General features: G+C 40.9%; 6 protein-coding genes and 1 long non-coding RNA gene across 16 annotated transcripts; 3 read left to right on the forward strand and 4 right to left on the reverse strand.

Annotated features, from left to right (window-relative positions):
* Nucleotides 1–23,021: 23,021 nt before the first annotated feature.
* On the reverse strand, nucleotides 23,022–29,956 carry LY96 (lymphocyte antigen 96). Of its 2 annotated transcripts, XM_053395847.1 has the most exons (5): nucleotides 29,304–29,949; nucleotides 26,980–27,075; nucleotides 25,897–26,025; nucleotides 24,602–24,654; nucleotides 23,022–23,438 (listed from the first exon to the last, which is right to left on the reverse strand). In XM_053395847.1, the coding sequence occupies exons 1-5, from the start codon at nucleotides 29,428–29,430 to the stop codon at nucleotides 23,337–23,339; spliced, it is 507 nt and encodes a 168-aa protein (XP_053251822.1). In that variant the 5' UTR covers nucleotides 29,431–29,949; the 3' UTR covers nucleotides 23,022–23,336. The 2 variants fall into 2 exon arrangements, with proteins under 2 accessions (XP_053251822.1, XP_053251823.1); XM_053395848.1 differs by lacking the exon at nucleotides 24,602–24,654 and having other exon boundaries at nucleotides 23,332–23,438; nucleotides 29,304–29,956.
* A 4,280-nt stretch (nucleotides 29,957–34,236) lies between these two features.
* Nucleotides 34,237–36,124, reverse strand: TMEM70 (transmembrane protein 70). Its single transcript, XM_053395846.1, has 3 exons — nucleotides 35,834–36,124; nucleotides 35,514–35,625; nucleotides 34,237–34,863 (listed from the first exon to the last, which is right to left on the reverse strand). The coding sequence occupies exons 1-3, from the start codon at nucleotides 36,038–36,040 to the stop codon at nucleotides 34,415–34,417; spliced, it is 768 nt and encodes a 255-aa protein (XP_053251821.1). The 5' UTR covers nucleotides 36,041–36,124; the 3' UTR covers nucleotides 34,237–34,414.
* A 4,115-nt stretch (nucleotides 36,125–40,239) lies between these two features.
* On the reverse strand, nucleotides 40,240–51,230 carry HAUS3 (HAUS augmin like complex subunit 3). 2 transcript variants are annotated; one of them, XM_053395845.1, is made up of 5 exons: nucleotides 51,213–51,230; nucleotides 43,345–44,326; nucleotides 42,337–42,776; nucleotides 41,394–41,616; nucleotides 40,240–40,489 (listed from the first exon to the last, which is right to left on the reverse strand). In XM_053395845.1, exons 2-5 carry the CDS (start codon nucleotides 44,260–44,262, stop codon nucleotides 40,265–40,267), a joined length of 1,806 nt encoding a protein of 601 aa, XP_053251820.1. In that variant the 5' UTR covers nucleotides 44,263–44,326; nucleotides 51,213–51,230; the 3' UTR covers nucleotides 40,240–40,264. The 2 variants fall into 2 exon arrangements, with proteins under 2 accessions (XP_053251820.1, XP_053251819.1); XM_053395844.1 differs by lacking the exon at nucleotides 51,213–51,230 and adding an exon at nucleotides 45,950–46,244.
* ELOC (elongin C) lies at nucleotides 47,090–57,153 on the forward strand. Its single transcript, XM_053395851.1, has 4 exons — nucleotides 47,090–47,218; nucleotides 51,691–51,746; nucleotides 54,372–54,515; nucleotides 56,721–57,153. The coding sequence occupies exons 2-4, from the start codon at nucleotides 51,743–51,745 to the stop codon at nucleotides 56,909–56,911; spliced, it is 339 nt and encodes a 112-aa protein (XP_053251826.1). The 5' UTR covers nucleotides 47,090–47,218; nucleotides 51,691–51,742; the 3' UTR covers nucleotides 56,912–57,153.
* Nucleotides 57,154–68,567: 11,414 nt separating this feature from the next.
* Nucleotides 68,568–84,604, forward strand: UBE2W (ubiquitin conjugating enzyme E2 W). Of its 2 annotated transcripts, none has more exons than XM_053395850.1 (6): nucleotides 68,568–68,742; nucleotides 76,222–76,313; nucleotides 77,954–78,056; nucleotides 81,000–81,155; nucleotides 82,018–82,093; nucleotides 83,484–84,604. In XM_053395850.1, the coding sequence occupies exons 1-6, from the start codon at nucleotides 68,728–68,730 to the stop codon at nucleotides 83,495–83,497; spliced, it is 456 nt and encodes a 151-aa protein (XP_053251825.1). In that variant the 5' UTR covers nucleotides 68,568–68,727; the 3' UTR covers nucleotides 83,498–84,604. The 2 variants fall into 2 exon arrangements, with proteins under 2 accessions (XP_053251825.1, XP_053251824.1); XM_053395849.1 differs by lacking the exon at nucleotides 68,568–68,742 and adding an exon at nucleotides 69,104–69,196.
* On the reverse strand, nucleotides 78,558–93,182 carry LOC128417351 (uncharacterized). Of its 2 annotated transcripts, none has more exons than XR_008331441.1 (4): nucleotides 92,941–93,182; nucleotides 87,357–88,458; nucleotides 84,668–84,737; nucleotides 78,558–78,805 (listed from the first exon to the last, which is right to left on the reverse strand). It is a non-coding gene; the product is annotated as an uncharacterized LOC128417351 (long non-coding RNA). The 2 variants fall into 2 exon arrangements; XR_008331440.1 differs by having other exon boundaries at nucleotides 87,357–87,553; nucleotides 92,941–93,161.
* STAU2 (staufen double-stranded RNA binding protein 2) lies at nucleotides 92,346–242,951 on the forward strand. Of its 6 annotated transcripts, none has more exons than XM_053395837.1 (16): nucleotides 92,347–92,482; nucleotides 96,465–96,672; nucleotides 97,937–98,067; nucleotides 99,814–99,973; nucleotides 109,304–109,439; nucleotides 126,623–126,782; nucleotides 130,522–130,629; nucleotides 136,915–137,127; nucleotides 143,604–143,741; nucleotides 147,801–147,932; nucleotides 150,798–150,858; nucleotides 167,905–168,212; nucleotides 185,437–185,550; nucleotides 187,301–187,372; nucleotides 240,191–240,279; nucleotides 241,896–242,951. In XM_053395837.1, exons 2-16 carry the CDS (start codon nucleotides 96,474–96,476, stop codon nucleotides 241,987–241,989), a joined length of 2,115 nt encoding a protein of 704 aa, XP_053251812.1. In that variant the 5' UTR covers nucleotides 92,347–92,482; nucleotides 96,465–96,473; the 3' UTR covers nucleotides 241,990–242,951. The 6 variants fall into 6 exon arrangements, with proteins under 6 accessions (XP_053251818.1, XP_053251817.1, XP_053251816.1 ...); XM_053395839.1 differs by lacking the exon at nucleotides 92,347–92,482 and adding an exon at nucleotides 92,551–92,734; XM_053395843.1 differs by lacking the exons at nucleotides 187,301–187,372; nucleotides 241,896–242,951 and adding an exon at nucleotides 230,159–230,263 and having other exon boundaries at nucleotides 92,346–92,482.
* Nucleotides 242,952–243,793: the final 842 nt, after the last annotated feature.

Consider the following 243,793-nt stretch of genomic DNA (forward strand, 5'->3'; position numbering starts at 1 on the left):
TTTGCCTCAGTGTCCTAAAGAACTGGTGACGTAAAGGATCATATTCCACCCATGTGTCTTTTTTTTTTTTTTTTAATAATATTTTTATTACGTTTCTTTCCAAATTTTATACATTACAAACAAATAAGGAGTTTACAAGAAACCATTTTTTTTTTTTTTAACAAAAATCCCAACTTGGACTTCCCCACCCCTTCCGATTCTGCGTTCTTTATATTAACAATGTCAGCAATTTGTTACCTTATGTCATACCTTATTGTAACTTTTACATGTTATGTATCTATATTCAATGTATTATGTCACAATTTTTATACCTTTAAAATAAACGTAACATGTTCAATTTCATATTATCTCCTTTTCTCTTTTATCACTTAGTTTACTATTTACTTAATCATAATTGCTAAAGCGTATCATTTCCAAATCATGCACCGTCTTAAGATTCATACAGTTTGTAATACTTTTGCAAGTAGTCTTTAAACTTTTTCCAGTCCACCTCAATTGTTTCTACATCCAAATCTCGGATTCTGCCGGTCAGTTCAGCTATCTCCATGTAGTCCATCAGCTGCATCTGCCATTCCTCCAGCGTGGGTAAATCTTGTGTCTTCCAGTTCTTTGCGATGAGTATTCTTGCTGCTGTACTGGCATACATAAACAAAGTTCTGTCCTTCTTTAACACTTTCTGGTCTACCATGCCCAACAGGAAGGCCTCTGGTTTCTTGGGAAAGGTATACCTAAATACCTTTTTCAACTCATTGTAAATCATTTCCCAGAAAGCCTTAACCTTTGGGCATGTCCACCAGAGGTGAAAGAAAGTCCCCTCTGCTTCCTTACACTTCCAACATTTATTGTCAGACAGGTGATGTATCTTAGCTAACTTGACTGGGGTCATGTACCACCGGTATATCATTTTCATAATGTTTTCCTTCAAGGCCGTGCTGGCCGTGAATTTCATTCCGGTGTTCCATAACCTTTCCCAGTCTTCAAACATAATGTTGTGTCCAACATCCTGTGCCCATTTAATCATAGCAGATTTAACTGTCTCATCCTGTAAATTCCACATAAGCAGCAAGTTATACATTCTAGATAACAGCTTTGTCTTTGGTTCTAACAATTCTGTCTCTAGTTTCGACTTCTCCACCTGGAAACCAACTTTTTTGTCCATTTTGAAAACCTCTTGAATTTGAGCATAATGTAGCCAATCTCGCACCTTATTTTTTAGTTTACCCTGGCTCTGCAACTTCCAATTGTCTCCAATTTTTTCAGTCAATTCCCAATATTTCGGCCAATAGGCCTCCATATTGGGTCTTTTTCGGGCCTTGGCCTCCACTGGTGATAGCCACCTCGGAGTTTTACTCTCTAGTAAGTCTTTATATTTCATCCAGACTGCAAAAATTGCTTTTCTGACAATGTGGCTTTTAAACAATTTATGTGCTTTAACCTTGTCGTACCATAGGTATGCGTGCCATCCAAAAGCATTATTAAAACCTTCCAGATCTAGGACATCGGTGTTTTCCAACAAAAACCAATCTTTCAGCCAGCAGAAGGCTGCAGCTTCATAATACAACCTCAAGTCCGGCAGGGCAAACCCCCCTCTTTCTTTCGAATATGTTAATATTTTAAACTTTATTCGGGGCTTTTTGCCCTGCCAGATAAATCTAGATATATCCTTCTGCCATTTTCCAAAGCAATCCACTCTGTCCACGATCTGTAAGGTTTGAAACAAAAATAACATTTTCGGCAACACATTCATTTTTATAGCTGCAATTCTTCCCAACAAGGAAAGTTTCAATCTTGACCAAATTTCTAAATCCTTTTTAACTTCCAACCAACATTTCTCATAATTATCCTTAAATAAATTCAAATTCTTCGAGGACAAATAGATCCCAAGGTATTTCACTTTTTTAACCACATTCAGTTCTGTTTCTCTCTGAAACCCCTCTGTTTCTGTAATTGTTAAATTTTTGGTCAGAACCTTAGTTTTTTGTTTATTCAACCTAAATCCCGCCACCCGACCAAATTCAGATATAAGTTCGAGAACTCTTTTTGTACTGGATTCTGGCTCCTGCAGTGTCAAAACTAGATCATCTGCAAAAGCTTTCAGTTTATATTGTTTCACTCCGACCTCTATCCCTTGTACCAACCGGTCCTCTCTGATCATATTCAATAGCACCTCCAGGACTGAAATAAATAACAGAGGGGATAGAGGGCACCCTTGTCGTGTCCCTTTTTCAATTTTAAATTCCTCCGTCACCACATTATTCACTATTAATTTAGCTTTTTGTTCTGAATAGATTGCATATAATCCATTCTCAAACCCCCGTCCCACTCCCATCCCCTCCAAGTTCTTCTTCATAAACATCCAAGATATATTGTCAAATGCTTTCTCCGCATCAATAAAGATTAACACCGCCCTTGTGTTCCTGTTAGTCTGCAAAAGTTCTAAAATGTCAATGATGTTTCTAGTGTTCTCATATAAATGTCTACCAGGGAGAAAGCCAGCTTGGTCTTTATGAATTACTTCATTTAAGACTTTTTTAAGTCTATTTGCCAAAATGTCTGCAAATATTTTGTAATCCACATTTAGGAGTGAAATGGGACGGTAGTTTTTAAGCTGAGTCTTTTCAGATTCTGACTTAGGTATCAATGTGATGAAGGCTTCTTTCCACGTTTCTGGTGCCCTCTTCCCATCCATAATCTGGTTACATACCTCCAACAAAGGTTGTATCAAATAGTCCTTCAGAACCTTGTAATATTTGGAGGTAAGTCCATCCGGGCCTGGAGATTTGCCTAGTTGCATATTCTGAATGGCACCTTCAATTTCCTGTGTGGTTATTATAGAGTTCAAGATTGATCTTTTATCTTGAGTTATTTTTGATAGTCCATTTATCTTTAAAAATTGATCTATCTCTGATTCTTTCTGGGGCCCCTGTGCATACAGTTCTTTGAAGTATCTGTGGAAGCACCTCCTAATTTCTTCTGGTTTCTGTACGGTCCTTCCATCAATCTCTAGATTTGTTATCGTGTTTAGCTTTTGTCTTTTTTTCAGCTGCCAAGCTAGCAGCTTTCCACATTTATTTGCTGATTCAAAAGATCTTTGCTTCATCTGTTTTATTTTCCATTCAATCTCCTGATTGATCAATTTTGAGTATTCTGCTTGGTGGAATTTAATTTCTCTCAGCACCTCCTTGGACTTTGGTTTGGTTCTCAGTTTTTTTTCTCCTTGGTGTATTTTCTCCAATATTTTGTCCTTCTTTCCGTTCCAGAGTTTTTTCTTGATTGAATTCTGTTGTATCAGAAACCCTCTCATAACAGCTTTACTTGCGTCCCAGATCGTTCTTTTTTCAACTGTAGTATTCAGATTTATCTCAAAATAGTCCTTTAATGTTTTTTGGGCCTTTTTCACAATCTCTTGATCTCTTAGTAGTGTGTCATTCATTCTCCATCTGAAGGAACCGGGTTGAGTTAATCTAAGTTCTATTTTCAGGGCATTGTGGTCGGAGCATGTTTTTGGGCAGATTTCCACCTTTTTAGTCTTGGGTGCCAGCCCCCTGGAGGTCCAGATTTGGTCGATCCTTGACCAAGACAGGTGGGCCTCAGAGAAAAAAGTTCCTTCTTTACCTAGGGGGTTCTTTGTCCTCCATATGTCGATCAAATCCAGATTGTCAGTCAGTTCGAAAAAAGTTTTGGGCAGTCTGCCATCAGATGTTAAGTTTTGGTTGTAAGACTTATCCATATGTGTAGACACCACTCCATTCATATCTCCCATCATTATGATGTTAGCATAGTCCAGATAGTCCAGCAACGTCTCATGCAGCTTCTTGAAAAATTCTGATTTCCCGTCATTTGGGGCATAAATTCCTAATATCAATATTTTTTCTCCTTGGGTTTGAATTTCAATTGCCAAAATTCTTCCTTGTTCATCCTTAAATAGAAATTTAGGTATCAGGCTCTCCTTAGCATAGATCACCACTCCTCTTTTCTTTACTTTGTCAGACGAAATAAATTCTTGGCCTAATCTTTTATTTACCAAAACCTTCCTGTGGAGCCTGGTCACATGGGTTTCTTGTAGGCAAATAATGTCCAATTGTTCTTTCTTCAATATGTAAAATAACTTCCTTCTTTTCTCCGGGGAATTTCCGCCATTTATATTCCAACTGAGTAGCCGCAGAGACATCCTGAACTATTCTGCTACACCTAGAGCGGTGTATCTTCTTTCTCTTCTGGTTCCGAAGGTGCAGGTATTGCTCCACCTGGGTTGGGTATAGGCCAATTAGCTGCTGCTTCTTTTTGGAGGTCTTCTCCGTGGTCGTGCTGGAACTTTTGTAAGTCCTCTGGTGATCTTATTTTAACCTTCTTCTGTTTGTAAGTGAATGATAGCCCTTGTGGGAACTCCCACCTATAAGGAATTGTGTTGAGTCTCAGTAACTTAGCCAAATCTGAGTAGGTGGCTCTCAAGTCCAATAACTGTTTAGGAATATCTCGATAAATTTCCACCCTTTTCTCTTGTATCACAATTGAGTTTTTGAAGTGTAGGCCTAGTATTTTGTCTCTCTCCTCCCTTGATCTCAAAGCTATTAGGCAATCTCTGGATCTATCTTTTCTTACTAATCTTCCCAACCGAAAAGCCGATACAATTTTAAAATCAATTTCTTCTTTTAAGTCCCAGAACTTTGTAAACTCTGTTGTCAAAAGTCCTTTCAAATCTTCTTGTTCAATTTCTGGGACTGCCCTTAGTCTAAGGTTGGTCTCGCGATTTTTCAATTCCACCAACGAGAGATAGGTTTGTTGGTCCCCTATCTGTTTATGAAGAGGCTTGACTTCCGCTTTAACTTCCTCGACTTCTTTTTTAGCTGATGTTGCAATTTGAACGGCTTCCCCTGCCAGTTTACGATTCTCTTCTGTTGCTCCTTGCAATTTTTCAATTGCTTGAGTATGTTGGGAAACCTGATCTGTCAATTTCTGAATCGAGGATGTTGCTTGGTCAATTTTTGTTGATTGATTATCAATTTTTTGATTTATTGCTGACAGTTGTTCCAAAACTTGTTTCAGTACTGCCTCCGCTCCTCCTGCTGCCATATCTTCCTCTTCAGATTTTTCAGGCTTTTCGGTTTCTACTTTTTGTGTCGCAAGCACAGCTGGAACTGATAATCTACGTCCCTGAGTTAAAGTTGTTTGCAAAAGCTGTGCTTGCTTTTTTGCTTTCTCTTTCTCCTTAGCTTCCTTAGCTTTGGCTGCTCTTGTCTTTCCTGTGCCACTCATCAGTCAACGTTCAAGGTCAAGTGTTGTAATCCCATGGGAAAGGCAAGTCCAGAATTAAAAACAGTCTATTGAGAGAAGGTAAACAAAAAAAAACTTTCCCAGGCCTCTGTATTCCCAATGTCCTCTAGGGGGAGTGCCACCAAAGTTTTAGTAAGAAGAAGGTAACTTTCCACAATTAAAGTCTCTTTGTTCCAACTTTAAAAACAATTTTAAAAGCAAATTAGTTCCAGCACGCTAAAAAAAGAAAGTCCTGCAGAGCCCTTTTCAACATATAACAAAGTTCCAGCAAGGTGCCTGCAATTGTATCCACTTCAGCTAGATGAGCTCAAAAGTTACAAAAGTATCTGGAAACTTGCAACAGTTCCGCAGTTTAAACAACTTTACCCGGCCACCCGGGAATTTGGGGTTAGAGTCTTCCCTTGCCCTTGGGGTGTCCACTCCAGGTCAATTTTATGCTGTATTTATTCTTTAAAAGTGAAATTCAAATGTGCACGAAAGTCCCGATTTAAAGCTTCAAAGCTTCCCTGTTCACAGCGCTTTCCGCTCTTTAGACCGTCTGCTTTGATCTTGAAAGCAGTGTCGGAAGACGGACTTCCTCTTTCTCGTCTCCCGTTTTTAGCCAAATTTTCCGATTTAATTTGTAAAGTCTTAAGTCCTTACTCACGGGTTTGATGTTTCAGCCCGATGTTTCTTGGAAGAAAGGTCAGCGCTCATCCGTGACAGCCGCGCGGCTTCGCCTCCGCAGAAAGAGCGATGAACCCACAGCACCGCTCCCCCTCCTTCACTCCGGAGCCCCTTACGGGGTTCCTTTCGTGATTTCGGGGTCGCTCCAGGTGCCCGCCGGGTCCCACGGCCACGGACTCACTCTGCCCGTGGTTTATCTTGATGGGTTGCCGCTGCGCCGTCGCGAGCAACCCTTTTCTGCGGTGCCCCTCTTCAGAGCTCGAAGAGGTCCGCCATCACGGTTTTGCGCCGCCTCCGGAAGTCCACCCACCCATGTGTCTTTTTTTAACCTTATGAGAACCCAGCACTGCAGCGCAATGTGTTGAGGAGGGCTTTAGTAACCACCTGCACCAGCTGTTGGTATTTGCTGAAAACTGTATTGCCTCTCATGTCAAGGTGGATCTGAATATAGGCATGTGTAACTTCCACATGTATTAATCTGGAGGATTAGCAGGATTCAGACACAATACGTTTATAATAAAAGGATAAAGAGGATTGAGTATATTCTGTGTTTGCACTAAGAAAAAGAATGTTTTGCTCCGAAGAAGCTCCAATGTTGAAACTGCACCCTATACTTGTTCCCTTGGAACTGTGGGATATTTACAGTGCAGTCAAACCAGCAATGCATGTTTGCTAGATAGGCACATGATAGGAGCTGAAGCTCAAAGAGTTTTCCTCTAAATTTGCTAGAGAGAAGTCAGAGCCACTCCCATTGTACCCTGACAGGGGGAGGGTGTAGCCATATATAATCTCCTCACCTGGCTGGGCAGTTGCTCTTTGACCTCATCCCAGCTCAGACTCCATTTTAAACTGGACTAAAGTATGTCTTTGCAACTGGATTACCATTTTAAGCCTGGCAGAACAAAAGACTGTATCTGTTACTCTTCAACAAGAATTCTGAGTGAGTAAATGTTATTTTTAACTTTTACAAGACTGTTTGTGTTAGCATTGTTTTGAGGGGGAGAAAGGTGGGGGGGGTGGATACCAGGAGAATCCAGTCTGCCTTAAAGCATCCTGGATTACAAACTAAAAGGCTAAAACTAGACTATCTAAGCTTCCCTTTTAAGCAGCATTGGTGTGCACTATGCTGAAATAAGAAATAAGGCCTGTCTGTTTCTCCTCAAACCATAAGCTGTTTTTGTCCAGTTTGCTCAGTAAAATCTTAATGGCATTTTACTTTCTGCAGTCAGGCTTCATTTGTATTTTGCTAATTTAGGATTGCACTATACAGTGTTACCTCAGGTTACATATGTTTCAGGTTACATACGCTTCAGGTTACAGACTCCGCTAACCCAGAAATAGTGCTTCAGGTTAAGAACTTTGCTTCAGGTTGAGAACAGAAATCGTGCTCCGGCGGCGCGACAGCAGCAGGAAGCCCCATTAGCTAAAGGGTGCTTCAGGTTAAGAACAGTTTCAGGTTAAGTACGGACCTCCGGAACAAATTAGGTACTTAACCCAAGGTACCAATGTAAATACAAAGTACACCTAAGTGAAGATAGATAATAATGTTCTTTGTCTCAAGAGTGCAGTTATTATGTTAGAGCCTGGGTGTTTAAAGTACTTAATCACACAGTGGCTTACTGTCAGAAGTCCTTTTTATCTACAAACATAGGAAGCTGCCTTATACTGAGTCAGTCCATTGGCCTATCTAGCTCAGCATTGTCTACACTGACTGGTAGTGACTCTTCATGGGGTTTCAGGGAGGGTTCTCTCCCAGCCTTACCTAGAGATGCCAGGAATTGAACCTAGGGCCTTCTGCAAGCAGACCAGATCCTCTGCCACAGAGTGTAGCTGGCAATAGAATTACAAACAATAGCAGGCTATTTGGGGCCATCTTCCTGGACTACCATATATGCTTCAGAACAGGTATCAGAATATAGTTTTTGTGGAACTTTTGTGGCTTGCTGCATCCATCACATCAGGCTGCATGTTCAGTTTTAAGGTGAAACATACAGAAGTGAACAGGATGAGCTAGCAGGTGCATTGTCTGAGAAAGAGCCTTACCTTTAGATTATTTGAATGCTGCTCATGGTATCCAGTGCTGTGTATATGTTCTGTGCTTTGGAAAAGATTCCTGTAACTTCCCTTGATGTCAGAGTGTGACTGTGATGGTTCAAAAGCCTTTGTCCTGTTACTGTTTAGATGTATCTGCTTGGTGACAGGTTCTGAAAGGAGAGTGAGTGTTGGTTGCATTTAGTATTTATAGACCAGGCCTGGATCAGGTAAATTCATTTTGATTGGTTTGAGAAACAACAGGCCTCCATTGGCTGAAGTTCAAATCAGTGAAGAAAAGGCAGTTAATGGTCAGTGGGAAAGAAAAACACATCAGTTGGAGAAATTGCTTGAATATGGAGGTGTGAGAAAAGACGAGGCCTGGTTATTAAGTTCTTCCTTTCTGGTGATGAAGTTGAGTTTCCTGCATTTGGAGAAACCGTGGGGTTCAGCACATCCAGAGTGCAATGGATGAGCCTCACCTAGAGAAGCCTCTTTCTGGAGATCAGTAGGGATCCTGGCAGCTGTGTTAGGCTAAGAGGTTGCCCTATATTAAGGTCCCAGCAGAAGAATGTTACACAAGCAAGTTTTGAAAACTAGTGAAGCTGTCCAAGCAGCCAGAAGTGCGACAGGTGGAGCTTTGGTGTCAGAGGAAGATTACACCCAGCAGCTGGATGGGGTTGTGAGTGAATTTGGCTGCGGTGGAGGTTTAGGGAATTTGGCCTGAGGTAAAAACCTTTTAGAGGCTGATGTCAGCAACCCTGTCTCTTGAGACCTTACAAACTGCAATTAAGCACGTTTAAGGCTCCAAAGTAAATATCACTGCTTTCTTTCGAACATAATATCCTTTAATAAACAATCTTATTTATTAGTTCCTTCTGTCTCCAGTGTTGGTGTCAATTTCACACCTAAGCCTACTATATCAAACTACTAGGGGTTTTTAAAAGCATTTCTAAGGGAGTGTGTGGCCATGGAAAAGGTCACATTATGGAAATCTTGAGTTAGCTTGGTGGGGTGCACCAAAGACCCTGAAATATAAAAACCAAAGAAGCACAAATATGTAAAACATGTTTATAATCATGGCACGATGCCAGACTACAGTGACACCTTTCATGTCTCATTTCCATGACGGTCCTTATTCTAAGAAGAACATTCAGGATCAGACCAATGGCCCATCTAGGCCAGCATCCTTTTCTCACTGTGGCCAACCAGATGCCTGTGGGAAACCTGCAAGCAGGATTGGAGCACAAGGGCGCTTTCCCCTCCTGTGGTTTGCAGCAACTGGTATTCAGAAGCATTACTGCCTCCTACTGTGGAGGGAGAACATAGCCTTCAATAGCCCTCTCTTAAATGAATTTGCTAATCCTCTTTTAAAGACATCTAGGTTGGTGGCCATCACTCCCTTGTCTGAAGTTTCGGGGGGAGGGGGACCCACATGTTTTTGCAGACTTTCCAGGAAAGAGTGGCAATGAGAGAGAAAAGGTGGGGAAGCAAGAGAAAGCCCATAGAATTCTAGGAGATAGGCCAAATCTCACAAAGCCGGGGGGTGGGGGGAATCTGTATAGTTAGTAAAATAAAATGCTGTCGTTTGGTATGGTTTTCATAATCTCAGGACCTCCAAATTTCATGTTTCATATACCTCCTGGATTTAAAAATGGTGAGAAGTGACAGTACAAATTCTGTTCTTCTAATTAAAACCTCTTCTGTCTCTTTCCATTCGGTTCCTCTGGCAACACAGATCACAGGCTTCAGGATGACAGGATAGCAGGCGGCGTCTTTTCACACAGATCAGGGACTAGAGTAGGATGGGCATTTGCTTGATTTTTTTCCCCTTAACTAGGAAAAAGATGGTACAAAATTTTGTTCAGTTTTTGCAATAAATGTAACCTATAGAATTATTACAAAATGATTACAAGTACAGAAGAATTAGTGTTGGCTGTCAACAATTATTATATTACAATGTGGAATGTTTGAGCCCTTTGATTTATGTAAATCATATTTGAAGATGTGTGAAACTTATTTTGCTATTAATTAATAAAAGGCCATTAGGATGTGTGTGTTTTTTAAGTGCTAACACCCCCCTTACCCTTTTATTTATTTGTTGTTTACAAGTGCATGCTAATTCTTTCATTCAAAACCTGAAAGGATTGAGAGCAATCTCCTGTGCTTAGTACACCTTGTAGCACAATTTTTACTAGGCCTATAGTGAACTCAATGGGACTTATTTTTAGTGTACAGGTAAAGGATTGTGATGTCAATTATTTGCATTACTTCAATTGTAGCCTTCTCCCCTCCCCCCCCCAAATGGTTTGGCAGAAGGCAAGGGATGTGATGCTAATGACACTGTTGTAGGGGGCAGCGGGATAGGAAGATCTTAGAAGGGATCCTGTTAATAAGTTAAGCATCTTGCTGAGCCAAAAACCAAATCTGGATCATGAGTGATTATGTGCACAGTATTTAAAAGATGAGGTTTTGCTCAGAAACAATACTTAATGTTAAAACTGCACCATGTTTATTTTCATTAACAGGAAAAGCATTAAGAATTAAAGATTTCAAGCAGGAACCTTAGTTGATTTGTGGCAAATTCAAAGAAATTCAGGCTCCTAACTGGTTCAAAGATGTAATCTTCTAGTAGAAGCAGCTTCTTCATACTATCTGCTGCTTATCCTACCGGAGATTTCTCAGTTGTCACTTAGAGTAAGCATGTCTGCCTTCCCCTCCCTGTTTTCTGTTGTTCTCCCTAGGTGATAAAATAATTTGTGTTTAATCTACAGTAAAGTGCTGTCCATGTGTCTGGGGCAAATATGGGGAGGTGGGTCAAGTGTATATATGCAGGCCACACACCCCCAACATGTCCCTTGCCTGCTGACTCCACTGTAGACCTTCCTGTGTTCAACAAAAAGGTCTGAACAGGATTCTAAGTGCATTAGGTGAATGGGCTCAGACGCCTCTCAGTGACTGGGAACGCTGCTAATACAAGGTTTCCAGCTACAGAGCTGATTCCTCCTCCTCCTCCCCTGCACACCTCCAAATTCTGCTCCAGAAGGCCCCCCCCCAACTCCCCAGAGCTGCTTTTGAGAATGTGCAGGGCACAGTGCTGGTGGAGCTGCAGTGTTGCACAGAGTCCTATGGAACTCCACCCTGAGTGCATGTTAACATTTCCCAGCTGATGAAAGAGAACAGGAAAGCTGGAAGCACAATGAAATCTATGCCTGACAGAAATCTCCAACTTGTGGACTATGGCAGTTGCTGCTAACCAGCTTTGCAGCTACTTTCGGCGCCTCTTCTCTTTAGTTTTCTTCCTGTAATTCACAAGCAAACAGAAGATGCATTCAGCAGCCTTTAATATTGCTCCCCTCTGAATGACTGAAAATCTATTTTCATTGACTGGACAGCAGGCAGAAATGGTGATTCTGCAGCTGTCTCTTAGGACAATATGTAAAGTATGTTTGGCATGCTGGATGCCTTGTTGTCTAGCTAGCCAATAGAGAATTCCCTAGAACGGGATGTCAGATATAAGCCTATAAGGACACCCCGCTTAAACCGGCCTGTCATATATAACAGTGCAGCCCTTTTGTTTTGCTTTTCCTTCCTGTGGCAGGAGAAGAGGGTTACTCTTCTTGCCATGGAAAGCCATGATTAAAATGGATGCAAGGTGCTGAACCGGAAAGGCAGGAAGTCCACTTCTAGATTTCCTGTGGTGAACTGGAACAAGGACAAAAATCTAGGCTAGAGTGGCCTGCAGGAGTGGGTTTATAAGGGTCACAGAGACTTAAAAATGGGTCATGGCATGGCCTGCCATCAGAAGACCCAAGCAACGCATGGGAGTTTATAGGTGGAGCCAGTGAGTGTGATATTCTCCATTCCACAGATCCTTACATTTACTGGTAGTTGTTTGTGCTGAGCTGCTACTCAATAGATGAAGCAAATGAGTGATTCAGTATGAGCTTCGTAACTTCATAATGTGAATACAGCATGTAAATCAAGTACTGAATAGGTTTGATTTTATTTATTGCCGTTCTAAACGTATGGGGAGGGGGATACCAAAGTTTGCATGACCTTCAGGTCTTAGGAGGGAAATGGAAAAAGTTAGCTTTAGGATCGAGGGTGACTCCTCTGTTCTTCTAACTGATGTTCAAAATTCATGCTACTCATTAATAAAACAGAAACAGCAAAAAATCTTGATTACACATCTCTGTGACATCTAGACCTTTAAATATGTGTAGAATTCAACGCAATGCATATAGATGTATATATTTCTCAAAAAACAGTATTTCATTTGAATCACACACATATTTAAGGGTCAATCTAAATGCAACAGAAGTGATGCATGATGAATATCTTTTACGGCTTTCGTTTTACTGATGTTCAGAATTTATGCTACTAATTAGTACAACAAAAAATGTTAAACAGATATCTTCTCTGCCACATCTAGATTGACCCTTAAATGTGCATGTAAATATGACTTTACACATATTTAAGGTTGAAATTTCTCTGTATAAGCACTGGAGCGCTGGCACATCTCCAGACTGGCAATCATGTCTTTTTTCTAATTTATAAGAAATTATGAGTTTCTCATTTGATCGCATGCTAGTTTACTGTGTAGATAAGCCATTCTGTAAATGTTTCACGCAGATTCATTCTGAATCAGACCGGACACAGGCTAGAGTTCAACATCGAGCCTACCAAGTGACAATGGCGACGGCAAAGAGGACCTTCTTCACCGCCTCCATTGCATCTGCAGAAAACAGTAGCAGGAGACTCTTTCAGGTGGTTCACAATCTATCAGAACCACCTTCGTCACCGGGGCCTGGTAGGGACCCCAAGATCTCCTGCAATGCTTTTGCAAAGTTTTTTTGCAGATAAAGTCGCTCAGATTTGGAAAGAGGTAGACAAGAATGTGGATAGCCTGCTTGGACGAGTGAAACCGACCACCTGTCTCCTTGATCCTTGCCCATCCTGGCTAATAAAAGCGAGCAGGGAAGGGCTGGGTGATGGGCTCTGCGGGGTGGTGAATGCTTCCATCTGCGAGGGAGCCTTCCCAGACCTACTGAAAGAGGCGGTCATTAAACTGCTTCTTAAAAAAACATCTTTAGACCCAGCCAATATGCCCAACTATCACCTAATCTCAAATCTACCATTCTTGGGCAAGGTGATTGAGCGGGTGGTTGCTGAACAACTCCAAGCACACCTGGAGGATGTGGACCATTTGGATCCCTTCCAATCGGGATTCAGGCCTCATCATAGGACTGAAACTGCCTTGGTCACACTGCTCAATGATCTCCGGCGGGCTAGGGACAAAGGTGAGAGCTGTTTCCTAGTTCTGCTGGATCTCTCAGTGGCCTTTGACACCATTGACCATAACATCCTTCTGGACCATCTAGAGGGGCTGGGAGCTGGAGGCACTGTTATACAGTGGTTCCACTCCTTCCTCATGGGCCGTGTTCAGAAAGTGGGGGGGGGATGAGTGTTCAGACCCCTGGGCTCTCACTTGTGGGGTGCCTCAGGGTTCTGTCCTCTCCCCCATGCTTTTCAACATCTACATGCAGCCCCTGGGAGAGATCATCAGGGGGTTTGGGCTGGGTGTTCATCAGTATGCGGATGATACCCAGCTCTACCTCTCTTTCAAATCGGAACCAGTGAAGGCAGTGAAGGTCCTGTGTGAGTGTCTGGAGGCGGTTGGAGGATGGATGGTGGCTAACAGATTGAGGTTGAATCCTGACAAGACAGAAATAGTGTTTTGGGGGACAGAGGGCGGGTGGGTTTGGGGGACTCCCTGGTCCTGAATGAGATAACTGTGCCCCCTGAAGGACCAGGTGCGCAGCCTGGGAGTCATTTTGGACTCACAGCTGTCCATGGAGGTGCAGGTTAATTCTGTGTCCAGGGCGGCTGTCTACCAGCTCCATCTGGTACGCAGGCTGAGACCCTACCTGCCTGCGGACTGTGTCGCCAGAGTGGTGCATACTCTAGTTATCTCCCACTTGGACTACTGCAATGCGCTCTGTGTGGGGCTACCTTTGAAGGTGACCCGGAAACTACAATTAATCCAGAATGTGGCAGCTAGACTGGTGACTGGGAGTGGCCTCCAGAACCATATAACACTGGTCCTGAGAGATCTGCATTGGCTCCCAGTACATTTCCGAGCACAATTCAAAGTGTTGGTGCTGACCTTTAAAGCCCTAAACAGCCTCGGTCCTGTATTCCTGAAGAAGCGTCTCCACCCCCATCGTTCAGCCCGGACACTGAGATCCAATACCGAGGGCCTTCTGGAGGTTCCCTCATTGCGAGAAGTTAGGTTACAGAGAACCAGACAGAGGGCCTTCTCGGTAGTGGTGCCTGCCCTGTAGAACGCCCTCCCACCAGATGTCAAGGAAATAAGCAGCTATTCTCTTTTTAAAAGACATCTGAAGGCAGCCCTGTTTAGGGAAGTTTTTAATATTTAATGCTGTATTGTTTTTAACACTCGATTGGGAGCCACCCAGAGTGGCTGGGAAAACTCAGCCAGATGGGTGGGATAAAAATAATAAATTATTATTATTATTATTATTATTATTATTATTATTATTGCAAGGTTTAAATCCATTCAATAAATACAATGAATTATAATAATCTAATAATCCTAACAAGGATTGCTGCTTTGATAACAAGTCTGAACTGATAGCTCTGAGACAGCAGATGTTGTTCATTTCCTTTTTCACTGAATTATTATTTCCTTTCCTGCCACTATAGTTAGTACAAACTGTGCAGACGCTTATCTACCGGACATTTGACATCTTCATGCTAATGGCTGGGGCCAGGTTACACACATATTTTTCATGTTCTTTGGCAGCACATTTTACCTATTGTGCATTGAAAGAAATGCAGCATTAGATAGGAAGCCTGCAAGTAGCACCAGATTTTAGTTGTTTTTATTGCACAGCATTTTATATCGAAAGCACTGTGAACATTATTTCCTTAGGCACTTCAGATGTCTGCTGCATTGCTTCTCATGGTATAAACTCTGAACAGAAAAGAAGTGTTCAAAAGCTGGCATTTGTTTCTTCGTCTTTACACCAAATAGGATGACCAGGCAGCCTCCTTTTTGGAGGACAGTCCTTTAGCTGAACGTATCCTCTATTTGAAGGGTTGCTGAGTCCAGGTCAGATTTAAGTGCAAATCATAGAATCATAGAGTTGGAAGGACCATGAGGAACATTCTAGTCCAACCCTCTGCAATGCAGGAATATTCAGGTGTCCCTTATGGGAATCGAACCTGCAACCTTGGTGTTATCAGCACCACACTCTAACCAGCTGAGCTATCAGTGGACCAAAGAACTGTAAGAAGGAAGAGCAGGGGGAGAAAGGTGTCAATCTGCTGTTAGCATCTGAACAGTAGACTGAGCAGGTACACCGGTCGTTCAGTCATAGTCTTATTTCCCACTATGGTGAGTTGTATTGTACAGTAGTTCCATTTCAATTATTGGTTTTATTTATTACTTATATTCCACTTTTCCGACAATACATGTAATTTTTCGTAAACTCTTCTGTCAGTATTCACCCAGTTATTGTTAAAGTGTTTTCTGTAGAACTGCTCCACTTGATTTTGAACATCTACGTATTTATCATGCCCTTTGGTCATGCTTGGCAGTAAATATCTGTACACGATCATGCTTGCATCTGCAGAAGCAGAGGAAAGCTTCAGTCTGCATTAACAGCAATATAGTACCATTCCCCTCCATGGCTGCACTAACCCAACCCTGAATTGCAATAATGGAGGGAAATAACAAATACCAAACTCAAATATTTTAAAGTAAATGCAATAGTTGTGCATGGTGATGCCTCTCAGTTCTTCTGAGCAATATGATTGTGCTATTGCTTTATAACAATACACTTATATAGTGGTAAAAGGTAAAGGTACCCCTGCCCATTTGGGCCAGTCTTGCCAGACTCTAGGGTTGTGCGCTCATCTCACTCTATAGGCCGGGAGCCAGCGCTGTCCGCAGACACTTCCGGGTCACGTGGCCAACGTGACAAGCTGCATCTGGCGAGCCAGCGCAGCACACGGAACGCCGTTTACCTTCCCGCTGGTAAGCGGTCCCTATTTATCTACTTGCACCTGAAGGTGCTTTCAAACTGCTAGGTTGGCAGGCAACTGCTAGGTTGGCAGGCTATATAGTGGTACCTCGGGTTAAGTACTTAATTCGTTCCGAAGGTCTGTTCTTAACCTGAAACTGTTCTTAACCTGAAGCACCACTTTAGCTAATGGGGCCTCCTGCTGCCGCCGCGCCGCCGAAGCCCGATTTCTGTTCTTATCCTGAAGCAAAGTTCTTAACCTGAAGCACTATTTCTGGGTTAGCAGAGTGTGTAACCTGAAGCGTATGTAACCTGAAGCGTATGTAACCCGAGGTACCACTGTATAGAGAATAAGAGATTGCAAGTGTGTTGTATTTTATGGGAAGGGATTCAAGTGCATGCCAGAACTGGAGGACTGTGCAATTAGATTAGATTAAGCACAACAAATCTACTTTTGCAGTTTAGAAAGTGACAGGGAAATGCATTTGTGGGGTAAATAGAAGATGAAGACACACAAACACCCCACAAGCAAATCAGGATGAATGCAGGATGAATGCCCATTGTCATATAACCACCCCCAAAAATAAAACACAGAATGGATGCTCAATAAAAGTCCGTGATGATAGTCTAACCACGGTCAGCGGCTTCATTTTCATAAACAGCCTTCAGCTACAAAATCATCTTTTTTTCAGAACAATACAATGAACAAGGCCATAGGAAAGAATCATATGAGGAAATAAAGGCTAAGAACTTCCTTTGGAAAGGGTTCCTTTAGTAGTAAAACAGGAAATTATTCATTCTTCCTCTTGGTAGCTGATGGAAAGTCCAGGGAGTGTTTGATAAACACACACAAAAATGTACTATCTGGCACTTTCATTACTGTATTCTGTAAACATTGCTTCACTACATAATCCATGCTCAGTCCTGCCTGGTCACTCAGAACAATCAAGTTTATGCACAACCCCAAACTAATGCAGCCAAACACTCCTCCTCTCATTCTTCAAGTTGCTCACATATGTCACATACCTTCCAAGAATGAATGGAGCTATGTAACCTGCTCCTGTGCACATTTTCTTGGATGTAAACACAACTGTGTTCAACTGTTGGTGGCGTCCTTCTGTCTCGAGACAATGGAATAGTGCACCATCCGTGGTAATGTCAAACCACAGGACGTTTACAGTGTCTGCTGTGACTGTAGAGACCAATTCAGAAGAGATATGTTCTATTGCAGCTGGGGCAGATGAAGGCATCTGGTTTAGCTAGTGCAAATGCACCATGGCATTTATTACCAAATAAGTGGGCACAGGATTATAGCCTTAATGTCCAAAAATTATAAGCAAAAGAAAATTGGTTGCATAGGAACTGCTCCTTTAGGTAAGTGTGCAAAATGAACAACCCACTAATATACATTTGACCAGTAGGGGCTGAATCAGTGACCACAAGTTTTGGCTCACATTGGTAGCTAGCCATTATTTGTTACTGCCACTGACCCCATCTTTCCTCCAAGTTCTGTTCATGGGATGAACAGAAGATTCAGGGAGAAAGGAGCAGGGTTTCACCTCTAACTCCGATCTGTACTTTTTCCACAGCATATATTTAAAGCACATTTAAACCACATGGCTTCCTGCAATGAATCCTGGGAATTGTAGTTTACCCCTTCACAGAGCTGCAGTTCCCAGCATCTGTAACAAACTACAGTTCCCAGGATTCTTTGGGAGAAAATCATGTGTGTTATATGCTTTAAATGTATTGTGCGGGTATGACTGTGTCTCTGAAGCACAACACTGTCAGAGATAAACCCTGCCTCTTCTCTAAAGCCACTTGCAGACAACCAATTTAATGAGCACTGAGTTTGATTCCCCCCCCCCAGAGATTAAACAACATTGGCTGTTTAATGAGCATTTATCCTAATTTGCTTGTGGATAGATTAGACCATGTTTCATTAGGCAACTGTTATCCCACACCTTCTAATGTATTTTCTCATCACTTTCCTTATCACAAAAAACTCCAGTCTTTGTAGGGCTTGTTCTGCAAAGGCTCCAAACCAGCTTTAATTGTGCAGCCTAAGTTTGCTGGGATGTAAATCTCACCCTAAAATTGTGATGCTCTGAAAGCGCCATAAGTTTAAGGCTCAAGATAAAGCAGCAGAGCTATCACAGTATGAAGTTAAAAACCAGGGGAGGGACAAAGGGAAGGGGAGCATGGTCACCATGACTATCAAATTTGTGGGTTTTTGAGCTTAATAAGCTTCCTGCTTTTATTGCCTGCCAGGAATGGCAGAAACAAGGACATTGCTAGTGGACTGGGTTTGCCATAATGGGTCCCAAGTTCTGCAGGTCTGTCTTAGAATATTGCATGTTTGGAGTGCAGTGTAAAGCAAATATATTTGCCAAAAGTGAGACTATACTTCTTTAAAAGAAGCCAAGAGTCAACAAATGTTGGATGTGGACAAGCTTCTCCACCAATGGTTATCCTGAGCTGAACTGCTTCTGATTTCTGACGATGTGATCCTTGTATACTCAGAAGTAAGTCCTACTGAATTCAGTGGGGCTTACTCCATGGCAAGTAGAGTTAGAATGGCAGCCTGAGGTCACATGTTCACTATACATTTATACGACATGGCTTTCCCCCCAAGAATTCTGGGAACTGTGGTTTGTTAAGGGTGCTAGGAATTGTAACTCTGTGAGGGTTAACAGTGGTGTAGCATGGAGGGGGGGCATGGGGCAGTTGTCTAGGGCACAAAATTGTTAGGGGTGCAACATTTCAACACCTGGTGCTGCCTCAATACAGCTGCGAACTTCCATCACTGAGCTGCATTGAAAATGGCTTCTCCATGCGAACAAGCAAGTGGCCTCTCCATGGAACAACTTTTCTTATTTCCATGACTGCGATCTCCTGGGTGATGCTGTTAGGCAGTTGAATGCACATGCGTACTCTGTTTCCCTCCCTTGCCCCCCTCCACATGGCCTGGCAACCCATATTACACCACTGAGGGGTAAACTAAAGGTCCCAGGATCCTTTGAGCTCAGTCATGTGCTTTAAAAACATGGTGTTAATATGACCTGCGTCTCACAGGTACTCTTGTAAAACTGCATAGGATAAATCAGGGATGGGGATGTGTGGCCCCTTCCAGAAAGCTTCTAATCCAATTGTATACCAATTGGACAGGTGCTAACACTGGAACCAAATATTGTATTCTATAGTATTCTAGCTCCCAATGCATCCTATAATTCCACATTTATTGATAAGGGTATTTTTGACACTGCTAGCATTACTCCTTTAACTCTTGTCCATGAAGGCTAAAGAGAGCTATATTGCCAGATATGCAGAAGCAAAGGAAGGGATGGAAAGCTACTGCTTAAGTAGGCCTTACACTTTAAGTGAAATTGGTCTCTCCTCCCTTCCCAGGTTTGTACTGAGTCATCTGTGCAGCAGTTTATCTTCAAGGCTTTTGGCCTTTTTCATGCTTATCTGAAATGACAGGCTACACATTTATTGTTTGTATTCTTTTGCATGCTTTTCCTGACATGCATTAGGTGGGGTGGGGAAAAGGTAGCCTATGGCTTTCTCTTTGCAAATTTCGTGACATTACCATAGGATCTGTGCTGTTTTCAGCAGTAATCGTCATGCCTCCATCCACCTAAAATGTTAAGGTGCTTGCTGGTTTCTAAAAGGCACCTGCCAGGCTTATATATATATTCAGCCTTCACACATAACTGAAGGCAGCTTGCCCAAGTATTCTACTGGATCGTTCTGATTAACTCCCCGAGTTCAAAGGCAACCCAGACTCCCAGCACCTTTCCCCTTACATTTGGAACCATTCACCCTGTGTGACCCACAACTGAGTGAAGTGTATTTTTACCCAGGAGTGAAACGCATTGAAAATATAAGCACCTGTCACATAACTCTACCAAGAACATTGGAGTGACATGAGCCTGTAAGGAGCCCCATGCATTTGATGACATCAGCGACTGGTGGTTTCTTTTGCTGTTGTTCTTGACAGAAAACACACTGATACATGAAACTAACTGATGCTTCAACTGTAAGTACAATACATATTTTCTTTCTGTGGGTGCAGGTTAATAGCATGTCCAGAATGTGCACCTAAATCTCAAATTCACCTGACAATATCACCTCTTTTGCTGTCCCTGTATGAGCTAGCTATCCTAAGAGCCAGGTCTGTCGATTTGGATTAATGTAAATGTTTTTGAAAATGGTTGATGTTTTGGTAACATGAGTAACAAAAATGTGATACACATTTTTTGGCACTTTGTGAATATGTGTGCTCCTTTATTGGTGAGAAATATGATTTGAACACTACACCCCGTGAATGCTTAGGGGAAATGAATTCTTAGAGTGGGCAATAATGGCTGAAGTTCCTTTGGCTGGTTTCCTGCCATACTATTGAGTGTCTTTTTCACTTACCATGGAAGATGTGCACCTATTTCTTCTTTTATTTATGAATCATGTGGCTAGAATAATAGAACTAACCTCTCTAAGCAAACATGATTGGATGTAGCATCACCCACAGTCCCCACGTTGGTTTGTTAAGTTGTATATTGGGAGTCAAGTTTGCAAATGAATTTCCTTAAATTAGCCATGCGTGCTTGAGAGTTAGTAAAATTGTGAGCGTAGCTTCATTTCAGTGAAACACACCACAGCCTAGTGGCTACAGAGCAAATTGCAACTTCACTGCCAGGAATATTGCCTGTGCCCACATTGCCAGCTTTGAAAACAGCTAGGTTGTTCCTCTTCTTGGTTCAAATCAAAGTGGTTTGGGGAGGGGGGTGGAAATGCATCAAAACGCAGCATTTCAGAAGAAATGAGGGGATAGATATGAGATGGAAACTGATGGTAGCTAACTGTGTCCGAAGCAGCGGTTGAGACGCTCTGAATACAGTGTGAAGAGGGGTGTGTGCATCACCATTGTCTGAATACAGTCCAGAGAGCGAGCTGCATTACTCACGGTTACCCAGTCTCCTTTACAGTCACATAGACCCAGTGAAGAGCCACTGCAACAAACCCAGATGCCAGCTCTGTGCTGATACCCACTGCACTGTAGTAGCAACACTCTTACAGCTTCTTACAGTACCTGCCCTAACATCAGGTCTCATTCTCCAATGGGTGAGTGCCTGCTTCCATATTAACCTCCCTATGCACTCAGGTTCATCTGTCAATGCTTTCCTCCAATTGTTTCTGCCTTTTGAGGTGACCTGTGGCAACTAGGACTATTTTCAGTCATGTCATCCTTTATGCAAAACTTTCTCCTCAGGGAGGCTCATGTGGCCCCACGCGGTTACCTGTCTCGGTGCTAAGAAAATACTTTATCTCCATTATTATTATTTCTTATTGTCTTTTCTGTTTTATGCTACTTCTGATTGCTGTTTTCCAAACATATTCTATATTTTGGATGTCGCATTTTATTATTTCATTTGTAACTTTACAAACTGCCCTGGGAATAAGTCACCTGACAAGCATGTCCTTCAGTATTCTGATCTGGGCACACAGACCAACCTTTATGCAAAATAAGAAATGGGCATCAAAATAGGACATTGAAATGGCTGCATTAAAAATGAACAGGAGTCTTCCAGGCACTCTGTTTCTAGTTTGCAACAAATTTCACATCACCCTTATTCTGAAAAAGAACATCAAATCGTGACTCGAGTCTGAAACTGATAAATTAGAATTTACAAGTGCATTTGATTGTATTCACTTATAGCTGTATTGGTGGAACAGCACCCCTGTTAAGTACAAGAGGAACCCACTATCTGTACTTTCCAGAAACAATGGAAGGTATTTTTATTTTGGCAATCTTTTCCAGGTTTAAAAACATACAAAATGAAAATCTATCTTTAGTTGCTTTGGGTACTGTTTCTATGGTATATTTGTGGGGGGGGGGGTTAAAATGGTATATACGCCAAAAGGTATTGCCAAAGACTTCTCTTCTCTTGTATAAATTTCAGCTTTGTGTTGAAATGTAACAGACTGTACCTCTGGTCTCCATGGTCTTTGGAACTCACTGCTCATATTTGTTTGCTCTATGCTTGCGTGTGTTTATGAGTACATCTGTCAGCTGAGGATAATACTTCAGGCATCTGATGAAGTGGGCTCTCGTCCACAAAAGCTTATGCCACAATAAATCTGTTCATTGTCACAAGCCTCTTTGTTGTCTCCTCAAAGGAACTCCGGCATTCCTTAAGAGTTCTTTCACTAGAAACCACCTGGCTGTGACATATTAATGTGAAAAAAGGAATACCCACACTTGCAGCAGACACTGTGATACTAGATGATGCACAGGGAACATCAATAATTCCTTGTTCATTGAGACAATGCTCTTTTGTTCCGTTTCTTCTGAAGTGTGACAAAGGAAGCATTGAAAAGTGAAATTAAGCACCAGCCTTGGCTTTCTCATCCTCATGGAAAGCGGTAAGCGGAACAGGGAGTGATGTCGCCATTTTCTATACGCTCCCTTACCCCAACGTGCTTTGTTGCTGCCGTTCATCAAACACAAATGTATTGTTCTCTGCAGTGGACCCTTTGTTAAGGATTCCTCATTCAGCTTTGGCCACAAAATCTGAATTGCTCAGAATGGCTGGCATCTGAAATTCAGTTAGTGACATCATAAGCTTTGCAGGATGTGCAAGAGGCATCATGACCCTAGGGAAGCCTGTGATATTTTCAACAGTTCCTAAGCTGCTTCTTTTGGTGGGGGGTTGCTTTAATTGTATAGTGCGTGTGCAGCCTGTCAGTAGAGTCTCAAAGCAGTTAAAATAGACGATCCAATCAAAATGCAGTATGACACACAGGTCACCTGACCATGTTGCCTGGACATTGTACATGCACCTTGGCTTATGTTGCAGTTCTAAGGGCAATGAAAAGCAAAATGGGTGTGCTAAGCCCAAAGCTTACTTCTGTGGCCTCCTGCATTTATACTTGCTTTTATACAAGCTGTTGGTGAATTAGCAGAGAGTGATGTGGGGAAAATAGCAAGAAGGAAAAGGCAGTCACGGCAGTACTTTTAATCAGATACCAAAAATGTTCAGTAAATTATGAAAGCAACCAGTTGCTGCTCAAGGAGTACACAGATGTGTGTACTCATATGGTGTGTGTGCATATGTGTAAATGTCACACACACAGAACCAGCCTTTAGCAACAGCAGTGATAGAAATGAACATTTGCTTTCATCTTCTAATTTTTCAGACAACAGTCCTGGAAAACCAGAACCTTTCAGCTGATTATTTCTGTGACTAGATTTGATTCCACTTCTCTCTGGAAAATAGCTCTTGTGCTGTGAAATGGTTGAGAAGAACTTCTTTAGTTTGAAAGTGGCTGTTTAATGATGATTGTGTAATTCAGGCAAGCTATCAGCTCCGTGTGATGACCAGCGAATGCTTTTACAACAATTGTGTATTCTCCCTAAAAGAAAGAAAATGAGTTGATTTGTAATTGTGAAAAGTGCTTATATTGTGCATTCTTAAGTCCCAGCAATTTCATTGGAGCTGAGGGCTAGTTTAGAACTATCTGCTGAAGTTGCCTCAAGTTGATATTTCAGGGGATTCCAGAATAGTGAGTCAGTTGTCCAATGCGTCAACAAGCATTTGTATTATTACTTACTGGTTTCTGTCTTTTTGAAAAATTTCCCAGAATGTTAGGTAACACAGCATTGACATATCAGAATATTCATAAAAGTGATTGCACACAATATAGTCCTTGGCAAGTTAAACCAAGCCCTGTGTGTATTCATCTGCACATGTGACACTCCCAGATAAGCAAACTGTTCATTCATGTCAATGGAAGGCAGCCTCCATCCTCAAAAGGATGGGCTCGCCAGCAAGCCAACAGTTGTTCCTGTAATCTGAAGCAGAAAGCTATTCAAGAAGTTGATGCATGCCATACTGCATGCTGTGATCTGTTTGCAAGTCATGGCAAGACATAGTCTAAAATAAACTATGGTTTACTGTGAACAAACCATAGTGCTGATGCATGCTGATTAATTGTACTCACTTCCCTCCTCCCTTGGGAATAAACCATGGAGTTATGTGTGACCCACAGCTTGTGATTTCTTAAACAAAACACAAATTGTAAGCTAAGAACAAAGCTTGGTTTCCATTTATGGTTTATCTGGAGAGGAACAAACCATGAGCACTGCTAAATGTTGTCCACTCACAAAAATAATAGCAGAATTGAATTCCTCACACCCAAAAACATATTTTAAAGATCTCTCATGGAAGAAATTTGCAAAAATTAAGTTTCACACCATAAAATGACACACCCTATACATAACACCAAGTTAGCCACTCCATTCAAGAGAGAGGCTCTCCTGGTGCCTTCATTACATATCTTCTCCCAGACCTTTGGCTCTAATGAGTCAAATCTATGGCCTTTTGAAGTTGGGAGGGCAATATTGTTTTGTTTGTTACTATGCTATTTATTCTTATATTTTTATATTGTAAACCGCCCTGTGATCCTCAGATAAAGGATGGTATAGAAATTTAAATAATAATAATAATAATAATAATAATAATAATAATAATAATAATACATAATACTTATGTATTCAGTTTTGTTCCATAAATTACCTCTTCATAGGTTGGCTGTCTACCACTGATTCTCACAGTTGTGTTTATTGTCTCTGCAGAAGAACAATCATCAAGAACTTGAGTATGACAAAAACAACATTATCCCATTATTCTTTCATTTCACTTTTAATTTGTATACTTCCTTTCTATATACACAATGTGATTTACAAGCTGAAAAAAAATACAATTATACAAATACTGTATCTGCATCTTAAGAAGTTTACACATTTCTTCAGTGGGTGGGATTTCTAGAACAAATGTAGAGGTGTAGCATCTAATAGAGGAACCTCAGAAGTGAGATTTATAGAAAACTGACAGAAAGTACCACCTTGTTTCAGAACCTAAGTTTTAAGGCCTAAACTGTAACACCTCTACAATTTGGTTTAAGGAACTGAAGTAAATATAAGCTGCATGTTTTCCATCTTGTTTAGAAACACTGAATTTAATATATAAATTTACTGTTTCTTGAAAGAATCCTGTCTCCTGACGCCTCTTCAGTTTTACCCTTTTTTGTTGTGGAGGAAAAAATCTGTTTAACTTCCCTAAGTCTCCCAAGTCCCAGAGTTTCCTTTCCAAAAGCAAAAATAGCCAGTAGTGAGAGGGGCCACGTCTCAACTTTCCAGAGGCCAGTTGCTATGGTATTAATGGCATCCCACGTGAACTGAAAATGTGCCCTAGCACAGCGCTGTGGGTGCATGTTTGCTAACATGGAACTGTCCTTGTACATAGAAATTAGTGCAATACTGATTTAGCCCTATGGAAGTCATTGATGGAAGAGTAAGGCCTGTATGAGGGAGAGGTTGCCTTACACTGAATCAAAACATTGACCGCTTTAGCTCAGTATTGACTCACTGACTGTAGTTCTCCAGGGTTTCAGACAGAAGAACCTCCCAGCCATACCTGGAGATGCCAGGAATTGAACATGGGCCCTTCTGTGGGCAAAGCAGATGCTCAACAGCTAAACTATGTCCTTTCCCCACTTTACCACTGACTATATCATTAGTTTAGCCTGGTAGCAAAGACTTAAAAGTCACAACTGTTGTTCTGCTATGATCCTGCTAGATTTAGAAAAGTGTGATGGAGGGGGGAAAGTGATGGCCCCATGTGAGATCTACTCTTGTCCCTGTAAGGTTTTGCTTGTGTTCTGCATGTGTCCCAGTTTTTGGACACACAACTGTCCAAGTACCTTTAGCAAATAAATAAACAGGAGACTTAGCTTGAAATCCTGCACATGTTTTTCTAAGAGCAAATGCAGATCCTATGTGTCAGCTAAAGGTGCCATAAGGTACTCTTACCTCCCTTCAGAGCTCCACAAAATGTATAGCCATCATCCACACCTTCGCAAAGGGTACCTTTCCATTTTACGGATTCAAATCCTTTAGACCATATGTTTACGTGTGCTCTCAAAATGGTTAAATCAGCCCCTATAAAAATTAACACAATAAAGCATTTTACATGGCAACGATTTCAATTACAATCTTGACAACATTCAATGGCTTTCTCAGGGAAGGCAAAAATACACTTGTGATCTAGAACACTTTCTGAGCTCATTCAAATCCAAAGGAATTTTTGCAATGTATTTTGTGTAATAATCTAGATGAATGAGACATGAATTGTAGACTATTATCCTCATACTTCCACCTCTTCACACACACAGCTTGGAACAGATAAAAGCTTCATTCTCCCATTGTGTAATTGTTTCCCATATTCCCTTTTCAGTAGAAAACACAGGATTGAAAATTCACTAAGGATACCTGGCTCTCAGAAGCATTAGCAAATATAAAATGTCCAGAAAACAACAAAAGGTTGCTTTGCTTGCAGTATTACAGAGAACCTCTAAACAAACAAACAAAATAAGAATACATCCAGGGTAAATTATGTGAAATGTATGGACAAACCAATGGAAGTGGGATTGGCTCTCCTTCCCACCTCCACATGATGATAAAATCTTCTCTAAAAGCCTAAGGACAAAATGGCTTCATTTGTGAGTTGATTTTCAACATCTGCTTTCTGTCCTTGAGCAGCTGTGATAAACTTCTTCTTCTGTCCAAGTTTTAACAGCATCCCTTCTGGAGTTCTATGGAATAGGTTGTATCACTAGTGCAAGGCAGGGCACGTGATTTTCACTAATACACCCTGCCTCACCTTAGCACCCCTTCCCAAAAAAGTGTTTCTGGAGATCGGGAGACACACCCCTCCCAAGCAGTATGGGATATGGCAATCAGATCCCCACCCCACCTTCCTGGAAAAACCTCCCTTAAGCACAAAGCCACCAGTTAATACAGCCCAGCAATGAATAAAACTTTCAGGTTGAAGTGCATCTCGTAGTAATGTAAAGCAATGAGCTTGGTGTTACTTGAAATAGGAATATATCTTACTTGGAATCCAGAAAAGAGTTCCCCGCCATTTTCTATTACCCTTTAGTGTACACGGCTCTACTGTAAAGGAGAAGTCTTTTGTTGGAAGGCCTCTACCTGCGTAACAAAGAAGGTGTAATAATGTTGCAAACCTCATTACAAAATGGCACAAAGCTTTGAACTTCCTTATTAGAGCCTCTGCTGAAATGCAAAATGCAACACACTTCACCTTTGAAGTTAATATTGTTGCACGTCACCCCAATCTCTGAGAGGTGTGAGATTCCTTTGGAATGAAGGACAGCAGAGAGAGAGAGAGAGAGAGAGAGAGAGAGAGAGAGAGAGATACAACTGAGACTATGATGGAGGGGTTCGCAGCATTAACACTCCAAAATGGTCAAATCAAAGCACATAAAGTTTTCCAAAATCATGTGATAAGAGGAAGCCTGTACAGTGTTTTCCCTGAGGGAAGAGTTTTTGTTTGGGTTTTTTTGGAAAATGTCTGCTGTATATTCAAAATCTAAAAAGCTTATAAAAAAAATAAGGAATCAGTTTTGTTTAAAATTTTAAAAAAACCACTCCAAAAGGGTCTTGCTTTTCCCATCGCAGCAGCCTTAGATTCAAACAGAAATCAAGCATTGCTCTGTCTCTCTGGCTTTTCATCCTGATCACTCTGGAGTACAGTACTACAGACACCCACGTTGCATTGTGCTACTTTATCCATTGATCTGTGGTGATGCACTTGGAAATACAGTAAAGCCACCCTTTTATGGTTATCCACATAAATATTTTTAAATACTCCTTTAGCTAACCACCTGCACTTTCTAAACAATGAGCGCTCACACCTTCCTTTGTGGGCGCCCTTTGCGGGACCCCGCACAGCACCTTGGTCACGTGGGACCCACCAGCTGTTTGGGCTGGCCTCCCTCCCTGTGCTAGTCATTGGAGGTTCCCGCCTAACCTCAGCCAATTAGCACCACAGGGAGGTGGGGCCAGTTGCTTAAATAGGAGGCGGAGCCAGCAGCAACCGCGGAATCCTTTAATCTATTTTACCTTAATGGTGGGGGGGGCATGCAGTGATGATTCACAACCTCCCCCCCAGGGTAGCAATTCCAGGGTCCCCTCTTAAAGGGGTTTGTATATGGGAGTCACTGGCCATACACTGAAAGGTTGTCAAGTGAACTCCCCTGCATTGCGGGGATATGGGGTGGGCTGCCAGCATACACAAGCGTCTTGCTGTGCACCCTCCCATATCCCATTCACCCTGAGGAGCCCCAGTTCCCCTGACTGGTGGGGCTGAGAGAGATACACGCCCAATGCCTAAGCCAAGGTCTTCCTCCATCTGAAAGGTTTAATAAAGTTGTGGCCAATTTTTATTCCATAACACTTTGTCACGAGTCATTATTCCTTCTGGTCGTCTCTCTGGGCCAGGGGTCTCCGCCTGGACACACAATAGCAGTAGCATGATATCTTCATCAAGGCCAAGTGAAAGTCATAAAATAATGAGCAATCTTGTGAATTGCACAGCACTCTTCCTTGGACGGAAAGTACCGTAAGTAATAAAGAGAAGCAAGAAGAAGAGGAAGAAGTTTCCGGGAGAGAGCTTGGCAGAGGCCCAACAATAATATGTTACAGAGTGTTAAGATGGTGAATGAGGAAGCTGTCTACAGGCTCACAGAAGGACAGACAAACTGGGTGAGGCACCAGCATCTCTGATCTGTGTGAAGTTTTAGAAATGGCAGCCACCTTGGGGGAGGCCGACCCAGATCAGCACTGACATGCAGGGTGAGGGGTGTAAACCTTTATACACAAACACACTTTCTCCTGTGAAAATTGCTTTCCCTAAACTGCTGTTTGTCACACTAGCATGCACACATAACTTTTTCCATAACGTAGCAAATAACTGTGTGTGACTTCTGTTGGGGGGAAATGGAGGCAGGTAGTAAGAGTTATGCACATTCAAATCACACCCCGACCCCCACAGAACTGCTATTTGCAAATGTTTAAAGAGACGTGAGATGCATGAAAACAACTGAATTTGGCCCTCAGCTAGTATGTGCCAAGTGTGAAATATCTCCGATAGCACCAAAGTATATTAGGACCGAGAAGCAATGGCTGATCTCCCTTGAAAACTATAAAAGCCAGCAATTATTCATGTTGTTCTCCAGCGTTATTTGCAACACACTCTTTTTTTCTGTCTTACTTAAAGAAATGGAAATTGGAGACAGAAATTAACGTGTGCAATCCTAATGAAAACACCTGGAGCTTTAATCAGAGGAAAGTGGGAAGTGATCCTAATTATTTCACAAATGCTATTGGAAATTAGAGCCATCTGATACTTTACTTACTGCAGTTGGAATATAAAATGTCTACGTCGTCTGAACTGCAAAGCAGGTGTCTGTCTTCTGCCACAGTAAATCCACAAACGGAGAGAATCATAACAAGCAGGAACATGTTTCTATGTCTGTAAGCCATTTCGAGAGCAGGTCACATAGAAGGATACAAGACAGTATTGCATCATTTTTACTTAAGAGGAAGAAAGTTACGCTTAGTCACCCACCCTCAGACATGTGATTTCAGGGGCTTTTTTCCCCCTTGTCATTTCTAATTATTCTTCTACAGAAGGTGCGCTACAAATGCTTGAAAGCCTTTCCCAGTTGCTTAAGAAGAATAATTTTGCCTGATTATCTATACCTAACCCAGTTTGGACAAAACTACATTTCAAGAAGTGAATTCTAAAAAGGCAAGAGAGAAAACTATTGAACCAACGTGTTTGTCTCACAATATCAAATGAGGAAGTTGCTCATGATCATCTGAGCTCATGATGGTACCAGGGTGGTCATGCATAACCCTGATTTCAATGCCTGCAAAGGTTTTGGGGATGCACATATTGCTTCCCCTCCCATCTGTGCCTGTCCTATAGCTTGTGGCTGAAATCCTATAATATTTCATATCACAATTATTCAAGGGTTGTTGTTTTTGTACTGCTTCTGTTGTGTCCTCCAAATGCCAGACAATAAAAATGCAGTGATTTGGCATTTCAGAACTAATAAAGCGGAATGACACCTCTCTCTCTTTCTGTGTGTGTGTGTGTGTGTGTGTGTGTAGTTGATAAAAGGTAGTGGGTGAAGCTGTTACTATGGTTAAAAAGAAATTCAGAAAATATTTCTAGATCTGAGTAAGGTAAAGGTACCCCAACCATTAGGTCCAGTCACGGATGACTCTGGGGTTGCGGAGCTCATCTCGCTCTATAGGCTGAGGGAGCCGGCATTTGTCTGCAGACAGCTTCCGGGTCATGTGGTTAGCATGACTAAGCATCTTCTGGTGAAACCTGAGCAGTGCACGGAAACGCCGTTTACCTTCCCGCCAGAGCAGTACCTATTTATCTACTTGCACTTTGTTTTTTTTGTTTTTTTTAAAGATATTTATTAAATTTTTCAATTTTTATACAAACAAAAAACAAACAAAAAAATTAAAAACACATATAGTTCACAATACATTATTTTCAATAACATATTTCTCTGACCTCCTCATACCTCCCCTTCTTGTAGTCCAGTTCAAATTATTTGTTCAGCAAATCCTTATCTCAAAGCATTACAGCTTATAAAAAACACCTTATTTTCTATCCGACATCTTAGGTTATTATAACCTTAAATTTTTACTTATAAAAAACCATTTTTTCATATTCCTTTATACCATTACAGCTAGAAACCACTTAATTTCAATCCAGCATCATTCAACATTCCTTAATTTTACAATATTTCTGTAAATAGTCCTTAATTTTTTTTCAATCTTCTTCTGCCGACTCTTCTCCCTGGTCACGGATTCTGCCAGTCATTTCTGCCAATCCCATACAGTCAATCAGCTTCATCTGCCATTCTTCCAGAGTGGGTAAATCTTGTGTCTTCCAATACTTTGCAATGAGTATTCTTGCTGCTGTTGTGGCATACATAAAAAACGTTCTATCCTTCTTTGACACCAATTGGCCGACCATGCCCAAGAGAAAGGCCTCTGGTTTCTTCAAGAAGGTATATTTAAATACCCTTTTCAATTCATTATATATCATTTCCCAGAAAGCCTTAATCTTGGGGCACGTCCACCAAAGGTGAAAGAATGTACCGTCATTTTCCTTACATTTCCAACATTTATTATCGGGCAAATGATAGATTTTTGCAAGCTTGACTGGGGTCATGTACCACCTATACATCATTTTCATAATATTCTCTCTTAAGGCATTGCATGCCGTAAATTTAATCCCAGTGGTCCACAACTGTTCCCAGTCAGCAAACATAATATTATGTCCAACGTCTTGTGCCCATTTAATCATTACAGATTTAACCGTCTCATCCTGAGTATTCCATTTCAACAGCAAATTATACATTTTTGACAAAGTCTTAGTTTTGGGTTCTAACAGTTCTGTTTCCAATTTAGATTTTTCCACCTGGAATCCAACTTTCTTATCCAAATTGTAAGCCTCCATTATCTGATAATAATGAAGCCAGTCTCGCACTTTATCTTTTAGTTTCTCAAAACTCTGCAATTTCAGTCTGTCCCCTTCTTGCTTCAAAATTTCCCAATATTTTGGCCAACTGGCCTCCATATTAAGTTTTTTCTGAGCCTTAGCCTCCATTGGTGACAACCACCTTGGGGTTTTATTTTCCAATAATATCTACTTGCACTTTGACATGCTTTCAAACTAGGTGGGCAGGAGCTGGGACCGAGCAACGGGAGCTCACCCCGTCATGGGGATTCGAACTGCCGACCTTCTCATCAGCAAGCCCAAGAGGCTCAGTGGTTTAGACCGCAGCGCCAACCGCATCCCTATTTATTGAGGTACGTGCTATGTATGAAATTATTGTCTTCCCAGAGCACCTGCATAGAAACATTTCCTGTAGAACATATTATTGCTATGAAATCTCTGGACTTTGATATAGTTAGGATACACCAGGGGTGGATCTACTATGGAACTAATTAATCTTAAGCTTCAGGGTCCCTAGTCCCGAAAGGGTCCACGTTGCTTAATTTTGGGGGGTCTAGTAGACTCAATTTGACTTGCATGATTCAAATGGATCAATTTTTGTTGCATATATTTTTACAATCCCAAAGTTTGAGAGTCAGTAGCACAGATGTTGTAAAGGTGTGGTGATCTGTTGTGGAACATCCCCATTGAAGAAGAAAGCAGGGGTTACCCAGACCCCGCTGCTGGTTGTGAAGGGGCCCCCATGACCGCTCAAGCTTCAGGGTCCCAAAAATGGAGGTCTGCTACTGGGATACATGGAACTCCCTTATACACATTAATTGGCATAACTACACTATGAACTTATAAGAAATCCCAGGAAACTAGTTATCTGAGTAGACACTGGTGCCCACCAGAAAGACCCCCCCTATAAGTCTATGACACATTCCTGTCATGAGTCTTATCCCATCAGGTTTCAGTAATGCCTATTAGGTCATATTTGCCATCCTGCATTAACAGCTCCAATTCATCTTACTTGTTTCCCATACTCTGTGCATTAGTATACAGACAACCACGAGTCATTGCCTCCCACTACTTCCTTCTTGCAGTTTCCTGCCCTTTAGCAGGTCTCTGTAGCAGGTCAGTTAGTAAGAGACCTATGGCCATTCCTGGACTAAGATAGCTTGGACGTTGTGGCATCCTCAAGATGGTATTCCTTCAATGTGCTCAATGTAGGGCTTCCTCCAGGCTTAGTTTAGAAGTTGCAGCTGGAGTGCAGCAGCTAGGTTGTTGACTGGAAGATCACATCAACTGTCAAGGGCATTTCCCAGCCAAAGGAATGCACAGGCAGATAGTTAACTCTTTAGTGCCAAAGGTAATACAGTCACTTCTACAGCTCTGGATTCCTACACACACCAGTTCTAACATCTTGGCAGCTGTTCCCAGGTCTGCACTCTATGCAAGGGACCACTCCCCCTCCACCAGTTTATATACCTTCCCCCAAAGGGCTATGTACACACAGCTGCAGTCTGTGCCTTTGTGGCAACTTCCTCTATTCATCCCTTTTCAATCCCTTCCTGGTTCTGAGAGACAGTGGTGCAGGAGACGGTGGGGAAGCACCTGGCTCTTCACTTGTCTGACCTGTTTCTTCCTGCTCTAGAAGCTGCCCCTGCCTCTGGCCTCCTGGCTGGTCCAGTTCCCCACAAATCACAGCCCTCCTTCCCCTGGTGCACACTCTTCAGTGTCATGGCAGTCCCTGACACCAACACTATGTAACACCTCTGCTGAGGGAGATTTACTGGCTGTCAGTATGGTACCAACCAGTGTTCAAGATTTTGGTTTTAGGTATTTACAGACCTAAGCAACTTGGGACCAAATTATCCAAGGGACCACCTTGTCCGATATAACCCTGCCCAGCAACCGCACTGCTCACAAGGGCCACTGCTAAGAGTATCACATGCCCCAGGGATGCTTAGCTGGTACTAGAAAACGGGGCCTTCAGTGCTGCAGCTCAAACTCTCTGAAATCAGTTACTTGATGTTAGACAAGCACCTAGCGTCTTGATACTTAGGTAGCTGCTGAATAAATTTAAGACTTTTCCTAATTTGTGACCCCATAAATTTATGGAATATTAACCGTAATATCGTATAAATTGTTGGATTTTTAGCATATTCAGTACGTTTCTTTGTATTTTATTACACCACATCAGTAGCATTTGGATGCATTTTATAATTCTACAAAATAAAATGAAAAATATTGTGTTAATAGTTCCACTTCTTGGAATTATTATACAGCTGCCTGTAATGCTTGTTTATGTCAGGAGTCTTTAAAGATGTGGCTATTTTCAAAGGCCTCACCAATGCTACAGTTATGAGCCCCTCTAGTGGTTTATATAGGTAGAGACATCTTAGCAAACACTTGTGCATTCCTTGATACAGACTCTTTTCAGGATATTCAATTCTTAACATTTGAGACCAAAGAGGTTTTCGGGTACAACAAAATCTTAACCCTTTCTTAACCATGCACTCTCCCAGCAATTTAAGAACTGCTCCATCTGCACATGAAGCTATAGTTAATGGTTCTGAATCCTGGCTTGTTTGGAAAGTCATTAACTGTCATTCCTGTTACATCAGAAATGGAAAACCACGGTTAATGCATCTTTCTGAATTGTTTCCCTACTTGAATAAAGGGTAAAAGAGCTGTGCGAGGTTGTAAGGAGTTCATGCATATGTTGGCTTAATTTGATTTTCCAAAGATGACCAAAAGACTCTTTCGTATGATTAAAAGCAAGCCTTAAGCTAATCAAAGATCGACCAAACTTCATCCCGTTTATGTAAATTCCTTTTGTAACCAACTCCAGTTTTATTCATTTTAATCAGTGTTCCTTTTACTGAACAAACTACTTTTATTGAAGAAAAAAACTGCTCTGGGATTTTGTATCCTGGATTCTATAAAAGAATTCTGAATAGTCTGCACGTATACACACATTTTATTCAGAAACACCTATTTCCCTTCGCTGGATTCTTTTGATTCTTCGAAGTCAAACGTGAAGGGCTTGTCATAACCCATAAGGTGATTATAGTCTTGAGGATATTGAAAAAGCATAGGGTTAACAAGCATTGATTTCGTTTTAGCATAAAATGTCGTGAACATCTTGCTGATGTCGGGAACCTTCACATCCTTTTGATGGAACACAGTTTTCTTTTCTGCCAAAATAGCATTATACGTAATAGCTGTGTACGTGTCTGTTTCAGGCTTGTGGTACAGGCGGATGATGTAGCCCTTTGTAATCAAATGCAGAGTAACTGGAGTTACAAATGTAAAGAATCCTATAACACTGTAAAACATAACTTGCAAGGGAAGGTTGTCGACAGGCACACCAGTTTTGTAGAAGATAATAGGTATCATGCTAAGACTAAACATGCTGGTAGAGTAAGAGAAGAACTTCACGCCTGCAAGAGAAAGACAAATTAATATTTAGAGATTGGAAATAGCTTGTGAGCCCATACATTCCCCCCATGCCTTAGCATCCTCAGAAGGGCAGCTGTTACCATGTTAGACACTCCCCCCCCCAAAAAAATCATATGACTGTTGTTTAACCCTCACAAAGCTACAATTCCCAGCACCCTTAACAAACTACAGTTCTTACGATTTTGGGAGAGGGGAGGGGAGCAGAATGTGCTTTAAATGTATTGTTTATATGTCTAAGGAAGTTTTTAACATTTGATGTTTTATCATGTTTTTAATATTCTGTTGGGAGCCACCCACAGTGGCTGGGGAAAACCAGCCAGATGGGCGGGGTATAAATGATGATGATGATGATGATGATGCAGCCCTGGGCTACAGAGAGTGACATATTGCCACTAGGCATATCAAAGACCAGGAGAAGCAGTGCTGCACTGCTGACACTCCCCCCCCCCCCCAGCTATCAAATTCACTTGGCAAATCTTCAACTGCCATAGAAGCAAGGCATTCCGACTTACGTCCTTCACACGAGTTTCTGGTGGACAGAGGGTCCCAATTCCCAGTGAAAAGTAATTTTAAATACTTCAGAGTGTTCAGAACCAAAGCACAACAAGACACCTAACCCTAATATACTCACCTAGCACTGCCTTTGCCAAATTTCCACGATAAACTAATCTGCCATGTTCAGAATCTTCATGCAGGGAGGATGTGCTGAAGCAGCGAAGAGGCTGCACGTGGAGAGATGGAACCTACAGCAAAAGCAGATAAACATGTATTTTGAGTTTCAGATTGTTATATCTACATGCACCATTCACTAAATCACATGGCAAGAATATGGCTCATGGCTAACAGTGCATCCGATGAGTGAACTATCCACCGCCTGTCACCTGACCCCCTTCAGAATTAAAGCGAGCGCTCCCGGGGCACTAGAAAAAGAAGTGCTCCACGCGGCAGCACCTGCTCGCTCCCCACGATCGCGGAGAGGGATCCTGGGGCTCCACGCCACCGGAGTCGCGGCCTGCATAGGGCAGCCACGGAGCGCCGGCCCGGCTCCAGGACTCCAGGATGCTTCTCGGTAAGCAGGAACGCATGACATCTCCCGGCGCCCCGCAGCCACAGTCGGAGGCGGGGCGCGCGAAGGCGAACCCCAGCCCGGAGCAGCATCTCCTGCACCCCACGGCCTTCTCTGCTTAAGGCGGATCCAGGGCAAGCAAAGCCGCTGCCGCCGCCGCCTCGGTCCTTCCCCTTCCGGTGCAGCTTGGCGGGGAAGGAGGGGCTGGGAGCCTGTTCGCCTTTGCTCGCTTCTCACACGTGGATTTCAAGCCAGGCGTTCGCTAGGAAAGCGGAATCTTTGGGTTACAAACCTGCCTGGAATTCTGGCCATTTAGGCGGTAAATCGGATCTGTTAGTACACCTGCAGCAAGGATTCTTTCCCGCCCAAATTTGTACTAAAAGAAAGTTTGGGTTTTTTGGGTGGAAAGGCTGTGAGCTCCCATCACTTTTGGTTTTGGACTCAGGATTCTTTTTGTTTTTTTGGGAACCAGAATCCACTTCTGGTCTACAAAAGAAAACAAAAGATCCTGCAAGCCTGAAGTCCGCCCGACCCTGCTTAATACCACAGAATAGAAATGATACTCGGATTTCTAGTCTTTAAAGGCCCTGCTGTTTCTGGAAGGGATCCTAAGATCAAGATCCGGAGAAAAAGCACTATGGAGCATAATGGGGCTCAATTGCGAGTAAACTTCATTAATTAAATTTCCTTCCCACCAAGTGTGCTTTGGTCAGTGAAATACAAAGTAAAAAAGCGAAACATAAAAACAAGTAGGTTTAGCAAAATAATGTTTTACTATTTATCGAATTTGAAAGGCGGGGGGAGCCAGTTGAGCAAATTGCACATTTATAGAGAACAAGAGGCCACAAGCACATGGAATTGCACTGTTTTTAGTAAAGCATTCTGCATGGGTTCCAAAGTTTCCCATCATGGATTCAGTTTTTAGGTCAAAGTAGTTTTCTTCCACAACAAGGCTGTAGCTCAAATAAAGCCACAGGGCTATTTTATCTATGGTCTTGTACTGGGAAACACTCTGCCCAGGTTGGCATAAATAACCAAGTTGGACGACAACGACAACAATTTATTTATACCCCACCCATCTGGCTGGGTTTCCCCAGCCACTCTGGGCGGCTCCCAACAGAATATTAAAAACACAAAAAATCAAACATTAAAACTTCCCTAAACAGGGCTGTCAGGTGTGGCACATCATTTGAAACAGACACCAGGTAGCATAAACATGATTTGAGGTGGCCTAAGACTTTTTCAAAAGAGCAGTTGCATTTAAATACTAAGTTCCTTATTTGTAGATAAATCAGTTGTTTCCAGGAATAACATGCTTGAGGGAGTTGGACTCGATGGCCCTTGTGGTCTCTTCCAACTCTATGCTTCTATGATTTGGCTGGACATTTTGCTTGGCAATAGTGTTGTGTTCACTGCAGCATAAATGTGTGATTTTTGATGGCCCAATATTTATGGTGGGAGGGATAGATACTGAAATCTCATTTCCTTAATTGTATTCCCCAAACAGCAAAAAAAATGGGAGTATTTCAGCAGTGAGCAATTTTGGGGGGATCTTATGGTGAAGGTCAGATACGATATTAACAACAGATCCAATGTGGGTTATAATTTAAAATGTAAAACATTATGACAAATTAGGGCTGAATGACCTAAGCCAGTGGTTTTCTACCAGTGTGCCTTGGCACCCTGGGGTGCCTTGAATGATGGTCAGTGGTGCCGTGGGCAACATTGGCCTCTGTCCCTCTTTCCTTCCCTCCTCTGATGCCCTCTCATGCCTCTGCCTCCCAAAGGCTTGCAGAGTTGTTTACTGCAGCAGCCCTGGCTACAAGCTCCCCTGGCAAATGCTACCTCTTGGGCTGGTTGCCAGGAGCTGAGGCAGCTTCAGAGTTAGCAAGCAAGTGGGTGAGGGAGCCCAACCAGCCAGTCTGCCAACCCTTGCTTTGGGAATGGACAGACAAGTCCCAGGCCCCTGCGGGGCAGTGTCAGGAGGCACCTCTCTTTGGGGTGGGGCACCTCAAGAGACCAGGGGCGGCAGCAGTGACGGTCCAGAGGACTCCCAAGAAGAGGGAACACTCCACAAGGGAGGGTATTCAAGAAAGGGTGAGGGACATTCAGCTCTACAGGCAAGGGGTGACATAACTGGGCTCCTGAGCCCCACAGGAGTGTCGCAGAAAGAATGTAGTTGGTCAAGGGAGCCGTGGACTCAAAAAAGTTGAAAACTTCTGACCTAAGCCACTCAAAACTACAGGCACTATGAGCACATGTGCTTCTTTTATAGTCAAGTTACTCCATAACATTTTGAGCTTTTGGCTTGAATTTGAGCTTAACTTCTCTAAGCTTTGTTTTAGCAGTTGCAGCAGCAGAGCATTTAAATGGGGGAACTTGCTCCTGTTCAGAAGAGGACCATATTGCACTAAAATACCAAGTGAAACTGTGCCATTCCAGTATGTGAATGATACTGGAGAAATGTAGGGCAACTGTGTTACAGCAGAGACTGAAGTGTAGGAGTTAGGGTTGGACTAGGACCAAGAAAACCAAAGTTCAAATTGCTATGAAGCTCACTGTAGACTTTATGCCAGTGATTTTCTTTTTAGCCTAACCTACCTCATAAATAGTTGTTTTCAGCATAAAATAAGTGTGGGGCATGTAATAATAATGTACCGCCATCCTAAGGAAGGTTGGGATAAAAATGGAACAGATTTTAGTGTTTAAAATCATAGCACAGGCAACAGAATAAAATAAGAATATGCCTCACCCATACAACTGGGTTGACCTAGCCATTTATTATAATCACAAAGCCTTATAAGATGTGATTTAGAACCCTGACAATCTGACAAAAATTCAGAATCCACTATGCCCCTCACCAATTCCGCAGAATGGTCTGTCTCAGAAAGCAAGTGAAGTAATCCACATCAATTCATTTGAAAAGCCAGTATGAAGTAGTGAATGGAATGCTGGGATTTGGAGTAGGAGTATTCAAGTTAAAATCCTAGCTCAGCTATAAAGATTACGGTGTGGATTACGGTAAGTCATAAACCTGTCTCAGAAAATGTTGAATACAAAGTAGGAGAGGCCCCAGGGTTCCTTAGGAGCGCATTATATGCACTGGAGAACAATAGACCATGTTTTCTACAGATTTTCTACCACTAAAAAATAAACACCTGGAAACTTTTTAAAAATGTATTAAAAGAAGAGGAGTTTGGACTTGATACCCTGCCTTTCACTCCCCTTAAGGAGTCTCAAAGTGACTAACAATCTCCTTTCCCTTTCTCCCCCACAACAAACACTCTGTGAGGTGAGTGAGGCTGAGAGACTTCAGAGAAGTGTGACTAGCCCAAGGTGGTTTAGTGGTTTACTTAGAACACTAAATCATACCAGTCATATCAACATTTACAGTCTAATTGAAAAAGCACTTAACTTGGAAGTAATATTAGGGTTTATGGGAATTAAGTATTGAGATTAAAGGCAACAATCCTTAATTGTGCATTAAGTACAGTATATTAACAGTGCTTCCTATATATTTCCACTCAGAAGTAAGTTCCACTGCATTTAGAGATTACTTGTAGCTAAGTGTTGGACAATTCTATTAACTGAAGTGGGGTCTTTGTGTAAGGTATTCTACAGAACATCAGGGAAGTAAAGTCTGTGGTAGGTAATGTAAGCTATACAAGCATTAGGCAAAAATAGGCATACTTGGAATGTTTTATATACATACAAGATGTGGTCTACATAATAAGAGCAATGGTGCAATGATGAATTGTTAATTCTAGAAAGAAAGAGAAAAGGCCAATGGACCAATTTTCTGAGGAATGAACTATCTTCCAATTCTGAGTTGGTGCTTTTTTTCCTGCATAAAATAAAATATGATAAACCTTCTCCTCCAAAACAGTATGATAAATATTGGAAGCCTTGTATCAAGCTACTGTATGTTAATATGCAACTAAATCATACTCGGAGGAGACCCACTGAAATCAATGAACTATTCTGGCAGGTCTACTCTGAGTTATTTTGTTGGATATCAACCATAAGATTTCTCCCTCTGTTTGTTACATTGGTTGTTTCTTGATAGTTTTCAGTTAACTTAAAATAATTAGGCCTTGTCTTCTGAAGACATTTCTCATATTATTTTTGCCCTCCATACTCGAACTATTTAAGATGTACAATTGTCTGATTCAGTAACTGAGTGCCTCACACACTTTGTGCTTTCCTGATGCTGCAGGAAAAGCCTTTTTCTGAGTTTTCCTCCATTTGTTACATTTCAAAGTTCAGTACAAGACACAAAAAACATTTCAAACAAACACATATCTAAAATTTAATCTTTAAGACAAGGCTTGAGTCTTAGCCTGCTGTTCCATTCTCTCCACAGCATTCTTCAAGCATTCATCATCTTTGAAGAAGTACACCCACAGTTTTCTTTCCATCTGTTGTAATTTATCATTCTCCAAAACCTTCTTCTTAGCCTTTATATCAGCAAGAAAATCCACAATAAGAAGATTCAGTTTATTCAACAGAAATTCCTGCTGGTGAAACTGCTCAGCCAGTTCCTAAATATGGGGACAAATACAATAACAACAAGATCAGTTTATGTGTACTCTAAATACAGGTTGAAGTAGAAAACCACCACACTATCTTCTTGCAAATTTCAACAGCTACCAGCCATACATTTTTAAAGTTTGCTCCTTTAAAAAGCCCAAATTTATGACCTAGATTAGGGATATATGAATTTTGGCTCAGCTGTCACCAAGCTGTTAGTTGTGGTTGCCATAAACCCTTTTCTCCTGAGCCCCTTAAGCTCATGTAGAGAACTCACAGGGGTCAGTTCTTGTAGGTTACAATTAGTTTTCAAAGTCTGTGCAGGACTTGAGATGTTTTTGTCTTCTCGGAAGGCATCAACTCCTACAAAAAAATCAGCTTCTGGCTAGCTAGATGGTCAGAGCCAAAAGGCACATCCTGTGGCACCCATCAAAACATGGACAAGAGGGGAAAGCTTGATGATATGACAAGTTCCAGTGCTGGATGTAGTCAGAGAAAGGATCCCGCAAGGGTTGGAGCACAGGCAGCACCTCTTTCCTGTGGTGGCTGAGTAGTTTGGAACTTAAGAGAGGAGGTGGAAGGTGCTGGCCAGCTATCCTGCACTCCCTATTCCTACAGCCATGTGTCCAGTTCTAGCTTAGGGAGAGAGTATAGACCAGAGCTTGCTACCCTGAGCCTCAGCTGTTGGCAGTGAATACGGTCAAGCAGCAGAAAGGGCAGACCTGGGCTAGAGTGTTCATGCCAGTAATTATTCAGAACTTCAGGAGGATTCACTTCTGTCTACGTTGTTTGTGGAGGCCCACTGCAAATAGCATGCAGATTCCTTGGTGTTCAATATGAAAATGATAAAATGATAAGTATTATCAAGCACACTATACAACTACAATCAGAAGTGGTCCTAATCCAGTTACTCACCAGGTTACTAAGACAGACCCTTTCTCCTCCACAGTACATAGAATTGCGAAGTGAGCCTAGATCAGCATCCATCTTTGACAGAAGAATTTGTTCTTGGCTAGATCCTGCTAATTGATCAACCACTGACATTGTGTCTAGATGTAATTTTTCAACCATCTGCTCAAGGCCTTCATATGTTCTGAACAACTGCTTTGAATTACTTCCTTCCAGAAGTTGACACAGCCTTGAAAACAAGAAATAAGATTTGCTAATGTACAAGGAAGCTTCCAAAAGCAGCCTGAATACACAATAAAGGGGGGTCAATGCAATTATTTCAGCAAAACTCATTTATAAAAACTGATTGTTCATTTAAGTATGGCAGAACAATAGTAGCTTTTGTTTTCTCTCTGTAACTCTGTAAAGGAGTTGCAGAAAATAACAAAATTATGAGACCAGAGTTGGTCCAATTCTCTCATATACAGCCCATTACACAGGAAATAATTGTTGCAAGTTTGGCTATACTAGAGTTGCACACATTCTTAATTCATATGAGAAACCACATAAGTTATCCCAACCCCAAAATAAGTTAAATCCAATGATTTAAATAGGCTTCTGCATGATGATTCTGTATAGGTTCAGTTAGCATGACTTCCTAATTTGAAAATCAGCTTAAATATAAGTATCCAGGCCTAAAACCTCAATTTGGTTCATAAATGCTTAAGCTTGGGAGAAGGCATGCCTCCATACAGGAAAATCTAAGGCCAGGAAAATTTATGTGTAGAAAGAATTAAGATCATCAGCAAAGCCTAACCCAATACATTCAGATCACTATGCTGGCTCAGAGTGGTTATCTTTTTGAAAAACCCACTGATTTCAATGGAACTTACTTCCACATTTAGGATTAGTTTTCCACAATAGACTTCAATTAATACATTCATAATTCTATCAATAATCAACTGCTTACCTCTGTGCAGTAGTATCTTTTGAATCAATAGTGTTTCTTGGTGTTTTATGATGGGATATTGATGGCTCTGACATTGTTTCTAGTACCTGCACCAAAGTATTACTGCTCTGTTTCAGATCTTCTACTATATTTTCTAGGAGACGGCTATTATCCCTAAGTTTTCTCAACTCAATTTCATAAGCCAACTGAAGAAGTTCAAAGGATGCCTTCTGTTTGATCAACTGATTACAAATTTGATCTTGTCTTGATATGTAGTAGTCCTGTCGAGCAATCTGTAAATCAAAGTCACCCCTCACCACAGGCATATTCAATAGCTCTGCATCCTCCTTTACTAGCAAAGGTAGAGTTTCATTGTTTATTTGAGCCAAGTGCTTTTTGAGTTTTGAAATGTCGCTGTTCAGGCTAGAAATTCTGGTTTCAACATTTTCTTTTCCAGGAGTCTGCAAACAAACAAACAAACAAACAGATCCTGTAAACTTCTACTGTCTCCTTTCTGTCACTAACAAGTTCCAAATTCAGATACTGAGCTTCTTTAATAAAGGAAGAACAAATTTTAATAAATAAAAGATTCAAAACGTTACTTTAGGAATTAGACAGATACACAAACAGAATACTTCTCTAGAAAATAATACTAATAAGGCTCAATACCTCAATAATTTTATAGCCATTAACAATAAACCTGTAATGCCATTTTAGTTACAGTCTCATTAATTAAAAACTGATTAAAGATATATATAAAATCCAATTTAAGTTGTTTTTTAAAAAATAGCCTGGTGGTTAAAATTAAAATAGAATTTTAAAAAACTTAAAACCGATTCAACTTCACATTGACAGGGCAAAGTCCAATTGTCATGGCACTCACACACCAACCTCTGCTCATACAACATCTCCTTTCTTTCCAGGGAACAGGAGCAATGGCTTTGTTGGCTACACCCCATACTCTTTATACAGTATCTGTACAGTGACACAAAGACTGATTGTGAAATAATAATCATCTTCAATACATACCTTCTTTAAAGAACAAATATTATCCTCCGCCCACTGGAGACCCGATTTCATGCTTAGATTCTTAGCTTCTTGCTGAATCAGCTGATGCCGAGCACAAACATAAGCCATCTTCAACCTGGTTAGCTCTTGCCTATCCTCACATACATCATTGCTCTCATCAGAAGTAAAAGAATTCCTTATATCTACAAGCTGGAAATTTTCTTCATTAGAACTTTCAACCAACTCAGATATACCTTGGAAAAATTGTTTTTTTGTATACAAAGTAAGGGCTGCTGTGCTTTGCTCTTCTTGACACAAGTATTTATCTAAGGCAAGCTGGGCTAAAAGGACAGGTGCAGGGTCCAATTCTTGTTGTCTGGATGCAACAGCAAAGAAAGAGGTCAGCTTTCCAATTTTTTGAGTAAGAGACTGCAGCTCGTTGTTTATCTTTGTATTCATGGCATTGAGAATTCCCTGCGCCTCTTTCAGGGTTTTAGGTTTTTCCTCTCCTGTGTCTTTCAGCTTCAGGCACAGAAGGTTATTGGCTGAAGCCACTGTTTGAAGCTTGTTCCGACGACGGCTTTTTAGGTGTTTCCTTTTTTGAAGGGTCTGAAGCTCATCCTCTAATATTTTAAGGTTTTCTTCTTTGTCTTCATCACAACTGTTGGTTTTAATTTCAAGAGACTTACATGTCTTCAGAGCTTCATCTAGAGCATCCTCTTCTAATAGTGGGTTTGCTGATTTCAGGAGCAGATTAAATGACTGCAGCTCTTCTTCAGATAAGGTATGACTCTCATTCAGTGTTGTACAAAACCATTCTAGAAATGACTTATCTTCCAGTGTTTCAAACAGCCAGTCAAAGTCTTCTCCATTAAGAGAATCTGCCTTTGGATAGCCAATCCTCTTTAGAGTTTCAACAAACTTGGGACCGCAGTCCATGATTTCAAGATCAGTCTTCAACCTTGGATATTTGTAGAGGCTTGTCAGTAGGCTTCAAAAATATCTGTAGCAAACGAAAGTATAGAGTGATAAACAGAAAATATACTTTTAAGTAAAGTTCTGCCAAAAAAAAGACAAACAGAACATACAAAAAATACAGTAAACTATACATGTTTTTCACTTGCTAGATAGAATATATATAATTTTGCATGTTGATTACAAACTAGCCAACCCATAGTTGCCTGTCAACACTATGCAGAAAAATACTGTAGTAATTGCTTAATGATAATCTCAACTGTCTTGTAGGGCTGGCAGTAAAAAATAATGCTTTGCTGCATTAGCTTCCAGGGTAAGACAGCAAGAAGGCCCAGTTGAGTCCACTGCCATCACACAATGGCAGCAGTCTGCACAACATTCAGCAGATCCTGCATGCTCGGCCCCTCCCTGCCCCAAATCACCCTGCTTTGGGGGATTCTGCTGGTTACCGCTGGTAGGAATGCTGCCAGAGAAATGTTGATGGAATGCTGTCCATCTCCTGTTTGGGTGGATGCACTGGGACATTCCTCACTCAGAGGTAAATACAGCAGAGTAGAAGAACTTCCTACTAAGGAAATTCCGGGGGGTAGCCGTGTTAGACTTTTTCCTTTTTACCAACATATTTTATTGTGGCTGAAGCTTTTGTCAGACACCACCAGATCAAGTATGGCATTGCCTAGTCGGCTCCTGGTGGCCTCAGAGGATTAACTTTTTCCGGATGTCAATTTCTCCAGAAGGTTGGCTCCTGTTTCAACAAAGGCAGAATACTTACCTGTTTCAACAAAGGCAGAATACTTATCAGTTACATGTGTTTGACAGCACACCCCATCACATTCAATGGTGGATCTCGATTAGCACCACATCCATGCACATTTACTTCCAATGAAGTACAGCAAGCCCACAACTTACACTCTTTTAACTTGTACGTATTCAGCTTTACAAACTTGATTAAAAAATAAATGGAAAGAGGGCAGGCGTCCAGCAAAAAAGAGAGAGAGAGAGAGAGAGACTTTGGCAATCCCACGCGCCATTGAACCCAATATGATGTGACAGTACAAGATGTTGGCTTTAGGTGTGAACCCCAGAACATAGCCCCCACATTAGTGGTGGGCTTACTGTATGCAAAGCGAATGCAGCTCTGGACATGCTACTGCCACAACAGCGGTGCAGGCCTAGGCATGCACACCTACTCAGAAGGAAGCCCCACTTTGTTCAACGGGGCTAACTCCAAAGTAAGTGTGCAGTGGGTTGCAGTCTAGCAACGCAATCCTGTGCCTGACTGTAAGTCTCTCAGGCTCCAAGGGGACTTGGGCTCTCAAGTGTGTCTAGGATTGCACCTTTAACGATGCAACTCCGTACATATCCTCTCAAAAGTAACCCACCACTGGGTTCAATGGCATCTTATGCGTGCACGGAACTGCAGCCTAAATCTGTCTAGTCTTTACGGTGCGTTGAGGCTCGTTTCCCTGTTGGATTGCATCCAACTAAGTTACACTCGGAGCAGATCCACTGAAATCAATGAACCCAAGTTATAATGGATCAATGGATCTACTCTGCATTGAACTGCCCTTTGTTTTTTGTTTTGCGCAAAAGAACCAAGACAGCTGGTGGCTCCTTCGCCCGCCAGCCCAACCCCCTCTGCTCGACTTACTTCTGAGTAAAGCTTGCAGAAGATCGGCCTCCCGATAAAGGGATTCCAGCTGCCGCGACAGTTTAGCGGGCACCACTGGAGGAGGATTCAAACCTCCGCCTTCTCGCGGCGGCTGACATACTTCAAAGTCTCGCGAGAGCAGCTCAGCCCTTCCGGGTGGCGAAAGCGCGCGTCACTCAGCCTGCCGCTTCCTCCGTTCCGGAGACAGGGAGTTCCTGTATCGGTCTTTTACCTCCCGTGGGATTTGACTGATGGTTGGGCCTCTTCGGCGCGGCGAATTGCCGCCACTCCGATGTGTACGCATGCGCGGCTGGCAATTTCTAGTGAAGCAGCCTCTTGCGAACTACGTTTCCCAGCATGCCACGGACACGCAGACGCGACGCGGCTGGGGTTTTCCCGGGCCACTATTATACGAATTACGTAGACTGAAGGATGAGGAGCGCATGCCTGTTTCTGCAATAGCATAGCATTAAAATCCCGTGACATGGGTATACTGGGCTCATCAATGTAAAACTGAAGCCGCCCCCTTGTCATTTGCATAGATCGAAAGAACTTTCGCAACTAAGGAAATCCCACAGGAGAAATTACCGGGAACTGTGGCCCCGTGATCCCAAGGATGCAAAAATCGAGTTTTCCCCCAATAAAGCGATGGGATTTGTTTATATTGTGTATGCGTTATTTATGAACTTAAAGCGCTATAGCGACACTCCCATTGCCTGGAAATGGGATATTCATTTTACTTCTCTGGCATTTCTCTTTCCCACCTGCAGCGCAAAAGTAAATAAAAAATTTAAAAATGCCTAGATCAGCTTTCATAAAGGTAGCCGTGTTAGCCTGTGGCTTCTGGAACCTGAAACTACAGATACAAACGTTGGACTGCAACTCCCATCATTCCTGATCATTGAGAGTTCAGCAACATGTGGAGGGCTACAGATTGTTGTGATTGTTGTTGTTTAGTCGTTTAGTCGTGTCCGACTCTTCGTGACCCCAGATCACCCTGCCTCAAAGACTTAAAACCAATCTTTTTACGGTGCCTCTTTGTTATTGTCGAATCAGAGGGGAACTACAGGGGGCGCTACTTCAGCCTTTCTCTCCCCTCCCCCTCTCTATGGTTTTCCGTGCGCGTCCACTTCGGAGACCGGAAACCGGTGTCTGTGACCGAAAGGAAGTGGTTTGGGGCGGAGAGGGGGGGGCGGTTGTCCCGGCTGGAACCGTGAGGGGCCTGAGAAGCTACTCGGAGAATATCTTTCGGGCGCTGGCAGGGCAGAGGTGAGCGGGGACGGGGGAGCGCCAGCGGGTGGGGCCGACCGGCAAACCCCTTCCTTCCCTTTCCGCGTGTTGTGACTGCAGTCGGGGACCCTTTTCCTCCCGTCCTGTTGACTTTGGGAAGAGGCCGGGTGAAAAGCAGATCCCGTTGCGACCGAGGCGCCGCTGAGCCTGAGGGAACCGAACGCGTTCTCCGGGCGGCGCTTTTCTATCCTCTCTCAACTGCCGTGCTGCGCAGAGCTGCGCCGTCCTCGCCTCACTTCGTCCTCTCCCTTTTCTCCACCCCGACTCGCCCCCCGAAAACTCTTCCCCCGCCGCCGCCGCCCCATATACGAAACAGACGGCCCACTTCTGTCGAAAGAGCCCAGGGCCACCTCAGTCCCACCACCGCCTTGAGGAGGAACCCAAAGCTACATCCACATCACAGTCTCCATGCGGCCTGCGCTTTTTTCATTCCACATGATCTCGCGTCTGGATTTTCCTCTCACTGTCGCGCTTCTTTTTCCTCATCAGTTAAAACCCGAGTGTACCCAGATTTCAGTGTTGCTTGGCTTCTAACCCTTCTTTTCCTAAAACCGCCGGGTAGGGGGATCTTCACGTCCCAAGTCTCGGAAAGCAGTCTTTCAGTGTATAGTTTAGGCATGGAGTGAGTGACCTGAAATCAGCCTTTATTTATGCAGTGAACCCCCCTGTTTTTTAGCCTCGGTTCCCAAGTGGCTCTTGCTAGTATTTTAAAACAGCTTATGCCACAAAACAACCTGAATTAAAATACAGAACTTGAGTTATTTCCACCCCGCCTAGCAAAACAAAGCAGTTTTTTCTTGTTGCTTTAAAAATCGGTTAATGGAGGGACCAGGTGAATAGGCGGAGAAACAGAGTTTCTTGACCAATGTGTAACCACTAGAAAGGACCGGTGTCTGATATCCATCTTTATTGTTCAATGTGGGGATATCAAGAGCCAGGCCCATGGCCTAGTAAATGAGAGGAGCTCACTTCATGACTTTAACTGTTCTGGTTCAAAGCTCCTCTGATGTAGCACCTGCTGCATGTATTCTAAAGGTCACAATATAAGTAAATCTTAATAATTTTCTTTCAGAAATTCCAGGACTTCCTCTTTTCATATGATTAATCTTAATGGTGTTTGTGTATTAGTGGGCATAATTTTCATTGCATTGCCATAAAAATAATGAATCACACAATTAGCCATACGTATTCCAGTTCATTGTTTGTGGGTGAATTAATCGGCAAATGAAAACAAAACCTCTTTCAGATGCGCTTGAGAATACATTGAGTTAAAATTATTATTTTTTGTACCAGGTTGTGGGGACAGTTTTTACAGGAGACATACATATAGGAGCAGTCCTATACACAATAAACTGGTGAATGGTAAACCCAGCTTAAATTAAACCTGCATAAATTACACCAGATCCAATATTCATTCAGAAACGGCTACTGCTGGCTGAGCTGGCCTAAGCCTGACAGAGGGAGAATAAGCCTTTCAAATATTGCTTGAGGTAAAGTTCCCATTTTGCTAGCTTAACTTACAATGGGTTGTCAGGTCACATGAATAAGCCCAAATCCTCCCTCTCTGGTCCTCCCCCCACCACACCCCTGGAATACCCCATTCTCAGGGCTTATGCTATTTTAAGATCTGCAAGGGAAGCTCAGTTGCTGGGTTCCAGCTGGGAAGTGGAGATATGCCAGTGTAGCTCTGAATGACTCCAGGATGGGGGAGTTAAGGTGGCATAGCCTTACTGTCCTAGCAACCTCCAGGGTCAGTCGGAGATCTGCCTGATCATAATGCCACTCATCCTTGCAGATCTTGCTATGGGGTAGGATTGTTCCCATAATCTTCAGTGGCCCAAATATTTTCAGTTACAAATTTGATCAAATTCCAGTTCTTATTTAGTTTGTTTCTAAATTTCATTTCAGTTGATATTCATTATAGCATGTAGACAGAATATTAATCAGTCTGCTTGTATGCTGATTATTCAAAGAGACCTTCATATGCTTCCCTGCCCCATGATAAATTCAGCAGAGCTACTCTTAGAAAATCTGCTGCCTAAGTGTTAAATAGCTGTTGGTATCCAGCAACCTTTTGAATAACTACAATATAAAGCTTGTACCAGCAGATCTGCTTGCAGTGCATTTGTTGGGTGGGGAATTGGTAGGCTGAATACAAGAATGTTAGCAGATACACAGTGTGGGAAAGTAGCAGATAACAGATTCTTATATCTGGAAAACTATGCAAAAAGCTTGGTGGATGTTATGCTACTTACAACATACAGATGGTTTATATTCTAAAGGTCAAAACTCCTCTTTCTGTTGTCTTTTATCACTACCAACAAAATTAAAGAAGGCATTGTCTTATATCTTTGATGCTCTTCCATAAAATAGTTGGCAGAACAATTAAATATCTTTTTAGAAATGTGGTAATGCGACCTTTTATAGAGCTGTGATAAATCATGGGGCACACCTAATCCTTTATAAAGTAGACAGGAAACAAAAGGGGCTTCTCATAAGTTTTTGGAATGACATGATATAGCAACCATTAATTACATCATCCATGAAAACTTGCAGGCTTGTGCTGGTTGTAAATAACCTTCCCTCTTCTGCTCTGTTATTTCTTCCCCAGCACTTGCATAAGTTGTCAGATATTATTCCTTTGCAATAATGGAAAGTTTTTTGTTTTTGTTTTTCAAAACATGGGTGTAACCAAGTATGGTGTTGATCACTGGTGGGAGTGAAATCTGCAGTAGCCATTATGTTAGCTAAGAACTCCATTGAGACTGGGAAGAGACATTATAGGAGTGGCATGACTAGGCAGGAAAGTGGCCAAGACCCAAAGTTTCATTAATGTAGAAGGGTAGGTCATTCAGTTTTAAGTGTTTTTTTGATGGTGGTGTGTTCTCCCTTTGGCTGATTTGTGATATGAGATGGTAGTGAAACAGTTTTGTGTGTTTGTGTTGCATTTTTCTTCCCTGCATCCCCAATGCTGGGGGATCATCCATCATTTTTTGGGGGGGGGAGGGGAAGTTCCACTGTGTGAGCCAAAGTCCACTTGTGCAACAGTGAATTTTGTTGTTTGATTAACTTGTATTCTTAAATAATGAAGGAAGTGACTATAAAGGTGATTCCAGTCCCTATCTGTGCCCATTGTGATTGTCCCTTCTTTCATTGTTTCTTCCCTTGCACCCTGAAAGAGTGCTTACCGGCTCGTAGGAAGTATAACTTGCCTCAATGAAATAATGTTTATTGCTACTTCTCAGCAAAAATAAACCCCAAAGCACCTAAATAATATAATTTAATAAACCATTCAAAATGAAAACACATTTTACTGTTTGTGTGTTTGTTTGTTTGTTATAGTACTAAATTTGTATTATGAAAAAGTCCATCTGTCTATAGAAGCTAGGTAGAATAAAAGGCATCCACCTACCTACAAAAGCAAAGGATAAATCAGTCCTGTTGGACAATAAAAAACGTGTAATTACATATCATATGTGGAAGTTTTCAGTGTTTAATGTTGGATTATGTTTTTACTGTTGTATTATGTTTTTACTATTTTTGCTGGGAGCCTCCCAGAGTGACTGGGGCAACCCAATCAGATGGGTAGTATATACATATACATGCACAATTATTATTATTATTATTATTATTATTATTATTATTATAATATTTGGAACCGGATCTCCCCAATGAACTTAAAGGAGTGGTTATTTCTGGGAGGGCCAGTGCCTTGAAAAGTGACCTTGAGACTATATTGAAATTGACCTTGAGACTATATTGAGGACCAATATTTTGAGTTGAGCCTGGCAACTTGTATCCAGTGAAGACCCTTATATGCTCTCTTGGCTTTCCGTGGCCAACATCTGGGTAGCCTTATTCTGGGCCACTGGAAATTTCCTAACTCTTTTCAAGCAACGCTCCACATAAATCATATCACAGTAATCTAGACGTGAAGTTAAAAAGGTATGTATGAATAATTCAGATAACTTACCTCTTTTGGGGTGAGAATCTGGTTCAAGCAGGACCTGAGGGAAAAGTAGTTCCAATAAGCAAAAATAAAAATAAAAAAATACTTTGGTAGAAAGCCATTGTTAGGCATGTATTCAGACAGTGCCCCAAAGTTAACCTATCTAATTGGATCTGAGATCTGAATTGGAGTCTTGTGGCCAAAAAAACACCCAGATGAGATTATGAGGTTATTCCTGGAAATTGTCATGGGTTTGGTTAGTCAATAAGAAGTTTTGGGTGACCTTGATCTCATACTGGTTGGTACTGATTAATGAAAACACTGGTCTACATGTGATGTGGTAATGTGGCACAGTAAACATAGCTAAGTCATGTTTTTATTTAACTTTAATATCAGCTATAGAAAGGACTGCCGTTTATGACCTTTTACATTGCCACCAATCCACGTATTTTGCTTTTAGCAATGAACTTAAATGTATATGTACTTTTCTGTTTGTTTTCAGATATTATTGCAAAGGCTCTAGGGGCAAAGAACCAACCATCTGATAAGAAGAGATGGGTAAGTGTACTGTGAAAAATATCTTTGGCAACAACCTTTGCTTTGTAAGCATATCATAAATGCCTAGTTTTATTTTCTCCATGTTTTGGTAAAATGTTTAATGACATCTTGAAAACAACAATACAGGATAGCTCAGTTGGTAGATCATGAGACTCTTAATCTCAGTGTTGTGGGTTCGAGACCCACATTGAGCAAGGAGATTCCTGCATTGCAGGGGGTTGGACTAGATAACCCTTGTGGTCCCTTCAAACTCCACAATTCTGTAATTAGTTGTCGTGCTTGTGTACATAACTCTTTTTTCTGGAATACCTCTTAGCACAGATCAGACCGAGATCTGCTTAGTGTTTGCAAAGTGGCTGCCTTATGTCCCTACAAACCAAGCCCAGGAAGTTCTAGAGTATACTTGATAACTGGCTGGAATGAATGGGGCATATGGGGGCAAGGGAAGAAACAGATCAAGGCTGCAATCCTAAAATCCCTTGGAATAAATGACATTGCACTCATTAGGACTTAATTATAAGTAGACCTGTCCTGCATTGTGCTGTAAAGCTTATTTCTACTTCAGTATTTAATGCATGAAATTGTATGTGTATTTAATGCCTAGCTTCTGTCAAGGAAGAGTTCCAAATGACATGTACTATACCAAAGAACAAAAGCCATTTGGTTGAAATAATGCACCAGCCACCTGCAACTGCTTTCTGTTAGTTTCTATCAACAATGCTGACATGAAGGAAATATTTCCCTTGTTTCTAGGTGAAGTTGCTAATCTTGCATTTTTATATTGATATAATAGGAAGTTAACAGAGTTTAAATATCAATGATAAAACACTTCAGTAGTTTCAAGGATTTCAGATTAGTAGATCAGCACCCATCCAATGTGAAAAGGTGCTGAGCAACTAACGAGATAAAAGCTAGAAGAAGAGCCCTGCTGGATCAGAAGAAAGACATAGTTAGTCTAGCATCCTGTTTCCCACTGTGACTAGCCAGATGTCTGTGGCAGTGGTAGGTAGCCTCTGGTCAGCCACATCCTTGTCTAGCCAACTAGGCCTGTTCCAGCAGATCCCACTCACTTCCTAGTCATCCCATGCCATTTTATGGAGCTTGAAGATAAGCCCTCTGCCTGCTCTTTCAGAGTAAAAGGCATCATTTCCATTAACCCCAGCACCAAAGTTGGGGTGGAGAGAAATACTACCTTCTACTTTTATCTCTGAGCTTAGCACCGTGGTGCTTAGTGCCAAGGTCAGGAAATTAAACCCCTCTGCTGACTTCTTAGAGATCTTCCAGCGCTGGAATAAAAGTGGCTAAAAAGATCCCCTTGCCTGCTCTTTAGAGATCCTAGGGAATCTTTTCAGCCACTTTTATTCCAGTACTGGAGTGAAGAAGCCTGGAACTGCTGAAAATGTATTCATGTGTGCCTGCATGTCTGGTGTATGAATGTGTTTGTCTGCATGTATGTATGTGTGGGACAAGGGTGGCACTGTGGGTTAAACCACAGAGCCTAGGACTGGCTGATCAGAAGGTTGGCGGTTCGAATCTCCATGACGGGGTGAGCTCCCGTTGCTCGGTCCCTGCTCCTGCCAACCTAGCAGTTCGAAAGCACGTCAAAGTGCAAGTAGATAAATAGGTACCGCTCCTGCGGGAAGGTAAACGGTGTTTCCATGCGCTGCTCTGGTTCACCAGAAGCGGCTTATTCATGCTGGCCACATGATCCGGAAGCTGTACGCCGGCTCCCTCGGCCACTATAGCGAGATGAGCGCCGCAACCCCAGTCGGCCGCGACTGGACCTAATGGTCAGGGGTCCCTTTACCTTTACCTATGTTTGTGTGGGAGGGAAAAGAAGAGTGCTGCGTACATGCATGGCTGTTGCATATGTGTTTCTGACAATGGAAGAATAGAAGTAGATGTGTTTTTCTGTTGGGTGTTTATTTTTTCCACATTGCCAACTCAGACCCCAACAGTGTAATATGAAGTTAGGATTTTTTGCCCCAAATTCTATCACTTTACACCTAGTTGCAGTGAATCACATTGACCGGGAAAAGGCTGTAGATTAGTGGCACTGCAGTTTCTTTGCATGCAGAAGGTATTAGGCTAGATCCCTGGCATCTCCAGGTAGGACTGCAAAAGCCTGTTGTCTGAAATCATAGAGAGCTGCTGTCAGTATGTGTCAATACTGAGCTAGATGGACCAATGGTCTTGCTTGGTATATTGTAGCTTCCTATATTTCTTCCATCCACTTCACTGATCACTCCTAACTCCAGGTCATTCATGAACAAGTTAAGTATCCCAATATAGATCCTTGCAGACATGTCTTGCATCCCTTCATTGTGAGAACTGTCTGTGAATTCCAACTCATTGCTTCCTGTTCTTTAACCAGGTGCTGATTTCACAAGAAGATCTTTCCTCTTATCTCACTTCCAATAAGTTTACTCAGGATTCTTTGGTCAAAAAGTTATTGGAGCACTTCGACTGTGTTGGTGTTTCTAGTATTCTTGCATTTCTTAATTTACTGTTCGTAATTTAACATATAAGTAAACATTAAAATGAAATTTAATACTTTCGCATTTATTTATTCCTAAGCTTTCTAACATACATTAATTGAAGTAGAATAATAATTGTGTATTATAGATGGAGAAGAGAAGACATATGGGGGCTGTGAAGGCCCTGATGCTATGTATGTGAAATTGATATCCTCAGATGGCCATGAATTCATTGTTAAAAGAGAGCATGCACTCACATCGGGAACAATAAAAGCTATGTTGAGTGGTCCAGGTAGGTTCTATAAAGTGTAGCTTATCCCCAAAAGGAATGCATTTGGATTTGATTGGGTCTTCTATGGCTTGTGATGTGGGCACGAGAATAAACCAATTTTTCAACTTCTTAATTAAAGAAGCTCACTTTTCTTCTTCTTTTTTCATTTCTATGCCTGTCAAAGGTAATGTGGCCAACAACTTGATGTACATGAAACAATAAACATATTTTGTAATCTAAGCCTTTATCTATACTGACCACTTGAAACACCCTCACACACCACTGTGTTTAAGTACCAAAGGCTAGTATCTTATTTCAGCTAATATTTGAGTTTGTTTTCCTTATATAATTCCTCTTTGCTTCTTTAAGTGGGTGATAAACCCAAGAGGGCTATAATATTTGATTTGATCAGTGACATATTTTGTAGAAAGAACAATAGACTCTGAATACTTCATTCATTTTTGTTATTATGAATACCAGTTATTTATATAACAATGTACATGGTACTTTGCAGAGAATGAGAGGCATGAACCTTTTAGATATCAGTGAAAGGGGAAATGACAGGAAATCTCAACTTTTCATTAAAAAATAGACATAGTGGCTCACAATAAAATCCAGTTCATAATAATAGACAAGCTGCATCCCAAAAAACATTGCCTCCCAAATTAGGCTTAATTACAATTGCATATGGGGACTAGTAAATTATGCCAAAGTCTTCACAGAGAAAGTGAAGGAAGTATGAAGGAAACATGAGAGGTGGCATCATGGAGATGTTTTGGGAAACTGTTCCAGACATAAGATAAGGTGAAATCGTTTGACGGAATATGTCACAGGCAGGAATGTGTTGAGATACAAGAGTAGAGACATACATATTAAAACCAGACTTATTGTCAAATTTTAGAACTATTTTTTAAGTGCTTATATGATGGCTTCCTTAAATTAACTGGCATATATGGGTATATTATGTCACCTTTTAAATTTGGTCTGGACTTCTAATATAAAGTTCTAAGAGGAAAAGTCAAAGTAGATTAACATTTGCAATGCTCAATCCCTGTGGTCTGAGAAAACGGTTGGTCCACAGGCCAAACTTGACCTGCCAGGGGTTCAAATTTGCTCTGTGAGGGTGTTTTCCCCAAACAGGTTTAGCTTAGCATTTTATCCAAACCCAGGCTTGTGGTTTGTCGCTTTTCAGAACAAACCTTGGCTACAGCTCATGGTTTGTTTGTTTGTTTGTTTGTTTGTTTGAATGTAATGCCAAGCCAAACCATGGCTTAGCTTTGGATGGTGTGGGGAGGAGTGAAGCAGCCAAAATTTATCCACCAAGTACCCTCATTCTCTCATTCTTGCTTAGCGTTATATCATCATCATTTTATTTGTATGCCACTTTTCCATAGTTAAAATCATGCTCAAGGCGGTTTACAACATAAAAAGATTTACATAATCACAAACATAACCAAACTAGTTATAAATACATAAAACTAGTCATAAATAAATAAAAAACATCAAACAGTACAGAACCAAACTGAAGCAAGGTCACTGATGTGGAAATTAAATATCAATTCTCAAAATGGAATAAGTAGTCCTCTGATAATTTTTAGATTGTATGTAAACAATGGCCAGGCTCCAAAGAACTAATTTAAGAATACCTAAGGGTTCTCATTCACCTGAAGTGTGTGACTAGTTCCTTTTTCTTTGAACAGCATTTATTTGTCATGTAGAAAACTCCTGTTAGAACTCCCCTGAGTTTTCAGAAGCTACTTTTTCTGTGACATGTTCATGTATGTGGGGTGGAGTTGGGTAAGAGGTTACCATTCAAGAAAAAAGAAGCCCAGAATCCATTTGCGTGCCCAAAACTAACTGTCATTCTTTGTACTAGTGCTGAAAAAGGCACTGCCTGGTTAACTTGTTTTTACAGCTTCTGTCGTGTTCAAGGTTTCACTCTGATCAGCCTCCTAGTACCTTCTTACGTGAAAACTGTCATAAGAGCTGGTTTTGTAGGATAAATATTGTTAAAATATTCTTCTGAAGAAAATATTCATAAAATAAAAATATTGTTTCTTTAGCTGGTCAAAATTGAAGTAATTTTAAAGCATAAAGGAGATACAGCATGCTTAAAATGCTCAGGTTCAGCTGGCAAAGAACTCTACCAAATCATACACAACGTTTTGTTGAAATGTTTACTTGCAGAAACATCTGTGTGCTCATTTATCTTTTTTATGTACACAGGACAATTTGCCGAAAATGAAACAAATGAAGTGAATTTCAGAGAGATTCCTTCCCACGTCCTATCCAAAGTATGCATGTATTTCACCTATAAGGTTCGCTACACTAACAGCTCTACAGAGATCCCTGAATTTCCAATTGCACCTGAAATTGCACTGGAACTGCTGATGGCCGCAAACTTCTTAGATTGTTAAAGTAAATTATAATAAAAATGTAAACCTTTTTTTTCTCCCAATATTTAATGCACGTATTTCAGTTAGTAACTTTTTCATATGGCATGTTCTGTATGTTTGGTTAAGAAGTGTAATGGTCACTGCAGAGGCTATTGCTCACAGTGATTTTGCATAGGAATCATTCGTGATCTGATTTTGTTTTGCTGCTTACATAAGTAACGGACTTCTTACCAACTGACAAATAAACATGCTAATTTAGTGGACGCCTTTGCCTTATCCTTTTTGTGATGACAGAACTCGATTTTTCATGCTCTTAACCCACTGAAATTAGAGAAGTGCTTTCTGAGAGCAGATCCCAGCTCAGGCTCCAATTCTATATCAACTTAGAGTATGCCCCATTGAGTACAATTGGACTTACTTCTGACCAGGTTGCATTGCAGATTTTTGATTTTTTTTTTTAGGTTTCTTTTTTGCTTTGTCTCTTATGTTATCTCAATTTTCACAGTGTTCTGATTAAATTGATTGCTCTCTGATGATAGTTCTTGCAATCATTATACAGTGGTACTTCTGGTTATGAACTTAATTTGTTCCGGAGGTCCGTTCTTAACCTGAGGTACCGCTTCAGCTATTGAGGCCTCCTGCTGCCACCTCACAGCCGGCGCACAATTTCTGTTCTCATCCTGAAGTAAAGTTCTTAACCTGAGGTACTGCTTCCGGGTTAGCAGAGTCTGTAACCCGAAGTGTTTGTAACCCGAGGTACCACTATATAGTTATGCTTGTAGCAGGTGTTAATTGTGATGTTCTTGTGTTTTTATTTTCCTTGATTTTTCTTCTTCTAATGTTGATAATAATACCTATTATTATATAGTAGTCTGTTGTGGCTTTTTTCACTGTTGTAAGTCATGTTTACTCCCAGTATGTTTTTAAATGCACTTGCTGATGCTGTAAAATGATGATTTACTACTGCAATGTCAAATGGGAAAAATGGAAAACTCTAATTCCATAACAGAAATTGTATTTCTTAATTAATTCGACTTCGGGTTCAACTAGATCCTCTGCAGTTACTTCTTAGTAATTGTGGTTAATAATTAACCACAGCATTGGACAGCATAAATGCAAGTTTGTCTTAAATAGCAAGTTATATCCTCCTCTCTAGAAAAATGTTAGGTCAGTCGGTTGATAGATGGAGCAAGTGCTCTTCGTCAGACAGTGCCTTTGTTCTGAAATACTGATACTTTCCAAAATATATATTTATTTCAAAAGATAATATATTGGTTAAACACAGTCGTCTCTAAGTGGTTATAGGAAACTCAATACAGTAGAATTAAAAATATGTTAAAAACTATAAAATCAGAATTCAGTTAAAAAGCCTGCTGGGTCTTCAGTCACTGCTGGAGGTTCAACAGTGAGGGGGCCTGTCTGACCTCAACTTAAAGTGAGTTCTACAAAAATGGCTCCAAAATGCTGAACGCATGGTTCCTTGTGAATACAAGCTGTGCATCTGAGCAGTGAAGAACCATTCACAGTCACTCCCCCACAGTAATGAGGTCTTTATGCAACCCATAACTTTGGAACGTTTTTTATATTTAGCATTTGTTGCAGAAGAGAGAATCAGTTTTGAATACACATAGACACTGAAAACATTTGCTTCACTGATGTGTGGATCCCATGAAATTAAATATAAATTAAAGCCCAGGGCTTCACAGATCTGTCTACAGATCAGGTCTATGTGTCAAATACTCATACTTGTTAGTTTTAATAGATGTACAAAAGTAGAGTACATCTGCAAGACAAAAATGTCAAAAGTTGCCCTTTCCAGCTTTTGTAGCTTAAGATCAAATGTTGCCGACAAAAGGTGATCTAGACTATGATTGCTATCCAGAAGAAACCAAGTGAATGTAGATTTCATGAGAATTAGTGATTTTAATCTCTTATTGCTTATAGGTTAAATTGTGAAATTAATGTTATCATGAAACTTTTAAAGAGTGCATTAAGTGACTATTTTTATTAGTTCACCTGCCTTGGTTGCATGAGCAGTAAAATGAGTTGTTGTAGATACTTGCCCCTGTGTAAATCTTGAATATTTTACTGATTTTATACTTTTGTTTCATATTGCATTAGCAAAATGCCTACCAAAATGGGTTGAGTTAGTGGGGAAGAAAAATACAGACCTCTGTTTCCCCCATCTCACCCTGGAGTTGTATTCCTAGTGGTAGCAGTCTTTGGGCACCACTTTAGAGTAAACACAAGTGAACAGAGAGACAGTGCTCTTTAGGTTGTCATGCAGCTTGTACTTTCATTTGAACTGAGCTCAGAGTTACTTTGAGCTCAGTATGGTAGGAATGGGGGAAGTTGTATTCTTCCCCTTTTGGTTTGTTTGTGTGTCTGTAACAGAAGCAAGAATTTCCTCACCTGTCATTTCTTCTAGTCCTCAAGGACTGATTTCTTGAGACTGTAACTACTCACTCTTTGGAATTGCTTTCCGCACCTTGGCTTAGAGTTGCCAACATAGGAGCATCTTATGCGTGGAGTGAATGGAAATTTAGAGACAACTGCCGAATCGGAATCTAATGTATGCACAATATGGCCTAGGACCGGTCCTGCATTGCCACAAAGTCCCTAACTATATTTTCTAGGCAGGGGTGGAAAAGAGAAGGTCTTATTTCCTTCCCAGAAAGGCAGAGTGATGATTCTGTTCATCTGCTGTATTCATTTTCCAGGTGGGCATGTTTATTGGAAGTTTAGCACGAACAAGAGACAATATTGCTACATTCTCTTTTTAATATGTATATGCTTTCTTGTCTGCGGTTCGATTTTTAAAAACTGTTTTGCTTCTCTTTCCTTCCTTACTAGATGAGTAGAAAACTATAAATTATTCAGGCGGAAAATATACCTTATGGAAGGAATTTAGCTTCTTTCAAAATATACTCTATTCCCAACAGCTCTTAAGTTGGCACGCTTTGGTGATGTGAGAACTAACACAATTCCATTGAGGTCTACAGTCATTGTTAGTGAGATGTAGCCTCCTTGTACTGCAAACTACAGTTGCTATGCAACTGGCCCAACAAATAGAGATGAATATATACCGTATTTTTTGCTCTATAAGACTCACTTTTTCCCTCCTAAAAAGTAAGGGGAAATGTGTGTGCGTCTTATGGAGCGAATGCAGGCTGCGCAGCTATCCCAGAAGCCAGAACAGCAAGAGGGATTGCTGCTTTCACTGCGCAGCGATCCCTCTTGCTGTTCTGGCTTCTGAGATTCAGAATATTTTTTTTCTTGTTTTCCTTGTCAAAAAACTAGGTGCGTCTTGTGGTCTGGTGCGTCTTATAGAGTGAAAAATACGGTAATTTCCATAGGAGCAAGTAAGAGGTGAAACAGCTATGCTGTGAATTAGGTGGGATAAAATGATCCTGTTATTTGCATGAGCTATACAAATATCCATGTATTTATGAAAGTAGATTACATAACGTGGTAGCATACATTTTATCTGATACAAACTAAGCCTACATGTGTTAGGAAGCTTATCCCACTCTAAAACCATTTAACTTAAAGAGTTCTTACTACATAGTGTACATCTGCACAATCTTAATCTCATACCCTTAAAATCCATGCATCCTTTCCTGAACTGCAATGGAGATAAATTTTCCATTCTTGTTTTTCTTTATGAAACGTGGTCTTCTACCTGTGACCTGTTTCTGTTGCAACAAGCCCAGCATAGTGGCAGTCTTTGAGACTTACATTTAGCATGGCTGGTGCTAGATAAATTAAATCTACAGGTGAAGGGCAGGATAGAAATTGAAACCAATAAATGCATAATTGGCACTTTAATCAATTTCATTAACATTTAAGATGAAGTATGCTTCTGAACTTGTGACATAGCATTACCAACCTTTGATCACAGTAGCATCCTTGAAGACTAAGCTAAATAGACAAATTTTGTCTAGTGCTTATGGTCTGCTATCTACAACAGTCATAGGAACCTTATATTTCCAGTGTGGCCTTTGAAACTGAGTTATTTACTTAAGAGTGCTGTAAAATCTTGAAGGCAAAGTTGAACGGACCATGTGAGTTGTACTTGAGGGCTGAAATCACACACACAAAAGTCCATAACTTTAGGACTATATACAAGTTGGATGTTGGATTTCCTTCTGTTGGTTCATTCTTTAATACACCATTAAACTATAGGGCTTGATCATGAAATCCCTAAAATATTTCCACATAAAAAACCCTGAAGTCTTAATGAGTGCAACTGTTTAAGGACGTCTGCTACCACGGGTGTATGCAATTCCAGTAGTTCCTTGAAATTCCAGATAGACCTAGGGTTGATTTTGCCCACCACAAAATCCATTAATGTTTTGAGGTGAGAGAGTATATGGTTACATCCCTACAAATGAAAGCACAAAGTTAATAGCTGCATGTAAAGAAGTTAGTGCCCTGTAACACACTGTAGCAAAAGGATCATGTGGTCTGAAACAGAATCCCTGGTGCTATTCTCTGGACATGGCCCTGTAGGTTGGAGTGACCCCACTATTACTCTCTTACCCCATACCCATCCCACAGATCTGGTCCAGGAGGATACGATAGTCATATGACAAGCTGTGGAGATATTCAGAAACTCTTCATACAGGCAATCCATCAGGACAACCAAAGTTAGTCCCTTCCCAAGACTACCTGAACCCAGACCAAAATGGATCCAGCTAATTCTTATTTTCCAGTAATTCCTGCAATCTCCTGCAATCCATCCGCCAATACCCTGCCACCATGCCCAAGAAGTGGGCATTTGCAGCTGGACTCTAATTGTAAACCAAAGACTTCAGGGTGGGGTTCTTCAAAAGTGGACACACTACCACCTGTTTAAGTGCAACAGGCTTAAGAACACAGCCATTGTATGCTGGACCCACCTGGTCAATCTGCCAGACTGATTTCCCCCAGTCAGGATGCACTAGGATCAACTGAGCAAGAAGCTGACTGCATCATTGCAAGGGTCCTGTTCACTTCAACAGACTGCATAAACTGAAACTGATCCCAGAAAGTATGGTAAGACACTGCATTGGGCACCTCAACTGGGATTGCATCTACAGCATCCAAGGAGCTGTGGGAATGAATGGCTTAAGTGCTGTGCACACAGTTCAGTGCATTCTATTGTTTCAGATGACCACCCACCACTTCTGAAAAGACCAGCCAGCAGAACACCCAAAACAGCACTGCTGAGGAAACATTGGAGGCTGTCAAGTAGTTCTTCACCACTGTCTGACAGGCAGAATTCTGTAGTGTTTCGTCAGCTTCAGAGAGTTTTCCACCACCTGTTCTCCAGCCTGCGTTACTATTCATAGCTCCTCAGTAAACCAAAGCATAGTGCAGGTTCTGCAGCACCAAAGAGGACTCTCTTCACCTTGCCATCCCACAGTGACACCAAGGCCTCAACAGGATCACAGTGCCCTGGGAAATCCCCCATAGCATTCAGGAATCTACCAGATTCCATTAGTCTCCAGAGGTGGACCATCAAAATCAGTACCCAACTCCGGTAGAGTAAGACCGTTGGCAAAAGTCCAAACATCACCAGGAAGTGGTCTCCATGTCCAGACTATCCCTCTATTCACTAGGAACAAAGAGTAACAACACACAGCTGTGTGTGTTGGGCCAAAGGCAATCTGAGACAATCCTGCGGTTTTCATGATGGCCATGAAATCCCTTGCCAGCCCTGAGGTGTCCTTGGTATAGATCTTGAAATCACCAAGGAACAAGATCCTGGGTTCCTTCAAGACTACACTGAAGACTGTCTCAGCCAGCTCACTTTAGTGAGGCTGCTTGGAGCAGTTAAACAACAGTATCCCCAACCTGTCTCCATGACTCCATGCAGGCACTCACATCCAGCTCCCAAGTGGTGAGATTTTTTAGTGTGGAAGAGTGATTTTGTGAACTATGTCAATGCCTCCCCCTCTCCTTGTCTGGATTAGTGTTGCACAGATACCCAGGTGAGCAGAGTTGCGTCAGGTCAGGGCTGCCTAGCTCTGCCATCCAGCTCTCAGCTGTGTATGGTAGGTTGCCCTCTTCATCCACAATAAAAACCAACCTGGCATTCAGTGACATCACCAACAGGCTATTGTTTATGGTGGATGAAGCTGCAGTAGTATTCAGGATGGGTGGGAGGTCAGAATGGGGGATGTCTACTGGATAGCAGTAATCTTATTGGTACACCTTCCCCAAATTAACAATCAAGCCATCCAGTGCTTACCTGGGAAGCAACCAAATCCCCCTGTCTCTCACCCAGGGGTACCAAGCCCACAGAACTGAACCAGTCTTACACCCTGCCCAGCCCTGGGACAACTATCAAACTAAGTATGGACATAAAACAATACAGCTGACCACACCACAGCACCATTGAAGGGATTGTCTTTGGGGGTGGACTGCTGTGCTACTATGGCTGGTTTTATAAAGCCTCTGGGTTAGCAGCAGCAGCTCTTGGAGCTGCCTACTCTAAACTTAACCTTAAGAATGAATAACTCAGAAGCCAAAGGTAGAGAGCAGCTTCCCCAGTTCAACAAGCAACTTACAGCTGCAAATCCAACCAGTATTGTCATTGCATTTACGGTACAGTGGTACCTCGGGTTATGAACTTAATTTGTTCCGGAGGTCTGTTCTTAACCTGAAACTGTTCTTAACCTGAGGTACCATTTTAACTAATGGGGCCTCCTGCAGCCGCCGCGCCGCCGCCGTGCCATTTCTGTTCTCATCCTGGGGCAAAGTTCTTAACCTGGAGGTACTACTTCCAGGTTAGCGGAGTCTGTGACCCAAAGTGTTTGTAACCCAAGGTACCACTGTATATCCCACCTTTTCTCCAAGGAGCTGAAGGTTGTGCTTATAACTTTGCCCCATTTTATCCTCATAACAACATAGTGGGGCAAGTTAGGCTGACAAGTGTTGACTGGCTTAAAGTTGCCCAGTGAGCTACATGACTGTGAATTTGAACCCTAGTCTTCCAGGTCCTATTTCAACACTGATGCACAACAGGTTTCACAGAGACACAAGGGCAGAAGGAAGAAGAAGAAGAGTTTGGATTTGATATCCCGCTTTATCACTACCCGAAGGAGTCTCAAAGCAGCTAACATTCTCCTTTCCCTTCCTCCCCCACAACAAACACTCTGTGAGGTGAGTGGGGCTGAGAGACTCCAGAGAAGTGTGACTAGCCCAAGGTTACCCAGCAGCTGCATGTGGAGGAGCAGAGATGCGAACCCGGTTCCCCAGATTACAAGTCTATTGCTCTTAACCACTACACCACACTGGAGTTATGAAGATTATAGAAGCCTCTCCTAGTAGGCTTGTGTTCCTTTCCAAGAACCTCTAGGGAATGTCCGAGTACATCAGCAAATTAGAGAGTACAGATAAATTGGATTTAATTTGATTTTTCTCTTTCCATCTGATGTATGGGAAAGGAAGGACTGAGTAATCGCAGTGAGAAGATCCTTTAATTAAAGTAGGTGGTGCTATTTACTATGTGCCAGAGTTAAAAACTGATTCACAGTGGGTGTGTTCTGGAAGCCATGAAAGTCTAGATAACCTGATCTGAGAAAAATAATGAAGGTGACTCCATTCCCCCACCCCTTCTCATGCCCAGCTCAGTGGTTGGGTCTACATTCTGATTAATCAGTGTGGTTTGTAGTTCATCACATGTTCACTCTGTGCATAGCATCTTTCTGCATACTTGGCATCTCTAAATTTATATATTCTTTCATAAAATGTGTATCAAAACAGATAGCATGGAATTTTCTGTGTTGTAAAACATTTTGATGTTTGTGATTTTTTCTTTTTTGTCAGAGTGGTCTCATATTAAAACAAGGAAAATGGAGATAAAAATCTCACTGTCTCTGTCTCATTCCCTATGTGTATGAATGAGTAAGCGAGAAGATGGCATATTGCACAAAAGCATTGGTGAGCAGGTATTACCATGAACCCATTGTTAAACCTACTCTGACTTTAAAAGATGCAGTCTTAGGAGCCTAAGTAATTGTTTGTCTTTTGAAGTTGAAGTACATGTTTTTGAATTAAATGCATTGCAGGGGTTACTTTCAGCTTTTTAAAATTAATCCTATGCACATTTACTTTGGCATAAATCAAGCTGGCTTAGTTCCTAATATATAGCAACCCAAGGAAGTTCACAGAAAGTTTCTCGTCCCTTTCTCCCCTCTGCAGTGACCTGCCCAGCCACTGAAGAACCTCTTTGGAGGCCCAGAGGCCTTCTGAGGGGTATAAAGGGCTGTTGAGGAAAGGGGAGGATTGCCCAAAATTGGGCTTGGAGCCTAAGGTAAGTTTACTTCAGGAAATTTATAGAAGTAAAGGTTTGTAGCCAATGTTAGTTCTATGAAAAATAGATTAATTGAATATAATGAAACTAAGTTCATTAATTTCAATGAGTCTACCTACCAGAGGCTTTTGGGGAACCACAGGTGACTGCAGGGTAGAGGAAGTAATAGAAAATTTCTGTGAATTTATTTTGGGATCTAAGCCATTGAAGACAGTGGAATGTATTTCTGAGTAAACATAAGGTTGTCATGCAATTTCCAGGCGTGGTTATTTGTCATTTGCCATTAATTATGGTTATTCTTATAAGTGCTTTCTTTTCCATGGGGAAAATTTCTTTTTGGACAATGTTTTTAAATCACCAGCACACAAAAGAGACTGATTTTTCTGATTGTATTAGAAGCCCTACTGATTCAGAATGCACAATGTAAGGTTACATAAAACCTGTCAATTTCCATGTACATATTGACAGGAAACTGAAATAATTAAAATGAATGAATAATCCAGTGTGAAGAACTACTTTTAACACCATGGGACTTTGGAGAAGGAAAGTTGGATGATCATATTAATTAACAAGACTACTATCTATAAACATCTATGGGAGGAACACATCAATAAATATTTTACAAAAAAACAATTTATTTGGTACAATTCTAGAACAGATAGAGCCTATGGATATTTTGATAATTTTTGCAGTTTCCATACTAAATTTAACTCTGAATTAATCTTGGACATTGAATTTTATTATTGAAATACAAAGTAATGTTAATAATTTTTTGTGGTGGGGCAGACACATGCCTCTTCACTTAATTTCTGTGGGTAGCTCTTTGCAGAGTCAGTTTGCTGATGAGAACACAATGGAGTTAAGGGTGTCTTTATAATATACAAATTGAACATATTGGACACTAGCAGACTCCAAATACAGGTTGTATGAATTATTCTTTTTTCTGTAATCTTTTTCTTCTTTTATTTTCTAATATACAAAAAGCAATCATAACAATAATAAAGAGAAAGAGGCATGTTCAAAGCAAGAAAGGAAAGGAAGGATATGAGGAGGGAGTGGTAGTATTCCAAAAATAGCATTATAGTTCCAGACAATTGTCCTTCATAAGCATATTATCCAATAATGTTTTTCCATAGGAATCCATGAGAAGAGGGAGGCTGCCAATCATTTTCTTTTAACTTTAATGTATTCAATAAATGGATGCCAAACATTATAAAATGGACTGCGTAGGGTTTGTGTATATTTTGTCAACTTTTCCATTAAAGCAATGGTCCAGATATAGAGGTACCAATAGTTTTGCAAGTCTCCTGCAGTTGACTTCCAGTGTTTGGCAACTGTGAGCCTGGGTGCTGCAAACAGAAGTCCAAGTATATAAATTTAATTAAAGAAATAAAGTAGCCCTTTACTAGAAACCTCTGTTTACGAACCATTGAAAAAGGATAATAGGACCATCATTAGGTCCGTAAATAAAGTTAGGGGTGTAAAACTAGTCTATTTCATAAAATATTTTCTTCCAAAAAGACTAAATAACAGGGCAAAACCACCACATATAGAATTATATATCCATTCACCCACACCCTCTCCAGCAAACTGGGCTTGTCATTTTAGCATGACTGTTATTCTCGGACTAGATTCTCCCAAACAATATCTGCACCCTCCATCCCGCAGCTGCATCCTATTTTTAACTCCCTAGCTCTGACTACTTTCTCTCTGCCCAAATTCAGATTTTGATGGGACCGATATTACACTGGCAGAAGAGATATTTGCAGTTATTAAGGATAATAAAACTCTTTGTCTCTCGTCAGGTTCAAAGTTGCAGAAAACTAAAAGGAATGATGCATTCACAATAAGCCAGACAGCCACATTTTTAAACATATGTTCTATTTCTATAATAAATCACATCTAAATATATTCAGTGTAAGTAGCATTTCAAAAAGAGAAAGGTTATTTGTTATTGAAGTTAATGGTTTCCTTTTTCTTTTCTCTGCTTTTTCATTATAGGCGGCCAGTACAGCCTGATACTCTGTGTATTTACTCAAGCCCTGCTGAGTTCAATGGAGCTAACTGCCATGTATGTTTAGGACTGCAGCCATGAAGGCCCATGTAGTGTTTGTTTACCCAGCAGTCAACTGAGCTGCATAAGGCTTATTCCTCAGTAATTGTGCGTAGAGAAGTGTGCCCTAATCAACACAGGGGGCTTAACTTTTTGAGAAAACATACATACAATCAGATTCCACTGCTGAAATTCTTAGTGCTTTCTGTAGGAAGTAAGTCCCTCAGAACTAATCACAAACCATAGAAAGGTAACCAAATGGAGTTTAGCTGGTTCTTTTTAATAAATATAATTGGGGACCAAGAACAGCTGGGGTGAAAGCTATTGAACAAGACTCCTTGGAATGTACACTGAGTTTTTTAATATACAGAAATATTTAACAAGAAATATGAATGCCACCACAGTACTTCCTGGTTTCTTTCTTACAGCAGGTAAGAGTGTAAAACAGAATAACATCTCATTTACTTTTAATAATATAAAAATCAAAACATCCTGCAGAACAGGGGAATTGGGATTTAGTCATTCTTGTGTTTCAGATCACAAGATAGCATATATAACAGTTTGCAAAAAGCAATGTGACATGAGTAGAACTTGTAAAGGCTCCCATATAGTAGGTAGCCTTGTGTACACTTATTTGATAACTTTATAGAATACAGTAGAACTTCACTAAGTAAACTTAGACTCAGGCTCGAATATTCTTTTAATTGTGCAGTGCTGGTCAAATACATGTTCAGAATTTAAAAGTGTATTGTCAGTAGTAGTAGTTAAATTCTTCTTCATCATCATCATCATCATCTGCACAACTACAGACCATGGAAGTTACAACAACTGAAGGGCCACAGCTGCTCCCCCTCTGCCCTAAAGGACAGGGACAAGATTGTAGGAGGTCTGCCTTACTTTGCTGGGTTGCCCCTAGAAACCCTCACCTTAAACATTTTCCTCTGGTTGCACCAGGATGGCACTCAGCATCTAAGTAAGATTATTATTTAGAATTATATGTTTATTTATACCCCGCCTTTTCCCCAGACGGACTCGGGGCATCTTACAGATTAAAAAAAAACTGTTTTTCTAACTTTTGTAAGCCGCCTTTATTTTCGATTTAATAGGAAGCAGAGATTAAACAACCACAAAAAATGAGAGAAAAAGGAGATCTAGGCGAGAACCGTTTCAGGCAGCCGACATTGGCGCCCCGCTTTTCGAAGGACGGAAATTCTCGACGTCCGCTCGGAACTGTCCCTCTCGCCTACTTGGAAGCGACCGCGGCAGCGGTTCCCGGCGCATGCGCTCTCTCCTCGGGCTGGCCGGAGCGCCCACGTGACCCGGACGGGGTGTGGGGGAGGAGGCGAGGAAAGGGTGCCGGCGCTATTGCCGCCGCCGCCGCCGCCGCGCTGCGTCTCTCCGCCTCTGTCTCTGTCTCTCTCTCCCTCCCGGCCCGGGCCGGCGGCTCAGAGAGAGGGAGGGAGGGAGGGAGGCGGATCCATCATGGCGTCTATGCAGGTGAGCAGCTTGCGGCGGCCAGGCTGGGGCGGCGTGTCCTTTCGTCCCCAGGTGTAGAGGGGGAGAAAGAGAGGGGGGACGGGGGGGGCAGAAAGAAGGCGGCGGGGCCGGCGGGCGGGGGAAGGAGGGAGGGCAGAGCGGCGGTTGGCGCTGGGGCGGCTCTCCTCTCGTGCCCCTGCTGCTGTTGCTGCGCTGCTTTCTGTGGATGCGGCTCCGGCGAGGAGGAGGAAGCGGCGGCTGTTGTGGCGTTTCCTGGGCGAGCGGCGGGAGGGACTCCGTATGAGGAACTTGGCGCCGGAGCGAGGGGAGCCTGGGAGCCGAGCGAGGGGTTGGGGAGAGGCCGAAGGGAAGCCCTTCCCTCAGCTGGGGCAAAAGCAGCCGGACATTTATTGGGGGTCGCGGGGGGGGGCTAGGTGCGCGCGCTCCAGGTTGGGCCGGTACCAGGAACCAGCAGGTGCGTGACCCCCGGCTCTTCTTCCCTTAGGTGTGGTTTAGGGCTGGGGTGGCTTGGCCCGGGCTGCTCCTGCAGCTGCTTGGGAGGCAGGAGGAGGCGCCGGCGCCGGAGAGCTGAATGGGCCTTGCTGGCTTTTGCTGTGACAGGTCTAGTCGCACCTCAGGGTTTCCCTTTAAACTTCTCCCTTTTCTTCAGGGTAATTTTCAGGGCAGGGCTGATACGGGGCGGTTGTTTGGCGGGCGGGCGGGGGGGGGCGATCCATGAGGGGATGATTTAAGGAGGGGGGTCGCTCAAAGTCAGGAAGTGTGGAAAGTCATTCTGACGTCCTTCTCCTTTTTTTTTTAATTGCATACGTTAGTCACTGTATGTTTTGCTTTAGGAAGCAAAGCGGCGACGGTAGCGCCGTCCTCTGCCTGATGCTTTGACGTTTCTCTCTCTCTTTCTCTCCCGCTCCGCCCCCCACCCACCCCCTTCTCACCTATTGTGCCTTGTCCTTCAGACTTCAAAAAGGAGAGCAAGCTTGTTGGGTGTGAAATCTCCTGTTCAGATCTGTCCTTCACCCAAAGGTCCCGCAGTTCGCCCCACCACAGAACTGCTCTGTGGGATTACTGATGTGATGGTGCATGAGAAGCAGTTTAGGAAAGATGCTAGGCTACGAAATCAAGAAATCAGCACCATTTATTTATATCATTATTACCTCGTGTGGTGGTATTGGGCTACAGCCCTTTGTAGACAAAGTTATACAGTGGTACCTTGGTTTAAGAACAGCTTAGTTTATGGACAACTTGGATTAAGAACGCGGCAAACCCAGAAGTAGGTGTTTTGGTTTGTGAACTTTGCCTTGGAATAAGAACATGTTTCACTTCCTGTTGAGTGTGTTCCATTTGTAAATTGAGTCCCCCACTGCTATGGGAAAGCACACCTTGGTTTAAGAATGCTTTGGTTTAAGAACGGACTTCAGGAAGTTTGTAAACCAAGGTACCACTGTACTCGGAATAGACCCGTTGAAATCAGCCATGTCCTATTGTCTTCAATGGCTCTACAACCCATAGAGGTGGACTTACAAGCTTGACCAGCTTAGACAAGTACATCATCCTATGAAATAGGGCTGCCTGTGAAAAACACATATTACAATACTAATTCTGAAGAAGTGTGCAGAAAAAAATTTTTTTTTTACAATACTAATGTCTTTTAATGTTCCACTGGGCTTTCTGTTGCTTTTGGATGAAAGCTGAAATAAGCAGTGCATCCAGTGTTGCACCTTTTTTTAAAACAAAGAAACAAGGATTTATATACTGCTTAATCATCAAAACCTCTGAGCAGTCTACATAAAATATAAAACATAGGACGATATGTATGTGATTTCAATTTAGAATTGATGTTAAAATATAAGAAGTACAGTAACTACATATTTTAATATGAAAGAACAAAGGATATTTTTAAATTATGTGAAGCAAGATTAAACAAAACATGCAGAACAGGCATCTAATGTTCCAAACAGATGGACAGACAAAAATCTAAACCTTATTTATATTCAGTTTAAATAATACCAGATTGGAGATTAAATTTGCCGATTTTTTTTCAAGAACTTGACTTGTAAAACTGCGTTGGAGCAGTTGGAGAATAGTTCTTTTAAATGAAGCCTTTTTTGGATTCACAGAACATTAATGTTTTTGTGAGTTCTCCCCACTCCATCTCTACCACTCAGCTTCTTTTACATTTCCCTTAGCTTTTACACTGCAGAATGAGAACTTGCAAGTTTCTCAGTTCTGTGATCGTTAAAGTGCACTACTTTTAGTCACAATAGAAATTGTGTTGTATTTGTTCTAATTTCTTGGTAACTTTCTGGCATTGTGAAATTCAGCTCTTGTTTCTTATTGTGGATACTGTGCTGTCAGGGGTATTGATTAAACTTTTGGATAATATGCTAGGGATACCTTATTTCCCTAGGCAATTTGATCAGATAATCAAGTGAAGGTATTTAACATCATTTCCAGCTTTCATGTCTGTATAGCACTCTTGAACACTCTTGTATTCCGTTCAGTCTTATGGAATAATTCATCTGATGACATATTTAATTTAAATGTGTAATTCATTCAATTATTGGTGTCACTTCCCTGTTTCCCAGGGTATACTGTATCTCAGGAGAGGGCTTGCCACTTTGGTCTTCTCTACTGTATCTAGTATGGGGCACTAGATATTTAGTAGCAAGAAATTGCCCAAAGAGGCCACATTTATAAAAGAATTCTGCTTTTTCTATGGCACTGCACCAGTTTAATTGCCTAGAGCAGAACTTTCCAAACTTTTCATGTTGGTGACACACTTTTAGACATGCATCATTTCGCAACACAGCAGTTCAGTTTTACAAGCAAATTGGTGATGAAACTAACTCCTTTCCAATCCCAAGGACTGTGGGGAACATTGTGCAGCACACCTACACACTGCAGCTGACACACTAACGTGTCACAACACACAGTTTGGAAAGCTCTGGCCTAGAGAGCTAAACTTCTGTTTATTCTTTTGTGTTGCATGCAAGTCTCCTACTAAGCAAATAAAAAACAATAATGTTTGAATATTTAAAAACCAGCAGTTTAACTTGTGTGTGTTTCATAATCTATTTTACCACTTCTAGCAATTGAAGGTGGTGTCTAAGCAGGAAGTAAGCTAATCTTAGTGCAGTGGATGCATGATTGTACATTGATACATATCCCCATTCAGCCATGAAGTTTGCTAGATGGCCTAGGGTGACTAATTCTCGATTAATTTTAACTGCTATTTTTAAAAATCTGATGTGGCTTGTGTGTGTGTGTGTGTGTGTGTGTGTGTGTGGTATGTACACACACAGTGTATGTATAATACACTGAAATGAAATGCAGCTGAAGGAAAATAAGAAATGCATGTAGCATCATGAAATACCCACCTAATAATATGATGTAGCACTATGAGATTATGCTCTGCTCTGAACACATTTTAGGATTAAACAGTTTAGGATTGGAACATATGTCAAGAACTGACTCATTGTAATTGGACATGTGAAACCACATTGCTTTTTGGATTGGTTCAGATATAATGAGAAACCATAACCTTTCCTAGAATGGGAGTGAGTTGTTTTGTCATTAGGCATTCCTCTCTCCCTTGCCCTCCCCTTCCATGCACACAAGAAGGATATTAGAAAATTTCACTTCATTTTAAACAAACTAGTTTCCTGTAACATCTAGACTCAGTGAACTGTGGTGTTAAGAAAGATAAGTGGAATAGACAGGAACACACCGTGCTTTCAAATTCTGACTTGTTCAAAACTATATTTTAAACAGTTCTCTGAGTTTCAACATAATGGAGAACTGCATCTTATGTGGAAGTTACATTCCTGGCCATCTTGCGTATAAGTAAAATTGTGTAAAGCTGGAACAACCCCTAGAATACCATCGTTGCAGTTACCGATGAGGGATGAATGCAGCTCTTAGTCTTCCTCCTCCTCTCTGTCACTGGATGATGCTTCAGATTATATTAGGACCAGGGGGTTGACTGGTAGCCAGAAGTGCTTCGTTGTGGTTCAGATCCAGAGGTGGGTTGCATGGCCACATCTAGCGCTGCTGGTGGTGGTTTCTTTGTGAGGAACATTATGATTGGCAGCTGCTGGTGGATCACCAAAGTTTCTGTTTCCTTCCTTGACAAATTGTAAGGGGTTTCACCACCCAGAATTGCTCTATTAGATGCCACTGAATACAGATTAGGCTGTTATATTTGTATTCTTGTTACATTCTCAACTCCTTGGAAACCAAAGAGATAGCCGAACTCTACAAATAAGTGTTTGGAAATAAATGGGTAATTTTTCTATTCCAAGGATCAGTCAGGACCATGACAGAACCACCAGGCATGTCAGTAGCAAAATCCAAAAGGACTTCAGGAATCCATTTGGCTTCATAAGCCTTCAGTGGAACTCAGTAAGCAAATTGGGAGAGAATAACCTCACCACCATCATCCAACCTATCTCTGTAATAATCAGCATCTTCATCCAGGATTAAATCCTGATGGCAGCAGTGTTACCATTCATCAGCCTAGCTTTCAGGAGAAGCACTTGCAAGCTTGATGAGTTGCAGTCATGTGTACCAGGAAATGTAGGGTTAAAGGAAGGATTTGAAAGTGAGAGGGTCCTAAGGAAGTTAGATTGGCTTCAACCAGAGCCAGGGCCTTTTCAACTGTGGCTCCGGCCTGGTGGAACGCTCTGCCTCATGAGACCAGGGCCCTGCAGGATCTGATTTCTTTCTGCAGGGCCTGTAAGACAAAGTTGTTCTGCCTGGCCTTTGGCTTGGAGCCAATTTGATTCCCTCCCTCTCTTTCTTTTTTCCTTCCTTCTCCTCCTGCGATGAGGCTACATTTTAATATTTTCATGTTTCAATATTTTCATGTTGTATTTTAATTTTGTTTTTAAGTTGTAATCATTCAGCTTGTTTTTATTATTGCTTGTAAGCTGCTCTGAGCCCGGCTTTAGCTGGGGAGGGCGGGGTATATATAAAATTATTATTATTATTATTATTATTATTATTATTATTATATTATTATTATTATTATTATTATTATTATTATTATTATTATTAAAAACTATAAAGCACATTTAAAACAGTTCTAAACTATACTGCCACTTCAAAGAGTGCTTTAAAAACTTCTGCATATGTCATCTTCATGTTGCATGTTAGAACACATGATCTAAATATATGCAAAATGCTTAGTGTTAAATATTTGATAAAACTGTGATTGTATTCCAGTGGCAAAATCTATTTCCTTGAGTCTAGAAGGACACAGTGCCTTTGAGAAGAGATCTCTGTAAGGTTTGCTGGAATCTGTTTTCTCCCCACACCCACCTCAGCAGTCCAGGGAATAGGAAGTCTGTGTGCATATCACATATCTCCATTCAACTTTGACTGTGCTCTCAAGTGACCGTGGTGGTGGTGGGATATGGTAGGCATTTGCAGACCTTCCATTCTCCATAGTAATACCTGGGTGCGTGTGCTGTGTGGTAAAAATAGAAGTCTGAGCTCTATAGGGATCTGTCTCCCTATGGATACTGTGTCCTTACATGAGAACAAATCATGCCTTGCTTTGCATTTGAAAGTAAAGCAAATTTATTAATAAAGTGTGTTGAATAAAGTGTGTTGAATGTAGTAGATATGAGGCAGGGCAGAGAGAAGGCACAGATATTTCACCATGTGAAATTAAGGGATGATATGTACCAGGATAACCATAATTTTTACCTTCCAGCTTTCCTGTTTTCATAGTTGCTGACCCTGTATTTCAAGGCTGCCATAATTGTGTCTAATTTGTTACTGTCTAATCATTTTATACTGTATTCGACTTTTACAGAAACTTGTACTAATCCATTCATTTTGCTTCTAATTTCCTTTAAAGATTCTCTTTTTGCTAATAACCTAGTAATTTGGGTGTAAAACGGGTGGGGTTGAATTCTTTCCCCTTGTTTTAAGTAAACAAATTAGTCATTTGTTACTTCTGTAGCTCCTGAGTAGGTCTGTGATACAGTATAAAATAAGAGAATGCATTGGGGAACAACTGAAGCCTGAGCATTTTTAAAAAAATATCTATAAGTAAAGGACAAAACTTGTCTCTGCAGCTTGTGTGTAACTTGTGACTGCTGTTGGTGCTGCTACTGTTCTCTAGAAACAGAAATACCAATTATCAATGTAAATTTGTGAAAACTTCCTCTTCCTCCGCTTATGTTTGGGGATTTCTTTTACAATGTAGCAACCTGCCAATGTTTGCTTCATTGACATAAAATGTACAGTTCCTTTCCATATTAAAAGCCTGCACCTGAAATGTACAGAAGGACTGTGTGTTCTTCAGTTGCAAGTTAGTGACTAACACCACAATCCAAACCATGGTTTAAGCTGCACAGCCCTAATTTCACTTACCTAGTAGTAAGCCCCATTGAATTAAATAGGACAAACTTTTGAGTTGACCTGGTTAGAGTTAGGACATGGTTTAGGATTGCAGTATAATTTATAAGGTATTATGTACATTTTCATGCACTCTTTATGCTGGAGTCCCAGGGTAGAGTACAACAGTTAATTTAAACAGAAAAAGTACAAAATTTCAATTAAACAATAATTAAAATAGCAACAACACAATAAAAAATGTTGGCAACTTTTTTTTTTTAACATCACTATGCAAAACTCTTCATTGCCACCTAACCATGCTGTGTTGGTGGTTCGGATTTCAGTTCCCCCCACCCCACTTCCTAGTATGAGAAGGATCCAGGGCAGCATCTATTAATAGTATTTCCCTTTTCTTCCTGTTTTAGGCTTCCTGTACCTTTAAGCAAAGCCAGAATGCCAATATTAAGGAAAGTCTGCTTTGCATAATCTCTAAACCCAGTAAAATCTTGAGATAAATTTTAAAATAAAATCTCTAGCCCTCATTGTAACAAAGGAATTCTGAAGAGACTGAAGTTCAAAAAGGACACTCTCCAGATGCAGGCCACAATAGTTTAATAGTTTAGGCACACTCCGGGCCTTCAAAACTCTCAGTGAACACCACCTCCCTGTGCCATAAAGCGGAAAGTCCCTCCATTTCTTATGTGGTTTCTCCATACAGTATGGGTGACTATTTGTGAAATACAAGTCCCAAGTTCCACTGGCAATGCAGAGGTTGTGTTCCATTTCTTGACTACTTGGCTACATTTTTTTAAAAAGAAGCTGCTCATCACTCTGAATATTAATGCTATACACCACTATATGGAATTAATAGTACCAAAGGAAAATAAGTTGTTACACTTCTCAGAAGATGTTTCCAGAAATGTCATACAGAATTAAAAGTTTAGACCAGTGGCTTAGCATTGACACATGTCAGTCTTTTATGATATGAATATTTTTTATAAATTTTTGACATGTATCATGTAAGCTTTTTGGAATACTGTTTGTTGGTCAGCAGTAATATGTACCAAACAGTTACAACTGAAAGGAATATATTCTTTATGAAATATTTAAAAAGCTCCTCCTCCTTTCTTTTTTTAGAAGAGGCTACAGAAAGAACTGTTGGCTTTACAGAATGACCCACCGCCAGGAATGACTTTGAATGAAAAGAGTGTCCAGAATTCAATTACACAGTCAGTGTGTTTACATTTTCATAATTTATTTTCTAGGTGAAACTGAAAATGGGCAGGATGTTGTGTTTTCCTAACAATATACTGTTTAAAAAATTGTGAGAAGTACAATATCTGACCTATGCATGTACATTAATTATATTTGCAAGCTTGTTATAGTATACTTATACATAGTTATTGACCTATGCATTTATATTAAATATATTTGCAAGTATGGTATAGTGTAAATATGGGGTTGTATCCAGTGCTACTGCACAGGGTTACGCTGGTACAATGGGATTTGCATTTCCTCTCCTCAGGCCATGTGCCCCCAGGTCTGCTCTGAAGGGTCCCCTAACCCCTCTGAAGCAGATTTTGACAAAAGGGAGCAAACAGGAGAGAAAGAAGTTCATTGTGCTTGCAGAAGTCTCACGTGCCTGCTGAGCTGTAGCATTGGATATAGTCTATAGTAAGTATTGGATTCACACAATCAGCAGCTGGAGCTGTTCTGTTACTCTCAAAATAGTTGGGTGGCAGTAAAGTTACAGAAGTTTTCTTTATTTGTTACATTTATATCCTGCCTTTCCATAAAAAATGCCCAAGATGGCATTTTTAAATGAATAAATTAAGAATGTTCTGCTTTTTATCTAGTTTTGGGGCTGTTCATTCTAAATGGAGTCACAAAACTCCACAGTTGGAATGCAGACTGATTTTAAAGGTTTTCTTTCTTCTACCTTTTCATGTGAGGTACTGAAATAATTATGAAGTGAAAGGGCAAAAAACCTATGGACAATTGTTCTGTATTCTATAAATATTTGTGTTCATGTTTGTTGACTTATTTGAAGGGAGCTGTGGACACAGTTGTCAGTATAGCATCAAGGTGTCTAATATTCAGAACTGTACACATAGTTTACACAACTGAATTAGGAACTGCTTTCAGCAATGCATGGGTGACTGGCTGGTGCTGTCAGCTTCAAGTGATTTAGGTACAAACATTGCTCACTTGGAGACATGATTTACAAGGGCATCCCTTTTTATAGAAAAGAATGGTATGTGGTTCTGGTAGTTTTGTGAATACCCTTCAGCCTTTTCCCCCCATGAAATAAGAAGTTCAGGTTTTGGGGTTGGCATCACAAAAGATTTCTTGCTATTGCCTCTAACTTTCAATAAAGTTAAATCTTCATTGCTCTTGATTAATTATGAATGTATTCATAATTTTTGTCAAAAGTACATCAGGACAGTAATTTACAATTTATATTCACAATTTAAACAAAAGCAGCTCTTGCTAGAATTGTAATTTACCTGTCTACCCCTCCCACTTTGAAATAGCTAATATTATTTGTTATTAGAAATTTGAAAGGGTTATAGTCCAAATTTGATATCAGGCACAGTTCTGCTGGCAGGAGGTGGTAGACTGAATGTACAATTCAGAGACTTCCTTTAAACATGGCCAAGGATTAGCTCATGCAATGGGACTTTTAAAGATTTTTTTCTGTAAGCATTAGACCTTCCTCAACATTGAAAGTTGCTTTTTGCCACTATGAGATTAAAAGAAGACCCTTTTCAGTGTAGGAAACAGCTGCTTGCAAACTAGAACTCAAAACCTCCACTAGATATATTGAGTTACTAATTTTTTCTCTGTGTTGTGTAATTTATTTCCAAAGATGGATTGTAGACATGGAAGGTGCTCCTGGAACATTATATGAAGGGGAGAAATTTCAGCTGCTATTTAAATTCAGTAGTCGGTATCCATTTGACTCTCCTCAGGTAACTTACACTATCATATATTTAGTTTCAATTTTAAACCACTTGTGTAGCAAAAGTTGATTATACATTGATTACAACTCATTGGGCGAAAGGCATTGCCACTCCAGCAGATATTGTGGAATTTCCCTTTTTCTCTCCTCCCCTGCTCTGGAGGGTTCCCCAATCCTGTGAAGCAGATTTTGGCACTACATAGGAGGCTGAAGTGGGGAAGGGGAAGGCCTCTGTGCATAAGTGGGATGCCACAATTGGATATCACACATTATGTTATCTCTTCAGGGAGCAATAAGAATAGTTTTTTTTTCTGGCAGTAAGTGCTGTTTGTTTTTATTTATAATTTTCATTTATATATATTACAACAATTATTCAATCATAATGTTAACATTTCAAACTCCCAACTCCCTACCCCCTCTTTCTGAGGTTCTTTACATTTCTTTTCATCTTCCTGCATACTCCAAATTATCTCAACATATTATTTTATATATCTATTCCCATATATATCCCATATATATTTTGAAACTGCAGGTTTTTACATTAATTCTGCCAATGTGTTAATCTGTTTACAGTTCGTTTGTAAATACTCAATAAACCATTTCCATTCCTTTCAAAAAAAAAATGGTTATCTTGATTTCTTATTCTCCCTGTAGGTTTTGCCATTTCTCCATAGTCCATTAACTTTTGTCTCCATTATTCTCTTGTCAATACCTCTTCTTCCTTCCATTTTTGGGCACATAACATTCTTGCAGCTGTGGCTGCATACATAAATAAATTTATATACAGTTTAGATGGTTCTGATCCCATAATTTCCAAAAAAAGCTTTTGGGTTTTTTAAAAATTAAATGTTATCTTAAACATCTTTTTCAGTTTTTCAGTAGTTTGCAAACATAACATCTCCCAGTAAGCTTTAACCTTATTACAAGGTACCATCCACATATGAAAAAGGTACCAACTTTCTCGTTATATTTTCAACACATATTCGATTTCGATTTATACATTTTTGCCAATCTACTAGGCGTTCGGTACTATCTATATACCATTTTCATATAGTTTTCTCTTGAACTATAACATGCTGTAAATTTTATATCCACGTTCCATAAACGTTCCCGTACAACATCCATTTCTACATTATGACTAATATTTGTTGCCCAATGGATCATTGAAGATTTCACTTGTTCGTTCTTTGTCTCCCGAGCAATAAGAATAGTTTAGCCATAAACTGAGCACCTAATTATCCACCATGGCAAGTAATATTGACATTTTGAGTGGCATTCCTGGTTCCAGCAACTGACTGTGAACCATGCCTTATCTCTATGCCTTATTCTTAGCACTCAGAGATTTACCTTCGTGCCTGTGACTTAAAAATGGCTTGCTAAACAGGAGCAAACTGGATTAAAGTTTATATGTCACATGGCTAGCTGCTTTTCACTGAAACCTAAAAATGCTGCACATATTCTGTGACATACCTGTATTTATATTAGAATAAAGTTATAAACTCAAAAAGAAAAAAGCAGTCCTTGGTGGGGCCCCCAAGCCAGCTTAGCCCTCTGAGGACCAGCTGCCCAAGCCTCTGCATGGGCCTGGTTAAGGACTTTCCTTTTGTGGACTGCTTTTCAATGAGGTCTGCCTGGCATGTTCGTTGACATCTTTTTGGTGCTAGGTAAAATACTACAGTACCTTTTCTTCTTAGACCATGATGACGTTATTCACTATTAGTGTGCTGCCACAGTTTTCTGCTTTTGTTATTGAGGGTGAGGAGAAGCTTTGTGTATTTTTCATGAATTGCATGTGTTTTTATGTGAACGTGTTGATGTTATAATGTATTTTTACTTTTGCTCATGTATTTAAATATGATGTAAATTGATTGGACGCCTTATTGTGTAACAAGCGGCCAACGAGTTTGATAATTAAACAATATCCTTATCTTGGGCAAAATAAAGAAATAGCAAAATCTGTGTTGTGTGCATGGAATAAAAGAAGATCTGAAATCATACCTTAGGAATTATTGTATGTGGAAAAGAAGAAGAGAAATCCCATTTATTACATAGTGGATGACCAAGTGATAGACTTTAAAACCTACATATTACATGATAGGGAAAGTAGGATGTAATTGATGTTTTTTCCAAAATTGGAAAAGGAATAAGAGTATGGAATATTTAGTTTGGTTGAAATTATGTCTTTTCATAAGGCATGTTTTGGTCCAATGACTGATGTCATATAACATGGAAGTTACCGTATTTTTCGTCCCATAGGACGCTCCGTCCCATAGGACGCACCTAGTTTTTTGGGGGGGAAATAAAGGAAAATTTCCCCCCTTTATTTCCCCCCCCAAAAAGCAGGTCGGAGAAACCGAACCAGGTCGAGGAACAGCGGGATGGCGGCGCTGCGCCTCCCTGCTGTCCCCCGAGCTTGTGGGGCTGGCCGATGTCTGCCCAGCGCGAGGGGCGCTCTGCTTCAGCGTGCCTCGCGCGCCGGGCGGCAGGCTGCTATCCGCAGCGTGGGGAGCCCTGCGGGGAACTCCTGCAGGGCTCCCCACACTGCGGATGTATGCCCGGCGCAAGGGGCGCTCTGCTTTCAGGGCGCCCAACGCTCCGGGAAGCAGGCTGCTATCCGCAGCCTAGACATCCCTGCGGGACCTCCCACAGGGCTGCCTAGGCTGCGGATGTGTTCCTGAAGCCTGGAGAGTGAGAGGGGTCAGTGTGCACCGACCCCTCTCGCTCTCCAAGCTTCATCGAAAGCCTGCATTCGCCCCATAGGACGCACCCAGATTTCCCCTTCATTTTTGGAGGGGAAAAAGTGCGTCCTATAGGGTGAAAAATACGGTATATAAACTGTGTAATTTCCCTCTCAAATTAAGTAAATTGTAGCTGATGTTTTATATATATATATATAGAGAGAGAGATACTGTCAATAAAATGCTAATATTTTAATTCTTTATTTTATTTTTAGGTCATGTTTACTGGTGAAAATATTCCCATTCATCCTCATGTTTATAGCAATGGTCATATCTGTTTATCTATTCTAACAGAAGACTGGTCTCCAGCTCTTTCAGTGCAATCAGTTTGTCTTAGCATTATTAGCATGCTTTCCAGCTGCAAAGAAAAGGTAAGTCTTTAGAAATAGCCTTGTGATACTATGAAAACCTCCCATTCTAAAACGGAGGTTTTATTGATACTTGTTAATTTTCCCTTTCTAAGTGTGATGGAATAGTTTAGTAGTTCTAAGTTAAGTGATATGCTGGAACTGAAGGTCAAATGAGTCAATATTTACGGGGGGAAATATTTCTGTTGAGTAACTGTTACTGCAATGATAAGGTTTTGTGTAGAAGAAAGGCAATTGCTTTTCTAATGCAGTAAATAACAAACATTAGGACTGAATAGTGTATATACCATTTTCAGTTACTGAATTAGTTCATGTAACAAAAAGGAATGTCAGAATATAGCAGAATGCACTTGGTCTGCTCTCCAGTGCACTTACTTGGGATTAAAAGTCCCATTTAACTCAGAGAGATTTACTTCTGAGTAGATGTGCGTAGATTATTGCACTGTAAGGTATGCAAACATTTTATTGAATAATAATTTGCTGTCTATCCAGACAAATGCTAGAATGCTAACCTATGTTAGTGTATTTCAGCAAACATAAATTATAGCACCTTGAAAGTTTTAAAAAATTATTATGCGCAAACAGTCAAAGACAAGAGCTTACATGATTATCATGCATCTCAAGTTCACTTTTATTCCACTGAATCTTTATTGCATAGGTAAAATAACCCTTTCTGCTTCAAAACCATTAAGTTTGCAGCACGATCAGAGGGTATTTTGACTTTTCAAGCTGGCAAGAGTTGGAGGAGAAGAAAGCTCCTAAATGTCAAGTTCACTTATTGCTGCTATTAATGCCTTTTTTGCATGTATGTATAATCTTATACTGTATATCAGAAATATACTGACTTGATGGGCCTTTATTGCAGAGACGACCACCTGATAATTCATTTTATGTAAGAACATGTAACAAGAATCCAAAGAAAACAAAATGGTGGTATCATGGTATGTATTGACCTTGAAGAAATAAGCAATGCATCTAAGAGCATTTGAAGTTCCTGGGAATAACAGTGGTTAGATTTGCCTTACTGAACACAATACTGTATGTGAGGAAGAGTGATAGCTTAATGGTAGAGCACTTGCATGCTATGTTGAAAGCCCCAGGTTCAATCCTTTGCTGCATTAGTAACATGTTTAGTTAGAAAAAACCTATGCCTGAGATTGTGGAAAGCTGCTGGCAGTGAGTGGACACAGTACTATCATATTTGATATAAGGCAGCACTTTGTATCCTGGGTGGTTTTCAATTAAGTTTTACTCAGAGTAGATCTTTTAAAATTAATAGTCCTAACTTAGTCATGTTCATTAATTCCAATGGGTCTGCTCTGAGTAAAATTTCATTGAAGGCCACCCATGTATCCTATGTAAAAATAAGCCTCTGATATCCACAGAGATTGAATTGGATCTGGGCTTGCAGCTAACTGGTGGAATTCTGCTTTTACCAGAGGAAGCAAGGAGGCGAGGCAATTTCTACTAATTTCTGCTTTCCTGTGCCTCCTGAAAATCTGGGGGTTGGGGTATCCTCTGGAATAACATGAGATTGCATGGCTACACTGCAGGAGGAAGGGGAAATTGGCAATAATTAGTTCCTCCCCCCCTTCCACCAGCAGGGAGCTTCTGCTGGATCTCTGTCCCTTCTGCAAAGTGCAACAGGCCTTCTGTCTGTGGAATGGCCATAACATTAGAACCCTTCCAGTCCCCAGCCAAGTTGTGAAACATACAAAGAGTCCCCTTTTATTTTAGGTGTATGTAAGGAGTTGCTGGTCATGCTATATATGGGTACCAGTTAATTGGACTGTATCCAACTGCACAAGGACTTCCACTTATACAATTCCCTTTCCTCTCCCTGTGTGCTTCTTCAAAATCTCCTTCCCCACTGTGCAAGCCAGGAGGGTAATGACAGAAAAGCATTCAGAGTATCTTATCAGGGATAATATCTGCTGTGGCTGGACTTGGATGGGAAAGATCAAGAGAAGAACCTAGTGGAATTCTGAACCTTTTTTCCTTGAATATCTAGGTCCCATGGCAATGATAGAGGGAGGAACTGTTGTTTGAGGAAAAGCAACCCTAAAATCTGCTTTGGTTCATAGTTCTTTGCATATCGGCCTTAATTTATTTAAACAGAACAAAGCAATACATTGGTTCAAATTATGTGGTCTGTTTTTCCAGAATCTGTAGTTTTTCATAATTTTACAGGGTTCTTTATTGAACAAGCAAATCAATAAATATTGATCTTGTTACCATATGTGCTGGTAGGTGATATTTTGGCCTTAAATAACTTTGTAGATTTTGGACATCAATATATGTACATAATTTTGTTTTTGTTTTGCTTTAAAGATGACACTTGTTGATGCCACCATTTTGTGATACTCCTAACAGAAGATAGTCCTACTGAGAAAATGAGCACTTTGATCATTCAGTCTTTGAACTTTTAACCTCTGACTGGAAGTGACAAATAGGCAATGAAGACTACTTCCCTTGACTGCATTTTTACTGGTGTGCATTCTGGGCGCATGTTGATCGCTGGTTCAGTCCATGCTACTGACGTGCTTTTCTTAGTCATACAGTATTAATGCAGGTGTTAGAAAATGTCAGAATTCAATCTTTAAATTTTTTGGGAGAATTCCAGGTCTTCATGTATTGTGCAATAATAAGAATTTCTTGACGGTTTTTGGTGTACCCATTGCCGGCAAAAGATTGTATCAGGAATCTTATACCCCTGCCACAAGAAAAGTTAGACGCATGATAGGGCCTATAAAAAGTTTGTAAGTATATTGGGATTATAAAGTAACCTATTTTTACTTTGAAAGCCACCTAATTGTTTAGATTTGGATTCTGTGCACTGTGATCATAAAACTAGCAGCGTGAGTTGAAACATGCTTAGCTAAAGAACTAATAAGATCATTGCATATTTACTGAACTCTCAATGTTTTCACAATGAATTCCCCCCCCCCCCAAGTTATATCAGCAGAGAGGTACGTACTATGTTATAGCCCTATGGTAAAATGGATACCTTTTGTGTGTGTATTATATTTCTGAAACAAAGGTATGAATAAAATAGAGTAGGGGTGATTTAATCAAGGCAAACTTTGTTCTGAAAATGGGAACAGACGGCAGTGACAAAACTGAATTTGCTGCAGTCCATGATTGGGCTTGTTAATATGTACACTAGAGCTGTTTTCCAAGTAGATTGCACACTGTTATTTCATACTAGCCTTCAGCATGAGCCCTGTTGCCTACACAATATTTCATGTATTTATACGTTTGAATTTTTTTGTTTGAGTTCACTGTTTCTTTTGTTGTGTTGTATGTCATATTTGAATGTTACAAAACAATATTTTCACTGAAAAGCTGTCAGAAGATATTTTCTTGTAAATTATTTCTTTACCTTGTAAACATTTATCTTGTCTTCTAATCCTGTACTATAAAGGAAGAAATACATTTTGGACAGAGACGAACTGTTTTGACAAAAAAGTGTGGATCTTTTTATTTAAGTTTAGACAAAAGTATATTTTTCTTACCTTGTCCCATACAGCCATAGCAATTTTTCCAGGTTTTCTCCTTCAAAGATCTGCCTACAACTAGATTTACCTTTTATATAGAAAAACAATTGTTAAACAATAGTGAATTGTTCTTCACCTCTGTGTAATTTTATGATACTGCATCTAGGCTGTCTTTTTAGGAAGCACTGATGTGTCTTTTATAAACTTACTACCTTTACACATATGCAAACTTTCTATTTCAAAGCTCTTTTTAATGTTGCCTTATTGCACTAAAAAGAAAATCAAACCTAGTAGTCAATAAATGAATGTCTGAATTGAGTACAACTCTTACTTGATTTTTAAAGTAAGAACCAGGTCAGCTTAGCTTAAAAGAACCTACTAGGATTGGCTGAAGATATTCTAGCGTTTTTTTTTACTGCTGTGTTGTAACTTACAAATTTTATAGATATGTACATACTACTGTATCTTCTCTAATATTTAAAACAAATATAATCATTAAACTCAGGGGTGGGTACAAGTCAAATGGAAGAAAATAAGTGTTCTGTATTGGCACTGAATTACAAACTATCAATTTGGTAGGGCTGTTTTAAACAAGAAATTGTTATGTTTTCTGTTTTGAGGGAAACTTTATTGGCTTCTTAATCAAAAGTGAATAGATGCTGTGGGTATAAACTTGTATGTAGATGTTCATAGTCCTCCTTTAAAAAATGAGAAGTATCACTCTTCAATTTCTGTTCAAGCCAAAAAAAAAATACTGAGGGATTGGAAGGTGTATATCTCTTTATAATTTCCTCCTATCCTATATTTTTACTTGTAAATTAATTTATAATAATCCATTAAGAGATGTATACATACTGATAGTATGCATGAGCAGTAACCACTGAATATTTAATCAGCATCTTCATATTTGCATAAATCATCTAAGGAATGTTGGAAAACTGTTTTTTTCTTCCGTAAAGCAGATTTACATAATTAATCATGTCAATCTGTTCTCTTAATTCACAGTGAAGGAACACCTTCATAGATCTGAAACTTTAGATTACTTTGTCCATCTAAAAGACTAATGTAATTGTTCCCACACTGTGGATTATGTTACAGTATAATTGTTTAAAAGGATGTTAATGTCCATTCTTAAAAACAATCCATGCACATATTTTCATTTATATAAATATCACAGTATGGATTAAATACAAATTCCTAAACAAAAAATTAAGTATCTGGGTGTTTTTACGCTACTACTATGTTCAAAGAACTTGATTGTTATCTAAAAATACTATTAATCGTAATTTAAATCAGGAATAGGCAATCACAAACATAAGACTTCATATTAACAATTAACTTGCTTTTGTGTTGGATGAAATTACTTGCTTCAGCAATGAAAATTGTTTCATAAGAATTGACCTGCAGGATCAGACCAAAGGCTCATGTAATCCAGCATCCCACCTCCTGCATTAGCCAGCCAGCAAGCAGGACGTGAAGGCAATAACCCACTTCTAGTGTTGCAGCCCCAGCATCTTTCAGCTGGTGACTTGCTGTCTTCAAACCTGGAGGTAGCATATTCCATTTTGACTAGTAGCAATTGACAATCCTATCCTCCACTAACTTGTCTAAACATCTTTCAAAGTTATTTTAGCTGCTGGTCATCTCCATATATTATGGCAGCAAATTCCATGAATATGTACTGTGTATGTTCTGCTAATCTATACCATTGGATAACCTTGTGTGTTATGGAAGTGGGAGAAAAAAGCTTATTTCTACCCATTTTATCTGCACACATATTTAATTTTAAAGAGTGGCTGGAACCCATCAAATGGGTGGGGTATTATTATTATTATTATTATTATTATTATTATTATTATTATTAATTTCTCCCTGCTAATCAGCTTTTTTTGCCCTAAACTTAAATTACACAGACACTTAAGCTTTCTATTTTGGGAAAGGTGCTCCAGCCTCTGATCATTTGGCTTCCCTTTCCCCAGCTTTGGGTTGCTCTTTTTGAAATCAGCTGACCAAAACATTTCACACTATTCTAAATGTGGTTGAACCATAGATTTTATATAAGACGTAATACTGAATTTTAAATTTTTCATATCTCTTTCCTGAAACTCCTTAGCATGGAATTTGCATTTTTAACAGTTGCTGCACACCAAGCAAATAGGTGAAGTTAGGAGCTCTTGACCCAATGTGCACTCATATTGAATTGCATTTGCTATGTTATGCCCGTTCTCCCAGTTTGGAGAAGTCCTTTTAGAGCTCCTCACAATCTATTTTCATTTTATCACGTGGAATAATTTGATGTGATCAGAAAGCTTGGCCATCTCACTATTCATCCCTATCTCCAGAGGACTTATTTTAAAACCATTTGTGTCAATACAAATCATCTCGGGACATCACTTCTAACCTTTCATTGTGAAAACTGTCTGTTCCTCTCTGCTTCCTGCTCTATACCAGCACAGCAGATGCCAATCCATACAAGGACTTGCCTTCTTATCCTGTCACTGCTAAATTTACTTAGAAATTCTACTCAATCACTGCTAACTTCACATTGGAATTCTACCCTATTCACATGCTTTTTGGGATTCATAAGAAATCTGTCATATTGGTAAGGCATGCCTTTCCTTTACAGAAGCCATCCTTATTCTGCAGCAAGACTGTACTTATATATGTTTACTAATTTTAGCTTTAATAATACGTTACCCAAATTTACCTGGAACAGACATCAAAATAACTATTCAGTTATTTCCTGGATCTCTTCCTGTATGATATGCAGACACGGAGATTTGCTAATCATTAACTCGTCGGTAACTCCTTCAGCTTCTCTTGGCACCTTTGACTCCGTCCTTCAGATTCACTCACTCCTCAGGAAAAGAAACCTGTCCATATATAGTATCCACCTTTCCACTTCTGCAGTGAAGATGCAAATACTTTGTTCAGTTTTTCTGTATTACCTCTCAACCTATCCCTACCCCCCTTGCCCTCTAAGATCCAAACAACTCCCTGGCTAATTTCCTGATTCTGATACATTTAAATGAGTTGTTTTCTTTCTTAATGTTTTTAAACAATATGCTCCTGAGATTCCCTTTCCCCACTTGCCTGTCAACTTGTATGTATTTTGCCAAAATTTGTGCACCCAGTCCTGGCTTTGCCCTACATTATCATTCCTTCAAATGAAGACTTTCTTTTATAGCATCCTTGACAGACTCTACTTGTTAACTATACTGACATCTTCTTGGACATCATGCCTTTCGTGCAACCTGTGGTGTACCTTTTATCTGAACTTTGGTTCTTGCAGTTTTAATACGCCTGCAAGCCCCTTCAATGAAGTTAATCCGCTTGAATCTTCCTTTCAACTTCTTTTTAAGTACATCAACTCATATATTTTTTAAAGAAGTGTCTCTTCAAGTTAAAGAGAACTTGGAGCAGTTTACAATTCAAGAGAAATAGAATCTCAATTTGCATCTGAGGGTCAGCATGCATGCAGACTGAATTATTGAGAATAACGTGTCTGAAGTAACAAATACCTTTTGAATTGGGTGTGTTCCTTAAAACTGCAGGAGGACACACATCTTTTGTAGGGGTTAAAAAGCATGAGGTGGTAAGCAAATGATTTCACTTTAATTGGTGGTCTTATCTAGTGCCGGCTTCATTAATGTACTGAATGCCCTGTGGGTATACTTGCAGAAAAGCAGCAGTTAAGCAGTAGAACTGTAAAATTGCTTGTCTGTTCTGGTCAATAATAAAACAGTTTAAAATTCATGCTATGAAAACATTGTTCTTCAAAACCTTTAGGAATGTTTTTGAACGTAAAACTGGAGAAAGGAAGAGATAATTAGACTATTGTCAATGATGTTTCACGAAGTGCAATCCCATTCATACATACTCAGAATGGTGTTCCATCGAGTGCAATAGAACTTACCCCCTAAGTAATTATGTGTAGAATTGCAGTGTAATCTTCACCATGTCTACTCAGAAGCAAGTCTTACTGATTTCAACGGGGCTTGCACTCAGATACGTGCGGCTAGGTTTGCAGTGTAAATTGTCCAATTGCACTGAAAAATCCTTTCTTTAGAAGGTCAACTCAGTTGTGATATTTTCTGCAAGTAGAACAATTGAACTAATCTATTGAGATGTAGTCTGTTTCTTTATGTACAAAATTATCTGTGTTTGAAACATTCCTATTCCTCAATAAAGTACTTTTTCAAACAGAGCACCAATTCTGTCTAGGTGCCAATTACAAGGATGACAACTTCAATACTAAGAACTCTAATTTTGTTCAGGAATAAGGATATAGTTCGTGTCAACAAAAGCCCATAAATTGCCTACATCTGTGCAGGTATGCAGATATCTATGCAATCATTTGCTGTGCTAAAAAGATATTCTTTGTTAGAGTCCATATTTGTTATTTTCCTAGGACCTGTTCTCTTTACTGAAGGAGATACACAGCAAAGGCAACAAGCTGGATTATAACCTTCCATATTCTTACATTGTTTTTAGGCTTTTAGTGATAATGTATGCTACAAGTCTGCCTAAGAAATATGTTTACTGAGAATGACGCCCTAATGCCTGCAACTGGACCCATGTTATCAGGCTTCTCTCTGTCCACTAAATGCTTCTCAGCTGTGTGGTTCAGCAAGTAAGTCTGGAAGACCAGGAATTATAGCAGTGACAGAAAAACAAGGGAGGTGTTTTCTTCAGGAAAAAAGTCACATAACTGAAATTACAGTGTTGCTATCTGAAAGTATGGCTGGGCAAGAGTACTGAAGCAAGTTAAATATAGAATTAAAGCTCTTTATTTTATAAACACAATGCTATCAAATAGGACAAACCTACAATGAATTGAAAAATGAGGAGGAAGGCATGCCCACTGAAATCAATGTAGTCTTGAATAATTTTAAGTCCATTGATTTCCATGTGTCTGCTCTGCAAATTAATTAGGTATCACCATAATAAATTTATTTTAGAAGTGCTCTTAATAAATGCATGGATTTGTTTGTTAAAATTACATAGACTCGATTAATTCTGCAAAAGTTATATTTTGGCACACATTCATCAGAAGTCATCACTAGAGCCTCGTGTACAGGTCCATTACTGGACATAGCACTGCACTTCTCAGTAGGAGTCACATTGCTCAGCAGACATTTATAAAATGGTGAGCATGTGGTGCTTGCACAACAGCATTTTATTTACCTGTAGTGAGCACACGATATTTCAAATACAACTGTTAGGATCAATACATTCCCCAAAAACCTATTGATCACCCATTCCATTGTTTGTCAGTTTGCCACCTTCAGGCACAGTGGCTGGCAAAAGCTTTTCTTTGTTGAAGACTTACCGTATTTTTCGCCCTATAGGACGCACTTTTTCCCCTCCAAAAATGAAGGGGAAATCTGTGTGCGTCCTATGGGGCGAATGCAGGCTTTCGCTGAAGCGTGGAGAGCGAGAGGGGTCGGTGCGCACCGACCCCTCTCGCTCTCCAGGCTTCAGGAAGCTATCAGCAAGCCTGGGGAGCCCACGGGAGTTCCCGCAGGGCTCCCTAGGCTGCGGATAGCAGCCTGCTTGCCCGGAGCATGGGACGCGCCGAAGCAGAGCGCCCCGCGCTTCAGGGAGATATCCGCAGCTGGGGGGGGGGATAATTTCCCCCCTTTATTCCCCCCCCAAAAAAACTAGGTGCGTCCTATGGGCCAGTGCGTCCTATAGGGCGAAAAATACGGTACTTTGGCAAAGTTTGGGTTTTGATGGAGGAGAGAGTGATGGAGAAGCAATATCTAGAACTACTTTGGAGATTGGGTGGGGGAGACAATACAAGGGCCTGGCCTCTTCAGAGTGGCCTGTCATTAGCTAGGTCCTGGTGATTACAGTTTTCTGTCAAGCCCTTTCCTTCTAGACTAGCACTACCATTAGGGAGTGTGAGATGGCTGCCTCATATATCAGATTCTGAAAGATGGCAGCAGCCCCCTGGCTAGTCCTCCTAAGTCATTTGATTCTACATGCAACTTTAGTAACATGTATTGTTACCCACCTTTAATCATAAGGCTCCAGAGAGGGTTGCAACAATTAAAACACAGTGTTAAAAACACTTTCAAACAATTTACTATCACCCGCTCTGCTGATCCTAACACATGGGGATGGGGGTCTGTAGGAAACAAAGCGGTCTTTCAGGAATTTGGGACATGAGTTGTTGAGGGCTTTAAACACTTCAGTGAGTTGGGCCTAGAATCAAACAAGCAACCAATCCATCTGCTTTAAAATGGGGGTTATGTCCCAGCTAGCTATCTGGCTGCTTCATTTTGAACCAATTGAAGTTTCCCTGTCATCTTCAAGGGCAGCCCCATGTAGAGCGCATTGCAATAATCCAATCTGGAAGTCATCAGAGCTTGGTGTACCATGGCCCAGTCATCATTGCCCAAATGGGGCCATGGCTGGTGAAGCAGCTAGAGATGGAAAAAGGCACTTCAAGCCACTAAGTCCAAGGCACCCAGAAGCACTTGAGCCTCCAGTGACAGTGTTGAAACCAGGAGCACAGATGTGCTCCTAGGGTAGTGCATCCCCATCGAGAGCAGGCAGTACAGACAGAAAGACATCCTCCCCATGCCCCCTCAGGTATAAATAATAAAATTATTAATTCAGTGGCGTAGCGTGGGGGGTGCAGGGGGGGCTGGCCGCACCGGGTGCAACATCTGGGGGTTAGGGTTAGGGGGCGCAAATCCACGGGTTAGGGGGCGCAAATTACTTGCCTTGCTCCTGGTGCTGACAACCCACACTACGCCGCTGTATTAATTAATACTATCATCACCATCATGATCATATGACTGATTGAGGAACAGGAAGGGGAGATCTGCATCCCTATCAGGATGCTGGGCTCAGCCCGCCCACCCTCAGCACAGAGTCTACTGTAAGTTTGCTTTCTTTCTCCCCTTCTGCTGCCAAAATAGTTCAAGCCTTGGGGTGGGATGTGGGAAGCCACCCTATTCTAAAGGTCATGAAGCTTGCCGGGTGGCCTTAGGCCAATCACTGCCCTTCTCCACTTAACCTACCTTGCGGGGTTGTTGTGACGATAAAATGAGGAGGATGTGGGATAAAAATATAAATTGTACAAAATACAGTGGAGAACTAATTGCTGAAGCAGAATGTTATTTTTGAGGGGAGCCTGTTTTGGGTTGAGCCCTTGAAACCTCCAGCCTCCAACTACCTACTTTTCTTAAAGAGTAAATCTAGTTTGCCTACAGCCTGATCCTCAAAAGGCTTGGATACAATTGGGAGGGGGGGGCGGGGGAGGAAGAAAAAAGAACAACCCAGCGCAGTCCGTTCCGTCTGTAGGGGAGCTCCTGTTTCGGATCCGATGCAGGTGCAACGAGTGGCGTCAGGCGCCTCGCAACCCCGCTCCGCTCCTTCCCGCGGCGCTCGCCACACGGGGGGCCACAAACCCGGCGGACCCAAGCGACGTTTATCGGAAAGAGCCCTGCGGTGCCCGGAGCTGCCGCTGGGGGGCGCGGCGAGTCCACCGCCGCTCGGGCGGCGCGAAGGGAAGGGGATGCGGACGGGGCCATTTGCGCCGCCAGGAGAGGGGGGGAGCGGCGGCGGGGGTCGCGCGCGGGGAGGCTTCCGCCGCGGCGGCCCGGGAGCGGGATGGTCCAGGGAGCTCTAGGCCGTGGCTCTGCGGCCGGCACCGGCGAGCAGGCCGCGGCGGCTGCGGGCCTAGCGCCGCGGCCGGCCGGCGGGGGGGTGGCTGAGCGGTTGGTTGGGGCCGGCGGCGGCCGAGGCGCGGCGGCGGGGTCAGTTCTCTTTAGTGTTTGCCGATGTTGGAGGCGTCTCCAAAGTGTCCCTGGGAACCAGGTAACTGAGGCCGCGGGGGGTGCCCGGACGGGCCCCGACGGGACACCGGGAAGGACTGGGGGGGAGCAGAGGCGAGCGCACCGGCTGACGCCGGGCTCGGGAGATGCTGGAGCCTCCGAGGCGTGAGAGGAGCCGCCTCCCTGCCTTGCCGCCCTCCTTCCCGCTCTGCCCCGGAGGCGGGCGGGTCGGGGACTCGGTCGTCGTCGTCCTGACCCTGGTCGGTCGCCCTTGCGGGGCGGACGAGGCGCACAGGTGAGAGGGACGGCCGCCCGGGGAGCAGCGTGCTGCTCTCGCAAGGCAAAACAAACACAAAATAAAAGAGCACGCCTGAGCAGCCAGAAAGAACCCAACGCTCTCCTCCTCCTCCTCCTTGGAATGGACGTGCCTTGAAATAAGGGATGCCCCCCCCACTCCCAAAAGGGAAACAAGTTCTCCGTCCACTTTATATAAATACCTACCTGTTTCTATTGGGCCGCAGAGCTCTGGTTATTGGACCCCTTCATTGCTTAGCTAAAAAAGCTAAAAAACCTCCAAAACTCTTCTTCTTCCTCCTACTCCTCCATGGCTGTCCCTAGAGAGGGTGTGACTTTTTTTTGGCTCAGTTGCTGCGGCACCTAGTGGAAGCTGTATTGATCTTCATAGCTCATTCCCAAGTCCAGGGACTGCGTAGGGAACCCTTGATTCACCACTTTCTCCACTTTCTTAATCCCCATGGTTCATCCTTTAATGTGGAGTTAGGCAGGAGGCTTCTGACCTGAGGAAGCATGGCTTGAATTCTTCATTTGACTGCAACTTGCACCGCCTATAAATTACTTGAACACTTAAAGCATCTCTTGTCCTATCATCGTCTCCCACCCATGTGATTTTGTGTTCTGTTGTAGCCGTGTTTTGTTTGTACTATGCCTTGGGCCATTATTTTAACAATGAACATTTTTTATATTTGTATCCTGCCTTTTCTCCAAGAGGCTCAGGGCAATGTAGATCAAGGAGTCCCAAACTGTGGACTTGGGCCACCTGTGTTCTGTGAGCCTCATTTAGTTGGCCCATGGCATGTCTGTAGATTTGTGGTTAAAAGACGGGAATGGTACATCCATCACATTTCATATAGATTTTAATTGTATTTTTGTACTACTTTATTGTATTTTACTGTTTTAAAATTTGAATTCTATGGAGTTAAAAGTGTAATACAGTAGAATACAAAAAAAGTAAGAACCAAAAATAGCAATGAAAATACAATTAAAAGTAATACATCATTTAACACAGTGAAATACAATTGTTAAAATGGGCAGAAAACCATTAAGTGGCCCACCAAGACTGATGGGAGTTATGGCCTGCAGAGAAACAGCCTATATCTGCGGAACCAGTGCAGATACTGCAGGTCCAATTTGGTATTACATTTATTAGAGTGTTTAACATCAACTCCTGTCAGTACAGTGGTACCTCGGGTTAAGAACTTAATTCGTTCTGGAGGTCCTGAAACTGTTTTTAACCTGAGGTACCACTTTAGTTAAGCTGCTGTGCCGCCGCCACACAATTTCTGTTCTCATCCTGAAGCAAAGTTCTTCACCCGAGGTACTATTTCTGGGTTAGCAGAGTCTGTAACCTGAAGCGTCTGTAACCTGAAGTGTCTGTAACCCGAGGTACCACTGTATATAAAAAAGCATCATACACAGGAGCTATCCTTGAAAGATGTAAGTTTCCCTTGATGTAGAATGCAGTGGTCCATTGCTTGGCAGCATCTGCAATTGGTTCTGCAGATATAAGTTGGCCCCCTGCAAACCATAATGCCCATCAGTCCCACCAGCAACCCTAAATGAATGGGGGGCATGCCCACCTCCTCACCTATGTAATACTCTATCATGTTAGATCTGATGGAGTTGCAGTTGTGTTTGAAGGTGAGAAACAAAAGTTATGCAGGAAGGCATCAGTAGCTTTCTTCCTTTTTTTAAACTTCTCCCCCACCTTTCATGATGGAGCTCAAGACAATCTACATAGGTGGTTATCTCCTATACAGGTACTGACTGCACCCAAGTTACATAGCTTCAACAAGGGGATTGTGTCTTCTGATATTTAGTTGTAATGCCCAAGAGAATGAGTAGGTTAGAAATGAAAGTAAATGAATAGATTAGTTTTCAAAGATCAGAGTTTTAAAGATCATACAAAGTTATGTTTACAAGTAGATGATATATGTTGTATAGTCAATTAGTAAAGGAAAAATACCAAGTAAAAATATATTTGTATTGTGCTAGTGATGATCTGACACCAATTGATTAAGTTGGTGTGATGGCCTGGAATGTTTATAAATACTCCCAAGTGCCTATAAGCAAAGCAATCCAGCTTTTCTGAGGAAAACTTGTCTTTTAGCTCATTTTCATTATACACACAGTGTTGGGGACAAGCATGCGGGGCATGCTTGAGGACTCAGAAGAGGTACCATGAGACAGAAAGGTGAAAGGGCAAGGAGGCTGAAGGAATTTCACATACTGATTTGAATTAATCCACTAATAGTTTGGTTTCAGACATCTCTCCTAGTTTCAGTTTTATTGGATTAGCTGTTACGAGTGCTTTAATATTGCTTACTCTCTGAACTGATTAATTCCATTAAAACATTTTTACATCTGGTCATAGTAATATTTTAAGTTGCTAAAATACATAGTGATACATGAACTTTAGTAAGGGCAGTGCAGTATGTGAAAATGTGTGTCAGTCACAGATAGTTCGTGACAAAAAGTTATGGAGTAAACATTTGGTTTATAGGAGTTCTGGACAGCTTTCATAAGAGGGAACGAGAGACAGAATAAATGAATTGGGACGTTGTTGCAAGTCACTATCATCTTTACTTTTCTGATTGTTAAACTGTCAAATGATACATCAATATGATGGGTTGCATTTTTATTAACTCTAATCTTTTTGACCTCTGACCTGCCTACTCAGCCACCTAGTTTTGATGCCATTGGTTGAGCAGCCAGATGTCATGGCCCAATGGCTGATATCATTTTAGCCCAGTACCAATATCTTTATCTCCAGCACTTTAAATATTGACTACATGCAATAGTCTTTTGAATAACACCCTTTGCTGTTGCAAATTAGTCAGGTGGTTCAAGAGCCTTTCAGTGAAAACATTAGCCACAGTCTCATGCACTTACATGGTAGAAAGTCCCATTGAACTCAATGTGACTTAATTCTTTGTAGAGGTGCATAGGATTTCATTGATTGACAGCTACTGCTTAGTTGAAGGAAATGATAAACTCTGTAGAGTAAGCCCACAATTTACATGGGGGTTATGATTAGGGACTTCTGGGTTTTGATCATTCAGGAGCCGATTTGTTCGGGATCCAAGGTGTTTGAGATCCAAGGTACGACTGTATTATTTACTAAATTTATATACTCCCCTTTATCCAAAGATCTCAGGGTGGTTCACAAAATAAAAATACAGGATAAAAGCACAAAAACAAAACAATAACATCCCCTCTCACAAACACAAGTGGTTCAGGCTTTGTCAGACCTCAAATGCAAAAAGTTCCAAACTAGGGAGAAGCCACCAATAAACTCTCCCATGGATGGTGCCCTTAAGAGTCTGTACTCAGTTGGTGTAAAGCACGAGACAGGGCCTGCCCACCCATGAGGCAAGATGAGGCAACCACCCCAGGCAGCAGGATCTACAGGGGCAGCAGATCCCGATGTAGATCTTTATCCCTCCACCTTGTTCCTGATGCAGGTCTTCACTCACTCCTCCTTCTCTGGCAGTGGGGGGGGGGCAATTTTTTGGTTCACCTCGGGTGCCACAATGTCTTGGTCTGGCCCTGGCATCAGAGCTGAAAATATGAAAGACTTAGCTAATACAGCCATGACATAAATTCTTTAATTGAAAACCATTTTTGAACAGTTCAGTTGGATTGCGGGTCATATTTGTGCTTTCCCTTAGGAATGGAAAGAAGCACAAAATAATACTAATACTTTGGTGTATCTTTCCCCCCTTCAGTAAAAATCAATGGCACAAGTCATGATGCAGACCACACCAAATCACTCTGGACCTCCCCAGTCTCCAGCAGTGCTAACCCCATCAGTAACAGCAACAGGTTCAGTGGTTCTTCAGCCCTCAGTGAATGGATCCATTCCAGAAGCAGCTGTCAATTGTAATAATTCCACAACTGGTCAGGTGGATTCCATACCTTCTAGCAACTCACAGGGTAAGGCAGTGGCGGATTTAAATTGTATTTTCTTTTTGTGTTATTGGTGTTAGGGGGGGTTGGAATAAGTGATTCACAAAGAGCACAGAATGAAAGAAGTACTCAGAAACACCTAAAACACAATTAGTGCAGTTTCACCGCTTTTACTGAATTTAGCTTAAAGTAGAGTTTTGTTTCCTGGGCACTATAGAAGCCCTGAAAAGAACTCACCTCTCTCCCAGCTTGACTGTACCTTCTACTGAAACGTTTAAAACTGCATGAAGTTATCCAAGTGTGTTTTCTACACTAGGACAAAATGTCTAAGACTTTTTTTTTTTTTTTGGCAGCAAGTGGTATTTCTTTTGTAGCTCTGTAAGTAAAACATTGTTCCTGTCCTTGTAAACTGAAACACTGGCCCCAAAAGTAAACCTGCAATGAAATTTTGTGTTGTTAATGAACATAAACAATAGGAGGAGAAATGAAATCACAAGAGGAATAAAATATTAGCAATTCCCAAGCTTTCTTCAGTTCAGGGAGCAGTGATTAAAAGGCTTAGATTAGAGGAGATGCTAGAAATGGAGCAACAATAAACAGAAAAAATGGGTTAGATCTAGACTTGCCCTTCTGCTAATGGAAGCTGATTCTCCCTTCTGTAGTAGTGCCCCCCATGCCATCTTTCATGCTGTTCTGGTAGACCCTCTAGCCTTCTGAAGCAGTTTATTTTTAGGGGCCTGCGGGCGGTGGCGTAGGAAGGGGGGGTGAGGTGGGTGTGGGCCGCCCTGGATGCCATCACTGGCCTGCACTGGCCCTGGGTGCCCAAGCAGCTAGCTATGCCACTGCTTGCAGGTGGTGGTGGGGGGGGGGAGGAATCTGCGAAAACTGTCTCTCCTCTTCCTCTTTCCACCAGTGGGAGAATTGCATGAGCAGAATGTGACTTGGGTCAGGTCTGGATGCAATACACAGATTGAGTTCAAGAAATTTTAGTATGTGCCAAAGACAAGCACATAACAGGTTTTAATTATTTGAAGTACTCATAAAGGTTGTAATTAGTAACTTTAACATTAAGGGATTTATATAACATATATTTTAAGATTCATATGGTTGAAGTAAAAATATATTAGGTATAAGATCCTGACTTTTAGACTTACCATCCAAATTCAGTTTTTTCTTCAACATGGTGTCTGAGATTTGTTTTTCAAAGTTTTAGCTAGATTTTTTTTTAACTATTTCTACAAACTGATGATGTTTCCATATAAAAACAACCTTGTCTCAATTATATTTACAGTTCCTTTACAAGATAACATGGCAAACCCCAAAGAGAAAACTCCAATGTGTCTGGTAAATGAGTTGGCCCGTTTCAATAGAATTCAACCTCTGTATAAGCTCTTGAATGAACGAGGACCTGCTCATGCCAAGGTAACTTCATACTTTTCCAGTGTATATGCCATTTGTTACCATTAGAACAGATTATGAACAGAGTAATCCTTGCTGAGTGTAACATCCCTGCAGTTCTGTAACTTTTAAGTTGCCACTAAATATATGAATTTTTTCTTTCTTACATACATAAGTAACTCCAGTCTTCAACATCGCTAGCAGTTTAATAAGTCTCAGTTGTACAAACTTTCCCTTATGATTTCAACCACACGGTTCCAAAACTGCTTTGTTTTTATGCACCCCTACCACAAATGGAAGAAATACCCTTTTGAGACTTCATAAAACCAGCATTTTCCATCTTCTGCCTTCTTCATGATCCTGTTTTCCAGGGAAACCAGTGCCACTAGATAGTGATTTTGATGCAGTTGGCTTTATAATTGGTTGATACAATAAAAGAGGATCTGGCTATTAAAATTTGACTCCATTCTTCTTTGGGAATATTTATTTGGAGATCTTTATCGCCCCCCTCCATTGCCTGGTGTGTAGCTGCTTGTACATTACTTAAAATAATTGTAGGGTGTACACACACATACACATCTGGATCCATAGTGACCCAGAGTGGAACTTTGCTCACAGGATGGACTTGCTAGTAAATTGTGGAAGAGACCATTTTCTCAGATTGCGCCTTCCCCTACAGCCCCTTGTGCCCTCTGCAGAACAGCATGGGAGGTGGGGTGGGGCACAAGGGAAGGGAGCAGTCAGGAAAAATCTCTCTCCCTTGTCGGGCAGCAGGCGCATCTGCTAGATTCAAATTCTTTTCATAAACAGAAGGATACACCTTAGTATCTAACTTATGCCAGCTGTTACATAGTTCTGCATCCAAACTTGGGTGAAACACAAGGTTGCTTTGGTAGGTACATACAGAAATATACACAAGATCTTTGCTTTTCCCTGCAGTTCTATAGGATTAAAATAGATTGCCTTGATTTTTTAAAGAAAAAAACATAGGGCCCTTCCAAAGCTACCATCAAATTAAAGCTTAAATTGGCAGACTGTGACACTGAGCCAAGGCAGAGATCCTTTTCAATCTTTTTCATTTTTACATAGGAAGACAAAAAACACCAACAAGTCTCAGAACGCAGGGTCACAGATTTGATAGTAAAAAATACGAGGATCTATAAGGATTCGTCCCTTTGGTCCCTGTTTTGCTGCCATGGCAGTACTGGAAAATACCAGGCCCATGATTTCTACATTTGATTAATGTGATTTGTGGTTTATGGTGGGTGTGGGTGAAAACAAGCCATTTCAAGAGGATCAGTTTCAATGGTCCTGACTTTTGTGTGTGTATGATTCTCCCCCTGGTCTCCACTCCAGTCTCACAGGTTGCTCCCCTTTTCCTGACATTCCCTTTTGATCATTCTGCTTGCTGCTCAGCTGCTAATCTCAGCTGAAAGAAGAAGTGGGGAAGAGCATTGCTCTTCTTACTTCCTCCTTAGCTCTATTCAGTGCTTCCAAGGACACCTGCACTCTGGGAGTGGGAAATTTGCCACCCACATTAATTCTGAAGTTGTTCCATCAGCTGTGCAAAAAAGTGGTGGTGGGCAATATGAATGGCACGTACAGATGCACCTGGTGCTTGTAAACTAGAGGTAATATATTCACTAGTCACCTGTGCTTGCTAGGGCTGATGAGAGTCAGTCCAAAATCTCTGGAGAGTAGATGACATATTCCACAAGGGTTGCTCTTGCTAACATTGACCTTATTTACTTGCCCTTTACGTCTTTGAAGATGTTCACGGTGCAGCTGACTCTTGGAGAGCAGACATGGGATGCTGAAGGAAGCAGTATTAAAAAGGCTCATCATTCTGCTGCTAGCAAAGCTCTGAGTGAAACTACCCTCCCCAAACCAGCACCTAGACCACCCAAAAACAATGTTAATAATAATCCAGGTGAGTCACCATTCTACTTGCCACAATATTCATGAATGTGTTCAGCCTGGGTTAGTGTCATTTCAGCTGTGGTATATAGCAACCATAAGTGAAGCTAGAAAACAGGAATCAGCGGAATGATGAAAAGCTATACTCTTATCATGAGATTGCATAATTATTCATCTTATTTCCATAGCAAGAGCTATTGAGCTTTCATATTTCTGCAAGATTCAGCTCCAAAGTGTGTAAATTGCATTAATATGAACTGCATTAATTTGTTGGGGGAGGGAATAGTGACCAGACACAAAATCAACACATTTGAACTGCTTATTTATCTTAATAAAGCTAGAGAAGGAAGAATTTTAACTCATCTCTTTGCAAGAGGGTGTCATGTGAAAGTACATGCGAAGAATGCGTTCAGTTATACATTTTGCACTGTTTGACCAGCAGAGGGCTGTAGAACACCTGTGATTCAAAACCTATGTTGCTAAATTGCAAAAGGAAGGGACAACAGATCTACTGTATCACTTTTCTGAAAGCAAACTATGTTTTTGACAGAAAAGCACCGCTAGTAACAGTTCTGGTGGTATAGTAAGATCATGACAGGACCAACTAAAATGTGTGTTTCTGCTTTATTTGTCAAAATGAGATGATAAAACTTTTACTACTATAGCAGTTTCATACTAATCTATATTAAATTAAAACTTGAGACTTTCCAAAGCTGAACTAACAGAGTTCTGAATGTAGAATTTGATTCAGAATGTAGATTACTACATTCTGGGGTGTATTTCACTGCATATTGGGAATGCCTTGCCTTTCCCAGTACAGCTGTTGAAATTGGCAGAGGAAGATTGCTGGTGCTGCCTGTTTTCTCTGGTGACACAATACAGGGCCTTCTCTGTATTGGCACATTGACTGTTGGAGACCCTCCCTCTGAAAGTATGATTGCCACCCTCAGTAGCTACCTTTTGATGCCAACTCAAGCTGTGTTTTTTCATTCATGCTTTTTGTAGACTAAGCATGAATATTAGACATTATTGTCATTATTAATGTTTTCTGCTGTGTATGTTGTAATGATTGTTTTAGATTTTTCAAAGTTCTGTTTTTATTGTGTGTTGTATTCATGTGATGGACATGTTATGCCTTGCATGATTTAAATGGATGTAGGATGATTTAAAATTAAACTAACAAATAATAATCATCATTTATAAATAGTTCTCTTTATCAGCACAAAATTATTCTGGGCAAATTACAAAGATAAAGTGTTGTGTGGAGTGACAGTTGGTCTAATACAGTGTACAGTGGTGCCCCGCAAGACGAATGCCTCGCAAAACGAAAAACGCACAAGACGAAAGGGTTTTTCGGTTTTTGCGTCGCTTCGCAAGACGATTTTCCCTATGGGCTTGCTTCGCAAGACGAAACGTCTTGCGAGTTCTTGGGAGTTTGTTTCCTTTTTCTTAAAGCTGCTAAGCTGTTAATAGCCACTAAGCCGTTAATAGCCGTGCTTCGCAAGACGAAGAGACTCGCAGAACGGATTAATTTCGTGTTGCGAGGCACCACTGTATTATATTGCCTTTCTGGTGTTAGTTATCCTATATATAGTGGTACCTCAGGTTAAGTACTTAATTCGTTCCGGAGGTCCGTAACTGTTCTTAACTGTTCTTAACTGAAGCACCACTTTAGCTAATGGGGCCTCCTGCTTCTGCCACGCCGCCGGAGAACGATTTCTGTTCTCATCCTGAAGCAAAGTTCTTAACCTGAAGCACTATTTCTGGGTTAGCGGAGTCTGTAACCTGAAGCGTATGTAACCTGAAGCGTATGTAACCTGAGGTACCACTGTATAGGTTAGCTTCACAATATTCAGTTCTTACATGGAAGACCACCCAGTAAAGAAATTGATGTGAAACTTGTTTCATAGAATTGTCAAGTTGGAAGAGATTTCCCTGAGGGTCATTTCTTCCAACCCCCTGCAATGCAGGAATCACAACATGCGGTTTCCCATCCAATTTTTAAACCATACTAGACCCTGCTTAGTTTTGCAAATGTGCTAGTAGTTTTCATTGCTACACCACTAGGAGGAGTTTTGTAAGATATTACAATGCCACACTGCTTTTAAAACGTTTTATTGCATTTTTTTGTGTTTTGCTTCTGTAAGCTGTCTTGGGTGCTACTTGTGCAGAAAATGCAAGAATTTTAGAAACCAAATACACTTTATTTATTTAAAGTATTTATAGACTATGAGTAAAACATACTCAAGGCAGCTTATGCAATACCAGATAAAAATACAATTTCCTTTTTTTAAAAAAAAAATATTTATTAAAGTTTAACAGATACAAAGAAACAAAGAACAAACAATAAAAAATTACAATAAAAAAGAAAGAAAAAATATAGAAAAAGAAAAGCAAAAACAACCCAAAAAAACAAAAACATTTTAAAAACACAAACATTTAAAAAAGAAAAAGAAAAAACCCATATTTTCATATCCTTATTTTACATTTGTTTATTTCCTTGACTTCCTCAAACCTCCCTCTTTGCATTCCAGTTCAATTAATTATTTCAGCAAGTCCTTTCCCTTTTTCTCCAATTTAAATCCAAACTTTTTCTTAACACAATTTAGCCTTAAATTTTACACTTTAACCATAGTCAATCTATTCTTACTTAATTCTTAGTAACATTTCTACTAAAGCCCAATACCTTCTTTCCAACAATCTCCTAGCATTCATTAATTTTGCAATATTTCTGTAAATATACTTTAAATTTTTTCCAATCTTCTTCCACCGACTCTTCTCCCTGGTCTCGAATTCTGCCGGTCATTTCCGCCAACTCCATATAGTCTATCAATTTCATCTGCCATTCTTCCCGGGTAGGTAGATCTTGTGTCTTCCAGTACTTTGCAATAAGTATTCTCGCTGCTGTTGTAGCATACATAAAAACACCAATTGGTCGACCATGCCCAGAAGAAAGGCCTCTGGTTTCTTCAGAAAGGTATATTTAAATACCTTTTTCATTTCATTATATATCATCTCCCAAAAAGCCTTAATCCTTGGGCACGTCCACCAAAGGTGAAAGAATGTACCTTCAGTTTCTTTACATTTCCAACACTTATTATCGGGCAAATGATAAATCTTTATAAGCTTGACTGGTGTCATGTACCACCTATATATCATTTTCATAATATTCTCTCTTAAGGCATTACATGCCGTGAACTTCATACCAGTGGTCCACAACTGTTCCCAGTCAGCAAACATAATGTTATGCCCAACATCTTGTGCCCATTTAATCATAGCAGATTTAACCGTTTCATCCTGCGTGTTCCATTTTAACAGCAAGTTATACATTCTTGAAAGTATCTTAGTTTTAGGATCTAACAGCTCTGTTTCCGATTTTGATTTTTCCACCTGGAAGCCAATTTTTTTGTCCAAATTATAGGCTTCTCTTATTTGATAGTAATGAAGCCAGTCTCGCACTTTATCTTTTAATTTCTCAAAACTCTGCAATTTCAATTTATCTCCTTCTTGTTCCAGAATTTCCCAATATTTCGGCCATTTGGCGTCCATATTGAGCTTTTTCAGGGCCTTCGCTTCCATCGGTGACAACCACCTTGGGGTTTTATTTTCCAGTAAATCTTTATATCTTATCCAAACATTAAACAATGCTTTCCTGACAATATGGTTTTTAAATGCTTTATGTACTTTAACCTTGTCGTACCACAAGTATGCATGCCACCCAAAAACATTATCAAAACCTTCTAAATCCAGAATGTCTGTGTTCTCAAGAAGCAGCCAATCTTTCAACCAGCAGAATGCTGCTGATTCATAATAAAGTTTAAGGTCTGGCAGGGCAAATCCGCCTCTTTCCTTTGCGTCAGTTAATATTTTAAATTTTATTCTGGGCTTCTTGCCCTGCCAGACGAATCTAGAAATATCTCTCTGCCACTTCTTGAAACAGTCCATTTTGTCCAAAATTTTCATTTTATTCAACTTAAACCCTGCTACATTGCCAAATTCTTGGATCAGTTCTAATACTCTTTTAGTGCTTGATTCTGGCTCCTGTAAAGTCAATACCAAATCATCTGCAAAAGCTTTTAACTTGTACTGTTTAATTTCCACTTTAATACCTTCTACCAGTTGGTCCTTTCTAATCATGTTTAGCAAAACCTCCAGGACCGATATAAAGAGCAATGGAGAGATTGGGCAACCTTGTCGTGTACCTTTCTCAATCTTAAACTCTTCCGTTACTACGTTGTTCACAATTAGTTTAGCCTTTTGCTCCGGGTAAATTGCACCTATACCATTTCCAAAACTTTGACCAACCCCTATCCCCAGTAAATTCTTTTTCATAAACTTCCAAGAAATATTGTCAAAGACCTTCTCCGCGTCCACAAAGATCAGTACAGCTTTAGTGTTAATCTTCGCTTGTAACTTTTCTAAAATATTAATTATGTTCCTTGTATTGTCAGACAGGTGTCTGCCCGGGAGAAAGCCTGCTTGGTCTTTGTGAATTACTTCTACTAACACCCTTTTTAATCTTTTAGCCAAAATATCTGCAAAAATTTTGTAATCCACATTAAGCAGTGATATGGGGCGGTAGTTCTTAAGCTGTGTCTTTTCGGCCTCTATTTTTGGTATTAGTGTAATGTAGGCTTCCTTCCACGACTCTGGCGCCCTTTTCCCTTCCAAAATTTCATTACAGACTTCCTTTAGAGGTTGTATTAACCATTCTTTCAAAGATCTATAGTATCTTGAAGTTAGTCCATCCGGCCCTGGAGATTTGCCCAGTTGCATACTCTGGATAGCCCCTTCTACTTCCTGGTCCGTTATTTTATGGTCCAGCATTAATTTATTTTCATGGGAGATTTTTTGTAGTCCATTTATTTTCAGGAATTTATCAATGTCCACTTCACTCTGCTTTTCTTGCGTGTATAGTTGTTTAAAATACCTCTGAAAGCACTTTCTGATTTCCACAGGATTCTGTACATTCTTTCCTTCTACTTCCAAATTCGTAATAGTATTTAATTTTTGTCTTTTTTTCAACTGCCAGGCCAGCAATTTCCCACACTTGTTTGCTGAATCAAATGTCTTTTGTCTCATCTGTTTAATCTTCCATTCAATTTCCTGGTTCATCAATTTCATATATTGTACTTGATAAAGCTTTATTTCTTTCAATATCTCCTGAGACTTTGGTTTTTCCCTCAATTTCTTCTCTCCTTCCTTTATTTTCCCCAAAATTCTTTCTTTTTTCTCATTTTGCATTCTCTTCCTAATTGCATTCTGTTGTATCAGGAATCCTCTCATAACGGCTTTACTTGCATCCCAAATTACTCTTTTTTCCACAGTCGTATTCATATTTATCTCAAAATAGTCTTTCAAAGTTTTCTGTGCCTTTTTAGTAAATTCATCATTCCTAAACAAAGAGTCATTCATCCTCCATCTAAAGGAACCAGTTGGAATCAATTTCATTTCCATCCTTACCGCATTATGGTCAGAACAGGTCTTGGGGCATATTTCCACTTTGCTAGTCTTTGGGGCCAACCCTCTAGTTACCCAGATTTGATCAATTCTTGTCCATGTCATTTTAGCCTCAGAAAAGAAGGTTCCCTCTCTTTCCAGAGGGTTCTTCACCCTCCAGATATCGATTAAGTCCATGTTTTCAATCATGTCAAAAAAGGTTTTTGGTAGTCTTCCATCTTTGGTAATTGTTTGTCTTTGCGCCTTATCCATATTTGTAGATACTACACCATTCATGTCCCCCATCAGAATCATGTTATAGTCCATATAGTCCATCAAAATTTTGTGCAGCTTCTTGAAGAATTCCGATTTCCCTTCATTAGGTGCATAAATGCCTATTATCAAAAAATTTTCTCCTTGTGTTTGAATTTCAATTGCTATAAATCTTCCTTGTTCATCTTTAAAGATAAATTTAGGTAGAAGGCTCTCCTTTGCATAGATGACTACACCTCTTTTTTTAACTTTGTCCGATGAAATAAATTCTTGGCCTAGTTTTTTATTGCCCAATAGCTTCCTGTGTAATCTTGTCACATGAGTTTCTTGTAGACAAATCAAGTCCAATTGCTCTTTTTTCAATAAATGAAACACTCTACGCCTTTTTTCCGGAATATTTAGACCATTGCAATTCCAGCTCAGGACCTGCAACGCCATCCTGTGGTTACTTTGATATTCCCCCAACTGCTCCCAGAGTTTGCTCCTCTTCTGAGGGTGGTACCGTTGGTTCTTTAACTGGAGAATCCAATCCAAAAGACAATGCCGAAATGTCCAGGGGGCCTTTACCTGGTGACGTTCTCTTCTGTGTTCTTTGCTCCAACCCTCTGTCTGGTGGTCTCCTTTCCAATGTAGTTGAATCTATTCCAGTTCCCTTCTGTAGGTCTTCTTTGTATTTGTACAAAAACTTTATTTTATCTTCCAGAGATCTTATTTTTATTTTCCTTCCCTTGAAGTTGAAGGAGAGGCCTTGAGGGAACTCCCACCTGAAATTAACTTGGTTCCTTCTCAGGAGATCCACCAGGTCCTTATAATCAAGTCTCAGGTCCAAAAGATGTTTTGGGATATCTTTAAAAATTTCCACCTTTGATTGGTGAATTACCAAGGCGTTCTCGTAGTGCCAACTTAGGATTTTATCCCTTTCTTCTTTAGATCGGAGTGTGATCAGGCAATCCCTTATTATGTTCTTCTCCTTTTTCCCTCCTCTTCCAAGTCTGAAGGCTCTCACAATTTTAAACTGGTCTTCTTGCAAACCTAGGTCCCAGTGGGCTGCAAATTCGTTCGTCATTTAGTCACTCAAAGAGTCCTTTTCTAGTTCAGGTATTGCTCGAATCCTCAAGTTTGTCTGTTTCTCTTTAAGCTCGATCATAGAGAACAGCACCTTATGATCTTCTACTTGTTTTCGCACCTCAGGGACCTCTGTTTCTAGTTGTGCCACCTTGGCTTCAACAGTGATGATCTTTTCCTTAACCTCCTCTGCAGTCTGTCTAGTTAAATTAGATTCCTTGACTAGTGTCTCAATCGCTTCTGTATTAGAATTAACTTTTTGCTCCAAACTTTTAATAGTTTGTTCTGAACTTTTTATCGATTGTGTGTTCTGGTCCAATTTTTTGTTCATTTGTTCCAAGGAGTCAGTTATTTTAGTCAAGGCAAGTGCCAAAACATCTTCTGAAGTCATTCCTCCCTTTGGTTTAGTATGCATTGAGGCAGTTGCAGAGGAGGCAGAGGAGGCAGGAGGGCCAGAAACAGATGTTCTCCGAAGAACTTTCCCAGACCTTGTTATTCCCTGTTTCTCTTTCTCATCAGCCATAACACTCAAGGCCCCAAGGTCAAATTCAATCCCCTGGCTTTATTTTTCGAAGTTGGAAAATTCCACCCCTTATAGCAATTTCAAAGTCCTCCTCTAGGGGAAATGGCTACTCTTTATCTTCTTTTATTTTTCCACATTGCAATTGCCAAATACAGTTGCCAAATGTAATTGCAAAGTACACCAATATTATTTGTATCCAGGCTTAGCTTTAGTTCAAATAAAGGTAGTTGTAACTTTTAAACCAGAAAGAAAAGTAGTTGAGACAGTGTGTCACTCTAGTTTCACTTTTCCACTTGTAAGCAGTCCAAAGTACATCTATTTAATGGCTGCCAGTACCCAGGATCCGAGTGGTGGAAAATTAACTTCTCAACCCTTTTTTCACAGATAAATAACAACCAAAAGTCCTCCCCCTTTTTCTTCTCCCTCCAAAAGGGTGTTCACTATTTCAACTTAAAGTTTAAAGTGTTAAAAAACAGTCTTTCAGGCTTTAGATTAAGCCCAATTGCTTCCGACTATTTACAAAGAAAGGAAGGCTGACTTCCTGTTTGGCACCTTCCCCGTTTGTAATCCAATTCAGTTTTTAAAGGTCTAATTTCTTCTCTTTACTCACGGGTCCTTATTTTAGAAGTCCAATTGTCAGCAGGAAAAAGTCAGCGCTCTCCGACGATGGCTATGCTGCTTCACTCCACGAAAGTAGCAGTCAGTTCGCAGCACCGCGCCGCACACCCCGCTTTACTCCGGAGCCCCCAGAGGGGTTCCCCGCAAGCAGGGGAGGTGCTCCTGGTGCCCTGCCGAACCCCCACGTTCCCAGGCTTCCACCGCCTGGAATTTCTAGCGGGTCCCTGCCTTCGCCACGGCAGGAGACCCAGTTTCCGCGGAGCCCGTTCCTCCGGTCAGAGGAACTCCGCCATTCGTCGCTGGCGCTAACCCGGAAGTCCCCGATAAAAATACAGTTTCCAACAATAGTAAAACAGAAGTAGAATACCAAATCTTCTTTAACACATACAAACATTTATAAAACCTGGTAGTAATAAATACACTTTCAGTTCAAAAATAAAACACATTTTTTTCACAAAACCATTTGCTATTATGAAGGAACTCAATAGCAGCGCAGAGAGTTACTTATGAATAAGCTAGTGAAAATGAGTGAGTACTTAAGGCCTCTCTGAAGTTTAATTCATTGGTTAGCAATGAATTTAAAAGTCGTGAGGCTGTTGCAGAGGAAGCCACTCAACCTAGTGGTGGGTAGATGACAGATCATTGGCATTTGCAAAGCACAGAGCTGTGGTTTTGCATGGTTTGATTCCAAACTGTGGGCAAAAGTAGATCACTGGTGTCTTTGTGATGCCAAGGGAGTGGCAAAATTGGCCTGCAGGGGATGAGGGAGATAAAGATCCGGCCAGCCACCAGCTGCATCCAGTTTCCCCACCTCTGCAGTAGAGGGGCTGTGTCAAGAACTTGGCAGCAGGCCAGTTGTGTGTGAGGAGTGGGGTTAGGAGTCTCAAAAGCACCCAGTGAGAAAAGCTAGTTGTTGACTACAGTTGTGCACAGGGATGTAGGAATAGTCATGTGAGTGCACATGCCCCAGGAAACCAATTCATGCTTGCTTTTTTCATGTATCTTTATTGGGAGCAAAATATACCTGTTATCCTTTGTGCTTTTATACATTTTCCATCTAGGTAGGAATAACATTTGCTCCATCCTGCTTAGCACTTTAATACAAACATTGCTAAGAAAATGCACCGTAGAGGATGCAGACTGCTTGCTGCCTTTTGTAGTTTCAGTAAAAATCTGGTATCTGAATGGATGAAGGACAGGCTATAAATATTTTTTTAAAACCATATAAAAATAAATGAAATCAACAAGACTACCTCCATACCTGAGACGTTTGTAGAATCTTGTACCCAAATCTAGATCTGATTTTTTAAAAGCCAGTTCTGCATTCTAACCACTAATAATTTAAGTAGAAAATGGAAGCAGTGTTGAACTTTATATTTCTATTACACTTCTTAAATGCTGGTTATATCTTCTTATTTTTGACAGGCAGCATTACCCCAACAGTGGAGTTGAATGGTCTTGCTATGAAAAGAGGAGAGCCCGCCATCTATAGGCCGTTAGATCAAAAGCCAGTTCCAAACTACAGAGCGAATTATAACTTTCGAGGCATGTACAATCAGAGGTTTGTGTATTTTCAAGTGTTTCTCTAATTTTCCTAGTTCTGACTGCCCTTCAGAAAGCAACCTCAGGGCAGCTTTTTAGCCTCCCGTTTCTACTTCTTGGTTTTCATTAGTTGACATCTTATCTGCTTCAAGTGTGCTCTGAATTCTGAAATTTCCCTTTCCTCCTGGATGAGATTGAGAAGCTGCATCTGGAAAGTTAGCAGGAAACGGAACTGTTCGTCCATCCCAGTAGATATTTATGGCATTCTTCAGTTTGCAGATGTTGTTACTGGATAGCATTTGGCTTATTATTTTTTTTAAAAAACAACCCCACCGCAATTCTGCATTTTACAAATCTCCCGTTTAAGACATTCCTAAGAATGGATGTGATCTCTCAACAGCTGTTATGTGAGAATAGCAAAGCTTTCATTTTCAAGCTGGTCTCTACATTTTTGAAAGACTGACAGTACAATCTTATACATGACTATTCAGAAGTAAGTCTCACTGAATTCATTTGTTTTCTGGTAAATGTGGATATGATTGCAATTCACAAGCTTCAGAAGCCCATGAAAGCCTATGAAAGTGATCTGTAGGAGCAGCTTTGGCAATAGAGATCACAGAACACCCTTACTCCAACTGGGAACATCTCCAACCCCCAGGAGACAGTTGTGTTTTATAAGCATTTTGATCCAGTTAGGCATTACTAACATCATTATGGTTTTGTAACCTGGTCATCTAAGGGCATGTGATCGTCAGTTTCTCTGCCTTCCCCCACCAATAGTTAATTGAACCCCCCCCCCCAAATCAAAGAATAATTATAGGATTATTGCAGAAGAGATCTCCCACACAGTGGTCCCAGGGCATGGTCAAAGGACAGATGTTGCTGCCAACTTGCTATGTTAAGCAGCTGTGGATCTGGTCATTTCCTACATGGAAGACCACCTGGGAACGTCATGTACACTATCTTGAATCCCATGGTAGAAGATAGAAGGGATATAGATGTTTAGAGGTCTAAATAAATCAAGGTGGCACAGGATAAGATTTTCTTTTCCTTGATTAACCATTTGCTGTGTATTCATTTTTCATTTTCTTTTTTATATGTTAAATCTGCCAATAATAATAATAATACTAATAATAAATCTGCAAGTAATCAATATATGTGCTTTTTGAGACATTGAAGGAAGTACATACAATAAACAAAAAATACTACTGATTCTTAGAATAGTATTTATGTTTGCATTTCTTATAAAATATACTACCCTAGAGCCCAAACATCCCCAGAAAATAAAATGAAAATAAAAGAAGCAAGTGTGCGTTGAACTCTCAGTGGCTCAGCCTCAGTGGATGCTGTGTTTGCCTCTACCAATTTATCAAGCAACTCTTTAGTTGATTAATCTCTTCATTAGGGCTGCAGTCGTAACTCCTAGCAGGGAGAGTGGCAGATTTGATTAAGCAGTGCAGCCAGTGTGCATCCACAGCCCTACTGCTTCACTGTGCCAGCTCCCAGGTTGGTGCATCAAAGAGACCCAGATCAGTTTCGTTGCTGTCGCATGATGGCAGCACATGATCTGCTAGATCCTGAGAAAGCCCACCCCACCCCCATAAATGCCCCATTTTGGGATTTCCATTGGCTAACACTGTTGGTAGCTTCCATCTGCCTCCCATTTGGGTGGCTCCTCCAGCATGGTAGATCAGGGGGTTGGATTGTGTTGTATGTGAATCAAAGTGTAGAATTTTTAAAAATACATATTGCTATTCTTTTATCAAAGCAGCTGGTTTCTTAATACAGCCAAAGTGGAAAATGTTGTCAGATTCTGTGCAAATAATTTGGGTGGCGATGGATTTGAAATGCACTACTCCTTCCATTTCCCCCTCCCAGTGCCTTATTCTCATGCACCCTTGAATACAAGCCATTTCCCTAGCTAATATTTCTAAAGATAGCCGTAAAGGGCTTGGTAGTGAATTCTCATATTGAAACTTGCCACTCATCTGGATAACTGGCCACCGGAGAAGGCAAGCCAAGCTAATGTTTGAAGGACTTGCCTTTCCCTAACAATCCTAGGAAGAATGTGGAACCACATGAGCCTGTTTAGGGCAGAATGGGGAGAAGCAGAAAAGTGGGATAGAAATATTTTAAGTGAAAAGAACATGGAATGTTCTTGGCAGGGGAGTTCAGAATAGCCCAATTCAGATTCCTGAAGTACAGAATGAATTGGAAAGACTGAGATCCTAACACTTAAAAATGTCTTTGCAGCATGTAGCTTGGCTTTCTTGCTTGGGTCATTCAGAGATGATTACCCTACAGGGACTTACTTGCATGTGAGCCTACTCTCTTGAATGCAGCACCCTGATTGTGGTTTGGTGTGCATATAGGGTAAGAAGGGGCAGTCCTGCACTGGGACTCCTGTGAGGGTTGGGTGAAGACTGAATTTTAGCCCTCTCCAGTGATGTTGCTCTGTAGTTGGCAGTCTGTTTTCAGGGATGCACTGGGAAAGCTGTCACTATTCAAACCCCACTAGCCAGTGCAAGTATAGTAAAAGAATAGCATGTCTCTGTTGGGGTAGGACATTGGGCTTCATTCAGTCCTTTGCATCCTCCTGGTTTCTTCAAATTTTGGGCCCACGAATGAATCAGAACTAGTATCCAACTTATTTAGCAGAGGTATGCTTTTGAAGTATGAGCAGATCCAATGATCCTGCCTTTTTAAAATAACAACAAAAGGCCTTTGCATTCAGTTTTCATGTACAAATAGCTAGTGTGCTACTCAGGAGACTAACTACAGGGTAATCTACACACTACACCCAAACTGCATGTAAGGAAAATCCAACAGCCTTTTTGTAAATCAAAAGCAAGGAGGCTGTGATTTTGAGCCGAGGGGTGGTGCACCTGCATGTAATTTATTCTCCACTGACTTTTCCTCCTTGGGTTCAAATGTGTAATTATCCTTGTAAAATGGATCTGTAACTGAGGGATGATTTTGAGCAGGGGAAACTACAGGTGGTTAAGCCCTACCACCATCCCTACTCAAAGTCACAGCCTTATGAAACTGCTTTCATTAAGCACAGAACAAACCTGTGGGGTTTCATGTCATACATTTACTGTTTTGTTTACTACTTTGGATGGAAAGTTAATCATGTTATGGAAAGACAACGCTCCATAGTTTCTGACCACACAGTAAGCCCAGTGTTACCTGCCTCCCTGTTCTTCTGAGGAGGTGAGGGAGTCTATATGACCTACCCTATGGCTGAAGGCTGTGTTCCTGTCATACAGTTATGTGCACTGAATTTTGAAGTAGTTGTCAATCTGTTCCCCATGATTTCTTTTCACTTTTGAACACAGCTGCAAGAAAATCCCTGGGGAATGCTACCCTGTGCCTTTGTGACTGGAGAAGAGATTTGATGTGATATGAGGGCATGATTTGCTTAGCTCATGTGGTTAGATTTGGTTAGAGATGGTGTCACATGAAAACGTTTATGATGGCTTCCACACAGCTGGAGTAATGTAGAAACCAGATATGGAAAAGGAGGCAGGTTACAGTGTCCTCACTTGTCTCCATATTTGGAGAACTGTGAACTATATCTACAGGAGATGCAGAGAGAGAGTTATTATGTTCATAATGACTTAGTCAAGTGGCTGCAGTAGTGCAACGTAGAATAATTCTCCTAGGCCATCAGAGGGCAGTATGAATTTGTCATTTGTGTTTAGCTTTGACTGCAGAAAGCTCACCCAAAAGCTTTTTCAAGTACTTTCCTATTATTTCATATCTATTTTTTTCAGAATCTTAGCAATAGGGTAGTTATAATGTTTTGTCTCATAATAGTTTTCTTAAAGTATTAAAATGGATGAGAGTATAACACCTTGACTGTCATAACACTGTGATCAATCCAATCTCACCAAATCAGAGGCCCTCAGAAGTTAAGAACTAAATGGTCACCTTGTTGATACTAAGCTCTGTCACAGCGGCCCAGTTTACGTAAATCTATAATATTGTCTGAGAAACCCTCTACTACCATTATGGAGGCAATTGAGAAGCTAATACAACTTCTCCAGGAGGTCATAAGACACGAACAAAATCTCTCTCCCAGGGGTTTTGGTCCCAATAAATCCGGAAGCATCCAATGGTTTGATGAGCATAGTTTGATGAAAAGAGCACTAAGAGGCTCCTATATTTCTTACAGGAAATTGGGGTAAAACTATCTTTCCCTAAGCTATTTTCAAACGGGGGGGGGGGATCAGACCTTATTGTCTCATAAAAAGTGTCAGAGTGATTCATGGTTGCTGCTTTTAAATGCTTTTCTTCATAACGACTCTAGAACCTTCTGCTAGCTGACTTTGGGAGCTTTATGCTCTTGATCTGAAGTTCTAAATTGTTGTATCTTGGCACAGGTCTGGGAGGGCCACTTTAGACCCATTGTTACATTCCTAGATGGCCTTGCATCCAATGTAGACCCTCTTTATGTTTCTGTATTAGCAGCCCCACAAAATAGAACCCAGTCTCTCCGAAAGAAGTTTCACATACAGTATAATATAATTAGTTGAAGAGTGAAAAGGACTCCAGGAATTGACTATATTCTTGCAGAGCTTATAAGTGTATAAGCTATTGTTGATTGCCCTTATTACTACAATAAGCAGTTCTAATATGATCCCTTCTAGCTAGAAGAGAGCACCATTAGTACTCTTTTTTAAAAAAAGGGTCACGCTAATGATCTAGAGACTTAGCAGTTTGCTATCAGTTAATGGTGAAGTTATATCCTAGGTTCTTAAACAATAGATTAATATTTTTTTTGGGAATCAGAATATACTTACTGATTTTCAAGCATCATTTAGAGAGAACCACTCAACCCTTTACCTACTGTCTTGTGCTTTGCCACCTTGTTAAAAAATATCCAAGACCCCTGCAAGAAGAGCTGTTTACTGTCTTCATGGATATTACGGCACCTTTTGATTCTATCCCTAGGGGCAAGCTGTGGCAGAAATGACATTGTTCGATGGCATTCTTGTTGATAAAAGACTCCCCCCCCCTTATTCAAGCTACAGTGGTACCTTGGGTTACAGACGCTTCAAGTTACAGACGCTTCAGGTTACAGACTCTGCTAACCCAGAAATAGTACCTCAGGTTAAGTACTTTGCTTCAGGATGAGAACAGAAATTGCGTGGCGGCAGCGGGAGGCCCCATTAGCTAAAGTGGTACCTCAGGTTAAGAACAGACCTCCGGAACGAATTAATTTCTTAACCTGAGGTACCACTAGCAATAGCCTTTTACAAATTAGATGTGGCAATTGGACAGCTTACTAAAGATATGCCCATGGCCAAGGGAGCTAGGCAAGGATTTATACTTGCCCCATCTTGTTCAGTCTGTTTCTGATTGATCTTGGAAATGACCGAAAATGACACCTGCTAAAACTTGGAGGTGTGTGTGTGTGTGTGTGTGTGTGTGTGTGTATCCTATTTTATGCAGTACTTTTATCCGATTCTAGATTTGGGTTAAGCACTATTCTGGATAACCAAATTATGGAACAAGTTAAAAGCTTCCAATATTTGGGGGTAGTATTCCATCATACTCTGTCACAAATCCTTTGCATCCCAGAAAGCTCAAGCTAATTCATCTGCTATACTATACCTTTTCTAAACCTAAGGTGGTCAGTATATCCCTGCAGATATTAACATTTTTAATGCTAGGGTAACTTTCTAATTTATTTTTGGAGCTGCTGTTTGGATTAGGGGAGTGTCGTCTGAGTCAAATGCTGTTCAAGTTAAATTGCCATGAGCCCTTCTGCAGATCCCAATATGTGTTCCTAATGCAACTATATTTTGGGAAAGGGACAGTGTCCTTTTGAGATAAGAGACTGGTTGGCAGTCTTAAAGCTTTGGCTTCCGATCTTTATTTTTAAGATAAGAACAGAGCTTTTAGCACATTTATCTGGGAACACCTATTGTAGTTTTTGAACACAGCTTGTTGCACAAAAAGTTGCCTATAATGGATGCTTGCCCATTCTCCTTCAAAAAGCAGAGATATAGTAGTTATAGGAGACTTCAACTATCCTGATATTTGTTGGAATTGAAACTCTGCCAAGAATGTAAGGTCCAACAAATTCCTTGATTTCCTTGCTGACAATTTCATTTCCCAGAAAGTAGAAGAAGCAACAAGGGGTCATCTCTCTTGAACCTGGTCCTCACCAACAGGGAGGAACTGATCAATGAACTGGAAGTACAAGGAACCTTGAGAGGAAGTGATTATGTCCTCTAAGGTTTTATTATACACAGGCAAGGGAAAGCTGAGTGTGAAGTCCCATGGTCAGAAATACTCAGAGAGAAGCAAGTCCAAGATGGATGGGAGTTTCTTAAAGGTGAAACATTGAAGGCACAATGGCAGACAATTCCAACAAGAAAAAGAAGGGGGAACCTAAAGAAAATGGTGTGGCTGCATAAGGATCTTATATATATGTTGGAAAGTAAGAAGGGAATGTACAAGAAATGGAAGAAAGAAGAAAAAACAAAGGAGGAGTATACAAGAGTAGATAACAGTTGCAGGGAGAAGGTCAAGTGGGCCAAAGCTCAGAATGAACTCAGGCTTTCAAGGTGTGGTCCCTTGATCGGTACACTATACTTCTATTAATGGGCATAGCCATGATTTATTTTAGTGGGGGCAGGCTTTATGTTGCGGGGGTGGGAGAACTGAGTTATCTGCCATGCAATTGGTCAGTTAAGTATTTTTATTTATTTACTTGATTTGTAAAGGGCTATGCCCTTACTTCTGTTGACACAGCCTAGAATAGCATTAGACTTTTTTTGCTGCTGCATCACACTGTTGACTCATGTTAAGCTTGTGGTCTACTAAGACCCCTAGATCCTTTTCCAACTATTCTGTGAAATGGGATATGACAGTGTGCCTGCCCTGGTAAAGCAAAGACTTTGGGACATTCCCCCCCAAGAACTTGTAGCTTATTCACGTACAACCTGTTCACCTTGTTCTTTTGTTATCTCTTATGATGATCCCTTCCAATTAGCTGCCTGCTTTAGGAATCATCATGTTGCTCCATAAATTTTGTTCTGGCCAGAAGTGGGAAATCAGGCTAGGGAGTAAGTAGTGAATCAATGCTTGAACACAAGGCCAGAAAGAGTGTTGCTTAGTTAAAGGCCTGGAGAGTCACTGAAGTCCAGTCAGTGTATTCAGGGTTTGGACTGACCAGGATGCCTTTAAGGAGAGCAAAATCTGTACTGCAAGTCCTGATGGCTCAGTTTAGTAACCAGCTGGTTGCTAAAAGCAAGGAACCTGGTTCCTTCATCTAAGGTCCTTAGGCTAAAACTGAGTGAAGCAGGATTCCGATTACAGAAAGAGAAATAACTGTGTTTCTTCGTTCCTATGTCATCTAACTCGGCTTCGGTGCACTGCCATCATTGGATTAGGTTTTAAATTGAATTAATAGTTGTTAATTATCTGCACAGTAACTTTTATTTTGCCTTGCTTTCCATTACCATACACTTCCCACGCCCACCCCCCCACATTGTTTTAAGGGAAGTGTGGAGTACAGCTGTGCTAGTGCTTGTTTCTAGGAAAGGAAAAGGGGGAAAGTCAGCCCATTTCCTGTGACTTTTAAAAAGCAGAAACATCTGTTTGAGAAAGCGGTCCCTGGAGCACAGTGGCAAGGGAGCCTGCAGGTGATGTGCTGTGCCATTGCCAGTAGCTATCACATTGGATGATAGTGATTAGCATTAGGGTTCCAGAGGTGGGGGAAGCATTTTGTATGAGTCTGTCGAGAAAGGATGGTTCTTTATGAATGCTGTACATTTTTGACAAAACAAAGGGCTTTCTAGCCTTATTATGTTCTTTGAAAGCATAGAGGGCATGAAGATGAGTGAAGAATAATTCTGGTTATGGATTTCATAACTAAAACTTCATCAGTGGGTCATAGTATTGGGACAAATCACACCACCTTTCTCCCGCCTTTCAAATCTGTCCACACAAAAAAACACCTTTTCTGTGAAGCCTTTGGCTTAACTCCTTAGTCTCTACCTACCTACTGAAAATAGGCCCAAGTATGTGAAGCTGCACTAAATCATCCCTACTGCTTTCCTGCTTTTTTCTGCTCCCTGTACCATCAAAATGTAAAACGTAAAATTCAGGTCATACTCCATGTGAGCACATACAGTGCACATTTATCTATTACTAGGCTAACTGATTTGAATAATTCTTTCTTCAGCACATTTGCTTTCTAAGTCTAAACTCCTTTTTCTAGCTTGCTAATTAATAGATAAGAAAAGGCCATCACCTTTGCTTAAACCATTTGGCATCTGACGGTTTACCTCTCTCTGTTGGAGAATTGGTTGTTTATGCCTACATCTGTGTTCCCTGATTTTCAAGTAGTTTAATAATATAGATTATACAACATACCATCTGAATAAGTTGCACGGCTTAGCTTTATCTCTGTAGCATCAGTAGTGGTAAATATAGTACTGGACTAAATGGCTGAGGCACTTCATTTTTTTGTTTACATGGCCACTATGTTGTCAAATGCAATGTTCTTTTCAGGGAAAAGATGATGCTACAGTTAGAGATGCAGCATTGTTTATGTTCTTGGACTCTAATGAGTTTTTGGAAAATGTTCTTACTAACCACTCTGCAGACTGTTAAGACTAGAGAATAATGCAGTTCATGGGAATTTTTTTAAAGAGCTGAAGTAGATAAGAGACTTGGATGTTCTGTCTTTCCACTTTGCATAGGGAACATTAGAATTCCTTGCTTTATATAATATGGCTGAAGTACATTACAAAACTTGATTGCCATCCTTTTTATAATCACCGTAACTTTTCTCCACATCCCCCACCTCCATTTGTAAAGCCTTGGCCAAGGTCACCATCAGATTTTATTGATCAGCGAAATACAGGTTATAGACCTAACCTGCCTATCTCTGGGGTAGACAGTTTAAGCAACTGCTTCTGTTTGCTGTAACAATTGACATAATCATCCTCTTACAAGATTTCCAGGTATGTACAAGCAGAAGAGGAAGTTATATAAACTGATTATACCTGTTCCAGAAAAACATACGATAGCATAGATGAGTTATAGAAATTATGCTAATTGAATAATTTTTCTTTCAGACTAGAAACTACTGAATTAGGCGGATAGTACTACTAGTCCGCGCGATAGGGTGAGCTCCCGTTGCTCTGTCCCAGCTCCTGCCAGCCTAGCAGTTTGAAAGCATACCAGTGTGAGTAGATAAATAGATACCACTGTGGTAGGAAGGTAAACTGCATTACCATGTGCTCTGGGACTCGTCATGGTCCTCCATGCGCCAGAAGCAGTTTAGTCATGCTGGCCACATGGCCCGGAAAGTTGTCTGTGGACAAACGCCGGCTCCCTTGGTCTGAAGCGAGATGAATGCCGCACCCCATAGTCAAGTTTGACTGGACTCAACCATCCAGCGGTCCTTTACCTTTACCTTTAGTACTACTAGTGCTTATTATTTATATACCACTTTGGAATTTTAAAAATGCTTTGTATACTCTAAGGTGGTTTGGATATTATGATAAATCCATAATTAATAAATAATAAATCATCAGCCCTGTATACCTGAAGGAGCGTCTCCACCCCCATCATTCAGCCCAGACACTGAGTTCCAGCACTGAGGGTCTTCTGGTGGTTCCCACACTGCAAAAAGTAAAGCTACAAGGAACCAGGCAGAGGGCCTTCTCGGTAATGGCACCCACCCTGTGGAATGCTCTCCCATCAAATTTCAAGGAGTTGAGTAATTATATATATTTTAGGAGACATCTTAAGGCAGCCCTCCATAGGGAAGTTTTTTAAGGTTTAAGGTTTTACTATGTTTTTATATATGCTAGAAGGTGCCCAGAGTGGTTGGGGCAACCCAGTTAATGGGTGGGGTACAAATAATTTATTATTATTATTATCATCATAACTATGGGAATGAGCTACAATGAGCTTTGGACTTCTACATTGCTTTGATGAGGAGATCAGAAGCATTTACCTTAATTTTTAAAAATTAACTTCAGCTTGTCATTTCATCAAAATCCAAGAAGCTATGCATAATAGTTACATAGCTGGGAACCTGTGCTAGAAAAATATTCTGGTGAAACTTTGGAGGCCCTTGAAAGTCTGTTTTTTTGTGTGTGCTGAAAATGTTCTCTGGAGAACATTTGGCTCAACCCAACATATTTACACAAAAAGTCATTAGGGAGTTATGAAAATTGTGAAGGGAGCAATCAGTATGCTTAATATAAGTTATTTATAATACAAAACTGACAAATATAATTTGCATGGAAAAGGAGGAATTAAATGTGCTCAGCCTGTATATCAGCTTGTAATGTTACTTGTTTCATTAAGAGGTTTCTAGAGGCAAGCACTCTTTTAGGAATGTTTATGCCATCTGCAAAAATACAGGAAATGCAATATGAAAAAAATGCCTGATACAGGAATGCTTTATTTGTGGTGTGGTGTGTATGAGTGTGATTTGATAGCCATACAAGGAGAGGTCCTAAGGGATCCTTAGTATGCAATTAATATTTTGGCTGGAAAAGAACCAGATTGTTTCAGCGTGCTTATATGTTATGACATCATATGCCAGTAAAATTATAATGAACAGAAATTTTGTTTGCCTCTGTGGCAAACCAAAATGAGTTTTGTAATTGTCAACAGACCATTGCGATTTATATAATTACAATGGCGCCTGATCACACCAACTTGAAGGCATGTTATGAACCCCTGTTTTTAGATGTTAAGAACTAGCTGTAAACATTTACTCATGGCTGAAACCTTGCATGCCAGGTCATAGTTTTAAAGCTGATTTCCAGCTTAATACTCTCCGTTCTTAAGTGATACTAGTGGTCTGCTAAAAATAGATGCCTATTTTAAAAATTGGCTTTTTGAGCATGCTGACTGAGGGGCGGTAGTCAGTGTAAGTTATACTCCGACTAATTGAACTTAATTTAATAATTTAAATATTTAAAATATTTACAAATTGCCAATAACCATGGATCTCTTAAGTGAGTGCCAGATAATAAAATGCAGAATAACATAAATCAAGTGTGATCAGATAAAAAAATTAGCATTCCTAAAATGCTTGTTGAAGGGAACATGTCTTCGTGGCATGTTGAAATCTGTACAGTGTTGACATTTTCTTCCCCTCTGTTGGGAAGGTATCCTACAGTGCAGGGCTACTGTGAATGTCTTGTGCTGAATGTAGAGAGGTTTGATTTCAGAGGCATGGGGCATCTTCAAAAGCTCAGCCCCTGGTGATTTCACTTATCTTCACTTCTATAAGGAGTGAAGCGCTCTGTAGGGTACCTAGGTCCTAAGTTTTTTAAGACTTCATACACTAGTACTAAAGCCTTGAACCTGGTCCAGTAGCATACAGGCAGCCATAGCGGTTCCCACAGCAGTTATTTCATGCTTTCAGGAAGCTATTCCTATCTGTAATCGAGCTGCCACGTTCTGCAGCAGCTGAAGCTTCTGGAGCAGGCTCAAGGGTAGCTCCACATAAAGGAGATTGCAAAATTAAGTACTGAGATTGCCAGTGCATGGACTGCCGTGCGTAAACTTTCCTGGTCCCAGACTGCCCCTATCTGTCTCACTAGCCGAAGCTGATAAAATGCAGTCCTAGCCACTGAAGACATCTGTGGTGCTAGTGATGGTGTTGGAACTAGAATCAACCCCTAGGCTACTGACTTGCTCCTTTAGACCCATTCAGAGCTGGTCATTGGTCAGTTTCCCAGATCCGGGGACCACTCATCCACAGTCTTGCCATGTTTCAGTCTCAGATTATTCACCCTCGTTCAGCCCACCTCTTGAGTCTAGGCACTGATCCAAGGTTTGCACGGTTGTTGCTCTGGAAATTGACGCGTATCTGTGTCTCAAGTCTGTTTTTGTTGTTATTTTGGGTAGTGAGCTATAGATGCAGAATTCAGACTTGAAATAAAGCCTGTACAGAGTGATGGTGAACCATCAGGTTCCATATGATTATTTTGGTTCCCAGACACCCACTGTAGAGTGTCCTGGTTTTTCACTGGAAGTGTGGCATTCCCAGGCATCTCTAGCTAAAAGAATTGCAGAGGACAAAGTTGAGGGAAGAGCTCAGCCTAAGGCCTTTGGAGAGCTGTTCCCATTAGGGGTTGATAAACTGGGTTGAAAAACAGCAACATTGTGACATCATCTCCTAGAGATTTCTGGACCGCCTACAATATACAGTGTGTGTGATTTGGATCAGGGAGCTCCAACTTCAAATCTCCACTCATCTCTAAATCATACAAGGAAACCTTGAACAACTAGCTATCTTGCGAATTTATTGTGATGATAAAATTTAGAGAAACCCACATTTGCTGCCCCAGACTCCTTGGAAGAATTGTTTTTCAAACTACATTTGTACCCTGCATTTCCTTCAAGTAGTTCAAGGCAGTTCACATAGTCCTTTCGCCCTGTTCATTTTATCCTCGCAGCAACCCTGTGAAGTAGATGGGGCTGAAAGAGAATGACTTGGCCAAGATCACACAGTAAGCTTTGTAGCTGGTAGAGATTTGAACCTGAACCTCCCCTGTCCTAATGAGACACTCGAAAGGTGTGATATATAAATAACCTGTATGAACAAGGTATTTTTGTTCTTACCACTTGCTAAAAAATTCCAGATCCCTTTGAAAGAGGATCCAACCAAACTTCTGTTTGATTGCAGTCAAGCAATCAAAAAATCTTGTCATACACCAAGATATAATCTAGAGAACAACAGTCAGCTGATACACAGTCAAAAATGAAAAGGAGGGCATGTTTTAAGGAAAGTAAGCTTTAATCCCCACAGTGACTAGATCTCAAGCTACATAACAGGAAGGAAAAAATTTACCTTGGCTCTGAATGTTTCTGTCTTGTTCTGGCATGCTTGAGGTGACAGCAGGCTACTTCATTTTGTTAGCTGTTTTCCCTTCCTTACGCATTTGTCATAAGTATAATAGCTCTCCCGTATTCTCAGAATATATATATTAGTTCTTAGGCTGCAGTCCTAAACATGCTTACTTTGGGAGTAAGTCCTATTGAATACAGTGGGACTTGCTTCTGAGTAAACATGTGTATGATTGTGCAGTTGTTTATTTATTTATTATTAAAAGCATTCCCAATGTATTGAGGGTGTTTTACAGACTTCTTGGTTCATTATATTTAATATTATTTAATAAAATTTATATACCACTTGATTGTAGAAAGAAACCTCGAAGTGGTTTATAAAAAAAATAAAATTAACATTAAAAAAATATAAACCATAATTTAAATCATACAGAAAGTGAAAACCCACAAGATTCCAAACAGCATGTTTGCGATTCACAAAATACACTTGGAACTCTGTAGGGAGAATATAGTTGGGGGAGCTGTGTGAAGCAGACAACTGGCATTGAGGAAACTGTTAAGTGTCACCTAACACCATTTTCCTGCTGCACATTACCATCTGCCAAAATTACTTGGGGGGGGGGGTGTAGCTGAATTTTATATGCAGTTCTATGTAGATTTGCATGTAACTTCCAGTTTGCTCTGCAGAAGTTTTATTATATTTATTATATTTTAATGTATTTATTATATTAATAATAAATTATATTAATAAGTATTTATATAGTGTCATCAGTGTACAGTGGTGCCTCGCAAGACGAAATTAATTCGTTCTGCGAGTTTTTTCGTCTAGCGAATTTTTCGTCTTGCGAAGCACAAAATCCCATAGGAATGAATTGAAATTCAATTAATGAGTTCCTATGGTCAAAAAAAGTCCAAACAAAGCCAAATTTGGTACAAGAACAGTTTATTAACTGCTCTTTAAAGTCACACATACTGTAAAGAGCAGTTCAAAAATTGAAGGAAAAATAAATTAAGTTTCTAAACATGACAGAAAAACATTTAAAAATCAACAAAGTGTACCGTACATTTTCTAAGACTCTGGGGAACCACTCGAAGAAGGTTCCTCTTCCACTCTTTGCTTCTTGCTGAAGAACCTGTCCATGGTCTGCTGCTTCATCCGCCTTTTCAGCACCTCCCTGAAAGGCGACATGACCCTCATATCATAAGTGTTCCCAAGGTCATGTGCCAGGTCCTTGTCAGGGTGGTGCCGCTGTGCAAAAGCCTGCACATCCTTCCACTTCTGGCAAATGTCCCTCAGTTCTTTGGAGGACAGCCGTTCCTCAGTTGCTTCCTCCTCTTCCAGTGAGGCCTGCTCCTGCGCAGCCTCTGCCTGCAGTTCGACCAGCTCCTGGGTGGTCAGCTTGTGGTCGTGCTCCTCCACCAGCTTGCTGACGTCCTCCTCTGTGACCTCCAGGCCCATGGTCCTCCCCAAGGCAACAATGTCCTGCACCACTGTTGACTCTGGTGCATCAGAGTCACTTGGTGCCACACAGTCTGGCCACAGGCTGCGCCAAGCGCAATTCAAATTTCTCTGGCTGATCCCGTTCCAGGCCGTGGTGATCATCTTCAAGCAGGTGACGATGTCGAAGTGGTCCTTCCAGAATTCCCGCAGGGTGATGGTGGTGCAGTCAGTCACCTCGAAGCATCGCCTGAAAAGCTCCTTGGTGTAGAGTTTTTTGAAATTGGCAATGACCTGCTGATCCATCGGCTGGAGCAGTGGCGTGGTGTTAGGCGGCAGGAACATGATGCTGATGAAGCTGAACTCCTCCAACAAGTCCTCCTCAAGGCTTTTAGGATGAGCAGGAGCATTGTCCATCAGAAGCAAAGCCTTCAGCGGCAGGTCGTTGTCCAGCAGGTACTGTTTGACAGCAGGGCCAAAAGCAAGATTGACCCAGTCCACAAACAGCACACGTGTGACCCAAGCCTTGCTGTTGGATCGCCACATGACACTCAGCTGCTCCTTGTCGACCTTGTGTTTCTTGAAGGCCCGTGGGTTCTCCGAGTGGTACACCAGCAGGGGCTTGATCTTCAGGTCGCCGCTTGCGTTGGCACAGAAGAGCAGGGTCAGACGGTCCTTCATGGGCTTGTGGCCAGGCAACTTGGCCTCCTCCTGTGTGATGAAAGTCCTTTTGGGCATCCTCTTCCAAAACAGCCCGGTCTCGTCGCAGTTGAAGACCTGCTGTGGAATGTAGCCCTCCGTCTTCACAACCTCCAGGAACTCCACTGCAAAGTCTTCAGCCGCAGGAACATCAGAACTGGCAGCCTCTCCATGCCTGACCATGCTGTGGATTCCAGATCTTGTCTTGAACCGGTCAAACCAACCTCTGCTCGCCTTGAAGACTTCTGGCTCGCCTGAGGTTCCTGGCTGTTCCCGGACGAGGTCTGCGTGCAAGGCCTTGGCCTTCTCACAAATGACGGCCTCAGTCACTGTGTCCCCTGCACGCTGCTTCTCTTCTAACCAGATGAGCAGCAACTTCTCGACCTCCTCCAGAACAGCTGGGCGGTTCTTCATGATCCTGGTGACTCCCTTGGCTGCATCCGTCGCAAGGATCTTCTCCCTCATCTTCAGGATGGTCCCGATGGTCGATGGATTCCTGCCGTACTCCCTGGCGAGGTCTGTCACACGCATTCCATCGTCGTGCTTCCGGATGATCTCCTTCATTTCCAGTGTCACCTTCTCCTTCTTCCTCTCGCCGGCCTCTGCAGCAGCAGTCTTCTTGGGTCCCATGGCAGCACAGCTCCTTCGTAAACTCAGAAAAAGAAAAAAAAAAATCAGTGCTTCACTTCCAAAAAATTGAAAAGCACCCAGCCACCCACCACACAGAAAATCAAACACAGAACCAAGTCCTAGAATTCCAAACACCCCAACCCAAAATCCAAAAACCCCCAAAAAAGTTTTAAAAGTCTAACTTACGAAATGGCTGCAAATCACCAAAGTCTTCAAAATCCTCAAATGGCTGCAAAAGAAGTTTTGGAAAAGCTTTAAAAATCACCAAAGTCTTCAAAAACCTCAACTGTTCCCCCAGCCACCCACCCACCAAACAGAAATTGCAAACCCCTCCTCAACTGTTGCAAACCCCTCCCCAACTGTTCCCCCAGCCCCTCCCGGACTGTTCCCCTAGCCACCCACCACACAGAAATTCAAACCCAGAATTTTTTTTTAAAAAAACAACATGGCCCAATGGTCACAGAAAATCATAAAAATTCAAAAAAAAAACCACACAAGCTCCCAGATTCTTTCAAACCCCTCCCCAACTGTTCCCCCAGCCAGCCACCACACAGAAATTCAAACCCAGAAAAAGTTTAAAAAACATCAACATGGCCCAATGGTCACAGAAAATCAGAAAAATGCAGAAAAATGCAGAAAAAACCCACACAAGCTCCCAGATTCCTGCAAACCTCTCCCCAACTGTTCCCCCAGCCACCCACCACACAGAAATTCAAACCCAGAATTTTTTTTTAAAAAAAAAACATGGCCCAATGGTCACAGAAAATCATAAAAATGCAGAAAAAAACCACACAAGCTCCCAGATTCTTGCAAACCTCTCCCCAACACCAAGTCCTTGAATTCCAAACACCCCAACCCAAAATCCAAAAAACCCAAAAAAAGTTTTAAAAGTTTAACTTACCAAATGGATGCAAAAGAAGTTTTGGAAAAGCTTCAAAAATCTGCAAAGTCCTCAAAAACCTCAAAAAAGGCTACCACACCTCGTGCTATGTGTTGCTCCTCGAAGTTCAAGTCACAACTGCACCTCTTCAAGCAATGCACGCTGGGTATTAACGGTTTTACAAAAAAGGAAACAAACTTGCAAGACGTTTTCGTCTTGTGAAGCAAGCCCATAGGGAAATTCGTCTAGCGAAGCACATCGAAAAACGAAAAACTCTTTCGTCTAGCGAGTTTTTCATCTTACGAGGCATTCGTCTTGCGGGGCACCACTGTATATGGCAGTTTACCACATAGAAGAGGGCAGGCCCCTGCCCTAAGGATCTTACAATCTAAAATACAACACACTGGAAACATCAGAGGAAGGGAAAGCAGTGAGTGGTAAGGCAGCTTTGCTGCATGTAGTTTTTGTAAGTTAAAACAAATTATTTTGCATTTAAAACAGGTTTTGACATCTGCTGTGAGGTCTATCCATGGCAACTTTTTAATCAATTAAAAGGTTTTAGCTGGTTTACCTTACTGATAAATTGACTAAAAGTTGTAGCTAAATGTTAATACTGGCTTTTTCAAATATAATTTACATACAGTGTTTGCAAGTTGTTTGGTGTGTGAATTTGACTTGCAATGTGGACTTAATGTTCCCATAACTTTTTTCCTAGATATCACTGCCCTGTGCCTAAGATTTTCTATGTCCAGTTGACTGTGGGTGACCATGAATTTTTTGGTGAAGGGAAGACCCGCCAAGCTGCTAGACACAGTGCTGCCATGAAGGCTCTTCAGGCTCTTCAGAACGAGCCAATCCCCCCAAAATTACCTCAGGTTAGTGATTCGCGCCTTCGCTTCTTAAAGCCATAGTAAGCAAGATCTCCTTAAACTGGTGCCCTAATTTGGAAGAACTTGTGGGAAGTATAGACATGTTTGTTTTTTCCTTGGTCAACCTTTTTATATCAGTTCTATTTAGCTTGCAGTAACTGAGTCCATCAGCACATTTTGCTTCTTAAAAAGTAAAAAAGAACCATCCTAATTAGGGATGGCATGGGATCTCAGCTGGGGAGAGCTTGAAATGAATAATGTGACCTTCTGCTCCTTGAAAAGTTTTACTGCATTTCAATTCTGGCCCAGTCCCCTTTGTGCTGAACCAGACTAGAAAAAGAGGTTTTCAGCCTGCCTCTCCCACTTCCCTATCAGCCCACTCCCAACACATCCTCCAAGCCCCTCAACCTTGCTAAAAGCATTACATCAGGGACAGAAGGTTCATTGAAATGAGAGAGATCAGACGAGGCCTCATTAGGATATCATACATGAAGCATAGTTTCCTGTTGGAGATCACTACACTTCAACATCATTAGTGTTATCACAGTGACTCCAGTGCTTGGATCGAACTCTATGCACTCTTACAGCTTGATTTCTACCTATATACCCTCCATTTGCTATCCCTGCATCATACGCTACACCATTCTTAGGGGCTTCCCAATCACGTAGAAGCAGATTGGGTGATAGCGATGCCGAGGAAATCCTTTTCCACAATGGAATTAAAATCCAGCCCATTGACTCTCTCGTTAGGGTGAGAGATGGAATTCTCCATGTAGCTCTATTACTGTTGATGTTCTTATCTCTAGAAAGGTGCTTTATTTAGAGTCGTTAGGACGTATTCCAAATGGTTGTGAGTCATTGTTATGGAAGACATTGCATTGCTTAAGATTGTGTGACTCTTTTTTTTGTTATGGTCTAAAGCAGCCATGGCCAAGGTGGTGCCTTGCTGGCTGGGTCTGGTGGTGGGAGTTGTATTTCAAAACATCTGGAGGCACCAGTTTGGGCAAGGCTGCTCTGTCATGCAGTAGACCAGAAAACTAATCACTCAGGAAAGTTAAAAAAGAAAAGACCCCAAGTCTCGTGAAAAAAAATGCCAAATATTTGAGAGAACGGGAGTGTAGGTTTTATCTTATCACCAGTAATACATATGTATTACCCAGCTGAGTGCTGTGACAGTCACACCTGACAGGCAACCCTATAAACGATGAACCATCCATTGCAATTCATATGTTGGAAAAATACCAGCTTTGATGCACCCTGGAGGAAAGATCTCTAATTCTACACTTACATTCCCTGCAGCCAAAGGGTTGCAGAAGTGCCCTTATTTGTCTGTCTCTCTCTCTCAAAAATAAAATAAAATAAAATAAAAATCATACATACTTAGTTCTAGATTAGCTAGGCCTGACTCCTTACCCTGAGGAATTCCCCTCCCCCAAAATAACTCCACATTTTCCAAATGATGACATTTTGATATGAAATCTTGTGCATGTGAATGAGATCACAAAGGCATTTTGACTGAGCTTCTGAACAGCTGTCAGATGGTTTTAGGCTTTCAGTCTATTAGTCCCTTGGTATATCATTAGTTTGCTCAGTCTTGCAGTTGTAAGAGTCAACGCTTTCATTATTCAACAAAATGAAAAAAAAAAGTTATGTAAAAGTAAATGAACATATAAAAGCTGGTTGAAGTCTAAATTGCAGATTGAAAGGTCTGGAATGATAGAATAGGTAAATCTAAAGCACAACTAGAGTTCACCTAACTGAGGCACAAGATGCCCAGTTAAAACTGCAGGGCGGGGTAAAACAGATCAAGACCATGGCATGAGGACAGAATGGCATACCACCGGCACCCCCGCCATGCCATATTCCCAGGGCCTTGTGACTACCACTGTTGTTGCTCCACTTCTAGACATAGAATCATAAAATCATAGAATTGTATGAAAGGGACCCGGAGGGTCATCTAGTCCAACCTCATGTGATGCAGGAATCGCAACTAGATCATACATGACAGATGGCAATCCAATCTCTGCTTAAAAACCTCCAAGGAAGTCTACCACTTCTCATGGGAGCCTGTTCCACTGTTGAACAGCTCTTACTATCAGAAAATTATTCCTGATATTTAGTTGTAATCCCCTTTCTTGTAACTTGAATCCATTGCTTTGGGTCTAGAGCAAGGGAAAACAAGCTTGCCCAACTTGTTTTCCCTTGTGACAGCCCTTTAGCTATCATATCTCCTCTTTCCCAGGCTAAACATACCCAATTCCCTCAACCATTCCTCGTAAGGCTTGGTTTCCAGACCCTTAATCATCATGGCTGCCCTTCTCTGCACATGTCTTTACACATATTTACACATATATACATCCTGAGCTTACAGTGAAGGGGCTCACAGCATTAACACTCCAAAAGGTCTTGTTTCTCCATTGGTCACAGCCTTGGACTCCAGCAGAAACCGAGCATGGCTCTCCTTTAGTTTTGTAGCTGGTCAGAGTGTCACAAAAAGTCTCAGGAAGAAACAGGGCAGCTGAGGTGGTAGACCGTGTGCACTGTAGAGCTGCAGATAGATGAAAAGTCCCCCTACGTGCTGTGGCATGTTAGGCACAAGCTATGTACTAAACAAACAAGAGCCTTCTAAACATTGGACAACGTTGGACACGCAGAGTCTTTTAAGGCACTGGATGTTGAGACTTTATGGGGTTGAATCTTCATTGTGTCAGTTTGAGGAAAGCACAACGCAAACAGCAGTGAGGAAAACGAGGAGTCCATGGGAACATGAACCTGCATTCATGAAAGAACTGCTGTACAGCTGCCAAATTATTCCTGCCAAGCAGCCAAAGTGAGGCCTGAGAAGGGAGTACATAGCCAAGAGCTTTACTACTGTGATGAGACTCACACGTAAACCATGGATCTTTCGGAACCACCAGTCATCCATCCATCCCCTTTCCTTTATTGCTTTTTCTTGGTGGTAAGGAAGCTTATGTGAAAGAGTCTCAAGGGTTATTGCTGCTCAGTGCCAATAACTATAAATAATGCAGGAGAGTACTTGTGTCCCTGTTTAGCCTCTGTCTGCTTTTATAATGTAATAATTTGAAGGTAAAGGAATACATTGGCTCACCAGTTAAGCTTTTGTCTGACCATTGAATAAAGTGCAGCTGATGGCTCATAGATCAACATTTGCTTTGCTTCCTGCTGCGGAAGCCTTATGCAGACGCACAACCTAACCATTGTTGATTTTTCTGAATTCTAGATTAAGGATTATGGATGAATTCCTAAACTATTTAAAGTACTGTCCACTAATTAGGAAGCATACCCATGGTTTGAAGTGAGTTTTCAGACCATGATTGGTGTCAACCATGGCTATGTTTTATGGCTGCGCTGGCCAAACTCTGGTTAAAGGCAGTTTGCTATCTCTCTCCATGTAGACAGGCTGACAGTGTTTATCTGTACTGGTCACAGACTAAATCTGTGTTCTTACCTTCCAACAGCATACTCTTTTCAGAAATTAGTGACTGAGCCTTTAGCCTGTTGTTTGGGTTGGACTTTTGTGAACAAGCAACCCATCCACACAAGAATTTAAAATTAACTCCATGCCCTGAAAGAACAGGACCACTTTTCTTTTTTTTACCCAGGATCAAGCCGCCTCTGCTTGATCAAAGTGGCTGCAAATGTACTTGTTTGCATGCACATTTTAGTGAATATGCTTCAGGGTCTTGTTTTGCTTTAATCAAAATTTCTTATTTTGCTTGACCAGAATGGAGAGCCAGGTAACGAAATGGAAGACGAAAAAGATGCAAACAAGTCAGAAATCAGTGTAGTATTTGAAATCGCACTGAAGCGCAGCATGCCTGTCAGTTTTGAGGTAAGTTTGACATTGTATTCTGCTGGATATATAATATCTGGGAACAGGGGAGAGGGAGAAATTCCTTTGCCCTCCCTACAGGCACTTTGTCAAATACAGTGCTACTAGATACATGTTTATTGAACATGCATACAAAAGAGAAAAATAATGGGTTGGAGCCATACTTGCCCTGACCAGAGTATTTTCACTAGCACCCTCCCCCCTCCAGCTTCCTATGCCTTCCCTCAAAAAATCTACTCTGGAGGGTGGAAGAACGTTTTGGGCAGGGGGAGTTCTGAGAGCTGCACAGGGATAGAGCCCTTCTGTTCTCAAATCCAACCCAAATAGCAAGTAATTTCTATTAATATTAAATTAAATATAATTACCGCATTCTATCCCCCCCCCAAGTTGCTATTTTCTCCATTTTAGAGAGTCCTTACCGTTAGTTTTTTGTTTCTACTTTTCCTCCTGCAGTACATACACCACTGAGCAGTCAAAATGTGCTTTGAACTCCTCTTGCTTTAAATCTTTATTTACAGACAGTCTGTTTGTTGCCTTTTGCGTGGAGGTAGAGAGATGTTTTTGCCTGGTGCACCATGCTTCATTGATGAACTACAGTATACTGTATATATTTTATAGTTACTATTTCTTATTTAAGTAACATTTTCCTAGACATTGCTGTTTTTATACCTACAACAACTGTTTGAGGTGGGCATTAGCTGAGGGTTCCATATCCAACTGCAGCACTCTGTTTAATAACAGAGCACCCTGACTAAAATGCTGATTAAATTGGCACATTCATTAGAGAGTGAAGGGTGGACGTGTAGGAGCTGGGCCAAGTATACCTGCTTATTTTATCTTCCTAAGCAATAACCACACCCGATCTTTACCTCTCAACCTTCAGTAGAGTGCTCTGCTGCCCTGATCATGAAGGCCTGGGACGGGAAGGTAGTGCTTCTGCCATGTGGTTCCCAAGAGGCTCTGGGTGTTTGACCCTTGGTTCAATTGAGAATAATGTTTCACGTTGTCAAGCAGACAAGGAACAGGTGCTCTATGAGTTTTTGTTAAAAGTTACATTTGCCAAGATGTGTGTGGGTATCCAACTAATTGGTTCCATCAGCCTAAGGATCCAGAGAGTTGGAGGAAACCTAGAACAGATTTAGGGGCCTCATGGTGGGAGGAGAAGGGGGAAAGTTCCATTGCACAAGCAGAAATACTTGCTCAGATGGAACGAATATGTTAGATACTGAGAGACATGCCAAGGCTTACTTGGGAGTAGGTCCTATGGAGATCAATGGGCTAGATGCAGACTTAAGTTGGTTGCCTGTAGTACCCATTGAAACCAATGGGTTAATCGTTGATTAATTTCTGTCATGTTGTTTTTGGTGCAACTAACTTTCCTATCCTAACCCCACTTACCTGGCAGCAAACCCCATTGAATTAAATAGAATATAGTTCTGAGTAGACAAAGTTAGAGTTGTACTGTTACTCTGCATCCAAATCAATGTGATTTATTCTGAGTAAGCATTTTTCTGATCATGCAATACATCAGTCTTGTGAATTAAGTCTGCTGAAGTTACTAGGTGATAATAAAAAAATAATAGTAGTATCCTGAGTTAGTAGACAGGTTTAGAGAGATCCATCCATCCTGTAGCTTTCCACTGCATTTCTATGCTGGGCACAGATGTAGGTTCCCCCTTCTCTTGTAGCACACTTGGTTTCTATGCCAGGTATAGGCGAGAGACCAATATGCCATCCTTCCTTGCTTGCACGGAATTCCATAAACTCACCTGCCTGGAGTTCCTTGTCATCTGTGGCTACTTAACTACAAAGCTGTTATCAGTGTCAGATGGGGTACAGAGGGACTAGGGACATGGGATACAACAAGCAAGATGGGAAAGGCAAAAGAAGAAGCAGAGAAACTGTTTCTTTGCAGCAGGTTACTCAGCTACAGAAAGACAGACAGATATTGCAGCCTGAAATTACCTGACTTCCTGGCATAGGCAATCCAGTTTTCAGCTCCTCACCCAGACCTGGCAGTTGCTGCAGTTCATTCCTTTGGCCTACATCCTCAGTCATGATGTTGAGCTGCACCACCCTTCTGGCTCTGGCGGGATGGAGCAGGACAGTGGCAAGGGTGGGGAAGCACCAGTGGATGAAGATGCACTTGCATGCACCACTGCCACCACCAGTCCACTGCTTCTGTTGCCACTGCCTTCCGCAGCCCATACTGACCCTGGCATGCGGCAGTGCTATCACAGCTGCACACACCACAGCAAACAGAAATAGGGCCTACACTCCAGGCAATAACACGCCACAAATTCTAATAGATGGTGCTGCTACCTGTCCTTGGAACAGAGAGGGTAGAAGTCTGTTTGATCCCCACTAACTGAAGATGGAACAGCCTGGCAGTCCTACCTATTCCCTTCATATCTCTTCTCTAGGACATGAGTTACTGCTGCTCTCCTGGGCTCCTACTCTGTCCTTAAGAACACCAGATAAAGCTTTATAAGAGGCTTCCTTGAATATTTTGCTCTTTGCAACATTAGATGGTCTTAAGCTGTACCCTCTCTTTTGCATCAGCCTCCTGCAAATTCATGACAAAATTTAGTTGATAACTCAAAGCAGTCACCTCTGAGGTAAAAATCTTGCAAAGAAAAGGTAGCATAATCACTGTCAGAATTTAGGTTTAACCCAGACCCTATATTTGGAAACAATGCAGTGACTCATCATTTTGTAATAGGCCACAGGATTTGGTGTTTGTAATAGGATTTTAATTTAGGAACTGCCGGTATTATTTTGTACCAGGCATGCATTAAAGCTTTCAGATGTCTTTGTTCACATGATAGTTGCAAAGCAGCCCTCCTTTTCTTTGGGTTACAAAAACCACAGACAACATTATATCATTGCTCTTATGTAAGCCAGCAAACAGTTAAAGATATTTTGTGCTTCATGTAAACAACTTTTTAAAACTTGCACAATATCTGGAGAATGGGTGGGGTGTGCAATGTAACTAGGAGCCAAGTTCTGCCCTCTGATGTCAGCAGCACTGCTTGAGGGCAAAATCTTGCCCTAAATATTTAGCCCAGAGGGATTACAGTGTTGCCTAATCCCATTCACTGTGCTTGATGAAGTGGAGTTAGGGTTTGTTATCTAACATCTTTTAGAAACATTGTAAAACGCTTTAATGAGAGATGTGGTATTGGAATAAAACACTTAAAGATCAAAGTTTTACTCTAGTCATATTCTCCAGCTGCCTATTGATGCTGTTCTTCTAAGAACATAAAAGGAGCCCTGCTGGATCAGACTAAAGGTTCAACTAGTCCAGCATCCTGTTTCTCACAGTGGCCAACCACTTGCAGGGCCTGAAGGCAATAGTCCTCTTCTCTTGCTACTCTCTGGCAACTGGTATTCATCATGAAGAAGAAGAAAATGGATTCAATTTATTACTCCACCCTTCCTCCTGAAAGATCCCGGGGGGGCTGCCTCCGTTTATGGAGGCAGATTATAGCCAGCATGACTAATAACCCTTGGTAGATCTATCCTCCAATAACTTGCCTAATCTCTTTTTTAAAGTTGTCAGAGCTGGTGGCCACATACATGAGTTGCCATTCTTGCTGTTTCCAGCTCTCCAGTTAGTCATCATCCATGTGCCACACAGAGACACACAAAAGGGGGGCGGGAGGGGAACCAGGAGCATACATCACAGGTGCTTCAGTAACATAATGCTCAGCTTGAAGAGGAAGGTACCGTGCGCAAGAGATACCAAGAAGCACAGTGTGTGTGCCCCACAGCTGCTGCCTTGGAATGCGTCACATGCACTGATTTTGGAGGTTTGTATAGGTCTTGTGTCATGACCTCAACGCTCCCCCTACTCATTGGCTTGGTAACTGTATGAACATCGTGGTGGAGCTCCTGAAGGAGAAGTAGCATTTACCACCAGAGCGGGCACTGTGGAGGGCCATTCCTTTTCGGTGCAAAGCAAAACACATGTGACATATGTGCTCTAGTGCCAGAGTGAGACCTCGCATTTGTCAAGGAAAATAAAATTTTAAAATAAGGAAGCATTGTGGAAATGACAGCTGAGTGGTGTGAAGAAACGGAGCATCTTGTACAATGTTTTTTTTTAAGGGAGAAGCAAGCATTCATGTGACATGTTTACATATCCTTTTGTCATATCCAAAAAACAATCTCAATCTCTCTCTCGCTCTCTCTCTATATATAAAAAGCCTATTTAGAATAGCACTTGGCCAGATGGGGAAGGTGGTGCAGGGTGGGGGAGTGTGTTACTTGTCACCAGTTATGTAACAAGCATTGTCCAGTAGTTCCCCATGGCAATAACACAGCAGGTGATGCACATAGTCAATGGTGCTGGAATGCTTACGAGTAAAGCCTTAGTAGCCGTTTCTGGCTGACAACTACATTCAAAGTTCCATTTATCATTGTGAAATGCTGGTAATGTCGACAGATTCCTCACATTTCAAGTTACAGCAGAAGCTTTATTTTACAACTAAATTTAATATTTCCAGTGACTGTACTGTGTATATATTCACTTATGCTGTGGCATTGTTACTGCGGCATTCCCTTACCAATTGTGATATTTTGTCATTTATATAGGGGCCTAACACGGTGTGCTACATATCCAGTGGAACAACTCATTCTCTTTACAATGGAGTCTGGAGTAGGGCCTAAAAGCCAGTAAAGTGAGCATATTTAGCTTCTCCTACCGTTTTTCTGTTAGGCACCACAAGGGATGTTTCCCTATAGACTGAAAATTCTGAGACCAACGTTGCAATTCATACATGCACCCATCTTTGCTGTGAACAGTGGCCACCACCTTCCCTTTTCTGTACAAAGCAACTAGTCAAGATCTAGTTTAATTTTTAATATAGTTTGTTTATTTATTTTTTTAATTTCCTATAGATGTAGTTAGCTGTTGTCAGTGATATGAGTACCCATCCATTTCTGGAAATATATAGTCAAAGTATTTCCCTTTTGTTTGGCTTGTGGCCATTATAAGGAGCGGGGGGCAGAGAGCCATGCACAGCCAGAGGTTACTCGAGTTCTCCATTGCAGCTTTTGCTGAAGAGGCAAGTCACATTTTGTACTGCAAAAAGTGATATCTCTTCAGCAGCAATAGTGGCTTCCTGTGCCATGTACATACTTGTTCCACATATGCAAATGGTGTCATTCAACAGGATTTGTACTTTGAACGGTTTTGCAAAAGCAAGGCAAAAATCTCAACATTACCACAATATGTAGATAATACTCAGGGTAGTAGTAGTACTACACATTACCTTGGAAAGCTCATGTTTGCTAATATGAGCGGAGAGGCATTTATAGGGGAGAATCAGTGGAAAGCCCACTGAGTATTTTTATTTGCTGGTCTTTTATTACCATTTCAGAGTCTTTAAAAATGGCCAGGCAAGGGTGCTGGACACGCATTGGTTTGCCATCAAAAGACAAGTCTCTGAATCCACTCTATGGTCCTCATAACTCCCCTTACAACATATCTTTGAACAAATTGTTTTACAATTATAAGTTGCTTTGAGGCAGTTTGTGGAGTAAGCAATAGATAAATGCAATAAATAATAACAACTCACATGTCCCAACTCACTTTATTCCATTGAACACACTGACTCTTAGAACTTTGCTTTTATGTTATCTCTGTTTCACACTCTCTTAGCTGTACATTGTCTTTCCAAAGCAAACAAACGGTCTGAGGGGATGGTATAAGTAGTAGGTGATAAATTTTTCGGCAACATTTGCATATAACGTCCATGTATTGAAAGCACTTCACATGCACAGTCTAGTTGTAATCCACACAACAGCCCTGTACATTATGTCAGCAATATTATCCTCACCATCCCCACCATATTGCAGACAGAGAACTGAGGCCTAATGCCACCTAGAGAATTCATTGGAAGAGGCAAAGTTTGAGCCTGGGACTCCCTGATTCACAGTTAAATCTCTTCATCTTTATGTTCCACTGGCTCTCTCAGTAGAAGTTAGTGGGATTTACTGCCGAATGAGCTTATTGCGATCAGGTTTTTATGCAGATTGGATTCTTATTAAAAGTTATAATCTAAGAAAGGGGTTGTTTGGTTGGAATGAAAATCCACAGGGGGTAAAATTTTACTCTCTGACATAATATACATTATCAAGCCTTCTTTAATAAACCTGGTTGTTAATCTTCCTATTCCTGCTCACCGTATTTCCATACAAATAATTATAATAAGGACAAATTTATGTAATAGAAATGAATCCTATAATAATTTCATTTCCATGTCCTGTCTTGGCTGATAGGTAATAAAGGAAAGTGGGCCACCGCATATGAAGAGTTTTGTTACCCGAGTGTCAGTGGGAGAATTCTCTGCAGAAGGTGAAGGAAACAGCAAGAAACTGTCAAAGAAGCGAGCCGCAATAGCTGTCCTGCAAGAACTACGGAAACTTCCCCCTCTTCCTGTGATCGAAAAGCCAAAGCTTCATTTTAAAAAACGCCCCAGAACAATGTTAAAGGTAATGATGCATTCGAATAATAGAAGTTGCCAAACTTAATGCTTTCATTTGCCTTTTATGGTTTGCAACGTATGTAGTGCAATTTTTATTTTGATCAGGAAGATACACCTGTGGCTTTTTTTAAAGCTGAGGATTACTTTTAGTCACTTCCACAGAACATTGCATATGGTTTGCATATGCATCTCATTCTGGATCCGACTTCTGCTCACACATACAGTTCTGGAACTCCATGGGTAGAGAGCAGTAGTGCAGGGGAGGAAAACGTCTGGGGGAAAGCATGTGACAAGCGAAAGTTAAGCACCCCATTCCATTCTGCCCCTTCTCCATTACAAACAGCCCTTTGAAGGGCTGCCACGTATCTCACAGTTGGGCCCAGGAAACAGCTGTTTCTATACTAGAATATTTTGCCTTAAATTGCAAATAGTACTAATGCCAAAAACATAATACTATATGATACAATATGATATTTTATGCTATAAACCCAGACATCATTACTGGGTTTTTAAACATTTGCTTTTCATTTAAGACAAACCTAATTATTGCAAATAGTAATAAAGTGACCTTTTGGTAAGCTAATCATTTGCCTTTCCCCCGTTTTATTCACTTTAAATAAAGATAAAGGACAGAACAGAGCTTTGTATTCCAAAAGTTAGGTAGCTGTAGTTAATAGGTGTGCTTGCTATAACACACTGATGCTTCTAGCTCCGTTCCTTCCCAAGCGTGTTTGTGCCACCAGACAGCAGTCCTCGTATAAAATCTATCCATCATTTGTTTTTGCTGCCTTTATGATACCCATTTGATGAGTAGCTTTGTTTGTGCTGTTTTTGCCTTTATCGTGTTTTTTAAAAGATGTTCCAGTGCTGAGACAAAGTAGTCCAGCTGCATCCAGTTAGATTGTTATGGGCTCATAAAGTTTATAGACAAAGCTGAGCAATACTCCTTGGATCATAGCAAGAGCAAAATGCTTGTTGCAGCCTTGTCATCTGCCCGATACTGCTGCACCAATCTGGCTATGAAAACAGCACTTGAAAAGCTAATTTGGCGGGCTGGACCAGATGCTCGGTGGCAGGCCCAGACCTTGGAACCAAGGTCACCTGTGAACAGCTGCAGAGTGGTAGTGGGGCAGGGTTCAATTTTCAGTAAATTGACAGGTGGAAGAGGTGCTTAATTGTTCTCCTGCCAGCTGCTTTCCCTCCCAAGAATGCCTTGCACCCTATTGCCTTATTATTTATAAATTTCAGCTATAAATTCCTTCCCACAAGGAACCCCGAAGCAATTTACACTATAACATATATAAAGCAGATACACACACACACAGTTAAAACAATTGCATGTATAAGAAGGGTTTTAAAAAAACGATTATAAACACAAAATCAGTTTGAAACTGCACATACATAAAATCAGTTCAAATCCAAGACAGATGCCAGCTTGGATAACATTTTTTGAAGGTTTGTGGACAAAGGAACATCTTTAGCAGGCACCAAAAAGACTATGGAAAAGGTGCCAAAGTGCTAGCATCTTGGCCCAAGGGCTACTACTATGCTTTTAAACAACTGGGAGTGGAGCCTTAAAAGTACATTCAGGACCTGGAATGAGATATTAGTCATTGCTTGGACCTAGGATTCTGTAAGAACAAATTCCTTGAACCCAGTGATCTGTCCATGGTCCTGTAAGGCTTTGATCTGACTCTTGCTCCTGAACTTCAGACCTATATTGGCTGCCTGCTAACCTACTGGCGTCATCTGCCTGCACTCCTCCTTGATCCTGGTTCTCACTGTCTTCTCAGAGGTTTCCTTGGCTACTTAGCAGCAGGACAGTCTCAGCCTAGGAGAGACCTGCACATTGCTGAGCAGTGAGCCAGACAGGCCCAGAGGAGAAGCCCACTACCTTGACACAGCCTTCGTCTGCTTGGGGGGAGGATCCAGAGTGAGAGGCTAGAAGAGAAAGGGAGCAGTGGTCAGTTCCAGCAACATCGCCAGCTGAATAAGTTGAGCCTGAGTAACTCTGCTTTGTTGTTACTTTCTGTAAATAAAAGCTAATTGCATTTCGTGCCTCACGTTCTTCCTGCCCTGTGGATGACCTGTGTGTGCCTGACAACACCTTGAAACAGGGAGACGTCTTTCGTGTGACCTAGAATGTGATTTTTTTATTATAATTTTATTAAGATACTAAGGATTGAACCTCAGACCTTCAGCATGCAAGGCATGTGCCCTCCCTAAAAGGAGAAAAGCCTCATGGAACTACAGGGGAACAATATATGTTTGTGTACTAAATGACAGGGGGGGCAGGAATCCAGGTGATCTTGAGTCAAATTATCTTTGATATATATTGATGAAATTTGTCAAAGTTAGCTCCTTCACACAGTCTTGGAATCTAAGACTTTGTGTCTGAAGGAGGTGTAAACTTTTCTGTTCAGGATTTTTACATTAGTTAACCAAAGATTGCGCTTAGCACTGAATCCAAAGAATCAAATTTCCATGGATTGAAAGTTGGTTTTCTTTGCTCACACTTTAAAATAATCACTACTTAGAAGTTGTGTGATATAACTCTTTGATTCTCAGGAACTCACTGCAGATCCAGGTCCTAGTTGCCTTATAATTATCATGTCCATAAGTACTTGTTGAATGGTAACCAACCCATCCATCAAAACTGTTTTTTCTGTTATAGGATACTAGTGTGCTTTCTAGTGGTGTAATGAAGCTTCTTTCTTAACCTCCTAAATTCCTGTGAGCTCAAGTTTCTTAAATGGAGTGTTTATTCATGGTGGCAGTGGATTTATTGCTTCTTCTAGGATTCATGAGCTTCAGTCTAGAGGGGCTGGTCCTGATTTGTGTATTCATCCGAAATTCCTCCTGAAAGCAGGGAAAGGGCTAGAGTTAGACTTATCTGCATTAAATCTGATCAAACTCAGGTGTTGTACAAGTCAACCATATGCCATCCCCTATATAATTTGTGAAACATTACCACTTCGGCTCAGCATCATAAAAACGATCTTTTTAGCTTCTCATCTCCACAAAAGATTTTGTAAGCATCCCTTCCCTACCTGATTTTATTTTATTGGGGTGGTTTGGGTGGGGGGGGGAGGGTCAGGAGGAAAATAATTATGCAGTAAAGCAGTTAAAACTATTTCACCATGAATGATGTTTCCTTGCACCTTGTTAAGTTGCATGCAGCAATGCAAAGCAGGTGCTTTCAGAATTCAGATTCTTTCAGCACAGTTACCCAGCTTACAAGCTCTAATTACTAAAGAAAATCACAAAGCTAAATTTGATGAAAGGCAGCCCAAGCAACAGCAAACAGTGGAGTGTTTCGCTATAAGCTGATTTAGTTTTACTGAAGCTGGTCAGCATCCATCTGTCTCGGGTGATAATGGAAGAGTGCCCCTTCAGGGGTGAAGCCAAACCATTGGAGAGTTAAGCTCCTGCAGTGGCTGTAGAGAGAGACATGTTTTGTTGCAGCTGTCACTATTGGAAGCGACTTACTGAAGCTATTAGAACAACTTATCCATAAATTTGCTAAATGTATATCATTTGGATTAACAGATGATAGCCCATTTCTGATAAATATACTCTATTAATGCAAGTATTGTTTGGACAATGAAGAATAAGACTTCAATATTTGAGGCCCTGACTCTCAGAGAACAAGCTGACCTAAAGAAACTGAGGTGGTCAGAGAGGTTGTTGAACATGACCTTCAGGGATGTGATAGCAACATACCACTTCCAGGCTCTGAAGTCTCGGGGAAGAAGGATGTCACTCTGAGTAAGAGAGAAATTATCCTTTGGAAGAGGCCTTTTCCTTGGGAAGTGAGCAGGTTATTAACTCATGCCAAGGATATCCCTATGAGACTTCTTGGTAGTGGACAGTTTATTCACTGGTGACATATATAGCTGTGTTTCTGATAAGCATGAAGGCAACCTGGTGACTTGCCTGCTTGGTTCAAGGGTTACAGATCTTACACGTTGCCTTGATGAGCTGGTAGATAGGGCTGGGGAGAGTTCAATGGTTGTGGGGCATGTTGGCTCCAAGGATGTTGTTTTTCTAGGAGAAAAAAATAGATGGCTATGTAGTAGGTTGAAAGTCCAGGTCGTTCAAAGTGGCTTTCTCCGAAATGCTAGCCAGGGCCTGCAAGACAGGCAGAGCTGAGGAGTCTCAGGATATGAATGAGACAGTCGTGTCAGGAGTGGGTGTTTGGAGATGTTAGGCATTGGGGAACATTTTGGGATGATCAGGGCATGTACAAAAAGGGATAGGCTTCATTTGAACAGGAATGGAAGTACACTGTTGGCACTTAAAATAAAAAAAAGGTGACAGAGCAGCTGGGAGAAAGCTGATAGGAGCAGAGAAGCATCCAGTTCTGGATAAGTCATCCAAAATCATGTGTTTTTTATTGTTCAAATGGGAGATGGGTAGAACTGGGCAGTGAAAGTGCAGTGGAATATTATAGCAATTCAAAGAAGCCAAAGTGCTGTAGGGTAAAATGTATGTGCCAAAGACATTAGGAGAAAGACATTACATTATAGCTGAACATAGATATAGTGGGCATAACCTGGTGGAATGGAAGCAAACAACAGGACATCATTATCTATGGATACAAACTTTTTAGGAGGATCAATGAATGGTGTTCTGGAAGTAGTGTCACACTGGATGTTGAATAGAGTCCAACAAGCTAGAAATCCCAAAAGGCACAGTCTGTGAGTGGCAATCCTGGGCCCCAAGGGTAATTTAGTAATGGGAACATACTGTCATCCACCTGATCAAAACGCCCAGAGCAATCTTGAGATGGAAAGTTAAACCAAGGAGGCAGTCAAAGGCAGACATGTTGTAGCAATGGAGGCTTCAGTTACTCTCACATTGACCAGTACATGTGTGTTGCAGTCACAACAAAAAATAAGGCTATAAAAAGCTACTAGCCAGAATGCCTGTGCACTACCTCTATTGTCAAAGGTGATAGGCCTATGAATACTAGCTGCTGAGAATAACAAGTGGGGAGAGAGCTGCTTATGTGCTTCCCATAGGCATCTTGTTGGCCACAGGAAGAAGAGGATGTTGGACTAGATGGGCCTTTGGTTGGATCTGGTAGGGTTCGTCTTATGTTCATATGAGGGATTTTTATTTTTCCGTTTATATAGTCCTTATCGAAATCCTAATGATATCTATGGTTTGCATATTGGTCAGGTAGCTCGTATTTATTTAAGTAACTTGCACCCTTTTGTAATGTGTGTATGTGTGTGTTTTAGTGTTGTCTTTATTATATAGTTGTTTATTGTTTAAAAGTGCAGTGACCTATAACCAAACATGTTACATTTTGAATTACGACTAGCTTACATTTAACAATTTTAGCTTAGCTGACTTGCAGATCACTGCTGAAGTCTGTATGCAAACTTCATTCATACCTCACTTATAAATTCTTCTTTACTATTGTGGCATAAGACCCAAACACATATGGCATTAGATAAATTATTTTGTGCCCTAATCTCCCTGCACATGTTACTGCCAGCGCACACTTCCACACTATCAGGTTTGATAGCTATCTGCATCAAGCAAGCATTTACCTTACACTTAATTTATCATGGGGGATGCTTTATATAGGCTGTCTGGGGGTGGTGGGGCGAGTGTCAACCTATCTTTCGATCTTGTCTTGTTGTGTAATGTTAGGAAAGCTAATCTCTCTGACCTTTCTCCTTTCCTGTCTTTATAAGTGGTCCAGTAAAATTCACCAAGCTCACAGTATTGTTGCAAGGACTGAAACGGACAAAACCCTTCAGAAGGGTGCGTTCCCTAAGTAGTTTCTATATTCTGTATAAATTGGAATGATGTCTGAGGGAAACTCAAGGAGCAAGAATGCCTTGGTGCAAATCTGGGAGGTTTTATTGCGTTTGGAAAGCTGAAATGAAAGATATTCTGGGAAAGGCACTCCACAGTTCTTTGTGCAATGTAAGGCAGAGGTTAGGCAACTTTTCTGTTTTGTTTTTTTGTGAAAGGTGGTAGAATCAGAGAAGACATCTATTCAGGCACCCCAGGCCTCAAACTCTAGAGCGAGAGAGAGCCAGAAAGTGCCTGAAACATTGTGCTGTGCAAACCGTCAAACCTTGGTTTCTAAAACTGGCTTGTTTAGACACACAATAGCTAATACTGACCACAGTTTCCTGTTTGAATGAAAAAGGAAGCTGCCATTAACAGGAAATGAAAGCAAAAACTTCTGAACTCCTCCTTGCAGTATGCATATGAGAATGTTGTGGTTGTTTGAAAAAAGTTATTATACAGGTATAGTTTATTGTGCATAAGCAAGATGGGTGGATGCCACTTGTATGGCTATGTTTTCATATGATGACACCTGTGGAAATGTGTTCAGGAGTTCTCAACGGATGTAAACTGTTGGAAGTGGAATTGGTGAGAACCCACCTTCGCAAAGGAACATACTTTATAACTGCCTTCAGAACAAAGCCTGTTTCATTTCTTCCTCTCTCTTTTTAGACTGGACCCGAATATGGTCAAGGAATGAACCCCATTAGCCGTCTGGCTCAGATTCAACAAGCCAAAAGGGAAAAGGAACCAGAGTATCTTCTTATTTCAGAAAGGGGACTGCCTCGTCGCCGAGAGTTTGTTATGCAGGTGCCTCAAATTGTGTTCAGATTGGTGCTTTTTGCTCTACTTATTTTACTCTGACAAAATAAGAAGAAGAAAAAAGATTAACACAAGTATAATATTTCAAATGTTTTAAATAATCATTTAAAACTTCTTTTGTCATTCTCTGTTCAACTTTTCTTGCTATAGAAGCAAGCTAATGAGAGGAACAGTGCTGTCATTTATTTTTTTCTCTGTGTTTAAGTAGCTATCCCTGCCAAAAGGATGCATTTTTAACACACAAACCTACATGTAAAATATACATTAGTACAAGTATCCAAATGTTTCCAAATGTTTGAAACCACTGGTTATCAGATTTTGGAGGCCCATGGGCACATATGGAATTCTGAGAATGTGGTGTGGGCATCACTCACAAAATGGTTGCCCCGGGGTGTGTCATAGCATAAATGGCTGCCACATCTAAAAGAGCAGAAAAAGATGCAGAACCACAAATTGTGCATATATGGAAAGCTTTAATAAAACAATGTTGGAAACATAAACAGCCAAACATGTTCCAAGAATCTCTGTTTCCAAACATTGCTAAGTCTGGTCTGGTTTGTTGTGTTGCCTGTTGCTGGCGACATATTGCAAATTAGAAGAAATACATCATACATAAATATTCCTGAATTCAGTTGTTGCATTAATACACATGTATAGTCACAAGTAAAAAGATGCATTCAGAGATGGCTGGATAGTAATCATACTCTTGTTATTATTTGCTTAAATATTGTTTATCCCACTCTTCATCAAAAAAAGACTCCCAGAATCATTAAAACAAAGCCAGTCCCTGTTCAGACTTACCCTCTGAAAAGACTGGACATAAAAGGACAATGGATTTGGATGGAGGAGGAAATAAGCAAATGCATGTACAAGTTCTTCATTATAAAAATATCGAACTCAGAATGGGAAAGAACAGCTCACTAGAGACAACTCACCAGAGAAATGGTGGAAAACACTGCACCAGACTAGTGTGATGATTGAGGCTGAACATTATCTGCAGTGTACAGAGAAGACTCAGCAAGCAGTTTATTGTTTCAAGTCCAGGGAAAAGTGAATCAGTCAATAAAGCTAAAAAAAACCCCACAACAGTCATAAAATTGACAGCACACCCTAAACAATCTCAAAACCTCAATAGTTGTAGAACTGAGAGATATCTCTGTTTAATAACTTGTAGAGCAGATGTGGAGAACCTCCAGCTCATGGACCAATATTGCCCCCCCCCCCGCCAGTTTGGCCCTTGAGGTCATTTCCCTCAAATCATACCCACCTGTCACATCACCTGACTTCGCCATGGCTTAATCCTGCATTGATTATGTTCCCCCTTTCCCAGTGGGAAACATAGTTGTCAAGGCAGCAAGATTTCAAACCCACTCATCATTTGATGAGGTGGAGTCAAAGCCCCTTGCAAAAGAGCTCTTTGAAGCAGCACTTCTTTTATTAGGCAGGGAGAGGAGAAAGGAGCCTGCACTGTATAATGCAAGTTTCTTTGTTCTCTCCCCCACTTCCCACCAACATGCTTACTTAAAAGAGAGGCACAGAGCTACTTCAAAGGGCACTTTTGCAAAGGGCTTTAAGACATTTGATCCTCCATTTACAAGCACCCCCTCCCTTCCTCCAACATCAGGGATGGCAAAGAGAAGTGTGGGAAGGCTCACAAAGCATAGGTCTGGCAACGCTCTTTGGAAAGCAGTTCCTATACTTGGGAATCCCACTCACAAGCGATTTTACAGGTGGACAGGACAACCCACAACAATGTGATGTCAGTATTAAGGATCTAGCGTCTGGAGCCAAAAGGTTCCCGGCCCTGTTGTATAGCTAAAACCAGTCAGATGGTTTGTTGCAGGGGGACGGGGGGAGGACTGTGATGAAAATCGCCTTGGCTTGTCGTATAAGCTACCATTACTGGGCAGCAAAGGATGGGTGCAAGTCCAGCTCTCATCTTTCTCCAGTGCAGTGCTGACTGCAGCTGGGAGAGGGGCTTCCCTAGCCATAATCAATCTAAAATATAGGAGCAAAAGGAGGAAAGCTGTTATCTGTCTGTCCCACTTGCAGTTTCTCTCTCTCTCTCTCTCTCTCTCTCTCTCTCTCTCTCACACACACACACACACACACACACTAATACCCTTCTATCTGGTCATGAAAAAGATAAATGATGTTGGACACTGACAATTTTATAGACATAGTACACATTATGCCTTCTCTTTCAAGGGACATTAGTTAGAATACGCTCCCATCAAAGTTTTGCATTTTCAGGTCTTGCTGATTTCAATGGGAGAATTAAGTTTGTGTTTGAAACTCCTATGAAAAGCAACAAAGCTGTTTGTAGTTTGATCCTGCCTGTTTCTTTTAGTTGAGATGTTTCTACTGGTTGTAAATAAACTTTGTAACCTAAGACTCATGATACTGTTTTTGAAATGTTCATGCTAAAATCATATCACATTAGACAGAGACAGAGTCCCACAAGATTTATTATGCCCTTCACAAACTTATCAAAGTAAATTGTCTTTTGTATAAAGTGCCTAAACCATGTTTTCATTTGTTCTAATTGAATGTGGAAATAAAGTATCTAGAGATAATATGTTCATTTTTATCTGTCACACAAAGAGCAAGTTTAGATGTGATGAAATGGATCCAATTACTTATGCTGACCGTTAGATAAACAGAAGAAAACCTCTGATGACATTAGTTGGTGTTCTGTTCCCAAAGTTAATTTCAGCAAGCTTTTTCTTTGTAGTCAGACCTTTAATCCTTGATAGAGGTTACAATAATACCTAAACCAGCTTTACAGGTCTGAGAAAGAACAGTTCATGCATCATGCAATTAATTTTCACTTCATTGTAGTTTTCTAATTTTATTTTATTTTTAAACCAAAACATTTCATTTGTAGCATAATTATACGTGTCTATTCGGGAATAAACCCCTTTATGTTCAGTGGCACTTTTTCCCAAATAAGTGTCTATTGGATTGCAGCCTTAATCTCAGTTCACTTTCTATAGAACTTCCTACCTGCAAGGTCTGACAAAGCCTGAGCCTCAGCATATTTCAGAAACACTGCAAAACGTTTGCAGTGAAATAAACATTTGGTTGCAAGGAATGCACAGAGAGTGCTTTCAATGATTTGATAGATAGCAGATTTTTTTGTTTTGTGAATACATAATTTATATCAACCCTGTTATTTCCTTCAACTAAGCAGAAAGTGTGCAGGATTGCATTTGTAGTGTTTTGAGGAAAGACTTACCGTATTTTTCGCCCTATAGGATGCACTTTTTCCCCTCCAAAAATGAAGGGGAAATGTGTGCGTGTCCTATGGGGCGAATGCAGGCTTTCGCTAAAGCCTGGAGAGCGAGAGGGGTCGGCGGGGGTCGGCTCGGGGGACAGTGGGGAGGCGGAGCGCGCCTTCCCGCTGTTCCCCGACCTGCTTTGGAGGCTGGCGATGGGGAAAGCAGCGCTTCTCCCCATCGCCAGTCCCACAAGCTCGGGGGACAGTGGGGAGGCGGAGCACGCCTTCCCACTTTTCCCCGACCTGGTTCTTCCAGCCCTGCACCTGGGGGGGGGGGAAATATTTGTTTCTCTCTTTATTTCCCCCCCAAAAAAAACTAGGTGTGTCCTATGGGCCGGTGCATTCTATGGGGCGAAAAATACGGTATTTTATACAAAAAAAAATTCTGTACGGTGCAGCTGAAATCCAAAATTCTGAAATTATGTAAGTGTGATCAAACACATTTCCCAAGAAATAAGCTTTCAAATTGTACAGTTATACAGTACATTTCCTCTCATTTTATCTTCATAGCAACCCTATGAAATATGCTAAGTTGAGAGAAAGTGACTCCTGAAAGTCACCAGTTAGTTTTGTGACTAAGAACTTGAACTTGGATTTCTCTTGATTCACAAGTTCAGTAGAAAAGTACTATAAGAACTTCAAATACGTGCTCGTCTCTTAAGACACTCACAAACTTCAGAAGTGCTTCTGTGCATAAGTATATTCTTACTCTTACTTTCCAAGAACAATGTTATAATGATTAACACCTTTTTGTTCTGTTTTACTAGGTCAAGGTAGGAAACGAGATTACAACAGGTACAGGCCCAAACAAGAAGATAGCAAAAAGAAATGCAGCTGAAGCGATCTTGCTACAGCTTGGCTATAAAGCCTCATCTCCACTTCAAGAACAGATGGAAAAGGTAAGAATTATACCTGATACAAGAGAGGGATATCTTCACGCTTCTAAGATCTTAGACAGAGATGGGGAACCTGTGGCCCTCCAGATGTTGTTGGGCTCCACCTCCACAGCTGGCATGGGAGTCAGGGATGATGAGAGTTGTCGTCCAGCAATATCTGGAAGGCCACAGGTCCCCATCCCTGACCTAAGACTTCAAATATATCGTCCAGCAATATCTGGAAGGCCACAGGTCCCCATCCCTGACCTAAGACTTCAAATATATTCAGTCTCATTGCTGTGAGTAGATATGTTCCCAGTTTGCTGCACCTAGATTTAGTTTTCTGTTGCAGTGGCTCGTAAGAGACAGCATCAAAAGAAAAACCCCAAAAGCAAAGCAAAGAGGCAGGATCTCAAGAAGGGTTTTTTTAAAAGTTAACCACATGACATAGTCCTTGTAAAATACCCAGTAGAATAGAGCTTTCCAAACTGTGTGTCGCGTCACATTAGTGTGTCGTCAGCTGCAGTGTGTAGGGGTGTCGCACAAACACTCCCTGTGCTCCTCCCAAGGCTGGAAAGGGAGTTGCTTAACCTTCGGTTTGCTAGTAAATCTGAATTATTGTGTCACAAAATGATTCAGGTTTAAAAAGTGTGTCACCGACATGAAAAATTTGGAAAGCTCTGCATTAGAGTGAAGCGTTGATTAGGTGTCTTCTGCGGAGAAACCCTGGGGCTCTGAAGATCCTTAGGATAAGTGGTTTGAGGGTGGAAGCTCTCACCATCATTTTGAGGCCTTGTCTCTCTTGGTTTTTCGTGCTTCCTAGCAAGGGGAGATGCTTCTTCACCTGATGTCAGTTGTTTGATAAGTAGGCAGCCCTGCCCACCTGTCAAAATGGCCTGTGCAGCTTGGGGATCTTAGTATCTGACCACTAACTGGAAATTTTCCCCTGCCCATGGTCTGCCTGAAAGCAGGTTTCAGACGTAATTGTGATGAATTGAATCTGGGATCTTCTGCATGAAAAGTGTGTGCTCTACCACACAGTACAACCCTTTCCCCATTCAATGCCCGCATCCATCTGAATCCTTATTCCAAGCGCATTCAGACACGGTTCTGAACTGAAACCTTTCCATAGTGTAATATATGGGATTTTGCCAAGAGCTGCTACTGAAGGATAATAAAACTAGTCCTCAAACATCTTGTGGTAGATCAAATTGTGATACCATATCCCTGAGCAAATTTGTTATAGTAACAAAATGAGTTCTTTCCAAGTAGAGCTGTTGCCTTTTTAAAGAATTAATAATTGATTAAGCAATTTATTACATTTGCATATGAAAATTGCATATGAGTAAAAATATTTTTTTCTAAAGAAAGGAACCTATGCTTGTTTTCAGACAGTGCATGCCTGCGTCCTGGCAGGCATCACAGAAGAAAAGGCATTCCTTGCAATTTGAGAGACAAGGGGTAACACCTCTTAAGATGGTGCTTGCCGTGTGTGGCTCTTATAAACATTTGTATTAAATGTTGTCCAGTTTAATCATGGACAGCTTTTTGATCAACTGAAAGCTTTTAAATAAATTTATCTAATCAAGAAAATCTACAGTGCTTGGGGTTTCTTAGATTAAGGGGGAAACAGCCATTAAGAGGAGACATGAAAATCTTGCATGGCATTGAATAAGTGGATACAGAATACATTTTTTTCTCCTTCTGGGAGAAAAACTGGGAGCCATCCAATGAAACAGATTGACAGGAAATTCCAGAGAGTGCGTAATTAAATTATGGAATTTGTGGTAACAACATGTGGTGATGGCCCCTAGCTTAGATGACTTTAGAAGGGGATTTAACAAACACGTGGAAGAAGAATCAGTCAGTGGCTACTAGTCATGATGACTGTATTATCAGCTTCAGATTTAGAAGCAGTATGGGCACCCATTACTTTTGTCGCAAAGGAACAATGTTGCTGAGTATCTGTTCCCAGGGCGTATGGGGTGTTAGGAGAGGGGTAGTATCTCTGGTGCTCCTTCTGGGGTAGTTTGCCCAACTTTGGTTCCCAGTCTGTGGCTTCCAGAAGCTGTCAGTATGAAATAGCAGCCACATCATGCTGAGTTAGGGACTTCCCCTGCATGAGAAGACAGGCTTGGGCAGATTGAGTGGACAAGAATAGTAGGTTCAAGAGTCAAGAAACTGGTTTCTGTCTGTGCTGTAGAGGGAAGTGAGGGGCAGGTGAGGCTCTTCAACCTGGGAAGGTAACTCATGTAGGAGAAGGAAAGCTCTGATCTTAAATCTCCACTGCCTTGAGGAGAAGAAAAGCCTAAAGAGCAAACCCTGCACAAATCCAGAGTGGAGTCCCTAAGACAGTTGCATGGCACCTGGTACGCCTCCTTCTGGCAAGTCCTGCAGCCCAGCTGGTGCCACATGTATTTCTCTGCTTTCTTTTGGACCACATCAGCGAGGCCGAGAGGCAGGTCTTGTCATCTGTGCATCCCAGGACCTCAATACACACTGCCCAGGCTTGCGCCCCAGGGAGGTTACTTCTGTGCTAATGCAGAGGTTTGACTTCAGACCCGGAGATGTACCCTATTGTCTCTTGAGACAGATGGATGCTAACAATATCCTGTTGCTGGATGGCAAAAACAGGAGACAGTTTCATGTCGTATTTGTGGGCTTCTCAGAGACATCTGTTGGCCATTGTGGAAAATAGGGTGCTATACAAGATGGATATTTGGTTTAATCCAGCAGGACTCTACTGATTTTCTTATCGATAAAACAGTGCACAGAACTTTCTAAACATCCTACCCCTACTGACAAATTTCTATGTATACTGAAATGTTATTTCACAGTATTTATGCTTTATATCATGCAGTGATTTTTGTTCTTGTTTATCTTTGTCAGCCAGGTGACATCAAGGGGTGGAATGGCCAAAATGTTGAATATCCTGAATCAGCAAATAACAGTAAGTGACATTTCTATATTCATTCATTTTTAATATTCTCTCACCTTCTGCTCCGCTTTAAACTACCATTTTAAAATTATTATAGATAATGTTAGTTTATCCAGGACATTTTTTCTGGTACAGCATATGTCTTTTTTTAAAGGTTTATAGTCTTGTGAAGAAAGATGGTAGCCTATGTTTTGCTTGTGAAATGGTACATCGCAATATTTTTCTTTTCTATTTTGCAATGCATGCGTTGCCTAATACTTTATTAATTCCCCCCTCCCACTTTTTAGTCTTTGGCTACCAATCTGAACATGAGATTATGATTGAAGGGTAAAAGACAAACAAAATTTCAGATATTGTAGAGATATCAGTTATGCTTGTTCCATAAGGTTGGTTTTGTTGATGTTTTTATGTTGTCCTTCTGCTCTTGATGGCTGGCATCTGAGAAGTGGAAATCTATAAATGCTTGACTTCTAAAGATTCCCAGAGCATATGTAAAACCAAAGAGACCATTAATGAAGTTCAAAGGTTGTGTGAGTAGACCTAATCATCCGATTGAGTCTAAGAATTCTAATGGCTCTGGTCCTTGACTTGGGAAAATGTCATGAAGCATTTGTAATTTCTTCCCAATGAATTCATTTTGAGATACACAAATTTTAAACAATTCAGTAGAGTCCATGATTTTTAAAAACAGATGATCTTTGGTCCTGTGGAAAAACATGGCTTAAACTAAAATTTAGGTGAACAGATATTTAACGTTCTTAGAGCAAATCCACATCATACATTTTAAGTACCCCCAATGCATGCTTAAAGCACGTGATTTCTCCCCAAGAATCCAGGTGACTCTGGTTTGTTAAGAGTGCTGGGAACTGTATCTCTGAAACTACAATTCCCAGGTATTTGCCCCTAGTCCATCTTCTTCTCCCAAGAATGTTACTCTGTCCGCAAACTTGCCATAATTTCCTCTAATCTTATAATGAAGCTTCTTCCGGCTTCTTTCAAATTCCTGTCATCATTGTTTCTCCTTCTGCTTGCCTTTCCTCATTTTTGTGGTTCCCTTTGGCCCTCCTGAACATTTACTGCTTCACACATTTCATCCAGCTGTCTTTCCTGATGCACATCACTGACAACCTCTGAGACACTGGCAAAGAAGTAAAAACAAAAACCCTTACTCTTAAGCTTAAAAAGTACCTTGGAAATTTATGTTTCTGATTCAGTTCATCTTGTGTTAATAGTAGCTGAAAAGACTATAGTTAGTTTCTGATATAAGAGTTCCTGATATACCTGAGCCCCACCCATCTCAAAACAGGACACCGGGTAATCCAGTTGAAGCTGGCTTTATGGGTGTGAAAGACCAGTTTTAATGGATCTGGAGAAAATAGATTAGTACATGTCTGTGCAGATTAAGGCTAGGCTTGTGTATGTATGTGTAACAGCTGCTTCTTAAGCAGAATTCACCCCATTACATTTTAACATGCTTAACTTGTTCATGTCAATATTGAATTTAAATATTGGCTAAATAAACCATCTATGGCCTTTAAAACTGGGGTGGTTGTGGTGGTGTTTTTGCTTGTTACTATGTTATGCATTTTCACATTTTGATATTGTAAACTGCCCTGTGGTCCTCAGATGAAGGGCGGTACAGGAATTTAATAAATAAAATAAATAAAAATAATTAATAAGTTTATATAACGTCTAACAATATTTTAAAAGCACTGTATATTTTTCATCATTATAGATCAGAACACTTGTCAAGCACAATTTTGTTGAAATATAGGAGATGGGTGGTTAGATAGATTTAACCCCACAAAAGCCAATTGCAATATCTAGGGTGACTGTTGGGTATTGAGTGTTGTGATTGGTGCCAGAACTCCAAGAAGGCCTTTTCTGCAAAGAACCAAGAAAAAAAAATGACTATGCCATAGAATGTATCTGTTGGCCATAGAAAAGATGGATGCCCAGGGTGGAACTACATACTACCTCAGAGGAAAACAGTGGTGTCTCTCAGGAACGAGTGTATTTACCAAATAATGAACGTGAAAGGGGCATTTTCAAGGGTGGATTGGTAGGAAATAGGGGGGTGGTTGACCCCCCCAAGCGCTGATTCTCCTTGGCAACTACTCCCTCACCCCCCCAAAGTAATTTTTCTTACCAGCTGGCATTATTATTTTTTTTATAATAATTTTTATTAAGGATTTTACATTACAAAAAACAAAAAGAAAAAACAACAAAAAAGAAAAAATATCCAACAAAAATTGTTAAAAACAATCAATCTTTCCATCTCCTTATTTTTCATTTACTTGTTTCTAGGACCTCCTCATACCACCCTTTTTTTGTATTTCAAGTTCAAGTTATTAATTCAACAATTTCTTTCCCTCTTTTTGCTACCCAGATCTCATTCTTAAATTATTACGCTCTTAGATTTTTACTTATATAAACCCATTTTTTCATATTCTTTTAGCCCATCACAGCTAGAAACCACTTAGTTCCAATCCAACATTATTCTAAAATTCCTTAATTTTACAATATCTCTGTAAATAATCTTTAAATTTCTTCCAATTTTCCTCCACTGACTCTTCTCCCTGGTCTCGAATCCTGCCGGTCATTTCTGCCAATTCCATATAGTCCATCACCTTCATCTGCCATTCTTCCAAAGTGGGTAAATCTTGTGTCTTCCAATATTTTACAATAAGTATTCTTGCTGCTGTTGTGGCGTACATTAAAAAAGTTCTATCCTTCTTTAACACCGATTGGTCAACTATGCCCAGGAGAAAGGCCTCTGGTTTCTTCAGTAGGGTATATTTAAATACCTTTTTCAATTCATTATATATCATCTCCCAGAAAGCCTTAATCCTTGGGCACGTCCACCAAAGGTGAAAAAATGTGCCTTCATTTTCCTTACATTTCCAACATTTATTATCGGGCAAGTGATAGATTTTTGCAAGCTTGACTGGGGTCATGTACCACCTGTACATCATTTTCATAATATTCTCTCTTAGGGCATTACATGCCGTGAATTTCATACCGGTGTTCCACAACTTTTCCCAGTCTGCAAACATGATATTATGTCCAACATCTTGTGCCCATTTTATCATAGCAGATTTAACCGTTTCATCCTGAGTATTCCATTTCAACAGCAAGTTATACATTCTTGACAAATTCTTTGTTTTAGGTTCTAACAATTCTGTTTCTAATTTTGATTTTTCCACCTGGAAGCCAATTTTCTTATCCAAATTGTATGCCTCCATTATCTGATAGTAATGGAGCCAATCTCACACTTTATTCTTTAATTTCTCAAAACTCTGCAATTTAAGTCTATCTCCATCTTGTTCTAAAATTTCTCAATATTTCGGCCATTTAGCCTCCATATTGAGCTTTTTCTGAGCTTTCGCTTCCATCGGTGACAGCCACCTTGGGGTTTTATTTTCCAATAAATCCTTGTATCTTATCCAAACATTAAACAATGCTTTCCCAACAATATGGTTTTTAAATGCTTTATGCGCTTTAATCTTATCATACCACAAGTATGCATGCCATCCAAATACATTGTTAAAACCTTCCAAATCCAAAATGTCTGTGTTTTCAAGAAGTAGCCAGTCCTTAAGCCAGCAGAAAGCTGCTGATTCATAATAAAGTTTAAAGTCGGGCAAGGCAAACCCACCTCTTTCCTTTGCATCTGTTAATATTTTAAATTTTATTCTAGGCTTCTTGCCCTGCCAGACAAATCTTGAAATATCTCTCTGCCACTTCTTGAATCAATCCATCTTGTCCACAATTTGCAATGACTGAAATAAAAACAGCATTCTAGGCAATACATTCATTTTTATAGCAGCAATACGTCCCAACAAAGAAAGTTTCAAATTTGACCATATTTCTAGATCCTTTTTCACTTCACCCCAGCATTTTTCATAGTTATCTTTAAGTAAATTCCCATTTTTTGCTGTCAAATTGATCCCCAAGTGTCAGGGAACTGCCATTGGAGCCAAGAGTGGAGGTAAGGCTCCCCAACGATGCAGGAGAAGGGACCAGCAGGGAGAGAGAGAACACTTCCTTTGGGGAAGGAAATCGGCATGACACCAGGAAGAAAGGGGAGCAGGGAAAGACTTCGGAGAGATGGCTCCAAGACTCTTCCACAGAGACCAGCAGGGAGAGCCCAGGACCTCCGCTGGCCACGCCCACTCTGTGCAGAAGACTTCCGCGCAGGGAGGCTAGGCGGAGACTTGGCGTCAAAGAGCTTTTATGTTGGAAGAAGTTCAGGAAACGCCCACTGACGGATTCTGCCAGTGACTGACACAGCCACGGAGAAAGGGCTGTCCAGCCAGGGAAAGGTTTAGCCAGACAACGTTGCCTAGAGCAGCAGCCCCCTTACGCACGAGCAACCCCCAATTCCCTTTACACCAAGTATTTAACTTTCTTAACCACCGTTAAAGCTGTCATATTCTGAAACCTCTCTCTCTCAGTTTGTGTTAAATTTTTCTCTAAAACCTTGGTTTTAAATTTGTTTAGTTTAAACCCAGCGACCTGACCAAATTCTTGAATTAGTTCTAATACCCTTTTAGTACTAGATTCTGGCTCCTGTAACGTCAAAACTAAGTCATCTGCAAATGCTCTCAATTTGTACTATCTAGCTCCGACCTGTATGCCTTTAACCAACTGGTCCCTTCTGATCATGTTCAGCAAAACCTCCAGAACCTCCAGAATGGGGAAATTGGGCAACCTTGTCGTGTCCCTTTTTCTATTTTAAATTCTTCCGTCACCACATTGTTCAAAATTAGTTTTGCCTTTTGTTCTGAATATATTGCACTTATACCATTTTCAAAGCCTTGGCCTACCCCCATACCCTGTAAATTCTTTTTCATAAAAGTCCAAGAAATATTGTCAAAGGCTTTCTCCGCATACACAAATATTAAAACTGCCTTAGTGTTTATATTCTCTTGCAGTTTCTCTATAATGTTAATTATGTTTCTCACATTATCAGAAAGGTGTCTTCCTGGGAGAAAACCCGATTGGTCTTTATGTATCTCTTCCACTAGTACTCTTTTTAACCTTTTAGCTAAAATGTCTGCAAAAATTTTATATCCACATTAAGCAGTGATATAGGACGGTAGTTCTTGAGCTGAGTCTTTTCAGTCTCTGTTTTCGGTACAAGTGTGATATATACTTCCTTCCACGACTCTGGTGCCACTCTCCCCTGCATTATCTCATTGCAGACTTCTTTCAAAGGTTGCACTAGCCATTCCTTCAAAGATCTGTAATATCTAGAAGTCAATCCATCCGGTCCTGGAGATTTACCCAATTGCATATTCTGGATGGCACCTTCTATCTCCTGTTCAGTTATTTTATCACTCAACATTAATTTATTTTCTTGAGAGATTTTTTTGTAGTCCATTTTTCTTCAAAAATTGGTCTAAATCAATTTCTCTCTGTGGCCCTTGTGTATATAGTTGTTTAAAATACCTCTGGAAACAATTTCTGATCTCAGCTGGGTTCTGTACATTCCTTCCTTCCACTTCCAAGTTTATAATTGTATTTTGTTTTTGTCTTTTTTTCATTTGCCAAGCCAAGAGTTTCCCGCACTTGTTAGCTGACTCAAATGTCTTTTGTCTCATTTGTTTAATTTTCCATTCAATCTCTTGGTTCGTCATTTTCATGAGTTCCACTTGGTATAACTTAATTTCTCTCAAAACCTCCTGCGACTTGGGTTTTGCTCTCAATTTTTTTCCACCTTCCTTTATTTTCTCCAAAAAATTTTCCCTCTTCTCATTTTGGATTCTCTTTTTTAGTGCATTCTGTTGTATCAAGAACCCTCTCATAACCGCCTTACTAGCATCCCAGATTACTCTTTTCTCCACATCGGTATTCATATTTATCTCAAAATAGTCTCTCAAGGTTTTTTGGGCCTTCTTTAAAACTTCTTCATCTCTAAACAAGGTGTCATTCATCCTCCATCTGAAGGAGCCAGTTGATATTAGTTTCATCTCCATCTTGACAGCATTATGGTCGGAACAGGTTTTAGGGCAGATTTCCACTTTCCTAATCTTTGGTGCCATTCCTCTAGTTACCCATATTTGGTCAATTCTAGTCCATGTCATTTTAGCTTCAGAAAAGAAGGTTCCCTCTTTGGCCAAGGGGTTCTTTATTCTCCAAATGTCCACTAAATCCAAGTTGTCTGTCATCTCAAAAAAAGTTTTCGGTAGTCTACCATCCTTGGTGACTACCTGTCTTTGTGCCTTGTCCATATGTGTAGATACCACTCCATTCATGTCTCCAAGCAAAACAACATTGTAATCCATATAGTCCATCAGGGTCTCATGCAACCTTTTAAAAAATTCAGATTTCCCCTCATTTGGAGCATAAACACCTACTATCAAGAATTTCTCTCCCTGAATTTGAATTTCAACTGCCACAATTCTTCCTTGGTCATCTTTAAATATAAATTTCGGTTGCAATCTTTCTTTTGCATAAATAACAACTCCTCTTTTTTTCACTTTGTCCGATGAAATAAACTCCTGACCAAGTCTTTTGTTAACCAGCTGGCATTATTTTTGGTCTTGGAATCAGAATTGTAACAAAACATGGCCAAAAGGGAAGGATTGTGTATGTTGAAGAAAGGGAGGATTAAGCACCCCCCGTCATCTACTCATACATATCCTCACAGGTCCACCTTTGTGTTACGAATCAAACACAAGTTGGGAATCCCTTGTTTGCCTCATACTATGTAGACCTCCTCCCAGGGAACCTAGGATCTGTATTCCTTTAGGCATTCTATGCTGATAATAAAGAGTCCCTGAGTGTGTGTGTGTGTGTGTGTGTGTGTGTGTGTGTGAATCTGTAGCTTTTAGGATCCCTAACTTTTAGTCAATCCAAACAAAAGCACTTATGGCACTTATAAAAAACAAACATACATGACACTCTTCTTGGGTGTTGGTCTAACCACAGAGTTTAGACTGGCTGGAACAACCAGTCTGTCACAATAAGAGAAGCTTGGAACTGTGGGCTTGTACCTGTCAGTCCCCTGCTGCATTCTTGCAGAAGTTTTACATGAAATTTCCAGCTGAAGTGAGTCCAGGTTCAGCGCCTCCAACTCTGACACTGGTTTTTTCCCTGGCCCTGCTCCTGTGCCCTTATCACAAAAAATAAAACAGGTTGAGCTTCCAAACAGCTGACTCTCAAAGAAATTGCTATAGTAGTATAATATGTAGGAAGATAAAATGGTCCTCAGAATATCTTTTAAGGACCTCTAGTTCCAACAACCTGTTTTGGTAGGTCAGTTAGAATTATACATGTTTTGTATTGCGAGGGCTTCAGTAGAGTAAATCCCATCTGCAAGAAGTATCAGTCATCCATGGAAATGAAACCTTCCCATTTCCAAACTGAAAGCTAATTTGGAAAGGTAACGACCATTTTCTGTAGCTTTTCTAATGTTTAAAATGTGTTTTTGTTAAAGTAGTGTTTCCATGCTGTATAGATCTTCAAAGACTCTTTATAACATGGAAGTCATAGTTAACCTTCCAGTACCGACAGGGAACTTTTTAAATTAAAAAAAATCACTTGATAATTTACAGTGCAATCCTGAACATAGAATCTCTCTCATATATATATATATATATATATATATATATATATATATATATATAGTCCAGTAGCACCTTAGAGACCAACTAAGTTTGTTCTTGGTATAAGCTTTCGTGTGCATGCACACTTCTCCAGATACACGAAAGTTTATACCAAGAACAAACTTAGTTGGTCTCTAAAAGGTGCGCTGCTGGACAATCCCAAGGGTCATCTAGTACAACCCCCTGCAATGCAGGAATCTCAGCTAAAGTATCCATGGCAGATGGCCATCCATCTGTTTAAAAACCTCCAAGAAAGGCGAGTCCACCACTTCTCGCGAGAGTCTGCTCCACTGCTGAACAGTTCTTGCTGTCAGAAAGTTTTTCCGAATGTTTAGTTGGAATCTCCTTTCTTGCAACTGCCATTGGTTCAAGTCCTACCCTCTAGAGCAGGAGAAAACAAACATGCTCCCTCCTCCATGTGACAGCCCTTAAGATATTTGAAGATGGCTATCATATCTGCTCTCAGGCTTCTCTTTTCCAGGCTAAACATACCCAGCTCCTTCAAGCGTTCCTCATAAGGCTTAGTTTCCAGACCCTTGTTTGTCTTGGTTGCTCTCCTCTGATCACACTCAGTTTTCCCTTGCCTCTGTATCCTGAAACCCAGGAGAATATGATCACTTCCTCCCAAGTTTCCGAGTACTTCCACTCCATCAATCAGTTCCTCCCTGTTGGTGAGGACCAGGTCCAAGATAGATGACCCCCCCTTGTTGGTTCTTCCATCTTCTGGGAAATGAAATTGTCAGCAATGCAATGGAGGAATTTGTCAGACCTTACACTCTTGGCAGAGTTTGAATCCCAACAGATATCAGGGAAGTTGAAGTCCCCCATGATTACTATTTCTCTCCTTTTTGAATGTTTGGTAACGTCTAAACAGAACTGAGTCCTGTTGAATTGAATGGTTTTATAACTAGGTGAGTGGGGTTAGGATTGCAACTTTACGGTCAAATAGTCATGGCAGCCCATTCAAAAAAGGAAAAACAAAAAATCAAAACCCAAAATAAAACAGTTTAGCTCTGGTTATATCACAATCAGTGTTCAAAATAATCTTTCTTCAAGGTCATGTGACTTCTAAAAGTACATCAGATAGAACTTAAAATTGAAAACAACATTAGAACATAGTTAATCAGAATCATGGTTTAAACAAGTTCTTCTTAATATACATCAGGATTAAATTCAGTCTACATCTGAAATGTTCATGTGAAAATCCAAAACCATGGAAAACCTTTTATTTGAAAACACTTGTTTTTCTTCCCTAACTCATTTATTACTTTGGACTTTTGCATGAAATCAGGAACTTTGTTCCTTAGGAGTCCATCTGCTCCTGCTGTTTGTTCACCATCTGAAATCATAATCATCTGTTTGTGACACACTAATCATTTTCACAGTAACTAATTGTGATGTCACAAACAGATGATTATGATTTCAGGTGGTGAACAACCAGCAGGAACTAATGAACTCCCAAGGAACAAAGAAGAATAAGCATGGAGAAAAACAGATATTCATGTCATAGGGTTTTCCCTCTTCCAAATCTAAGTTTGTCTGAATATAACAATTTATGTTTATTGGACAGTACCAGGTAATAAGCCATGTCAAAACAATTTGAAGCACTGTTTACCAAAATCCCCTAGAAATATATTGTCAATATATGAGGGGAAATAATTTAATAAGATTGTCAGAACATACACATTTACTTCGTAGTTACTAATATTTTTTGATAAACCAAGTACATTAAGGCAGTTATTTATGAAATTTTGCATGCTCATAGGTTTTCATCTGAAATGAGAAACATACTTGTTTGACATTTATAGACCTTGTGTTTGAATAATTTTGTGAATTCTCTTTTGCACGTCTCCATATGTTTCTTTTGATCCAGGGACAGGGAATGTTAGTGGAGCCCTCCTGTGGCTAATTTAACACTTGTGAATTTCTATGGATGATAATGAGTCACTTCAAGATTGAATAAAATGTATTCCTTATGTTTGCTATATGAGAAAGTCAAATCTGATAGGCAAGGTGATACTTTTGTACAACTGTGTTTTGTTAGTTTATCTTGAGAGCTTTTTATTGTTTGCAAAGATTCAGTGTTTTTCTTCTTTTGGTCTCTGAGGTCCCACAGTTGTGTTCTGCACTTGGGCAGAGCCATTTCCAAAACCTTCAAGAGCTTCAGCTAGGGAGTCTGCACTCCTGGCCCTGCCCCTCCCTTCTAAGGGCAACAGAAAATTCTTTCACCCATGTTCTGATGGGTAGGATTGGTACATTCTTCTAAATGCATTGAGAATTGTATCTCTCAAAAAAATTCCTGCCTCTACCTGCCTTTGGAGCTTTATTTTCCTTGCTTTTCTATTAGCTAAGCCTTTATCCTTCTGATTTGTTTATTTCAAATGCATGTGATTAAAAAACATTTTTCTTTATGGCCCAGGTGCCTATAGTGCAGTGGTTGAGATAGTACATCTAGCATCTACCTTTGACCACAGTATCCTCTTAACTCTCTCAAGGGAACATCCTCTCAATTGCCACAGTGCAGGACCAGTTCTTCTAGAATTGGGATGGAGTCCTACATCACAATATCTGATCCCTCAGCTTTTGAGTATAGAAAATACATCAACTTTGAAGGTGTCCCCAGATCTACTTCATGTGCATCGATAACTAGACACTCCTATGCATCTTTGTAGACTTGATTCTATTCCTTCGTTTCTATAAAACAATTTGGCTCTGTTTGTTGTCTGACATTCCAGATCTTGGAACATGTATTGTCTTTCAAACCAGAATGGCTATCTTCCTTTCTCACTTAATGCTCAATCCCATGTCAGTCTCTACATATAATTCACAGATTTAAGGATATTGTATATTTTCTCATCCACACGCTAAACTTCTCTGGAAGATTCTGTTGAACCTGTGTCTTCCATTCATTTTGTCCTCCTGCATGGGCAAACTCTTCATACCTGCAGCAGGAACAGGAAACCTGTGGCATTTCAGATGATGTTGGACAGAGACGATGAGATTTGAAGGCTTCCTCTCTTGTCTTCAGCCATATGTGACCTTCAGCTCCTTTCTTTTAAGGTGGCCTTTTTGGTTGTGACTATATCTATCAACAAGGTTAAGAAATTGGCTGCCTTGAATCATGATCCAACTTTCTTGTGCATCCTTTGACCAGACCTCAGCTTTCTACCTAAAGCTGTCTTTCATTTCAATTTGAACAAAGACATGAATGTTCCTCTTCTAGATTGATGGACCATAGTGAACTTGTGCAATAATCTGTCAGTTCTTACATTAAAAGATGATTGCTCCCACTTCTTTCTGTTACCATAAACTTGCACGCATCAGTTTTCTTCAGTTTTGTTTGCTAGCTTGTTCCCTTGTCTCCCACAGTTTTTGACGTAGTGTTGAGACATATCTTTATCAGCACAAGCTAGTTACGAATAGATACTACATTCTGCTGTATCTGTCATTTCACTGAGTCACCCATGCTGTTGGGTTTGCCCAGTTTTTGTGATGTTATACCTTTTGTGTCTGATGATGCAGATATTTTGTTAATGAAACAGCACCATCAAATATGTAATTTATAATACTTGCAGTAATTACCATTGCTGTCATTGACACTCCTAGAATTTCCACTTAAGGAACTGAATCCATTACCACTACACTTTTTGCCTCTTCTCTAAGATGTATAATTTAGTGTCTAAAAGATTAAAAAAAAAAGGCAACAGACTTAGCTTAGTGGATTTATTTCTTGCGGGTCACAAAGCCACAGTGCACTCAATCTTGATCTTCACCCTGCCTTATCCCAAAACCCTTAAAACTCAGATATTAGAAAACAAAAAGACATGCCAGAGCCCTGTATAAGCCTCCATTCTGCTAAAGGAGAAGTACACACACAAAGGCTTACTGGATCAGAAACTGTAGTCCTTGGTTAGATATGCACATTGGAATGCACATCTGAGTGCGGATACTACCTGTCAGCACTGTTTTCAGTATAATGTCCATTTCTCATCTTCATTCTGATTAAGCAAGTCACACATAAATACTGGGGGAGGTGATAGTGTTAACCTGTCTTAAACAGAAACACAACAGAAACACAACAGAAAATATTTGAGATGACAACATAATGTGAATCACTCTTCAAAACTCTTTGTAGAGTACTGCTACCTGAACTCACTGCCCATTAAGTAAAAAATAGCAGAGCCATTGGTATTCCAGAAGAATTCAGTTGAGCAATGGCAGAGGTGTCGTGAAAAAAGCAGAATACATGTGAACTGCAGTTGAACCTGACTCTCCCACTCTTACTGTGTTGTCTACTCTTGGTAAAATAGCGACTGAACAGCCACTCTGTTTACCAGTACTGTTGTAGATGGCTGTTGTGATCACATTCTTGTGTTTTGCTGTTCCTTTTTTTCACGGATGTTTCTTGGAAATTCCAAAAGTGGTACTTGAAAACCATTCTCAAGAGTTTAAATTGCCTAGCATTTCGTGCAAACTGAATATGAGCATATAAGCACAATGTCTTCATGCTTGTATTTCTGCTCTTTTCTATTACTATTGAAAGGGTGCCTCAGAGTGTATTTTCTGTGCCTTTTTGTGAAAATTAATTTATGATGGTACCAAAGGTACTGACAATTTGATTGTTATTACTGACTGAATAGAGAAATGCTTGGAATTATTTCATCATGACTCAGGTTAATAACATGTTTCAGCAATACAGTTCTGTATAAGAGTCCCCATGAGGCTGTTCAGAATATACTAAATATATACTAAACATAAAGTGCATTATATCATATTGTCAAACCATGGTTTCACATTACGGGCATAATTAGAATAGACCTGAACTTCTTGTGTTACGATTTCTAAAACTTTCTATGTTCCTGGCAAACCATAGTTTGCTGTTGCATCCAAATGTGACAAGCTATGGTGGTATCCAGTGGTGTCACCCTACTGTTGGAAAGTGTCCATCAGTAGAATGAGGAGGGGTGGGATTACATCTCCCTCTGCAGGTCCCCAATCTGCTCCAAAGCATTGGATGCCCTCCGGAGCAGATTTAGGGGGACTGTCGGAAGCTTGTAGGAAAGAGGGGAAATTACTGGAAATTGTTTCCCTCTTAACACAGATGTCTTCCATTAGTAGATTAACACCATTAGTTACAACCCTATGGTTTGAGCAAATCATGAGTTTTAGTTGAAATCAGGATCACAAACCAGAATCAAGCATTCCTGCCAAGAGCCAGAAAGAAGCTTATTAATTTTGGAGTGTGGGGAGAGGAAGGAGGGGAAATGTGTGAGTCGAAAACTCTGTTCTATCTGACTGCACAAATTTTGTACACATCCTGAGAAACACGTTTTGGATTGCTGTAGTTGATATGTTCCAAGACTTTTAGTCAAACTCTGAAAGAGATTGTGAAGCCAGAGATTGTGTAATTTCTGACCGTTTTCTTAATAACAGCAACTTGCAAACCTACCACGTGGTAGGTGTTTTTGAAGACTACTATCCTATGAATACTGAGGTGGGGGGGAGTCACTAATGGTCCTATAAAAGCAGACCATTCTGAGACGCAGACGGTGACAGCACAGTCTCTCCTTGGTTGAGGCTCATAAGTAACTTTCCATCCTCTTTCTGTTGTGGCGAGACTATCACTTAGTATGGTTGCATATGGGTTGCATTTTGTTTTCTTTTTTCTTTCTGTAAATGGTTAACAGAACTGTTAAGCAAACATTTTAATGGTTTTTAAAAATGGATTAGACAGATTCATGGAGGAGAGGTCTGTCAGTGGTTGTTAATTTTGAATTGGGACCTCTCTTTATAAGAAAGTAATCTTCTGAATACCAGATGCTGGAAACAATTAGGAATAGCTGCCACCCTTGTGTCCTGTTGCTTGTGAGTTTCCAGTAGTATCTGGCTAGCAGTTCTTGGAAACTGAATGGTGGACTAGAGCAGGACTTCCTTGATAGCGCCATGAATGAGCTTCATCACATTCAATACTCATATTGATAGTTAATTGCATTTTATTGCTTCTTTTATTTATTACATTGTATTGCAATTTGAATAATAATAATATTATTCAAATTATAATACAATAAAACACAATAGTATAAGAAATAAAAGAAGCAATTAAAATGCAATTAAAAACCACTGGACTAGTGGAATATTGTTCTAAACCAGCAAGGCAATCCTCAAGCAGTTTTTGAAACAAAAGATTGCGTTTGAGACTACTGTTTGAAGAAAACCTCTCTAGAGTTTTTAAATAATGAGTGATTACCACTGTCTTTCCAGTCTGCATATTTTTCTAATATAATTGTATACAGACCTTCATACATATGTATCTATTTACTTTCTTAAATTGGGGGGGGGGGGATTGATAGTTGCTCTGCTGAGAGACCAGCTTCATTTGGCTCATTTCTTCACTGACCTATTTCCATTCTAACTGGTCATTATTAGAACTGCTACCTTTAGTTTGGTTGTTTTCCTTTTCCTGTCTTTTTCAGACTGTGTTGTGTCTTTTATATTACAAGCCTATGTGCAAAGGCTGTCTTTTTAAAATTGATCTTATGTAAGCTACTCTGGGACGCGGGTGGCGCTGTGGGTTAAACCACAGAGCCTAGGACTTGCTGATCAGAAGGTCGGCGGTTTGAATCCCCGCGACGGGGTGAGCTCCTGTTGCTCGGTCCCTGCTCCTGCCAACCTAGCAGTTCAAAAGCACGTCAAAGTGCAAGTAGATAAATAGGTACCGCTCCGGCGGGAAGGTAAACGGCGTTTCCGTACGCTGCTCTGGTTCGCCAGAAGCGGCTTAGTCATGCTGGTCACATGCTGGAAGCTGTACGCCGGCTTCCTCGGCCAATAAAGTGAGATGAGTGCTGCAACCCCAGAGTCAGTCATGACTGGACCTAATGGTCAGGGGTCCCTTTACCTTTACCTTTAAGCTACTCTGGGAGCCTTTTTGACTGAGGAGCAGGTTAAAAATGTTTTAAATAAATAAACATGTCACAAAGCATTTTACCTACACAGGTTGTATTCATTGTTATGGAAATAAACCAATTACAGTCATACCTTGGTGACTGTAGTCACCAAGTGACTGTAGTAACTTGAATGTTTTGGCTCCTGAATGCCGCAAACCTGGAAGTGAGTGTTCGGTTTGCGAATGTTTTTTGGAAGCCGAATGTCTGACGTGGCTTCTGCGCCTTCTGATTGAGTGGAGGACGCTCCTGCAGCCAATCAGAAGCTGCGCCTTGGTTTTCAAACGTTTTTGGAAGTTGAACGGACTTCCGGAACAGATTCCGTTCGAGAACCAAGGTAACACTGTACTAGGCTTTTTTCTTCTTGTTGTGTGTTTTGTTTAGTAAAAGTTAAATGCTTTTAATATAGCCACTAAAAGAAAACTTTAGTATTTAAATTTTTTTAAAGGAGGCTTTAATGTCACAGGTCTATGAAAACTCAGTGGCTGCAGGCACTTCCTATTGTTTCCCATGTGTAGGGAAAGGTTGGGTCAATCTATAAGTGCTCCTCAAACTTTTTGTAACATTTTTTATTCTAATCTAGAATAAGTATGATACTATTCATGTAGTACTCTGTGTCACAGACATAATCCTCCTGTGTGATATTAAAATTGATATACAGTTATACACAGTTTGCTATTTATGATCAGAAGCCAGCATGTTTGAAAAAGAAATAACCAAAGGTTTTTCTTAATCAGCAACTTAAGTATTGCAAAGCTATAATGTAATGCATTAACTGGTCTTTAAAATAAAGTTTAAAAGTAGCTATCTAGAATTTATAGTTTCTGCAGCGAAACCCCTATTTTGTTCCCTTTATAGTAGTGGAAATACAGGAAAATGTTATTATATGATGTTACTTAAAACATGAGATTATTTTTATAAATATTGTTGGTAGTAGATGGGAATGGCAGAAACCTCAAAGGAGTATTGTGTGACATAATTTGTTGACGTGTATAGTGCTTCCAAATCCTCAAAACAAAAGGTGTTACATAAGTGGAAAGTCCTTGTCATTATTGCTAATTGAATGATGTTATTACAGTAATGTGGATACAATTGAAAAACATATGGTATATTATGCGGGAGAGTTTTTTATTCATCCTATGCTCCATATTAGTTGTTTTAACATTTAAAAAGATTAGTAATCTGGACGAATTCCCGACTATTGTTCCAGACAGCAGTTAGATATTTGGGTGGATCATGTAAAAACACTGAAAAGGCTGAGAGAGCATGTGAAATGTTTGTTTGAAGTGATATTACATCAGTGGACTAGACATCTGTACTTTTTGATGTGGTTTGAAAAGGTTTATAGTATTGTACTGGAATTTTAAATGGGTTTTCTTTCACCATATTACTTCTGTTATTATTTCTGAACAAATACATGTATTTTGTTCATGTCCTGCTATTTAGAATGTTGCATCTGTATATATATGAAGAGCTTTTATGGAGACTGGATTTGCATTAGGCCACATTCAAAGGAAACGTGAGCCCTTCACCATCTGTATTGGCATTGTCCCTTGATTTTTTCTGCAAATATGCCAGCGGAAATCATATATCTCTTACTTCCCACTGTATTTCTCCATCTCGGTTACAAAAGTTGGGTGTTTTTCTGATTGTCATGGTGGGGCAGAAGGAGCAAGGCACAGATTTCAGGCATTTATTAAAGTGACGTATTTAATATGTTGTGTCCTGAAGATTCTTAAACTGAATCAGATCCCTTCATCTAGACCAGTATTGTTTCCTCTGACTGGCAGCTCTCGCAAGATCTCAGGAAGAGACCTTTCTCAACCCTGCTCTCTGATATCATCTTAACTGAAGAAGCGAAGTACTGAACACAGAACCTTTGCAGAAAAACCTGTGGTAGGCCAGTGAGCTATGGGCCACCAAAGGTTGGGTGGAACATTGAACCCCAAAATCATCGATCCAAACCTTGTTGCATTTGTATGCTGAGCCTGAATGAGCCGAAGAAAAGTGTCTGATGTACAGTCTTCCCTCTCTTTTGAGGTTAATCCGCCAACTTTATTTTAAAGCAGGATGCCTGGTTCAAATATAACTCTAAGCCAGGACTCAGGAAAAAGGAAATCAAAGCTGTGGGGAAATCTTCCAACAACCATGTTGGAAGGTGGGAGGCTGAAGCCTGATGTTTTGTTTGGGGTTGTTCAGGTTTGGCATTATGTGTGAATGTGGCCGCATATCTACTGCCCTGCACTGAAAAATGGCATCTAATATTATTATGCATTTCTGGAAGATGGCTAAGATTTAAGTGTATCTTCCACATAGAGAAGTAAGAAACAGATGCCACGATATCATCACTGATGATGATTGACAATGATGAGACTTGTGAGGATGAAACTGATGGTTTCAATAAGAGGTATCTGAAAGTAGAATGTGTTTACTGGCAATGTTCTGTTTGGTAATATTTAAACAATTACAGGTAGAGTTAAAAGGGTCTTTGTTCTTGTTTTCAGCACCAAAGGGAATACTCCATCTCTCTCCTGATGTTTATCAAGAAATGGAAGCGAGCTGCAACAAAGCATCCCCTGGTACCCCTGTAAACTATTTGTCCTCCAAGGAAATGAGCCAAGCATCTAGTTGTTTCTTCAGCACATCTCCTGCCACTAATAATACAGCTACAATTGCCAGGGAATTGCTCATGAACGGAACATCTCCCACTGCTGAAGCTATAGGACTGAAAGGAATGTCAGTCACTGCCCCTTGTTCTACGGTGCAACCTTCAAAGCAACTGGAATATCTGGCAAGGATCCAAGGCTTTCAGGTATGGGTGGACTTGAATAAAAGGCATTGTATAGCCATTATCTGCAGAATTACTTTAGCTTATTTATTTATTTAGAAGATTTAGAGTTGTAAGAATGTCAAAGGATCCTGTATATATTCCAGTGATTTTGTTACTGTCTTGTCTGTTGCCACCTGAAACTTGATTTCCATTGGGATGGGGGAAGTAACGCATGTAGTGCTCCTAAATAATCATGCACAGCCTGGACGGAAGAATATATAATGGTTTGGTATTCATTTAAATACTGTCCTGTGACAAAAGGTCACAGGGTTTTAATGTATTTTTAATCTTTGTTGGAAGCCGCCCAGAGTGGCTAGGGAAACTCAGCCAGATGGGCGGGGTATAAATAATAAATTATTATTTATTATTATTATTGACAACAAGAACTTAAATAACAATCGTTTTGATACAACTTGTAATAAAATGGAATCCTCAAAATATTTAGAAATTACTTCAGTCACAGTTGCCCTCCTCACAAAGCCTGGTAGAAGAGGTGTGTCTTCACCTGTTTCATAAAGGAAAACAACAATGTCACTAGGCACACCTTGGTGATGAGGGTATTCTACAGACATGGAGCCATCATTGAAAAGGCCCTTCCATGGACCCCAGCACTACATATGTCGTCCTGTGCAGGGACCACTAGTTCAGGTATCATCCATTGATTTCACAGGATGGGCAGATGGATATGTGAGAAGACATTCTACTCGCTTATATACCTCAGACTTGGCCATTCAGGTCTTTAAAGTGTAAGCACCTTGACTTGGGCTGGAAGACAAAATGACAACCAGTCAACTTGTTTTTAAATGTGGGTTTTATGTACTAGGCCTGCTACTCCTACAAGCACGTTTTGCACTAATTGCAATTTCTGGAGCATCTTCAAGGACAGCCTGATGTAGAACACATTACAGTTGTCCACCTTGGAGGTTGTCAGAGCATGAGTGACCATAGCCATGGTATCCTTATTGAAGAATGGCTGCAGCTGGTGCACCAGCTGAAGCAAGGCGTAGGTACTTCTTTATCCACCCAGGCTACTTGGGCCTGAAGTGACAGTGATGGTTCAAGGAGCACCCCCAAACTAAACAACTTGAAGGCAGGTGCAACCTGGTCAAAAACAAGCCATTCCTACAACTTCTGTATATGGAACCAACTTCTCACAGCACTTTCCATCAGAAGTCACCCAGTGCTATTTTCTGGAGCCGCCCTTGGAAATAAGAGCAGAACCACGGAAAAACACTGCACCCCATCTCCTCAGGGAGTCCAAGAAGATACCACAGTCAGTGGTATTGAAAGCGCTGAAAAGCCAATAAATTTCAGCAGGCTCACACTCCCCTGCCCTTCTTCCAACGAAGATCATCAGCTAGGACAACCAAGGCCATTTCTCCCCCACCAGACCTAGACACAGATCCAAGCATGCCTGAAGCTGCCCTATCATCTTTTCAAGTACCTAACCCAGAAGGGGAATGTATACTTATTAGTTAAATATTTCCATCATAAGAAGTATTGGCATGTATCTAACTAGCCCCTTTTATTTAAAAAATGTGTTTGCTTGTGCAGCAGGGATTCTTTTATTTTTCTAACCAACCTAAAGCTACTTTTTAAACTTTGAGGTGGTGGTGAATAATTAAAAGTGGCTCCTGATGTGTTCTGGCGGACGGTTTGATGTTTGCAAAAAGAAAAGAGAACCCGTTTAAAACCAAAGGAAGGAAATCAGATCTTGCACTTGCTAACACTCACATTATAGCTTCTGTTAAAAAAAATAAATCAGTTATATACTTTCAGGCTTTCTTGGCGCTAGGAAATAGAAACATTGAAAGCTTGCCCTAACTGAGTTGCCGTGCCAGTTAGAGGTGGATATCTTGTGTCCCTCAGTTCATCTGCATATAGTAGGATCAGACAAATCTTGATGAAAGGAAATTCAATCCTCAAAAGTTTTCATTATCTCTTACATCTTTCTTTCACATCTTGTTGAATTGCTTTCAGTGCTTTATTTTCATTAGAGAAAACACAATTTATAGTAACATTTTCACCAACTTGCTTACTTCCTTAGCTGTAAGATACAGTTACTAGGCACTGATTGTTTGTGCTTTTCCTATCTACTTGCCCCCCCCTCTGCCCCCCACCCCCATTCTTGATTGGTCTTGAAAAATAGAATCCTTGTTTCCTTTTTTGCCCAGGTTGCTGCTGGTCATTCTACATGAACTTCAGTAGATATTCTCTCTAATTCCCACTTATTTCTTCAGTGTATCAAGAAACTGGTGATTTTGGCTTCCTACCCGCACCCCTTTTGTTCAGTTCAGCTTAATACCTTGGCTGCCTGAGTTTTTGGAATGAGCATGAAGCTCTGTGCTGGATCACTGAGCACTGAGGAGAGTGTTGAACAGAATCTCTGTGGGAAATGGCTTAGTGGGCTGTCAAGTGCCTATCACCAGTCTCTTCACCATCTCACTACAGAAAGCGCTTTCTGTTCAAGATCTTAAAAGCCTTTTTTTTCTTTACAGGTTAGTTATATCACACAGGTTTACCAGAGAAGAAAATAGTGCATTGACCAGGATGACGCTTATTTCATACTCCTTGAATGCCTCAGAGTTGTCTGTGGTTTTTCTTTAGACAAATTATTAGTTCCTGTGTGCTGAGAACAATCAACATTAAAATGTCTATTTCTTAATTATAAACACATCTTTGTTCCCCACTGACAATTGAGCATACACATTCCATATTTCAAAAAAATTAACTAAACAATAAAAAAACTACTTCCCAAGAGGCATTGTTTACTATAATAAGAATAAGTATATTGATTTTTTAAAACCTAATTGGACAGTCTCCAACGTCCAACTAGAAGATATACCTTTTAAAAATATGTATTTTTATTTAGGCTTTAATTTTCTGTATTCATTATATATATATGTAAAACACACATATGTTACAAGCCATCAGTATTTGAGACACACATACACTGCATGCTAGGCAAGTCTATTAAATTATTCATTACCCATTATTACAGGGCTCTGTTATTAAAAGACCGGTGCTATACTTTGATTCAGTTCGAATTAATGAAGCCAAGTACTTAACAAATTTTACAGTATCTGTATAAAGCATTCTTACTGTTCAGGTTTAGGATTATTATTTAAGCCACTTGCTTGGAGGCTTATTAAACAAAATGAGCTGCACATAAAAGAAGCGTTGCTATTTTAATGTTTACTTGCAATTTTGTTCATTGCTTCATAACTTAAACAGAAAAAGAAGTTTTTTAAAACTACAGTGCAAATAAAATACCCCAAATCATTTGGTTACATTGAAATATCTAGTGGAATTGGTTCTACATGCTGATGATTTATTCTAAAAATGTTATAGGCCATTTTTTCAAAGTGCTCCGGGCAGCTAATAGTGAATATTACTTAACTTGTCCAATCCAGCTATAGTTTACTAGGAAAATTAGCTGGAGTGTGTTGCGAAGGGTCAAATGAGATGCAGCAGGGCCTATGGAACATATTGTGGTGAGGTTTCACATTCCTCCCCTTTTGTTGGAGGGTAGATTGCATTCCCACTTTAGATGTGAATGATACAAACGTGCATAAAATACACATGGGTGTTCTGTGCATTGACTTGATCAAAAGTTTACAGTAAGTATCCTGGAGGTCAGGATTATAGTTTTTGGGGGTGGGGGTGGGGAGAGAGTGTAATAAGGGTTAAAAAAAACCATCCCTATACTATACAGGAAAGTATGGAGGCTAAAGGGGGGCACTGTTTCCACCGATAAACATGCTCACCCCAATATTTAGCAACAAAGTGCTCAGGTTTAAGGCTAGCAGACAGCTCCAAGCCTAAGCTCTGTACCCCTACGAAGCAAAGCAGGGGAAAGTGTCAGGAGAGTAGGAAAGAAAAAAAGCCACCATCCCTACAAAACTTTTGTTCAGGTTAGCTGAGTTTTCATGTTAGAGACCAAGGACACCCCGCACATCCCCATGGTTTTTCTGTATAAAATTTACATTTTCTAGAAAAGGTCTGCCGTACCAATTCAGCAGATTTCACCGAGTATCTGGTATCTGAAGTTGTACAGGTATAAACCCGATCTGGCAATCTATTCAATAAGATATGGTGATGTGAGGGGTACAGATGGCCTTGTGTAGAAGTTTATTTCAAAGAGTTCTGGCTGATTGATTTTCCCCCACCCCATCCCACCCCACCGCTGTAAATTAAAACTGGTGCACTTAGATGGTGCATTATTGGATCAGTCTTCCAATAATTGTTTTTAGATATGCACACAAATGCAATTTGTATTTCTTTGTTTGGAAGACATCCATGGGAAGCTCAGCATTTGCATTTCCTTTGCTCCAAATTAACCTCATAAGTGGAGTATAACCAGCACCTATCAGAGTTTCCTTCCCCTTCCTCTCGTCTCCCCCTCATTTGAGTATCAGGAAGTATGACCTTCTCAGAGGTTAAGACTAGTGGTAATCTGTGAATAGTTAAGTAATTATTTACAGTTCTCCACCTGCAGAGATTATTTTCATATGTATAATGCATGCAATGTGCCATATAGTGCAACTACTACGTTTGTTCTTTTTGTACCTCTCACCATTGTTCTTTAGAAAATGTAACATCCAGCTCTGGCACACTTCAGAATAGGTCTGCTTAAGTCAATATCACTTCTTAGCTCAAAAGTGACAGGAGTGTAAGAAGATAGTTGCTGGATTAGCCTAAATCTCTACCTAGCCTGGGATCTTTTTCATAACTGTAGGTGGTTCAACATGGTCTGGAAAAACAGTGTAAAGAGCAAAAAGTGGTTACTTTGTGTTCCAGTTGTTGCCATTCAGTTTCAGTCAGTGGTTTTAAGTTGTGACCTAGTAAGCAGGTGATATTCTCTGTAGAGTATGCCCACGTTTCCTGAATCTGGAAAATAAAACTTTTTTATATCGCATGAAGGCCCAGTTCTACAATGTCTTACTACATCTGAATTTGGCCTAAGATTCAATCCATACGTGCACATTGTGGGTATGAACAGATCACACTATTTCAGCTCTCTTTCTATTTCACATTTGTTGATTTCTGAGTGTCTTCCATCCAGGTGCTCTTGGAGGTAACTGATATTCTAGAACTTTTTCAGTCAGGGTTTAGGCCCAGTTTTGGCACAGAAACTGCTTTGGTTGCCCTGTACTATGACCTCTGTTGGGAGAGAGAAACAGGTGTAATGTGTCCCTGTTAATTCTCCTTGACCTCTCAATGGCTTTTGATACCATCAACCATGGTATCCTTCTGGAGCTGCTGTTCGAGTTAGGGGTGGGCAGCAGTACTTTGTGGTGATTCCGTTCCTACATGGATGGTTGTTTCCAGAGGGTGATGCTTAGGGAGTGTTGTGGAGCTTTCAGTGTGTGGTTCCTCAGTTGCGAATAATCAGCTAATAAGTCAGGTAATGTACATGCGTATAGGGATCCATATTTTCTTTAATTACTCCTCACATTTTATATTACCAAAGCATTAGAGAGTTATAGCATCCATACTTCTGCAGTTTGAGATTTATAAGACCCTTCAGGTATTACATTGCTGTTTAAATTGGAATTTATGGTTGTTTGTACCCAGTGCCAGTAGCCTTGATTCCTGAGGCTGGTCAGGAAGTTGCATTCTTTCATGGGTGTGTGGGAATGCATTTACAAATAGATGTTGCTGTGTATTTGTCTGTTAGCACACAGAGGAAAGAGTCCCTTGTACTTCATCTAACTGGATGACCAATACCAGGAGTAAATAAATAAATTGTGGAGCATTTGTCTAATCAATCAGCTGGCTCTAAACTTTTCCTCCTTTAGAACCTTCAGTATAAGGTAGTATTTGACACACCGTATGTTAAACACAGTGTTGTATCTTTCACCCATGCTTTAGCTTTGAAAAAATAGATGCTATTCAGAAAGGAAATCGGGTTCTGTTAGATGTTTACAAGAACAGTGAATCTCTTTGGACTGATTTTGAAAGATGCATGAACTCAGTGCTGTTTGCTTCTTACGATACAGATAAACTTAAGCAGGAAGTATCACAGAGCAGTGCTGTTGACCCTCTGAAATCCAAACTTCTGCAAAAGGAGTAATTACCATAGTTTTCCTAAGTTAATGAACTGAAAAATAAGCAACATGCATATTTTTATTTCTATGTGAGGCAGGGACCTGGACTTTCTGGTCCTGCCTTCTCTGGCCCACCTCCTCCATTTCCAGGTCCATCTGATATCCGCACACTGGAATGTCATGTTTATGTTCGGGCTGCCACAAGAAGAACTCAACACAAATCTACACACACCAGTTTTGCACACCATGCATTTCAGTTTTCATGAATTGGGCTTTTCAAATGGATACCCCTGTGCAAATGCGACAGATCCCTATGCAATGCACCAACATTGTGTTTGAGGTAGAAGAAGGAGAGTATCATTCTGGTTTCCTCCTGCAGACATTGTTTTGGTCTGCTTTGGCAATGACAGCAAGGTATTAATGTATGTTGTATGATATTATGCTGAGCAGTCAGTTGGTGAAAAGATAAAAGATAGCTGTTAAAAGGAAGAATAGGTTACCCAAAGCTTAATGGTACAAACAAGCATGACTATCAAACTAAGACCTTTGGGCATTTTTTATCAGATACTTCAGGTTCTCTGCTGGACACATGTTGCATTTATTGCAGTGGGGGGGGGGAATCCTTAAATATACCGGTCATCTATGATACCTCAGGCAAACTGTGACATTGATGTTATGTTTACTTTTTAAACATCTTCAGAATGTTGGCCCACTTCACTCTTAACATATCTGATTCTCAGGTGCACACACCAGCCACAACTGAACACTGAGGGATGCAAGTTTTTCAGCCTGTGGGTTCCATGAAGATTTTGTACTCTTTTTACTGAAGTTTCTCTTCTGTTCAATGCTGGATTCAAACTTCCATCATCCCAGTCAGCATGATGGGCTGAAAAGAATAGAATATGAATTGGTACAAATCCTGTCATACTGAAACATATCCTAGTACAATTGAAACCTCGGAGGATTTGCCAAGTAGCTTTTCCTACCTTCTGCTGGTACCTAATGTGTGAACAATCGTAAGCCACAGTATGATTGCTGTGGAAGCATTTCAGTAGCTCTCTATAGCTTGCAAGTATTCAGATAGCTTGGCATCTTTTTAATAGATAAATAAGGGTCAAGTTACAAATATTATTTTCAATATTCTAGAATCAGAGAATTGGGGGCGGGGCAGAGAATGGGCATCCAGATTACCTATCCATTGCTGCCACTATGAAAAGCAGCAACTCCTTGTGCTTAAAAGCATTGTAATACTTGACATGATTTTTTTGTATCAAAAATGAAATACAGGGTTTTCGTGTTCTAACTATTGCCAAACAGGAAAAGCAAATGGCAGATGCATAGAAATGGCAGGATCATGTATAAGTAAACTCAGGTATAGGGCTGAATGAATGAAATGCTGTTGCCTTATTTTTTACAATCCTACACATTGTAGCACATGCCTACAACTAGCTTTCCAGTTGGAGAAATCCAAACATTATTTTTAAAACCAGTACATTTGGTTTTTGTTTAGTTTTTTAAAATAGCTCTAAAGCTGTCAGGACCTCTCAAAATAATGTAACCAGCACTAAACAAAGCAGCCTGTGCTCCCTGCCAAGTTCTTTTAAGTAAATCCTTGATAAAGTTAGATGCCAACCTTACACTGGAGAGATGCCAAAAGTTTAGAAGGCTTGAGTTGCTACAGCAGAACTAAAAAAAGTATGGCACTCAATTGTTCGTAGCCTGGTGCTTAGTTGTTCAGGTTTAATCTGCACTTTGATTTTCCAGGGTAATTTTTCAAAAGAAAAAGTAGCGAGAAACACAGATTAGAAGGAAGAAAGTACCATTAAATGGGGCTGCCTGAAGTGAGAAATCTAGATTTACAGAGGGCAGATTTTCAGAGATGAGCTTCTGATGGAAATAAGGTCATTCTGACATGTAAGCACACAAAAAACAGCAGTATATTCAATATGAAACAGGGATGCTTTGCACGGATGGAAATAGCTGTGTTTTGTATGTGTCATGTTGTGAGGCTGTAATTGAATTAACACCATATTTTTCAGCAGTTCTAAGAACAAAACTTAGACTGATCAACACCAGTTGCCCATTGGTTTGAATGTTTCTGGATTTACTTGCACGACACACAGTCTTTTCTCCTCCTCACTTTGGGCAAACAACAGCTTTCATAACCAAGAAGAAAATTAAGAGCAGGTGTAAGCATATTTGCACTGACGCAGAAATCAAAATGTTATTTCAAACATGATTTCTTTTTTATTCTCCAAACCTGCCTTAATTCTTCACAGATATTGGATTCAGCTTGCCATAATTATTCAGCTGAAATACATACTTTCAAAAAGAAATGTTGTCCGTACCTAAAATTAGCAGGCTTTGAAACAGGTCTTGCTATTATCTCTTTGGTTGTTGTTTTTTATTCCCAAGATGAAAGGACTAGAAGATCAGTGTTACGTCTCTAGACATTCTTGGCAGCCTCTCTGTATTTTTCTTTTGCTGTGAAATCTAAATAAAATTTTGGGTTCTGTCTGTATGTACACCATCTAAGGCTGCAATCCTAACCCCCTTCCCTTGGAGTAAGCCCCACTGAATTCAGTAGGACTCATTTCTGAGTAGACAGGAGTTATGATTGTGCTGTTTGTTGTCAGATGACTCCATATGCATTCAACATAACTACTTAAGAGGTCCATATTTTTGAATAATTGGTATAAGTGTACTCTTTCACAGCTCCCGTGTTACCCATTTTTCTACCCTTTGTTTATTAGCAATGCCCAACACCATATTTTTGGCAACATTAAATTTAAATTTAATGAGGGCTGGTGTGGTGTAGCAGTTAGTGTTGCATTAAGACCTGGAATAGCATTATTTCTGGGGACCTTAGTCCAGTCACTATCCCCACTACCTCACAGGGCTGTTGGGAGGATGAAGCCAGGTGCAAATCATGTACAGCACCCTGAAGTGATTTGCAGAAGGGCTGGATATAACTCAGTCGGGATATATCCTTGGCCTCACTGCAGAACGGGGAACTCAGAACTCCCCACTCTAATTCTGCCAAAGGCTTTAATGCTCAAATCAGTACATAAGGCACACTACAGGTTATAAGGTTCAGCAGGTATATAAGAGGTTCAGATACCGTATTTTTCGCCCTATAGGACGCACTTTTTCTCCTCCAAAAATGAAGGGGAAATGTGTGTGCGTCCTATGGGGCGAATGCAGGCTTTCGCTGAAGCCTGGAGAGTGAGAGGGGTCAGTGTGCACCGACCCCTCTTGCTCTCCAGGCTTCAGCGAAAGCCTTGGGAGCCCGGCGGGAGTTCCCACGGAAGGCGCCCACTCCGTCTCCGGCAGGGACACGGCGCGCGGGGAGCCTCCGCCTGGGCGGGAGACGAGGCGATGCCGGGGTGTCGGGCCGAGCTCCGCGGCGCCTGCAGCCGCACTTGCTGTTGCTTCTGGAAAGGCGAGCTGCTCCTGACGTGGGGAGAACCAGGGACATGCAGCCGATGCCCCTCCAGCCCCGGCCAGGTGAGCTGGCGGGCAGGTTGGGCGGCCAAGCGGGAGCAGGCGGGCGCGCAGCGCGGGGCCATGGAGCCACCCAACGGGAGAGCCGAGCGCAGCCCCTGCAGGAGGACAGCGGGGCGCCGCCCATGGAGAGCCCTGCTGCGCCAGAGGACGCACTCCTTGGCTGCCCACCCATCTCGGGGCTGCCTGGCGTTGTGCGTCCGGCTGCCCCTCTTTCCTTGGAAGCGGTGCAGGCTCCGAGGGAAGGGGGGATCCCAGATCTCTGCCCGGTACAGCGGGCCTGAGTCCCGGACGCAGCTGAGCTGGGGTGGGCGGCGGGAGGCACCGGGGAGAGAAGCCGGAGAGGTTTGGGAGGGATCTCCCAACTTATTTTCGGAGCGCTGCAGAGGGAGGGGGACTTGCGCGCTTAAGGCGGCAAAGAGCTGCTTGCAAAACAACCGCTGATCTTTCGGCACTTCGCATTAGCAGAGGGGGTGGCGAGGGGAAGCATCTGCACAAAACAATTTAAAGTGCTTGGTTGTCAGGGTGCTGCCTCATTTTCAGGGACTGTCTCTTAATTCTGGACATCACTGCCCCATAAGGAGCACAACCCCATATTCACAACTGCTAGGCACTGTAGAGACTTCTTAGGATGGAAACCTTATCAGTGCTGGTTGTGTATAAACTTTCTGAGCAGTCAATTATTTGTAGCGAAGCTGTGCTTTGTGGTTGCTTTTTTTAAAAGGGGGTTAAACTTAAGACTCTGTAAAAGGAAGGTTTTACCTGTGGGTTCTGAGATCTTTTTTCTGTATTTCCCCCCCAAAAAACTAGGTGCGCCCTATGAGCCGGTGCGTCCTATAGGGCGAAAAATACGGTATATAGCTAAGTGCAAGCTAGCACATTGATCCAACAAGCAACACCACCACCCCCTTAAACCTTCCCTTTGAAGAGCATGGTGGGCACCGCTATTTTGTGGCAAGAGTTCCAAGACAGGGCAAGCAAGTGTTCACTTCTTTGAGTTGGTTGGCTCCGCGAGGATTGTTCCCTCTGGTGATGGCGTTTCTGTGTCCATAGAGAAGGAGGTGGAGTCAGAGACAGCTCAGCATCAGACTTGCTCTCCATTGCCTCACTTTAACAGGGAGCATCTTCACTAACCTGAGGAGGTGCCAGAGGCAGCTGTATAGCATGTTGTGTTAAACTAAGATATCCAGTGCTGTAGGGACGGAATGCTCTTCTGACTACCTGCTCAGTCTCTCCCCTAGATCTAGATCTCCATCTCCCAGACGGCTAGACCCCTGTTCAGGGGATCAGAAACTTTTGGGGGTTGCGATTCCACCTTCCCTACCCTGCTAGAACCCTCCCCAGGGTCCTGCAGCTCCAACTCTTTGAGCTCCTCCCATTGCTCCACAGGATCCGACCATCTCCAAGGGACTCTGGTTGTATCATCTGCAGCATGACAAGACCACCTTGGAGATTGTTTGAACTACTTTTATGAACAGCTAAACATATTGGATTTTAAATAACTGTCTAGTATAGCATTTCAAAGCAGTTCCCAGTGATCTGGAATTGCTAATGTCAGAATCCATTCATTCATAAATCCATTCTATAAATAAGAAGGTTTTGGGCCCTATAAAATTGATTTATCATTTTAATCACAGTCCGTACCTCTGCTCCTGCCAGCCCAGCTTCCTTTGATCTGTTGTACCGCTTCCTGGTTATCTCTCTGACCGTCAGCTCTTGTTTTAAGCAAGGTTAGTCTAATTCAGCTCCCCCTCCTATTTGGACATAGCACAGGGGTTGAAGTAACACCACAAATTAAGGACTGTCTTTCTTCCATCCTTAGCACTATTTATATAGGCATGCAGATTTAATTAACTTGGTTGTGCAACTTATAACTAGCACTAGCACAGGCTTCATTTTTATCCTAAGTACCTGAAGCAACCTTATCTTTTCCTTTATTTGCACATCTAACTATGGTATAGAAATTATATAATTTCTAGAGACAGGTTTGGTGCTATAATAAGTATTTAAATCCATTTTCCTGCGGCTAATATGCAGATTTTTTGAGGCGGAAGCGTGTTATGAATGCTGCAAGGTAGAGTGTAGAGCTGTCAGTCTTTTCGCTGCTGCGTATCTTCCCCTTTCTATGCAGTAGCTACAATGGAAACTCTGCTCACCACTGTGAGGCAGACACAGCGATTAATGAACCTGAGGCGTACTAATCAAACATATGTTTTCTTGACACAATGATTGCGTTATATATCACATGTAAATGTTCAGGCCTTTATCTACTGTTTAATGATCTAGGAAGGGGTCTTTCTTAAATGTGGGTGTTTTTCATGTGTTCCTTATACTTCTACCACAGGGGGTGAGCAGTTAGCCAGCTCCCCAGTGAGATTAGTAAAATACTATATTTAGTTGTGCCATAGATCAAGAAACTTCAGCATTGCAGGAAACAAGGTTTTTTTTTAAAAAAAGCTATTTTAATGTGATATGAAGCCAGTTCAGCCTAAGATTTTCCCCCTTTATCTCTCACTACTTTTGAAAATTAGCATTAATTGTAAATAGTTTGAAATTACTCCCTTATATCTTATTTTGCCATTTTGCTTCCACCATTCACGTAGCTCAAATCTGGAACATGTTGCCTAATGTGTTAAAAGTCCCATTGAAATGAAAGGGTTTTCTTAAGGGTGGCTGAATTATCTGCATAAGATTGAAGTCACAGCCTGTAGTGTTTATGTGATAATTAGCAAGTTTATGACATGAGTGTGATAAAGTTTGTAATTTAATGTGGGGTGGAAATGGGAGGAAGAGCCAGAGAAGCATGTTAGGAGAATTATTTCATGTGCAATGGGAAGGTGAAAGTAACTACAGTGGTACCTCTAGTTACGAACTTAATTCGTTCCAGAGATCCGTTCTTAACCTGAAACTGTTCTTAACTAGAGGCGTGCTTTCACTAATGGGGTCTCTTGCTGCCACTGCACCACCGGCACATGATTTCTGTTCTCATCCTGGGGCAAAGTTCTCAACTCGAGGTAACTCTTCCAGGTTAGCGAGATACCACTGTATTTATCCCATGAGAGCAGTAAAGGAGAGATGAAGAGAAGGCAAATGTGCTTTCATGAATTATAATAACACAATGGGCTAATTCAGACATTAACACCAAACTATGATATCCTGCTAAATGAGCCATAATTGACATAAACAGCTTTGGTTTGCTTCAAGCAAACTACTAGACTGTGATTTGTACTTGACCTACATCCCTGGGCTGGCAACTGCTACCTGTGGGTGTTGCCATATTGCGCTACACGAGGGGAGGAGTGTAAGAAGGGAACATGTGCATATGACGGTCCTTGCAGCCTCATTCATGCAGTACCAAAACATGGTTTGCCATTACATCTAAATCAGCTTAGGGTCACCATCTTATTCTTTATTTCCCTAGCCCCAAATGATGATTGGGAAGCTCACCTGAGGATGCTAAGATATAAATCTGCACCATTGCACTGCATTGTAGGACTACAAAAATATTGCCCCACTAATCAGTTGTTTAGGTTCCCGTTAAATATAAGGCCATGCGAAATTAATAAATAAAGAGCAGTAACAGGGACAGGCACTTTCCAATTCTTTGAATAAATAAAAGGGACCTTCCCTCCCTATCAAATGGCAGTAGCCTGTCAGTTGCAGAGATTTGTGCATTGCAGGACACAGGGGCATTTTATTACCAGTTTATTTCTGTCTAGCTTTCTGAAACTCCTGCTGGTGCTTTGAATCATACAGGGTACGTTTCAGGGTTGGATACATGAACTCCACTGTCACCCATGACTTTTAAAATAATTTTTTAAAGCTAATAAATGTTAAAGGAAGAAAGCATTTAACCAGACAGAAATGTGTTTTCAAACTGTGAACAGCTAAGCTTTGGTGTGGGAAAAATCTCTTCGCATAACTAGCTTTTTCTAATCTCGTTGGTATCTGGTTAATGGACGGCTAATGCTTTTTCCAATAGAGTGCATAAATTTTAATTATTTACAGCCAAGAGCAGTAAGTAATAAATGGCTGCCTCCTAAGAACAAAACCCTTCACCTACAAATCTTCTAATTCATAGTTAGTGGTAAGCATGTTTTCATTGCAGAGCTATTTTATTGCTTGGCAGGACTGGACTTACAGAAAGGTTTGTGTGTCGGCCATGTAACACAGTACTGCTAATGCTGAAGCCTGTGGTTGGGATATGTTCTCCTCATTTGCTGCATTTGCAAATAGGGTTTCTTCTACTGCAAAACAGGAACATACATATACAGAATTGGATCCTGAAAGCGCGGGGGGTGGGGGGAGGTAGAGCAACTAAAATGGAGCAGAGAGATAAATCGGATGGACCAGGAAAGGAAACCAACAACCCCAGAGCCAAGTGTAGATGGTTGGGTATCTTTTAAGACACAGAAACACTGAGAACTGTGGACAGAAGAGGGTGACATGCTTGGGAACCTCAGCAGGAAGCAGTTGGCTTGCACAGCTGTAGACGTGTGTTTCGGAGTGAGGTTAAAAAAATTACAGGGCCAGGTGGTCTGAGTGAGGATTGGCCATTAGGCACAGGAACTCCAGGATCTAGTGTCTGGCAGTTAAGCAAATTCTAGTGTGTAAAATTAAGTACACATGCTGGTTCACGTAGATCTTCACTATTTTCAGTCAATGTATGACATACTGGCTTATTTCTTGAAATCCAAATTGCAGACTGAGGTAACATTTTTCAGTCACCTCCTGAGATTCACAGTCATCTGTGTGTGATTTTTATTTTGTAGATTGCATTGTTGCAGAATTAAATTAGTGGTGATTTTAAGCATCTTTTTGACTTGTATATGTATATAGCCTCGTGATTAAGATAGAAGGAGTAACTTTGCAGCAGTAGCAAACATTGTCTTGGCACATTTAAATGTCCCTTTATTTTTTACTGGCTACATGCATCAGGTGTACTATCACCAGGTGTACTAACTCCCATTGTTCTAGGCGCATTTTGTGACAAGGAGTTTCATTAGCAGTACTGCGCCTAAGATCTCAGATTAAAACTGCAGAGTGTGGAAGGAAAGGAGGACCTTTTTCTGCCTCCCCACTTCAGTCTACTTTCTGAAGACTGGAGAAGAGACCCTCTTAAGTATATTAGGGGTGTGGGCAGGGGTGTGGGCAGGGCTAGACCATGTGAAAATTGAACATAATATTTTAGCTGCAGTTCATTCATTTTCAGCTGAGACACCTAGACATTCAGTCGTGGCGCCCATAACCTAGGTCTAAGGTGCCATTTAGCTGCTAGATTTCATATCTCAGTTTCTAACACTGCCTATCACTGTCAGTTACTCAGTAAATGAACGGGCACATAAGTTGATGTTGCTGAATGAAAAGCTTTTGCCTGTCTGAGTAGTTGCTTTGGTTCATGGACAATGCTAAGCCATGATTTGTTTAGCCAAAGTGTGTTTTAATTGAATGTCTGAACTCAGACCTGCTGACTCACCCGGGGTTGTTTTCTGGCAACAAACCACAGTGTGAAGCCATGATTTGTTGTTGGCTTATAAACCCTGGCTTGCTTTAACTATGGTCTGGCATTATGTCTGAACCAAGAAGATTTGCTTAATCATAGTTTGCTTGGCCCTCTCACTTCCGGTGCTCACCAAGCCTCAGAGATCAAAGCATCTGGAAGCAAGCCAGGCTACAGACAAGCAAGCCCTTATTTGTATGTTCGTCTATAAGAAAAGTATTTCTGTTCCTGCACTTGAATGTGATTGTATTGTGAAAAATTATTGCAAGCTGCTTTCAGAACCTCTTGGGATATAAAGTGGGATATAAGTATTCTAAATAAAGACATTAACTTATTTCCTGGAGAACATGCTGCACTTTACTCCAGGGGATATTTTTGTTGCTGTTTGAGGTTTTTCTCATGCATATGCTACAAGGTCATAATGTGTCATCAGCATGCAATAAAAATGGATTCAAAGTGCTGCATGGTAAAATGAAATATGGCTAAATCTGAACTATAAAGTACCCATCCCATAGGAAGGGGGGGGGGGAAGACTGTGCTTTGTAATAGCTTAGTGATAGTGATAATAAATAATATTGACAAATAGGACCTACAAGAAATTGTTGCAATGTCAACTCTTCCTGCTAAGTATTCCATCCAGCTATGCCCTCTCCAAGTATACTCCATTCTTGTCCGCTTGGTTTTCCTGGTTGTCATTTCACCCTACTTTGGAACAAGAAAATCAGCCTTCTGTGTCCATAGAGCTTGCCCAGTTTTCATTGGGCTGATGATGTCTCTCTCTCTCTCTCTCTCTCTCTCTCTCTCTCTCTCTCTCTCTCTGTGTGTGTGTGTGTACGCATGTGTGCATAATAACAGCAGAATTTGAGTATTATTATAGGGAAATCTGGTGGTGAAGCACAAAATAATGCTAAAGTAATAGCTAATCCTTTTTAAAAGACTGAATATGAGAAAAAGATATACTAATATTTAAAGTACAAAAAAGACACCAAATTCTGAGCCCTTGATACATGTAGATGGGAAAATGACAGATAATTCTATTTACCTGCATATAATAGAAACAAATTAAAATGATGTTTAAGGCTGTTCAAATGAACAGCTAAAACATGAGAGTCTAACTACAATGTACTACACACATCAGAATGCCTGAAACATTTAATATTGTACAGTGATACCTCGGGTTAAGAACTTAATTCGTTCTGGAGGTCTGTTCTTAACCTGAGGTACCACTTTACCTAATGGGGCCCACCGTGCCGCCGGCGCACAATTTCTGTTCTCATCCTGAGGTAAAGTTCTTAACCCAAGGTATTACTTCTGGGTTAGCAGAGTCTGTAGCCTGAAGTGTCTGTAACTTGAAGCGTCTGTAACCTGAGGTACCACTGTAACAGTAGAATCATAGATTGTAGAGTTGGAACAAACCCCAGGGATCATCTAGTTCAATCTCCTGCAATGCAGAAATCTCAGCTAAAGCATCCATGACAGATGCAATCCAACCTCTGCTTAAAAGCCTCCAAGGTTGGAGAGCCAATCACCTTCCGAGGGAGTCCATTCAACAGCTCTCACTGTCAGAAAGCTGTTCATGAATTTATGTTTAGATATGGAATTCAAATGCCTTCGGATCTCTTTTGATTATTCCGAGTTAAACCACTGTGTATGAAGTTCCTAAGTTTAGTATTATGTTCTTTTCTGGCAAAGAGCCAGAAACAATTTAGCAGGCCTACTTGGTGTGCATGCGATGGGGCGATACGTGAAAGAAGCCGGAAGATTTCATCAAGTGTTGAGCGAGATACAGATCTGCACAATATTCAAGCATGCATGCTGCACACGTACACTGGTGATCTCAGCTATAGTTAGAGAAACTGACCTTCAGCATTATCTGTTTTACTCAGGCTTCTCAAATCAAATTGTGCTAGCAGGGGTTGATTTGGATTTTCACAGATTTTTGCCTTCCACTTTAGCTTATAGTTAGCTAGTTTGCTTGAGCGTGGCTTTTTCTCATTCCCCAAGTAAAGAGCCATAGCCAGGACACACTGTGAGGGTCAAGTTCTTTGTTCCCTGTTATTCTTCCGCTTGTGTTGAAGTGGTGGTGGGGCTGAGCAATCCACACTTTGATTTGCTTCACCTTACCAAGATGATGTACTTTCTTCTGTTATAGGCACACTACAGTGACAGACAAAACGGCAAAGAATGCCTGACCTGCTTGACACTGTCTCCCGTGCATATGACTTTCCATGGTATTGGAAGCTGCATTGAAGCCAGCCATGACCAGGTATAAATAAGACTTAACTGATCGTTTAGTTATTGTAATGTCTGTTTATCTCCACAAGCTACACCTAGGTTAAGCATTTGAATATCTTAAGCTTGTCTTCTGGGATTTCTCAAGAATCTGAAAGAAGCAAGTTATTCTGAGACAATGGAATTGTAATTATTTAGCTTCTACTTCCTCACAGTACATAGTAAAATACCAAAACTATTTTCTTTCATTTGTCATAGAAGTGTGAATACTCTGCTAGGATTTGTACCGCTAGAAAAAGGGTTTATTCAAATTTGGTGCATAGTGATGGGTATTTAAGACCTTTTTTAAAAAAAAAAGAGGGGTGCATAATATGAAGCCTTTATAGCACCTAAACACAGCCTTGGACACTTGGTATATTCCCTAAAAACTCTTGATTTCATGTTAAAATGTTTCTGGCCCCCCAAAGGCCAGGAGTTCAAATGTTGCTTTCCAACCGTCATCTGTGCACAATGGGATAAAGGGCAGGCGCTGTGGCTTGTCCCCAACTATTGCTAATTATTATATATACTTCTCAAGATGGAGGTTCCATTTTTAGCTATCTCAGAAAACAGCTGTTGATAGACATGTCACCCATTAAGATACCTAATTGTTTTGAATGCCATGTAAGCTAATAACTATCTCCACATCCTGAATTTCATGTTGTTTATAATGTCTTGTCCTTCTATCTAGCCTGAATCTACTGCCAATTCTGTAAGATTCCCCATGCTCTAGTATGATAAAAGTGAAAATTCTCTAACTACTCTCTCCACATAATTAAAAATTGTAGAAGCCTTTTTTATGTTTCCTCTTAGTTAAGTTTAGTTTTTTCTAAATGAAAGTCCCAACCACTTTAGCCTTTACTTATAGGAAAGATTATTCACCTCCGGATCAATTGAGTTGTTCTTCCCTAGCTCTACAATATATGTACAATTACATAATGACATTGTGATTCTTGCTGTTTTAATTCCATTCCTATTTATGCCTAAAGTTTAGTACACCTTTTTTCCCGTTGTCAAACATACTGAGATGTCATTTTCATATCTCAGGATGTGTAAATTCATCCTAAGTGATAATTATTTATATTTTAGTTTTTTAAAAAAATTGAACAGCTTCTTATGACCTTCAGAAGAAACTTTGGCTTCCCAATCATGCTTTAAAAACAACAACACCTGACTGCTGGTTCAGATTTAATGATGAGCCAGCCCTCCCTGGCTTCTTTCCCCACCAGGAGGAAAGGCGGAGCAAAGCTGGCGTGTTTGGGCTGTGTGCACTAGTGAATAGCTCATATATAATCTAATTTCTCCAACTATGATTAGTGGCCAGCATTATGTCTGAATGCAGCCAGTGACACCTTGTATGCAGATTTCCTCTTGTTCAGAATGTATTGGATGTGGCTTTGATAATGTTAGAGTAAGTACAGCAAATATTTTGAAGTCATGTTGACTCACTAGAAGTTAAATTGTATGAAAAGCTTTTGACAAAGCTAACCTTTCTCCACGCAAAATTTGTCCCTCAATCAAAGCGTTCCTGTTACGATTGCCATCCAGTATGGTTTTACGTATGCCTAGTGCGTCATGGTCTTTTATTTCTGCTTGTCTGCCATGTTCCTGGTATTCTTATATAGAAGCCATAATACACCAAGACTCTTCTTATCCTTTGTCTTCTGTTTCATATTAAGTTAATTTCTGTGTTACTTCATGTGTAGGAAATACATGACAGAGCATTTGTTTTTCCTTGGCAACAGCTGGAGCTTTTTCTGGCACACAGCATACAAAAACCATCCATTTGCGTAGAATTTAATACTTCATCCACACAAGTAAGTTATTAATTACATCCCACATGCAATTAGAATGTAAACCAAAAGGACTTAGCTAGACGGAGAAAGGAGAGAGATCTGCTACCACTTTGTCTCTATTCGCCTGCATATTAATGTCTAGGTAAGCACATTCATTAGTTGTTGGCAGCAGGGGCAAAGCACTGGTGAGGGCAGGGAAATGCACAATGCAGTGCCCTCACATCACACATTACCTAGAAATGGTGTTACAAAGAAGAGGGGGAGAAAAACATTACTGGCACCACCTAGTTAAGTCCAAGCACATCCTATATGCACAAAACCATGAGTCTCTTTGCTCTAGGGTGGTTGTTTGTTTTACAAAACAGAATTCTGCGTTGGGAATTTATATGATTGGACACAGGCACCTACAGCCATTGTGAGCAGATATATTTGCATTTTATGTTCCTTTGCCAAACTGAGCCCCCGGCTCCTATGTGGCAAAGCACTCCTGTGCAAGGGCTGTTGCACCATGGGGTAGGGAGGGACATAGTAATCTGTGGTTTTCTTGCAAGGCACTCTAGTTCTGTGTGGTATCTTGTCCACAGAAGTTACAAAAACTGATACAAACCTGTTCTGAAGAAGCACCATAATAGTTGGGAATGTAAGGCCGGCAGGAAATAGCTACAGTAATGCAAAGGCTAACAAGATGCAATATTACGTGATGGTACTGAAACACCACTTTAAAAACAAACTTTGATGACCCCAGCATATGCTCCAGTTACAGATAGGTAGCCGTGTTGGTCTGCCATAGTCAAAACAAAAATTTTTTTTCCTTCCAGTAGCACCTTAAAGACCAACTAAGTTAGTTTTTGGTATGAGCTTTCGTGTGCATGCACACTTCTTCAGATACTGTTTCAGTGTATCTGAAGAAGTGTGCATGCACACGAAAGCTCATACCAAGAACTAACTTAGTTGGTCTTTAAGGTGCTACTGGAAGGAAAAAAAAATTTTGCCCAGCATATGCTGTTTGAGAAATAGTGTCAATAAGGATAGTGTGTGTGTGTGTTTGTGTGTGTGTGTGTGTGTGTGTGTGTGTGTGTGTGTGTGAGAGAGAGAGAGAGAGAGAGAGAGAGAGAGAGAGAGAGAGAGAGTTTGTGTGTTTGTATATATCCAAGAATCGTTTTTTCAATCTTGATTCGGTTCTTAAAGAACTGAAAGAATTATGAGAAAAATCTTTGCATTGGTTCAAAAAGTAAGATGTTTTGACTCTCCCTTTCTTCTGTCAACCAAGATTAAAAATTTTGGAAAAGAAAACCTGCGCCCCCTGAGCATGAAAAAAGGGCTCCTACAAAAAATAGGTGATAATAAAGAGAGAGAAAGGGAAGAACACAAAGATTTAGCATTCAAAATGTGATGGCCATATTTTAGTAATTCCTGATTGATTGAAAATGGATACTCAAACATAGTTCATGGGCAACATCGTTTTAACTCCCCCTAGATAAGTAAATTAGTGATTATACTTTCCCTCAGTGGCATTACCCTGTCTTCTTCTGATATTTATATTTCGGCTAAGAAAAACTTGGCAAGTTTAAACCTTAGGGGACAATCCCTCTTTCTCCGTATGCTGCTCTGTGCATTTCTCCCACCACTCAGAGTGCAAATTCCCACATGTGTAAATTCTCTTACTGTACACCTCTTCCCAATGCACATACCCGCTGCCACACATAGGCAGACTTAGCCTTCCTCTCAGTTTCCTAATAAATACTGTTCTGTTTACCTGGTTGTTTGATCTTGGTCAAAGCTAAAATATTTTCAGTGGTAAGAAGTATTACTTTCACAGTGTGTACTACCCCTTGCAAATGTTCATATGCACACCAAATTTCAGCTCTGCTGCTAGCTGATCCACTCTTTGTGCCTTTGACCTGTTTTTCTCTTGCTCAGCGAAGTTGCTCAACTACAAAACTAATTATATAAATAGTATAGAAATCTGTTCCACCCACAGAAACTTATGCAGCATTTCCTTGATCATTTTGCACTTAGAACAATAGTTGATGCATTTGCCGTGTAATAAATAATTGTTATCTTGCCAAGATCCTGTTTGCCACCCATTCCCTCCCCCTCCCCCCGTCACTAAGTGAAATTGCATGGCTCATGTCATGGGCTTACCCAGGACAAACAAGATTGCATGGCTCATGGATTACACAATTGTTTTTTGCTACACTGGTTCCACTTAGTGTGATGCACTCAAAGCCAACCTTTCTGTTATAAATAGGCTAAACATAAATCTCAGAATTTAGTAGCAGTGAACAAGTGCATCCGGCTTCAGCCATAACAACTACTTTACAGTGCTGAAACATAGGAAGAAACAAACAGCCCTCCCTCAAGAGGACTGGATCTCTTTTCAGAAACAGTTTGGCCAGACTGCCAGTCGTCATCTTCTTTCCTGAGATGCTTTTCCTTCTGCCCAGGTTGAAGCAGATCAGATTGGATGAACCCATACAGATGTCATTTCTCCCCTATCTTCTACTGCAGTATTCTTCAATCTTTTCAGACCCAAGACCCGTCTTTGAACCTAGCATACATTTGGAGACATACTTTGTAATTTTTCACCCTATATTTGTGTGGTGTTAGATAAGGCTGCATCCCAGTAATGTGTCCCTTTACCTCAGATCTCTGTGTTTACTAAAATTCTCCTTAACGCTTGTCAAGATGACAGTGATGATGGAGCTACCTTGATTGAGGGCCCAGTGCAGCATAGTTTGGTTCCTTATGTATGGACTTAATTATAGTTTTCATTCAGTAGTTCAAAAGATGCCACACCTCAACTCTTTTTTATTTCCACCCTAGAAACCTTTCCATAATACCCAGGTTATATGAGGAATTTTTATTTATTGAGGGTACATGCTAAAGAATCCCCCTTGTGTATAATTGAGCTCTCGTTATGTAAATTGTTAATAACTCTGTAGAATATAATGGGTGTTACTTACTTTGGAATGCTATAGATTTAGCATGTTTCTTATTTCTGCAATTTGGAACCAATAATCCTGTTTTGACAAGAAACAGTCTCAGGTTGCCACCTGATTGAGGCAGGTATATGCAGTTAGAGAGCTAATTGCCTCAACATGCATCACTTTGAATTGCATATATACTAGTGTTTTCTGTTATCAAATCCAAGTGCTACCAAACAATGACAGGCTGACTAATTATTTTAGTTGATACCCAAAGGCAAAACAACTAAATGCAGGAAACTTCAGTTTCTTTTTGCTGTAGAGTGGTTTCAGATGTTAGAAAGAGGTGTGCTACAGACATTTCTTTCTCTAATTTGTGACTTCATTTTGTAACTAGTCTCACTTTTTTAAAAACAACAACAGATAAGTTGTAAAAACTTTATAGCTCAGTTGGTGGAGCATGAGACCCTTCGTCGCAAGGTCATGGATTCAAACCCCATGCTGGGCAAAATGATTTCTGCACTGCATGGGGTTGGACTAGATGACCCTTGGGGTCCCTTCCAACTCTACAATTGCAGGATTCTAGGTTATAAATTCACTTGTTGAGACTTCTTCACAATTAGCATTCATTACCCTTTGTAAAAACAGTATGTGCATATGATCATGTGCCATCTGGTATGTCAGAATCAGAAGTACCAATTAAACTAACCTAGTTCATTAATAAACATGCAGAAGAATAACAAAAAGTCCACGCTTTTGCCATTCTTTAACTACCGTGTTTATAATTCTGATGACTAGTTCTAGACCTGCTTCTTCAGCTGCACAAGGATGCTGATGTCTGAGTAGTAATAATAGCTATTATGAACCCCAGAAACCTTTTGCATTGTCACAAATACACGGCAGCTGTAAAGCTGTCACAAAAGACTCCACCAGAACTTTGCAGGGGGGGGTCTCTGGATGCTACAAACAGAGGAACCTCCTGTGTGTCATTATTTCCTTGTCATGTTGACATAGAGGAGGAACTGAAGTTGTGAAGCAGGAGGGAAGCTGGAGCACAGTTTGTTCCACTGTTACCAATATCTGGCCGGTAAAGAAGTTGCTAGGAGATTGCTCATGCCAACAAAATTTAAAGCATCATAATTTAGGCTGGTGTTTAAAATTAAACTAGCGATGAAGTGGCCTCACCATGGGAGAAGCAGGCAGGTGGCTTGGAGCCATCTCCTCCCCCTCAAGCCCAGGCCCCTCACATTCTCCAAAGCTTGCTGCCATGAAACAAATTGTGTTACCAAATGCAATTACCATTCACTTTGCCCCTCTTCTTAATCTTATATATCTTTTGGCTTGCTTTCCCAGTTGTCGTTGTTGTTGTTGTTATTATCATCATCAACATTATCATTAATAAGAATAAAACTGACAGACAGCTTGACATCTAACAAGAAATCCCTTCCCGGGATGTATTTTGTGTTGAGGGAATCCTAATCCCCATTCATCATAGGGAGATAAAGGCCAAGGGGCAAGACACTGCTCATTCCACTTTGAGGTGAGGTTGTATGTTTGTTTGTTTTTCCTGATAGGAGTCTCCTGCATGGTACTGCAAGCCATTGATGAGGGAGGTGGGGCCTGAAAATAGAGCACAAACTCTGGCAAAGCAAATGTTAGCTGACAAGCAACAGCAACAAAAGAATCTGAGGAGCATATTGCTAAAAAAAAAAATGAAAGCAAATAATTTAATTTCTTTAAACACATCAGTAGCAAGAAATGGACCAGGAAAACTGGAAAGTTTTAGTACTGCCTCACTGGAAAGATTGGTTTAACAAAATAATGGGATTTTGCTATGATTGCCAAATACACTTCTTATCTAAAAGCAAAAGCATCAGAGGATAGAAGGAATCAATTTTGGACAGTTTGTTTCCCTATATACAGTTGGGTATGATTTTTTTTTATCTTTCTTAAGCTCAAATGGGATTTGATTCCCTCCACCAGCTCCTCGTTTTTCTTTTTCTGATATATATAATTCTGGAGGTTTTGTATATAATTCATGTATATAATTCTAATTTAATAGTAATAAGTGAGAAAAGGCTGGTAGATATTGAACATAAGAAAAGGCTGGTATATATTTAATATAGGAATATACTAAACATAAGAATTGTATATATTGAATTCTTATTATGTTTATTTGTAAGGTTTTTATTACGAAGAATATTGTTAAAATAAGTTAAAATAATATGTATTATGAAGGAATAATTATTTTAAAATTAATATAAATAAAAAATAATAAAATATGCTTCATTATATATTTTGTAGTTGGAATTTTAATGTACCCACTATGAGATTGCTTTTGCAATGAAGAGTGGGCGTTAAGGGTTTTTAATTAAATAAATATACTATGTCAGTAAAATTGGCCTCCTTAATGGAGGACTGGAGAGTCGCCAACATAGCATTCACTTTTTAAAAAGGGATTGTAGTGAGAGATTGAAATTGCAGGCCTGTTTGCCTTGCGTCTCTTCCAGGTAAATAAACACTGATTGTGTGTGGAGTGGCAGTGACTAACCAGGAAAGAGGCATTGCTGCTGTGTGGATGGCTCAATGAACGTCAGCACAGCATGCAGCAGTGGGCATGTTTTTTTCTTTTTTCTTTTCGTTTTTTAAAGGCAAATTCCATGCTGGAAGGTATTGAAAGTGAAATGGCCTGTATCCTAATGCCTTTATACAAATCTATGGCATGTAGTTTCATTTGGAAGATGGTGTACAGTTCTAGTTGCAGTTCAGAAAAAGGTTAAGAAAGGTCAGCCATTGAGGAAATGCTAAGGCATTTGGAGCTTTTTTACTTTCAATGTTAAAAAAATGATTACTGTGAGGGAAAACATGATTGGGATTTATATGGAGAAAATAGAGGCAGCCCCCCCGCCCCTCCCCGAGATTAGAACTCAAGGTCACCCACATAAATGGATTGGCAGTAGATTCAGGGCTGACAAAAGAAACTAGTTTTCCAAGAATAGGTACTTAATTTATGCATTATTAGATAAGATTGGATTACTTTTTTTTTAAGGGAACGTAACAAATTCCTGCCTGATAGGTTTTATGACTGAATACCTGTGGCTGGTGTGCAACATAATGGAAGGCCTATTGCCTACTGTGTCCTGCTTGTTGGCTTCCAGAAAGCGACTGCATAGCCACAATCAAAAACAAGATGCTTGGTTTGGTGATCCTTTGGCCAGATTTACGAATTGTACTTTAAGCTTCTAGTTCATATCTAATATTTTCTTTTGGATTGAAAGATATGCTACCGGCTTACTTCATAATTTCTGCTTTATGGAGTATTATGTCCTTTTAAAAAAAATTCCATAGAAAGAGAGACATACTGCTCTCAAACCTTCCGTTTGTTTATTCTGGTCTTGTTTATGGTAGTGGACTGGTTCACATATGCAGACTAGCTGCCTTTTTCTCAACATGATTTTTCTCCTTCATGTTTTGCTATACTGCGGTCAGAAGCAGTGTCCAGGAAAATCCGGACACAGCAGCCCTTTTAAAAAAATAAAATAAAATATGAACTTTACAGAGCAGGCATGTTCTGCCTCAGTCAGAGCAGGGCTCCAGACAGTTACCACCTTCATTTCTCAGAGTACTTCTGAGGCAGGTCTGGTCCTGGCAGCACTATTGCTGCCCAAAACTGCTCCTGGAGTTTGGGGAACAATTGGGAGTGGGTAGGAATATGATGCCTGTTGTCTTTGTCCATGGAGTCTTGGCAGGGATACTGGAGTGGCTTGGCATGTCTTGGCAGGGATACTGGAGTGGCTTGCTAGTTCCTGCTCCAGGTGGATCACGTTTGGTCAAAACTCTCCACTATGACCTGTCCATCTTGGGTGGCCCTGCACGGCATAGCTCATAGCTTCTCTGAGTTATTCAAGCCCCTTCTCCACAACAAGGCAGTGATCCATGAAGGCTGATCACCGAAGAATTGATGCTTTTGAATTATGGTGCTGGAGGAGACTCTTGAGAGTCCCATGGACTGCAAGAAGATCAAACCTATCCATTCTTAAGGAAATCAGTCCTGAGTGCTTACTGGAAGGACAGATCCTGAAGCTGAGGCTCCAATACTTTGGCCACCTCATAAGAAGAGAAGAGTCCCTGGAAAAGACCCTGATGTTGGGAAAGATTGAGGGCACAAGGAGAAGGGGACGACAGAGAACGAGATGGTTGGATAGTGTTCTCAAAGCTACCAGCATGAGTTTGAACAAACTGCGGGAGGCAGTGGAAGACAGGAGTTCCTGACGTGCTCTGGTCCATGGGGTCACGAAGAGTCGGACACGACTAAACGACTAAACAACAACAGCAATATGATGCACGGGGAGGGTGGGTTGCAGATAGAGGAAGGGGACGAGGGGGCAGTTTCCCTCTCTCTTACATGAACCGAGGAGCAACTTAGGATCTAAACTAGAATGTGCTGATTGGGATAATTAAAATTATGTGAGAAGTGATTTGACTGTTCCAGTACTAAAGGTACTGAGTTCAGTATAAGCCTGCTTGCATAAGTTCTTCCTAGGCTCATAGCCTAGGATAAATCAAAATCAGTCCTGACCTCTTTTCCTTTTGCTCAGATGTCGTATTTGCAAATGTAAACATATGCTGTTTAAAAACTGCTGTACCTCAGTCCTTACAACATTCTGCCAGACCACACTCTATTTTTAAAAGCAATGTGTGTAAAAATCTGAATTCCTCATAGCAATACCTTCTTATATTCCCCTACTTTCAGACGTGGATGGCAACAAGTTTGCACATCTTTAGGTTCTCCAGTGGTGCATTAACTAAACAAAAAAGACAACTTTACTTGTTTCGGAAGGCTTTATTAGACAATGAATCTTTGAAGACCGCACACAAAAGATTCTCCTATGTTTAGACTTTATAATGTAAACAACTAATTTAATGCATCACTAATGATACACAATAGATGCCATCTTACAACATGAATGTGAACAAGAAACTGATGTAATCTGAGAGATATTTCAAAGTAATTAATTTGGGAATAGGAAAAGCACTTCTATTGTGTAAACTTTCCTCCCCCTTTTTGAAAAAGAACACAGTTAGAAAACTGTGATAGTTGTACATCTACTAAATAAAGTTAACAAGCCATCATAGCAACTGATTTCTTAAAAATAAACTACACAAGTTGAGCCCCTTGGGGGGGGGTGGCAGGGAAACCTGCCATGACACTATTGTGGAGGGGTATATTTCTTAAATTCCACTCCTCTTTTGAATTTTTATTAGGAAATGAATAGATTGTTTTTACTGACATGGCTTTCTCACTAATTAAACACCATTTTAAATAACATCTTGGTAACTGTTCACAAGGATGCTTGTCAACCTTTTATACATATTTATTTACACGTGTTTGTTTTGTGTGTATTTGAAAACTACCTTTTCTTTTCCTTTTATCACTTTGATACTTTCCTCTGCCCTTAAATTTACACACTAAATGTCTTGTTCTTGTATATATTTACCTTCCTTTCAACGCTTGTAGCAGTCTTTAGTTCACTTACCTCTCATTGCATGTTCAAAAACATGGACAGGTTCAATCCCAATTTTCTCATTATTTATTTCCCCGTTTCTTGTTTAAATTCCCAAATATTTTCAGTTTACACCCTAAACCCACAGAAGCTACAAATCCCTGGCTTAGCTGAAGAGAAAAAAAGGTTTGCTCTCATTCCTCTCAGCTTCCCCTTACTTTGTGGCTGTTCACATTCCACTCTGTGTATTGGTCGTATTCCATCTATTTGTGCTTGTGCAATGCCATCAACTGAGAAATAATTAAACTGCACGTGCTCAGCCCCAGGGTTTTTCCTTCTACTTTTGGGGAGATTTAGGCCTTTTCCCTTGCAAAAACACCCTAAGATTTTCTTGCTTTTTTCTTTTTGAGGGACCCCCTCTTCTTCCTCCAGTTGTAGGGACCCACTGTTGCTGTCTTCCTTGACCCATTATGGCACCTACTCAATTCTGCAAACAGCATATGCACATACAGCCTGTGAGAGGAGTTAACTATGTAGTTGGAGAGAATTGATCTTTGTAAGCTTCTCCAAAAATGTGAGGATAGGAATGTTTAAAAATTAGAGCAAAAGTATGTTTGTTTGTTTGTATGTATGTATGTATGTATGTATGTATGTATGTTTCAGAATATAGACTGCTTTGCGAGAATATCTGAGCAGTATACAGTATATAAAACATAATACAGAACATAAAGCATTATTAAAACATATAAACCCAAAATAATTAAGAACTATGGAAATAGTATAGCTGTCTTAGAGAAAAGAAAATGTTAGCCATTTTGGTCACTGAGGTCAAATGTCCATTTTATCTCCAGTTTGCTGACTACTGTAAATTTTATAAGGGATATTAATGCTATGGATGCTTGACTAAGAAGATTGAGGATACCATAATGAGTCTTTCTGGAGAGCATTTATGACTTCAACTGAATAAGGAACATCGCTAGTTAGGCTCTGTATACCGAAGCTACACCAGAACAAAGAAGCGATTGAAGAAGTCAAAATGCCTTTACAGAATATAGTGACAGAGTATATATGGAGGTCATTAGAAATCACAGTAGGATAATGTCATATTGCTATTTTTACTGTTTCTGTATTATATGTGGTGTTATATGTATCTTCCACGCTTGTCACTTTAGAGAGTTAGGCTAATGCTCGCTCTCTCACGCTCTCTCTCTCTCTCTCTTTTTGCCATTCTTCCTCCACATAGTATTGCATTACAACTATTAAGTGATATTTGTAAGAGTAAAATAGTCCTTAAGATTGGAAAACAATGTTTATTAAACTGTGACATTCATGAGCATTTTGCCCAAACACTCAGCCTCCTTGGTGGTGTAATATTCTGGCTTGTTATGAGCTGATAACCATTGTTCCTGGGTTGAAAGAAATGGGAATCTATAGTTCATTGTGGTTTTATTGTGGTTTATGCAAAGGGGGAAGTGAAGGGACTTCATGTACAGCAAATGCCTCTTGCATATCTCAGCTTAATAAACCAAAATATGAAATCAGGCTACTCAGTATTTGACAGTGGATTTCAGAGAATTTACATACTTTGGGGGCTTGCATCAGGAATTTGGGAGAGGACTTTTTTCTGGCATAGAAGTCTCTGGTCACTGACAACTCACTGGCTTTGTAGTTATTACGTCCACATACTCCAGAACCTAACAAGAAAGGGAAGTGTTGTTTTAAAATCTGAGTTAGACTGCAAAAGTGAGCGGAGATTTGAGCGAGAGTAAGTTATGTTTCAAGGACTTTGAAAAGAGTACACTGAGAGTTTGATCCAGCTGCTCATATTGATAGATCATCATCATTAATCCTGGGATGTGAATTGCTGCTTTAGACGCATCCAAGAGCTTTCACATACCCTGCTGGATTTTGGACTATTTTTCCTTTGAAGAGCAGAGCCCCGTGTCATAGCGTGAGCTGCTTTTGAAACATGTCTGGTTTCAGAAATTGTTTGTCACATATGGAAATCTGCAGTTTAAGAAACAGAAGTTCTCTGTCACCGTTCTTTATATCCTACCCTAAGTGTTAACAATGTGTTTATACCACGTCTTTGAAGTCTGCATCAGTAGATGGATTCAGTTTTATAAGCTGATGGTTTTATATACAAGATTCTAGCCTTGAGAGTTTGTAATTATGTCCTTGTTGGCCTGACCCATCTGCATATTGTGTTGCACCCACATTAAGTCTATAAAGCACAGGTTATTTGCTTCAAAACATTTCAATTGAGGTGCATAGGAGCTTAATCTAGGAAATATGTTGTGGGTCAAAAGAATATATTTTCTGATGTACTGGTGATATTTTCTGCTGCTTGCTGTATGTCTTGCAAGTATCTTCAACAAATAATAATAATGCGCCCCACACAAGAAGTGTTCCAATGAAATTAATTTATTTGCAGCTCTTAATGCTCTGAAAGAAGGAAAGAAAAACCTTTTTAACAGCAGTCACCACAGACATGTTATATATTTACTTTTAAAACTTACACACTACTTTTCATTTATAAATTTACATAAATATACACAAACCCATTAAAATCAATAAATGGAAATAGTTAAAACATCCAAATAATAATAATTTAAATGTCTACAGGACTACTCTGTGATACTCATAAAAGTGCCTTTTTGTTTGTTACATCCTATGGGAACTCTTTGTGTGTTTGTGTCTAGTTATCATGTTTCATTATAAATAGAATATGAGGGGAGATTTGTGTTTGATGGGTATCTCTGTTTGATTGTGTAATCCTCTGTTCTGGTAATTCAAGTTAAAGTGCAGGTGGCACATAAAGCTCACTGATGATAGAGATAGTATTTAAACAAGTCTTTGCACTGAGGTAACATGTCATAAGTTTTTAAACCAAGGGTGACAGGAGCTACTGCTGCACTTTCATGTTATCCAGCAGTGTGGAAGAAATTTTGATGTACAGCTGGAATGATCAAACTAAACTAATTTTGCTTTCTAGCTCCGCTTGACATGACACTCAGAGGCACTTGGAAATTATTAAACTCTACAGTGTGCTTGGTGGATTTAACTTCCTCAGGAAGATTCTTTCTGAAGCTATGATATGAAAGGCATTAGATTCTGAAACCAGTTAGCAGCATTTGAGACTCTTCATCTATGTGCTTTAAATTCTTATATTTGATTTGCAAATTACACTTCTTTGTGTCTTAGCTCTGGCAGGCAAACCAGCTATTATAGACATTTAAAAAAATTATTTTCACTTCTGAATACTTCCCCATACAGAAAAATCTCTCTGAACTAGAGAACTAGATGTCAGGGAAAAGAGGCTTGGCCTAACCTTCTCTCACACATCTAGTGTTCTGTGTGCAGGAGATTATTTTCGGAGACTTTCAGCCACTCAAGTCCCCACCTGCATTTTGAAGCAGTACATACCATCACAGGCTTAACTCAGAAAGATCCAGGCTCACAGTAATAGTATGGGTGTATACTATGCTTGTCTCTCCCAGTACAGATCATTGAAATAGATGCCTTAAACCTGTAGCAGGGAACCTATATCCCATAGGCTAAAGGCCTGGCATGGATGCTAATTTGGCCCATAAGGCTGTTTTTCCCAAACCATGCTCACTTGCCCTGTGCCTACTTGTGTGGGGCAAGTAAAGACAGCTGTAAAGCAACAGCCAGGAGCCTCAAAGTGCACTAATTATTGCTCATTGGCAAGCAGGACTTTCTGTAAGTGCTGATCAGCTGATTGGCACTGCCAGCAAGCTCTGCTGGGATCATCTGCAACTACTTAGTGCAGCTGATCCCTGATCCAAGCAGGGCTTGCTGTCAGTGCTGATCTGCTGACTGGAATTTACAGCAAGCCCTGTGAGGGTCGACTTTAAAGTTGGGTCACCTGACACCACGGTCACCTGTCAAAATGGCCCATGGGTGCTGGGGATCCATCCATTCCTACTTGCTTTAGATTAGCAGCACCGCAGAGTTATGTCATAAATGAAAAGCTTCACAATGACTTCTTGTCCAGAGCAATAGCAAGCTGATATTAAAGGTTGCACATTTGTGGCATCCCCACTGTATTTGCTCTCATTAGTGATCGGATGTAAAATATTAACAAATTCCTTTTCTCTTTGTGGAATCTGGTGGCTTATAAAAGGACTAGACTGAGCAGGAGGATGTCGTGGGAGGCAGGCCTTCTTGGGTATGATTGAGAAACCTGTTGAGAAAATAGGCAACTATTGACAGGTCTGATTCATGACTGAGTGACTCTTCTGCTAGTCTTCACATGATCCCCACAGAGAGAAAGCTTTGACCACCTGCTAAACAAGGTCTGTTTGAAGTTTCTTTTTAACATTTCCAAGACGTTAATTCAGCAGGACAGCTCCACTGGGGTTCTCAGTGTCACCAAATCAGCAGCTGTTGAGGTCCATTCACTTCAGCATGAAATGTTTATATAAGGGCTTCCTCCCCTACCCCCAAAAAATTATTTTATTTGTGACAACAGCAAAATAAATAGGAATGTGAAGTTTTCATTATTCAGCTTCTACATGCATGAAAAGTAGTTCAGAATAACATTGTGTTGGTGGTTATACTGTGGGTATTTACTCTCTCAAAATAGACTGAAAAGCAATTGAATGGTCTCTCATTTGTTGCTACTAGCTGTTTTTGTTGTTGCTTTTATTCTGTTGACAACATTACTTTCCCCACAGTAGAGGAGAGCAAGTAGGTATAAAATGAAGCACTTTAAACATTTAATTAAGGACTGTTATATTGAGAGTGAAGAAACTCTAACTTCAATGCTTTTTTATCATCTAGTTTATCAATAAAATACTGTTTGGGGAGAGACTAGGACAACACATCTGTGTGCTCAAAGCCTTTGATATTTAAGTGCTTTTATTTGTTAGATATACTGTCGGTTGTAAATAGGAACTCTATCCTTCTGAATCAGGAGACTTGTTTTTAACCCTGGGTAATATAACCACATATAAATATTCCTGGCCCAAACTATTTTCTTTTCTCTTTATCAATCTTGTTAAGTCTTAAGTGTATTTTTACAAGTTCATTAATGCGTTCCATTCTTTCTTATGTGTTTTTCCTCCCCAGTATTATCAGATTTCATTATATGGGAAGAATTATCAGCTCAACCCATTATACAGCAAAGCAGTATTAAGTCTGTCTGGAATTTGCTGCTCTTTCAGTTTATAGGGAAAATATTGTGTAAATCAGGCTCTCCAGTTTCAGTGGGAGGCACAGGGTTGAACAGCATCCATTTGTCAAGTTGATTGCTCCTCAGTGAGGCTGCCTTTGCTTGTCTTTGAACAGGAGTGAAATCCTATGTGAAGCTCCCTTTCTGTCATTTACACTAACATCCATCCTCTTAAACCAAGGCCTCCGAGAAAAAACAAAGTGTTGGCACAATATAATCAGTCACTCAAGTTGTCTGTCATCTGTTTTCTTAAAGGAAATGACTTTTAAGTTAGTGGAGCAGAAAATTGTGGAAAATTGGGAATAGGATTGCAGTAAGTGGAGGAGGAATTTAAAACTAAATAGAAGATACCCTGCCCAATTCTATTTTTTCAGTATCCATTTGTAGAGTTCTATTCATAGATAATATTAATTCAACTCCTTGTTCACCTTGAAATCCTTAGTGTTCTAGGCAATGTTTCATGCCAGATACTAAATGTTTTATTTTTCAGATTTTATTTCAAAGAGTTAAAGATTAGCTGTGCAGCTTCATATTGTGAAATTTCTCTCTCTCTCTCTCTCTCTCTCTCTCTCTCTCTCACACACACACACACACACACACACAGAGAGAGAGAGAGAGAGAGAGAGAGAGAGAGAGAGCAAGTTTAATCCTGACCATGAATACTTTTTTGCTTATTCAGAAAATTAGTTTAAAGAGTGCTACATTTTAAACTTTACAGGGTAGGTCTGCAAATTATTGTCTGAAGGCAATAGCTTGATATGCAGCCCACTTATAAAATTTGTGGGAGTTAAGGCAGGAATGCAAAGTTTTGCTTCTTTTTTCTTTAAAAAAACATTTTATAAAGGAGCATTCAACCTGCAAGCATGGGTAGTGCATGGGAAAGTGAGAATGACTAGTCTCAAAGCAAGGTTTGGAGAAATCGCCTGTCAGTTTCACTCCTGGCCAGCCAATGTGGCTGAAGACTTACTAGCTTTTTGGAGGGAGGGTGAAGCAGGCAAGGGGCTTCACCATATTTTGAGTTTCTAGTCTAATTTGGGCACAGTTAGGGAGACGGTTGTATTGTTCCTGATGAGTGATATCATGAGCAGTATCCTGTATCTATCCATACAACTACATGCAGATACATTTTAAAGTTATTAACGTGTATACAGGTAGTACTTCCCTGTCCACCTGCTCCTAGACCTGCATGACATGTAAACATTTTAGTTTAAAAGATTTATATCCTATTTTTCATCTACAGCAGCCCTCAGGGTGGCTTACAGCATAGATTGAAAACAAATTCATACATACATAATGCATTTACTCTAAGAAATTCATGCCACTTTTTCCATGTGCGCATTTGTGCACATATGAGTGGTTTCCATTTTATGCCTTTGAAATCTGTCTTGATGTTTGCCACCCACAGTGGGTTTTGCTTGGTGGAATATATTTTTGCTGTATCTTGTCCCCTTAATTAGTACTTCCCCATCCATCCTATTTTGTGGAAATTTGAGGTCCATTTTGGTCAAGCTTATGGTACTTGTGTACTTTCCGGGGCAGTTTTTATTTTTAATATAGCTGTTTAGTGCAAGAGCACATTTGCAGGAAAGCTTGTTCAGGACTTTATCTTTCCTGACACTGTCCCTATGAGTCTAGGTTAGTCATCTGTACTTGCCATTGACAGCATGCCCTTCCTTCCATTTCTTCTACATGTTGTTGTCATTGTGGATGATTTTTTGCTCACCACTGAGCTTTTTGTGCTGTCACATCAGCTTTTTAAGGTGTTCCCCATTTCCTCCCCTCATTCGAATTGCTTGTGATTCTTCAGAATCCCATCACACACTCCTTTCCCCACTAGTATAACTAACCAGATAATCCTACTGGTCATTTCCTTTAGTATACTGAAATTAGCTTTCCTAGAATCTAAGGTAATTCATAGTATTCATAGAATCGTAGAGTTGGAAGGGACCTCAAGGGTCATCTAGTCCAACCCCCTGCAATGCAGGAATCTTTTACCCGACTGAGCTGTCTTTGGTTTTTCCGTTGGCAGAGCAAGATGGTTGGGCTTAATGCAGAGTCACCTTCCCTCAGAGTTCTAGTTTTTTAATCTACTCTGTCTCCATTGGGTTGAGATCAAATCTCTCCATTCTTGTCTCCCATCTTCTGAAGGAGGAAGTTATCATTAAGGTGTGTAATAATATTGTTGGGAAATCATGCTTAGCGGATTTTGCCTTCCAGCAGATGTGAGATGTGAAATCCTACATTACTGCTAAATCTTGTTTCCTGAAACATCTGCAATTTATTTCAGGAAAGCATCATCCACTTCCTCACCTTGGCTTGGCAGTCGATAGTAGACTTGAGCTTCAATGTTATTTTTATTTGTCCATTTATTTTTACCCTGATGTTCTCCCCAGGGCTACTGTGTTTACTTTCTTGAATTTTTGCAGATGTATGCATTTGTGACATATAATGCTATTCCCCCTCCCTTTCTATTTATTCTTTTTGAACAAATTATATCCTTCAGTTGCTACACTTCAATTATGATAATCATCTCACCAGGTCTCAGTTATACTAATCACATCATAGTTACTTGCCTTTATTAGGAATTCAAGTTAATCTTGTTTATTTTCCACGACTCTTTTAATATATAAATATCAAAAGCCACACATATTACATTCCAGTGTCTCTTCTGCTATTTTATTGTGGGATTTACTAGACACCACCCATAACTCCCACAGTTTCTCCTGTAGCCCCCAAATCCCTATCTTCAGTACTTTACCAGTCAGTCATCTCCCTCCTCTATAGTAGAGGTTTTCAAAACCTTCTTGAATCCAAGGCTCCTTGACCAACTACATTCTTTCTGTGGCACCGCTGTGGGACTCAGGAGCCCAGTTATGTCACCCCTTGTCTGCAGAGCTGGCAGCCTCTGACCCTTTTTTTAACACCCTCCCTTGTGGAGTGTTCCCTCAGCCTCCTCTCTTCTCCTCTCTCCTTGTGCGTCCTCCAGGCAGCTGTCGCCCCTGGTCTCTGAGCTGCCCCCGCCCCAAAGAGAGGTGCTTCTTTTCGCCGCCCCACAGGAGCCTGGGAAGAGGAAGTCCCCAGCCTTAGTGACCCGACAGAGACTGGCCAGAGGTGAAGGTGAGGCCAGCACCTTATTCACCTTGGTAGGTAGCAGCAGGCCTACATGAAGGCCCCTTTGGGGCCAGACACTCAGCTCCGAGGCAGGCCTTGCACACAGCAAGCATAAGAAAGGCCAGCACAGCTCCTGCCTGCCTGCCTGGCCTCCCACTTTTCCATCCACTTCCAACAGCAAGGGCTGGCTGGCTGGCCTCCCTCACCCACTTGCTTGCTTATTCTGATGCCGCCTCATCTCCTGGCAAGCAGCACCCCCTGGCCAGCCCCAGAGGCACCATTCGCCTGGGGAGCTCGTCGCCAGGGTTGCTGCAACAAACAGCCACGCAAGGCTTGGGGAGGCAGAGACAGAAGAGGGCACCAGAGGAGGCAGAGAAGGAAAGAGGGACAGAGGCCAGTCTTGTCCATGGCACCCCAACCATCCTTCAGGGCACCCCATGGTGCCACGTCACACTGGTTGAAAACCACTGCCCTATAGGGTTTTGTTTAAGTTGATATGTTTACCTTATTTCTTCCAGACACATTTCCCCAGTCGTTTAAAGTGCACCCCATCTCCTGCTTGAGAGAGCTTTGTTAAGGAGGGTTAGACTGTAGCCCCATAAGCCAAACTTCTCTTATCTACACAATATGTGTAGCCAGTCATTCGCTAGAAGTATTCTTCTCTCCCCTTTTCTAGTTCTGTTACTTTTACAGGAAGAATTTATAGGAATGCCACCTAGATTTGATGCAATCGTAGTTGCGCCTGGTGATGTCATCTGTTTCCAGATGGATGTGCGCGAAGAGATAAGTCTTGGCAGTCTGTCCATTATACCTTGGATCTGCACAACATACAGTGGTGCCTCGCAAGACGAAAAGAATCCGTTCCGCGAGTCTCTTCGTCTTGCGGTTTTTTCGTCTTGCGAAGCAAGCCCATTAGCGGATTAGCGCTATTAGCGGCTTAGTGGGCTTAGCGGATCAGCTGATAAGCGGCTTAGCGGCTTAGCGGATCAGCTGATAAGCGGCTTAGCGGCTTAGCGGATCAGCTGTTAAGTGGCTTAGCGGATCAGCTGATAAGCGGCTTAGCGGCTTGGGAAAAAGGGGGGGGGAAACCCTGCAGGAACTCGCAAGACATTTTCGTCTTGCGAAGCAAGCCCATAGGAAATTCGTTTTGCGAAGCACCTCCAAAACGGAAAACCCTTTCATCTAGCGAGTTTTCCATCTTGCGAGGCATTCGTCTTGCGGGGCACCACTGTAATTCATGAATTATGCCACATAGTTGCCACACAGCTAACTCCGTAACTCTGTCTTTGCAGAGATGCTCAGTGCATCCAACAAGTTGAATACATTCATATTTTATTTTTTTAATGCTCCATAATCTTTTAAATACTTTAGCATCTTTACACTTTTTGACTAATAAAAATTGCTTCACTTTACTTAAGTGATAGGATTTTGTAGGCAGGAAGATCTGATGGCATTTTTAAAGTGTATCACTTAAGGTAATATATCTTTTAACCTCTCAGAAATAATCATTGTAAATTCCATTGTTCCTTTTTTACTCTAAATCAGTTGTTAGAGATTGTGATCTAAAAGAAAAATACTGGTCATTTTTTCTCTGCTTTTTTTCTTCTTAAACTGTTCCATGAACATGTGGAATTTGTGAACGTCAGAGAGGCCCTTTAGATCAATCTTGATTAGTTTATTTTTCTTAGTAAAGATTTTGATAGCCGGGTAAAGCGTTTGCTTGGAAGAGCATTCCTTTTTCCTCTGGAAAGATGAAATATTGTTAAAGCATATTCTCCACTAAAATAGTGAGAAACTATTTAGGTAACTGAATTTTTGATGGAGCGAAGGCTTAGATTGAACGTTGAGTATTCAATTGCCCTTTTCCTCATAATTCTTCTTCCTTTAACCTCAATGGTGAATTTTAAAGTTATGGCTTAATTGCCTACCCTCATTTTAGCCATTAGAATTCTGCCCTAAAGCAATTTATTATGGCTTTATATCCCTGAAGCAGCAAGACGATAATACTGTATTCTCCAGTAAAGAAGCATCTTTACAAGATTAATGTTAACATATTTCTTACACACAGATTGTCAGCTTTAATACCTGTGTTACAGTCTGGATTATAAGAAGAGCCCAGTTACTATATAGTAGATTCTAGAATGGTGCATATTCTAAACTGCTTATCTGAAAAGTGTATCTTCCACTTTTTCTGTATAATTTTCAGGTAATATGTATAATATGGTATCTGGGCAGGAAAGGTAGAAAAGAATAATCACCTTATTATATCCTTTAATGATCACAGTGCTGTGCTAGTGTTGAGTTCTGTGGCCATGTACTGAGAAGCTGCAGGGACTGTTCAAATCCCTGCAAATCTACATGGGACATTAGCAACTCGACAATGGCTGCAGGCACTTAAAAAATGGTCTAGCTGTCTAGCATATTTCAAAATGCTTGACTCAAAATTGAAAATGCTTTGAATTTCAAAAATGCTTGAGAAGATCATGAGAGTTTTGCAAGATGTGTGGTTCCTACCCACATTTCATTTTATTGTTATCATATTACTTCAGCCATTTTCTGATGGCCTGTCTACACATGGTTTTAAACTGCAGACTCAAAAAAATGTGAAAACAGAACAACTTAGGTAAGACAAAAATGAAGCACTTGCCTGAAATCAAATTAATTGGTCTAAATGTTCCACTAAGATTTTAATTTTTGTTGGTTCAAATTTCAACTAGAATTTTAGAGGATCCAGTCTGTGTTTTATGTGTTCCAGTGGAGCAGAGTCTGGAGTGTTTCCAGTCCAGGTTTAACCAAAAACTCCAGACCAGGGCCCTGGAGCAGTTGAGGACATAGATTTCCAGTGGACTTTTCTCATGATTAATGTGTGTATGAGTTTGTTCTAAATACCGTGTCTCCATCACAATCCTTCATGTTACAATTAAATTTTAGCATAAGTGTAACAAAATACTAGGACAAGAGACCCTTGGAGATGTCAGTATAGTACCTGTTTGTTGCTGAGGAATGTTTACAAATTAATTGAAAATAGATGCAACAATGTTGAAGCCATCACAGTGTGGATACCATGTCTGATTTTCAGTGAAGTGAGCAAGATTGATGGAAAAGTTCAAATGCTGGCTCTTTGATAGATTTGGGCTTCCGTTGCAAAACAAGGTTAATATATTTTTAAGAGCTTTTGCTGTGAAGTTTAAATAACTAAATAAACAAGTTGTTGTTATTAACACAAGTCAAACAGCCCTTTTTTATAAAAAGAGAAGCAAAGCTAGTGCATATGTCCACATTTTTTGAGGGAAGGCCTTCAGGGAAGATCTCAAAGGATGTGAGAGCTCACAAAATGAAGGAGGACTAATTTTCACACTCAGACTTTTAAATCCTGCTCACCCTCTGCTACAGTTGCTCCAGGGTATCAGTGTGCTTTTTAAAATGTTGCACCCCGGACTGGATATATTATTCCAGATTCAACCTGATCAGTGCAGAACAGATGAGCAAATGGAACTCTTACAGTATTACTTAATTTCAGTATGTATGTATTTCGAGAAAGTGCATTTAGACATTTGCTGCTATGAGCGAAAATCTGATGGCTGCCAAAGAACTCAGATCTTTTTGTGAAAATGTGTTGCCTTTTAGACCATTCACCTATATTGCACAGAAAAAAGGCTGTTTTGCCATTATGTATGATTGATTCCACCCCAAAACATGTTCATTGTACTTTTTTTAAGAGTAAAAAGTGGGTGGGTGAGCACCTAAAAATATAAGCTATGAAAGGGCCCCTAATCTAATACCTAACAGGCAGGTGTCAGTATTATGAAAAAGCTTTCATTATTGTGAATTTTCATGACGAGGTGTTGATTGCATGGGCAACTTGAGTTTGAAGGTCAGAAATAAAGCAAGTTGGCAAGGCATTGTAAGGAACTTGATGCTGCAGTTATGCTGCTGGCTTCTTTCTCCATGATTCTCAATGAATACTAAGTTCATTAAAGGGAAAACAACATGAAAAGTGTATTGTGGCTACAAGACTCTCTTTAGCCATTTTCTCTTTTATTTGAGTTAGATCTTTTTTAGGCCGTGCAGGAGAAAGGAGCTGATGGAGACAAGGAAATAGAGTCTTCATTACTCCTGCCTCTAATTCCTTCCTGTAAATTTCCAGCTACCTCATTGCTTCTCTTGCCAATTTAGTGAGTAGATAAAATTTCCTATGTGTGTGTAAGTGATTTTCTTTTCCCTTGTAAATGATGTGAAGCTACTATCAAATGTTATCTTTGGTGCTGACGCAAGGAAATTAAGAGAGGTATTATCGTTCTGCTCAGTGTTCTTCTCAGAGAAAACTGCTGGTTAGGTCAATTTACTTGGCTCGATACCCTGCTTTAATCTTAACCTGGGGCGTACTTCAAATACACAGCAGCTGGCTCAAACGTCTTCATGCATGATTGCATGTTAATTTCTCTTCGTTGAGAGGTGGGAATCCAGCAAAAATGTCTCTGTTGAATGAAAACGTTATGGTGCTCCTAACGGGTGAATAAGCACTCTCATGTGATAGAATAAACCTGGAATCGCCACCTGAACTTTCAGGGGCCTGATTCCTCCAGGGCGTAAGACTTCAGTGGAATTACATCACGGGTAAATTTGTCCCAACAATTTTAAGTCTAGGAATGTGGCAAGAACAAAGCACTGCATTCTCTTCTGCTTCTTTCCCAGCTTTGAGGGCTCTGCTCAGAAGGAAATGTGCATAGCTTTCCAGCAAAAACAGGAATTAGGAGGCTTGAGTATGTGACGGTTGAGAACCAGATTTACCTATCTGTATAAAAATTTATCTGTGTTTAGGCCCACAAGGAGCAGTATTTGCCTGGAGTATTACAGCCGTCATCCAGATTGCGCATATGGATCTGAACCTGTGTTCAAGTTGATCATGTGCTAGCCCTTAGTACAATTAATGTTTGATTCTGCTTTGTAGCTTGTGTGATAATGTCACCCTTGTAATCAAACTTTGAATTGAGTCACATAACTGTGCAAAGTGACATCAAGAGCATGGCTATAATGCCACCTTCATAAATATAGGGTTAGCTTTCCTTTCCAAGTTTTTGCTGTTCCCCTGTCTTCCCAAACTGAAAGTGTCCTATTTAAGCACAACATCCTGACAAAGAATAGGTCATATTTCTGTTGTAGTATTGAGGCATGGTATTCCCAGGCAGGCAAAGCTGGGAAGCATGGAGGCAGGCAGGCAAGATGGTAAGTAGAGAAATTCTGTCTATAAGTGCCAAGTTGCTAACACTAAGAAGCCACGAATGAGACAAAATGCGTGGAGAGACTTTAGGATGGATGTATTTTGCAATTAATAAGTGCAGCTGAGTTGTTGTTACACATGAGGCAATGCAACATGCACTTAGCCTCAAATTGTGTGTATCTTCCCTTCCAGTACTAATGGGGAGGGGGATGGTTAATTTTCTCCCAGCAAATAAAATGCAAGAACTGTGAAACCAAACACGCATATCCCAAAGAGAAGCTCACAGGGCAAGCCAGCAAATTCTGACTTCTCAAAATGATAACTATGTAGGCTGGGTGCCTACAAATAACTCACTAGGCTTCGCCCTCCTCCAGGCTAGATGTTGGTAGATTTAGCAAAATGTCAGAGAAGCAAAATAAAATATGTTGAAAAGATGAAGAGCTGCCCATCTAATATTTATACTGTTATCTTCCATAACTTTGTTTTAAGGAGAGATGCTGCCTTTAATTAAGTTGGGTGTGTGGGTATGTGTGTGTGTGTGTGTGTGTGTGTGTGTGTGTGTAGCAAAACTGGTAAATCATTTCTAGAAGGACAGCACAGTATAATAGGGCCTGATCTGGGAACGTGCTGGATCCATTTGGTACCTAATGAACTCCACTGACTGGGTGCTGAGAACTCCCAGCACTTGACAGAATCAATTGCCTAATGAGCAGTCTGTATTCTGTTGGCTTCCTCATAAATCAAGTGTCGCTGCTTTTAAATCATTTGTGCCCTTTTTGTCTAAATTTATTAGGGTAGACAAACTTTCTTTGAGTTACTCATTATTGTTGCGCCCCGCCACAACATACAAAGAGCAAAGCTGTCATGTCAGAGGGGTTTGTGCATCAGAACTGTAGGGCATGTCATTGTCACATTGGTTTTTTCTGCTATGCTTCAAAAGAGTTTGCCAGAGTTCCCCATTAACTGTCCTTATTTTTGGACAGAAACCTGACTGTCACTTCTACTTAACTGCACCCATTCCTAACCTCTAATGATGTGCACGCTTTGTTTTGGGGATATGCATTGTGTCGAAAAGCATTTTAACAAGATATAAAGTGTTGGTGTGTTTATTATAACAAAATCTGGAATTTAACCCTGTTTCCAGCAGACTCGTTGCTAACAGTCATACAGCTCTCCTGATGGTAGTATGTTCATATTCTCATTCTCCCCTTCTCCCATTCACTCACTCTCTCACATACACACAACCTTAATGAGTTCATCATTTTAAAAGTTTAAATGTTTTAATAGATATTCCTGTATGAGTCATCCTTTCATCTTCATTGGATTTAAATAATGAAGATGTACTTCTCAAGTGTTTAAAAAGTCTTTTTTATGTACGTAAGCCTCCTTTGTTCTTGAAAGATAACACAAATGAGTCCTAGACTTTATTTTAGGTCTTAAGTCAGTCTTGCAGCTGAATGCAGGCAGCATTTTCTCCTTAGCTTAAAGGCCTAACCATTGAAAGAGAAGTTACTCTTACTTCAGCTTTTTCAAAGAAGGAGAGAAGAAAAACGTGGTGGTGGGAGGACAAAGAAACCCAATTTCCAATTAGGAAAGGAGCTGTTTCTGGTTGTCTGAGGTGTCTGTTTGACAAGCAGTCATGCAGAAGTAGTACAGTGTGTAAGCCCCTACTGTACATAGAAGTAGTCATGATCCAAACTGTGGGATAAGTAATTAAAATAATTAGAAATAAAGAAGCTTTGTCAGGGTACACGTTCTTTTTAACAAGGCAACTAAGGCCAAATATTCAAAGCATTTTTTTTAAAAAAAGGAGGAGGTTTTAAAGAAAATCAGGTGAAACATGCTGTTGGTTTTTTTTAAAAAAAATCAGAATTCAAATTCACAAACTTATTTATATTTGAACATACCTGGGTTTTCTTTTCTGTGTTGGTCTATACACATGCCTGACAAAGGCACACATGGGACAAGTATGCACTGTTCAATCTTCTCAGCTGGCATTTTGCACTGAACGTGTGGGTGCCTTTACCCTAAGTTGTATGAGACAGACGGTCTATCTTGGGCAGTATTGACTAGTCTAACTAGCTTTCAGTATTCTGAGGCAGAGGCATTCCCAGCTCTACTACTCAGTATCCTTTGATAGTGGTAGGGGTTGACTCTGGGATGCAAAGTAGGTGCTTTTATTACAAAGCTGTGAGCCTTACCTCACAGTTTCTGCAGTTCCAGTTATGTGCTATGGCATCTAACCAGTATAGGAGCTTGCAATCAGGATTTTTCTTGTAATGGGTACAGGGCAAGGTTCCGTTCAGCTTGATGTCCTGTGACTTTTATTCATTGACTGTATTGATGGAAAAACACCAAGCAGTCTCATTTATTAGACAGACTTTTTAAAAGGGAATCTTGAGGGGAGATATTGAGTCTGATTGCCTCATCTCAAACATGTCATGTATATAACTCTAGAAAACCTGATTCAAGACAGCCAAATATAAAACACTAAGCTACACTTAAAATCTGCAGTAATTTTGGAAATATAAAATAGTTCAGGAAGGGCACTGGATAAACCAAACTAAATGAATAAATTTAAAGTAGCTCTCAAGGCTAACTGCAGTGGTACTTTAACTTCTGCACTTTTGTTGGTATTGGAAACCCAGAATTCCTTAATTTCTCAGCTTGTATACAAAGCTTTTCCAGCATTCAGACCAAGTTTCATGCAGAAATTCCTATGACAGATATACAGCAAATACAGTTGTACCTTGGTTTTCAAACAGCTTAGTTCTCGAACATTTTGACTTCCAAACGCCGTAAACCCAGAAGTCTGACGGAGCTTCCGAGTGGCTGCATTAGCTTCCTGCAGCCAATCAGAAGCCGTGCTTTGGTTTCCAAACGTTTTGGAAGTCGAATATACTTCCGGAATGGATTCCGTTTGACTTCCAAGGTACAACTGTACTAACATCTTGAGGAAAGCAAAGTTTTTTCCCCTTCAGATTATTAATATAGTGATTTATAAAATTTGTATACCACCCTATATGTGCAGGTTTCAAGCAATTTACAGGATAAAATCAGAATATAAAACCACTAATTGCATAATTGGGAATGGATGTATGGAAGTGAGAGCTGGACCATAAAGAAGGCTGATCACCGAAGAATTGATGCTTTTGAATTATGGTGCTGGAGGAGACTCTTGAGAGTCCCATGGACTGCAAGAAGAACAAACCTATCCCTTCTTAAGGAAATCAGTCCTGAGTGCTCACTGGAAGGACAGATCCTGAAGCTGAGGCTCCAATACTTTGGCCACCTCATGAGAAGAGAAGACTCCCTGGAAAAGACCCTAATGTTGGGAAAGATGGAGGGCACAAGGAGAAAGGGACGACAGAGGACAAGATGGTTGGACAGTGTTCTCGAAGCTACCAGCATGAGTTTGACCAAACTGCGGGAGGCAGTGGAAGACAGGAGTTCCTGACGTGCTCTAGTCCATGGGGTCACGAAGAGTCGGACATGACTAAACGACTAAACAACAACAATTGCATAATCAAAAACAAAAACAACCCAGTAACCCCCCCCCCAATTTTCTGACCAATAATATCAGGCATCTTGAAACCTTTATTTACCAAGAATGTAGGTAGCTGTCTAGCTTGCTGTTCCATCTTAAAAAATGTTCACTAAAATATGGGAACCAAATCAAGTTGAGGCTCTACCTAACTAAGGACATGCAAGAGCTTGAATTTTTAGAGTGAATTAATCTGTTTACATATTTGATTTTTGACTCTTGATTTCAGGTCAATGGATGACGTTCACTTCTACTTCTATTTTTGGTTTCCTTTCCCAACTAATTATTTTATATTGAACACCATGACATTTCTGAATGTCAAAACTGATTTGCTCTGTTAACTTTGTTCTTTGTGTTGGACATAATTGGACAGATCTGGTCCCATGATAAGTGAAATGTAGAGATCTGAATCTTATCAATACATGGAAAGGCTGCTAGTATTACATTTAGGTATAATTCTAATAGTCTTGAGGGAATACAGATAAATTTCTAGGCTAATAGTCAGCATGAATAGTTGATTCAGGTTTAAATTTTGAAAGCACCATTTTTAAAATACATGGAAGTATAGTTGAGACTTCTAACTCTTAATTCTTAAAAATTAACTGATCTGTTCGTATCTCCATTTCATTGTTACAGGCATGGAAACAAGGAAATTGTTAAGCTTAATTGGTAGCAATCATTTTGCAGGGCTGCATCATTTAAGACAAGTCCAGTGTATATCACAAATTAGGAAAAGTATGAAGAAATCTTGTAGAGTGCTTAATGAACAGAATGAAGAAAGCTATAAAAGGCAAGGAGTCTTCCTAGGAGTTAGCAGTGTTGCCCAACTGAGGAGCCCAGAAAATGTGAGTTGATAGCAAGGCAAGTGAAAAAAAATAATTTGACCATATTGCTGAAAACATAAGAATGAACAGCACATTTTTGCTTACATCGGAATTTGAAAGCAAGCTTTAGAGGTAATTGGACAGTTTCTGTCAATTTAGAGCATGCACTAATGTCCCCAAAAAGTCTGTTCCTAGGATCTGTCAACCCTCTGGAGCAGAGGATAGATAGATAGCTAGATAGCTAGCTAGCTAGATAGATAGATAGATAGATAGATAGATAGATAGATAGAGTGAGGCTATGAGACATTGCGGGGGGAAGGGAGATTGCCAAAAATAGTTCCCCTCTCTGTTTCACTGACAGCTTTTCTTTTGTATAGAGGTGTGAAAGGATTGCTAAGGAAGATAGAATGATTGCAGAGAAGTTCAGTAAATTATTCAGATCAGTCTTCATTGTGAAAGATGCAGGACAGAAAGCCATACCTGAACTGCATTCTTTGTCTAAAGAACTAAGTCAAATAGGGATGACGAGATGAAATTCTAGGGCTAATTGACAAATTAAAAATTAACAAGACATTGGATCCGGATGCCATACACCTGAGAGTTCTTAAAGAACTCAAGTATGAAATTATTGATCTTCTATCAAAAATATGCAACTTGTCACTAAAATTGGCCTTCTTGCCGGAGGATTGGAGAGTAACCAACAGAACATTGATTTTTTAAAAGGGAGCCAGAGGGGAGCCAGGAAATTACAGACCTGTTAGCCTAACATCTGTCCTGTATAAATTAATGGAAACTTACTAAAGCTAGAATTAACATATAGAACAGGGATGGGGAACCTTTGGCCCTCCAAATGGTGTTGGGATACAACGCTCATCATCTCCAGCCATTGGCTATGCTGGCTGGGGCTTAGATGAGTTATAGTCTATTGGGGGGTGGGGCACAGATTCCGCACTCCAGATATTAAAAAGCAAGCCATGCTGGGAATGAACCAGCCTGGGTTTTGCAAAGGGAAAGCCTGCCTCACTAACATTCAGAATTCATAGAGAATGGCAAAAGACATACAGATAGTGATGATCCGGTAGACATGATATACTTAGATTTCCAAAATGTTTTTGACAAAGTCCCTCACCAAAGACTTCTGAGGAAATCTAGGAGTCGTGGAATAAGAAAACAAGTCCTCTACTAGATCAGTAACTAACTGAAGAACAGGAAGCAGTGAGTTGGAAAAACATTCTTGCTTTGGAAGTAAGTAAGCCTATATTGGGACTAGTGAAGTTACATTTATTCATAAATTATGTGCTCGTAACAGAAGAACCCTGCTGAATAAAGGCCACAGTGACCAACCAGATGCCCATGGGAAGCCCACAAGATGGACACCTTCCCACTTGTGATTTCAAGCAATTGGTATGCAGAGGCATACTGTCTCCAGCAGTGGAAGTAAAATATAGCTATCATGACTAGTAGCCGTTAGCCTTGTCCTCCATGGATTCATCCAATCCTTTTTTAAAGGCTTGCAGCCATGAATGCCTCTTGTGGGAGCAAATTCTTCACACACTTGGCTGTGTGAATAAGTACTTTTGTCTGTCTTGAATCTTCCAACCTTCATCTTTCCTTGATGACCCTGCATTCTAGTATTATAAGAAAAGGAAGTGAGGATTGAGGTAGCCAACTTTGCAGATGATGCCAAATTATTCAAGATGGTAAAAAAAACTGAGTAACCTCCGAGAAGCTCCCAAAAGCTATTTCCAAAATGTGTCACTGGGCAATGGCAAATGAAGTTCAGTGTAACAAATGTACAGTGATGCACATCACAGCAAAAAATAATAATAATCTCATGTTCACTGATGGAATCTGAGCTTGTGATGACTAAGCAGGAAACAGACCTTGGAGTTGTGGTGTATACCTCAGTGAAAATACCAACTATGCAATAGCAGTGAAAAAGGCAAATCCCTTGCCAGGGATTATTAGGAAAGGGTTTGGAAATAAAACAGCCAGTATTTTAATGGCCTTATATGAATCTATGGTGCCATCTGCATTTGGAATACTGCGTACAATTCTGATCATTCCATCAAAGAAGAACTGAAAGGGGCAACCCAAATAATCCGAGAGTTAGAGCACATTCTTGTTTCATGTTTGTTATGAAAAATAGGTGACTAAGTGGTGGAAGAGATGATGGAGGTTTATATAATTAACCATGGTATGGAGAAACTGTAAAAAGATGTCTTGTTTTCTATACCATAATAGTAGAATTTAAGATTTGATCATCCATTGAAATTGATTGACAGATTCATGATAGAAAAGGGGAAAGAGTTATTTACACAGTGGATAAGTAATTTATGGAATTCTCTAACACAAGACGTGGTGATAACCATGAGTTTATAGATTGCTTCAAAAGCAGGGTAATAGATTGCTTTATAGATTGCTTTAAACAGGGTAATTGAGAATAGGGTTTAATATGACTGTTAGCTTTGTATGCATCTGAATATTAGTGAATGGTGGACAGCAGACCTCATTAGAATGCTGCTATTTATTTGTTGCACTTATATCCCTCCTCTTCTCCAAGGAGCTCAAGGTGGCGCACATGGTTTTCCTTCGAACACAGGCTCTGGCAGATTATGGGGATGAGACCAATAGTGGGTCCAATGGTCAAGAAGGTGGTCTCTGCATGTGCTGTAGAGGGAAGTTAAGGGCAGGGGGGCTTGTCAATCTGGGAAGGTAGCTCATCTAGGAGGAAGAAAACTGATCCTAAACTTCCACTGCCTTGCAGGGTATCTTCAGGAGAGAGAGAAAATCATAAGGAGTAAAACCCTCCATAAATCCAGAGTGGAATTCCTAAGACAGTTGGATGGCGCCTTATACGCCTCCTTCCAGCAACTCCTGCAGCCCAGCTGGTGCCAAGTGTATTGCTCTGATTTCCATTTTTTATTATGATTTTGTGATTTTTCCAAAGTACAGGGATATATTGCGTACATTAGATATATATTCTACATTTTTTACAAGAAAAGCAATAACAGGAACCCGTTAACCCTCCACCCTAGAAAATAGGTTGTTGAACCTAAATGATCCAGGAAGGCTGTTAGGATGTTAGTGCTATTCTTAGTGCATGCTTTATGAGGACGGGGGGCTTTTTCCTCTCTAAGGTATTTTAAAGTTGTTGTCAGTCAATTTCTAGGCACTATACAGGCATTGAAAAGCACAATGGCCCCGCCCACAGGTTCACAATCCTATAGACATGACACAAAATGGGGGGAATGAATGGAGAGATAAAAGGAAACAAGCAAACATGGGTGCTTGTTACCAAAGTCAAACCACTGCCATTTTTATTTTTATTTTTGTCATGAACTCCTTTAACTTAAAGTGCCATAGATTAAACTTGGCACCTGGGGCATACAAAACTCTCCTTCTTAAGCTACAGTCCCTCCCCCTTCACAGAGTTGTTGTGAGAATGAGCACACTGGCTTTCCACAGGGTGATTGTGAGGGTGAGCACAATAAACACTGCGAAGCTTCTGGCAGATTAACTGGGTTCAGCCCAAGGCACTACATTCAGACCTCTGTCATTTGAGCTGCAGATACAAGTAATAGGCGCTTTTAAAATGTGCTAGTAAAAGAAGCACTTCCCCAATAAATTGCAAGACCATTTTCTAGAAGCCCACACATCATACCATAGGGAATGTGGCTGGAGCTCTAGCAAGGTTGATACCTTTGTTCCAGGCATAGGCAAACTCGGCCCTCCAGGTGTTTTGGGACTACAGCTCCCATCATCCCTATCTAATAGGACCAGTGGTCAGGGATGATGGGAGTTGTAGTCCCAAAACATCTGGAGGACCGAGTTTACCTATGCCTGCTTTATTCCTTGCCCTATCTTAAATAACTCGCTGGTGGTGGTGGTTGCTGCTGCTGTTCGTAAATATTTTTTACTCTGAATTGTCATTTGCATTATAGACAGTTATCTGATTTGGAGAAGAACCATGTGTCAGTGGTAGAATACGTGCTTTGCATGTAGAAGATCCCAGGTTCAAATCCTGGCATCTCCAGTTAAGAGGATCTGGCAGCGGGTGATATAAAATACCTCTACCAGAGACCCTGAGAGTAGAGAATACTGGCCTAAGCGGACAAAAGTATCTGAATTGGTATATGTTAGTTTCCCCTTATTCCTATGTGTTTTTATTCTATATGGACTTCAAAATGAGTTTATGTACAACTCTGTGATTCAGCTTCTTCCCTCTTTTTGAACAAATACATCTCACACATCAAGTAATGTGATCTAAGTAATGTGAACTCATATGAATATAGGGTTACTTGATTCAAAGCTGTGGGTTTGTTCCAGACTTAGCCATGCTTAGAGTACAAATCAGTGGGACTTAAGTCATGATTAAATGCTTGTTGTTTAGTCGTTTAGTCGTGACTGACTCTTCGTGACCCCATGGACCAGAGCACGCCAGGCACTTCTGTCTTCCACTGCCTCCCACAGTTTGATCAAACTCATGCTGGTAGCTTCGAGAACACTATCCAACCATCTCGTCCTCTGTCGTCCCTTTCTCCTTGTGCCCTCCATTTTCCTCAACATCAGGGTCTATTCCAGGGAGTCTTCTGTTCTCATGAGGTAGCCAAAGTATTGGAGCCTCAGCTTCAGAATCTGTCCTTCCAGTGAGCACTCAGGGCTGATTTCCTTAAGAAGGGGTAGGTTTGTTCTTCTTGCAGTCCATGGGACTCTCAAGAGTCTCCTCCAGCACCATAATTCAAAAGCATCAATTCTTCGGCGATCAGCCTTCTTTATGGTCCAGCTCTCACTTCCATACATCACTACTGGGAAAACCATAGCTTTTACTATACGGACCTTTGTCGGCAAGGTGATGTCTCTACTTTTTAAGATGCTGTCTAGGTTTGTCATTGCTTTTCTCCCAAGAAGCAGGCGTCTTTTAATTTCATGGCTGCTGTCACCATCTGTAGTGATCATGGAGCCCAAGAAAGTAAAATCTCTCACTGCCTCCATTTCTTCCCCTTCTATTTGCCAGGAGGTGATGCTACCAGTGGCCATTATCTTCGTTTTTTTGATGTTGAGCTTCAGACCATGATTAAATAAGTCTCATTAATTTCAGTGGGTCTGTTCAAAGTATAACTAAATCAGCATCCAGCAATACATTTGTTTTTCATAAATGAATATCTAAACTAAAAATATTCTCATTTTTAAAAGTCAGGTTTGACGCTGTTTTGCAAATATATGCATAGGGATTGCTGGTGCAATTCAGGCAGAAAGGGTTTGATAAGTCTTTACAGACCATCTCAAACCCTATAAATCTGTAATACTATTGCAACTAGCAGATATTTGGAATACATTGCAAGTGGCTTTGTAATTTGCCAGATTTTGAAAGTAGCAGTTTTTAATTAAAAAAAAGAACCCAGCTATTATTAATGGCTTTAATAATGAGTGTTAAGTAGGAATGATAAAATAGCAGTTAACAGATCTAGCATACTAAAAGCCAGCTGCTTGGGATGGTTTTGGACATATCGATTTATTTTTTTGACTGTAACTGTAGATGGAGAAAAAGCAGGCCTGCAGTTGTGGAGTTAAGCTGTGTCAAATAAATGTTGTTGACTGCCAGTTGGAAAAGTTCCTAAACTACTAGGATCAAAATATTGAAGGAAATCTGTTACCTGGCTGGTGATGTCTCTCTAACGTGGGCAATGTATAAAACAGGCCTACAAATGGCCAGTTAACCATATTGTGCTCTCACCAACCCCTTTATTTTTTGCTGTAGTGGATGGACAATCAATCCTCTTGGTCCCTCCCTCTCTTGGAATATTACACTATTGCCCTCTGTAAGAATGAGTGTGTAAAAGCCACATTTTTGTCTGGAACTAATGTTGTTCTGCTGTTGGCTTCCATGAAAACAAACACTCAGGGTATGTCATTGTGTTCTTTGTAGCTGTTGATAACATTCTCTCTCTCCCACACGCACACACACCTTGTAGGCATATTTTGCCATTTTCAAATAAGCGGCAACATATGTTTGGGTCAAATCATTTGGCTGATTAGAACCCTGAAGTATTTGTAAACTTACAGCTAAACTACCATGGAGGTCTACAAAGTTACACAGTGTAACGAGATCCAAACGGTAGACTCAATACCTAAGGCTCGGAGTCGTACTGTATAGAGTTCTTCTATAAAAATTGTTCTGCCATAGTAACGAATAGAGAAAATTATAAAAAGTAAGAGAAAATACACAGTCTCTCTCTGCTCTTCCAGAAAGAAAAACAATCCCGATCATTTTTCTGCGCCAGATGCAGGCAACTTCTAAAGAGACTTGAATGAGCAATTACACCTTGAGGTTGAAACCTGAGATGCATTTCTCCAGCCTATGATTCAGTATTTCTGCACCCAGTGGGGGCTGGGAAAGATAACAGCAGCCACCCAGCTTAATAGTACACTTTGGGTTCCCCAAAGATTGCCAGAGCCTTCCAAGGGAGAAGAAAGGTAAATCAGACCCTGCCACATCTAATTTGAAAAACAGGGATCAAACGAACCCTTTCTTACAAGTTAGAATTTTGGCTGTCTTAATGCATTGCAGTGAAGGAGTGAGATACTAGCCAGCCAGTCTCCCTGTTTAATTTTTCTCCCTTCCTGAAAATTCACTTCTTAACCACCAAGCACCAAAAGTTAGGATTACTGGATGTTGTTGTGGGTTAGGAGAGAATGTGTTAGAGCTTAGCAGCAGGAGCAGCAGACCCAGGTTACAAATTCAGTGACCAGGAACAAATGTGCCCTTTCCTTTATTTTTCAGCCAAAGTCCTGGATATAGGACTTTAAATGTTGCTTTTAAACCTTGTCATCCCATATCCACATACTAACCATTCTGCTCATAGTTTCTTCTGACTCATGGACACTTTTAAGGTGACATATACTAGTGTTATCAATTAGTACACATCAAGGGTGGGCTTTGCTTAAAGCTCTAGATCTTCTTTATTGACATCTTAGTTTTAAACAAAAAAAATATTTGGAATCCAAGATGAATGCTATTATTGCAGAGTTCAGAAAATGATTGCTAAATATCACTATCCTTGCTTTAAAGACAGGGAATTCTATCTTTACATATGGTTTCTAAGACCACTGAGAATGGGTCCAGCCCTTTGGTATAAATGCCACTGATTAAATATATGTATATATGTTTTTATTTTCATTGTCAGATTTTAAAGGTGGCCCAAACAGTTTTGAAAGCTGGATTATACACAATCAGCTGTAGATTGTTTCTGCTATCATGTTTGCAAGAATAGTGGACTGAATGTGGAATGTGGCATATTGCATACCCAAGCAATGGCAGTGTGCCAGAACAATGCAATTTATAATTAGAAGAGAATATTTCTGTATCATAAAATGTAAAGAAAATACATAAATCAGTGCCATCCTGGTGGTCTCCATTAGCACAATAGATATCTCAGTTCACTGCTCCTTCCCGTTACACATGCAGTTCAAACACTTTGGGAGTAACATGGTTGTTCCAAGCACAGGAAATTCAGGGAGTGACCACAGACCTCTGGAGTCTGATTATTGTATTGTTGCCAGGCAATGGGCATTTTGTGAGAGCCTCCTGCACATTTGCTCATTCGGCGAGTCTTTGTTTTGAAATGAAAAAAGCAGGGTCAGCCCTATCCTTGGGCAAAGTGAGATGACCTCTTCAAGTGGCAGCCTCCTTCCTATCCTAACTTTCCCCTAGCCTTTCCCCTCAACCCCCTAAAGTAGCCTGCCATCTCAGGTACAGTGAAGGACACTATCCTGTCACCGTTGTTGAAGTAAGATTCAGCTGCCAGTCCAGATGTTTTCTGTACATCTTATCCCTCAAACCAGGCAGCAAAATATATTGAACCCACCCAGAAGAAAGGAGAACAGGGTAATTCTTCGGATATCCTTCCAATATCCCACAGAGGTTGAGAGAAGGGTTAAAATAGTTTCAGATTGTTGGAGACTGACAAGTCTTAAGCAATGGGAATGTGTTGGTGTGGATATTAGGTACAGTAGGTGTAGGAACAATCAAGATTTGGTCACCCGTTTTAGTAATCCATGCTTAATAATGCAGCTCATTATGTGTTTCTGCAATGCCAGTCATACCCTACCTCAGATATGGCACATGGCCTTGGTATTAAATGAAATTATTGGATTGTCTCCAATGTCATTCTTTCCATCAGAAAGCCATCACTGGTCATCTGGACTTCCACTCAGAAATAATGTCCCTTCTGAAAAATCCTATCATTTCCCCACAGTCACATTCCTAGTTACAATATTCAGAAAATATTGGAAGAGCACTGAAAAATATAATGCAGTTCAAAAACTTTAGTAACCCCAAGAAACATTATAAAACCCGACTTGTGGGCCTCCCCCTTTCTTTAAATGGAGATAACTTGGGCTAATCCACTTCTTAGCATCTGGTGAGGAAAAAGAATTCTTACTGTGGCAAAAATTAGCTTTGGGAATAACGGTGGTTGCCAGCTGCATAAACAGCACTCACCCAGCGGCATTGTTCAGTCATTGGGAGTGCCTAGATTCTCATCTGATTAGTGACAATCTGTAATTAATATTGTAGTTTGTAAACTTTAGCAAAGCAAGCAGGCCACTAACCTGCTTTGTGCAGGAAGAGCTAAGTGGATGGGATTCTGCAGGGCGATGAGCCCTTCCTGAGAAGTGAAGAGTATGCTATACTCCTGTAGGAATTGGTGTGTGGTGATTCTGCAGGAGATGACCTTTTATTCATTATTAGAGAGAGGGGAGAGAAGAGACCTCCCCTTGTGAAATGCTCAGCACTCTCTGTACAAATTGACTGTGCTGGGTAGTGGGAATTGAGAGAGATCGCAACCTCTCAGGGTGCATTCTGTACCCTGCAGGATTGGGCTTACAGTGTTTTTTAGTGCCCTGGTCTATTTCAGGAGGCTTTTCTTTATTTCAGCATTTTCAATAGGAGTGTACACATCTGTCTTTATACCCAGCAGCTTTCCTGGCCCACAACAAGTCCTCTGTGAGTTTCCCCAACCAAGCTCAGTGGGATCTCTGTCAGCTGCAAGATTTATGTCATCTTTTTCAGCCCTGAGAACTGTTCCTTAAGCTTTTCACATCTGGATTTAATTGGAAAGACATTAAAAGACATTAAGTGTGCTGGAAAAGCATATTTTAGGGAGGATCTTTATAGGCACTTCCATTAAAGGAGCTAACAGTTAGAGGTTGAAGTGGGATGCAGACAAGTCATCAGCTGTTATCAAGGACAAAATTGCACTGCTAACTGCTTCACAGCAGTTCTTCATCGAGACCCTGAGCCTGTTTCTGACCTTTAATCAGGAGCCTGGTACAAGTGAACAAACATTATGCTTTTGTAAAAGAGAGCACACTTGGGCATTTTTCATTTGTAGTTTCGTCTCAACTGGAGTCACCTTAATGTAGAGTTGAGAAGGCAAAAAATGAGACCTTGTCATAGGCAGAGTGAAGATGCCTACTTTGTAGGATCATAAGATCATAACACTGCTGTGACGCATTATGGCAAGCCAAGATAATGGCCATCTTTAGGAAAAAAGCAGAACATTTTTGATTGATTGATTGATTGATTGGTTGATTGCATTTGTATCCTACCTTTCTTCCAGTGAGCTCAAGGTGGCATACATAGTTCTCCTCCTTCCCATTTTATCCTCACAACAATCCTGTGAGGTAGGTTAGGCTGAGAATGACTGACTGGCCCAAGGTCACCCAGTGAGCTTCTTGGCCAGGTCGGATTGTGACCCCTGTTCATCCAGGTCCTAGCCAGACACCCTAACCACTACACCACATTGTTGGGCTGTAATTCTGTGGTCCATATCCTCATCCATAGCTTCATGCGTTGTTTAATGCATATGTGGAGGTCTCAAAAATTCCATTTTGGTGGGGGCAGTTCTGCAGTATAAATCCATTTGTTGTTATGGACTGGCTGGACACAGAGGAATAGTGGGAGGCAACAACTGGGGAACCCCCCAAGGGAAGAAGGCTCAGAGCCAGGGGATTGCGGGTGGGATGATGATGAGTGGTCAGAGGAAGAAGAGGGAGCAGACTGGTAGGAGGAGATGTCAGAAGCTGAAGAGGTAACAGGGTTTAGTGAAAGTCTCTGGCAGAGAGAAATGCAAAAGCAGGAGAGGAGGGAGGCCAACAGACAGAAATGAGTCCAGTTGATGAAGAAGCAAGGGTGTCTTCCCCCTCTTGCTGCGACAAGTTCCCATTCCCCCTGGTCTCCTGGGACCAGGAGAGGTAAGAAGTGGGAGGAGCTAAATCAGGCATGCCAGCCTAGTCTCAGATTGCTTGGGAGAGGAGGAGACTTAGGCAGCTGTGGGATGGCAGGGACCTTCAGTCTCCACAGCTGCCTCATAGGGACAAGGCCTACCCAAGAAAAATTTCTATGCTCATTAGGCCTGGCACTCCTGAGCAGATCCTGTTCTTCTAATAAAGAGTTAACTTCACTTACTCTGTGTGATTTATTGCTGACTCGCTCCTGACATTTGTGTACCCAAAACTGCCCAGTTTGGTGACATGAATGGAAACAAACTTGAATTTAACAAATTGGTGTTAGTGTAAAAGATAAAAGTATGGTAGCTATGAATTATCTTGCTTGTCTTGGACAAGTCATTCTCTCACTTCCCAGTGTGTAGCATGAAATGGACGTGGTTTCCTCACATAATTTTTCTGAAGAGAAGTGAGATAATTATTGTAAAGATCATAGTGCTAATAGCAGGATAATAACACTAGAAACTTAAGTATTAAAATACCCTTGTATATTGTACATCACAGTAAAAAGTTTAATCTGGAATTGGATCTTAGCAGGAAGTCATTTGCCGTGGGTAAAATCACGCACTGCTGTTTACAAATAATTTAAGGTGCCTGTCTGTGTAGACTGACAGGCAGTTAAACGTAAAGGTCTTTTCATCTGGGAGAACAGTCATGTAATCCTCCTTTTCTTGAACTTAATATATTCTTAAAATAAATGTGATATTCAATGACTTGTTTCTAGAGCAAAAGCATCTGTAGCTAAACAAATAGACCTTTGAAATAATATCCTGTCTGTCTTTAAAGTGAAAAATAGTGTGTGTGTGTGTGTGTTTTCCCCCCTTTTTATCTTTCAATAAAAGCAAAACAAATAGTACAAAATCTTCCTCTGTAAACCATCCCAGCAAAACAAATGGATTTGCTTTATGGTCATCCATCTACTCAGGGCAGGCGGAAGGGGGGGGGCAGTTGCATTCATTGTCGGGAGCACATTCACATGAACTTCCTCTACAAAGTTACTTCCTCGCAGATAATGTTCTTAGTTAATATTCCCCGTCTACATACATATACGGACAACACATCAGGTTTGGGAAGAGGATGGGTGGGAAGAAAAAGTATTATGAAAACAATGTTTCTTCGTTTGTTTAACAAAAAATATATGCCGCCTGATTTGTAGCAAAACCTCTGGGTGGGACTGCAGAATTTCAGGACTGGCCCTACCATTAGGGAGGGTGAGGGAACCATATCTGACAGCTGGTGCCTGGGTGGTTATGGTGGCAGTCATTCAGCTGTTTCTTCTGAGCTCTCTGACCAAGCTATTCAGTTGGAATACAGAGCTATGTGTGCCGTGCAGACTGTCCTGCATCGTCATAACTACCCTGCTGCCGTAAGGTGCGGTGAAGGATGCTGCCGTAAGGCTAGTGTTAATGTAAGATTGAACTGCCAGTCCAGTTGGTTTCTGGTGTGGAATGGGACAGAAGGACCATTTTCGCCTTTGCTTCAGGTAGCAAAATGCCTTGAGCTGGCCCTGCAGAATCCTTCACTGCATACAGTACAGTGGTACCTCAGGTTAAGGACTTAATTCGTTAACTGTTCTTAACCTGAAGCACCACTTTAGCTAATGGGGCCTCCCACTGCCGCCACACCACCGGAGCACGATTTGTGTTCTCATCCTGAAGCAACGTTCTTAACCCAAGGTACTATTTCTGGGTTAGCGGAGTCTGTAACCTGAAGTGTATGTAACCTGAAGCGTATGTAACCCGAGGTACCACTGTACTAGTTTTAGAAATATTCTTGATGTTCAAAAAAATCTACTGGTGGGGGTGAACACTTTCAGCCACATACAAGATAATCAAGATTCCATACACCAAATTTATGTATTAATATAGTGTGGCCGAAAACCAAGAATAGTCAGTCTAAATGATGTAAGTAAATAGGTCACATGTAATGTTGGCATCCGTCTGTCTTCGGAGACAATGGAAGAGTGAGCCTTTGTGAGTAAAGTCAAACCATTGGAGAGTTACAGCATGTGCTGAGATTGTAGAGACTGATACAGGAGAGACATGTTTTATTGCTGGTGGGGCAGATGAACGTCTCCAGTTTTGCTGCTACAGGTGCACCATAGCGTTTCTAATAATAATAATAATTTATTATTTATACCCTGCCCATCTGGCTGGGTTTCCCCAGCCACTCTGGGCGGCTTCCAACAAAATATTAAAAATACAATAAAACATCAACCATTAAAACTTCCTCCCAGCAGTCTCCAGTCATGCAATACAAAACTGAAAACTTGACTCTAATGTGCATTTCCTTTTGTATTTAACTACAACATAAGGTATTAAGCCAAAGCAAAAAAAGTAAAACTTTAAGAACTGATTTATTAACATTCCCTTTTGTGAGCCAGACTTGAATTTACAATTGTTGGGCATTCATAAGGTATAGTGCAGCGTACAAAAGCAACTGAAAGAATTTTACTACAGGTAATTTGAGTAGGAGAGCGTCACACATGTCTTTAGTTGAACCTTAGTCCATGATTGTATATGGACAGCTGCCCCACATAAACCGTAAATGCAGGTTTGGTTTACTTTGTTGTTCTTGTTGGTAGGTAATTAATTAATTAATTAAATTTGTATAATGCCCTGCATCCGAAGATCACAGGGCGTTTCGCAGTATAAAAATACAAAATGTGCAAAATACATAATAAAAACAAGAACAAAAACAAACCAATACTTTCCCTCCTACAAACACATTTAAAAGTAAACAGATTTACTTAAGATATTTTATTCTACGCATGAGCAGTTACAGCTGTCCTTGGCTCACATTTACACAGACAATTTAATGTATGAATCAGATAGACATGGTACAGCTGCCAGCACTCCCTGTGAGTGAAACGGCCGTATAAATTACCACCACAGTAATGGGAATTGCTGCCGGCCATATTAATGATAAACCAATCCCCCATATTATATTAATACACATGAGCACTTGTTTGGTACCACTGTTGTTTAAATCAAAACTTGTATATACTTGCCTTTTGCTGTTCTGTATGAGGCACCATGTGCCCTCCTAAGACTCACAGAATTGTAGATTTGGAAAGAACTCCCAGGCAATGCAGGAATATTTAGCCCAACATGGGGCTCGAACCCACAACCCTGATATTAAGATGGTCTCATGCTCTACCGACTGAGCTATCCAAGCCAGCCCATTTCAGAATGCAGCTGAGGATTGTCGTGATTGAATGTTTCCCTATAGATACCAATTGTATGTCACAGAGGGAGCTTGGCTGGAATCCTTCTAAAACTAGCATGGCTGAGATTGATCTGTAACAAGTCTCCTTCTGGAATGTGAGCTAAGGTACATAAAGCAATAATTACGAATTTATTTGTTCAGTCATTTACCGTATTTTTCGCTCGATAACACGCACCTGACCATAACACGCACATAGTTTTTAGAGGAGGAAAACAAGAAAAAAAAATCTGAATGAAACAGTGGATGTATCATTTTTGTGCTTCATGCTGTGGCCACAGACATGTGATTTGACGGTGAGTTTGGGGTAGCCCAATGCAAAAATCCTGAGAATCCATGTCGATCTGTGCTTTGTAACCACGTTTTTCTACCATTGCAGCCCCAGGCAACAGTGGGTGCGTGAGTTTTTTTGGTGCAGGCTGTAGCCATGGACATGCTATGTGATCTGATGGTGAATCTGGGGTGACCCAATGCAAAGATCCTGAGGATTCATGTGGATCCATGCTTTGTAACCACGTTTTTGTACCATTGCAGCCCCAGGCAACAGTGGGTGCGTGATTTTTTTGGTGCAGGCTGTAGCCATGGGCATGCTATGTGATCTGATGGTGAATCTGGGGTGACCCAATGCAAAGATCCTGAGGATCCATGTGGATCCATGCTTTGTAACCACGTTTTTGCACCATTGCAGCCCCAGGCAACAGTGGGTGCGTGATTTTTTTTGGCGCAGGCTGTAGCCATGGACATGCTATGTGATCTGATGGTAAATCTGGGGTGACCCAATGCAAAGATCCTGAGGATCCATGTGGATCCGTGCTTTGTAACCACGTTTTTGCACCATTGCAGCCCTGTTTTTGCATCACATCATTGCTATGTGATCTGATGGTGAATTTGGGGTGACCCAATGCAAAGATCCTGAGGATCCATGTGGATCCGTGCTTTGTAACCACGTTTTAAGTGGGGAGGGAAGGAAAAACATAGAAGGGACAAGGAGCACGAGAGGGGTGTGCGGAGAAGCAGCCGGCTAAGAATGCAAGAGAGGGGTTTAAGGGGGGGGAAGGAAGGCAAAAGTCACCCCCCCACCCAAGCCAGCTCTCTCTCTCTCTCTCTCTCTCTCTCTCTCTCTCTCTCTCTCTCTCTGTCTCTCTCTCTCTCTCTCCTGCATGTTTCCCGCTGCCTGCGAGTCCCTAGACGCAGCAGCAGCAGCACCGGAGCACGGAGAGGAATTAGAGGGAAGGACGCTCTGCTTTCCTCTCTGCTTGCCTGGAGGGGAGGGGATTTGCCTGCTCTTTGTTCCGTTTGAGCAAACACAGTAACAAAACAGAAGAGGGTGGGCAGTAAGACCCTGAGGCAGAATGCAGGAAAGCAGCAGCCTCCTCTCCTCCGTGACGGCGCGATATGATTTTTGCCTGATTTTTGCCCTGTACTTGGGACAGTCAGCTCCAGGGACCACACATTCGCTCAATAACACGCACAGACATTTCCCCTTACTTTTTAGGAGAAAAAATCTGTGTGTTATAGAGGGAAAAATACGGTAAGTAATTCATTAGCTTGTTAGTAATTTAATAGAAAAGGAGGAAAAAGTCTCTGCGAGACGGGGTGGGGGAGAGCCAAAGGCATAGCATAGAATAATCAACAATGCATTACAATAAAACCATTGCAAAACCCATCAAACATACCCAGCAACTGCATATCTACAAGAATTTATCTGAAGCAAAGCACTTCTGGATCTGATTGATGCCTGGATGATAAACCACTTGGGACCTATCTATACACTATGATTCACATTACCTTGAGCTCCTGGAGGAAAGGAATGGATACATACTATATAACTAAATGCCCCATTCAAGAGTTATATGTGCACTTTGACTTATATGTAAATGGTCCACCTTTAAAATTCATGCAGCTGCCTTTGGGCAGACAGCTCTATGTGCACATCAGGTTGTGGAGAAGCCAAGGATGATAAAGATGAGACCTAATCTCATCAAATAAATCATTATTTTTCTTCAGACTACTTTTTGGTTTTTTTTTGGTTTTGTTTTGTTTTTTGCTTAGAACAACTGTTTCAAGGATTTTATTTTATTTTGTTCATTATATTACATTTTTATTACAACCTGTCACAGACCTGAAGGTGTCATATATGTGGCTCCTAGGAGGCCTCCCAGCCCTTCAGTAAGGTGGTAGCATTATGTGTTTCACACTACTCTGAAGTCAAGGTTTATACGCCTTGGCTTTTTGTCCATTGACATTGAGCAAAATGCAAATGTCAGAGTAAAAGGGCTAGGAAGTTAGTAGAAACAATTGGCTTTTTCTCCCCCCCCCCTGTGGATTGACAGTACAAATTCCACAAAATTCATTTAAAATATATGGGGGTTGAATATATTAAAATAGGAGGGCACAGGGAAATTCAAACAATATATCTGTCTTCGTAAATCAAAAAGAAATTGGTAGAAGACGACATTCTTGGTTGATGTGGCTAGAAAGCTCGTTTGTTCCTAACACATGGGAGTGGGGGGAACCGTTCAAGAACAGTTAATCCTTGCTTAAAATTCCCCATGATGCCAGCAATCAGATTTGCATCTGGATAGATGATTTGCCATGTAAAAGTTAGCCGCAGAGGGTAATATAGCCTGAAGCCAGTGCTAAGCAGCACACTCTTTCCTAAATGTTTTAAACGTTGCATTTGTAAATGTGTACTCTCTAGGAGAAGTCTAAATGCATTAGCTCTCTCTCCTCCTCCCCTTTCATCTCCTCTCTTGCAGGCACAGCTACTGCACACATCCTGGTGCACACTCTTTAAAGATCCCTTTGTGCAGACATTAATCCCTTTTCATGTAAATTACATGAGTTAATCAGATTAATATACATGGGGACAGAACACGTTGGGGGGAGAAGGGCTTAAGTCAGGTAATTAAGACTTGTATTGTGCAGTGTGAATAACCATTCTGAAATTAATTTTTTAAACAGATGTTGACCCTGGTCTGTGTGAAATCTAATCAGCTGGGGATGGTAGTGCCTGGTTACAGAGGGCTGTTAAAGATCCCTTGCTGAAGTCAGTGGTTGCGAATTCAGGTAACAATTTGTCAGTTAAGTCACATTTTCTGATTGGTCTTCATAGAATCAGAATTATGGAGATGCAAGGGACCAACAGCAGAATCCTATGCATGTCTGCTCAGAAGTAAAACCTATTTAGTGCTTTGGCATTGCTCCCAGTTAAGCAAGTAAGAGATTTCAGCCTAATTAGCAACTTGACACATAAGTGAGTAACCTGCACCTTTAAACCAGGCATATAGGTACAGTTTTGCGATTTCCGGCATCATAACCATATAGTTTTACAGATATGTGAGGAATTTTGAGTGTTCACTGTAGAACAGGGGGAAATACAGACATAGTTGGTATATGAATATTTTTTCATTTATTATAGACCCAAAGGCAACTGACATATATTATGAACTGACTTTGATGTTCTGCGGAGTGTCTAGGCTCGGTTTCATGACTGCCGTAGAATGCTAGTGGCATAGGAAGAGTCCTGATAGAGAACCTGTAGACTTGATTTATGTGGAATCTGTTAACATGGAGTGAGATGGAGTGGTTGTTGAGGTAGGAAAAATAATAATAAGAGTACCAACTAGTCCTTCAAGCACTGTAACATAGTGAAAGAGGGTTTCAGAATTCCCTCACTGTGCTCCTGGGGTAAGGCACTGGTTTCTCTTATTCTCTCATTTTGCTGATTTCAAAACAAAAATAACTAGAACAGGGATGACTAATCTGTGACCATCCAGATGTTGTTGGACTCTGAACTCCCTCCAGCCCCAGTCAGCATGGCTGAGGGTCAGAAGTGATGGGAGCTGTAGTACATCAACATTTGGAGGGCCACAGGTTAGCCACCCCTGAGCTGGAAGATCTATCAGTGCCCATTTTTCCTCTGCTTCTTTCTGTTGCTGCTTTCTCCACTCCCAACAAGCCTATGCTGTCATAGGGGGTGAGCATTTGATCTTTGCTGTTGTCCCTACATGAGACCAACACAGATGAAGGGGCATAAAGTGCTGCCTTGGCACCCATTACCTCCCTCCCCCCAAATTGTGTCAGCTTTAAATTGTCACCATGCCTCCACATTTACCTCTAGGCAGGATAAATTTGCAAACTTGGTCTTGACACCACTGTGTTAGGACAATGCAGTATGAGTTGAATGAAGCTGGCCAGAGTCAGACCTTTTTGAAGAAAATCATCAAGAATAATTCTTAAAACATGTGCAAAAAATTAAGGCGCTTTGGAATTCTTGGGAAACTAATTACTTACATTTGCACACGAAAAAGCAGGCATAGTTCCCCGCGCCCCCAAGAAACACGCATGCCCTTTCAAGCAGTCAAACATGGACATCATTTGTTTCAATGAAATGCAAGGGTTTGTACCCCAGTAATTAATTTTTGCCCATAAAGGACAGGATTGGAACAAAATCATTTGTTTTAAAAACCACAGAGAAATTTGAAGCCAGATGTCAGTCTATTGACTTGGCTCTGCTAAAGCAGAACTATCTGATGAAGCACTTAGGTTCATGCAGTGGTCTGATTCAGTGGTTAATAGGGCTGTTAGATGAATATGTCCCTGATAAAAACGATGGACAGGGGCTTGAGAAGACAGATCTGTTAGAAATTCACTTCTTCCACTTTCTGTAGAAGAGATCTATACGCTTTGCTCGCAGGTGTAGTAGTGGTTTTACTACTTACCAAATTGCCATTCTCCTTAGATGTGTACTGTACTGGATGAAATAGAAGAATTTTGGGAAAGGACCAACTCATTCACTTGGGGGCCATGGCAGAATTTATAGGGCTGAAATATCCTAGTAGAGGACCCTGAAACCTTCTTGTAAGTTCCACTAATTCAGCTCAGAAGGTTTCTAAAACTGTAGGTGGCTGATGAGTGGTCCTGAAGTCTGCATGGTGCAAAGGAATCTGTTCTGGCATGGAGTGAAAAAGACCCAAGTGCAGGATAGAAATATAGGCTTGTATCCAATGTGGCGCCAAGTTTATTGTATTTCTGTTTTTATTATTTTGGTGTTGTTCTAACTTGTTTACTATTAGCTGCTTTGGTTTCTTACAAGAAAACTGAGGCATGTGTCTAAAACAAAACAGCCAATAAAGAAATAAATAGTGCCTGTAAGCACCAGAAGGCGTCAAGCTTCTCAGTGTGGAAGTCCTATAAGAGATAGTTGTGTTTCTTTTATCCTTTCCCTTCAGCCCCTACTATATGGCTGTCAAAATCCCTAATGAAGAGCATTTAATGAATGGGTCCATGAGAATTAGGCAGTAGCTTCTCACACCATAGAGAAATGGGAGACAGTAAGCCACAACAGTGGATTGGCTGAGTTAGTAGCATTTGTGTCCGTTCCATAAAAGGGGAAAGTATGAAGAATTAAGTTAGGTGTGTTCTCTGTCTTCAGAAGTATGTGCCACTCCCAGTAAGGTGAAGTGGACAGACACGCACAAGAGGACCATTTAGGGACATCTTGGGAAGAATCTGAAATGTCACATAGATGTAAAAGGCGAAGGAAATATATCCCTACATTGTACTGAAAAACATTAAATCATTATCATAAGAACGTGAGTTGAAACCACATTTTTCTAGAGCAAGCCTCTGTATGCAACTGCTTTGTGTAAGGATGACCTCATGTTATTAAATTGTCATTACAAACTATCCAGTTCCCCACAGAGGGAAAACCAGAGGGGGAAGAAATTAACAAATTTCAATATGATTTGCTAATTGCTAATTGGCTTAAGGAAACCTAAAAATGACCAAACTGATTGGAAACATCCACCTCCAGCCAGATCCAGACACATATTTATAATGGGAAGAGCAGCCAAGACAAACAAAGAGCAGAGTAGTGCATCCTGTTGGCATTGTGTTTTTGGCATTGCTGTATCTACACAGAAAACAAGTGATACATTAAATGTGTAAAGACATCTGTTTCATAACCTATGGGGCTTTGCTCACAAAGCAGTTGTAAAATCTTCTGGGGGAGAGAAATATTTCTATATATCTGTGCAGATGCTCTTTTGTAAGAGAGAAAAAATCCATTTGAGGAAGTGTTCAGCCTTTGGAAAAACAATTCTCTGCTAAAATCCTTGTCAGATATTTATTCCGCTTATATCCCCTCACTGCTGTTAATTTTGCAAGCGTTTCCTAGTTTTTAAGGATTGTGTACATCAGGCCCAGTTCATCTGAAGTGTAGTAACAATTATGCATGACGTTGGGTCTTTGAAGATCTTTATAAGTGTGGACCACTAGGTCATTTTTAATTTATACTTAAAGGATTTCTAGGTCACCCCCATAAAACTATCAAGGCAGTGTACAAACATACAAAACAGTCCAGTCCTTGTACTTCTCTGACTGACTTTGTGAGCCTACCCTCAAACTTCAATCAGAAATGCAAAAGATCCTGAGAAAGTAGATGAGTTATCATCAGGACTTAGGATCAAGAGACACTGGTGACCCCAGAATCAAGTGCAACACTTAATCTCCACCAAGAGCACCTCATACTCATAAAATGACAAAAAACAACGCTGCTGAATCAGACCAAATTTCCATCCAATCCAGCATCCTCATCTCCAAGTGGCCAACCAGATGCCAACAAGAAACTTGCAAGTAGGAACCAAGTGCTCTCCCCATTTGTGCTGCCCATGCAGACTTTGACTCTCCATGCTTTACCCATCCTCAGACACTTCCGCTTCCAAATTCATCTGCAGAATTATAATCTGCTGCCCAATGCATTTTCCCTCACGTATCTCTCCATAGTTAAACATTGGGGGACGAGGGGGAAGTATATTACCAGATCTCCTGGAAATTGTGTGACACTGGGGAATGGACAGCTGGACCATAAAGGGAGTAGCATTGAACAATATCTGGTGCTCCGGGTAAGCAGAGCCTGCCAATATTTAGTGGTCAGAATAATCACCACCTGCCAACACCTGGCAATCAAGGGAGAGGGCATATGGTCTTATAAAACACCTGCTGCAAAAAAATTAGGAATCGTGTAAAGAATGTGATAGTGTTACAGAACCAATCAGATTATGCTCTGGAGAGATAACAATGGGTGGTGTGGTGTTAGTGTAGTCAAATAAGGGAATAGATCAGCACCCTCACTGGGGAACAATTACCCTCATCTCCTGCTTATGGACTTCCCATGGGCTTCTGACAGTGGGAAACAAGATGCTGGAGTGGATACGTCTCTGATCCAGAAGGGCCTCTCCTTTGAAATCCTGAACCACTCAGCTTTCTCTCAGTCTTAGCTCTATCCCACAGGGCTGTAGAGAGGATAGAATGCATGTTAACTGCTGTTTAGAACAAAACCTTAATTAACTCGTTCACTTTGCAGCGGAGGCTGGCAGGCCAAGCACAAAGACTTTGCATCCCATTTGTGCAGCATGCTGAAAAAGGGGTGGGGCTTTGAGGTGGGCTTTAGTTTTTGCTAAAAGAAATTTAGTTCATAGTGCAAAGGTGGAAGTGGTGCAATGGTGGTGCAAAATATCAGCTTCATTTAAAGGTTAAAAGAAGTTCTAATGATGGAGAAAGTGTCTATGGCAGTGGTTCTCATGCTTTTTTGTCTGGGCCACACTTTCAGAATAGAATTTGCTCGTTCCACACCAGTTTTTTGTATTGATAAGGATTACATTGAAAAACAAAAAGAAACAAACTCATAGCAATGCTTGATTTTGATAATATATGTATCCATATTCTGCAAAAAAAACACACTATACTATACTATACTATACTATACTATACTATACTATACTATACTATACTATACTATACTGAAATGTTTCAAATGTTTCTTTGATTGTCCTTGAATCTTTCCGCCACACTTGCCATCCTCTCCTGCCATACCAGTGTGGCATGCCACATCCTTTATGAACTACTTGTCTAGGAAGATCGACAGCATGTGGAGGGTTCAGAAATCAGATATCTTTAATTAAGCACAAGCTTTTGCAAGGAAAACCTCTTAAGTGATGCATTGCAGAATGTAATGCTGACCACACCTTTTTTATTTCATGGTCATCCCTGCTTTACCTGGATGCAATTTTAGGCAGTCATCTAAAGTATTGTAACAAATCCTACCCTGTTTTTATTTTAAACAATATTTTGTCAGATAGATGTATTTCACCTTTTTATCCTTGGCATTCCTTCAGTGGGAACAAATGCTTTCATTCAGCATTGCTGCTGACATTCCCTTCAAAGACATAGAGATAGATGTTCTGAGTAAAGAAAGAAGCAGAGGTTCCCATGAATGAATTCTGCAAACAGCGTGAGAAACTAGGTTAATATTTCATTAAGGAGCTACAAAATAGCAGTGCGGCAGGAACACAACCTGAAGCATTTAATAGGAGCTCGACAATGAAGCTGTTGAATCTTTAATCCCATTTTGTTATGTACTTGCTGCTCTCAGTTGAAAATAGCAATGAAAGCAGCTGTGACGATAGTTCAGGAAAGTGTTCCTATTTTGAATTTTTTTATTTATCATGCCTGTGCCCCACTCTTGTTCCATAAAGCTCAGTGTGGCAGCCATATGGATCCCAGATGGACTCGCATCCAGGCAGGCTTAAAGTGCAGGACATTTCTTAGCTTCTGCACTAGAACTGCAGTGTGCATGTCTAGCATATAGCTCTGCTAGTTCTGTACAGCATATACATGCTATTTGTTTTCTGTTGTCCAGAAAAGTGATAAGCCTTATATGAGCTGATTAAAATGGAGCTTCCGGCATGCCTGTGCCACAAGTTGTTGAAAGGTCAGGCGTCTGATTAGCATTCACAAAATACCAACATACATACTAAATATTACATTGATGGAATTCAGCAAGAGGTGGAATGGTGGGAGAAGAGCTCTAATTGTTTCAGTTTGTACAAGGAAAGGGGAAATGTGATTGTGGTGTTAGAATGGGGCAGCAGCACTTGTTAAGCTGATCCCAGCATGAAAGGAGTTGGCAACATTAATGAACTGAAGGTATCGCTCGCAAAGGAATGATCAGCCCCATATTTTTAATTTTATCCAGCACATTTACATCCCAGCCCAAGGGGGCTCTGAAAGTGTTGTTCACGTGATTGCCATTATTTTTTTAAAAATCACATTTAAGTCTGGGAACATGAAGAAAAATAACATGGTGTCCCTGTGGAGCTAGGGTTTTGAGGTTGCATCCTGCCTTTATCCATCATCTTTCCTGCAGCCCCCCCCCCAGGCAACCATTGGTGTCTTCTGAATCTAGAACTTGCTAACCCCATGAGGCAAGTATTCCCTTGCTGACAGTTCTTCTGTCTTCCAAAAAACGCTTACCAACAGCAAAGAAAGTGAGTCTCATCTATAAAAGGAGTGCCTTTTATCTGCTTTGGTTGGTGAGATAGTTACACTTGTTCCTGGGCTGAGATACCTCGGCTGCTGTGGCCCTCCCACTGGTAATCTCAAGATTGGATGACTGTCATGGACTTTTAGTGAGACTTCTCTTGAGCTTTCTGCTGCAGAATGCAGCCACTAGGTTATTGGCTAGGACCTTCCACTGACACCATGTAACACCTCTGCTGAGGGAGCTGCACTGGCAGTCAATAAGCTACTGAGCGGATGCAGTTAAAGATTTTGCTTTTAGAATTTAATTCCCTAAATAACATGGAACTTGGCTACCTGAGGGATTTCCTTGCCCCATATATTCCTGCCTAGCAACTGTGCTGCTCAGATGGGGCACAACCAAGAGTACCGCATGCCCCAGACGTGTGTGTAGTATGCTGTAGAAACTGGGCTTTTAGTGTTGCAGCTCCAGCCTTCTGGAATTAGTGGCCAGATGAAATAAGACAAGCACCTGGCGTTGATATTTAGATAGCTATTGAAGACATATTTGTTTAAGAAGGCTTTCCCTGAAGTGTGACCCATTCATTTTATGGGATATCTATATAGGAATGTTATTATTATGCTCCTGCATAATTGAGTGTGTATTCTAATAGTAGCTAGTAGTACTTCTTGTTGGAAAGGCTGTAAATGGTGGGAGTTGTGAGAGTGTGAAGAGGTAGAAGCATTCTGAGGTTTGGTGTTTGATGACTGCCAAAGACTATTAGTGCCAACAATAAGAAAGCATCCAAAATTAACACTTCTGTCCATTTTTTAAGGGAACAATGAGGATTTGGCACAGAAAGACTCATTAAAGTACAGTCTGAAGGAGCTTGGTATGGCTTGATTAAGTTTCCAAACAGAGAAAGACCACATTGAATGCCACCAGGAGCACACAGTTCATTGTGGCATGATAGTTTTCAAGGTCGCAGGAGGGAGGTATAACATATTAACCATTAAACAGAAATAAGAAAAGCTCTATTCCTTTCTCTCATGTTGATTTGTATGTGTGGGTTGTGTGCATGTGTTTTATATGTTTTTATTGTTGATTTACTATAGAACTTTGAAAATTAAAATCATTTTGTAAAAAATGTGTTGCATCACACCATTGCATTGTGAGTTGCCATACCTATTCTTCACTTCATTGGCTGTTACCTGAGAGGGTGAGGGAATTTGCAGTTAAGTGATGTCACATTTTGCATCACTTGATGTTACAACCCCATGTCTGCCACCAGAGGCGTAGGAAGGTCAGCTGGTACCCAATGCAGAAAATCTCTTGTCACGCCCCCCCCCCGTTGATTTTTTTGATATATATTTTTTTGCCTGCAAAAATGGTTTTACATTATTTCATATTTTCTTACAAAGGAATGTGGATTCTGGGCCTCTGATAACAAGTAGGCGACTGTGGACAGATACTTAAATCTACAGGATGGATTGTGTTTTGGCTTGTGTTATTTTATTTATATTTATTGTTTATTTATTTAATAAAAATTATTTTTTAAAACCTGCAAAGTGGTTTACTAAAACAAAAAACAAACAAACACCACAGCAGTAAAATCAAGAAAAATTAACAATCCTACTTTAAAACATGCAAAAGCTAAAATATTAAGATTAAAATTACTTCAACTTCCTAAGCATCTAGGCATCCTTGCCTAAAGAAGAATGCTTTTAGCAGGTGCCCAAAAAGAGTCTAGCAAAGGCACGTGCTTTGTTGCAATAGGCGGGGAATTCCAAAGTGCCAGTGCTGTCACAGTAAACAATGCAGTACAGATATTATGTGGAACCTGTAGTAGCGCTTGAAACTACTGAAGGGGAGGTTTTATTTGTTGTGATTTCACCATGCTCTGTATTATCTGAAAAGGAAAACATTTATTTAAAAAACAGGACTGCACAGCAGCAATCTAGTCTCATCATGATCAGTGGGACTTATTTCCGAGCTGATGGTCCATAAGATGGGCTGCAATCCTATGCACCCCTTGCATCCAACTTGTACCTAAAACTCTGCACAAGCCTGGACCAGAGAATCGTAGAGTTGGAAGGGACCCCTAAGGGTAATCTAGCCAAACCCCTGAGGCAATGCAGGAATCTCAACTAGACCATCCCTGACCCTGCTCCACTGAATTGAAATTTCAGCCTTCACGACATAGGAAAACAGCCAAGTAAACAGCTATTTTCGTGGAGGAGGGTCAAGATATTAACTGATATGCATGAAATTTCATATATAGCTATATAATCCCTTGTGTAGTAAGATAAGACCTTTGGAGCAGGCATTTTTTTTAAAAAAAAAAAAGTTTTTTATGAACCGTCCAGTAGGGCAGTAATTGTTCCTTGGTAATTTGTCAGCCCCCTCCATGATGGCACCCGGGGCGGACCGCCCCCCCTTCCTATGCCCCTGCCTGCCACATTGGCTAGTTTGGGCCTCAGAGTAGCATAAGAAGCAAGGAAGTATGGATATAGGCAGTGGCGTAGCGTGGGTTGTCAGCACCCGGGGCAAGGCAAGTAATTTGCGCCCCCTAACCCGTGGATTTTAGTACTCGAGTGCGAGCGCGCCCCCCCAAGATGTTGCGGCCGGTGCCGCCGGCCCCCCCTGCACCCCCCACGCTACGCCACTGGGGCTGGGGGCGAGCGAAGGAGCCAAGGACCCCCCCCCAAAGGCTCAGCAGGAATTTATTAAATTTATTATTTGCGGAGCCCCCGCGGGCCGAGGCAGCCGAAGCCCCCTCCCCTCGGGCGCCTCCCCGCCCCCTCCTCTCCTTGGGCTGTAGGTAGAGCCCGCGCTCCAAGGCGCTCCAGATCCGGGCTTGGCGAGCGCCTCTCCGGGGGCTTCCAGCCGCGCTCCGTCCTCGCCCCCCCCCCCCCGTGGCTGAGACTTGCGCTGAGAGCCGGAGCCAGCGGCGCCCCCTTCAGCCGGGAGACGCTCGCCCGCCCGCCGGCTTCCTCTCGGAGGGTTTTGGGGAGCGCAGGGCGCGTCGAGGCCCCTCGGAGCTCTCCTCCCTCCCAGTCGGCAGAAGCAGCCGCCACCTGTGGCTGGGCTGAGGGGATGGCGTCGGCGTCGGGGTGCGGAGGCTGCCGGTGCCCGGCCAGGCGTCGGTGGCGGCGTCGGCGCTGCTGCAGCGGCTGCTCCTCCTGCGAGCAGTGAGTGGAGCGCAGCCACAGCGGCGGCGGCGGGGGGTGGGCGCGCGCGCTAGGGCGCAAGGCTGGCGGTGGCGGCGGGGAGCCCGGCGGAGGAAGGAACTTGTCCCTTCCCTCTGGACTCGCGCCCCCCCCCAGATGTTGCGCCCGGTGCGGCCGGCACCCCTGGCACCCCCCACGCTACGCCACTGGATATAGGTAATCTAGAGACATGTAGATTGCTTCATTTTATACAGAGGATGCTTGTTTTAAGGTACAAAGCAAAGCTGAGCACAGAAAAGAAAAGTATTAGCCAGTCTTTCTCACCATCCAGTGGGGGGAGGGAATTCTCTTTGTTCACTAATCCATCTCTTTTTCAATGTATCTTTATAGCCCTGAGCTTTGTCATCGTCCACTGTGTGTGTCCCTGATACATATTTGATGTCATAAAACATTCCATGCTCATTGGTAATAGTATGCCTACTTCAGTACCTATCATTTCTCTTTAATTCCTCTGTGTTACAGGCAGCTTTAAGTGCCTTGAAACAGTTTTCAGAACAAGGACTGGATCCACTTGAAGGAACTGTAAAGCCTGAAAATGGTTCATTTGAAAAGTAAGACCCACTTTCACAGTATTCTTTTGGGGACATGTTTGCTTGCTTAACTGGACTTTTTACATGAGTGGTGTAGATGTACTTAGATCTTTCCAAAATACGTGGCCTCTTCTGATCTCATAGTCATGTAAACCTTGTAACAATTTGGCACCATTGCTGAGAGTAGGTTTCAGAATTACTTTGGATTGTTATTAACCGGGGTCATTTAGTGTGCTAAGATGAAGTATAAATTTAAATAACAAATAAATAATTAGACCATCCTCTTTAACATGGGCTTTTAAATACATGATATTTTCGTCATATTTTAGAAACGTCTTTATTCTTCGCAGCTGAGAGATCCCATATAAAGATGAGGGCAGGTAGTATGAATTTGGTTTTTGACCTTAATAGTTTGGAGTCAGTTTCGTTCATTTAAGCACTTCACAAGGTCCACCTCTCAATAATCTAGAATACTGAGCATTCTGATGTGCACAAACAGATCAGTACCTTTGTGGAACTGCTGTGCAAGCAAGTTCCCTGTTCACATTACTAGAGGAAGCTGCACTTTCATCGAGGCTGCTGTCTCTTACACATAATTGAGGGTGGAGAAGTTCCATGTCCACATCATATTTCCTTTAGCCGCAATAATTTCAAGAACTGGTCAAATACCTCTGACAGTGCAATCCTATACATGTCAAGAGAGAATTGAGTTCCACTGAGGTCAGTGGGACGTATTCTGAGGTGGGTATAGAATTCTCACCTGAGCTGCATAGTGGGCATTAAAAAATATCAGTCTGTGAAGAACTGCAGAGCAAGGCAAATTTTGTTGCTTTGCTATTAGAGCTGTGAAGACCCAGGGAGGAAACTGTAGAATCGGCAGGGAAACTTTTTAAAAAATAAATTTTCTAGTTGTTTTCTCAATTTGTTTATGAAAAATGGGGGTGGAGGGAACCTAAATCCATTTCCCCCTGGCTCTTCACATTTCTATTTGCAAATAATATATCCCACAGATTATGCCAGATTTCCATGTATTTCTGATTTGTGACATAAGTGCTGTGATAAGCTTCCTGCCTTGTGAAGCCTGCAGTATTATAGATGAGAAAAAGAATTGAAGTACGCTAGCTTTGTACTACATTAGAGTTAAATGAAGGATGTTAAATACACCACCTGCTCTACCTTTGTGCGTATCATTTCTGTTTCGTTTTTAAGTATGCAGATGCAGACATCAGAAACAATCACATACAGAGCGTACAGATTGATTGATTATAATATTAGATGAATGTACCAAAAGTTTGAAATTGTTTGTGCACCGGGCATGGGTAGATAGCAGTATTCCTCTTCCTCTACCTGAACCTGGTTTGGCTGAACCCCAGACAGGAGCATGTTTTTGTTAAGCAAGCGATGTTGGAGAAAAGCAAGAGGCTGATATATAGTGGCTATTTGTAAACTAATTTAATCAGAACCATTTACCACATGATCTCACCAGCATAGTATCTGAACATAAATATTGTTGTTTCACTTTAAAATGTCCCCCCTTGCGGTGACCTTTGAATCTCATGTGCCATCTGCTAATAAAAATGTCTTAAAGATGTGCAACCCTGGACCTTACCGCTCTTGTTAATGTATTAATCTTTCAGACAAGTCAAGCATCTGGGAGAAAACGCAGACAATAAACAGACTAACTCAGGCACCATTGCTCAGGACTGCAAGGATTCAAAGGCTGTCGTCTAGGAGCTTCCCAGCACCCGTGGCTGCCACTGCATCCTTATAAACCTGTCAACACGCAACAGGGTGTATGTGTACAAGGAAATGAATGACTAATACCATTATTTGAGTCTTATGTGAAGACAACACTATTCTAACACAGGAGATAGTCTACATGATACTGTTTATTGAATGGTGGAGAAATAAATAAAACTGGCTGTTTCCCCTCCAAACCTTAAAAAACTACTGGAGGTTTAAACAGCAAATAATTAACTAAGACTTGGTTGGAGAAATTAAGTATACAGTTGCTTAATACTCTGGAGGAAAGGAAAAGTCAACATTAGGTTGAGTTATACGACTCCTTTATAGTGTAGAATAAGTTCAGCTTTCCTCTTTTTTTTTTTTAATTATGCTTGAATATTTTGAAATTAATCAATGACAGTGCTGTGGGAGTTGTAGTTGTTGTCTTCATATATAGTCATACAGCTTCTCTTTCTGTGCCAACATTATGCATTCTTCATAGTCTTACGGAATACATTATGCCTGTAAGATGCACGACTCCAAGTTGTTTGCAAACTGAAGTTTAAATCATGACAAGTATTTGCTTGAACGTTCATGACCGGTCACAATACGCTACAAGAGAAAGCAGTGATGGTATTTGATTTCCCTTGCCATTCGTTGATTGAAGAGGCACCTTGCTTCCAAGAAACACATTCCCCCCTTTGTTCTCTGTTGTGTGAAACACACCGACACCTCATTCTGTGTTTTGCATCAATCTCTCATTCGCATCAACTGAGTGTTTTTAATAACTGCATTCTGACCGCGAAAAGTAGAAAAGGATGGCAACCTCATCTCAGAGGACAAAAAGTGGTGGAGCAGGTGTGTAAAACTGCCAGTGGGGCAGAGACAGAAATTTGCATTTTTATTCTGTACTAGCATATACAAATTAAGCGAGTGGCCAACGCAGTAAAACCACGTCAGTTCATGTATACAGTGGTGGTGTCATCTCTTCTTTAATTTGTGAATAACACTAGTGAAATGTGTCACCTACACAGATAGGAGGCTGCCTTAGACACTTCTCCCCTTCCCTGTCTCAAAACACAAAAAAGAATACAGTAATATGCATAAGTTGCAAAATGTCTGCACGTCACAAAATTTGTGTGTGTAGAAATTTGTGTTATCTCAATGTGTTTGTGTGTGTAAAACAAAGAATATGCACACCACTGACCGCTCACAAACAAGGCAGTGTGCTCTGTGTGTGCTTTCATTGCATTTGTCAGACAAATAAGGGACCAATGTAGTTGTGTGTGTGTTGCAACAGCTGGAAGTGCCCATAGTTCATTACTACCTTCTGATCATAGAACAGACTTACTGTCTGCCACATAGGCCAGTGTTGATCTATGCCATCTAAGCACCATTTTAACCAAATGCTCCCTGGCACACTAGGGAAAATCAGGCCACATTGGAAAGACCTTATGCAGGCATTCAGGGCTACAAAACAATAAACATAAGAGTGGGGTTGCATTCACTTGCCTCGACCCCAGTATCACACCCTGCACCAGCCCCTCCTGAATGCTCTCTCTGAACATATTTGCAAGTTCCAGCGCATGCATGTTCATCGGGCTTCCCTACTGCAGACATGCCTTGGGGAGGGGCCAACACAGGACGTGGCAGCAGGGGCAGGGCATCTGAGGGCAACCCTGCTCTCCTCTCTCACATGATTATTGTGTGACCCTAAATATCCGAATAGGACTAAAGAAAATTCCCAAGTGCAGTAAAATCACCAGCTTTTGGAAGAAGAAAACTGGGTCCTCTTTTATGTGAACAGACC

This window comes from Podarcis raffonei, chromosome 7 (assembly GCF_027172205.1).
Source record: "Podarcis raffonei isolate rPodRaf1 chromosome 7, rPodRaf1.pri, whole genome shotgun sequence".
Lineage (NCBI taxonomy): Eukaryota > Metazoa > Chordata > Lepidosauria > Squamata > Lacertidae > Podarcis > Podarcis raffonei.

Excerpts from the sequence above, each read along its gene's own strand:
- ELOC (XM_053395851.1), top strand. Across the intron at positions 54,516-56,720 it reads AGCTATGTTGAGTGGTCCAG|GACAATTTGCCGAAAATGAA; the intron begins GTAGGTTCTATA and ends TTATGTACACAG.
- LY96 (XM_053395847.1), bottom strand. The coding sequence starts at position 29,430 with ATGGCTTACAGACATAGAAACATGTTCCTGCTTGTTATGATTCTCTCC. Across the intron at positions 27,076-29,303 it reads CATTTTATATTCCAACTGCA|GTAGAGGCCTTCCAACAAAA; the intron begins GTAAGTAAAGTA and ends TTTGTTACGCAG. Across the intron at positions 26,026-26,979 it reads AACTCTTTTCTGGATTCCAA|GGGCTGATTTAACCATTTTG; the intron begins GTAAGATATATT and ends TAATTTTTATAG.
- HAUS3 (XM_053395845.1), bottom strand. The coding sequence starts at position 44,262 with ATGGACTGCGGTCCCAAGTTTGTTGAAACTCTAAAGAGGATTGGCTAT. Across the intron at positions 42,777-43,344 it reads ATATTTGTTCTTTAAAGAAG|ACTCCTGGAAAAGAAAATGT; the intron begins GTATGTATTGAA and ends GTTTGTTTGCAG. Across the intron at positions 40,490-41,393 it reads GGGTCTGTCTTAGTAACCTG|GAACTGGCTGAGCAGTTTCA; the intron begins GTGAGTAACTGG and ends CCCCATATTTAG.
- UBE2W (XM_053395850.1), top strand. Across the intron at positions 76,314-77,953 it reads GTCCAGAATTCAATTACACA|ATGGATTGTAGACATGGAAG; the intron begins GTCAGTGTGTTT and ends TTATTTCCAAAG. Across the intron at positions 81,156-82,017 it reads TTTCCAGCTGCAAAGAAAAG|AGACGACCACCTGATAATTC; the intron begins GTAAGTCTTTAG and ends CCTTTATTGCAG.
- STAU2 (XM_053395837.1), top strand. The coding sequence starts at position 96,474 with ATGGCACAAGTCATGATGCAGACCACACCAAATCACTCTGGACCTCCC. Across the intron at positions 147,933-150,797 it reads TTCAAGAACAGATGGAAAAG|CCAGGTGACATCAAGGGGTG; the intron begins GTAAGAATTATA and ends TATCTTTGTCAG. Across the intron at positions 240,280-241,895 it reads GAAAATGGTTCATTTGAAAA|ACAAGTCAAGCATCTGGGAG; the intron begins GTAAGACCCACT and ends TTAATCTTTCAG.
- TMEM70 (XM_053395846.1), bottom strand. The coding sequence starts at position 36,040 with ATGCTGCTCCGGGCTGGGGTTCGCCTTCGCGCGCCCCGCCTCCGACTG. Across the intron at positions 35,626-35,833 it reads CGATCGTGGGGAGCGAGCAG|GTTCCATCTCTCCACGTGCA; the intron begins GTGCTGCCGCGT and ends CTTTTGCTGTAG. Across the intron at positions 34,864-35,513 it reads TTTGGCAAAGGCAGTGCTAG|GCGTGAAGTTCTTCTCTTAC; the intron begins GTGAGTATATTA and ends TTTCTCTTGCAG.